The 288358-nt window shown below is 39.8% G+C and overlaps 3 protein-coding genes, 2 long non-coding RNA genes and 1 other non-coding gene across 11 annotated transcripts; 2 read left to right on the forward strand and 4 right to left on the reverse strand.

The window, feature by feature from the left end:
• Nucleotides 1–200: 200 nt before the first annotated feature.
• Nucleotides 201–12238, reverse strand: LOC132658495 (uncharacterized). Of its 2 annotated transcripts, none has more exons than XR_009598197.1 (4): nucleotides 9489–12238; nucleotides 7275–7364; nucleotides 562–807; nucleotides 201–425 (listed from the first exon to the last, which is right to left on the reverse strand). It is a non-coding gene; the product is annotated as an uncharacterized LOC132658495 (long non-coding RNA). The 2 variants fall into 2 exon arrangements; XR_009598196.1 differs by having other exon boundaries at nucleotides 7275–7380; nucleotides 9489–12225.
• A 165-nt stretch (nucleotides 12239–12403) lies between these two features.
• RNF125 (ring finger protein 125) lies at nucleotides 12404–127513 on the reverse strand. 2 transcript variants are annotated; one of them, XM_060405383.1, is made up of 7 exons: nucleotides 126520–127513; nucleotides 69723–69808; nucleotides 38864–39017; nucleotides 35505–35599; nucleotides 32091–32181; nucleotides 21571–21678; nucleotides 12404–16679 (listed from the first exon to the last, which is right to left on the reverse strand). In XM_060405383.1, the coding sequence occupies exons 1-7, from the start codon at nucleotides 126520–126522 to the stop codon at nucleotides 16593–16595; spliced, it is 624 nt and encodes a 207-aa protein (XP_060261366.1). In that variant the 5' UTR covers nucleotides 126523–127513; the 3' UTR covers nucleotides 12404–16592. The 2 variants fall into 2 exon arrangements, with proteins under 2 accessions (XP_060261366.1, XP_027816542.1); XM_027960741.3 differs by lacking the exons at nucleotides 69723–69808; nucleotides 126520–127513 and adding an exon at nucleotides 58762–59231.
• Nucleotides 127514–127670: 157 nt separating this feature from the next.
• TRAPPC8 (trafficking protein particle complex subunit 8) lies at nucleotides 127671–212907 on the forward strand. Of its 4 annotated transcripts, none has more exons than XM_012103423.4 (29): nucleotides 127671–128183; nucleotides 134537–134731; nucleotides 144483–144572; nucleotides 145828–146002; nucleotides 148156–148309; nucleotides 152043–152136; nucleotides 152759–153018; nucleotides 153350–153465; nucleotides 154177–154327; nucleotides 159166–159266; nucleotides 165757–165862; nucleotides 171930–172061; nucleotides 175759–175983; nucleotides 176888–176996; nucleotides 178438–178632; nucleotides 179048–179178; nucleotides 180324–180398; nucleotides 180883–181009; nucleotides 183048–183202; nucleotides 188107–188549; nucleotides 190069–190216; nucleotides 191569–191665; nucleotides 193684–193749; nucleotides 193840–193898; nucleotides 195104–195277; nucleotides 198611–198712; nucleotides 202103–202248; nucleotides 210667–210756; nucleotides 211859–212907. In XM_012103423.4, the coding sequence occupies exons 1-29, from the start codon at nucleotides 128027–128029 to the stop codon at nucleotides 212091–212093; spliced, it is 4308 nt and encodes a 1435-aa protein (XP_011958813.1). In that variant the 5' UTR covers nucleotides 127671–128026; the 3' UTR covers nucleotides 212094–212907. The 4 variants fall into 4 exon arrangements, with proteins under 4 accessions (XP_011958813.1, XP_011958814.1, XP_027816844.1 ...); XM_012103424.4 differs by having other exon boundaries at nucleotides 152762–153018; XM_027961043.3 differs by lacking the exon at nucleotides 127671–128183 and adding an exon at nucleotides 140981–141043 and having other exon boundaries at nucleotides 134634–134731.
• LOC105604435 (small ubiquitin-related modifier 2-like) lies at nucleotides 155503–155886 on the reverse strand. The gene has a single exon (XM_042239472.1). The coding sequence runs from the start codon at nucleotides 155884–155886 to the stop codon at nucleotides 155503–155505; it is 384 nt and encodes a 127-aa protein (XP_042095406.1).
• A 1142-nt stretch (nucleotides 212908–214049) lies between the features above and the next one.
• LOC121817721 (uncharacterized) lies at nucleotides 214050–229210 on the reverse strand. The gene is made up of 3 exons (XR_006057762.2): nucleotides 229139–229210; nucleotides 224687–224800; nucleotides 214050–221779 (listed from the first exon to the last, which is right to left on the reverse strand). It is a non-coding gene; the product is annotated as an uncharacterized LOC121817721 (long non-coding RNA).
• Nucleotides 229211–238859: 9649 nt separating this feature from the next.
• Nucleotides 238860–238932, forward strand: TRNAG-ACC (transfer RNA glycine (anticodon ACC)). Its single transcript has one exon. It is a non-coding gene; the product is annotated as a tRNA-Gly (tRNA).
• The last annotated feature ends 49426 nt before the right edge of the window (nucleotides 238933–288358 follow it).

A 288358-nucleotide genomic window follows, 5' to 3' on the forward strand; every position in this document is an offset into this window, starting at 1 on the left:
AATAAAAAGTTAAGGGAATTCCCTGGTAGTCCAATGGCCTAGACTCTAAGCTCCCAGTGCAGGGGGCCTGGGTTCAATCCCTGGTTGGGGAGCATGGATCCTGTATGCTGCAACTAAGAATTTGTGCAGCCAAATAAATAAATTTTTTAAGTTAAAAAAAAAAAAATGAGACCCTTCTTGAGACTCTAGGAATTGGGATATTCTGCCTGGTTGATTTTATTTATTTTTAAAAATCAACTTTATTGAGGTATTATTTAAATACAATAAAATACATCTGTTTTGATCATCTTTGATGAATTTTCATAAATTCTGCACCATTGATTTTAATGAATCACAGGCCTGTTATACAGGTTAGGTTTCTGCTGGTGCTACAGTTCGATAAAATTTTAGTCTTCTGTTTATCAGTTTCATTTTCAGGGAACTTCCTGAAAGTAAACACCAAAAACTGTGTCAGGTCACAGGCTGCTAAATTAGAGACAAGTCTGGGCTTGCCTCATAGATTTCCTATTTGTTAGCAGCAACTCCAGAGAAGGCAATGGCACCCCACTCCAGTACTCTTACCTGGAAAATCCCATGGATGGAGGAGCCTGGTAGGCTGCAGTCCATGGGGTTGCTAAGAGTCGGACACGGCTGAGCGACTTCCCTTTCACTTTTCATTCTCTCGCATCGGAGAAGGAAATAGCAACCCACTCCAGTGTTCTTGCCAGGAGAATCCCAGGGACGGGGGAGCCTGGTGGGCTTCCGTCTATGGGGTCGCACAGAGTCGGACACGACTGAAGCGACTTAGCAGCAGCAGCAGCAGCAACTCTGAGGATAACACACATATAGGGCACTGTTTGACAAACTTTGTCTCAGAGTGATTGAAGAAACACACTGGGCTGACGGAAAACTCTATCTTCTAGAACTGGGGTCCTCAGCCTGTTAGAAACTGGGCTGCAGAGCAGGAGGTGAGCAGTGGGCAAGCAGTGGGCAAACAACTGAAGCTTCATCTGCCATTCCCCATTGCTCCCCATTGCTCCCATTACTGCCCGGACCATCTCCACCCCCCACCATGAAAAAATTGCCAAAAAGGTTGGGGACCGCTGTTCTAGAACCTCACCCTGCCCCCACCCTGAATTCCAGTCCAGTGTACTTTGCCATGCCCCTCCCCCCATCCTGTTTGTCAGGATGGGAGCCAGTGTGGGGCCCTGTGGTGTAGCCCAGGGAGTCCGGTACCCCAAATCTGCCATTAATCCCTCCCCGGTGGCCAAGATCTCACACTTTCTCAGTCAACATTTTAGTCTTATACAGAGAAAGGGAAGTGAATCAGGGAACTTCTTCACTTCAGTCCAGCAAATGATTCCTTTCTTCTTTATAAAAATTTTTGTTTATTTATTTGGCTGGCTCCAATCATTCTGGGAGCTTCCCTGGTGGCTCAGTGGTAAAGAATCTGCAAAACAGGAGATGCGGGTTCAACCCGTGGGTGGGGAAGATCCCCTGAAGGAAGAAATGGCAATCCACTCCAGTATTCTTGCTTGGGAAATTCCGTGGACAGAGGAGCATGAGCTATAGTTCCTGGGGTCACAAAAGAGTTGGCTCGATTCAGAGAGTAAACAACAACAATCAGTCTGGGGTCCACCTGTTTGTATCCAACCTGAAGTTACCATCCTCCACACTGAGTTGGGGCAAGGGGCGGAGTGGGTCTTAGTTTCTGAGAAGTGTCTATCAGATTGCTCTGCACACCCTGCCCCATCGCTAGGCCTTTCCTTTGTTCCTGTATTCCCTCATTTCTTTGATGGGTAACTGTCTGAGCCTGCCCTTTGGGACTCATAGAAGGTCCAAGAAGTGAAGCCTTTTTCTTACAAACAAGAAATGAGGGGACACAGAAAGACTACTATATCTGGGAGGGCCATAGGATCCAGCTCAGTTTCAACAGCCCAGTCGTGTCCGACTCTTTGCTACCCCGTGGACTGTAGCCCACCAGGCTCCTCTGCCCATGGGATTTTCCAGGTCAGAATACTGGAGTGGGTTGCTATTTCCTTTTCTATGGGATCTTCCTGGCCCAGGAATCCAGGAATCCAGCCTGCCTCTCTTGCACTGGCAGGCGGATTCTTTACCACTGAGCCACCTGGGAAGCTCACACCAGTTTCAATAGTACCCATAATGAAAACAAGAACTGCCTTCTCTTTCCAAGCATCCCATCAAAAATCCTATAAATAAGTGGCGACTCAAATCAGTAAATATCTAAGAGAACATACAGCCGATGCAAATGGGGGAAAAAACAAGCAAACAAAGCTGTGTACTCTAAGTTTCACCTTAAGTCTGGAGAGAGATCTGTGGGTGAAAAAAATAGTAACAGGGAGGAGCACTGTTCAGTCTCTATATTTAAACCTTTTATTTTGGATTCTCAAGGGCTTCACCAGTGACATGACAGTTCCTTCCTAAATTTCAGCAACGATTATAATTTCCCAAACTGGGTGTCATAAAACTATATATTTGGTATATAAATTGGTATTTGGTTTACCCACATACCAATTTTGTTTGTTTGTTTATTGTGGTAAAAAAGAAAGTAACAAAAATTTCCATTTTAACCATTTTTAACTGTGTGGTGCAGTAATGTTAACTCTATGTACCTTGTTATGCAACAGGTCTCCAGAACTTTTTCATCTTGCAAAACTGAAATTCTATACCCATTGAACAACAACTCTTATTTTCCCCTTCCCTCTACCCTCTGACAACCACCGTCCTATTTTCTGTTTCTAAGAGTTTGACTACTCTATCAATAAAATAATAATAAAAAATGTTTATTACAAATTTTTGGCTGCATTGTGCAGTTTGCAGGATCTTAGTTCCTCAATCAGGGATCAAACTCATGCTCCCTGCAGGGGAAGGGAGGAGTCCTAACTACTGGACCACCAGAGAATTACCCTAAAGTAGTTTTCGCTTTTATTTTAATATTTATGTATTTATATGGCTGGGTTGGGTCTTAGTTGTGGCACGTGGGATCTTTGATCTTCACTGAGGCATGCAAACTCTTAGTTGTGGTATGTGGGAACTACTTCACTGACCAGGGATTGAACCTGGCCCTGTGTTGGGAACGAGGAGCCTTAGCCACTGGACCATTAGCGAAGTCTCCACCAAGGTAATTTTAAAACCAAAACACCTCAAGACTGAATTTTCTGGAAAACACACTCTTGAAATACTGTCAAAGGATAGTATGGTTTCACAGTAAGACTTTGATCTTTTTGCATGTATTATTAAGAATGTGTTAAGGGGACAAGGTGAAATACACTTAGAGGCATATAAAAATATAGTAGATATTAGATCTAAATATTTCCTTTGTTTTATCTGATTACCTGGGTTTTGTTTAGTTGCTCAGGTTAACTTTACATTAATACACTGATAATCGGGAGCAAGTTAAACTCAGCAACTATAATATATAATGTACAGTTGTCCTTCAGAATTAGCAAGATATGAATGAAAGTGACATAATACTGCTTGTCATTCAGGAACTATATTTCTGGACTGAATGGCCACTTTAGAACTCTCTAGAAGAAAAGCAGTCTAGTAGTTTGGCCCACTTGACAAATGTATCTCTGAAGAGAAGAGCTGCATCTGGCCTGAAGACCTTATTCATTAAGAATATCTTGCTTATGCTTCTCAAACTATAATTTGTTCACTAATTTATCATCAGATATTTGAAAAGTGTTAGTTGCTCTGTCGTGTCTGACTCTATGCGATGCCATTGACTGCAGCCCACCAGGCTCCTCTGTCCATGGAATTCTTCAGGCAAGAATACTGGAGTGAATAGCCATTCCCTTTTGCGGGAGTTCTTCCCAACTCATGGATCGAACCTGGGTCTCCCGCATTGCAGGCAGGTGCTTTACCATCCGAGCCACCAGGGAAGCTCCTCATTAGATATTTATTGAGTGCCTATGGGCTTCCCTGGTGGCTCAGATGGTAAAGCACCTGCCTGCAATGCGGGAGACCTGGGTTCAATTCCTGGGTCGGGAAGATCCCCTGGAGAAGGAAATGGCAATCCACCCCAGCACTCTTGCCTGGAAAATCCCATGGATGGAGGAGCCTGGTAGGCTGCAGTCCATGGGGTTGCAAAGAGTCGGACATGACTGAGTGACTTCACTTTCACTTTCCTTTATAGATGCATGGCACTGTGGTAAGTTCTGGGGAAATAGTAATGAGTAAATTCAACATAAAGTTGCTCTTTTTATTATAATTTTGCTCCCTCCCCCTGCCACAAATACTTTATTAGAGAAAAAAATATATACTGAGGAGCTAACAAGAATATTTTGATCACTTGTCGGCCACTCATTTTTCCACTCAACAAACAAGCTGTTATTTATGGTCTGCTTTTGTGCTCCCTCAAATGCCTATGTTGAAACCCCTAAGCTCCAATGTAATGGCTTGGAGACAGGGTCTTTGGGAGGTAATAAGGGTAAGATGAAGTACCCTCATGACGGGATTAGTACCCTTATAAAAAGAGACACCAGAATGTTGAATTACTTGCTCCCTCTCTATGCCATGTGAGGACACAGTGGGAATGTGACTGTCTGTAAGCCAGGAAAAGAGCCCTCACCAGAAACTAAACTTCTTGATGATGGAGTCTGTCTCCAGAATTGTGAGAAAATAAATTTCTGCTTAAGCCACACAGTGTATGGTGTTATGATGTGACAGCGCTAGCAAATTGACACACATGTATTGAGCTGAAGGACTGATGCTGAAGCTCCAATACTTTGGACACTGATTCGAAGAACCGACACATCAGAAAAGACCCTGATGCTGGGAAAGATTGAGGGCAGGAGGAGAAGGGGACGACAGAAGACGAGATGCTTGGATGGCATCACCAACTCAATGGACATGAGTCTGAGCAAGCTCTGGGAGAGGGTGATGGACAAGGAAGCCTGGTATGCTGCAGTCCATGGGGTCGCAAAGAGTCGGACACAACTGAGCAAGTGAACAACGACTACTGAGCTTATAGTAAGGCCCTCTGAATATAACCCTTGCCTTTAAGGAACTCCCAATCTCATGAGTATCAGAAATATAAACAAAGGAATACAGTATGGTAGCTGTAGCAATTGGAGGTGTGGTCTAGAGATAGTGTGGTCTAGTGATATAAAGGGTGATTGACTCTGGTTCGATGGCTCAAACAAGAAGTCTTCTCAGAGAAATTATGAAATTTATTACAAGGGGAGGTAAGGTGCCACTACCAGGCTGCTCTGGAATGTGTACATTATACCACTAACACAACCACAATGTGCCAGTTCCTCCACATCTTCTCTGCACCAGCTAAGAAATTTTAATAGACTGATTCACAAAATATTTACTGAGAGCTTACATTATATCTATATGTGTTAAGATAGAAAAATGAAACATCATTATAGAGTTCAAATGAATGATGTAATTACTATACTTGCACATGTTTTATATGTGGGCTTTATTATTCATTTCTCTCGATTCTTAGTTCAGTTCAGTTACTCAGTCATGTCTGACTCTTCACGACCCCGTGGACCACAGCAAGTCAGGCCTCCCTGTCCATATTTATGTTATTGTGCACCTCCTGTTATAGGCTGAATGTTTGTGGCCCCTGTGAAATGGAGTATTTCCTGCCATATCAATAAACAAGGAAGTCACAGCAATCAGCGATTCCAAATGTGAATTTCTGAGCCTGAAGGCGTCCAGGAAAAACAATGTCTGCTATCTGGCAGCCATCAGCCTCTCCCCACGGTTAGCAGTGGCCCTAGATAGCTGAGATGCATATAAAAGGAATGATTTCAGTAAGACCAGACTCTTGCATCTTTCTATACACAGAAAAGCGCTAAATGCTAAATTCCTCAACTTGAAATATCTGGTTTTCCTTAATTAACTGTAACCTTTTGATATTCAGACCACCTACCACTTGTTGCAAACTTCTACTTAACCTGACTTCCCCACCCCCAACAGTTCCCTCAGGGTCACTTGAGATGCTATCTCTGGAGCTTGAAGTCTTAAAAATTCCCACCAAATGAAACAACACTCAACATCTAGGTTGTGACTTTTTTCAGTCTGCACTCCCAAAATTCCTGTTGCAGTCCTAACCCTGTATGTGATGGTACTTGAAGGTGGATCTGTGCAGGTAATGAGGTTTAGATGAGGTCATGAGCAGATTAGTACTCTTATGAGGAGACGAAGAGACCAGAGCGCATTGTCTCTGCCATGTGAGGATACAGCAAGAAGGGGCCATCAACAAGCCAGAAAGATGGCCCTCAGCCAGAACCGAATCTGCTGACACCTGTGTTTGAATTTCCCAGCCTCCAGAACTGTAAGAAATAGATGTCGGTTATTTAAGCCACCCAGCCTATACGGTTAGTGGCTTCCCTAGTGGCTCAGATGGTAAAGAATGAGCCTGTAATGCAGGAGGCCTGGGTTCGATCCCTCAGTGGGGAAGATCCCTTGGAGAGGGAAATGGCAACCCACTCTGGTATTCTTGCCTGGAGAATTCCATGGACAGAGAAGCCTGATGGGCTGTAGTCCATGGGGTCTCAAAAGAGTCAGACACAACTAAAGTGACTTAGCACACGCGCACATACACACATATATATTTTTCCATTATGGTCTATCATCAGTTCAGTTCAGTTCAGTGGCTCAGTCATGTCCGACTCTTTTCGACCCCATGAATCGCAGCACGCCAGGCCTCCCTGTCCATCGCCAACTCCTGGAGTTCACTCAGATTCATGTCCATCGATATTGAATATAGTTCTCTGTGCTATACAGTAGGACCTTGTTGTTTTTCTATTTTATATAAAATAGTTTGTATCTGTTGATCCCAAACTCCAAATTTATCCTTCCCCTACCTTATCTCCCCTTTGGCAAACTTAAGTTTGTTTTCTACATCTGTGAGTCTGTTTTCTAAATTACTTCCTTTGTATCGTGTTTTAGATTTCACATAAGTGGTAATCATATGGTATAAGTGATATCACATATAAGTGATGTCATTTTTCTTTTTCTCTGATTTATGATAATCTCTAGGTTCATCCATGTTGCTGCAAATGGCATTCTTTCATTCTTTTTTTAACAGCCTATGGTATTTTCTTATAGTCAGCTAAGTTGAACAAGACACTTATTTACTGAGGTATTGTTACAAACTTACACTTCTGCTTAGTTTCATAAAGACTTAGCCAGATTACAGGGGTTTAATGTTTTTATCACTCTTATGAACTTTATGTGATAAAAACATTATGTCTTTATATTATCAATAACTATGATAGTATAGACAGCAGAAATATCTACCGAGTACTTACCATGTGCCACTGTTTTGGATGTTGTCTTAAGATGCACGTTAAGATGTTGGTAAGTTAGTGGTGTGTACTTGCACTCAAATAATTTATATTCTGGAGAAGGGACACACTCAAAAAAAAAAAAAAGAAAGAAAGAAAATAAACATATACACCAATTTCAAATTCTAATAGTAGTTAAGCAGAAACTATTGAAGGAGGAAACAGAACAGGCTCTATCTTGAAAGCAGGGCTCCGTGTTGGGCCAGACTGTGGACTTTCAGCTACATGCCTAGTATCTATGGAAACGACTAACCAACTGGAAAACCAGGCCCCTGGAAGGAAGAGCCCCAGGGCTCTCCATTGCCTAAAAGAATACTCTAGTTATCTATGTAACCGAATAGAATCATACATTGTCCTATGCTTATTGGGGTATGACCACAGGCCTATTGATAATTGTCCACTGTTAACTACCTAGGCTTAAGGCATATGAATCACGGGTTAACTTTGATTGTATCTTTCTTTTTCCTTTGTTCAGACTAGTTTCAGGGAAACAGACACTTAGGGTCGGAAAAGGCAATGGCACCCCACTCCAGTACTCTTGCCTGGAAAATCCCATGGGCAGAGGAGCCTGGTAGGGTGCAGTCCATGGGGTCGCTAAGAGTCTGACATGACTGAGCAACTTCACTTTCACTTTTCACTTTCATGCATTGGAGAAGGAAATGGCAACCCACTCCAGTGTTGTTGCCTGGAGAATCCCAGGGATTGGGGAGCCTGGTGGGCTGCGGTCTATGGGGTTGGACAGAGTCGGACACGACTGAAGTGACTTAGCAGCAGTAGCAGCAGCATACACTTAGGGTATATAAGGTTTTCACAAAAACTGGTTGAGTTTCTTGGCTAAGGAGACTGCCTTGGGCCCGCTGGTGTAATAAACTGCACTCCACTATCTGCATTGTCCTGAGTGAGTTTGTTTCCCCAAACACGTGGCTACAACACTATAATAGGATATAGACAAAAGAGGGAAATGACTGGCTAGAATTATGAGGAAAATCCTTTATGAGAAGATGACAGTTGAGCTGGGAGTTTAATGACTAGAAGGCAACCATGTCAAATCCTGGAAAGGGCTTTTCAAACAGAAGGAACAGGAAGTGCTGAGGTGCAGGAACCACTAATCCTGGTTTGCTTAATTAATTCGAAGACCAGCGTAGCTGAAATGTAGGGATTAAGGAATTGAGTATAGATGAAATCGGAGAAATAGGCAGGGGCCAGATCATGAGGGACTTTGGAAGGGAATGGAAAGCCATTTAGATTTTATCCAAGTAATAGTGAGAAGCCCTTGGAGCATTTTAAGCTGTGGGTAGAGAGAGGGGCATGATTAGAGTTATGTTTGTGAAGATTTCTCTGTCGGTTCTTTTGATGCTGGTCCAACAATGTAAGTGGAGAGAGGCTAATTAGATATTTACTATAGGGATCCAGGAAAGATATGATAGTTTAGACTAAAATTATGATTATTACTAAAAGTATGATTATTACTAATCATAGAGATGGTGAGAAATTGATAGATTTGAATACATTTTGATGACTTGCTGATGAATCCATCAGAATTTCAGACTTTCTAATTCTGTACATCTGGGGAGGGCCAAGAAAAGTGCAATTATACCAAGTAACCCAGGTGGTTCTGATGAATGTATACTAGATGTATACTGGGAAAATACAGTGGTAAACGACTGAGAATATACTTGGTGTTTCTTTCAATGAACAAGAAAAATGATTTTTTAAAAAAGAAATTATTGTCATATGTTTGAGAAATAGACAGGCTTTTCATTTGGTAAACTGATTCCAAATTTTGAGGAAAGTTAATGAAAAACTGCCATGGCAAAAATGAATATCACTTCATGTTTCTAAAAGGCCAGTCTTGTTTTGACTTGCCATCCCTCTTTTTCATAGATATTTAAAAAATCTTTTACCTCATCTTCCTAGACCTCAGCTTTTCTATCAACTTTTCTTGGCTAGTACCTCTGTGGTTGGCATTAATATTATATCCTAAAATCCAGTTCTTTTCTACTTGAAATCGCCCTTTTCCAATGTCTTGAAATTGTTGTTGTTGTTCAGTTGCTAAGTCCTGTCTGACTCTTTGCAACCCCACGGACTGCAGTGCACCAGCCTCTTATGTGCTTCACCGTCTTCCAGTTTGCTCAGATTTATGTCTACTGAGTTGGTGATGCTGTCTAACCATCTCACCCTCTGCTGGCCCCTTCTCCTTTTGCCTCCAATCTTGTCCAGCATCAGGGTCTTTTCCAATGAGTTGACTCATCAGGTGGCCAAAGTATTGGAGCTTCAGCATCAGTCTTTCCAATGAATTTGCAGGGTTGATTTCCTTTAGGATTGACTGGTTTGATCTCCTTGCTGTCCAAGGGGGTGGCCATGACTTGCTGGAGCAAACGAGATGAGTGGAAATGACCTGTGTAATACACTCTCCTGTCCCTTATGGTGAGGAGTGGCTGGGGAGGTGATATGCAAGAACCGTGAGATCAAAGCAAGCTGGAATTCTGAGGCTGGAGAACTGCCAAGATTTAGTTCTTGCCAAGGTCAAGAACTGCCAAGATTCAGTTCTTGCCAAGGCCAAGAACTGCTGAGATTCAACTGCCAAGGTCAGTAGACTTTGGGTGAAGACTGAGATTGGGGGTTATTTGTAATCAAAGCATGGAAGCATGACCTAATCTATCTTGACCAATCTCTGTTTCAACTTCATTGTGCCTTTCTTTCTGACTGCACCATGCAGGATCTTAGTTCCCTGCTGCCACTGCTACTGCTAAGTCGCTTCAGTCGTGTCCGACTCTGTGCGGCCCCGTAGACGGCAGTCCACCAGGCTCCCCCATCCCTGGGATTCTCCAGGCAACAACACTGGAGTGGGTTGCCATTTCCTTCTCCAATGCATGAAAGTGAAAAGTGAAAGTGAAGTTGCTCAGTCGTGTCCGACCCTCAGCGACCCCATGGACTTCAGCCTACCAGTCTCCTCTATCCATGGGATTTTCCAGGCAAGAGTACTGGAGTGGGGTGCCATTGCCTTCTCCTCTTAGTTCCTTAACCAGGGATCAAATCCATGTCCTCTGCAGTGGAAACAGAAGTCTTAACCACTGAACAGCCAGGGAAGTCCCCATTTTACCTTAAATGGCTGCTTTGGGACAATAATTTTCCCTCATCAAGACCCATGCATGGCCTTCTCTGAAGCCTGCAGGATTAAGATATCAGATGTTCTAAACCTAAGGTAAAAACTTAATATTTCTTAGGTTTGGGATCTCAGACATAGGTGAGTCTCTGTCACAGTGAAAAGAAAAAAAGAGGAATGAGTTTTACTTTCTTTTCTTTCCCGAGAACAAAAAAAGATAAAGGAAACAGTGAGCAGACTTGGTCACTTCTAGTTTTTACTTTAACTATTCCTAATCTGTAGACTGTAACTAAATTTGCTTTTCTCAAAATTAACCTACTATGTAAATTACATCCTGCATCTATCACTCCCTAACTCTGCATGAGCTACATTCTGTGCCTATTATTGACTCTATGCTAATTACATCCTGTACCTGGTGCTTACCTTTACCACAGCCCACCCTTTGTAGTTTTCTATTTGCATTTTAGAAAAAAGGCCATAGTACAATAAACCAGGACAAATGGACTCAATGACTGGGCTACTGGACTGCCAGGCCCAATTACCAGGCTACCAGATGCTAGCTATGACTGTTTTGAAACAAAGCAGGAAGAATGCAAGACCTTTTTTTACTGTGAGCCCTAAGACTATGAGACCCAGGTTATATAAAGTCTCTCGGTTCCCCTAGCAGGGGATTGGAGATGGGGGAGTGGGGGAGAGCAAGTTCTTGAGGCTCTAGCCTGCTGTTTCCCCTCGGGCTGGCTGAGGATTGAAGCCATTCTATTTCTTCTAAACTCTGTCTCCATATTTTTTATTCAGCTTCAGTGTACAGAGAAAGCCGATATTTTTGCAGCAACACCTCTGTTATATTTTACCTTATTTACTTCAATAACTATAACCTAAGTGATAAAGGTTAAGTCTTCCCAAACAATTCTGGGTTCCCAATATCTTTCACGATGTCACTCAGAAAACAGTCAATCACAGATAATGCCCTTAAGACCTGTGTTCTGGCCTGTGCTTCTTGTGAAGAATCCAAAAAACTTTCTTATGTTTTAGCATATTCTGAACTGGAGCTACAGCCACCCAAAGCTTATTATGTATTTAGCAGGGAGGAGGATATACAACATTCATCTTCGTCTGGCTTTTTAAATTTCAGTGGAGCCCCTTGGAAGCAGAACCAATAATATAATTCCCATGGTGCTTAGCATTACCTTGACTTAAACCAGGATTTCTCAACCTCACTACTACTGACATTTTGGGCACGGAAATTCTTGTTGTGAGGGACTGTCCCGTGTATCGTGGAACGTTGAGTAGCATCCGTGGCCTTGACCCACATCCTGGGCAATAGCACATCCCCGTTATGACAACCCCCAATGCCTTTAGACGTTGTCAAATGTTCCGAGAGGCACAATTGCCTCTGACCAGGAACTACTGGCCTAAACGAAGGTGTATTTCTGCGATAGATATTGTTGAATGATGACAATTTAAAAATATCAGGTTTAAAAGCATGAAAAGGGTATTAAATGTAAAACATTATCAAGATCCGTATTTAAGAACAGTCACAGTAGAGGGCTTTCCTGGTGGCTCAGTGGTAAAGAATCTGCTTGCCCATGCAGAAGACGTAGGTTCAATCCCTGATCAAGGAAGATCCCACAAGCAGTGGAGCAACAAAACTCGTGCGCAACTATTAAGCTTGTGCTCTAGAGCCTGTGCTCTAAAAGAAGCCACCACAATGAGAAGAAACCTGTGCACTGCAACCAGACCCATGGACTGTAGCCCGCCAGGCTCTTCTGTCCATGAGATTTTCCAGGCAAGAATACTGGAATGGGTTGCCATTTCCTTCTCCAGAGAATCTTCCCAACCCAGGTCTCCTGCCCTGCAGGGAGACTCTTTACCAACTGAGTTATCAGAGAAGCCCATAGATAGCTTGGCTCCCCATAACTAGAGAAAAGTCCTTGAAGCAATGAAGACCCAGCATAGCCAAAAAAAAAAAAAACGTACACTGTAGATATTTTAATGAAAGCAATGGTCCTGCCATTCTTTATTTCTCACAATAATACATATTTACAGAAGAAAAAGAATTGTATGTTTTAAATTCTGATCATTATACAGAGTTTTTGCAGTTGAATAAAAGGATGAATCTCTTAGTGACCTTTAAAAGTAACTTCAATGCTAATCGAAGGTACTAATTATATGCTAAACACATTTAATAACTGTTGTTAAGCTCACTTGAAAACACAAGACATATAGCACCCAGTAAAAGTAATAAAGCAATATCATTTGAACTAAGACCTTTTCAGAGATCTGACTTAGAAGTATCTTCATCATAGACTCGCAATCCAATTTCTCAACATACATTTTAGAAACTTGGGAGAAAAAACACGTTAAAGGAAAATCTCCATAGCTTTTTGTAGGATTTAAAGACTTTAGCCTTTTAAGAATCACATGTGAATCAGTTTTTCCCTCAAAAGGCCTTGAAACATTAAAAAAAAAAAAGGAACAAGATTTTTGTTATTAATCAAAAGCTTCAAATCATTGTTTAAAACAATGTCTTATAAATTTTTTTAATAAAAGTTAAAGGCACAGTGAAACAATGAATAAGAGTTGCACATCACTATTTTAGAACTCAAAATATGCAAAAGATAAAATAATTTCGGCGGCCAGCACCTCATTTGTCCTGTAGGGGGCAAACTTCGGGAAATAGTGAAGGAAGGGAAGCCTGGAGAGCCGCACTCCATGGGGTGGCAGAGTCAGACGTAAACCAGCGGCTGAACAAGGGGGTAAACTTATCATAAGAGGAACCAAAAGACAGGAGGCAGAATTGCTGTACTGAGGTTTAACAGTGGCAGGTGACTTAAAGCTTTACTCACAATACAGTTTTTAAGTTTGGAAGTTTTTTCATGTTTTACAGATTTAAGGATACCTTTGTATTGCTCAGAATTAACCAAAATTTATTTTCTGGTTAGTAAGTATTCATACTCGGAAATATATTCTTTTATTTTTCAGGGATGAGATTTTTCAATCTAATGATTATCTCTGGGAAGTTCCTCTCCTTTTGTCTTTGTTGCCCAGTAAGTTCTGCTTTATTGGATAACCCATCCAAACTGCAGGAAGAGATGTCGTGAAACTTCAAATCTGTTGTCAGTTGTTAGCAACTGTGAAAAGCAAGCTTGGAGCCAGTATCTAAAATAGGAGGAAGTGACTTCCCTGGCGGTAGCTAAGACTCTGTGCTCTCAATGCAGAGGGCCCAGGTTTGATCCTTGGTCAGGGAGCTAGATCCCACATTCTGCAACTAAGAGTTCGAATGTTGCAACTAGAGAGTCTGTGTGCTGCGGCTAAGACCCAGTGCAGCCAAATAAGTTAAAGGAAAAAAGCAAAAGGGAGGAAAGAAAGCCTGTAGATTTCATCCAGGTTTATGCTTTTTTCTCATCATCTTGTTGTGGATGGTAGAATAGTAAACCAGGTTTTGAAGAAGTAATGGAAAATTTACTACAGAAAATTTAGGGGAACGTGACTATGACTACATTTATAAACAAAGAAGTTTATAAACAGTTACAATTAAGAAACTAACTATAATCAAAGAATGTTTTATCCTCATGAGTTGAAATCACTAGTCTTTATAACTTCTTTGCTTGCTTTCAAGATGGAAATATTCCATGTCCAGACTTGTTGTTAAAGAGCCAAATATGAAAAATGGAACCATCAAAGGAGTGGTGGCAAGCACTAAGCATATAGTTACTTGAAGAACTAAAGACTAGATGGAGGGTAGAAGGGAGAGAGTATTGTAGATTACACCAGTATATTCTGAGCCATGTGGCTTATGGGATTTTAGTTTCCCAAACAGGAATTGAACAAGGTTCCCTGGCAGTGGAAGCACAGAATCCTAAGCACTGGACCACCAGAGAATTGCCTGAAAACGTTGATATCATACAACTTTATTTATTTATTTTTTAGTACAACTTTAAAAATAGAAGATTGGGGAGAACAAATGAAAAACATTTTTAATTGTTCCAGCTATCATAATGGTAGTGGTTTATTAGTATTATTATTTTGAGACTGTTGCATTTGTAAGGCAGTTGAAGAAAACAAACAACTGTGGGATATTCCTATGTCCTTGAAAATCTGGACTCTCAGTACAGAAAAATAAAAGACACAACTGTAATAGAAAGGATTAGGCAAAAACCTTGCAGTACTTAATTTGATTTGGAAATATCAAAATAACTCATAAAGTGTTCTATCTTAGAGGAAAAAAAAGGTATTTCTTAGCTCTCTCCTAGAAACAATAATCAATCTAGCGACAACAAATCTGACAGTCCCAAATATGGTTTTGAAGCACTGTTTCTCAGTGAAGGAACCAAGCTTCTTAAGAGAAATGGCCGATTCCAGATCTGGTGCAAAAACATACAAGTTGAGCCTGGAGACTTGTCACAGGAGACTACAGGAAGCCATTAAAGACTGCTAGAGTAGTGTCGAAAGGACTCAGAGTCAACTTGATAAGGCTCCCAATGACCAAAAACAGGACAATTTGAGCTTTAATAGGGCAATACTCAACATGGATTAAAGTCCATCAAGTATGTTTAAATCCATGAGTTCACTACACTTAAAAAAGTGATGTACAGAAGATGATAGAAAACAAGTTTATAAGCCTGAAAATTGATAAATCAAGGAGAAGATTCAAGTATTTATTTTTCTTTTCCTCTATGAACTTGACCACTGGTTAAACAAACAGTAGACAGGGGGAACATCTCTTTATATATAAAAATGTTCCAACTAATAAATGAAAAAGAAATGACAGAAACTCTAACCCACAACAAATCAGTGGATCTAGGCATATCCATTTCAGCTGACATCAGAAAAAGAGCAAACCAGACATTCTCTGCCCTCTGTTGAAATAATACACCATGATCTATATAGTCTGGTCAAAAGGTTGAACCTGAGTCTGCTCAAACCTCTGGATCCATGTATCATATCCAGATGACAGAAGAACATGCTGAATTGAGCCATGAGTATGCTATTAACAAAATACAGATAGTTGGGTATGTATAAGACCAGGTTCTTCAACAGATAAATTTTAAGGGAAAGAAAGAAGGGGGAACCCATATATTAAAAAGAGACATTAAGAGATATAGCTAACAAAGTAATTTTAAGTGAGTAAGATTAAAAACTAGTATTAAAAAAAAAAACTAGTATAGAGATACAGACTTGGGGGATAAACTAAGAAATACAAGGAAGTGAGTACTGTTAAAATCAATGTAGTGGTTACTTCTGCGGGGCTGGGGAAGAGGGTTGTTAACTTTGACAGGACACAGAGGACATCCAAGGTGACTGGCAGAGTTCTAAAACACTGTTTCCTTACAATAATGAAATAAGCTATACGTCTTTTGTTTGGTTTTCAGTATTTGTTTAATTTTTCTAAAAGATAAAACTAAGAAAAAAAAAAATCAAAGCCCTTAGGATTTTCCACTAAAAATTATGGATGGGAATACTTCTGCTGTAAATCTCAGCTGATGGTTCTTAAGAAGTTGCCTATATTATAGAAATATTTCTAAATAATAAGCTACAAATATTTGAAAAATATAATATTAAATTCTTATATGTGCATAGTTATAAAAAGTCAAAGCACTAAGTATACATTCCTAACATGAAATTACAGTATTGTTACAGTATTATGTTATAGATTTGGTTAAATGATCATTGTTGACTTCCAAAATTTTCCTTTCCTACTCCCATACAAGGTTATGGGTATCATTCTATTAGTTGTTAGAACATGAGCACTGGAACAGATCTCACATTTCCTTGAGTATCCACACTTTGTTTCACTCTCCATAGAACAAAGATTAATTATCTTGTCCAATCATAAGAGTAGTTATCAGTATGTAACATTACACACAATGTCATCCGATTTGCAAATAAAGATCCTTCACCCACATACTAAGCCTTATATTCTCTTTCATGTATTAATGGCAGATGGAGACTTTTTTTGCTGTTAAGTGTCTCAGAAACGAAAGAACATAAAACAGACCTAAGTCATCAAAGTGAAAGCAGTTTTAAAATGCAATACAACAATAAACATGGACAAACATATAATGTATTGTACTCTTTTCTGCTCATCAGACATTGACAGCTTCCCTACAATTTTTCAAGCAGCATCTTAAAAAAAATGGTGCAACTGTACGATATCCTCTTTTCTTTTAATACAGTTATGCGGTATTCGAGTGATTCACGTATTCCAGAAGTGACCGGTCTAAGACCCTTTGGATAAGAGCTTCCTCAATTATATTGAAATCCTACAATAAAGAAAAAAAATTAGAAACATACAGTCAGACATGACAGTTTTCAGCAACTGGCGGACGAATGTTAAGACAATGCCTCATTTTGCCAAATAAAATGAATTCAATCCCCAAGTTTCCATACACACCACAAAAAACTCATAGAACCCAAGACTTTTGCTCTGGGGCTTGTGCATTTTCTATTTCATTTTCACTGTCTATCAGTTAACTAGCTATCATTATTTATAAAATAATCTTGATCTGGAATTTAAAGTTTTTTTATCTGATCTAACTATAATAGTTTGTAGCCAATATTACAAATCTGGGTCAGAGTGCTATGCTCCACATAAACATATAATATGGAGTGAAGTTAACACACTCTCATATGATTCACCATTCCCAGCAGTACTACTGAATATCTAGTTCTGAAAAAAAAACTGTTGGAAACAAAACGCTCTTTCTCCTTGCCTCCTTAAGTCAAAACTGAATTCAAAACTTTAGGTCAGCACATTCTCTAAGTAAAACAAAAACTAAGAGCCCCATCTTCTGCAACCCATCTCCTCTTCACCAGTAAACTAAGAAAATAAAATCTTTATTGGAAGTTCACTCTAAAACACAAAAGCAAACAAATAAAGCCCACAAGAAAGTCATAAAACAGAGCAGAGCACAATATTTGGACTTAATGCCAGGTTGCTGTTCAGTAGGTAAGTCATGTCCAACTCTTTGCAACCCCATGGATGACAGCATGCCCGGCTTTCCTGTCCTTCACTATCTCCTGGAGTCTGCTCAAACTTCATGTCCATTGAGTTGGTGATGCCATCCAACCATTTCATCCTCTGTCTCCCTTTCTCCTCCTGCCTTCCATCTTTCCCAGCATTGGGGTCTTTTTCAATGCCAGGTTGTTCTGAGGCAATTTATTAACTTTTGAGCATCAGATACTTCATAGCTAAGTAAGGATAATCATAAAGTATGTATTTCACAGAAGTTGCTATAAGGAATGAAATGAGACAACTTGCATGAAATGCCTAGCATAGTAGTTGGTAGTTGAGGAAACACAAAAATCAAAAGAACACTGTTTTGACCTCATTTCCACATCTAAGAATGTGATTTTGAGGGGGCAGAGAGTATTCTCACCTAGGTGACCTCTTCCTGGCCAGCCCCAGGTCATATGTAAATGATCTTGAAGAGAATGGACTGAACAATGAAGAGTCAGAACAGGTATGGAACCAACCTGGCTTTTAGAACATCTCATGGAGCTACGATAAATAGAAGAGCCCCTACGTTTTATGAAAAAATGACATGTGGCTCTTGTGAGGGCTTGTGTGCCTTAGTGGCCAGAAAAGACATTATTTGAGAGATGGAGGAGAGATTATGAAGCCTGTGGTGTGGTCTGTTCATTCTTCAAGTGGTCCTAATATTTCCATTTAGTCTCTCCCCATCTCCAGTTTGCCTAACATCCATGCCCAAACTGAGTAAATCACTTGACGTGCATCATCTCATTTAATCCCCATGAGAGCGTTCGGAAACAGTATGTACTTTGCTTAGTCCTCACTTTAACAAATGAATAGAGGCTCCAAAGTTAAATACATTGCCCAAGGTCACAAGTTGTGACAGGACTGTTACTGAAACCCAGCTTCCTTGTGTTGAATCTGGATAATCATCCTGGGCACATCAGAATGCATGGAGAAAATTTCCAAATGATAGCCTTCAACAATTATTAAATTCTATTTAAACTGCAAAAAAGAAAATAGTTAAAATCATGTGAAAATTATATGCAAATTAAAATTTAACTCTTAACATTTCATGTATTTCAATAGACGTAACAATAAAATGTACCATTTTAGAACATGGCTATGAATGTCCCCATGATAAGCAATCCCATTTGCTGAAAGGGACTCAGGGAACAATGCATCACTCTCACAGGAAAATGCATGGACCAAAGCAGAACAAAAGCTATGCTAAATGCAAAAAAGCAAAATGGCTGTCTAGGAGGCCTTACAAATAGCTGAGAAAAGAAGAGAAGCGAAAAGCAAAGGAAAAAAGGAAAGATATAAGCATCTGGATGCAGAGTTCCAAAGAATAGCAATGAGAGAAAAGAAAGCCTTCCTCAGCAATCAATGCAAAGAAATAGAGGAAAACAACAGAATGGGAAAGACTAGAGATCTCTTCAAGAAAATTAGAGATACCAAGGGAATATTTCATGCAAAGATAGGCTCGATAAAGGACAGAAATGGACCTAACAGAAGCAGAAGATATTAAGAAGAGGTGGCAAGAATACACAGAAGAACTGTACAAAAAGATCTTCACGACCAAGATAATCACGATGGTGTGATCACTCACCTAGAGCCAGACATCCTGGAATGTGAAGTCAAGTGGGCCTTAGAAAGCATCACTACGAACAAAGCTAGTGGAGGTGATGGCATTCCAGTTGAGCTATTTCAAATCCTGAAAGATGATGCTGTGAAAGTGCTGCACTCAATATGCCAGCACATTTGGAAAACTCAGCAGTGGCCACAGGATTGGAAAAGGTCAGTTTTCATTCCAATCCCAAAGAAAGGCAATGCCAAAGAATGCTCAAACTACCGCACAACTGCACTCATCTCACATGCTAGTAAAGTAATGCTCAAAATTCTCCAAGCCAGGCTTCAGCAATATGTGAACCGTAAACTTCCAGATGTTCAAGCTGGTTTTATAAAAGGCAGAGGAACCAGAGATCAAATTCCAAACATCTGCTGGATCATGGAAAAAGCAAGAGAGTTCCATAAAAACATCTATTTCTGCTTTATTGACTATGCCAAAGCCTTTGATTGTGTGGCTCACAATAAACTGTGGAAAATTCTGAAAGAGATGGGAATACCAGACCACCTGACTTATCTCTTGAGAAACCTATATGCAGGTCAGGGAGCAACAGTTAGAACTGGACATGGAACAACAGACTGGTTCCAAATAGGAAAAGGAGTACGTCAAGGCTGTATATTGTCACCCTGCTTATTTAACTTCTATGCAGAGTACATCATGCGAAATGCTGGGCTGGAAGAAGCACAAGCTGGAATCAAGATTGCCGGGAGAAATATCAATAACCTCAGATATGCAGATGACATCACCCTATGGCAGAAAGTGAAGAGGAACTAAAAAGGTTCTTGATGAAAGTGAAAGAGGGGAGTGGAAAAGTTGGCTTAAAGCTCAACATTCAGAAAACGAAGATCATGGCATCTGGTCTCATCACTTCATGGGAAATAGATGGGAAACAGTGTCAGACTTTACTTTTGGGAGCTCCAAAATCACTGCAGATGGTGATTGCAGCCATGAAATTAAAAGATGGTTACTCCTTGGAAGGAAAGTTATGACCAACTTAGATAGCATATTCAAAAGCAGAGACATTGCTTTGCCAACAAAGGTCTGTCTAGTCAAGGCTATGGCTTTTCCTGTGGTCATGTATGGATGCGAGAGTTGGACTGTGAAGAAAGCTGAGTGCCAAAGAATTGATGCTTTTGAACTGTGGTGTTGGAGAAGACTCTTGAGAGTCCCTTGGACTGCAAGGAGATCCAACCAGGTCATTCTAAAGGAGATCAGTCCTGGGTGTTCTTTGGAAGGAATGATGCTAAAGCTGAAACTCCAGTACTTTGGCCACCTCATGAGAAGAGTTGACTCATTGGAAAAGACTCTGATACTGGGAGGAATTGGGGGCAGGAGGAGAAGGGGATGACAGAGGATGAGATGGCTGGATGGCATCACCGACTCGATGGACATGAGTTTGAGTGAACTCCAGGAGTTGGTGATGGACAGGGAGGCCTGGCATGCTGTGATTCATGGGGTTTGCAAAGAGTCGGACACGATGGAACGACTGAACTGAAGTGATCCTTTAGCTTGTTTTATCATTTCTGATAATGGGAAATTGAGTCTTAAGTATCAGAACTATCCATACTATATCAGATTTTTCTTTCATCTTAAAAAAAAATTCTGACTATAATGAGAATGGCTATGAGTTGGCCATTATTAATGGGTAAGCTGATCAGTATACAGAGGTTCATTATATAATTCTGTCTACTTCTGAATATGTCTAAAATTTGTTCTTAATAATTTAAGTTGAAAACATTAAATAAAACTTGAATTTTATATTTTATAAAATTTAAATTAAAAATAGAGCCCATGTGTCTCACTACATTGATAATGTTGTATCTGTTATTGGCCATTCAGTGTATTATTAAATGAGTGCAAATTCTCTGAGCCATTTCATTACTGATATGATCTTCTCTCAGTTAATATGTTTTTAACTTCATAAAAATTATAACTATTTAGTGGGCGGCATTTGGAGAAGGCAATGGCAACCCACTCTAGTACTCTTGCCTGGAAAATCCCATAGATGGAGGAGCCTGGTAGGCTGCAGTCCATGGGGTCGTGAAGAGTTCAGCACTACTGAGCAACTTCACTTTCACTTTTCACTTTCACGCATTGGAGAAGGAAATGGCAGCCCACTCCAGTATTCTTGCCTGGAGAATCCCAGGGATGGGGGAGCCTGGTGGGCTGCGGTCTATGGGGTCGCACAGAGTCGGACACGACTGAAGCGACTTAGCAGCAGCAGCAGCAGTGGGAGGCATTAAAGTAGAAATTAAAATAACTGGAAAGTGAAATCTGGGTCTTTATACAATGGCTAATTATTTACATCACAAAAAAAATGATTTTGTCTAAAGCAGGTAACTACTCTTAAAGTAGTTATATAAAATATATATATTTATAAAACACAATTTATAAAACACTGTTTTTATGTTTCTTCTTTAATACTAATACTCAACACTGCAGCTACATATGCATTTTTTCTCTATAATCTTATAGTAAGACTTCTTATATTAAGAAAGGTAAGCTTAATTCAGCATAAAAATACAATGTAGAAGTAAGAAAATATACTTACTAAGAAATCATCATAAAACAAAGTGTGACTGACTTGCAAATGTCTTATTAAGCTGCCATTGAAGCTGCTTCGATTCTCATTAGGTACCAAACGGCAAAGCGGACAGAACTGGAAATAAACAATATCCAGAGTTCAAGAAAGAATTTAAATAATCATTAGTGTCAGCGATAAAAAATTAAATAGCCATTCAACAAAGTTAATTTTATGAATCTATTGGCCATACCTTGGTATTATGTTTTAGAATTATATAAATATTAAAGCAATATAAACAAATAAAATTGCACTTCTTTCTTCATACACATTTCTTGTATATAAAGAGTATAACTATTTGTTTCATACTTACCACTTTATTATTTAAATAATATTACAGTCAGGAGGTGTGCCATAATTTAATTAGTTACCTACCTCTTGCAATACTAAAGTTTTCTTAGGTATGTGCATATTTTGCTATTACAAATTACATTATCTACATTGCTATTGTTATTACAAATAATATTATCTATAGTTATATATCAAATTACATTTTTGAGGGGATTATTTTCTTAGGATAAATGACTATAAATGGAGATTAGAAGGTCAAAGTTATGAACATTCATGGTTCATAATATACACTATATATGATACATGATTATAGTTTTATATTACCACTAGCAATATAGATTATAATATACCAGCATCAGATATTAGTATTTACACATATTTTCCTAATTTAATAGCCATGAATGGCCATCTGCAAAACCTTCTCATTTTGAAATATTTATAAGCTCAAAAGAAATGGCAAAATAATGCAGACATACATGTCACCATCACCCAGCTTCCCCAAAATGTTACTTCTTACATAACTATGGCATATTATCAAAACCAGGAAATTGGCAATTAACTAGACAACATCTGACTTAGATTTCACCAGCTTTTGCATGAATTCATTTTCTGGGGTGGGTATATATATTCTATGAAATTTTATCATACATATAGTCATATAACTACCAACACAATCAAGAAACAGAACTGCTCTCTCACTACAAGAAACTCCCTTGCACTATCCCTTAACTTCTCTCCTGAACCCTGGCAACCATGGATTTGTTCTCTAGATCGGCCTTTTTTTTCTCTCTTTGCCTTACTGCCTGGCATGCAGGATCTTAGCTCTCTACCAGCATCCGGAGCGCACCCCTTGCAGTAAGCTGAGTCTTAACCACTTGACCCCTAGAGAAGTCCCACAAATGGATACCACTCTTATCACCTAAGCAGATACTGCCAGTACAGCATAGCAAGTGCTGTAATCAAGATCTGAACAGACAACTGTTCAAGACTGATAAGGGAATCATTACTTTTTTTTCTGAGAAGTCAGGAAAGGATTCAGCCAAGTTGCATGCAGCTGGTGTGAATCTTGAAGAACGAGTCAGCCATAGCAGAGGAAAAGCACCACAGGCAGGGAAAGCAAAGTGGAAAAAGGCAGGAAACCCTAAAACGACCAGGCCTGCTTAGGCAATGGGAAAATGCTCAGTGAAGCTGGAGACAGGGCATGTGGGCAGCCGGGGGAGGAGAGTTTGGAACAGTAAGTTGGAACCAGTACTAATCGACATACACTCTTCTGAGCAGCTCATGTGATTTCTCTTCTCCCCGTATCGAGTCAGAGGAACAGAGATGACTAAGCCTTGGTCCCATGATTAAGGAGCTTTGAGCCCAGTGGACGGGAAATCTACAGAAAACCTGGAATTTCAAGCAAAGTAGTTTTTCTTTTCAGTCTGATGTTAAGAGAACTAGTGGAGGCATCAGACTTCAGGTGTATAGAGAATTTAGTTGTGTGACTGAAGAGACTTTCACCAGAAAGACACTACAAAACAATGGATGACAGTCTATACTACTTTAAAAATTTCTTCTGTTTCTTGAATTGGGGAATTTGACATAAGGAAGGAGAGAGTAAGAATAGGAAAGGGAAAGAAATGGTAAAGTGAGAGACTGATGATCATGACCTAAGTCCTTAAGTGTTCACCTACACTCTCCCTAAGGTTGTTGTTGTTTAGTTGCTTGATTGTGTCTGACTCTTTGCAACCCCATGGACTGCAGCACTCCAGGCTTCTCTGTCCTTCACCATCACTTGGAGCTTGCTCAAACTCACGTCCATTGAGTCGGTGATGCCATCCAACCATCTCATCTTCTGTCATCTCCTTCTCCTCCTGCCTTCAATCTTTCTCGGCATCAGGGTCTTTTCTAATGAGTCAGCTCTTCACATCAGGTAATCCAAGTATTGGAGCTCCAGCTTCAGCATCAGTCCTTCCAATGAATATTCAGAACTGCTTTTCTTTAGGATTGACTGGTTTGATCTCCTTGCAGTCCAAGGGACTCTCAAGAGTCTTCTCCAACACCACAGTTCAAAAGCATCAGTCCTTCGGTGCTCAGCCTTCTTTATGGACCAACTCTCACATCCATACATGACTGCTGGAAAAACCATAGCTCTGACTGTACAGACATTTGTTGGCAAAGTAATCTCTCTGCTTTTTAATATGCTGTCTAGATTTGTCATAGCTTGTCTTCCAAGGAGCAAACGTCTCTTAATTTGATGGCTGCAGTCACCATCTGCAGTGATTTTGGAGCCCAAGAAAATAGAGTCTATCACTGTTTCCACTGTTTCCCCATCTATTTACCATGAAGTGATGGGACCAGATGCCATGATCTTCATTTTCTGAATGTTGAGTTTTAAGTCAACATTTTCACTCTCTTCTTTCACTTTCATCAAGAAGCTCTTTAGTTCCTCTTCACTTTCTGCCATAAGGGTGGTCATATGCATATCTGAGATTATTGGTATTTCCTCTGGCAATTTTGATTCCAGCTTGTGCTTCATCCAGTCTCACATTTCACAAACTGTACTCTGCATAGAAGTTAAATAGGCAGGGTGACAATACACAGCCTTGACGTACTCCTTTCCCAATTTGTAACCAGTCCATTGTTCCATGTCCAGTTCTAACTGTTGCTTCTTTACCTGCAAACAGATTTCTCAGGAGGCAGGTAAGGTGGTCTAGTATTCCCATCTCTTGAAGAATTTTCCAGTTTGTTGTGATCCACACAGTCAAAGGCATAGCCAATGAAGCAGAGATAGATATTTTTCTGGGACTCTCTTGCTTTTTCTATGATCCAACGGATGTTGGCAATTTGATCTCTGGTTCCTCTGCCTTTTCTAAATCCAGCCTGAACATTTGGAAGTTCTTGGTAAACGTACTGTTGAAGTCTGACTTGGAGAATTTTCAGCATTATTTTGCTAGCATAATAAATGAGTACAATTGTGTGGTAGTTTGAGCATTCTTTGGCATTGCCTTTCTTTGGGATTGGAATGAAAACTGACCTTTTCCAGGCCTGTGGCCACTGCTGAGTTTTCCAAATTTGCTGGAATACAGATTGCAGGACTTCCACAGCATCATCTTTTAGGATGTGAAATAGCTCAGCTGAATACAATCACCTCCACTAGCTTTGTTCGTAGTGATGCTTCCTAAGCATCACATTGACTTCACATTCCAGGATGTCTGGCTCTAGGTGAGTGATCACACCATTGTGGTTTTCTGGGTCATGAAGATCTTCTTTGTATAGTTCTTCTGTGTATTCTTGCCACCTCTTCTTAATATCTTCTGCTTCTGGTAGGTCCATACCATTTCTGTCCTTTACTGTGCCCATCTTTGCATGAAATATTCCCTTGGTATCTCTAATTTTCTTGAAGAGATCTCTAGTCTTTCCAATCTATTGTTTTCCTCTATTTCTTTGCATTGATCACTGAAGAAGGCTTTCTTATCTCTCCTTGCAATTCTTTGGAACTCTGCATTCATATGGGTTTATCTTTCCTTTTCTCCCTTGCCTTTCACTTCTCTTCTTTTCTCTTGTAAAGCCTCCTTACAAGAAAGGAGGCTATTTGTAAGGCCTCGTCAGACAACCATTGCCAATTTCCTAATGTCAGCTCATCCTTTACTATCTCTCTTTATTCAGATATGCTCCCAGACCATACTACTATTCAGTTCAGTTCAGTCATTCAGTTGTGTCCGACTCTTTGCGACCCCATGAATTGCAGCACGCCAGGCCTCCCTGTCCATCACCAACTCCTGGAGTTTACTCAAGCTCACGTCCATAGAGTTGGTGATGCCATCCAGCCATCTCATCCTCTGTCATCCCCTTCTCCTCCTGCCCCTAATCCCTCCCAGCATCAGAGTCTTTTCCAACGAATCAACTCTCCGCATGAGGTGGCCAAAGTACTGGAGTTTCAGCTTTCGCATCATTCCTTCCAAAGAACACCCAGGGCTGATGTCCTTTAGAATGGACTGGTTGGACCTCCTTGCAGTCCAAGGGACTCTCAAGAGTCTTCTCCAACATCACAGTTCAAAAGCATCAATTCTTCGGCACTCAGCTTTCTTCACAGTCCAACTCTTGCATCCATACATGACCACTGGAAAAACCATAGCCTTGACGAGATTGTCCTTTGTTGGCAAAGTAATGTCTGCTTTTTAATATGCTATCTAAGTTGGTCATAACTTTCCTTCCAAGGAGTAAGCATCTTTTAACTTCATGGCTGCAATCACCATCTGCAGTGATTTTGGAGCCCCATAAAATAAAGTCTGACACTGTTTCCACTGTTTCCCCATCTATTTCCCATGAAGTGATGGGACCAGATGCCATGATCTTCATTTTCTGAATGTTGAGCTTTAAGCCAACTTTTTCACTCTCCACTTTCACTTTCATCAAGAGGCTTTTTAGTTCCTCTTCACTTTCTGCCATAAGGGTGGTGTCATCTGCATATCTGAGGTTATTGATATTTCTCCCTGCAATCTTGATTCCAGCTTGTGCTTCTTGCAGACCAACAATTTTACAGCATACATCAAAAGATACTGGCCTCAAAAAAAATAGATTCATAGATAATAACTTACTGGTTACTAGTGGGGAGAAGGAAGCGGGGAGGGGCAACATAGAGGTCGGGGATTAAGAGATACAAACTATTATGTATTAAATAAGCTACAAGGATATATTGTATAACACAGGGAATATAGCTAATATTTTATAATAACTATAAATGGGTACAACCTTTACAAGTTGTGAATCACTATACTGTATACCTATACTTGTAACTTATATAACATTGTACAACAACTATACTTCAATTAAAAAAAAAAACAGACGTTGGCCTCATCTCAGTATGGACTTGATCTGATGGTGAACGCAATTGGTAAATAACAGCCACCATATTAGAAGCTACCACCAATTTCAGTCTTTTGGAACGTCTGTTATGATGGATACCCAGCTCTGTCTGTGGTTTAGATTAATCCCCACGGCAGCTCAGTCAATTGAAGAACACTTTTTATATAATGGTAAATACCATTTGAGGAAGAAATTAAAGATAACTGAATCCAATACCAAAAGAAAAGAGTCATGCATTGAAAATAATTACGGGCAAATCTTCCACCAAAATTAAGGTACCAGATTGAACACCTAATAATAGGAGTTTGGAAGCAAATCTAATGAAGATTTTCTTCCTTCCTAAACATTTATGCATGTACGTTCCCACTGCTCCATAAAGCTACAGATATTCTGAATACCCACGGAAATAAACTGCTGTGGGGATTAGGGCTCAGCTTCTGTCAATATAGTTTTTAATTTCAAACCAAATGAAGTCCTGTCCCTTCTCACAAAGAATGAATCTCAGGATCAAGGCAGAAAATAAATCTACCTTTGAACTTGGGTGGATGGAACTATGATTTTTACAATATCCTATTTTTCATATCACTATATCTATCCTACTGTAGCTAAGTTCTCCACCAAGAGCTGGGCCTGCAATGTTGAACAAAGAAATTATTAATAAGTTCTATGGCTTCATGAACCTATTAATTTGGAGGGAGAGACAGACACAAAATAAACACACAACATACAACTGTGATAAATGAGAAAAAAAAGCAAGAGCTGAAAATAATTTTGGTGTCAGGGAACTGAGATTTAAGGTGAGTTCTAAAGGATAAATAAGAACCAACCACTGAAAGAAAACACTGGACAAAGAGGATAGCCAGAAAGTGGGGTTCTTGCTGAAATATCTTCCCTTAATATGATAAAATACTAAATTTCTCTCGAGTGGTCTCATAATTCAATCTGAAGCATGCTGTATCATTTGCCTCTTTTAAGTCTAATATTACATAGATATACTTTAAAAAAAATGCAGCAGAATATAGTTAATTACTGTATTATGAAAAGGACTTGTTCAAACTTCTTGATGTTCTTAACCTACTACCCTAGTTTGCTTGAGCAACTCAGAAATAAAGGATTAGTTGCTTGCGGCTTGATTTTTGAATTATCTAATTCTATCTGGAAGGCAGAATCCTTTGCTCAAATCTCTATCTAGAGACTACTTATATCTGTTAAGTCAGATGACATCACTGACCTTCTCTGCAGGCAAACCTAGCAATTCAGTCCTTTAAAGCAGTAATCCCTCACTACATTCCATGCCAATCCAGAGGCAGTCTTAGACTCAATCCTCCTTGTCCAAGGACCTCCTTGAGGTATTTTCACATATGTGTCCCCATTAGTGCTGCGTAAATGCTGCCACAGGATCTGCCTCCAGCCTTTTCATAACCACAGGTTTAATCTGACTTCTAGTGGCAAACTGAAAGTCACTCAGTCATGTCCGACTCTTTGCGACCCCATGTGCGATGGCCCACCAGGCTCCTCCAAGCAAGAATACAGGAGTCGGTTGCCATTCCCTTCTCCAGGGGATTTTGCCAATCCAGGGATCAAACCTTCATGTCCCAACTGCAAGCAGATTCTTTACTGTCTGAGCCACCAGGGAGTGGGGCTTGTCTTAAGCTTGTACACTCAATCAAGCATGAAACACTAACGGAGGAAACCTGAAGATATTCTGTTCCAGTAACCACTTTTACACAGCCCTAGTGTTTTACAGAACCATGACTTTTCTGAACAATCTGCTCCTGCCTTAAGCCAAGACAGCATCCTTCCCAGCTTGGGTTCCCCAACTGTGAGAGTACACAGCTTCCTCTAGGAAACTTGCTTTAGCCTTGATTTGATATGGCTGCAAACATCACCCAGTACCCAAGCATTACCACCTGATTCTTTTACTACCCTGCAATGCGGGATACCTCGGTTCAGTCCCTGGGTTGGGAAGATCCCCTGGAGAAGGGAACGGCTACCCACTCCAGTATTCTGGCCTGGAGAATTTTATGGACTGTATAGTCCATGGGGTCCACAAAGAGTTGGACACGACTGAGCGACTTTCACTTAGGCTTTTTAACTGCTAAATTCCACAGGCAGTCTGATCCCATGATTCCTGATTTATTTCTATCCTTTTGGCAGTTTTCTTCAGTGACTTCTATGACCTCTAAATAACAGAAGACCCAGCTTCCACGGGTGATCTTCAATCTGATGGCCAAACTGAGCAGCACATGGACAGGATTTCTGCTGGAAATGTGCCAATGGATACATCCAGTACCAATGGATAGACACGTAAGGTGCCTGGCCTGGATGGATGCTATAGTGCTGCCCATAGTCCAGAATGCCTAGTGTTCCTCCAGCCAGACCAGCACCTGGGCACTACTAGTCACGGCTCAGGCTGCGTTGATGATATCTCCTTCATAGGGTTGCTGGGAGAAGTTAAAGAGGCACTCGGTCAGTTCTGTTCAGTCGCTCAGTCATGTCTGACTCTTTTTGACCCCAAGGACTGCAGAATGCCAGGCTTCCCTGTCCATCACCAACTCCCAGAGCGTATTCATGTCCATCAAGTCGGTGATGCCATCCAACCATCTCATCCGCTGTCGTCCCCTTCTCCTCCTGCCTTCAATCTTTCCCAGCATCAGGGTCTTTGGCACTCAGCTTTCTTTATAGTCCAAATCACATCCATACATGACTACTAGAAAAACCATAGCCTTGACTAGACGGACCTTTGTTGGCAAAGTACTGTCTCTGCTTTTTAATATACTGTCTAGGTTAATCATAGCTTTTCTTCCAAGGAGCAAGTGTCTTTTAATTTCATGGCTGCAGTTAACATCTGCAGTGATTCTGGAGCCCCCTAAAATAAAGTCTACCACTGTTTCCATTCTTTCCCCATCCATTTGCCATGAAGTGATGGGACCGGATGCGATGATCTTCATTTTCTGAATGTTGAGTTTTAAGCCAACTTTTTCACTCTCCTCTTTCACTTTCACCAAGAGGCTCTTGTAGAGTCTTCTCTTGTGTTGTTGGAGAGTGTGTTTGCTATGACCAGTGTGTTCTCTTAGCAAAACTCTGTTAGCCTTTGCCCTGCTTCATTTTGTGCTCCAAGGCCAAATTTGCCTGTTACTCCAGGTATCTCTTGACTTCCTACTTTCGCATTCCAGCTGTCTATAATGCAAACGACATCTTTTGGGGGTGTTAGTTCTAGAAGGTCTTGTAGGTCTTCATAGAATTGTTCAACTTCAGCTTCTTCAGGATTACTGGTCGGGGCATAGACTTGGACTACTGTGATATTGAATGGTTTGCCTTGGAAACAAACAGAGATCATTTTGTTGTTTTTGAGCTTGCATCCAAGTACTGCATTTTGGACTCTTTTGTTCACTATGAAGGCTATTCCATTTCTTCTAAGGGATTCTTGCCCATAGTAGTAGATATAATAGACATCTAAGTTAAATTTCACTGAGTTCAAGAGGCACCCAGAATTCAGTGTATCGGGAATTCCCCTGCAGTCCAGTGGTTATGACTTGGCACTTTCACTGCAGGGGCCCGGGTTTGTTCCCTGGTTGGAGAACTGAGATCCTGCAAGCTGTGCATATGACCAAAACAAACCAAAAGACAAACCAAGAAAACTCAGTATGTGGTAGTCATTATTATGCCATCTTAATGTTTTCTTTCTTCTTTTTTAAATATTTACTTATTTATTTGGCTGTACCAGCTCTTAGTTGTGGCATGTGGGACCTAGTTCCCTGACTAGGGATTGAACGTAGGTCCCCTACATTGGGAGCTCGGAGTCTTAGCCACTGGACCACCAGGGAAGTCCCCCAATGCTTTCTTCAAGATTCCTCTAGGAAGGTACCCCAGGGACCAATCGTAAAATACTTCCTTAGCTCAGTTCCTCCAAGGGCAACTTAAACAGGAAAAGCCCATGACAATCTCCGCTGCTCCCCCAACACATATCAAGCTCCTAGCTAGCCATTCCAAGAACCAAACCCCTGGATCATTAGGGTGAATAAAAAAAGACCTTTGACTGTGCTGTGGGGCTTTTCTCTTGACTTGCTAGTAGAGCACAGGTGTTTATGCCCCAGAGCTAGATAGACACTGGGCTTCAAACTATAGCTCTGCTTACTTACCAGCTGTAAGACTTAACCTCTCTGAGTCTGAGTTTACCGTTGGTAAAATAATAATCATCTCTATCTCATAGTATTGTTGTAAGTGCTATCTATCAATCATCTAATAAACTTACATTTCAACCTCATCCACCTTCCAAAAGGATTTTATGAAAAGAAAAAAAAACTTTAAAACTCAAAAAACCCCCAAACTGTTACATATATGAAACACACACACACACACACACACACACACACACACACACATTTTAGTTCTGTTTCAGTTCAGTTCAGTTCAGTTCATAAAATCCAAAATAATCTTCAAGGTATCATTTTACATCTGTCAATTTAAAAATAAATGTAACCCAATTTTGGCCGGCTAAGGTAAAAGCAGTTTACTCAACAATTGCTGACACAAATATAAACTGACTCAAACTTTTTAGAATACGTTTTGAGTATTAATTAAAACTTGCACTCTTGGGCCCCAAAATATCAATTTATGGAATTTCCTCCTAAGAAAAAAAATGATATAGAAAGAAAAGTTTAAACCTACATGAACGTGAATGCAAATCCTAAAAACTGGCAGCAATCCAAATGTTAAAAACAAGTAAAATGGCCAAGTAAATGATGATGACCCATGATGACCCATCATCACCCTGTCTTACCTCTCAACTATACAAAAATGAAAATTGTAAGAGCCACACTGCAAAGCAGAACTAAGAAAGGCAGCATTCACAATAGATCAAGGAAATAATAAACAATATGCATTTTAATCTGTGAGCCTATTGATAAATATTCAGACTCTGAAATAAAATAATGAATTGATTAATAAAGGTGAATGACTTCCTACTTTTCATGTCTAGTGTATTATTGCCTTCATAACCATATTTGCATTATTAAAAAATGTTTCTCAGTTAGGATGTGAGCACAGTTAGCATACTAACATTAAATCTTAACTATGCATTTTTGATCTGCTTAGTTGATTATGCCCATGATTATCTGTAAGAGACAATGTTGTCTAATTCCATAAATGAAAGAGTAATTGCACACTGGTAATTCTTGTCGGTTTCAACTAGACACTTTCACATGGTGTTCATAGTCATAGAATCACTGTAACCTTGACATAAATTATCCTTTATGATATATCCATAAATAGAAGCCCATAAATGGATTTTCTAATGTATATCAAATTTAGATACTGCAGAAATATATAGTAACAAAATTTCTCACCACAGGTCTCCTTTCTGATCTGTGATGAGTAATGCAATGATCCAGCAAACTGTCTTCATCCAATTCCTTCTGACAAAAAGGACATACACACCTGGAAATTGCATAGAACACAAATATTACTGAAATTACTGATAATTAGACAGCAGTCACTTTACTAGAGATAAAAAACAGAATGTAGGTGGATCTAGTTTCTAGTGCTCATTCTTTCGATTTCATATTCATTTTCCTATCCTGATAATAATCTTGGTGCCTAAATTTTTTCTCATGAGCAATGCAAATGTGTAACCTCACAGGGGCAGGACAGAGACACAGTTATAGTGCACTTGAAGCACTTTATTTTCTTTGAAAGGAAAGTACACTCTGAGTGCTCCATTAACTGAGAAACAGAGGATCATACCACCCAGCTGTATCTATGTTACTTTTTCTGTCTCTTTTACTTCTTTTTCTAATTCAGGTAACATCTGAATTGGGTGTTACTTGTTCTCCAACCAGAATATCTGATGACACTGGCAAATATAACCACAGATGTCAACTCACAGTATTAGCATCCAGTGAAGAAAGAAAAACAGCCCACAACTACCCTGTTACTTCTTTATGCGCATCTAGGAGTACCTGTCCTTCGCATCTGTGTTGTCCAGTGGAGTAGCTATTAGGTATGTGTCTACCGGGCACTTGAAATATGGTCAGTCCAAACTGAGATATGCTAGAAGTTTAAAATACACTCTGAAGTTTACAAGCTTTATATATAAAATGTCTCAATAATTTATATATTGATTACATGTTCAAAGGAGAATATTTTAACCAGTTGAATACATACATGAAAAATTAATTTCACTTGTTTTTACTTTTTGAATATTGCTACTAGAGAATTTAAAATTACATGTGTTCTGCATTATATTTCCATTGCATAGTGCTGCCTTAAATTCTGAGGGACAATACGGAGGCTTGGAATTTTTCACTCATTTTCCATTATAGATATAACTTCCTGTTCCCCAAGACATGTATTCTGGATAGTTTCCTTGCATAAGAACTTAAAAAATTTGAATTATAAGTTCTATAAAGCAAAGATTTCTATATTAAATGCAAATATTAATCTATCTTGTAAGACTAATTAATCAACAACCCTTCTCATTTTGGTTATTTTAACTCTTCGTTGTTTAATTCTAACTAGCAGGATAAATTAGTATTCATATACTTTAAAATTTTCATATCAACTTTCCAGTCAAACCACATGCTTCTTTAGCTCGCTTGTTAGCCTTCCTTCCTACTGGTCCCTGGGACCAGTCTAACAGAATTCAAAACTCTTCTTAGAGCTAAAATACTCAGAATTTACAGGAGTATGGAATAAATCTAATCCTATAATAAAAGGTGCATTTGCAAAGTAATCTCTAGAAAAACATTCAGACTTCTGGATTATGAAATTTAAGATATATTGGAGTAGTATTTCTTAAAAAAATTTTTTTTTGGCTGCATTGAACAGCTTATAGGATTTCAGCTCCCCAGTCAGGGATTAAACCTGGGCCCTTGGCAGTGAATGTGTAGAGTCCTAACCAGTAGAGTGCTAGGGCATTCCCCTTTTTTATCTTTAAAAAAATTTTTTTTATTGAAGTAGAGTAGATTTACACTGTCACGTTAGTTTCAGGCATATAGCACAATAATTCAGTTGTATATACATGTATATACATTCTTTTTCAGATTCTTTTCCTTGATAGATTATTACAAAATATTAAGTATTTTGTCCTGTGCTAAAGTGAACAGGAACGAAAAAGCCTCTTGCTGGAAGTGAAAGAGGAGAGTGAAAAAGTTGGCTTAAAGCTCAACATTCAGAAAACAAAGATCATGGCACCTGGTCCCATCACTTCATGGGAAATAGATGGGGAAACAGTGGACACAGTGTCAGACTTTATTTTGGGGGGCTCCAAATTAAAAGACACTTACTCCTTGGAAGCAAAGTTATGACCAACCTAGATAGCCTATTAAAAAGCAGCGATATTACTTTGCCGACTAAGGTCTGTCTAGTCAAGGCTATGGTTTTTCCAGTGGTCATGTATGGCTGTGAGAGTTGGACTGTGAAGAAAGCTGAGCGCCGAAGAATTGATGCTTTTGAACTGTGGTGTTGGAGAAGACTCCTGAGAGTCCCTTGGACTGCAAGGAGATCCAACCAGTCCATTCTAAAGGAGATCAGTCCTGGGTGTTCATTGAAAGGACTAATGCTAAAGCTGAAACTCTAATACTTTGGCCACCTCATGCAAAAAGTTGACTCATTGGAAAAGATCCTGATGCTGGGAGGGATTGGGGCAGGAGGAGAAGGGGATGACAGAGGATGAGATGGCTGGATGGCATCACTGACTCTATGGACACGAGTTTGAGTGAACTCCGGGAGTTGGTGATGCACAGGGAAGCCTGGCGTGCTGCGATTCACGGGGTCGCAAAAAGTCAGACAGGACTGAGCAACTAAACGGAACTGAATTGATACATGTAATTTCTTAAAATGAGCATAACTAACATTTATCTTCAGGAGAGGAAAATAAATTATACTGAATATCTCTACTGGATAGCTGAATTCATAGGAAGACTTAATGGTTTCAAAGCCATTATCTCCATTCAGTAGTACACAAAGCTTTATCTATTTCTTCAGCAGAGGCAAATGCCAAACTTTGTAATTCCTTTGCCATTCAGAATTGTTGTCCTTCAGTTGCTGAGTTGTATCCAACTCTTTTCCACCCTCTGAACTGCAGCATGCCAAGCTCCCCCATCCTCCACTATCTCCTGGAGTTTTAATGACCTAGATTTATTTCCTTTTTTTTTTTAAGAAAAAATAATGATCAATATCCTCCGTTACACCTACTAGCTGTCTCTATCCTTCCTCCAGCCCCATATAAGATTACCCAGCAAACAGATTGTAGGATTCAGAATGCCTACCCCATGCGTGTTCTTTCGTGTTAGAATATATACTGAGATGTCACTTTGTCCCTTCTAAAGAGTAAGCAGGAAAATGAGCGGGAATGAGCTAGGAGACTGAGCAGTGGTGATGGAAAACTAAAGACAATAATCTCATAACCATCATCTCCTTCAGGACTCTTAGTCACAACACAGAGCCTAACAGAAACTGAACAGTTCTGCTTTCTATTTTTGAATCTTCCTCCATATAAACTTGTCTGAGGAAGCTTCCTCAATCTCTCCAATGTCCAGTTGGTTCTCCCCAAAGTTTTTAAAGCAGAGAGAGGAAAATTCTTTTGTAATTACTGCTATTAATCATTGAAAACAAATGATTACTAATAAGAGGGATTATGATTAGGAGCCAAAACATAACCATATACATATTTTCATAATACAATGTTAAGCTTTCCAGCCCATTAAATTCTTTATAAGCATGTCAGATTTAGCATTAAAGCAAAGTGTACAGAAGCAAACCTTGCTGTTGTCTCTCCAAGCTCTTGCAGTGGTCCGTACTTATCTATGTACTTCTGGCATGTTCTTATGTGTGCTCTCATTTCACTGAGGCAAACCTGTATGAAAGCAGATCAAAATAAGCTCACTGTTCAAAAGAGGCTCATTTCAGTCAATGAAGTCTTCTGTGACCAACTTCACTGCTTTCTTTATTTCAAATAAGGTCATAGTGTGGGGTTAGTTGATTAAAAGGATGCAGTCAAGGTAATAATTCAATCAATTTAAGGCATTATCAAGAATAACACTGATTTAAAATTTCTTTATAGTTAGAAGATCCGGGAGCTGAGTTCTTGAATTTGATTCTTTTAGAAAGCATATGTTTTTCAAAGTGAAAAAATATATATTAAATCAAATTTATTGTTTTTGGATACTATTACCTAAATTAGTGATGGAAAGAAGGAAGAAAGAAAAAGAGCAAAAGGAAGGAAAGGGGGAAAAAAGTAAAAAGAAAGAGATAAAAAGAATAAATAAATGGATTTTAGAGATGTCCGGAGTAAGCAAAAAGAAATCCTGTGCTTCAGGGAAAGATATAAATACCATGGCTTTATAATACATCCAGTAGCATTACATGAATTCACAATACACAGCACTTAATGGCCCCATTAAGAGCAAATATAAAGGACAGCTCTTGCAGTCCATTTTTATGAAGGCAGAATAAAGAGCCCTTGTCCTTCCAGATATACATTCAGAGATCCTAACCATGAGGGATCTGTTGCTGCATAGCACATATTCTACTAAATGTGTCATTAGAAACTCTGATAAGATCTTGTGCTAAAGGAAGCTTTGTTAGGGTTGTGGTAAGGTAGCCGACCCACCCTGCTTCATTTTGCCCAAGCTACGGAAGTTCAACCTCAAACATGAAATCTGCCATCTCAAGGAAGCAGTCGTAACTGCTTCACAAAAGACAAAAATAAAAGCAAATGGAAACGTTAACAACAAATCCTTGCTTTATCCATCTAAAAAGATGTAAAAGCTAGGACCGATGTAGGCAGCTGTCTTAAAACTGACTGCTTTACAACATTTAACATCCAACTTTGCACATCAGTGCTCTCTCCTCTCCTTGTGACTTTCGTTAAGAACAGTCCTTGATCAACATTCCTCATATAAATGTAGCCATCTGGGGACTGTATCCTGACAAGTGAATTGATAAATTCATAGGGTGTCTACCCCAGACACAAAACTAAAATCAGTTGTCCGTGGTGGCAGGAGTATATAAGCCACTGCGCTTGCCTTAAAGGTGTTTATATTCTAATAGAGGAAAAACAAATGAACAAAGGATGTGAAGACAAGCAGATAGGAAACCATTCAATACTGGGGACTGGGATACTCATGAATGGAGATCTGGCCAGGACTCACAGGAAGCAGAGTTGAGAATGCCTAATATCCCAGCAAGAAGAGACAGATACAAAGAAATCTCCCAAAGGAAAGATCAAAATACTTGTGAATAATCAGAAATAGGGAGTGAAAAAGAAAGCAAATTCTGACCCAGGATAATAGAGAGAATGCTCTTGTTTCTGACAGATACCAAAGAACTGGATAACAGAATAATACGCTGAGTTTGATTTTTTGCATGTTGAATTTTAAACGATGGCAAAATATCAAAATAAAAATAAGCAGTAATGATTACTAAGAATGTGAAAAGCTATTGATTTTGAGCTATTGATTTGAGCATTCATTTCCCCAGTGCTAAAATGAATCCTATCCAGTGATGTTAGTGGTAAAGAACCTGCCTGCCAATGCAGGAGATGAAAGGGATGCAATTCAATCCCTGGGTGAGGAAGATTCCCTGGAGAAGGGAATGGCACCCCACTCCACTATTTTTGCCTGTAAAATCCCATGGACAGAGGAGCCTGGTGAGCTACCGTCGATGGGGTTGCAAGAGTCCAACACGACTGAGCATACAGTGCTAAAAGCCACTTGCGGTTTGTCTTTAATCCTTACAACCACCCTGTGACACGAACACTCTTTTCCTTCAATTTACAAAGACTCAAACAATAACTCAGATTAATAATTTGCCCCAAATCACAAACAGTAAGTGAGAGAATTAGTGCTCAACCCTAAGATGTCTGACTCCAAAGACCATGCATAGATTCCGTAGTCTCACAGCCATGAACAGATTTGGGTCTTATATAAATATTCAAAAAATGCATTTGAGCATTTACTATGTTCCAGCCACCATTCAAAGTTCTTGATACAGAACCTAATAAAACAGACACAATCCTTACCCTCCTGAAATCTGGTGGGGATAATGGATAATGGACATTAAATTTAAGTCACAAATATGTAATTACAAATGGTGACAAGTTAAAGAGAAAGCACAGAGTGCTAAGAGAAAGTGTTTAAGAGATTATAATTTAGATGAACAATCAGGAAAGGTTCTCTAAGAAATTGAGATCTTCAGTATAAGACCACCCTTTTGATCTCTAGACAGGTAATATCTAGATATATTCCCCTTAGCAGTTCAAATGTAATGTATGTAAAACTTAAAACTTAACTCTGTAGATTCTTCTCCAAATTTGCTCCCCATATTAGCACTTTCACCTACTCATCTCATAAACTTGGAAGCCATCTTTGACACCTCACTCTTATGCACCCCACATCCAGTTACTCACCAATTTTATTCAATCCCTCTCTTAAATACACCCTGAAACAACCTCTTATTCCATACCTAGTGCTCTTACGCTAACCCAGATTCCTAACCACTTATCCTAAAGGCCACTAAACTGACTCCACCACTTCTGCTTTTGCTCCCTCCAAACCATTCTCCGTGCGCATGCCTGAGGGAGAGCTTAAAAATATAAACCTGATCAAAAGCTTACACTTTTTCTATGACACCCTATCGCATTTAAGATAAAATCTAGAATCTTTGACACAGCTTCTAAGACCTCACATGATCTAACCAGACTAGTATAGTATCAACGGTAACAGGGAGGCAGCGGTCAACAGAGATAAATACGGCAAAGCCCAGAGCACCAGAGATGGAATTACGCCACTGGGCTTGAAAATAAAGCTACTCACTGGGTGGGCTACAATAACATAATAGAGGCCACATAGTAAGGGGTGAGGAGAGCAATGGGAAGGGAGGAAACGGAGGTGGTCGATGAAAGCACTTGTTTGAGAAATTAGGTGATGGTGGGCATCAGGTGACGGCTCTCCTGCAGTCCCTACTTATGAAACAGGAGGACAGGAAGAGGAGAGACTAAGACAATCCACTTTGAAATCCGAGTAGGATGAGGTCAAAGGCAGAGGTGAAATGACTAGCTGTCTGACAATTTTCTCGGCGGTCTAAGCTGGTAACTATGAGCAAAGGCAGGGTGACGTACCAGAGTGTCACATTCGGTGCAATTCCGGAACTCGGATTTCATTCTCTTGGCGACATCAGCTGCTGGAACGCCTTCGGAAGGAAGATAGGCCCGGCAGTAAGGACAGGTCCACTTATTGTTCTTTAGACTGGTAGCGATGCAAGAACGGCAGAATCTACAGGACACAAACCAAGAACACGTCACTCTCCTTGACAGGAATTAAGGAGCCACCACGGGGGGTTCATGTGTGGAAACTGTATTTTAATGATACCTCGGATACTAAGAGCAGTTCTGCCAAGTGGAAGCTCCATCTACACTATTATAAAATAGATAACAGATGAGAACCGATTGAACAGCTCTGGGAACTCTAGTCAGCGCTCTGTGGTGATCTAAATGGGAAGGAAATCCCCAAAAGAGGGGATACATGCATACAGATAGCTGATTCACTTTGCTGTATAGCAGAAACTAACATAACATTGTCAATCAACTATACTCTAATAAAAATTATTAGGAAAAAAAAAGAGAGAGCTCCATTTGCATCGTACACTTGCTGGAGAGTCTCTTTATCTTCCCCGTGGGTCACAGGTTCTCACCATATGTGCTAGACACATAAAAGGAGACAGGCAAGGTGGTGAAACAGCCTTCCTATAAACAGAATTCAAACTATAACTCAAATATCACTCAGCCACAAAAAAGAATGAAATAATTCCATTTGCAGCAACATGGATGGATCTAGAGGTGATCCTACTAAGTCAGACAGAGAAAGACAAATATCATATAATACCATTTATATGTGGAATTAAAAAAAATGATACAGATAACTTATTTGAGCAGACTCACAGACATAGAAAACAAACTTATGGTTACCAAAGGGGAAAGGGAGAGGGAAGGACAAATTAGGAGTTTGGGATTAACAGATAAGAACTACTACATACAAAACAGATAAGCAACAAGGATCTATTGTATATCACAGGGAATTATATCAATATCTTATAATAACCTATTGATATAATAGAAAATAATCTGAAAAAGAATCTATATATCTGTATGTATCTATGTACAAATGAATCACTTTGCCTACACCTGCCATTTCCTTCTTCAAAAGTGAAAGTTGCTCAGTCGTGTCCAACTCTTTGCAACCCCATGGACTATGCAGTCCATGGAATTCTCCAGGCCAGAATACTGGAGTGGATAGCCTTTCCCTTCTCCAGGGGATCTTCCCAACTCAGGGATCAAACCCAGGTCTCCTGCACTGCAGGTGGATTTTTTACCAGCAGAGCCACAAGGGAAGCCCCCTGAGAGTAACACATTATAAATCAACTACATTGAAAAAAAAAAACCCCTATAACTCAAAGGATATCTAACATACTCTTTTCTTTAACCTTATTTTACCTTAAAATTTGTGTGTCAGGGGAGGGGGGTAATAGGTCTTTGTTCTCTGGGTTTTTGTGTGTCAGATAAAAAACTAACAAGTTGAGGAGGTAAAAATACCAGACACATTATAAGTGTTCATAATTTTAAACTCATCCTCAGATACAGAAAATTACCTAATCAAAATTACCACTATTAGGAATGTCCTCCATGTCAATAAATACATTCTCTGGTTTTCTCAAAGATAATCTTGACAAAATATTAACATAATCAACAGAATTCACACAAAATCTTGACCTATTTACGGGAACTGTTGAAAATTAAGTGCACACAGTAAAAGTGAGCATTTCAATAGGTTATACATATTAGCATAATTTGATAGCTCTTGAAAAGTTCATCTATCATAGGTACACAATTCAAGGAAATTTCACAAACAAAATTCGCAGATAGCCATTGTGCATGTGTGCTTAGCTGTGTCCGACTCTTTGTGACTCCATGGACCGTAGCCCACAAAGTTCCTCTGTCCATGGGATTTCCCACGAAAGGATGCTGGAGTTGGCTGCCATTTCCTTCTCCAGGAGATCTTACTGATCCAGGGAGCAAACCCATGTCTCCTGTATTGGCAGGCGGATTCTGTGCCACCCGGGAAGTCCCATATTAGTCACTGTGATTAGCCATTACTGATTCTTCAAAGTATTCTTTTCTCCCTTGTGATAAAACCCTTACATACACATAGAGGATATTTATGTCTGCAGTGTTCCTGAGACATTTGCTTGATGCTTTTCCAGTGGTCATTTATGGATGTAAGAGTTAACTATAAAGAAAGCTGAGCACCTAAGAACTGATGCTTTTGAACTGTGGTGTTGGAGAAGACTCTTGAGAGTCCCTTGGAGATCCAACCAGTCCATTCTAAAGGAGATCAGCCCTGGGTGTTCTTTGGAAGGAATGATGCTAAAGCTGAAACTCTAGTACTTTGGCCACCTCATGCGAAGAGTTGACTCATTGGAAAAGACTCTGATGCTGGGAGGGATTGGGGGCAGGAGGAGAAGGGGACGACAGAGGATGAGATGGCTGGATGGCATCACCAACTCGATGGATGTGAGTTTGAGTGAACTCTGGGAGATGGTGATGGACAGGGAGGCCTGATGTGCTGCGGTTCATGGGGTTGCAAAGAGTCGGACACGACTGAGTGACTGAACTGAACTATGTCTGCCCAGCACCCATTTCCCCTTACTCCTGCCACAGCATCCTGATTTTGCTCTGCAGGACCCACCCCTCTTACATGAGATGCAAACTGGTGGGACCCCAATTCAGGTGCCCACAATCCCTTGCTGAAGGCAGAGAACCTGATGTCGACCAGACTAAGTGAGTAAACCGTCTCCCTGGGAGACGCATGCTAAACAGTGACACAAGAGCTGATTCAGCAATAACTTGATGGGACTGCCCTGCTCTTTATGTACAACCCTGGATCTGCCTGGGTTCCTACCCTTTTCTTCTTTTTGTTACTAATGTTGTTTGGAAACTTTATGTTTTGATATAATTTCAAACAAAACTTTTTTTAATGCTGTGCCGTGAGGCATGCAAGATGTTAGTTCACCAACCAGGGATTGAACCGGTGACCCCTGCATTGGGAGCCTGGAGTATTAACCACTGGACTGCCAGGGAAGTCCCCATAATTTCAGATTTGACACACTGCTTTTTATTTACAAAGTTTATAACAGACCTTAGCTCATTTAACCTTAACAACCCCCTAGAGAAAGATCATTATTTCGTTTACAGATGAGCAAACCATGGTACATACTGGTTGTTACTTCTGCAAAGTCACAGCTACAGAAAGTGCCTGAACTTGGTTAGTCTTAAAGCTGGGTTTTCTTTTTCTTTTTTCTATTAAGTGGCAGTGTTCAGTGCTATAGAATTCTACTATTTTCTGTTGACCAATCATGATATGATGGTATTAAATGAGTGATAGTTATATAATCACAACAGTAAAAGATGTTTAGGTGTTTACCAGTTTTCACAACCAACAATCAGACAAAAAAAAAGATAATTACAATTGAGAGCCATAAGGGAAACATGGTTAACCTAACAATATAAAATAATTATATACAATTTGGGGGGTGAAATAGAATGATGTGGTAAGTGGAAGGGCATACATGCACAAGTTTTCATCCACACAGCCAGTCTAGGTCTTTTGGTTGGTGCATTGAATTAATTTACATTTAAGGTAATTACTGATATGTATGATCCTATTACCATTTTCTCAATTGTTTTGGTTTTATTTTTTGTAGGTATTTTCCTTGGTTTTCTGACTCAAAGATTCAGTAACCTGTCTTTCCACAGCCACAGTTGCCCTTGGAAACAGCAATACTTCCAGAATCAAAAGATCTAAGTCCTCTGCTGTCTTTTACTTCTGCATGCTTCAGGTGATTAACTGTAAGTTCTATGGCACAATGTTCTTAATGTTTCCTTGCGTCCCTAAGGATTGGTTCTCAAAGTGTAAGAGTATTTATTACAGACAACAGTCCAAATGCCCAACTCGTAATTAACATTTCTAATGAACACTTAAGGTTCTGGCAGGAATTCTTTGTCTACATGATTTAGGAGCAAACAGGTAACATTGTGTTTCTTGTCAACTAAAAGTCACCCCCTCTTTGCTCACACTGATTTGAGTTTTGCACAAACCGAACACAAACAGAAGATGAATACTGGTGCAAAGCTCCATGGTGGGCACTGGTCACATTACCTCACTTCACTCCTGCAGTAATGCTAAATGCTCCTCTTTCTCTCTACCCTGACTGATGGCAAACTGAGGTTCAGAGAGGTGTTAACAACTTGCTGAGGTTACACAGCTGTGAAGACAGTAGTAAGCTGTTTGTTGGGTGTTTTTTGCCAGTCGCTCACAGCATGTGGGATCTTAGTTCCCTGACCAGAGATTGAACCAGAGACCCTGGCAGTGAAAAGACTGAGTCCTAACCACCAAACCGCCAGGGAATTCCTAAGATAGTAATGTTTTTTATCCTCAAGCAGTTTTGGGAGAGGCTCAAAGTCTGTAGTCTTTTTAAAGACCTTGGGCTTCCTAGGTGGCATTAGTGTAAGGAACCCACCTGCCACTGCAGGAGATCTAAGAGATGTGGGTTCGATCCCTTGGTCATCCCCTGGAGAAGGAAATGGCAACTCACTCTGGTATCCTGGCCTGGAGAATCCCATGAACAGAGGAGCCTGGTGGGCTACAGATCAGTTAGACACAACTGAGGCGACTTAGCACGCATGACAAGTAGAAGCAGCAAAGCTGCTGAGAGAGATCACTGATTGCTGTACCTGCATAAGCCAGGTGGGCTTTACCTAGAGTATATTTCTGCTGTTATTTTGTAAATACTTCGTACGTGTTTTTGTAACTATGATCAAAAACCACAATAATGGAAATTCCTAGTAGATATTCATGAAAAGGAGCACATTTGAGGCATGTTTAAAACCAAGTCTCTCCCTATAACCCATTTAAGTCTGTACAGTGGTATTGCCTGTGGCACGAAACTCTCACATGAGCCTGATACAGACACTGTTGCATTATATGAGAATATTAGCAGTAAATCTGGTAGATGAGTCCATTAACTGTACTCCTTTTAACAGAAGTATTTATGAAGTAGAGAAAACACATCAAGATCAAGGTGTTTTGGAACAGATTGAATTTACTGATCATGAGTACATAAAAACCACAACATTGTCACCATGCAAACATGCTGGATGCCGCTGCAGCTCAAGCTTACTTTCTGGGCTGCAGAAGCAAGACTGCAGAACTGCTGAGTTCAAAAGATTTGAGGGGAACATTCTCTCCTTAAAGGTGTAGCTATCAAATTCAAGTCATGAGTGCTGGAGTTTCTACCATCCCTACCCTGGTATCTTGGCATGAAAAGTATACAAGTGATTGGGACTTCCCTGCTGGTCCAGTGGTTAAGAATCTGCCGACCAATGCAAAGGACACAGGTTCAACCCCTGCTTGGGGAACTAAGATCCCATATGCCACAGAACAACAAAGCCCATACCACAGAGCCTGCGAATCACAACTAGTGTCCCTGCCTGCAACAAAAGATGCCACACGACACAACAAATGTCCCTCATACTGCAACAAAGACCCAACGCAGCCAAATATAGAAATGTTTGGAAAGTATACAATGATCAAACATTTTCTGAGGGGCCTAATCAGAGACCACAGAGGTTATTCAGCTTTATGTAATATATACTACATAACAGACAGAATACAGACAGAAAGTGTTAGTCGCTCAGTCATGTCCTACTCTTTGCGACCCTATGGACTTGCCAGGCTCCTTCATCCATAGGATTTTCCAGGCAAGAATACTGGAGTGGGTTGCCATTTCCTTCTCCAGGGGATCTTGCTGACCCAGGGATCGAACCTGGATCTTTCTCATTGCAGGCAGCATCTGAGCCACCAGGGAATATAGACAAGATAACTCAAAACTAAAATGTCTCAGAAAGCAAAGTGTAGAACTATATATGCACAGTGTGAGCTTCCTGCAGGCCTGTAGGTATATAAGAATATCTGGGGTAAAGAAAATAAGAACATTTACTTACCCATTGAAAAGACGGCAACTGGAAAGAAAGGGTGTGTGGTAGAAGAAGGGTATTTTCATTGTCAAATTTTAAGTGTGAACCACATCAACTTATTACCAACATTAACAAACAATTCTTTTAAAAAGTAAATCATCTGCAACCGCTTGGGATCAATGGTCTGGTAATGTCTGATAACACGAAACTTGCAGGTACCCCTTGACTCAGCAATACCAAGCCCACGTATTCCCTCAAAAGGAATTTTTTAAAATGTCCATTTGTACAAGAATATTCAGAAGGAATGTTTTCATAATAGCCCCAAACTGGAAATAACCCAGATATATATCAATAAAAAAGTGAATAAACAACCTGTGGCATAATCATACAATGAAATTCTACATAGCAATACAAAAAGAACAAATTTCTGATATAAGCAATAATATGGATAAAATTTAAAGACATATGAGTGAGGAAACCAGACACAAGTGACTATATTTCACTTTAGATGAAGTTCTTGAACAGGCAAAACTGATCTATGATAGAAAAAAAAAGTTTCAATAATGACTGTCTACAAGGGTACAAGGACAGGAATGGCTGGGAAGGGGCATGAGAGAACCATATGGGGGAAATGAGACTATTCTATATCTTAATAGGGATTTGGGCTAAACACAGGTCTAAGGGCAAATGTTATACCTAGAATGGATGCATTTCACTATGTGTAATTTACTTTTAAAAATCCCATAAATATTGAACGCTGGTTAATATTAATATAATGCATGCTCATATGAGAAGGGGTAGAGTGTGCTAATGTTTTTAACCCACTCTGAAATGCATTTAAAAAATCAGATGGATTGATGGATAAGTATGTGATAGAGAGATAAGTGCAAATATGGCAAAATGAACAACTGAATACAGATAGTGGATCTATGGATATTCACTGTACAATTCTTTCAAATTAGCTGTATGCTTGACATTTTTTCATAATAAAATGTTAGGGGAAATTAATCATCTTACTATGATGATTTACTTAAATTACTTAATTAAATTTTTTACTCCTGAGAAAATTTAGTTGGAAAATTAAGAAGGGAAATGTTCAGAGGATGAGAGGTCTGAATTTTTTTTTTGAAATTTTTTTTAACAGAATGTGATTTGAAGAGGAAAATAGTTTTTAAAATATATTTTTAAGAGCACTGAAATTCAGAGTGAGGAAAAGTTTAGCTTGCATTTATGATTATTCAAATAAATTTAAAGAGCGGGAACAATTGAAAAGATAATAAAAGGCTGAAGAGAGAAAATACAAACTGTAAAAAAAAAAAAAGAATTTGTATGGCTTTCAGCAAGAACAATTATTCTATGGTTTATAATGAAGACTTTACAAAACCTGCACAAATCTCCCCAGACTCAACCATATAAGCACAGACTTACTAACGAAATTTTTAATCACAGCTTATGATTGCCAGACAGTGTTTGACATGCCAGGGGTGAAACCATGGCAGTGCCTGAGGTCCCTGCTCTCAGAGTTCCAGGATGAAGAGAGAGGAAATAAGCAGGTAAACAAAAGGACGGGCAAAGGATGAATGCCCTGAGAAGAAAACAGTTGGCAATAAAAATAGAGCGGGTGGGGCAGAGGGAGACGTAAGATGGGTGGTCCCTGGGATGACATTTGAAGACACCAGACTTCAGAAGACCCGGGAATGGTTTTCTAAGCTGAACACAGAAGGTACAAAAAATAGGGACTGTTTTGCTGAGATACGGAAAGCCAGTGTGGCTGAAATGCAGGGGGCCCAGGGTCTACCTGTGTAGGATACCGATCATAAAGCCAGAGCTAAGAGTGATGGGCAGGCATTGGAGGGTTTTAAGTGGGAGTGATATGACCTGATTTACATTACAGAGATCACTGGGGTTCCTCTGTGAAGAATGGATTGGAGGTATGAGAGCCATAGCTCAGAGTTCAGCGTTAAGTCCACCATACGAGCTGGTTCAAGAGAGAGTGGTGGGGCTTCCCTGGTGGCTCAGTGGTAAAGAACCCACCTGCCAGTGCAGTTCAGTCCCTGATCCAGGAAGATTCCATATGCCGCAGAGCAACTAAGCCCAAACTGCCACAACCACTGAGACCGTGCTTTAGAGCCTGGGAGCTGCAACTACTGAGCCCGTGCGGCACAACCACTAAAGTCTGTGCACCCTAGAGCCTCTGCTCCGCAACAAGAGAAGCCACTGCAAGGAGAAGCCCGAGCACCATAGCTAGAGAGCTGCACCTGTTCATCACAACTAGAGAGAAGTCTACACAGCAACGAAGACTCCAGCAGAGCCAAAAATAAACACAATTATTTCAACAAAGAGAGAGGGTGGAGGCTCAGACCAGCAAAGTAGCAGTAGACAGTGTAGGCGGATAGACAGATTTAGGATCGATTTGGAAAGCAGAGGCAAAGGGTTTAGGATTGACCAAATGACAATAAATATATGCCCCGTTACTAAGTGAAAGAAGTCAAATACAAAAGACTATTTACTGTATGATTCCAGAACTCAGTGACAGAAAGCAGACGGTGTTATGTGGGGCGTGGATTGACTGCAAAGGATTTGAGGGGATTTTTTTTTTTCTGATGTTGTTAGGACTTTTCACTTAGTCTCTTTTTTTTGTAATTGAAATATAGTTGATTTACAATGCTGTGTTAGCTTCAGGTATACAGCAAAGTGATTCAGTCATACCTATGTATTTACATATTAATATATATATTCTTTTTCAGATTCTTTTCCATTATATTACAAGATACTGAATAGTGTTGCTTGTCATATCATAGATCCTCGTGGTCTGCCTATTTTGTATATAGCAGTGTGTACCTGTTCGAGGGAAGTTTTAAGGTAAAGGAACTAACTGTCCTAGACCTTGTTTGAGGTGGTGGTTATAGAATTGTATACAATTATGTACCATGTTACCTCAATAAAGCTGAAAAACAGAACCCCACGAAACAAAAAATGCTTCAGTAAAAACACTGCATGAAAACCACAGAAATATACACTGCATAGAACCATTCAGAGTCCTGTAAGCGTCCCTCCCACAGAGCCCCAGGCCCTGAGTAGTAGCTACTCAGTAAATGGTCAGCAGATTGAAACAACTAAATCGAGGAATGGGCCAAAGAGGAATTTTCATGGCAGGGGCAAATGTTCTTGCTAATAACTAAGTGTTTTACTCCTTCTGGGAAAAACCCATGGAGTAAAAATGAACACAAGCCCAAGGAGGTAAGGAATTTCCATGTCTGCCCTCCTTCTCCCCTCCATAAGACTGTATGATGACTCACAACAGACATGATCTGAATGAGGAGAATGTAGGTAAAAGCTGAGGATGGATGTCAGTAGCATTTTTTTTTAAGGTTGAGTTAATGTTTTCAAAAATTTTGAATGAGTTGTCATTGCTTCTCTCTCTCTCTCTCTTTTTGCCACCCCTGCGGCACACGTGATCTTAGTTCCCGGACCAAGGATGGAACCTGTACCCCCTGCAGTAGAAGCATGGAATTTTTACCACTGGACCACCAGGGAAGTCCTAAATTGTCATTGCTTTAAACTTCTGGCTTCTCTTGAAAAGCTAAGTCTCCTGCAGCTCTGGACTCATGGGTTGGTGCCCGTTCCTGTTGGCGTTTACCCTCCTCTCTCACTCACACCACTTGCCTCCCCTCTGTTGAGCTTGCAGCTCCTGATGACATCAATCAAGAACTAGATAATGATTCTAAGAACTTTAAAACTGGTTGGAAACTTAATTATCCCACCCCATTGTGTATTTTATTAACCCCTTTGCTAATCTGTTTCTCTAATTAAGTGATTAGCAATAAAACTCAAACAACAGAAAAGTCGGCAAGGTATTGGAGGAAAATGAGGAAAGGGTTGCTGAGGACCTTGGGTAATTAAAGTTATGTCCACAATCTTAGGAGGGAAAACTGCACCCTTCCTTAGTAGAATCAAGGACGCGTTAGGGACTCCATGGGGCCCAGGGCTAGACAGGCAGAATAAGGAACCAGAAGTGAAGTGAAGTGAAGTCACTCAGTCGTGTCCGACTCTTTGCGACCCCATGGACTGTAGCCTACCAGGCTCCTCTGTCCATGGGATTTTCCAGGCAATAGTACTGGAGTGGATTGCCATTTCCTTCTCCAGAGGTGATCCCCAAATGCAGTTCTGGAAGAAGCCCTTGGCAACATGTGGTTGGTCTAACATTTTCTTTACGTTCTCAGCACTGGGGTGGTTCACTGTGGGAAGGCCAATATGAAGCTGAATGAAAATTTTGGGTCCCTTGGGGAACATATAAATAGAATAAGGGGCATTTCTATTGTTATTCAAAGGGAGGATGAAGGCTTCCCTGGTGGCTCAGTGGAAAAGAATCTGCCTACCAATGCGGATGTGGGTTGATCCCTAGATCAGGAAGATCCCCTGAAGAAGGAAACTGGCAACCCACTCCAGTATTCTTGCCTGGGAAATTCCATGGACAGAGGAGCCCGGTGGGCTACAGCCCATGGGGTCACAAAAGAGTCAGACATGACTTAGCAACTAAACAACAACAACTCCAATATAAGGCAATAAACACACACACAACCAGTCTCCCTTTTACCACTGATGGATGGATCAGCCTGGACAGGCCCAAGTGCAGTTCTTCTCAGAGCACAGGCCCTCAGCCACTGTTCTTTGAAATTACCTTCAACGTTTTTATGTAGTCAATGAGGTTACTCCATCCTGGAAATCATTTTGCCTCCAAAAACTGACTCTGCCTTCGGAACATTGAATCTACACTCCATTATGAGTTGATTTTTATATTTAACCCCCCTAAGGAAAATTTCACTTCCTTTCACCTGTAATCTTAGAGGGGTGCCTCTCTATAACCCTCAAACACTGTCCTCAATTTGTTGCATCTTACTGTCAGGTAAATAGGGTTATTTGAGGCTGTACTTCTCAAACTTGAAAATGGATAAAAATCACATGGGCTTCTTGTGAAAATGCAGATTGAGACTTAGCAGACCTGAGTTGGGGGCTGAGATTCTGTAGTGCTGCTGGTCCTAGGACCAACCAGTGTTATTTGCTCAGTCGTGTCCGACTCTGCGACCCCGTCGACTGTAGCCCACCAGGATCCTCTGTCCATGGGATTTTCCAGGCAAGAATACTGGAGTGGGTAGCCATTCCCTTCTCCAGGGGATCTTCTATGGAGAATCTCGTGCAGCATAAAAACTCAATCTGCATCATTATTTATTTAAGTTCTGTTTGTTGGAAAATGTGTAATTTAATAGATCACTAATATTTATCATGCCTATGACAACACTAATGTTGCTAGGTAAACACCAAGCAGTCCAACCATCAAATGAGGCAAATTTTAGGACAGTTTAATCACATCTTTCTAAAATTCTCAGTAATATAGGCACAAATGAATAACCCTATAAAAGGAAGGGAGTTCAATAACTATGATGGGACTCCTATCTATGACTCAAACTCCATGGCATCAGTTGGCTGGCACTATGAAGTGGTCGTCCAAAGTGGTGCTCACAGAAGTATTCAAATTTTGTCTTAGAGTCACTCGTTAATTCAAAATACTTAACATTTGCTAAGCTTGGGAACTTAAAGCAGTGGCAATGTAGAAAGTGGCATTCCTTTATTAGAACAACGGCTCTCAAGAGTTATGGGTCTAGATGGAACAAGACTCTAATCATCAAATTCTCCCCCCAACCCTCACTTTTTTTGGGTCACTTTGCTCAGCATATGGGATCTTAGTTCCCCAACTAGGGATCAAACCCAAGCCCTTTGCATTGGAAGCACAGAGTCTTAACCACTGGGTTGCCAGAGCATTCCCAATCATAGTATTTTGAGTGATGCTTACCCAAGTACATTAGAAGGAGAAGGCATTCTACATGCATTTGCTTTAGCATCAGGGGCTTAAAAGGCTCATGTTTAAACTGCAAAGTTTCATCGTAAAATCAAATCACAGATCAAGAAGCACATGAAAGGATGCTCAAGATTGCTTGAGCGTCAGGGAAATGAAGATCAAAATCATGCTATCACCTCACACCTATCAGAATGGCATCACCAAAAAGCACACGTAACAAATGTTGGTGAGGATGTGGAGAAGAAGGAAGCCTCATACACTGTTGGTGGGAATGTAGATTGGTGCAGGCACCGTGGAAAACAGTATGGAAGCTTCTCAAAAAATTAACAATAGAGTTACCATATGATCTAGTAATTCCACTCTTGGGTATATATCTGAAAAAAATGAAAACACAAATTCAAAAAGATATACACAACCCCAATGTTCATATCAGCATTATCTACACTAGTCAAGATATGGAAGCAAACTAAGTGTTCATCAATAGATGAATGGATGGAGATGAATGAAATACTACTCAGCCACAACAAAGAAAGGAATTTTGTCATTTATAGCAACATGGGTGGACTTAGAGGGCATTATGCTAAGTGAAACAAGTCAGAGGAAGACAAATACTATGGGATACAACTTACATGTGGAACCTAAGAAATACAACTAGAGAATCAAAAAGAAGCAGACTCACAGATATAGAAAACAAACTAGTGGTTACTACTGGAGAGAGGGAAGGGGGAGGGGCAATTTAGGATTAGGGGATTAAGAGGTACAAACTGTTAGGTAAAAAATAAGCTACAAAGATGTATTATACAACATGGGGAATATAGCCAATATTTTATAATAACTATAAATGGAGTATAACCTTTAAAAATTATGAATGACTGTATCGTACATCTGTAACACAGAATATTGTACAGCAACTACACTTCAATAAAAAGAAAATCAAATCACAGGTCAAATATTACATCAGTGATAATCTGCAATCACATGGGAAACTCCCACGACCTCCCACTACTTCAATTTAACCACCTGCATCTGTGCCCATTTAATATTCTACATCCTCTTACACTGATGAACTGTCCATTTCGCTAACTAAGCCCAGCCCCTCCACTGAAAATCATAGCTCTGGCATTCTCTCTTCTCTACTGTGCATCAAAATTTCCCTCACTAAGAGGAAAACAACAGAATGGGAAAGACTAGAGATCTCTTCAAGAAAATTAGAGATTGCAAGGGAACATTTCATGCAAAGATGGGCTCGATAAAGGACAGAAATGGTATGGACCTAACAGAAACAGAAGATATTAAGAAGAGGTGGCAAGAATACACGGAAGAACTGTAGAAAAAGGATCTTCACGACCCAGATAATCATGATGATGTGATCATTCATCTCGAGCCAGACATCTTGGAATGTGAAGTCAAGTGGGCCTTAGAAAGCATCACTACGAACAAAGCTAGTGGAGGTGATGGAATTCCAGTTGAGCTGTTTCAAATCCTGAAAGATGATGCTGTGAAAGTGCTGCACTCAATATGCCAGCACATTTGGAAAACTCAGCAGTGGCCACAGGACTGGAAAAGGTCACTTTTCATTCCAATCCCAAAGAAAGGCAATGCCAAAGAACGCTCAAACTACCGCACAATTGCACTCATCTCACACGCTAGTAAAGTAATGCTCAAAATCCTCCAAGCCAGGCTTCAGCAATATGTGAACCGTGAACTTCCAGATGTTCAAGCTGGTTTTAGAAAAGGCAGAGGAACCAGAGATCAAATTGCCAGCATCCGCTGGATCATGGAAAAAGCAAGAGAGTTCCAGAAAAACATCTATTCCTGCTTTCTTGACTATGCCAAAGCCTTTGACTGTGTAGATCACAATAAACTGTGGAAAATTCTGAAAGAGATGGGAATAGCAGACCACCTAACCTGCCCCTTGAGAAATCTGTATGCAGATCAGGAAGCAACAGTTAGAACTGGACATGGAACAACAGACTGGTTCCAAATAGAAAAAGGAGTACGTCAAGGCTGTATATTGTCACCCTGCTTATTTAACTTATATGCAGAGTACACCATGAGAAACGCTGGACTGGAAGAAACACAAGCTGGAATCAAGACTGCCGGGAGAAATATCAATAACCTCAGATATGCAGATGACACCACCCTTATGGCAGAAAGTGAAGAGGAGCTAAAAAGCCTCTTGATGAAAGTGAAAGAGGAGAGTGAAAAAGTTGGCTTAAAGCTCAACATTCAGAAAATGAAGATCATGGCATCCGGTCCCATCACTTCATGGGAAATAGATGGGGAAACAGTGGAAACAGTGTCAGACTTTATTTTTGAGGGCTCCAAAATCACTGCAGATGGTGACTGCAGCCATGAAATTAAAAGACGCTTACTCCTTGGAAGAAAAGTTATGAGCAACCTAGATAGTATATTCAAAAGCAGACACATTACTTTGCCGACTAAGGTCCGTCTAATCAAGGCTATGGTTTTTCCTGTGGTCATGTATGGATGTGAGAGTTGGACTGTGAAGAAGGCTGAGCACCGAAGAATTGATGCTTTTGAACTGTGATGTTGGAGAAGACTCTCAGAGTCCCTTGGACTGCAAGGAGATCCAACCAATCCATTCTGAAGGAGATCAACCCTGGGATTTCTTTGGAAGGAATGATGCTAAAGCTGAAACTCCAGTACTTTGGCCACCTCATGCGAAGAGTTGACTCATTGGAAAAGACTCTGATCCTGGGAGGGATTGGGGGGCAGGAGGAAAAGGGGACGACTGAGGATGAGATGGCTGGATGGCATCACGGATTCGATGGAACTGAGTCTGAGTGAACTCTGGGAGTTGGTGATGGACAGGGAGGCCTGGCGTGCTGCGATTCATGGGGTCGCAAAGAGTCGGACACGACTGAGCAACTGAACTGAACTGATTGGTTCATTTCCATCTGCAGACAAAACATTTCATTCTGTTTTTAAAAGAAGACGCTCTTGATCCCACATCTTTTTCCAGTGATTGCTCCAATCTCTCTCCCCCCTTTGCCTCCCAACTCCATGAAAGGGCTTTTGATACCTTCCATCTCTCACTTGCTTCTCTGATCCCTTGAGAACCCACTCCAATTAGTTTTGGAGCCCACATCCCATTTAAACTACTCTTCACAAGGCCACCCATAGTCTTCACATATAGTAAACCCAGTGGTCAATTCCCAGCCTTCATGCACTTGCCTTTTAAAGCAGCCTGGATCACGTGGGTCCCTCTTCCCTGGAAAATACTTCTTCTTTTCTAAAATAATTTTTAGTAATTAAAAAAAAATTTATTTATTTGGCGGCACGGAGTCATAGTTGCCGGCATGTGGGATCTTTGTCGTGGTGCATGGATTCTCTAGTTGGAGCACACAGGCTCAGTGGTTGCCCTGGGCAGGCTTTTAGTTGCTCTGCAGCATGTGGGATCTTAGATACCTGACCAGGGATCCAATGGGTACCTTCTGCAGTGAAAGCGCCAAGTCTTAAACTCTGGATGACAGGGAAGTCTAAAAGGTACAAACTTTGGGCTATAAAATAAGAAAGTCATAGGAGAGAATATAGAACATGACTATAGTTAATGATACTGGATTGCTGAAAGATGCCAAGAGAGAAGATCTTAAAAGTTAATCATTATGAGAAATACAAATTTTGTTAAGCATATATTCTGACAGATGTTAATTAGACTTTGGGTGGTGATCAATTTGCAGTATTTACAAATATCAAATCATCACGTTATACACCTGAAACTAATGTTACATATCAATTATGCTGTGCTGCGTGCTATGCTTAGTCACTCAGTCATGTTCGACTCTTTGCCACACCATTGACTGCAGCACGCCAGGTTCCTCTGTCCTCCACTATCTCCTGGATCAGTTCAGTTCAGTCACTCAGTCATGTCCGACTCTTTGCAACCCCATGAATCACAGCACACCAGGCCTCCCTGTCCATCACCAACTCCTGGAGTTCGCTCAGACTCACTTCCATCGACTCCGTGATGCCATCCAGCCACCTCATCCTCTGTTGTCCCCTTTTCCTCCTGCCCCCAATCCCTCCCAGGATCAGAGTCTTTTCCAATGAGTCAACTCTTCGCATGAGGTGGCCAAAGTACTGGAGTTTCAGCTTTAGCATCATTCCTTCCAAAGAAATCCCAGGGTTGATCTCCTTCAGAATGGATTGGTTGGATCTCCTTGCAGTCCAAGGGACTCTCGAGAGTCTTCTCCAACACCACAGTTCAAAAGCATCAATTCTTCGGTGCTCAGCCTTCTTCACAGTCCAACTCTCACATCCATACATGACTACTGGAAAAACATAGCCTTGATTAGACGGACCTTAGTCGGCAAAGTAATGTGTCTGCTTTTGAATATACTATCTAGGTTGCTCATAACTTTTCTTCCAAGGAGTAAGCGTCTTTTAATTTCATGGCTGCAGTCACCATCTGCAGTGATTTTGGAGCCCAAAAAAATAAAGTCTGACACTGTTTCCCATCTATTTCCCATGAAGTGATGGGACCGGATGCCATGATCTTCGTTTTCTGAATGTTGAGCTTTAAGCCAACTTTTTCACTTTCCACTTTAACTTTCACTATCTCCTAGATAGTTTGCTCTAATTCATGTCCATTGAGTCGCTGATGCCATCCAACCATCTCATCCTCTGTCGACCCCTTCTCCCCCTGCCCTCAATCTTTCCCAGCATTAGGGTCTTTTCCAATGAGTTGGCTCTTCACATCAGGTGGCCAAAGTACTGGAGCTTCAGTATTCAGCATCAGTCCTTCCAATGAATATTCAGGACTGATTTCCTTTAGGATGGACTGGTTTGATCTCCTTGCAGTCCAAGGGAATCTCAAGTTTTCTCCAACACCATAGTTCAAAAGCATCTTGTATTTATTTACTGATTTGCCTGTACCAGGTCTTAGTTGCTGCATATAAAATCTTACATTTACAGCATGCAAACTCTTAGTTGGGGTATTAGTTCCCCTACCAGGGATCGAACTTGGGTCCCTTGCATTGGGAGCTCGGAGTCTTAGCCACTGTACCATCAGGGAAGTTCCAGGACACTTTTGTTTAGATGTCTCCCTATGAGACTACTATACATTCAACAGGCCTAATCATGAGGTCACTAACTTCCTCCTGAGCTAAATTAAACTCTGGTCCCCTTCATCTATCTTCCACATTTGTCTCCCTTTGTATCTACCATACCAAATTTCTCTGAATATTTCTTTTAAATGTTAAATCAGATTTCCTTTTAGTTTCACGTATACAGTTTCCACTCATCTCTTTCCCCAGCTCACTGACAACAGAAGATAGGCAGATGTAGGAAGTCTCAGCCTCCAAATCTATTTTTACAATTGATAGGGCAATACAAATGGCGTCAGAACATTAAAATGGAACTTCTTAAAGTCCACCAAAGCAAGAAAGAAGCTAAGAATAAGACTATCCGGGACATCTTGGAAATGTCACAGATTTTATCTTCTTGTGGCCCAGTTCGATTCCGAAAGAAATCCAGAGATGAGAAAACCCATAACTGGGTTTTTGCTTGCTTTATGGAATGACTTTGACGGAACAGAAACTGTTTTGACACCTGAAACTAATACGACATTGTAAATCAACTATACTCCAATTTAAAAACCAACCCTGTTTTGAGTATTATGGGCTACTTTTACATTTTTAATACTCATAGAAATTTCATGACTCACTTCATTTTACAAATGAAGAAACTACGATTCAAAAAGATTAAGCAGAGTGCTGATTACCCAGCTGGTTACTGGCAGATAGAACTTCAAATTCTGCTTTCTATCAAGCTCTGCTGTTTTACTCCATCACAGTACATACATACGTGCAACATTACAACATTAATGTGCAACATTACAGTACAACATTCAAGGTATTGTTGCTATATTATATTTGCTCAACTTGAAACTGGTTTATAAACCAAAATTAGCATAAACAACCTAGGTTAATAAGTTTGGAAATTAGCTTAAGTCTGGGATAATATAGCAGTTTCATTTCATTTCCTCATTTTCCAATTTAAGTTCAATGGAAGAGAGTAATTCATTTAGGAAGTACAAACGGCGTTAGGCGGGCTCACAATCTCCAGAGCAGAAGGGACTCTAGTTAACACTGACAAAGTGGAAGAGGCCCAAGTAAATTTGCCAAAAGTAGGAATATGGAAATTGTGCCCATAGCCAGAACAATGGACATAGCTTTGTCAAAACAAAGAACAATAAAGTGAGGGAAGGCGATTTGTCCAGCCCTTGTGCTACTTCATGGCTTTTTTTCCCAGTTGCTGGTTTCCTATTCACTCTAACAAAGAAAAAGATTAAACACAGGATTTAACATTTCACAAGTTTTTATTACCCTTTAGCAGAAGCAAAACACTGCACATACTAAGCTGCAGCATTCAAAAATCCAAACTAAGGAAAACCGTCAGATAACAATCTCCAATAGCAATGCTGCCCGGTTCAGTCCCACAAAAGAAAGTCGTCCAGACTTGATGCCACGGTGTGTGTTCCCCGCAACTGAAAAGCTTTAACTCTGATACAGACTAGGGATCGAACCCGCGCCTCTTAGGTTTTCTGCATTGGCAGGCAGGTTCTTTACCGCTGAGCCATACAGACTAAATTTAAATGTAACTATCCTGAGGGTTTACTGCTCTGAGCTAATCAATATATTTCATACATGATACAATAACGTCTTGGCTTCTATCTTGACCTCCGGGGAATTATGTCAATGTGGACGGCTAGGAAACTACATCAGGTATCAGGCAGGACGTAAATTAGCCTTGAATTTAAAGTACAAAGCTGAAACGACAGGCCCTGAAAATACAGCCACAAAATAATGCCCAGGGGCACTCTTGCTTTGAACATTGTGTGGGCAGCAGATTTTTATCCCTGGTTCTCTGCTGGGCTTTTCGGAGTTGAAAACTGTTTCTCAAATGCTAGGCTATAGGTGTCAAGGACCATCTAAGTCCTTTTAAAGACGTTTTGTGCACTTGCATTCATAATTTATGACACTTCTTTTTTCCCCGGTAAGCCAAAAAAGCACTTACTGCCTCGGAGCTTCATCAAACTAGTCGGTGATCCAAAGAAGGCATTAAGTGGGTTTTCACTCAGGCTCTATGAAATCTGCCCCGCCCGGCCCCCGCCAATCTCACCAACACGCCCAGTCACACACCCAATGCATCCACCGGAAGAAAGCTTTTTAAACGAACAGAACACAAACTCACAGACCCAACCCCCAACTACTAGTTACTCAGGCACACGTTAAAGAGGTGCCAATTTTATACAGGGATTTTGTTTTTAAACTCTTCCTAGAAACGACCACAGCTGTGCGCTCCCAGAGGGTTTTCGTTACAAAGCGTGCATGTGGTTTTTAAGACAGTTATTTTTATCCCTACTTCCTACCGTGTGAGGGGGCGGTGAGCAACGCAGGTAGTCAGCAACCTCCGTCACTCGGGTGACTGGGCTTTAAAAGGCTGCGTTCACAGGCTTGGGGGTAATATTCAAGCCCCAGATCCCACCCTGGCGGCCACAGAAAGTCACTGGGACTGTCCAATCTGACGGTTCTTTGAGAGACCTGGGCGTCTGTGTCGGGAAAGGGAAGTTGGGGTGGAAGGACACTTTGCACAGATCCTTGCCTGCTCAACAGACCAGCCTCGGCAGGCGTTCTGGACCACACGTGCACAGAGCGAGCAAACCAAAACCAACTCCGGCTCCCGGCGGAGAGGGAAGCGCCGCGCGATTAACCGAGGGGAGCGGCCACTGCGCTCCGCCGAGTCCCCGTCTGGGTTCCCGGCGCGTGCTGCTCCTCCACCCCTGCGCACCCTCCTCAGCTCGCCAGCCCTGGATCCGCATCCCGGGGGCTCCACACCTGGGCTGCCAGAGGAGGTGGCTCTCGGGAGCGCTGTAGGACCCGCTGGTTGGTGTTTCTCCCCCCTTGAAATCCTGTGTCACTTTCCGACTGGGCACTTTCCCAGTGGTCCGCCCTCGACGGGCCCAGGTTTCTCCTCACATCAGTCTCCCCGAAGTGCTGTCATCTCAGTCCCCCATTCCCACGACTCCTCTAGCATCACCCACCACCCCCCCGACCCCCGACCCAGGGCGGGGAGGGCGCGCAAACCCAGCTCCCCTGGCACTTACACATGGCCACAGCGGGTCCGAACGGGGTGGTGCAACACCTCCAGGCACACAGAACAGTCGAAGGACGTGACGGGCAGCTCAGGGTCCCCCCGGCGCTCCAGGGCCCGCGGGGTGGCCGAGGCTGGCGCAGATTTCCCGCTATCGCTGCTCAGCACGGAACCCATCCCTGCACCTCCGGCCCCAGACGGTCGCCAAAAGCTCGGTGCCTGCGGCCGGCTTGTTTTGTTGTCCTGCGGTGGAGGAAGGAAGTCCCGGCCCAGCTGCGATCGCCGCCTCCCCGCGCGCCCAGCCGCGCAGCCGGGGAGCAGCCTCGGTCGCGGCGCCCAGCCTGGGTCTAAGGCAGGCCGAGTACGCGGCCGCTTTCGGAGTGAACCTCCCTCCGCTCGCTGCCCGAGTCTAGGCTGGGAGGCGGCGGCGGCGGGGCGCACGGTGCACGCCAGACGTCCCCGGGCCCTGGAGGATTGAAATCTGACACCTCAACTGCAGAGCAGAGGACCTGGGCTGGCGGTGAACCTCGGCGGCAATCGCACGACTCCTCCTTCCGAACCACTAGAGCGAGTGAATGAAAGTGCGGGCGTGGTCTTCCCTGAACGCAATCGGAGAACACCCACTTGTAAGGTGATGGTCCTCTCGGTCTTGCAATGTAATGATTACTGCTGTAGCCACAGAGAGGATCTACGAGCGTCTCCGAAGAAAGTGCTAATCACTACTTCCGTCATCTAACCAACCCTCCATAAATGGAGAGGTAGCAAGCTGTAGTGGGAAGAGTTCTTGGAGCTGAATTGAGTCCCACCTCTAGGATAGGGATTCCAGCGCTAAGTTCTAGGAACGTCCCCCTCCCCCCACAACCGCCCCTCCCCCCAACCTCCGCTGCCCGCTCCCCGCCCAGTTTCCTCACCTTAGGATCTCTTGCTGTTGTTTGTACTCCTCTCCATCCTCTTTGAATATTTATGACCAAATACACCAGTTATTAATTCACGCATTTAATAAAACTTACTGAGTGCCCACTGCGTGACAGACTCCGTTTTGGTGATTGGGGACACAGTTTCCAACAAGCAAAAATCACAGTTCTCACAGAACTTACTTAAAAAACATTTTGGGGGAAGATAATCATAGATTCAGGGTTTCCCAGGTGGCGCAGTTGCTAAAGAATCCTCCTGCCAATGTAGGAGAGGCAAGAGATGCCGGGTTCCATCCCTGGATCGGGAAGATCCCCTGGAATAGGAAATAGCACTCCACTCCAATATTCTTGCCTGGAAAAATCCCATGGACAGAGAAGCCAGGTGAGCTACAGTGCATAGGACTGCAAAGAGTCGGACACAACTGAGCACCCACGCAACAGCAACAATTATAGATTCATATTCTCATTATTAAGAGAACCCATAGTAGTACATAGTATGCATATGCAATACACACATACAATAATAAACAATAATCCTATACACTTCATCCAGTTTTGCCCATATTTTACTTTTAATGAGACGATATAAGGAATCAACAAATAAATAAATAAACTTGTTCATTTCAGATAATAAGAGCCAAGAGTAAGATAGAACTGGGAATGGAGATTGGGGCAGTAAGCATAAGAAGGTCAGGGAAGACTTTTTGGTTTTGGTGATATTTGAGTAGAGTCATGAATAATGAAAAGGAGTCAAACACTCCAAGATTTAGGGAGAAACTTGCTAAGCTCTGGGAATGGTGAACCAGGCAAGAACAACAATAACAACCAGCCCAGAAAGAAGGGTGTGGAGCTGGAGAATGGGGGGCTAGGAGTGTAAATGGGATGAGATGAGATGGGAGTCAAACCTGATCATACTCAATCTTTCAGGCCAGGACCAAGAATCTGGGTTTTATTCCAGCTGCCATGTTTGAGTACTCTGACTGCTGTGTGGTTTGGAAAAGACAAAAGCAAAATAAGAATGGAAGCAGAGAAACCAGTTAGGAGGCTACTGAATGAGTCCAAGTGAGGATAATAGTGGCTGAAGCAGGGGCTTCTCTGGGTAGTAGGTGAGAGATGGACAGGTTTGGGATATATTTTGACAGAAACCTAAAAGGGCTTGCTGAGAAAATGGATACAGGAGTGAAGGAAAGATAACTAGTGTTTTCTGTAAAAGAAAAACCCCTCTTTTGATTCCCACATGCCCCTCAGCTCCTGTCCTATGTCTCGTTGACTGGATTCTCTGCTTTTTTATGTCTTTGTTTCTTAGTTACCTCCTAATGCAGTCCAACCTGGGTTCTGAACTGACCGCCGCTCTACCTTCATCTGTCTGAAAACCAATTCATTACCAACGTCACCAGTGGGTGGCCTTTATGTGGCTCATTTTAGTCCCTTTCTTGCTTCACTTCTTACCCACATTTGTCAGTGTTGGCTTCTGCATCCTTGGAGAAACATGTTTTGGCTTTCCTTCTCTCTTTCTGGCTGTTCTCTCTCAGTCTTCTTCTTTGGCCTCCCCTGCTCCATGGAAAACCTAACTGCTGGAGATGGTAGGATTCTGTCTTGGGATCTTCCCCCTTCTGATCATTTATTCCCTACCTAAGAATCTCAAAAATCACATCCATTCTGCTACCATCTAGGTGGCAAAGTCTTTATCTTTACTCTAGGCACTCATATGCCCAACTGCTTACGCAATATAATCAGCCCGTTGCTTCAGACACCTTCAGCTCAACATGGACAGTAACGCACTCACCTCCAGCTGTTTATTCCTCTCTTAGTAAATGGCACCATAATCTACCTAGTAGCTCAGTCCAGATACCTGGGAGTCACCTTTAATTGCTTCCTCTTCTTCATTTACGTTGAATCAATCCCAATCATGATTCTGCTTCCAGTAAATCTCTCAATAGTTATTGAATTGTTTCCTTTTTTCTCTATTCCCATGGCCAGCCCCCACTTAACTTTAAATCATTGCATTCTCTTGTGTGACCTGATGCAGTAGTTGCTATATGTTCTGGGCTTCCCTGATGGCTCAGATGGTAAAGAATCTGCCTGTGATGTGAGAGACTTGGGTTCGATCCCTGGGTTGGGATCCCCTGGAGAAGTGGATCCACTTGCATTCCCTATTGCCATTGTCTAATTTCTTATCCACATCGCAATTAAAATGACCTTCTGGAAAGCAAGTATCTTACGTCACTCCATGCTCAAAAGACTTAAATGGCTCTCCATAACCCCTAGGATTACATTTCAAATCCTTAGCATGATCTTCAAAGCTCTCCATGATCTTACTCCTTCAATAACTATAATCAGTAGAATACCTCTGCAACAGGGAATAGAAATTCAACAGAAGGCACCTTAATCAATAAAGATATTTATTATCTAATATGTAGTCTTCAAGGTCTCAACCCTTTGCCATCCCATGTCAGTAGCGTCTTCCTTATGCTGAAAGATGGCAGGCAGTGCTCCAATAACCGCATCTACACACAACAATCTTGAAAAACAGAAAGGAAGGATAGAGTTTCCTTCTCCTAGCTCCTTTTCCTTTTAAGTGGGAGGAAAACATTTCCTAGGTGCCTTCTGTAGACTTCCCCTTATATCTTATTGGTTCAAACTGGGCCCCATGACCATTCTTAAACCAGTCACTAGCAGAGAACCATGAGGATATTTTAACTGGTTTAAACTCATAATATACTCTATAGGGCTTGGCACTTCAGTTATCTGAGCAGTACAGTTAGGGGATCCTTATCAGGAAAGAAGATTAAGAAATTGGGTAGGCCCACAATAGGGCCTCCCAAAATAACCATTTTGGCTCCCATCTCCTTTCACTCTCTCCCTTATTCTGTATGGTCCTAAATTTCTCTGCTTCTTTCCGTTCCTTGACTGGGATGGTCAGAAAGCTGTTTCTGATCTCAGGGATTTTATACATGACTTTTTGCTCTATTTGAACACTTTCTACCAACACCCACCACTTTCAACTCCCTCTAATTCAAACCTCACGTCTTAGTTTGGTGACTGTAATTCAATACTAATATCACAAGGTAGATATTATTTGTTCCCATTTTATAGGCTCTGAGAATTTAACTTAGCAAAGGGCACACAGCAATTATGTGGCAGATCAGTATTTTAATCCTAGATGTTTTATTTGTGCTTTTCACTAAGGCACTTATGTAGAGATGAGAAACACTGAGAATCTTAGAAAAGAATAAGACAAACATTAGATAAATTAAGGCAGGAAACTGGGACCTGGGAGGATAGATGGCAATTACACAGCTGATATTATTTATAAGGCTCTTAATAAACATAAAATGGACAGTAATGATGATGATGAAATTAGGCAGAGAATAAATTTATAATCTAGACTCTAGGCCCTGAAAGGGATCAGAAGCATACATTAGTAAAAAAGAAATTTGACAGCCCTGTAATCAACATCTCTGGTATCAAGAAGTCTGAGAATCTTAAACCTAAAACGAGAATACAACTGCCAGGAAAAATACATGATTTACTTATCAACTTATTTGTAGGAGTGATGAAAAGAAATGAATTTACAATTTCAAGTGGTGTTGAAGATATGAGAAAGACATGTTTATACTCATTTTTTTTGGTAAAATTTTTGTTATAGGTTTTATTTATTTGATATTGGAGTATAGGCAATTAACAATGGTGTTGTGATAGTTCTAGGTGGACAGCAAAGGGCCTCAACCATACATATACATGTATCCATTCTCCCCCAAACTCCTCTCCCATCCAAGCTGCCACATAACAGAGATCCCTGTACTATATGGTAGGTCCTTGTTGGTTATCCACTTTAAACACAGCAGTGTGTGACATGTATATATTCTTTGCAGTTTGTTGTTAGTACCAAAAACTTAGAGAAAACATAAATATCCACAATAGGAAAATATTTTCATAAAGTATGGTACATTTACTTAACAAACAGATAAAACAACATTTAAAAATGTGGAGCTTGCTATTTTTAGGCCTGTTTGCAGTATTTAATTTAAAAAACGCATGTAAGCGAAATGACATGGATGTTTATTACAGTATTATTTGTAATAGCAAAATACAAGAAATACTTTGAATGTTCACCAATAAATGACGAGTAAATACATTATAGTACGTTTTACAATGGAATACTACGCAGTCATTGAAAAAGAACAACAGGACTTCCCTGGTGGTCCAGAGGTTAGGACTTGGTGAAGTCACTGTGATGACCAATCCTCAGTTGGGGAACTAAGATCCTACAAGTAGCGTGGTGTGACCAAAAAAGAAAAGAAAAATAGAAGGAAAAGCACTTCTATAACTCTCCTCAAAGGAAGCATTCCAACATGTATTACTGTGTGAAAAAGACTTTAGGAACACAATTATACGTACTGAATACTATCATTTATATATTTTAAAGGTCTTTAGGCATACACACACACATACATATGCACACATATATGGACTAATATAAACATATTGATTTTTAAAAAATATACACAAGAAATGAGTAAGTGTGGATGCCTTGAGAGAGGGGAACTAATCACTGAGGAACTGGAGTGGGAAGAGATAGTTTTACTTCATGATCTATTGATTGTTTTGACATGTTGAACTGCAATAGGTAAAAATTAATCATTTTAACATACAAATATCCTTAAACTCAAAAATTCAAATCCTTGAACCAACATGTGGACAAACGTGCACAAAAAGGCACAAACAGGAATGTTCCCTGAAGCATTGTCTATAATATCAAAAAATGCAGGCACAAAATTTCCATGGGGAATGATGGAATATAGTATGATACATACATACTGTGGAAGGCAATGCAGTAATAAGGAGACTATTACTAAAATACTAAAATGCTATTACTAAAATAGCAAAATTTTTTAGCCTATAACTATGTATCAGGTATTAATCTAAGTGATTTATGTTACCTAATTTAATCATCATAATAACACAAGGTAGTGTGAATAAATGTTAGTTGTCTCCAGCTTCATTCATCCAGCAAACATCCAGGGAGAGTCTACCATGTGTCTAGCTCCTCACGAGACACTGAAGACACAGTCAGGAGCAAGACTCAGTGGAGTGGGAGCTAGTGTTTTTGTCTGTCAAGCATCTCCTCACCTCACTCAGTGACAGTACCACATCCTCTTCCTTTGGAGGAACTGACTTTTCTTCATCTCATGTGACTTTGGTGGGGCCACCAGTCATGTGTCTCCTTTGCAGCCCTCAGTGCCCTCCCTTGGCCTGAGCAGGAGTTCCTGTGACTGGGATCTGCAGCCTCTCTGGTGTCTATCCTTCCTAAGTGTAGTGGACAAACCTCCTTTTTATCTCCTAGCCATGCCATATCTTACTAATGCTTCCTTTTTCACTTGACTCATTTATTCAGAATTGAGTTTTGTGGCTTGCAGCCAAACTCACTCACACATTCATCCTGTGTTCTGAAGGCATGTCATGGTCAAGTAGGTTAAGTTGGACAGAAAAAGAACATTACATTTATAATTCAATATAAGACCAATCTATTCAGAGAAAGAGCATTACTGGTGATGACTTAACCCAGGTGGAAGGTAATGAAGGGGAGGAGTGAAAAAGAGGATTTCAAATAGAGGGAATCTGAAATGAAAGAAAGATGGGCAGAACATTGCAGATAGACAATCTAGTGGGCACAGATAAGAAGGTGAGAAGTGGCATGCTCTGTCCTTTGTTGCTGCAATTTTAAGCACACAGCAGATGTTAAAGAGAGAAAAACCCAGAGACCTACGCAGAGGTGATATCATGAAAGCTGTGTTTGACAAGTGAAAAAAATTTCCACTTGCTTCTGTGCCTTAGTGGAGCCAATTAAGAATTTAGGTAGAAGAGCAACATGGCCATACCATGATTTTGACAAGTCACTCTGTCCATGTCAAGGGTTCTCAAACTTTATGTATCATCAGAATTACCTGAGGAGTTTATTCAAATAGCCTCATTCCAAGACATTTCAAGTCAGGAAACCAGGAGTAAGTTATGGAAGCTGCGTTTTTAACAGTCCCCCAATGGTTCTGATGCAGGGCTCGATGAACCATTCATTCCTTGTGAAATGTGGTTCCACATAATGGGCAAGCAGTAGAACCTTTGGGTTACTGTGACAGAGGCATCAGTTTCCAGGAGAGAGTTACTTACATGCGTCCCTAACATAATCTGTTCATCACCTTGTGTGCCTCCTCAATACTGGATGAGAGTACACTGGTTAATACCCTGGCACCGAAACATACACATCTCTAATTTACAAAGACAGTTTACAAATTCCTAACTATAAACCTATCAAGAGTAATAAAGATTCTTAGTGTTCAACAGAAATATGAGCATCTGATATGCAATCCTGAATGGTGTTAGCACAACCTCCACAATTTGGTGTCATTTGATGACAAAATAGGTACTATTCCCTTTTTAAAGGAAGAAGAACATTATAAAGAATGAAGCTCTGCTGAATGAAAGACTTATGAGTTCCCTCCAGATGAGGACCCAAATCTTTGGCTCTGGTTTCAGCATAATTGGTTTTTCACTCTTGGAATATTGTCCTCAGTTTTACTGCTAAGAAATCACATTGCTGTCTGTTGCTAGGTTTCCCAAGTAACATGTTAGGGGCAGCTGTCCCCGTGCCATTCTAACCATCGCCATTTTCTGCAATCACAGTCACATTACGGCCTATCCTCAAAACATGCTGTTTGATTCCAGGAATAACTCGGTGAAATATTTCCATAATTTTCAGTGGGCAGCACAACTGGCTAATGTTTGGAGCAAATCCACATTTGAGGTGTTCTACCTCAATGAACATGAAATCATAGTATGCCTAGAGTGGGAAAGGACCCTAGAGGCTATCTGACCCTGTTCTCTCATTTTGCAGGTTAGTAAACCGATTTCCACTGAAGTGAAAGCAGTCACACTGCACATTCTTCAGCATTTCAAATGGACATATTTAGAAGAAAAATTAAGTCATTAAGTACCTGGAAAGCACTGGCCAACCCAATACAGGTGACATAATCTATTTTGGGAGGCAAGATCACATGTGATGAAAAGTGACAACAAATGATTTTTTAAATAGTAGTTTAAAACAAAAATAGAATCACTATTAAGAAAGTAGTCTATGATTCAGTTCAGTTCAGTTCAGTCGCTCAGTCATGTCCGACTCTTTGCAACCCCATGAATCGCAGCACGCCAGGCCTCCCTGTCCATCACCAACTCCCGGAATTCACCCAGACTCGCGTCCATCGAATCAGTGATGCCATCCAGCCATCTCATCTTCTGTCATCCCCTTCTTCTCCTGCCCCCAATCCCTCCCAGCATCAAAGTCTTTTCCAATGAATCAACTCTTCACATGAGGTGGCCAAAGTACTGGAGTTTCACCTTTAGCATCATTCCTTCCAAAGAAATCCCAGGGTTGATCTCCTTTGGAATGGACTGGTTCGATTAGTTGCACACAAATACCAGATCTTTTTGTGATTTTGCGCAACACTAACCTTTATATACAGAGAAGGCAATGGCAACCCACTCCAGTACTCTTGCCTGGAAAATCCCATGGACGGAGGAGCCGGGTAGGCTGCAGTCCATGGGATCGCTGAGGGTTGGACACGACTGAGCGACTTCACTTTCACTTTTCACTTTCATGCATTGGAGAAGGAAATGGCAACCCACTCCAGTGTTCTTGCCTGGAGAATCCCAGGGACAGGGCAGCCTGGTGGGCTGCCGTCTATGGGGTCGCACAGAGTCGGACACGACTGAAGCGACTTAGCAGCTTAGCAGCAACCTTCATATAAATAGTTCACTGTTGGACATTCTTCTACTACCTACACAACTAGCCATCTTTTATCACAGCACAATATCAACGCTTCCAAAAATTGTCTATTAATTCCAAAAATTGTCATTGCTTTCCGTGCTGCCATTATAAGCAAATATTGGATTGGCCAAAAAGATCGTTTGGCTTTTCCTTAAGATGTTACAGAAAACCCTAACAAACTTTTTGACCAACACAATGCTATAGCTAAATTATGTCTTTTCATCTGGGGAAGGCAAAAATATAGTTTGCCATTATGTATGAGTATATATAAATGTAATTCCATTATGGAAGTCTTTAAGCTGGTAGATAATAAAAATAACAACAGATACTATTTTGATTGATTACTGTGGATCATGCACAATGTTTAATGCCAAGTATTGATAGATAGGGGCTTTCCTGATAGTCCAGTTGGTAAAGAATCTGCCTGCAATGCAGGAGACCCCAGTTCGATTCCTGGGTTGGGAAGATCCGCTGGAGAAGGGATAGGCTAACCATTTCAGTATACTTGGGCTTTCCTTGTGGCTCAACTTGTAAAGAATCTGCCTGCAAAGCGGGAGACCTGGGTTCAATCTCTGGGTTGGGAAGATCCCCTGGAGATGGGAAAGGCTACCCACTTCAGTATTTTGGCCTAGAGAATTCCATGGACTGTATAGTCCATGGACTTTCACTTTCATTGATACATATAAGAATGTATTTGTCAGTACTAAAACAAAAAGTCATGTATATATTCATATTCATTGCTGTTGTTTAGTCCTTAAGTTGTGTGTGACTCTTTTGCAACCCCACTGACTGCAGCTCACCAGGCTCCTCTTTCCATGGGATTCTCCAGGCAAGAATACTGGAATAGGTTGCCATTTCCTTCTCCAAGGGATCTTCCTGACTCAGGGGTTATACCAACGTCTGCTGTGTCTCCTGCATTGGCAGGCGGATTCTTTACCACTGGGACCCCAGGGAAGTCCATATTCCCATATATACATGTACATTTATACACATGTATGTGTATAGTTGAATGTTTACAATGACACATTTCTTTCGGATCCCCTTTTACAAATTTAGACTAAGAGGGTAACTTGCCCAAAGTCAAACAATCCCCATGTGGCAGAGCCAGAATTTGGCACCACCTAGTTTAGCCTCCTAAATCTATGTTTCTGGCCACTACACAAGTATATATGTCCACAGTACCATTTTCCCCCATTATACCATCAGATACATAGGTAGGACTGAGTCTGTCCTGTTTATGCTGCTTATTTCCTCTAATGCATTAAAAGGTTAGCACTCTGAGTTCCCAAATCCAGAAAATAATACAGGATATGGTGAAAACAGGCAGACTTGATTTTTTGAAGGCATAACATAGGTTATTCAAAGTATTTTATAGTATTAAAGATGTCCCTAGAATGAAGCAGATGTAAATTTTATTACTCCCATTTTATTCAATACAAATGGAAAACTCAAGCATACAAATAGGCCTAAAACACCACTTATTTCTAGGCTTTATTGTTGTTTAATCACTAAGCCATGTCTGACTCTTTGTGATCCCATGGACTGTAGCTTGCTAGGCTCCTCTGTCTGTGGAATTTCCCAGGCAAGAATATTGGAGTGGGTTGCCATTCCCTTCTCCAGGGGATCTTCCCCACCCAGTGATGGAACCTGTGTCTCCTGGGTTGGCAGGCGGGTTCTTTACCACTGAGCCACTTAGAAAGCCCATTCCTGGGTTATGCTGTCACAATTTGGAAGGTAAGTCAGTTGAAAAATATACACACACAGAAACTAAGGGAGAGGTTAAATTCCAATGATCTGGAGTGGCACCCACAGCAAGTATATGGATTTTATGTAGAAATTTCTGGGGAAATCAATGGTAAGAGCTCTTGCTCCGTGCCTCAAAAAACAGGCACTTTCTCCTTTTAAAAAACAGCATACCAGTGAGGGTTGTGGTGTCATTTTTTGACAGTATATCCTGATCCATGTTGGTTGCAACATGCAAAAGAGCCATGGTGTCCTCAGGTGTTGAAATAAACTACCGCCTATAAGACAGTGCTCAAATAAACACGTGTTCGGTGTCTGTGTTCCTCTTTCCCTTCCTCGGTTTGTTTTTGGTCTTCTGACCTTTTGTACAAGCAACAAGAAAAGTGTGACAGTGTGGAGAGCCACAGTCCACCTGGGAAGTAGGTGCATGCCCTTGGGCCAGGGTGACAACGTGCTGTGAAGTAACTCTCCAGATGCCATACTAAATATACAGACCTTTTTTTCCAGCTGGTGCCCGACCAAGTTAGGTGAGGTGCTGGCTCGGTGGAATCACTGTGTCCCTTTATGATGAGCAGCGGCGGCTGTTGAAAGAAAAAATGCTGTGAGTCAGTGGACAATGGAGTACGTTTATTAATTTTAAGACTGCAGCTGGGATTACTGACAGCGCAGCAGTTCTCCAACTTCAGTAAAAGTCTACCAACATAAACGTCTTCACTGGGAAAGGAAAGTTTATTAAAAACACAAGATCCAAGATTTGTATAAAAGATCATACAAAGAGAATGTTAAGTATGTGCCATATTATAAGTATGTGCCATAATTTTTTGTAGTGTAGGTGTAGAATATACCGCTAATGAATTGTATTGGCCTATTTACTTCTTTTCTTGGTCTCAATATAAAACTGGCTTCCCTTCCAATGTGTTAAACCAGTTACTATTAAAATGTCAACAAGGGTCTAGTAAGCAGTTTTTTTTTGTAGTAATTGTGTGATCAGAAACACATCAATCATATGATATTGCTTATATGTGGAATTTTAAAAAATGGTACAAATGAACCTTTTTATATAACAGAAGTAGAGTCACAGATGTAGAAAACAAACCTATGGTTACCAAGATGGGAAGGAGGGAGAGATAGATTGGGAGACTGAGATTGACATATACAAACTACTATATATAAAATAAGACAACTAATAAAGATCTACTATACAGAGAACTCTACTCAACACTCTGTACTGACCTGTATGGGAATAGAATCTAAAAAAAGAGTGGATACATGTATAACTGGTTCACTGTGCTGTACAGCAGAAACTAACACAACACTGTAAATTAACTATACTCCAATAAAAATTAACTTTAAAAAGAAACACATCAATATAGTTTGTTGATTTTTAGATTAATTTTTAAATTTACATGTGAGTCTAATCAAAGATGATTCTAGTCAAAAGAAACAACTCTAAGATTGCCTTATATTTAACCTTTGTATTTACGATCGTTAACCATAATACATTAGCACACTCAAAAGATTTAATGGAAATACCGTTTTATCAGATTGGCTTCAGGGAATCATCTGGAACTCTATTGCCAAACGAGAATGAATAGCCAAAAGGTTAGTCAAAAACTGAAGTTACCAACAGTGATGGTAGAGTAGCAGTGACACAAAAGGCAAGCAAACTTTAAATGGAAAATTTTTAGGTTAGGGCTTTCCTGGTGGCATAGCTCAGGTGGTAAAGAATCTGCCTGCAATGCAAGAGACCCGGGTTTGATCCCAGTGTTGGGAAGATCCCTTGGAGAAGGGAATGGCAACCCACTCCAGTATCCTTCCCTGGAGAATTCTATGGACAGAGGGGCCTGGCCAGTACAGTCCATGGGGTCGCAAAGAGTCTGACACAGACACACCATATAAAATTAACACTAATTATGAGCTAACTCTATCCTCAACATAAAACTTATAGGTATCAAAACTAAACACAAACTGTAAACTGAAACACAGTGCCCCTGGCCTAACTCAGAAATAATGATCTTCTTTATGGAAGGGCAGTGGCTTCTTCCTAGCTTGTCTTTGTGTCAAAGTGAATAAAGAAAAGTCAGACGATTCCATGTCAGCAGTGCAAAGGCAAGAGAAGGATCAGTGTTTCCTTCACGCTCAGGCTCTGAAGAGTCCTCCTTCAGGAAACAGTGGAAAAATCGATGCCAGATGGCTCTCAAGGAGCCGCTGCTAATGCTTCTGCTATTGTCAACTCCCCCATGGAAACGTTCCCACCCAGCAGGGCAGGGCCGCAGACTTCATATCTCATCAACCACTGACCTCCAAGGTAGAGGTGTGGTCTCACCCACAGGTCCTAGCAAAGGCCATTTCTCCCAGTACCAGTGAGTTATGACTTGGCTTTCAGACAAGCAACAGAAATCTCCTCCCTTTTCCACCTTTGATTTGTGTTGAAATAGTATTTTAATCAGTTACAGAAAATTCATAAATAACATTAGCTATCACTTATAGGGCACTTATAAGCGACAGATTTTTATCTTCTTGGGCTCCAAAATCACTGTGGATGGTGACTGCTTGCTCCTTGTCAGGAAAACTATAACAACGTATTGAAAAGCAGAGATATCACTTTACTGACAAAGGCCCATATTGTCAAAGCTATGGTTTTTGTAGTAATCATGTACGGATGCAAGAGTTGGACCATAAAGGCTGAGAACTAAAGAATTGATGCTTTTGAATTATGGTGCTGGAGAAGACCCTTGAGAGGCATTTGGACTGCAAGGAGACCAAATCAGTCAATCCTAAAGGAAATCAACCCTGAATATTTGGACGGACTGATGCTGAAACTGAAGCTCAATACTTTGGCCACCTGATACAAAGAGCCAACTCATTTGAAAAGACCCTGATGCTAAGAAAGATTGAGGGCAGGAGGAGAAGAGGGCAACAGAGAATGAGATCATTGGATGGCATAACCGACTCAATGGACATGAGCTTCAGCAAACTCTGGGAGACAGTGAAGGACAAAAAGCCCAGCGCGCTGCAGTCCATGGGTTGCAAAGAGTCGGACACAACTCAAGAGACTGAATAACAACAAAACTAAGGCACTTATCATGTGACGTTAAAGTGTGAAGTGCATTACACAGGTTAACTCATTTCACCCTTAACTCTTAAACCAGTATTATTACCTCCATTTGAAGTTAAATAACTGGCATACAGCCATGAAGCTTGTAAGTGGTAGAGCTGGAATGTAGCCACGGGTCTGGATGACAATGAAGTTTCAGTTTTAATTGCTGCTCTGTTTTCTATTCTAAAGAAAATAATTTAAAAGAATGACTTCATAAATAATCCCATAACCCTGGTAAAACTGCTTTCATTTCCTTGTATTCCCTTTCATTATTCATAGGAATATTACTGGGAACTTCTTTTTCCATTTATTGTTCCCTCCCCCTACTCTATCCTTTCAATTTAGCAAGAATAACCACTTTCCTAGAAATGACCTTGTACTCAACACCTCACTCCCAGCCACCCGCCACTGTTTGTTAGTTCAGGATGGCTACCTGACCCAAGCTGGGCTGAGAAGTCTGTTTCGCACACATTTCGAAATTCGGGCAGAGAGATTTCAAAATATAGATAAGCGAAGCAGAAGGGAGGGAGGGAGGGAGGGGGGAGAAAGGGAAGGAAAAATGAATCAATTTATCTCTGCATTGGCGGTAAGTTGTAAAATTCTGAAGCTACGTGCCATTATGCTCTTCATCGTGGACTGCAAAATAGAGAGCCTTTAGTGATTAAAAAAAGGCAAAAGCACTGGAGAGAGATGGAGAATGAGGAAGACCTTGGGACTCTACAGTGCTTCAGGCTTTAATTTATTCCAGTGGGGACTCAGTCCTTGGATTCTGGGACATGTCCTGATTGTCCAGAAAGTTCTTTCTTTTGCATAAGATAGCTAAAGTTTGTTCTTGTCACTTGCAACCAAGAGTCTGAACTATTAACAATACTTTATAAAAAATAAATGCTTTTTTAATAATAAAAAAATAAAAAGTTTCCCAATAATCTGTCTGGTAAGAACACTGATAGATCTGAAGGAGAGGTGGTATGAGTGAAGGCTGGAGACGCCTCTGCTGTCAGCTGCAGGCAAAGGCAGTTTAACTCACACCTACCAGCAAGGAGGGTGTACTGGCTTCTGCAGCTACAAGCCCAGTGGAAATGCAGGCTTCAGGGCCGACCTAATTCAAGGCCATCAGCATTATTTCCTTTTATCTTGCCAGTTCCATGCCCACCTCCCACTTAGGCAAGTGGTGAGATAACCACCTGTGAGTTAAAGGAAGCTTTCCTAATGTCCTTAACACATTTCACATTAATGCTTGCTATTATAACCCTTGTGACCAGGGCAATATTATATGCTGAGTTGAGGCCCAAGTTCTTGAACTAGCACATGGAAAGCAGGATGGTGATTCATCAAGGTTACCTTCCTGAAAAACATGATTGCATACCACCCAGCAATCCCATTCCTGGGTATATATCCAGAGATAATCATGATTGAAAACTATATTTGCACCCCAGTGTTCACTGCAGTACTCTTTACAATAGCCAGGAAATGGAAGCAACCTAAAAGCCCATTGATAGATGAATGGATAAAGAAGATGTGGGACATATATGTTGTTGTTGTTGTTTAGTCACTAGGGTCGTGTCTGACTCTTTTGGGACCTCATGGACTGTAGCCCACCAGGCCCCTCTGTTCATGGGATTCCCCAGCCAAGAATACTAGACTGGGATGCCATTTCCTTCTCCAGGGGATATTCCTGACTCAGGGTTCGAAACCACATCTTCTGCATTGGCAGGTGGATTCTTTACCACTGAACCACCAAGGAAGCCTGTGGTACATATATATAATGGAATATTACTCAGCCATAAAAAAGAATGAAATAATGCCATATTCAGCAACATAGATGGACCTGGAGGTTATCATACTAAGTAAAGTAAGTCAGACAAGAGAAACGAATATCATATGTTATCACTTACATGTGGAATTTTAAAAATGATACAAGTAAACTTATTTATAAGCTTGTATGAGTATAACTGAATCACTTTGCTTTACACCTGCAACTAACCATCATTGTTAATCAACTATACTCCAATATAAAATAAAAACCAAAAAGAAAGAACCTGGTTGCTACTGCAGGCAGAGTAGGAGGATGATGGAGTTTACTCTAGACACTCTTTGGGCTTGCTAGCATCCTTGCCGAGAGACAATGGGTAGAGTGTGAACAGCACTGAATGTGGAGCCAGGCTGTCTGAGATTTTTCAGGTTCTTGGCTTCCCTGTGAGTCTTCTTCTTGTCCTTAGCTGCCACTGGTGCTGTCATATTCTTTGCTTAAAGAGGGCAATGGAGTCTTTAGTCTGCACTGAGGAGCCTTTGTTCTCTGGTGTCCTTGATATGGCTGATGACTACTCCTTCTGAGACTGCCAGTGGGGCTAGAGATGATCTGGAGATCGCCAAAAGTGAGTGAGCCCACCACCAAACCTACCTGGACTGCAGCTGCTTCCTGTGACAGCTCAGTATTCTTCTTGGCCTTGAATTGATCCACAGTGGTACTGGGTGTGGAAGTGCTCAGCACATGGTAAGCACTATCCCAAATGTATAAGAGGCCGCACAGTTAAGAGCACAGAATTCTCAAAACAGAAGGCCTAAGCTTAGACCCCAGCTTTGGCACTTAACAGCTGTGTGATCTTGGATAACTTGCTTAACCTCTCTGTGCTTGATTTTGTTTCATCTGTAAAACAAGGTTAGTAATGGCACCTACCGCAGGGGGTTGTGAGAATTGAGTTTATAACGTGAAACGCTTTGAAGAGTGGCTGGTACATGTAATAAGTCGCTTCTAAGTATTTCCTAATGTTATTATCATTATTTATTATCTTAGGTTGAATTTCCAGGAAATAGAGTCTGAGATAGGAATTTTGGTGCAGGAAGGTTTTTGGTAGTACTCTTGGGATCAACCACTCTGAGTGAGGTTAGGGCTGGGCAGAGGGAGAAGCTCAACCGCGATACCATTGTAACAGAGCCTGCGGGGTGAGGTGGGCAGGCAGTTGTCCTACATTGAGGCCTTTGCACCATCCCTCATTCCACACCCCTGCCTCCCTGTGAGTAACGTTGGAGGTAGCCTCCCCCTGACGACAGGTCTAATCCAGAGGGAGGACCATCTCTAGGGTGGGACTTGGTCATGAAGTACTAACAGACAACACTTGGGGAAGCTGGTCGAGGAAGAGTACCTTGGTCATGGAGGGGAGTCTGGGTGGTACACTGCGGCATCCAGTACATACACCTTCATGCACAACCCCCTTTTATGAGATACATTCACTCAGGAGTCATGCCAAGTTCAGCAATCTGGGCATTATGTTGTCATCTTTATCAATTCTAGCTATAGCTCCCCAGGAGGGCTATGTCTGGATGATAATTAACCTCCAATATCCCAGTATAATCAGAGAAGAAGAAAAGTGATTAAAGGGTTGGAAAATGCGAGGCTGGGTAACAACATACAGTTTCAAACACACATCACATCCTGTTGCACAGGAATATTGGGCTCTCAATGCCATGTGGAGATTTGAGGATTTGGTTAACCACACTGGCAGTCTGCACCCTTTCTCTTGCCCTGACTGAGCCCTGGTTCCATCCTCTGGGATGATCACTTTTATCCAATGTCCTCTTTGGCTGTATGTGGGGTGAGCATTAGCACAGAATCCTCTCCTAAGGGTTATATTTAATATTACACAACTGATTTCGTGATGGTAGGCTCTCCAGGTCACGGGAATTGCATAGTCATCACATGTTCAAAGTGAGGACATTTCCAAAAAGTCCTGAACAAACTTCCCTTATTGGTCTGAATCAGGTGATGCCCGTTCTCAAAACAAGAATGGTTTCAATAACTTAGGTCTGGGATCCTGAAGTAATAATTGGGGAAGGGGGTGACTTTGTCAGGCTGGGGAATATCTCTATTGCTGTCATCAATTTCTCATCTGTTTGGCTGCTACTCGACGGGAAATGAAGTCATTGATGTTTGGGAGTGATACAGTCATTGCCCTGTCAGTTCAGTTGGATCCACTGGCTGAGTAGGCAAGATATATAAAGCACTAACAAACTGAAATTTTTGCAAGCTAATCTCCTCCAATTACACTCAAGAATCCCAAACTATACTTTTAGCCTATAGAATTGCCTAAGGGGATGATCTATTCTAGAATATAATGGAGGTTGACAACTTAACAGGGGGTTGTGTCAGCAACAGAGAAGAACAAGGAGCAAATTATTTGACCTTACTTGTATTGCTATTATAAGGGTGGCTCATTGTTGATTTACATTAGATGTTCTGGTTTTGATATCATAACGTCAAGGGATACCTAAAAATGCAGTAATCAATTGTCTTATCTTCCTCCCCAATTAGGGATCTCATTCAACCTACAGACTTAGTATATGAGGTCTTAAACATGGTAGGAACATCATGAAGGTTTGTTAAATGCCACGTGAAATTCCTTGTAACTAGTCATTTACAGTTACTCCATATTTACTGATAATTTCAAAATGAGCTCTGCTTGGAATGAAACTTTTACTTCTTTCATCTATCTGTATGTCTAGCATAAAATACAGGAATATAGGGAGTTCTTAAGAAATTGAATTATTGTTATTAATGTCAACATAACTTTATAAGCAAGTATTTGAAAGTAGTTGAAAACAATTTGCTTAAGATGTATAAATGTCATTTATATTTATTTAGTGAAAACTATTCTTTATGGGAAAAAAAAATGAGCCACTTTGCCCAAGGCTTTGTCCATGTGCAGAACACACAGAAATATAATAGCAAGCATCATTTACATGTCAGTGATTCTCTGTGCCAGTCACTGAAGCAGGGCTTCTACTTTCGTCCAGTTCGACCACAGCTATTTCTGGGAGTTATCAGGAGGTATTCCACATATGCTTGCAAAAGAGTCCTTTCCCACTGGGCATTGTCATGGCTCTACAGTAACACCTTCACCAAATTCTATTACCCTTTCCCGGGTGCTGCTACAGACCTTTGCAGGGGTGCCTTGATTCTCTGCCTGACACAGGGTTATTTGCCTGCTTCCCCTACAATTAAAAAACTATTTTTATTTATGTATTTGGCTGCGCTGGGTCTTACTTGCAGCATGCAGGATCTTTAGTTGCAGCATGTGGGATCTAGATCCTTGACCAGGGACGAACCCTGACCCCCTGAATTGGGAGCATAGAGTCTTAGCTACTGGACCACCGGGGAAGTCCCTCCCCTACAATTTCAATAGGCACCACTGTCTCTGAGTATCTTTCCATACTAATAAATAAGATTATATCAAGTATTTTTGTTAACTCATATTGTTCTCAGTATACATAAAAATTTATATAATTTACTATATATTTTAATAGTATTTTATGCATTGTACCATAACTGATTAAGTTCAGTTCGGTTCAGTTCAGTTCAGTTGCTCAGTTGTGTCAGGATCTTTGCGACCCCATGGACTGCAGCATGCCAAGCCTCCCTGTCCATCACCAACTCCCAGAGTTTACTCAAACTCATGTCCATTGAGTCAGTGATGCATTCCAACCATTTCATCCTCTGTCATCCCCTTCTCTTCCTGCCTTCAATCTTTCCAGTATTAGGGTCTTTTCAAATGAGTCACCTCTTCATATCAGGTGGCCAAAGTATTGGACTTTCAGCTTCAACATCAGTCCTTCCAATGAACATTCAGGACTGATTTCCTTTAGGATGGACTGGTTGGATCTCCTTGCAGTCCAAGGGACTCTCAAGAGTCTTCTCCCACACCACAGTTCAAAAGCATCAATTCTTCAGTGCTCAGCTTTCTTTATAGTCCAACTCTCACATCCATACATGACTACTGGAAAAACCATAGCCTTGACTAGACAGATCTTTGTTGACAAAGTAACGTCTCTGCTTTTTAATATGCTGTCTAGGATGGTCATAACTTTTCTTCCAAGGAATAAGTGTCTTTTAATTTCATGGCTGCAATCACCATCTGCAGTAATTTTGGAGACCAGAAAAATAAAGTCAGCCACTGTTTCCCCTGTTTCTCCATCTATTTGCCATGAAGTGATGGGACTGTATGCCGTGATCTTTGTTTTCTGAATGTTGAGCTTTAAGCCAACTTTTTCACTCTCCTCTTTCACCTTCATCAAGAGGCTCTTTAGTTCTTCTTCACTTTCTGCCATAAGGGTGGTGTTATCTGCATATCTGAGGTTACTGATATTTCTCCCAGCAGCCTTGATTCCAGCTTGTGCTTCCTCCAGCCCAGCGTTTCTCATGATGTACTCTGCATAGAAGTTAAATAAGCAGGGTGACAATATACAGCCTTGATGCACTCCTTTTCCTATTTGGAACCAGTCTGTTGTTCCATGTCCAGTTCTAACTGCTGCTTCCTGACCTGCATACAGATTTCTCAAGAGGCAGGTCAGGTGGTCTGCTATTCCCATCTCTTTCAGAATTTTCCACAGTTTATTGTGAGCCACATAGTCAAAGACTTTGGCATAGGCAATAAAGCAGAAATAGATGTTTTTCTGGAACTCTCTTGCTTTTTCCATGATCCAGCAGATGTTGGCAATTTGATCTCTAGTCCCTCTGCCTTTTCTAAAACCAGCTTGAACATCTGGAAGTTCATGGTTCACGTATTGCTGAAGCCTCGCTTGGAGAATTTTGAGCATGACTTTACTAGCGTGTGAGATAACTGATTAAACCAATCCCCAATTTTTGGACTTTGGTTATTTTGGTCTTTATTACTACAAATAATGCTGTCATGAACATTCTTGTAGTAAAAACCTGCACATTTCTTTGATTTTTGTTTTAGGATCATAATAGCTAATTTAATATTTTGCCCTATGTGCTCAGCTGCTCAGTTGGGTCCTACCCTTTGCGACCCCATGGACTGTAGCCTGCCAGGCTCCTATGTCCATGGCATTTTACAGGCAAGAATACTGGAACAGGTTGCCATTTTCTCCTCCAGGGGATCTTCCTGACCCAGGGATCGAACCCAAGTCTCCTGCACTATCAGGTGGATTCTTTACCACTGAGCCACCTGGGAAGCCTGCTTCTTGAAAACAAGGAAATGATTTCATAAGTAGTTCAAGGACTGAGGAGTTTTCAGAATTTAGAAGAACTACTGATAAAAACAGAAAACTCTAACAATCATACCATGTATACCAGCTTAATTACCAGCTACAACAATTCAAGGAAGAGCTGTCCAGTGGCTCAGAGCAGCCTTCCTGGCTACGTTGGTTTTGTTTAGAAACTGCTCATCATCAAGTAAACAATGTGGTTTTGGAATAATTTTCAGACATTTTTATTGTTTTGCTTTAAATATGCAACTAAGTCATTTGAATCCAAACAAGAGTACTGTAATATGAGAACTAAATGAACTCCTTTAATTTGACTGTTTTTTAACCTGTTTAAGTACTATAAGAACTTAAACAGGAGAAGTAGAGTTTACGTAAGAGCACATTCCAGAGAAATTAATAATGGGAGTGCAAATGAGGGTGAGGAAAGGACCTAAGGAAGTTCCTAAAGCAGAGCCAACTGTTTGATAAGCCAAGTTTTTCATAGGAAAACTTGTAGCTGAAAAATGGAAATTAGGAAGGAGACTGTAGTTCCTAACATTTACGTCAGTTCTGCTTTGTTTCTTCTGCTGGTTTCTTCACTGTCAGCCAGAATCTAAATCTGGTTTGCTACGGGCAAATCCCAGGTCAATTCTGTACCTCTTATTCTAGTCTTCTCTCTTTTCTCAGAGACTGGTTCTCTTCATCATAATCCTTACTCAATGATAGTAGATTTCTCTATATCCAGGTAAGTCACCCAGTCATGATGATTGATTTGAGTGACTCACAAATCAGCTGCTTGCCTGAAATAATAATAGCTATCATTTACATATGCCACCTTACTTTCATTATTTGATTTTGTCCTCCAGAAACTGTGTGCACACGTGCTAAGTTGCTTTAGGCATGTCGGACTCTATGCAACCTTATGGACTTGCAGCCCTCCAGGCTCCTCTGTCCATGAGATTCTCCAGGTAAGAATGCTGGAGTGGGCTGCCATGCCCTCCTCCAGGGGATCTTCCAGACCCAGGGATGGAGCCCATGTCTTTTAGGTCCACCTGCAGGTGGGTTCTTTACCACTAGCGCCACCTGGGAAGCCCTCTGATAACCCTAAATTACAGTAATCTACAAGGAATAGAAACTGGACTCAAGACCACATAAAGAGTAAGAACTTGCACTGGCTTATTGAACAGGAAGAACAAACACAATGTTGGCTTCCAGGCAAGGTTTCATCAGGATTCTGACTCCATTTTCTTACAATTCTGTCCAATTCTATGTATCAACTGTGTTCTGAAGCTGATTCCCTGGTGGTGTGGAATGGGTTCATTGTGTGCTTTGGGGGGTTCCTTGTGTGCTTTTCGATGTATGCAGTGAGTAAAAGATTTCCCTGAGACTTCCCTGATGGTCCAGTGGTTAAGAATCTGCCTTACATTGCAGGGGATCCAGGTTCAATCCGTGGTTCGGGAGCTAAGATCCCACATGACTTGAGGTAACTAGAGAGTCTGGGCACCACAACTAGAGAAAGTCCACATGCCACAACAAAGACCCAGCACAGCCAAAAATAAAAATGAATAAATCTTTTTTTTTTTTTTTTTTACAACAAGAGATTTCCTGTCCTTCCACTAGCAGAGAAAGGAAAACCTTTCCCAGAATCCTCTACTAAGTCCTTTGTGCTACAGTGGGCTGCCATAACTAAATATCATAGACTGAATGGCTTAAAGAAATTTGTTTTCTCACAGTCTGGAGGCTGGAAGTCTAAGATCAGAGTGCTGCTATAGTCAGGTTCTGGTAAGTACTTTCTTCCTGGCTTATAGACTGCGGCCTTCTCTTTGTGTTCTCACATTGCAGAGAGAGAGAGACGTGTGTTTTTCGATGATCCAGCGGATGTTGGCAATTTGATCTCTGGTTCCTCTGCCTTTTCTAGCTGTCTGGTGTTTTTTCTAATAAAGGCACTAATTCCATCTTGAGGCCCCATCCCCATGATCTCATCTAACCCTAACTACCTTCCAAAGGCACCATCTCCAAATACAAATACCATAGCACTCAGAGTTAGGGCTTCACTATATGAATTTTGTGGGGACAAAACTCAGTCCATAGTGTCCTTCTTCATATTTCCCTAGCCATTCTGGCTTAATAATTTGCATGGAGAATGAGATCTCATGATTGGCTTGGCTGGATCAGTTGAAGTGAAAAGAATTTGGGGGAGTTGACCACAAAGTCCATGGTTGTGCATTGTGCTCAGTTGCTCAGTTGTGTCCAACTCTTTGCAACTCCATGGACTGTAGCCTGGCAGGTTTTTCTGTTCATCAGATTTCCCAGGCAAGAATACTGGAGTGGGTTGCCATTTCCTTCAAGCCTGAGTCTCCTGCATCAGCAAGTGGGTTCTTTACCACTGAGCCACTTGGGAAGCCCAAGTCTGTAGTTAAGTAGGTACATTTCACAAATCAGAAGACTGAATCTGAGAGAAGTTAAGCCAAGGTCATGCATATAATGAGTGGGAGAGTCAAGATTTAAACTCAACTGACTCCAAACCTCTTGTTTTTTGTATTATATGATGTTAGCATCACTTGTTTGCTTTTCTAGTTTGTAGCTTACCTGTCTCTTCTAGTTTTAGACTGCTTTCTCTTTTTTTTTGACACGGATCAACTTTTAAGTCTTTATTGAATTGCTTACAATATTGTTTCTGTTGTATGTTTTGGTTTTTTGGCCCCAAAGCATGTGGGATCTTAGCTCCCCAACAAGGGCTTGAACTCACACCCTCTGCATGAAAAGGCAAAGTCTTAACCACTGGACCACAGGGAAGTTCCTGTTTGCTTTTTTGATAGCAGACACCTTGCTGTGGCCCTTGCAGCCTGTATGGACAATCCAGGACCCTGAGCTCCATGCCGAATCTCAGGTTCCACGTGTGGAAGACTAGGCCCTAAATTAAATAGTTCTGTACTACTCTTTGGACTTTGACTGAAGGCCTTTTTTATAAAGTCCTTACTTTTTAAAGGTTAAGTCCTCCTTACTTAACTTCTTTGGTGGAATGCTGCCCTTCCACTTCCTGAAATCTCCACTCCTTTCAAATCCAGCTACTTGCAGAACTCAAAGAGACCTTCCATCATTAGGTCTCCCTGCACTTGATCACACTCTTCAACCTGACTGGAGGCCTCTGATTGGATTTTGTGACCCTCCTGGTGGAAAAAAATAGAAACTTTGAAGTAAGACACTATGATTTATAATAAGAAATATATGTTTGGCCTTTAACCCTGTCTCTATTTCATAGAGTTCCAAAACCTCTTGGAATTTCCTAAGTGATAAGAGTGCTGGGAGTATCTTTTGTTATAGAATTTGGTCTTTTATCTTTGGTTCCTGAAATAGCTCCAGAGCCATAAAGGTGAAAGAAATGTCTTATTATTCATAACCTTTCAACCACACTTGAATGTATTACTTTTAGAGAACCTCTCAAGATGTGGGCTGGTTGTCAGGGGAACCAGCCATGAATAGAGGGTTGGAACTTTGAGTCTTATTTCCCCAACCTTTTGGAAGGGGAGAGGGGTTGGAGGTTGAATCAGTCACCAGTCAGCAATGATTTAATCAATCGTGGCTATGGAACGGTCTCCACAAAACCCCCAAACAATGGGGTTCAGAAAGCCTCAGGGTTGGTCAACATGAGGGGTGGCTAAGAGTGACACTCCCAGAATGGGCACGGACACATGGGGCCCCTTTCCACACACTTTGCCTTATGCATCTCTTCCATCTGGCTGTTTTTGAGTTGCATCCTTGTATTAATATAATAAACTGGTAATTTAGTAAAGGAACTGTTTTCCTGAGTTCTGTGAGCCTCTCTGGCAAATGAATCAAAGCTGAGGAGGGGGCTGAGGGAACCTCCGATTCATAGTTGGTCAGTCAGCAGCACACGTGACAATTGGACTCTCCATTGGTGCATGAAGCATGCATGAAGGGGGTGGGGGTGGGGCAGTCTTGTGGGACTGAGCCCTGCTGAAATAAATTTCTAGGTCCAAGATGGAGCTGCTCCTGCCTCATCAACAAACCAATACTTTAACTTTGGTGTACCAGTAAATTCTCCACTTGATCAGAATTGCAGGATATCCAGCCAGTCACTCTCCACCTGCCAAGAATCTGTACCAACTTCATTAATCTAAATAAGGTCAGATATGAAATCTCAGCCAATTAATTTAAGGCAGATAGTTTTTCCTTATTCCCTGATTGACCTGTTAGCCTTCAGAGGAAATGCTCACGTTCTAAGCCAATCATCTGCTGTTTCCATGTTGCCTCTTCTAACATTTTATAAAACTCGTTCTGGCCCAAACATCTCTTGGGAAGACTGCTCTTCTACTTGTGAGGCACTGTACTCTCTTCCATGTATTATTTTCCCTTGAATAAAGGATATACTATTAATTACTAAATTGTCTTTACTTGTGGGATCCGATGCTATTTCCAGGCAGATACTGTCAGAATTGGGTAAAATTGTAGGACACCCAGTTGGTGTCCCAGAACTCACTAATGTATAGAAAACCCACACATCTTGTGTCAGAAATGAGGTGTATTATCATAGAGTATTGAGAGCAGGGCAGACCCACAATGGGAGTGTGTATTTTTCTTTACAGATCCATATTTGAATTTAACCTCTCTCTACTATTTTGTGGCTGAGGACTTAAAGCAAGCTGCTAAAACCTTCGGAACTCAGTCTCCTCATTGAGGGACCATGGATACTAATAACTATTTGATAGGTTTATTCTAAGAGATCAGAGTCTGCATGTGCAAAATTCTGACAAGTAACAAGTACTTAATAAATGGGAAGTCCTTCAAGACTGGAAGGTATACCTGCCTTATCAATTTCTTTTCATCTTCCCAACCTGAAATCCTTACTGTTCTCTAAACTCTCATAAAAATCACAGCTAACACAACTGGTTTGACTATTAACCAGGCTTATGTTGTGATAACTCTTCTGTTGCTGTCTTGGATTACTATTTAAAATGTATAACTATTTAACTTTCCATTCAGATGATAAGCAACTTGCAGTTTCTGCTTAATATAGCACAGTGTCTTCCCCATGTATTTGTAAAGAATATTGAGTACAGAGCTTTCTCTTCTCCAAGCATAGTTACCACCACTTTAACATGCTCAGTAAATAGCAGTCTTCTCAAGTAGGAGGTTGACAACAGAAATAGGACATAGGAAGACTATTTCCCCCATGCATTTGGAAGGACTGCAAGCACTTCTGTGAATAAGGACATGGTCCCTAATTGCTATTTTTTCTAATAATTAAATTTATTTTTAATTGAAAGATAACTGCTTTACAGTATTGTGTTGGTTTCTGCCAAACATCAACATGAATCAGCCATAGGTATACCTATGTCCCCTCTCTCCTGAACCTCCCACCCTCTTCCCTCCCAATTCCACCCCTCAAGGTTGTTACAGAGACCCGGTTTGAGTTCCCTGAGTCATACAGCAAATTTCTATTGGCTATTTATTTTACATATGGTAAAATACATGTTTCCATGTTACTTTCTCCATACATCCCTCCCTCTCCTTCCTGTGCCTCCCAGTCCATAAGTCTGTTCTCTATGTTTGTATCTCCATTGCTGCCCTGCAAATAAGTTCATCAGCATCATCTTTCTAAATTCCATATATATGCATTAGTACACAGTATGTGTTTTTCTCTTTCCGACTTACTTCACTCTGAATAATAGGCTTTAGGTTTATCCACGTCATTAGAACTGACTCAGACGAGTTCCGTTTTATGGCTGAATGATATTCTATTGTGTATATATGTGCCACAGTTCTTATCCCCATTCATCTGTTGATGGACATCTAGGTTGCTTCGATGTTCTAGCTATTGTAAATAGTACTGCAATAATCACTGGGGTACATGTGTCTTTTTCAGTTTTGGTATATGCCTAGGAGTGGGATTGCTGGGTCATATGGTGGTTTTATTCCTAGTTTTTAAGGAATCTCCATACTGCCTTCCATAGTGGCTGTATCAATTTACATTCTCACCAACAGTGCAAGAGGGTTCCCTTTTCTCCACATTCTCTCCAGCATTTATCATTTGTAGATTTTTTTGATGATGGCCATTCTGATCAGTGTGAGGTGATATCTCATTGAAGTTTTGATTTGCATTTCTCTAATAATGAGCAGTGTTGAGCATCTTTTCCTGTATGGTTTATTAGATACCTGTATGTCTTCTTTGGAGAAAAACTTATTGCTGTTCTGATATGGATGGGGCTGGTACTTTACAACTTTGAGATTTCCAGTAACTGCAAGGACAACTTATCTATGGTCCTCCTGCCCCAAGTGGCCTGGCTCCTATTTCAAGCCCCTCTTGCCCCTATAAAGATGGCTTCTACCTTGGTTCCTAGTGCAAAAGTTGTTTTTCTGGTATTCCAAGCATCCCATACCAAGAGTGATCTAATTGTTCATCCTAAATAGGAACCTGCTATTTATACTTTCTGTCAAGACAACAGCATTACTCAGTACTGTCCAGGTCGGTTATCCCTCCTTCTCCTGGTATTGGATCTTTGCCTTGCATTTTCTTGTTCTCTCCTTGAGGACCAAGAGCCTGTCCCTGTGACACAGACAGATTGGTAGTGGAGGCCGCCAGAAAGCAACAGATCTCCCAGACATGGATTGCTTTAACCAGAGGATACTGTCCTTTGCCCTCTTGGCTGGACTTCTGTTGTCAGCTGAGTCAGACCCTCCCAACCCTCTTCCTAAGGGAGTGAGTTTGGCTGAGTCCCAAGATTAGTGCCCATTTTACTCCAAGAAAAGAGCCGTGCTTCCTGTGATTGGGCAACTGCTGCTGTTAATCTAATTATCTGGTTAAAGTACGAACAGTCCTCAAGTAGGGGCACACAGACACAGGGAGCTTTGCACTGACAGGCCTCTGCCAATTCCACTTGTGCTGGCATCTACAGGACTCCCAGCCCTCCTAAGTAGGTCATTGGGTCAGAATGCTTTGGGGAGTTCCAGCAGACCACAGTGTCACCTTGGCTGTGGTTCCCAAGCCACTTCCCTTCACCCCAGCTTTCCTCCTGGTTGGGGGGTGGTCCTCTCTGTTTCTCTGCCAAGTCACAGACTTGGATTTCTCTGACTACTAGTTTTAGGCACCACTTGACACTAAAATACTTCCCAAGATACTTCTATCACTATAATTTCTCCTTTAATTAAAAACACTTTCCTTGGAAGGCCATGTTAAAAATGCACATTGACTTGAAGGGAAAAAATGCCAATTATGAAACCCAGGATGTCACTGCTTTTGGGTTACTAGAATACTGATACTTCAAAAGACAGTTTTTAAGGTGGTGGCGGGGTTGTGGGGGGGGGGGTGGCGGTCTCTAGACATCATTTACCAAAGAGTTATCACTGTAATTTCATCTCCTTGAGGGTATTTTGGGGAATAGAAGGACAAGATTATAAAAGTCCAGTTAAAAAATCTTCCTTGAAGTAATTTCAGCCCTATTTTACTGGTCTGTATCTCTCTTTGGTGATCTCTCCACTTCTGGAAATTCAGGTAAATTCAACTCAACACGTATTAATAAGGCCAACTCTGTGCATGGTATTATACTAGGCACGGTGATATCAAGAAGAATAAAAAAGTCCTGCCCTTTAAGAAACTCAAGAAAGAATAGCACATTCTGTATTCCATGGAATTTATCTGGCCCCCAATTTTCAGCCCCTACCTGTTGTTTTATTTCATTTCAAAACTGAGTATAAATACATTGTGAGAAAAGCAAAAGAATCACATTAAGATCATCCACCACCCAAGTACATCGACTGAAAAAGAACAAAGTATACCTGCCTCTGTCAAGGAAAATTCCCTGGTATGTTGCAAGTGCATTCTAATTCCCAATGTCTTCTAGAGATTTTTTTTTTTTTTTTGGTTGTTGAGTCTCTACGTACACAGTAAGCTTAAATACAACTAGATTCACATTTATAGTAAATCCCAGTGCATAATTCCCTCCCACTTCTTTCAGGAGCCAAAGAAAAGATCAAGAGAACAGGAAAGACTATCACAGCAGTTTTGATAAAGCTGAAAAAGCTGCCACTTGCATGAAAGATGAAGTCATTTCATTTTTTTCAAAAGGCTCATGAGTCTGGGTAAATGGGTGTATTTAGAAAAAACAGAAGCAGAAGACTTCTAATTATCAAATTTCTTAAAAATAAAATGGGTTGCCTTGACACGTAGTGAGTTCTTGACTAGCTTTAAACACAGCCAAAGCTAGACAACATCTAGAAAGTGTTGTTGTAAAGATGAGGATGTCTGTATGTTTTAACAAGGCATCTATGGCCCAGACTCAAGAAAAGGAGGGACCCCTGAAAGATGCTGGGCCTGTTGAATGGCATTGAACATTTTAAAGACCCCCCTTTTTTTGCTGGCCTCTAAAAATACCAAGTATGGAAAATTTATTGAATGAACCTTGTTCTCTTGAGAGTGGAGGGAACTTGATAAGACATGACGCTATTTACGTGATTACCCAGGTTTGGAAACTCCCAAGGAGGTGTTAACACTGGGATTGCAGATGGAGTTCACTGGCTGTGCTAACAGGAAAACTCACATCTGTTTGAGGAGTGACTCATGGCAGGCTGAAAGGCTGTTGCTTTAAAAAAGGAGACAGAATCTGGGACATTATTCAGGCATTTAGAACAAAGTTTAAACCCACGCTGGGACTGGTGCCTGGGTATTCATCAACTTTGCAAAGGAAAACAAAATAAAACTGAAAACAATCTAGGGAGATGAAGTAAGGAAAAGAGTCAAAAGTATATTTACATGTTTGTGATGCTGTGCTTTTAATAATGGTTTTGCTTGCAATGTGCCACTGATGACCATCTAGATACAAGTTTTAAACCAATGGGACAGGACGGTATCATTAGTTTCAAACACTGTCTGCATACTGTATAGACTCTTAAGTATTTTACTTGACTCACTGTCTGGAGAACTAACATTCTCAGACCCAGAACTCGAAGTTATAGAAGAAATACGTCTCATAATATGAGGTCCCTGAACTGCCTGGAGAGTTGGTTCATCTATATAACAATTGTTTTTACACATATCCTTTAAAAATCATAATAGCTCACACTTCAAATCATAATCTGTGCCAGGTATCGTTCTTTACATGTACCTTTAACTCTCTTAAGGAAACCTGCCTTAGAGGTTAAAGGAAAGTGAAAGTCGCTCAGTCATGTCCACCACTTTGTAACCCCACGGACTATACCGTCCATGGAATTTCCCAGGCCAGAATACTGGAGTGGGTAGCCTTTCCCTTCTCCAGGGATCTTCCCAACCCAGGGATCAAATCCAGGTCTCCCACATTGCAGGTGGATTCTTTACCAGCTGAGCCACAAGCAAAGCCCTTAGAAACAGACTTTTTTCTTATATAAGTCATCCTTGTGTCAGTATATGTGTAGTAGCTCCCCAACCAGGGATGGAGCCCATGCCCCCTGCAGTGGGAGGATGGAGTCTTAACCACCGGATCCCCAGGGAAGTCCCAATCTCTTGTTTTGTATTTTTGTTGTGTCTTGTTTTATATGCCTGTGTGTGTTTCTCACAGGATGTTGGCGCATCACTTTATGTAAGCCTTCTCCCAGAAGCTTCAGAAAAGAGAATTTATCTATTCCAAGAATCCCAAGACCCCCCTGTACCAGAAGGGAGGTTAATTTTTAATAAGCATCCTAATGATTCTTGTGGATATTAAAGTTTGAAAACCACTGCTGGTATCCTTCTTGAATTACCCAACGTACTAGCAGCCCCTCTTCACTTTCTCCTCTTGGAGACCTGCCCCTCAGGACGTGCCTCTTGTTCAGTTTCTCCTTTTCCTCCTGTCTCTGGTACTTCTAACCCATTGCAGGTAAAGCAGAAGAACTTGCAACATACTGAGAAAGCATATTTGGACTCCTCTTTCTGTATTTACGAAACCCTGGTGGGACTTCTCTGGTGGTCCAGTGGCTAAGACTGTGCTCCCAGTGCAAGGGACCTGGGTTTGATCCTTGGTCAGGGAAATAGACCCAGGCATGCTAAGTTACTTCAGTCCTGTCCAACTCTTTGCAACCCTATAGACTATAACCTGCCAGGCTCCTCTGCCCATGGGATTTCCCAGGCAAGAATACTGGGGTGGGTTGCCATTTCCTTCTCCAGGGGATCTTCTTGACCCAGGCACCGAACCTACATGGCTTAGGTTTCCTGCATTAGCAGGAGGGTTCTTTACCACTAGCGCCACCTGGGAAGTTCAAATAGCTCCTGCATGCCACAAATAAAGATCCCGCATGCCGCAACTAAGACCAGGCACAGCCAAACAAATTTAAAAAACAAACAAAAAAGGAACAGATATTAGGGAAAAGGTGGAATAAAGAACACACCCCAGAGAGGTGATTGTTGTCATAAGGTTAAGAGTATAGTAAATGAAGTGGAATGTCTAAGTCACTATAGCACATTCACAGACATCTTCAAGACTTGGACCTAGAGCTTTCCTTTTATTTCTCAAAGTTATCATCACTAGTAATGACTTAAGAAAAGCAAACACTGGAAGTCCTTTCATTTTTCAGATTTTCCTGCCTCTCATAAAGTGTGCTTACTTATCCACCTAATAATATATCATTACTTTTGAAAGAGTAATGCATATTAAAAAAAATAAGAGGAAATACAGTGAAAAAAAAAGTCCCTCCCACAGTCATCCAACCAATGACACACCAGCGTGGCCACTTTATCCTCCACATACTCTGTGCATACCAAACCCACAAATATATACACACCCCCTTGGGCACACAAATAAAAGCATACTGTATACACCATTGTACTTCTTGCTTTATTTACTAAACATCTCAATGCTTATTGCAAATCACTACCTCATTCTTATTAACAGCATATCCAGTAAGTTAGAATATGATGTAGTTGTGATTCCCCTTCTTTCACTATATGGGTCTTGCAAAGATAAAGATATGTCTTTGATGACCATAATCATTATTTTCAGGCTTTCCTCACTTTTTCCACTGCCTTCAAAGTATGCTCCAATATAAATGCAATGAAATAACTGAGGATTATTTAACCCTTATTATTTGGATTAATCCTAGGTGGATCTTGCGAGCATGCTGTCACTTAAGTCATGTTCGACTTTTTGTGACCCTATGGACTGTAGCCCACCAGGCTCCTCTGTCCATGGGATTCTCCAGGCAAGAATCCTGGGGTGGGTTACCATGCCCTCTGTTCTCTAACCATGGATGGAACTTGGATCTCTTATGTTTCCTTCATTGGCAGGAGTGTTCTTTACCACTAGCGCCACCTGAGAAGCCCCAAGTAGATCTTGCTGCTAAGTTGCTTCAGTCGTGTCCGACTCTGTGAGACCCCATAGACGGCAGCCCACCAGGCTCTGCCATCCCTGGGATTCTCCAGGTAAGAACACTGGAGTGGGTTGCCATTTCCTTCTCTAATGCATGAAAGTGAAAAGTGAAAGTGAAGTCGCTCAGTCGTGTCCGACTCTTCGCAACCCCATGGACTGCTGCCTACCAGGCTCCTCCATCCATGGGATTTTCCAGGCAAGAGTCCTGGAGTGGGTTGCCATTGCCTTCTCCAAAGTAGATCTTAGGTTCAATCAATAATACTGCACAACTCACAGGTAAAAAGAAGACTAAAGGGTACAGAGGAGGAGAACTTGCTAAATCACATCCCAGTATTTGCTAATGCAGTGTTGCTTTCAACTGCAGGCTGTGACCCGTGGGTAGATTGTGAAATCACTTTAGCTGGGTTAAATATACAGCATACATTAGAAAGAAAGAAAAGTAGAAAAAAATATGCAGCACATGAGAAAGGTAAGTATTGCTTTATAACATTTGTTTCAGTTTTACATTTATAAGTTTGTCTATTGGTTTCTGATATGAAATATATCCCCACCCGTGCATGTGTGCTAAGTTGCTCAGTCATGTCTGACTCTTTGAGACACCATGGACTGTAGCCCACCAGGCTCCTCTATCCATGGGATTCTCCAGGCAAGAATACTGGAGTGGGTTGCCATGCCCTCCTCCAAGGGATCTTCCCCACCCAGAGATTAAACCCGAGTCTCCTGCATTGGCAGGCAGATTCTTACCATTGAGCCACCTGGTAAGCCCCTTAGTCTGGTACTCAGGATCAAACCACTCTACCATGTCTTGCTTTTGCTTACTCATTTAAATCCCAGGACTTCCTCCACATCTGTGGAGGAAGCTAACACTTTTTCTTAAGCTTTCTGCAATCCAGGTCTGCTTAGGGAACTAATCTGGGCCCAGAGTGGGAGATGCCAAGGCCTTCCCTTGATAATTCCTCTGCAGCTCCACTACTATTACATAAGGAACTCTGCATTAAGTGTTAGAGGAGTCCCACTGAGGAGTGACTCAGTATCTAACTGGTCTGAGATACTGTAATCTTGGACAAGCTACTTTAACTCTTCTGTGTCTCCAGGTGCCACATATAATATGAGGAGGTTGGACACTAATTTTGGATATCCCATCCTGCACTAATACTTGGGGTTTAATCTGGTGTGTTTGGTCTTTACAGTAATCCTGAAATTCCTTCCTTCCAGCATTTTCTTCCTCTTCCTTCTTTTTTGACTGACTTTCAAAGTGTTTTGGAGGGTCTGCTTTTTGCCAAATACTGTATCAATGGCTGGAGACATGAAAGTGAAAATGATGGTGAATAATTTTTACATCCTGTTCCCAGCAATCACCTACTTGGACAAAACAGTGCTTCCTAAATCTGCTCTCAACCCAAGTGCACCTTGATCAGTCCAGTTCAGTTCAGTTGCTCAGTCGTGTCTGACTCTTTGCGACCCCATGGACTGCAGCACACCAGGCCTCCCTGTCCACCACCAACTCCCGGAGCTTACTCAAACTCATGTCCATCAAGTCGGTGATGCCATCCAACCATCTCATTCTCTGTCATCCCCTTCTCCTCCTGCTTTCAATCGTTCCCAGAATCTGGGTCTTTTCCAATGAGTCAGTTCTTCACATCAGGTGGCCAAGGTATTGGAATTTCAGCTTCAGCATCAGTCCTTCCAATGAACACTCAGCACTGATCTCCTTTAGGATGGACTGGTTGGATCTCCCTGCTGTCCAAGGGACTCTCAAGAGTCTTCTTCAATACCACTGTTCAAAAGCATCAGTTCTTGGCGCTCATCTTTTGATCCCTGGTTGGGGAACTAAGAACCCACATGCCACAGGGCACAGCCCTCCCCCAAAAAGTTAAAATTGAGTTAAAGGAAAGTGATTACTGATACTAATACAACTTCTCCTTTAGAAGGGTATAATGTCCATGTGATGCCTAAATATCAAATATACTGAGAAGGCTGATACAAAACTAAATGTCTCATAAACCTTCAACAGCTTCCCAAGTGGCATCAGTAGTAAATAACCTGCCGGTCAGTGCAGGAGATGAAAGAGATGCAGGCTCAATCCCTAAGTAGGGAAGATCCCCTGGAGGAGGGCAAGGCAACCCACTCTAGTATTCTTGCCCAGAGAATCCCCATGGACAGAGAAGCTTAGCTGGCTACAGTCCATAGGATTGCAAAGAGTCAGATACTCTTTGTGATTGCAGTGATTAAGCATGCAAACTTTCAATTCTATTCTGTAAGCTTTCTTAAAAACACACAAAAACAGAAACAAACAAAGAAGGGAATTCCCTGGTTGTCCAGTGGTTAGGACTCTGTGCTTTCACTGCTGAGGAAAGGCCCAAGTTCAATGCCTGGTCAGGGAACCAAGATCCCACAAGCCATGGGGCACAGCCAAAAAAGCCAGACCCAAATAAAACAAAGAAAAAAACCAACCAAGCAAAACATGCTGGCTTTTCATTAAGAACATTCACACATACTTTTGGAATGCCTGCTGCATACATGGCCGGCACTGTAAAACTTTTCTTTCTTAAAATTCCTATTTGTTATATGTATGACCTTTAAAAATCTATACTTTCTTGATGATGGAAGATAATAGTTGCATTGTACCTTGTACTGGTCAAGTCACATCTGGGACTCTGTGTTCAAATCTAAGCACTCATTGTTAGAGAAACACAGACAAATGAAAGTATTCTCAGAGAAGTGAGGGAACTTAAATCATCAATAAATGGAATTGCTAAAGAGGGTGTATATTTTGGGACCAGAGAAGAGTAGATTATAAGGGCACATAATAGCTAGCCTGGTGGCTCAGACAGTAAGGAATCTGCCTGCAAAGTGGGAGATCCAGGTTCGATCAGGAAGCTATCCTAGAGAAGGGAATGGCTACACACTCCAGTATTCTTGTCTGGAGAATCCCATGGACAGAAGAGACTGGCAGGTCACAGTCCATAGGGTCACAAAAGTGGGACACGACTGAAGCAATTTAGCACACACGTAAGATGTAGATTAGAATTTTGTATTTGATCATCAGGGGCAACCAGAGCCTAGACTATCCCCTGGCTGGAATATTGTAGCTTTTAACTCTTTCTTGAATATGAGATTTTTATGTTCCTTCTTGCGCTTCAGTTAGTGTGAAACCCCGAATCTGATGAAGGAATTAGGCCACGTCGTACAATTCTATGTTACATTCAAAAAGTTTACCTGGTACAATTTGATACAGAACCTAGACTTTCTTTGGAACCATGTTTCTCATAGCTCTAAAATGACTGCAATTGTGTGCTTGGCATCATTCATATTCCTGGTGTGTATTTCCAAGTCGTACAAAATATCTCATATTATGACCTCAAGGACATAATTGGAAGAGAGGTATAACGTGCAGTGCCAGAAATGTAACCTTTCAGCTTTTTAAAAATTGAAACTTCAAGGGCATTGTCTTGAAATAGATTGAGCTCAACTTGCCTGGCAATTTTCTAGAAGAAAACCTGTTATCAGTTTTCAAAGAACATCCCAGAAAGTACTCTCTGACTTTGAGAAGTGGGATGAAAATCGCACTCCGTGGGCGTCACATCCTGTGTGTGGGCAGAGTGCCTCTGTGACGCCTCAGTCATGGACGCACTGCTCAGAGCGAGCGCTGGGGGTGTGAGTAACCAGACAGAGTCAGTGAGTGTGTGTTGGGCGAGGAGTGGGTGGGGAGAGGGACACGATAGGAGGGCGGAGCTCCGCAGAAGCACGGAAGGAGGACTAGCAATGCCACTGCAAGCAGTGCTTACAGCCTTCAGCAGAGCAGCTGAGATTATGCACAGATGTCTGCAAGGAGATTGCGAAGACTGAGTCGTCATTCCTTTCCAGAAGGGCATTTAGATGGATGAAAGCAGAAATGCATATTCAGATTTTAATTCATTGGTGTCAAAGAATAGAGACACCTACAGATTCTGAGGATGGTTAAAATAACCTACTTTATATTTGAATATTGTATCTTTCAAAGTTCTTCCACATTTTATGGGGCCAAATGTAGCACTGTAGCAACTTTAAAATATTCTTGAAATTTTTGGACTCCCACACCTGCATAATGGCTGCCAAATTTAGTGTATCAAATGTCTGTGTAAGGCCAGTGAATTTAGTGGGTATCAGTGATGATCTCAGCATTTTATTTTCTTAGTGACTAATACAGAGACTGGGCTTTCCTGGTGGCTCAGAGGTAAGGAATCCGCCTGCCAATGCAAGAGACACAGGTTTGATCCCTAGACTGGGAAGATCCCCTGGAGAGCCCACTCCAGTATTCTTGCCTGGAGAATCCCATGGACAGAGAAGCCTGGCAAGCTATAGTCCAAGGGGTCACAGAAGAGTCAGACAAGACTGAAAGACTAAACAACAACAATAACAACACAAAGACTATGTCCCCAACTTCATATTCTGGCCCACTGTGTAGTTTGGAAGTTAGCGCTAGTTTTGTGGTGCAGAGTAATGTTCAGAAGGAAATTTGGCCAGGACACTAACTTGATTGCTTGAAAGCATGAACAAGTGGTCCAGGATGCATTTTATGTTTGTTCCAGTTTATTCTAAGAAACCTTATAGTCATATGGTTTTAAGACTTGTGCCAGTGATTCCTCAAACTAAAGCAGAAATGTTATGTATTATTTTTCAAACAAATATTCTTTATACTTTGTGGTTTTTCTCAGAAAACAAACTCTATTATTTCTCAAACACAGTATTAAGGATTCTATTCAGATCCATGTATTTATCGAGTAGAAAGTCAAAACACAAATTATGACATTATAAAGAGTCATGGCAATAGAAGGGGTGTGGAGCATATAACAGGTAAAAGAGTATGGAGTCACAGTCTGACTGGGAGTTTAGATTCTAACTCTACCACCTACTACATGAGATTTCTTGGGTGGATCAATAAATTTCTCTGTGTCCTGTCATCTTCAGTTGTGCACTAGACATAATAATGGGAGACACTTCCTAGAACTGAAATTTCAATGAATACACATTTAGAACACTCTGAACAGGGCTGAGCCTTTGGCAAAATTCTCTGTAAGTGGTAGCTATCAGCATTCAAGGATTTCTACTTGAATTTTAAGAATTCACGCCAAAGTTTCCTTAACTTTACCATATGTTTTGAAGCATTTTGAAAGAATTTTAGATCTTTTTAGAAATTACACTTAATTTCTATATTTCAGAATTTCAAAGCAGTGGATAAATATAACAATGTTTAGACATGTAAAGTGAAATAATGTCATTTTAAAAAGTGAGAGATTTTAGGTATGTGTAAAAATGAGAGAATATAGGTCTTTGTACATTAAGGGACTTGCCCAAGACATGAAAGACAAGGACTGTATCAGGGATTCTGCCTTCTGATAATATTTGAAGCACTGCTTAAACATATAAACTATTATCTGCAAGGAAAAGTAAATAAATACACTGAGTCAACTGTGGATCACAGATACTATTAGCACTTTTGTACCTACTGGTGTGTTTATAAACGTGGCTTTCAATGCAAGGTGAGTTAAAGTCCAATGTGAGTTTGAGTTGAGTCATCTTAGCTTCTGCAAAATGTACTCAATTGCTTTTGCATGACAGCAACCTCAAGACGGTATCTATACATAGGCAAGGTAGAATGATTATCTGGGGAAAGCAAACCATGTAATTCAAACCAAATGACATCCTTTGGTCTGAACTTTCCAAATAACTATGACTAAATTGGTTGTTCTTTGTTTTATTTTGTGTCATTTTGGAAACTGGGGGATTAGTAGGAAAAGTGGATGAGGGAAGAACTAAATTACCCAAACAGTGGTCTCAATTTTCTACCCAAGGACAGTCAGTGTTGACCCTTAAAATAGAGGACAGAAAGTGCTGTGAAAGTGTTTTGCCTCAGAAAAGGAACCCTACCTTCTGTCATTTCACTGTTATAGAATAACTATTTGAATTTTGTTTTAAAACTATTGTCATTATTAAGATGTTTATTTTAAGCTGCTATCAGCCAAAACCTATATTTGCAGTGTCACTACTGCCTGTCAGCAGAAAGAAAGGCTAGCACATTGATTTCTAAATGCATGTCTAGGAGGAGAAAAAGTGCTCAGACCTAAGATATGAGAGGATTCAATTTTCCAGTGGGCGTGACTTGGATTCAATCTAAAATGTCAACCCAAGAATCACCAGTCAATATAAAACTCTCAGTTCTTATACATACACATGAAATAACTAGAGCAAAATCAATTACTTTTTGTCACCACTTAAGAATATTTGTTGTTGTTTAGTCACTAAGTCGTGACTGACTCTTTTGTGATCCACCAAACTCTCTGTCCATGGAATTTCCCAGGCAAGAATACTAGAGTGGGTTGCTATTTCCTTCTCCAGGGGAACTTCCCATGCCAAGGATCAAACTCAAATCTCCTGCTTGGTAGGTGGATTCTTTACCACTGAGCCACCTGGGAAGCCCCACCTAAAAAGAATAGAAACCTTTTAAGAGTATTGAGAGACTTTGGAAGATGGCAGAGGAGTAGGTGTACGAAGAATACATCTCTCTCCAAGGATACATCAGGAATACACCTTCAGACACAGAAATGCATGCAGAACACCAGCTGAGAGCAGACAGGAGTGCCTGCCCAGCAGAAAAGAATATGTAGACCCACACAAAACTTGGTGGGATGAAGGAACTAGGGGGAAAAACAGGAGTGTTAGTAGGACTGGACCTGCCCTCAGCGGGTTGGGGGAACTGAAGCAGGGGTCCAATCCCCACATCCCGGCAATTGTCTCTGTCAGAAGAGAAACATTTAAGGTTGAGAGGGAAACAGCTGATCTGTGGCAGCCTAAACAGAATGAGAAGCAGACAGTCCTTGCTGCAGCCATACATACCCTAGATGGCACAGTGGGAGCTGGAGTTTAGGGACTGCAGAGCAATCCCAGGGCAAGGGCTGCTATTGACTGTGGAAAGACGGATCGAGGGGATGTGAGGGAGGAGATTGTGGTTGGGGGGTGCCTGTGGAGGAAAGCCAGGCAGCCATGGAAGCAAGCCGGTACTGCTGAGTCACGCATAGTGGGTGGAGCCATCACCATAGCCTCTCTCCCCCAACAGGCCAGCATTGGCAGCTGAACAATAGAGATGCTGGCCTATCAAATGCCTGTCGCACTGAACTACAGTGTAGGACCCCACCCAGCGTTCTCCTTTAAGTGCCTGATGCGGCAATCTACAGAACAGGACCCCAGTCACGGGGTGCCTCTCTATGTGCCTGATGCACTGAACTACAGAGAAGGACCTCAGACAAGGGAGCCCTCTAAGTGCCTGAAAGAGTGGAGCTACCGACAAAGACTGGCTAAAGAGGCCTTCTGATCGCCAGCTACAAGAGGCTTGAAAAAAACTCTGACAGGACCATAACTCCTGCGGCGGAGGCAATCCGTGTCCCTGCACACATGGTGCCACCAGAGACCCCGCAAGCCAGGCAGCTGCGCCACCTTCACACTCAACTCTCACTGGGGCAGAGCTGCCACAGGAAAACAGTCTTGTGTCAATGCGCGCAGGGTCCCTTCGGCAGTGTCTGACTCCTTGCGAACCTGTGTACTGTGGCCTGCCAGGCTTCTCTGTCAGGGAAGGGGGTTCTCCAGGCAAGAATACTGGAGCGTACTGGCTAATACTGGTTGCCATACCCTTCTAGAGCACTTATTTCCTGCTGCCTTAGCCGCCAACTCCCCTGAGTACCCGGTGCTGCCAGAACCCCTGCAACCCAAGCAGCTGCACCTCCACACCTGCCCTCACACGGGCAAAACCAAGTCCTCCAGGGCAGCCTCAGGAGCAAACCCCAGTGGATGACCCATATCTAGAGGTAAAAATAAAACCACAATTGAAGCCCTGGGGCAGTGTGTCTAAGGAAGACCACCCCAAATCCTCCCACCAGCTATACAAGCTGCAGATTAAATCCACAGGATCGATTAGGCAGACTTTGTGTCTGTGGAATATATAAAAGGTCACTGACAGCTCTCACCGAAGAAAATGCACTAGTTCTGATAGCTGTGGACACTGGAGGCTAGAACACAGAGGAGTAGGAGCAGATTAGAATCTGAGCTGCCCTCACAGCAAGTCCAGAGATGAGCACAGTGTTAGAGGGCATCCTAGGGAGGTGAAGTGGACTGTGACTCCGAGCAAGGGAAAGGACTCTGACAACAGTGACTCAAGAAAAGCATTTATTCTTAAGTTTTGACTTGTTCTGTAGATTCTTTTGGATTCCCCCCCCCCCCCGCACCCCCCACTGTAGTTGTTGATTTTATTGGCACTATGAAATCTAACTAAACTTTTGAGCTTTTTTCTTTTCCTCAGTCACAATTTTATTGTTATAAACCTCTGCCTCTATATTGGGATTTTGCAGTTCTGGGGAGGTTTTTTTTTTTTTTTTTTCCTCTTAAAAAAATTTTTCAAACCTATTATTACTTTTTCTACATTTATTCCTTTGTTTACTTTTCCTACTGTTCTTTTCCCCTTGCAGTTAATCTTCATTGTATATAAATCTTCATCTACCTCTATTTAACTTTGCATAGCTATTCTTTTTTCTTTTCTTTCTTTCCTTTCCTCTCAACATATTTGTTAGTTTTATTTTCATTGTTTTATTCCCCAACTGGCACCTTGCTTTAGTTTTGTTTCCTAGTTTGTGCTTTAGTTAATTTTGTTCTTAACTGGTAAATATAAATTTTTATTTCCTTTGTTCACTGGGTCAGTCTATTGTACTTTATTTTTGTTGGACTGTTTCGACTTTGTTCATGGGTATATATGTATATGTGTATATTCTATTATTTTAATTATTATTTGCCTGATTTTGTGACTGCCATTTCTCTGGGGTTCATCTTTGTTTCTCGTTTTTGGATATTTGTTTTAATCTCACTTAATGCCATAACAAACCACTTGTGGAATCTTCATTCCTGACCAGAGGTCAAGCCCTGAGCCTTAGAAGTGGGAGCACTGACTCCAAGACCCTAGACTACCAGAAAACTAACCCTAGGGGGTAACAAATAGTGAGAGTGAAAACTCACGCAAAGGAAACCACTGTGATACACAAGACCCAGGATCACTCAACCACCAATAGCACCCTGTGGAGGACGCCTCATCTAAACAACAAACAAAACAAAAATACAAACCCAATCATCAGCAGACTGGATTACCACCTCACTCAGCCTTGCCCATCAGGGGAAAAACAAACAAGCAAACAAAAACTCAGCACAAATCTCACCCTATAAGAAGCTTACACAAACCACTGGACCAACCTTAGAGGGCAGAAACCAAAAGGAAGAAAGAATTGAACCTTGAAGCCTGGGAAAAGGAGACCTCAGATACAATAAGTTTAAAAAAAATAATGAAAAGGCAGAGAAATACTACACAAATGAAGGAACAAACTAGAAACACAGAACTCCAAATAAATGAAGAGGAAATAGGCAAACCACCTGAAAAAGAATTCAGAATAATGATAGTAAAGATGATCAAAAACCTTGAAAGCAAAATGGAAAAATGCAGGAATCAATTAACAAAGACCTAGAAGAATTAAAGAATAAACATGAACAGACAAACAACACAATTACTGAAATTAAAAATACTCTAGAAGGAATCAATAGCAGAATATCTGAAGCAGAAGAATGAATCGGCTGAGCTGGAAGATAAAATGGTGGAAATAACTTCTGAAGAGTAGAATAAAGTAAAAAGAATGAAAAGAACTGAGGATAGACACAGAGACCTCTGGGACAATATCAAATGTACCAACATTCAAATTATAGGGGTCCTACAAGAAGAAGAGAAAAAGAAAGTGTATGAGAAAATTCTTGAAGAGATTATAGTTGAAAATTTCCCCAACATGGAAAAGGAAATAGCCAATTAAGTCCAGGAGGCACAAAGAGTCCCACACAGGATAAACCCAAGGAGAAATGTGCCAGGACACATACTAATCAAACTAACAAAGACTAAACACAAAGAAAGAACAGTAAAAGCAGCAAGGGAGAAACAACAAGTAACATACAAGGGAAACCCCATACGCTTAACAGCTGATCTTACAGTCAGCAGAAACTCTGCAGGCCAGAAGGGAAAGGCAGGATATATTTAAAGTACTGAAAGGGAAAAATCTACAACCAAGATTACTGTACCCAGCAAGGATTTTATTCAGAATTGATGGAGAAATCAAAAGCTTTTCAGACAAGCAAAAGTTATGAGAATTCAGTACCACCAAATCAGCTTTATAACAAACATTAAACGGACTTATATAGTCAAGAAATACAGGAGAAGCAAAAAGATCTACAAAAGAAACTCCAAGCAATTAATAAAATGGCAATAGGAACATATATATCAACAATTACTTTAAATGTAAATAGATTAAATGCTCCAACCAAAAGACACAGACTGACTGAATGGATATAAAAACATGACCCATATATATGCTGTCTACAAGAAACCCACTTTAGACCTCAAGACACATATAGACTGAAAGTGAGAGGATGGAAAAATATATTCCATGCAAAAAGGAAGCAAAAGAAAGCTGGAGTAGCAATCCTCATATCAGACAAAATAGACCTTAAAATAAAGAAGATTATAAGAGATAAGGAAGGATACTACATAATGATCAAGGGATCAATCCAAGAGGAAGACACAACAATTGTAAATATGTATGCACTCAACTTATGAGCAGCTCAATACATAAGACAAACACTAACAGATATAAAAGGAGAAATTGACAGTAACACAATAATATTAGGAGACTTTTAAAATCCCACTCACAACAATGGACAGATCATCAAAACAAGAAAATTAATAAGGTAACACAAGTATTAAATGATACATTAGATGAGATGGACCTCATTGATATCTCCAGGACATTCCATCCAAATGCAGTAGAATACACCTTCTTCTCAAGTGCACATGGAATATTCTCCATGTGGATAGACCACATCTTGGGACACAAATCAAATTTCAGTAAATTTCAGAAAACTGAAATTGTATCAAACATCTCTGAGCACAATGCTATGAGACTAGATATCAATTACAAGAAAAAAACTGTAAGAAACACAAATACATGGAGATTAAACAGCACATTTCTAAATAACCAACAGGTTACTGAAGAAATCAAAAGGGAAATCAAACAATTTCTAGAAACAAATGACAATGAAAACATAACAACTCAAAACCTATGGGATGTGGCAAAAGCAGTCCTAAGAGGCAAGTTTATAGCACTACAATCCTACCTCAAGAAACAAGAAAAACATCTAACAGACAGCCTAGCTTTACACCTAAAACAACTGGAAAAAGAAGAAGAAGAACAACAACAACAAAATTAGCATCAGGAAAGAAATCATAAAGATCCAAGCAGAAGTAAATGAAAAAGAAAAGAAAGAAGCAATAGTAAAGATTAATAAAACTAAAGCTGGTTCTTTGAAAAGATAAACAAAATTGACAAGGCTTTAGCCAGACTTATCAAGAAAAAAAAGAGAAAAGAATCAAATCAACAAAATTAGAAATGAAAAAGGAGAGGTTACAACAGACAATGCAGAAATACAAAGGATTATAAGAGATTATTATGAACAATTATATGGCAATAAAATGGATAACATAGAAGAAATGGAAAGATTCTTAGAAAAGTTCAATCTTCCAAGACTGAACCAGGAAGAAATAGAAATTATGAGCAACCCAATTATAAGCACTGAAATTGAAGCTGTGATCAAAAATATCCCTAAAACCAAAAGCCCAGGACCAGATAGCTTCACAGAATTCTATCAAACATTTAGAGAAGAGCAAATGCCTATCCTTCTAAAATGCTCTCAAAAAACTGCAGAGGAAGGAACACTTCCAAACTCAATCTATGAGGCCACCATCACCCTGATATCAAAACCAGACAAATATAACACACACCAAAAAAACTACAGGCCAATATCACTGATGAACATAAATGCAAAAATCCTCAACAAAATTTTAGCAAACAGAATTCAGCAACACATCAAAAAGCTCATACACCATGACAAAGTTGGGTTTATTCCAGGAACGCAAGGATTCTTCAATATACTCAAATCAATCAATGTGATACACTGTATTAACAAACTTAAAGATAAAAACCATATGATAATCTCAGTAGATACAGAAAAAGCCTTTGACAAAATTCAGCACCCATTTATGATGAAAACTCTTCAAAATGGGCATAGAAGGAACCTACCTCAACATAGTAAAGGCCATTTATGATAAGCCTACAGCAAACATTATTCTCAATGATGAGAAACTGAAAGCATTCCCCCTAAGATCAGGAACAAGACAGGGGTGTCCACTTTCATCACTGTTATTCAACATAGTTCTGGAAGTCCTAGCTACAGCAATCAGAGAAGAAAAAGAAATAAAAGGCATCCAGATCAGAAAAGAAAAAGTAAAGCTCTCACTCTTTGCAGATGACATGATACTGTTCATAGAAAACCCTAAAGGTAGTATCAGAAAATTACTAATCAGTGAATTTAGGAAAGTTGCAAGATACAAAATCAATACACAGAAATCATTTGCATTTCTACATACTAACAAAGAAAAATCAGAAAGAGAAATTAAGGAATCAATCCCATTCACCATTGCAACAAAAATAATTAAATATCTAGGAATAAACTTACCCATGGAAACAGAAGAACTGTACACAGAAAATTATAAGACACTGATGAAAGAAATCAAAGATGATATAAACAGATGGAGAGATATTCCATATTTCTGGTTAGGAAGAATCAATAGTGTGAAAATGACTATACTATCAAACACAATCTACAGATTCAATGTGATCCCTATCAAATTACCATTGGCATTTTTCACAGAACTAGAACAAAAAATTTCACAATCCATATGGAAACAGAAAAGACCCTGAATAGCCAAAGCAGTCCTGAGAAAGAAGAATGGAGCTGGAAGAATCAACCTTCCTGATTTCAGATTATACTACAAAGCTACAGTCATCAAGACAGTATGGTACTAGCACAAAAACAGAAACACAGACCAATGAAACCAGATAGAAAGCCCAGAAATAAACCCATGCACCTATGGGTAATTGAGGCAAAAATACACAATGGGGCAAAGACAATCTTTTCAATAAATGGTGCTGGGAAAACTGGACAGCTACATGTAAAAGAATGAAATTAGAACACTTCCTAACACCACACACAAAGATAAACTCAAAATGGATTAAAGACCTAACTATAAGACCAGAAACTATAAAACTCTTAGAGGAAAACAAAGGCAGAACACTTGATGACATAAATCAAAGCAAGATCCTCTATGACCCAACTCCTAGAGTAACAGAAGTAAAAACAAAAGTAAACAAGTGGGACTTGATTAAACTTAAAAGCCTTTACACAGCAAAGGAAACTATAAGCAAGGGGAAAAGACAACCCTTGGAATGGGAGAAAATAATAGCAAATGAAACAACTGACAAAGGATTAATTTCCAAAATATACAAGCAGCTCATACAACTCAATACCAGGAAAACAAATAACGCAATCAAAAAGTGAGAAAAAGACCTAAACAGACATTTCTCCAAAGAAGACATACAGATGGCTAACAAACACATGAAAAGATGTGCAACACTGCGCATTATTAGAGAAATGCAAATGAAATCTACAATGAGATATAACCTCACACCAGTTGAATGGCCATCATCAAAAAGTCTACAAAGAATAAATGCTGGAGACAGTGTGGAGAAAAGGGAATGCTCTTGCACTGTTAGTGGGAATGTAAACTGATACAGCCACGATGGAAAATGGTATGGAGATTCCTTAAAAAACTAGGAATGAAAACAACCATATGACCCAGCAATCCCACTCTCAGGCATATAACCTACGAAACCAGGGTTGAAAAAGACAATGTATCCCAATGTTCATTGCAGCACTACGAACATGGAAGCAGCCTAGACGTCCATCAACAGATGAATGGATAAAGAAGCTGTGGTACATATACACAGTGGAATATTACTCAGCCATAAAAAAGAATACATTTGAGTCACTTCTGATGAGGTAGATGAACCTAGAACCTATTATATAGTGAAGTGAGTCAGAAAGAGAAAGATAAATACCATATTCCAATGCAAATATACAGAATCTAGAATAATGGTTCTGAAGAATTTATATACAGGGCAGCAATGAGAAAGAGACATAGAGAACAGACTTATGGACATGGGGAGAGGGGAGGAGAGGGTAAGATGTATGGAAAGAGTAACATGGAAACTTACATTACCATGTGTAAAACAGATAGCCAACGGGAATTTGCTGTATGGTTAAGGAAACTCAAACAGGGGCTCTGTATCAACCTAGAGGGGCTGGATGGGGCGGGAGATGGGAGGGAGGTTCAAAAGGGAGGGGATATATGTATACCTATGGCTGATTCATGCTGAGGTTTGACAGAAAACAAGTTTGACAGAAAACAACAAAATTCTGTAAAGCAATAGGCTGCTACAATTATCCTTCAATAAAAAAATAAAAATTAAAAAAAAAGAGTATTTGTCACCAAGGTTGTGAACTAAGCCAATAACTATCTTAACTGACATTGAAAGAACACAACACCTCATAAATACAGATTTCTTTTCCCCAACTGTATCTTTTTAAAATTAAGTAATTAATTTAGTTTTGGCTGTGCTGGGTCTTTGTTGCTGTGTGGGCTTTCTCTAGTTGGGGCAAGTGGGGATACTCTTCAATGTGGTATGTGGGCTTCTCGTTGCCATGGTTTCTCTTGTTGCGGAGCGCAGGCTCTAGTGTGCACGGACTGCAGCAGTTGCAGCTCCATGCTCTAGAGCACAGGCTCAGTAATTGTGGTTCACAGGCCTAGTTGCCCTGCAGCATGTGGGATCTTCCCAGATCAGGGATCAAACCCAGATCTCCTGCATTGGCAGGCAGATTCTTTACTACTGAGTCACCAGCGAAGCCCCTCAATTGTACTTTTTAAACTTTCAAATTTCCTTTGAAATTTATGTTGACTAATGGATACTGACTCAAAGATGCAGACTACTTTAAAAAAGTCTAATGAAAAAAGCCATAATCATGTAGAATATGTTATTTCACTACAACAGGATTAAGTTAAGAATCATGAAAGAGGCATCTTTCATGTAATGAAATATGTAATAGGCTGCTACATGTAATAGGCTGCTACAACAAAATACCATAGCCTATATACTAAAAGTGCTGAAGGGGAAAAAACTCTGGAAAAACTGTCCTACAAAAGTAAGAGTGAACAATCATAAAAACTAGCATTACTATAAATTAAAAAAAAAAAACACATAGCATAGGTGGCTTAGGCAACATAAATTGTTTCCCAGTTCTGGAGGCTGGAAGTCTAAGATCAAGGCATCAAGTCAGTTTCTCATGAGTGCTTACTTAGTGGCTTAAAGACAGTCACTTTCATGTCACCATGTTTTCTCATGGTCTTTTCATGGTGGGTGCCATGAGAGGGGAGAGAGAACGAACTCTGATATTACCATTTATAAGGACACTAATCCCCATTTGTTGTTCAGTCACTAAGTCGTGTCTGATTCTGCAACCTCATAGTCTGCAGCATGCCAGGCTTCCCTGTCCTTCACTATCTCCCAGAGTTGGTTCAAACTCATGTCCATTGAGTCGGTGATGCCATCCAACCATCTCATCCTCTGTTGTCCCCTTCTCCTCCTGCCTTCAATCTTTCCCAGCATCAGGGTCTTTTCCAATGAGTCAGTTCTTAGCATCAGGTGGCCAAAGTATTGGAGCTTCAGCTTCAGCATCAGTCTTTTCAGTGAATACTCAGGGTTGATTTCCTATGATCTTACTTAAACTTAATTACTTCCTTAGAGACTCCAACTTCAAATACAGGCACACTGGCATCTAGGGTTTTCAACATATCAATTTTGGTGGGGCACAATCAGTTTATAACATGTGGAAAACTTCAAATATTTAGAAGTTAAACAAAAAACTTCTAAGTATCCGTAGGTCAAATGAGAAATAACAGGGGAAATTGGAAAAATATTTCAAACTAATGACAACAAAAATACAAGATATCCATTTTATGATGGATGTAACCAAGGCAGTGCTCAGATAAAAATTTATAGCCTTAAATTCTTAATAAATTAAATAGAAGAAAGTTTTAAGATCAGTGACCAGAGATTCTACCTTAATAAACTTTAAAAATGAGCAAGGTAAACCTCTAAATGTAGAAGGCAGGAAATAAAGCTAGGAGCAGAAATCAACATAATAGAAAACATCAAACACTAGAGAAAATTAATAAATGTAAGAGCTGATTTTCATATTATTTATAAATTATCCTATAAAGATTAGCACAATTAGTCAAACTTTAGAAAAACTAATCAAGGGGGAAAAACCCCCACATATTACCAAGGAGTTAAAACCACAAATCCTAGAAATATTAAAATAATAAAAGATACTATTAAAACATTTCACCAGTCAATTTGATACATTACATGAAATAGAAAACTTCCTAGAAAAATATAACATATTAAAATTGGCAAAGATGAAACAAAATCTGAATGGCCCTGTATCTATTCAAGAAACTGATTTTTAAAGAGTTTTTTGGCTGCATGGTGAGGCATGTGAGATCTTAGTTCCTTCCCCAGGGATCAAACCTGCACCCCCAGCACTGGAAGGGGAAGTCTTAATCACTGAACCACCAGGGAAGCCCCAGAAACTGATTTTTAAACCAGATACATTTTGATGAAGAAAAACCCAGTTTCAATGCTAAATAATCAAATATTTTAGTTATAAATAGCACCAACCTTGCATAAACTCTTTCAGAAAGACAAAAAAACTGCCAGCTATGTGACCAACATAGCTACAAACCAGAAAAATATATTAAATACAAATAATTTAAATTACAGACATTAGTATGGCTCATGAGCATAGACTCAAAAATTAATAAAATATTAGTAAATCAAATCCAACAATATATGTAAAATGGAAAATATATCATGATAAAGTAGGATTTTACCCTGGAATGCAAAGCTGATGAAACATTTGAAAATCAATCAGTATTCACCATAATAACTGAATAGAAAATAAAAGAAACATGCCTTTTTAATAGATGCAGAAAAAGTGTTAGACAAATCTCTATACCCAGTCATGATTCAGTTAACACCTAAATCATGAGCATAATCAATGGCGAAATGTTCAATGTTTTCTTTCTAAAGTTCAGGTCCAAGTAAAAGATACTCGAACAATTTTTTTTAAGTATAATTGAGTTAAAATGCTGTGTTCGTTTCAGGTGTATAGCAAAGTGATTTAGTTATACACCTCTCTATATATACATATATATATTTATTTCAGATTATTTTCCATTATAAGTTATTATAAGCTATTGAATATTCCCTGTGGCATACAGTAGGTCCTTGTTGTTTAAGGATACCCATGGTAATACTTTTATTCAACCTTCTAAATAGTCATTGCAATAAAAAAGAAAAATAAATGCAAAGCATAAAAATAAAAAAGGAATAATCCTATGTACTTGCAGATGATGTATAAAAATGCTGCGCCATGCTATGCTTAGTCACTCAGTCATGTCCTCCTCTTTGCGACTCCATGGACTGTAGCTCACCAGGCTCCTCTGCTCATGGGGATTCTCTAGGTAGGAATACTGGAGTAAGTTACCATGCCCTCCTCCAGGGGAGTCTTTCCAACTCAGGGATCAAACCCAGGTCTCCCGCCTTGCAGGCGGATTCTTTACTGTCTGAGCCACCAGGGAGCTTTTAACCTGGTTTCCAGGAAACCAGGCAGGATTTCTCCTTGAGCCTAAATTTTATTAATATGACCTCTGATCATGTAACCCAGCATAAATTTTTGACTGCAAATAAAAATATTAGAGCTCAGTCTAATAAAATGTTAGAAATGATTATAAAATGCTAGAAACCAACTGCTAGAAATAATGAATTTAAGCAAGATCAAAAGGTACAAGGTCAATATACAAGTCAATTATATTTTTATATGCTGGTAGCAAACAATTGGAAATAAAAAAGATTCCATTTACAATATTACACAAAATGTTAAATACCTAGGAATAAATTTAACAAAATACATATTAAATTTCTTTTCTGAAAAGTACAAAACATTGCTGAGAGAAATGAAAGGACTAAGTAAATGGTGAAATACACTATGTTCATGGGTTAGAACATTCAATATTGCTAATATCTCAGTTCTCCCCAAATTGATTTATAGATGCATCACAATCCCAATGATCATTCTAGTGGGGTTATTTTTGTAGAAATTGATGAGCTCATTCTAAAGTTTATTTTAGATGTGACCCAGAGTAGCCAAATAATATTTGAAGTTGCTCATTCAAGAAATATTTATTGGTAGATGATATAAGATGATTTAAAATAATTTTAAAGCAAGAATAAATTTAGAAGACTTGACCTGATTTCAAGACCTACTGTAAAGCTATAGTGATCAAGATGGTGCAGTGCTGGCAGAAGGATAGACATAGATCACTGGAGCAGAATAAAAAATACAGAAATAGACCTTCAGCTATGGGGTAAATTTTCTAAAAGGTGCCAAGGCAATTCAATGGGAGTGAAAGTTCTTATAACAAATGATGCTATGATAACTTGATATCTGTATTAGAAAATTAATGTCAACTCAGTCTCAAATCACTTACAAAATTAACTTGAAATGGATAATAAATCTCAATCCTAAAGCTAAAAACTATAAAACTTCAAGAGAAAACAGAAAAATATCTATGGCACCTTGAGGTTTTCTGAGGGGAGGCAAATTTTAAAAATTAAGGCACAAAATATTAATATAAGTGTACAAATGTAAAACTTACAGATCACTGAACTTTTATAAATGGATACATCTACGCAACCACTCCCAAGATCAACGTCTAGAGTGTTACCAGTGCCACAGAAGTCTATCTCAAGCTCCTTTCCAGTCAATATTCCTTCACCAAAGTTAACACTATCCTGACATATCATTATAGCTTAACTTGCTTGTTTTATTTTGCTACTTGGAATCATATAGCCTTCTTTCCACATGTAGCACTGGTTTACTCTCTTTGAATAGTATTCTATGAATATACTCTAATTTATCCACTCTATTGTCAATAGGGTTTTTCTAGTTTCGAGCTATTGTCAATAAACTGTTATGAACTTTCTTGTACAAATCTTTTGGGGCATATATAGTATATGTGTTAAGTGTGTATTTGAGTGGAATTGCTGGGTCCATAAAAGATTGTTTGGCTTTAATAGGTAACTGAGATGTGACTTGTGTTTCTGAGAGTCTTGGTGTACGTAAGGAAGCCAGTAATGGGTTTATTTAGTTCCCAGGATTCTAGTGTAAAGAGTAGCTGAAGCCAACTGGACTGAATCATTTTAAACTTCCACCAGTAGCGTATGAGAATTCCCGCTGCTCCACACTTTTGCCAACACTAAGTATCAGCAGTGCCATAAATTTAGCCATTATGTTGGGGGATAAATGACGTGGAACACACTTACATATGCTTATTAGGCATCTGGATGTTTCCTTTTGTGAAGTACTACTACATGTCATTTGCCTACTTAAAAATTGCAGTTTGTCTTTTTCTGATTGATTTGTAGAAGTTACAAATATATTCTGGATACAATTTTTATCATATATGTATATTGCAAATACCTCTTATTCTGTAACTTACTTTTTCATTGTCTTAAGAGTATATTTGTTAAATAAAAATTTAAATTTTAGTCAAGTCCAATTCAGCGATCTCTTTCATTATGTATCTTGTGTTATGTTCAGAAAGTCTTTACATATTCTAAAGTCTTTGACACATTCTCCTATGTTATATTTTTAAAGTCTCTTTTTTTTCCCTTTCATATTTAAGTCTATGAGCATCTGGCATAGAATTTTGGTGTCTGTTTTTGAAATTTTTATTCTTTTCCACTGATCCATTTGTCTGCACTTGAATCAATAGCACATTGTTTTTGTACTTTATTTAGAAATGTTTTGGTATCTGATAGTGTGAAACTCAGGCTTCCCTGATCTCAGTGGTAAAGAATCCACCTGCCAAGCAGGAGATGCAGGTTTGGTCCCTGGGTTGGGAAGATCCCCAGGAGAAGGAAATGACAACTAAGGAAGTCCCTTAGACAGAGGAGCCTGGTGGACTACAGTTCATAGGGCCACAAAACAGTTGGACATGACTAGTGACTAAACAACAACACCAGTGTAAACTTTCAGCTTTGTCCTTTTTTTTCAATATTGAATTTGTTACTTATTCTTTTACATTTTGACATAAATTTTACATCAGTTTCACTAAATTCTCAATTTCCACAAAAAGTTTTTTTCAATATGGGAAGACTCATCATCTTTAAAATGCTGAATCCTCAAGACTTCTCCGGTGGTCCACTGGTTGAGGATGCCACAGGTTTGATCTCTGGTCCAGAAGGATTCCACATGCCTCAGAGCAACTAATCCCGTGCGCCACAATTATTGAGCCCCAGCACCCTAAAGCTCATTGTTGTTCAGTCACTCAGTGTCCAAATCTTTGCAACCCAACGGACTGCAGCACACTAGGCTTCCTTGTCCCTTACCATCGCCCGGAGCTTGCTCAAATTCATGTCCATTAAGTCAGTGATGGCATCCAAGTATCTTGTCCTCTGTCACCCTCTTATCCTCCTGCCTTCAATCTATTCCAACATCAGGGGCTTTTTTAATGAGTCAGTTCTTCACATCAGGGCTAAAGCAGCTTCAGCATCAGTCCCTCCAATGGACATTTAGGGTTGATTTCCATTAGGATTGACTGGTTTGATCCCCTTGCTGTCCAAGGGACTCTCAAGAGTCTTCCCCAACACCACTGTTCAAAAGCATCAAATCTTTGGCGCTCAACTTTCTTTATGGTCCAACTCTCACATCCAAACATGACTACTGGAAAAACCATAGCTTTGACTATATGGACCTTTGCCAGCAAAGTAATGTTTCTGCTTTTTAATATGCTATCTAGGTTGGTCATGGCTGTCCTTCCAAGGAACAAGCATCTTTTAATTTCATGATCACCATCTGCAGTGATTTTGGAGCCCAAGAAAATAAAGCCTGTCACTGTTTCCATTGATTCCCCATCTATTTGCCATAAGCTTGTAATCTAAAACAACAGAAGCCACTGCAATGAGAAGTCGGCACATCACAACAAAGAGTAGCCTCCACTCATTGCAACTAGAGAAAAGTCGCACAGCAATGAAGACTAAGTGCAGCCAAAAATAAAGATATAAAATTTTAAAAAGCACCACTGAATCCTCAAATCCATGGACATGGCATACACCTTAATTTACTTGGGTCTTCTCTAATTTTTCTCAGTAATATATTGTTGCTTTCTGAGTACAGATCTTACACATCTTTTATTAATTTTTTCCTTAGGTATTTGATGTCTGTCAATGTTGTTATAAGCTATATTGTTTTAACTTTTATTCTCTTTTTTTTTCTAGTGACATTTAAAAATATACTGATTTTATATGCAGTGACATTACTAAATTCACTTACTGATCCTAGTGGTTGATCCAGACTCTCAAAATGGCTATACCTTTGTAATGGTCTCCATTCCTCTGTCTTCTACATTTTTTTCTTAACAGTCTGTCTTCCCTACTCTGTTTCACAACTCTGGTGTCAGCTTACACAGGCGATATTAGTGAACTAAACTTACGTCTTGGTGGGCAAGAATCGTTCAGAACCATGGAGAGCAGCCCACATGGTTCAAACTTTTCTTAGTCTTCATATGACAGCTCTTTGTGGGCTTTGTTCTAAACTCTGGAGTTTAGACTACTGTCTAGTCTATAAAAAGTAGTCAATAAGTATTTACTGAATGAAATGAATCTTCCATGGTAAAATCAAATTCATGTAGGACTATAAACATTTTCATAGCTCTTGATGTGCTGTGCTAAGTCACTTCAGTCATGTCTGACTCTTTGTGACCTTGTGGACTGTAGTTGGCCAGGCTCCTCTGTCCATGGGATTCTCCAGCCAAGAATACTGGAGTGGGCTGCCATGCCCTCTTCCAGGGCATCTTCCCAATCCAGGAATCAAACCTGCATCTCTTTTGTCTTCTGCATACTTCCCTGGTGGTTCAGATGGTAAATAATAAGAGATTTTTCATTCTGATCTATAAACCACATATATCTTTTTTCTTGTCTTATCATGTTATCTAGGACTCCAGTATGATGCTGAATAAGAGGAGTAACTGACATTCTTAAGTAAAAGAGTTCATTCATCAAGAGAATTTAGCAATACTAAATTTAATGTACTTAATGAGGAACCTCAAATTACATGAAGCAAAAATTGATAAGAGCTGAACTGAGATATGACACATCTCCAATTATTTCTATACTTATCTCAATAATTAATAGTAGTACACCAAAAATTTTAGTCAAAATTTTAATCTAAAGATATAGAGGGATATCCTTCTATGAAGAGGGATATAAGGATATAAAGCTAGATATAAGAATGGTATCATAGGGAAGTTCCCTAGGATTCCAGGCTTTTGCTACCATGGCCTGGAGAGAGTTCAATCCCAGGTCAGGGATCTGAGGTCCTGCAAGATTCAAGCAAGACACGGACAAGAAAAAAAGAATAGTACTGTAGTTGAATCGTCCCCCTGAAAAAAGATATGCTGAATTCCTAATCCCTATGACTATAAATGTGACCTTATTTGAAAACAGGGCATTTGGAGAAGTAATCAAGTTAAGTAAGATGAAATTCTACGGGATTAGAGTGGGCCCTAAATACAAAGATTGGTGTCCTTCTAAGGACAGAGAGAGAGATTTGAAGATACAGACACACAGGAAGCAAGCCAAACAACAAGCAGATACTGGAGCTTCCACAAGCCAAGGAAGGCCAAGATTTGTCAGTATCCACCACAAAGTGGAAGCGGGAAGAGGATTCTTCCCTAGAGCCTTCTTAAGAAGATAGTTTGATATTTTGCTGATATTTTTATTTGGGGCTTCTAGAATCCAAAACTATGAGAAAAGAAATTTCTGTTGTTTTAAGCTCCTCAATTTGTTAGAGCAGCCCTAAGAAACCAATGCCTCAGCAGTAAAGAGTCCATCTGCCAATGCAGGAGATGCAGGTTTGATACCTGGTATTATGGAATTCATCACTGTTTTTTCAAACATGCAAAGAACAATTACCAAGAGAGACCATATTCTTAAACCAACTCTCAATAAACTTAAAATAATCCAGTCATATCAAGTACCTTCTGATCACAGTGGAATTATAAATCAGTAACAGAAACATATTTGAAAAATCCCACGTTTGAGAAATGAATAACAAGCTTCTAAACAATCTGTAGGTACAAAAAGAAATAGAGAATTTGGAAAGTATTTTGAACCAAACAAAACTGAAAAACAAACATATCAAGTTTTGTGGGATGCATTTAAAATAGTGCTTATTAGGAATTTAACTTATTGTAGCATCTTTACAGGAGCATCTAAGGGATTTTACTTTTGTCATCTGTGGCTGTTAAAATTTTCATGGGTTGAGATAATCTACTAAGTCAGGAGAATGGATTTGAATGTGTACCTTTAAAAATATTTTGTAATTGAATTATTCTTGTTCATTGCTATTGACTTTATGAATTTAGAATTCTTTATTGAGTACTATTTATTAATTCTCATGTTTTCAGCAAATTTGTCTGGCCTTTCTGAGTACATAATAATCTCCTTTTCTTTTCCAATACTTATTTTTATCTCATTAGCCCCAAATTTCAGAATTAGTATGAAATAGTAATAGCAATTATTAGTATCAATGCCTTATTTATGATTTTCACCAGAGTGCTTCTTATGTTTATCAACTTCTCAAAGAGATCTGTGCCTGGAGAATCCCAAGGATGGCGGAGCCTGGTGGGCTGCCGTCTATGGGGTTGCACAGAGTCGGACACGACTGAAGTGACTTAGCAGCAGCAGCAGCAGCAAAGAGATCTGTAATTCTGAAAATTAAGAACCACTGTTTAGAATCCTGGGTTATTAGCATTCATACAATATTCTATAAGTGATGATTCTTGAGATCAGAAAGTTTAAATGACTAGTTCCAAGGTCTTAAAAGTAGGCAGTGGAAGAACCATGACTAGAATTCTCTTTCATTTATGGTTTTGTTATCAAACCTTACAACACAAATTGTAATAGTTTTCCTCATCTCTGATTTTTTAAAAATTGAAAACATTGCATTTGTATCCTTTTTGGTAAAAAATTTATTGAGATACAATTCACACATTTAAATGATATAGTTCCTGGCTTTTAGCTCATTTACCAAGCTATACATCATCATCACAATCATTACTAGGATATCTCCATTACTCCAAAAGAAACCTTCCAACTCTTCCATTCCTCCTGTCTCACTCTTTACCTCTAGGCCTAGGCAAGCACTCATCTGTTTTCTGTCACTATGATGTACCTACTCTTAATATTTTTATACAAATGGAACCATATGTGGTCCTTTGTGACTGGCTTCTTTCACCTGGCATGTTTCATTGTTTATTCATGTTGTGGAATGTATCAGTACTTCATTTCTTGTTATTGCCAAATACTATTCTATTGCACACCTATAAAGTGAAAGTGAAGTCACTCAGTCACATCTGACTCTTTGCGACTCCACGAACTGTAAGCCTACCAGGTTCCCCTGTCCATGGGATTTTCCAGGCAAGGACACTGGAGTGGGTCGCCATTTCCTTCTCTAGGAGACCTTCCCGACCTAGAGATTGAACCTGGGTCTCCCACATTACAGGCAGACGCTTTATCATCTGAACCACCAGGGAATTCCATTGCATACCTATAGCACTTATTTATCAGTTGATGAATATTTGGATTGTTTCCACATTTGGCTATTACAAATCTCCTGTTATGAACATTCAGGGGCAAATTTTTGTGTGCACACGTTTTCATTTCTCTTAGGAGTGAAACTGCTGCATCATATGGTAACTCTATGTTTAACATAGAGTTAAACACAGGAAAACATCTTGCCTTCCAAACCAGCCGCACCACTTTACATGCACACCAGTGGTACGTGAAGCTTCAAATTTCTCTACATTCTTGTTACATTTGTCATTGTTTTTGGATTATAGCCATTCAGTGGGTGTGAAGTGGTATTTTATTATGGCTTTGATTTTCATTTCCATGTTGGTTAATAATGGTGAACACCTTTCCATGTGCTTACTGCCTATTTGTATATATATATATATATATTTTTTTTTTTTTTGAGAACCATCTATACCCATTGCTCATTTTCTAAAACTTTGGGAATATTTAAAAGTATATTGGTCATTCAAATTTCCTCTTTTGTGAATTTCTGTCACTTGCATAGTACTGTGTTGCAGTCTGGCACTTATACAGTATCAACTGTATTATTGCATTTTTCCTTATTAACTATAGGAACTCTTTAGGGTAGAGATGTTTCTTTGTCCATTTGTAGCTTGAATTTTCACTACTTTGTGATCTCCTGATAAAAGACCTTAAATTTAATATTTTCTGTTCAATTATCAATCTTTTCTGCTACCGTCTGCAATATTTGAATCTTGTTTAAGAAATAGCCTTATATCCTTCATGAAAGGCAGGCAGTGTAGTGTACTGGTTAAAAGGGAGACTCAGGATTTCCCTTGTAGTCCAGTGGCTAAGACTCCCACCTCCCAATACAGGGGGCCCAGGTTTGATCCCTGATCAGGAAACCAGATCCTACATCCTATAACTAAGACCCGGCACAGTCAAATAATTAATTAATTAAAAATAAATAATAAAATGGGAACTCAAGACACAGTTTCAGTCAGTTCAGTCGCTCAGTCGTGTCCAACTCTTTGCAACCCCATGAATTGCAGCACGCCAGGCCTCCCTGTCCATCATCAACTTCCAGAGTTCACCCAAACTCATGGCCATCCAGTCGGTGATGCCATCCAGCCATCTCATCCTCTGTCATCCCCTTCTCCTCCTGCCCCAATCCCTCCCAGCATCAGTCTTTTCCAATGAGTCAACTCTTCGCATGAGGTGGCCAAAGTACTGGAGTTGCAGCTTCAACATCAGTCCTTCCAAAGAACACCCAGGACTGATATCCTTTAGAATGGACTGGTTGGATCTCCTTGCAGTCCAAGGGACTCTCAAGAGTCTTCTCCAACACCACAGTCCAAAAGCATCAATTCTTCGGCGCTCAGCTTTCTTCACAGTCCAATTCTCACATCCATACATGACCAATGGAAAAACCATAGCCTTGCCTAGACAGACCTTAGTCAGCAAAGTAATGTCTCTGCTTTTGAATATGCTGTCTAGGTTGGTCATAACTTTCCTTCCAAGGAGTAAGCATCTTTTAATTTCATGGCTGCAATCACCATCTGCAGTGATTTTGGAGCCCCCAAAAGTAAAGTCTGACACTGTTTCCACTGTTTCCCCATCTATTTGCCATGAAGTGATGGGACCATATGCCGTGATCTTAGCTTTCTGAATGTTGAGCTTTAAGCCAACTTTTTCACTCTCCTCTTTCACCTTCATCAAGAGGCTCTTTAGTTCCTCTTCACTTTCTGCCATAAGGGTGGTGTCATCTGCATATCTGAGGTTACTGATATTTCTCGTGGGAATCTTGATTCCAGCTGTGTTTCTTCCAGCCCAGCGTTTCTCCTGATGTACTCTGCATAGAAGTTAAATAAGCAGGGTGCCAATATACAGCCTTGACGCACTCCTTTTCCTATTTGGAACCAGTCTGTTGTTAAATGTCCAGTTCTAACTGTTGCTTCCTGACCTGCATACAGGTTTCTCAAGAGGCAGGTTAGGTGGTCTGGTATTCCCATCTCTTTCAGAATTTTCCACAGTTTATTGTGAGCCACACAGTCAAAGGCTTTGGCATAGTCAAGAAAGCAGAAATAGATGTTTTTCTGCAACTCTCTTGCTTTTTTGATGATCCAGTGGATGTTGGCAATTTGATCTCTGATTCCTCTGCCTTTTCTAAAACCAGCTTGAACATCAGGAAGTTCATGGTTCACATATTGCTGAAGCCTGGCTTGGAGGATTTTGAGCATTACTTTACTAGCGTGTGAGATGAGTGCAAGTATGCAGTAGTTTGAGCATCCTTTGGCATTGCTTTTCTTTGGGATTAGAATGAAAACTGCCCTTTTCCAGTCCTTTGGCCACTGCTGAGTTTTCCAAATTTGCTGGCATATTGAGTGCAGCACTTTCACAGCATCATCTTTCAGGATCTGAAAGAGCTCCACTGGAATTCCATCACCTCCACTAGCTTTGTTCATAGTGATGCTTTCTAAGGCCCACTTGACTACACATTCCAGGATGTCTGGCTCTAGGTGAGTGATCACACCATCATGATTATCTGGGTCGTGAAGCTCTTTTCTGTACAGTTCTTCTGTGTATTCTTGCCACCTCTTCTTAATATCTTCTGCTTCTGTTAGGTCCATACCATTTCTGTCCTTTATTGAGCCCATCTTTACATGAAATGTTCCCTTGGTGTCTCTAATTTTCTTGAAGAGATCTCTAATCTTTCCCATTCTGTTGTTTTCCTCTATTTCTTTGCATTGATCGCTAAGTAAGGCTTTCTAATCTCTCCCTGCTATTCTTTGGAACTCTGCATTCAGATGCTTGTATCTTTCCTTTTCTCCTTTGCTTTTTGCTTCTCTTCTTTTCACAGCTTTTTGTAAGGCCTCCCCAGACAGTCATTTTGCTTTTTCGCATTTCTTTTCCATGCAGTAATTGGATGCAATCTCAAAAACAACAGAATGATCTGTTCATTTCCAAGGCGAACCATTGAATATCACAGTAATCCAAGTCTATGCCCCAACCAGTAATGCTGAAGAAGCTGAAGTTGAATGGTTCTATGAAGATCTACAAGACCTTTTAGAACACCCCAAAAAGATGTCCTTTTCATTATAGGGGACTGGAATGCAAAAGTAGGAAGTCAAGAAACACCTGGGGTAACAGGCAATTTTGGCCTTGGAATACAGAATGAAGCAGGGCAAAGGCTAATAGAGTTCTGCCAAGAGAACACACTGATCATAGCAAATATCCTCTTCCAACAACACAAGAGAAGACTCTACACATGGACATCACCAGATGGTCACCGAAATCAGATTGATTATATTCTTTGCAGCCAAAGATGGAGAAGCTCTAAACAGTCGGCAAAAACAAGACCGGAAGCTGACCGTGGCTCAGATCATGAACTCCTTATTGCCAAATTCAGACTTATATTAAAGAAAGTAGGGAAAACCACTAGACCATTCAGGTATCACCTAAATCGAATTCCTTATGATTATACAGTGGAAGTGAGAAATAGATTTAAGGGACTAGATCTGATAGAGTGCCTGATGAACTATGGATGGAGGTTCATGACATTGTACAGGAGACAGGGATCAAGACCATCCCCATGGAAAAGAAAAGACGCAGTTTACCAGAGTACAAATCATAGCTCTTCTACTTTATGGTACTGTGGCCTGGGGAAACTTAGTTAACCTCTTTTGCCTGAGTTTCCTCATCTATAAAATGGAAGTGATATTAGTAGTACTTACTTCACAGGGTTGTTATGAGGACTAAATAAATTGGGATATGTAAAATGCTTAAAATTGTATCAGTACATAATAAACATCAGGTAGTGTTATTACTGTTTGCATCTTTATTCCACGTGACCTGATTAATTTTGCTGGGATGTAGAAAATTGATTGGACTTTTGTTCCATATAGATAACCAATTCTTGAAGCACTGTTTATTGAATAATCTGTCCTTTCTGCATTTTTTTTGCTCATGTTTCAAGCTGGTCTGTCCCACACCTCTCCATTTTATTCCATTGGGTTATTTGTCTCTTCCTGACTTTTAAAAACTTTAACATACCTTGCTTGCTGTTCAAATTCCTCTACCTTTTAATTCATCTTCAAAATTATCAACTATTCTTACACCTTTGCTCTTAGGTATGAATTTTAGGTTTACTCTGTCAAATTCCATAAAATCTCTGTGGCTATTTTGATTGTAACTGCACTGGATCTCTGGTTAAATGCTGGTGGAACTGATAGGTTTATGGTGCCTCTGTCACTACCAATGAGAGCATAACTGAAAGCTCCCCAAAGCGTTTCCTCACATAACTGACTATCAGATAGGATTCTTGCACATATGTCTAGCTGACAAAACCCACAACAAATGATGATGTCTTAGCTATAAGAGATGGTGAAAACATGAGTTCTGTCTCCTAATTAGGGGAGGGCAACTGAAGAGACGGAGAGTTACACAGATATGATAAAAGTGCTCTCTCTAGAATTTCTAAACAAGTAGTTTTGTTCTTTTTGAAATCTTGAAATTATTTTTCTTCTCCAGCTGCTTTTGTAAGGAAGCTACAAAATTATTGAATAGAAACAGTGATAATGAGACAAGATAATTTTTATGTCAATCTGATTTTAAAGGGAACGATTCTTACATTTAATCATTAAGTGTAATATTATGAATCTTTGTTACATAACCTTTAATTGATTAAGTTTCCTTTTATTTAGCTATAATTGACATAAAATAGTATATTACTTCCAGGTGTATACGGTAATGATTCAGTGTATATTGCGAAACGGTCACCACAAAAAGTCTAAAAAATGTCTATACATTTAAAAGTTGCTGAGAGAAGAGGTGTGAAAAGTTCTCATCACAGGAAGAAACAATTTTTTTAACTATATTATGGTGATAGATGTTACCTAGATGTTACACATTTTTGATTGGATAATTTATCCTTTTTATTGAGTTATAGTAGTTCTTTACATATCCTAGTTTCTTCCCCTTGTATCTCTATACTTTGGGTATCCAAATCCTGTTTTTAGCCATATTTACGTTTATCATATTTTCACCAAATCATTTTAGATATGTGATTTGCAAAAAACTTCTCCTATACTGTTGGTTGTCTTTTCACTTTCTTAATAGTGTCATTTGAAGCACAGTTTTTAAAATTTGGTGATGTTCAGTTAGTGTCTTTTTGTAGTTGTTTCTTCTGCTTTTGCTGTTACAGCTAAGCAACCATTGCCTAATTCCAGGTTATGAACCCTCATGCCTATGTTTTCTTCTATGGGTTTTATTGTTTTAGATCTTACATTTAGGTCTTTGAGTTAATTTTTATGTATATGGTGTGAGGTGGGAGTCCAACATCATTCTTTTGCATGTAGATGAATTGATGTGTTTGAACTGTGGTGTTGGAGAAGACTCTTGAGAGTCCTTTGGACTGCAAGGAGATCCAGCCAGTCCATTCTGAAGGAGATCAGCCCTGGGATTTCTTTGGAAGGAATGATACTAAAGCTGAAACTTCAGTACTTTGGCCACCTCATGCGAAGAGTTGACTCATTGGAAAAGACTTTGATGCTGGGAGGGATTGGGGGCAGGAGAAGAAGGGGACGGCCAAGGATGAGATGGCTGGATGGCATCACGGACTCAATGGACGCAAGTCTGAGTGAACTCCGGGAGTTGGTGATGGACAGGGAGGCCTGGCGTGCTGTGATTTATGGGGTTGCAAAGAGTCGGACACAACTGAGCAACTGAACTGAACCAGCTGACCCAGGACCATTTGTTGAAAAGACTATATTATTTTCCTTTAATTGCCTTGGTGCCCTTCAAGAAAATCAATTGCCCTTAAAAGATGAGGCCTTATCCTGGGACTCTCATTTCTATTCCATTGACCTACATGTCTATTCTTATGCCCATTATCACACAGTCTTGGTTACTGTAGCTTTGCAGTAAGTTTGTAATTAGTTGGTCTGAGTCCTTCAACTTTGTTTTTTAAAGATTATTTTGGCTATTCTGGCTCCCTTGAATTTTGCCAAACTTTACCATCAGCTTGCCAATTCCTACAAAGAGGGCAGTTGGTAATTTGACATGAATCTACAGAACAATTTGAGAGGTGTTGACATCTTAATCCTAAGTCTTTTGATCCATGAACATGTCCTTTCATGTGTTCAGGTCTTCAATTTCTTTCAAACTCAGTTGTGTCTGACTCTTTGCAACCCCATGAACCACAGCACACCAGGGTTCCCTGTCTTATCACCAACTCCCAGAGTCCACCTAAACCCGTGTCCATTGAGTTGGTGATGCCATCCAGCCATCTCATCCTCTGTCGTCCCCTTCTCCTCCTGCCCCAATCCCTCCCAGCATCAGTCTTTTCAAATGAGTCAGCTCTTTGCATCAGGTGGCCAAAGTATTGGAGTTGCAGCTTCAACATCAGTCCTTCCAATGAACACCCAGGACTGATCTCCTTTAGAATGGACTGGCTGGATCTCCTTGCAGTCCAAGGGACTCTCAAGAGTCTTCTCCAACACCACAATTCAAAAGCATCAATTCTTTGGCACTCAGTTTTCTTTATAGTCCAACTCTCAAATCCATACATGACCACTGGAAAAACCATAGCCTTGACTAGACAGACCTTTGTCGACAAAGTAATGTCTCTGCTTTTGAATATGCTATCTAGGTTAGTCTTAACTTTCCTTCCAAGGAGTAAGCATCTTAATTTCATGGCTGTAGTCACCATCCGCAGTGATTTTGGAGCCCCCAAAAATAAAGTCTGACATTGTTTCCACTGTTTCCCCATCTATTTCCCATGAAGTGATGGGACCAGATGCCATGATCTTAGTTTTCTGAATGTTGAGCTTCAAGCCAACTTTTTCACTCTCCTCTTTCACTTTCATCAAGAGGCTCTTTAGTTCTTCACTTCCTGCTGTTAAGGGTGGTCTCATCTGCGTATCTGAGGTTATTGATAGTTCTCCTGGCAATCTTGATTCCAGCTTGTGCTTTCTCCAGCCCAGCGTTTCTCATGATGCATTCTGCATATAAGTTAAATAAGCAGGGTGACAATATACAGCCTTGACGCACTCCTTTTCCTATTTGGAACCAGTCTATTGTTCCATGGCCAGTTCTAACCTGCTTCCTGACCTGCATACAGGTTTCTCAAGAGGCAGGTCAGGTGGTCTGGTATTCCCATCTCTTTCAGAATTTTCCACAGTTTATTGTGAGCCACACAGTCAAAGGCTTTGGCATAGTCAAGAAAGCAGAAATAGATGTTTTTTCTGCAACTCTCTTGCTTTTTTGATGATCCAGCGGATGTTGGCAATTTGATCTCTGGTTCCTCTGCCTTTTCTAAAACCAGCTTGAACATCTGGAATTTCACGTTTCACATCTTGCTGAAGCCTGGCTTGGAGAATTTTGAGCATTACTTTACAAATTAGCTAACAAGTATTCATTCATGGCATTTGAGGACTGCTTAGCAGCTGTAACTATTCCTTTTATTTTTATGTAAAATCACTGTAATGTGTTGAAATTAAAAGAACTTATAAAGATGTATGAAAACAATATATGTTACATTAAATAATTTCTGAAATAAGGAAGGGCAAGTAAGTAAAAATCTTTTCGTTAATTTATAAACTACGGAAGTATAATGAAACGTTTGAGACTGAAAGTCAGGAAATTGGGAAGCTTTTTCCAGCTCTGTGGTTAACTAAGCATATGACCTTGGGGAAATTATATCTCTAAGATAGTTTCTTCACATTTAAAATGATATTGTGATTTTTCCTAAATGGAAAGTCATGGGTCTATGCAACCAATCTACAACATAGCATGCAAATTATTTTTAGCCTAAATCTTGAGGATTAATGTTTATAGAATTGTTTGGAGTTAGATCTTCAACATTCCCACCCACTGCTTTCCCCATCTATATTTTTCTTATCCAAATCCAGTTGTTTTTGGAAGTATTTACACATGATTTAATACCAGGTACTAACAGTATTCCTTATCTTAGAAGCCTAAAGGAGAAAATATGTATAAAAGATTTTTAACTTGTTGCAGATTAAATTAGAGGAGGATTTATATGGGGCTTAAATACCTATAATAAGTATAAAATAGAATTATGAGCAATATTGTGGCTATGATTCATCATTAAAATAACCAGGAAATGGATGTCATCTGTTTTAGTCAGAATTTTAATGATAATAAGCCTACTTAAAATATCCAGTACAGTAAATAAGATAACAAGTGTGGGCCAATATGTGGATTATATATTTAAACCTTTCTTTTTTAGTGTTTGAAAGTATCCTAGCATAAAATTCTTTAAGAAACTTTTTAAAAAAGTAAAGTATCTTTAATACTGTGTTAGTTTCAGGTATACAACATAGTGATTGAATTTTGTAGATTATATTTCTTTATAAGTTATTACAAGATATTGGGTATAACTTATGTATATAGTAAATCCTTGTTGCTTATTTGTTTTACATAGTTGGTATCTGTTAGTGCTGTACTCCTAATATGTCCCTCCTTCTCCCCACTCTCATAGCCATAAGTTTGGTTTCTATGTCTGTCTGTTTTTGTTTTGTATATACATTCATTTTTTTTAGACTCTACATAAGCCTAGGAAACTTTTAAAGCACCACTTTTCTCAGCATCCCTGGACCTCCAATTATCTCCCATGTAAGATCCTGTATTGTACTCAGGAATTGTTGTTTTAGTGGCTAATTAGAACCAGTTTTTTAATTGGCTTTTGAAGCCAATACTCAATAGCACCATCTACTGTTAACACAGTGAAATTTAATAACAGTGAAAAGATCTTCACATTGGAATGAATACAAGAAAGCATCTAGTTCCAACTTCATAAGCTCACAGGTGAAGAATGTGAGGCTCAAAAGATGCATAACTTGTTAAGCCACAGATTTATTGCTAAAACTGTATTGCAAGCTATTGCAAGTTAGAATTTCTGTAGGTGCTCTCAAAGTAAGGAAACACGTGGAAAAGCAATTTATCCTAGTGATCAAGTCTCTACGGTTAAGAACCGAGCTGGTTCTGCACCAGTGTTATCCTGGGACAAGCTAATTAACTTCTCTGTGCTTCAGGTGCCATATCTGGTAACTGGCTACACATGTGCTTCTCAGGTTTGTGTAAGAAGCAGAAGTAGTAGTCAGTATACATAAAGCGTCATGCTTGCTTGATGTATGGTGATGGACAATGGTGATACGACTTTTATGCACAAGTGGTGGAGATACGTTTGAGTCCAGGCCTCTCTGATTTCAGTGTCCATGGACGTTTTTGATCACAGCAGATATCAGAAGAGACTGGCCACTATTTTACATACAAAAGAATTCATGGGCATTTGATAACACAGTATTTCAAAATATATGCCTACTGGCATAGCATATGTTTTATGGGATTCTTTGATTTTGGGAGTCTAAGAAGTTGGGTCTCATCTTCAGTACTTGGAAAAGAGATCCTTAGTTGTTTGTGTTATAATCATTTGGCCCAGCAAGCTTCCTCTCTTTTAGTGATAGATCTTATCCTCCTGGCCTTGAGGGTTCTGCAGAAAGTAAATGGTTCAGAGGACAAGTGATGTAAAAAGGGTCAATGTCCAGGGGAGTCAGAGAAATCAGAGAAGTGTCATATCTTAGAATTCAGGCAAATACATCTTGCGGGGTACCTCATTCCTAATCAAGTGGGGAGGAGAAACTTGCCCTGTCATCCCACTTTCATTCTCTTCATTTAGCAACAGAACTCTCAGGCCTACACTTTCTAGTCTCCTTTGGAGACACTAGAGCCAGTGATATAAGAGTGAAATTGCTGGATGCCATTTTTAAATTTGATCTGAAATCATTAGTCATTTACTTTTCCATTCTCTTTTCCCCATTCCTGTAGGCTGAAATGCAAATATGGCAGTGACTCAGCTTTAATCTATACGGAAAGAAAATACCTTAGAAGATGAACATGTGAGGTAGTTTAGGATAGACTAGGAAATAGATACTAACAGTGCAGTCACTCACTGGAAACTGTGCATGTGGTGTTAGATAGTAAATTCAATGCATAAGCTAACAATCCATTTATGCTTAGATATAAAGAGGAATGACATACTGATTCATGCTACAATATGGATGAGCCTTGAACATTACTCCAAGTGAAAGAAGTCAGACACCGAAGGCCATGTATTGTATGATTCAATTTATGTGAAATGTTCAGAATAGGTAAATCCATAGAGACATAAAATAGACGAGAGATTTCCAGGGGCTAGAGGGGTGCTCTAGGGACTTCTCTGGTAGCTCAGACGGTAAGCAGTCAGCCTGCAATGTGGGAGCTGCTGCTGCTGCTAAGTTGCTTCAGTCATGTCCGACTCTGTGCGACCCCATAGATGGCAGCCCACCAGGCTCCCCCATCTCTGGAATTCAACCAGGTTCAATTCCTGGGTTGGGAAGATCTCCTGTAGAAGGAAATGGCAACACACTCCAGTATGCTTGCCTGGAAAAATCCCATGGCTGGAAGTGCCTGGCGGGCTACAGTCCACAGGGTTGCAAAGAGTTGCACACGACTGAGCGACTTCACTTTAGAGGGGTGTTGGGGTGCAGAGTGACTGATAGTGGGCAATAAGCTTCTTTGGGGGGTGATGAAAGTGTTCCAGGATTACCAGTAATGATTGTGCAACTTTCTGAATACAGTAAAAACCACTGAACTGTACACTTTATAGGAGTGAATTTTATGATATGTGAAGTCTATCTCCAAATATCCATTTAGAGTAAATTACACTTGAGAGTCCTTCTCCCTGAGACTAATACAGTTAGTTTACCTCCAATGTAAAAAACAAGTTGCCTTTTTAACTTCTGAGTTGAGAACTAAAGTAGCATGCTTGCACTGAGGTGCCCTGTTACAAAAAATGTATAACTTGAGTCACCCGCAGTTACATAAGATTCTCACATTATAAAGCGTAAGGGACATATCAAAGGTATTCAAAAGGGAGTATACTCCAAGGGATAAAAGACTTTCCAAGAGGTTCTCAGGCACAGATGGTTCTAAGGAAATGAATTTCCAGATCCCCAACTTGCATGTGTTATAGTTTCTAGACTGATCTGTGGCTAAGTTGCCATGTCATTAAGTTCCTATTGCCCTTTCCTACTTCCCATTTTTCAATTTATAGGAGAAAGGCATACTTACCTGTCATGAATTCTTACCATGGTGGAAACTTCAGGGTGCCAAACAATCCGACAGTTTGAGATACTCTTGTTTGGGGAATATGCTTAGTCGCTCGGTCATGTCTGACTCTTTGCGACCCCATGGACTGTATCCTCTGTCCAAGCCATCTCCTGTGTCTCCTGCATTGCAGGTGGATTCCTTTACCCACTAAGCCATCAGGGAAGCCCCCTTGCTTGGAGAAGCCTCCTTTAAACCATGGACCATAAAGCCATGATACGGAGTTGCAGTTTTCTGTCTTGTATTTTTGACATACAATTCAGAATAAGTCCAATCAGTTGAATATTTTAGTAAAATTCCTTTCATTCACTTCTACACGTTTAGAAGAAAAATCTATAGAAATGAAAGCTAGGAAGAGAAGAAGCCAATTCAGGTCTTCATTCGGTACATGATTACTGGCTTCCCACACCTTCATTCCTAGGAAGTAATTTTTCCAGCAGAGTGTGAAAAGGAAGCGCCCGAGGATGATGAAAAGGTCGGGGGCCAAGGCTTTCCCTGAGACCAACGAAAATGCAGGAGTTTCTCTTACACTGGTTAACTGCCACATATTTACGTGCCACAACGGCACAAATTTATGCCCGCTGGTTGAGTCCACCTTCGTAGCAGCCCTTTCTAAAAGCATGGTTGTGTTCAAACGGTACGTGGGCGGTTTAAACCGGCTCCAGACAAACCTCCAAGAATCCGGCAGGCAGCTAGCTCTCTACGGAGACCTGCCCCTAGTCATTCCACCAGAAGCGTGGGAAGGGCGGGGCGAGCTGGCCGGAAGCTGTGAGAACAGCCACACAAGGTTTGTCCACCGTTTCCAGGGAGGACCAAGTCGGCGTGGAAGGCGAATGGGCACCTCCCCACTGTGACAGCACCGACCACGAGCGTCATCCTATCTACTCCCTCATCACACCTCTCTGGTCTTTTACGCGCTGAGAGAACCAGGCCGAACATCGCGTGCCTACCGGCCTGGCTCCGCCCACCACGCTCGTAGCCCCGCCCCAGACCCGCCCAACAGGAGGTCCGCCTATCACACTTCCGGCATCAGCCAGCCGACTAGCCTCCTTCCCTCTTCCAGGCTCTCTTCTCCCGCCCCTATCGACTTTAACACTGTCACGTGAGGGGCGAACGCGGGGGCTGCCGGGATAAGTACGCCGGTGGGTCAGGGTTCGGCCTCAATATGGCGGTTCCAGTCCGGCAGTGACCAAGGCTTTGCCGTCGAGAGGACTAACTGGCGACTGCCGGCGTCTCCACCTATCAGGGTGGAATGCGAGGACGCCGGGGCGAGCGTTGAGGAGCGGCGGTGACTGGGAGGGGTCGGTGGCGGGTGCTCCGGGAGCCAAGGCGGCAGCGTCTGTTCGTTCTATTGGTCTCAAGGCTTCAGCGCCCGGCCCCGCCCGGCCGGGCCAGGCCGGCGGGCGGCGGCGGTAGCTGCTGCAGCCGCAGGATCAGCCTCCGAGAGTGGGCCGGAGGGCGGACGCCGCCGCTGCCTCTGCCGCGGTGATGGCCCAGTGTGTACAATCAGTGCAGGAGCTCATCCCGGACTCCTTCGTCCCCTGTGTGGCCGCGCTGTGTAGCGACGAAGCCGAGCGGCTTACTCGTCTCAATCACCTTAGCTTCGCGGAGTTGCTTAAGCCCTTTTCTCGCCTCACTTCCGAGGGTATGTGCTCTCCCCTTTGCACTGAGCTCCTGCAAAGCCGGGGCCGGGAGAGGGAAGTTGGGGGCGGGCGGGGAAGAGAAGGGCGGTGTTTACATCTTGGAGCCGGGATAGTGGCGTCGGGCTGGGGCCCCGCGGTGTCTTTAGTGGCCGCAGGAGGAGGTTCCGTAAAAGAGATGGTCAAGACAGCAGCGTGGTTCTGACGTCCAGTTTTTCGGGCACTTCCCGGACAAACCAGACTGCTGGGTAATTAAATGTGAGCCGCAGAGAAGGGCATTGAGCCTGTTCTCAAGGGCCGTAGGGAGGGAATTAGGAAGTTGCAAGGAGGTCAGGCTAAGAAGATGCTCGCTGTTAGACCAATGAGGTCTTAGTAAAGAAGACGAATCGTCTTCCGCTGGGAGTTAAACTGGGTTTTCAAAGTTGCCTTAAGTATTATATTCTTTAGCAGTGAGGCGTATCCCTTTCAAGACTTAACGTTTACTTTACTTTTTTCTTTTGAAAATATTTCTCTAGGTATCCAGAATTTTACTTTACCTCTCAAGCAAATAAAAGATATTATAAAAGTAGTGAAACTTGGAACAGCCTTTTATTTGGTCTGATGGATGAGGAAATAAGGACAAGTTGTAGTTATAATAATTTAATCGAGTTAATGGCAGTTATCTAGATTTGTAGGGTTGGAAAAGTCCTGAAGTTTGTGGGTGGTTTTTTTTTTTTTTTCAGATAAAAATTTAATCAACAGAAGAAATAGCTTTTATTGAAGAGTTGCCTGTTTTCTCCAGCTTTAGATTCTTTATTAGGGAAAAGTAAGCGTAATAATAGTCTAGTGTGTTTAATCAATATCTTTACCTGTACTTTGCAAACAGAACATTGAAAAATATGGGTAAGATTTTTTTGTTATAGACTTTAAAAAGGTTCTATAATAAAGGTTGTCAAGACAACGACCATGATGTTTATTTGGTTATGATGACTTCTTCACACACACAAATGCTGTGCCATAAGTTATATGTATTTACAGGCCACACGTGTGTATTCTTTGGGAGAATACCTCCATTATAAGTTCACTTTTGTATTTAAAGGAGACAAGGAGCTATCCAAAATAAACAGGTTGAGAACTCTTGAATTTCCTTCAGCCTGTACCTTAGCCATCCATCTCATCTCCTGCAGTATTTTTTACTAACTCAACAAAAACGACAAAGTGCTCTACATTCTTAAATATTAAAAAACAAAACAGAGGAGCAAGTTTGCCTGTGATTGGAGTGCTCTTTTCCTTCTCTGTTAATAAAGAATAGTAACGCTAACTGATGTATATACTTAGCGTTTCTCTTTTAGTCTGTCTTGAGTCCTATGAGAAAGGTAGTTAACACCATTTTAAATTTGAGGACATCCAGGCATGGAGATACTAACTTGGTCAGTCCTAGACAGGTGGGAAAGATTTAAAAACAGGCAGTGTGATTCAAGACAAGGTGTTCTTAGTCAGATCATCTTATCTCCTGATAATATTAAAAATCACTTGTTCACAGGCAGGAGTGGTGCCATCCAGTAGTAACAATGTGACTCACATGCATAACTTGAAGTTACTTTGTAGTCACATTGTAAAAAGATAAAAAGAAATTGGTGAAGGAGATTAAATAATTTATTTAATCCAGTATTTCCAAACTTGTCATTTCAGCAGGTAATAAGTATAAAAAAACTTAATGAGATAATTTGCATTCTTTTTTTATGGCTAAGTCTTTGAAAGTTGGTGTGCATCTTACACATATCAACACCTAAGTTTGGACTAGATGTATTTGAAGTGCTCCGTAGACACTTGTGCCTGGTGCCTCCTGTATTGGACAGTGCAGTGAATAGAGGCTGAAATCTTTACTTTTTTCCTCGTGTAGACTGCAAAAGATTTAGGGATGGAGTATAATGAGATAGACTTGAATAGGTAGATGTTGGTGGAATGGAAGAGGATGAGCATTCGCTTTTGAGAACAGAGATGAGGTTAGAATGGTATGGACTAAGGTAGAAATGATAATTGAGTGGTCAGGGAACAGTGGGAAAACTCCCTTTTCAGTACAGGATAGTAAGGAAAAAGGCCTAGATAAGGAAGGATCTTGAACTCTGGGAAAGGAATTTTTGCTTTTCTATCTTGTGGATATGTGATAGTCAAAAGATTTCTTGAGCAAGGGCATGGAGTTTGGGGGAAGTTGTGTGGTTTGTAAGCAACTGAGGTTTTCTTTTTTAATACAGTAAAGTTTTATGTGTTGTGTAAAGATAAAAGATGTCATTATTTTTCAAAATACATTCTGTAGAACACCAGTTATGTATGTTTCCTGAAAAAAATTTGTGGTCGAGTTTGCTTAAAAAGCATGTATTTGGGAGAATTAGTGTCATTTAGTGTATTAAGAGCTCTGGGAACACCTACTACTGTCAAGAGACCTTTTAAAAGTATAATCTAGTTTCCCAAATTTATTTGAACATGAAGTTGAGTTTTCAGAAACAGTTGTCTTGAGCAGCCAGTAATCTGTGGGCAGCACGTACTGGGGAATGTTGCTTCAAGGAGCTATATATGGCAGTCTATAAAAGTAAGGCAGTGGTGGAGCCGAATTTCACCCTGAAATTGAGATGTTATATGCTATATAAAGTCACCTTTTGTGACGTTATAATCTTAATAAAGCCTTAATATAATTATTTAATTTTGAAGCTTTTGGGTTTTTTTGTGTGTGATTTAAGAGCTTTTGTCAGTCATTCTTAATTCTTGCCTTTCTCTTTATTAAGCTGATTTTGTGCTACTCCAGTGTATACGTATCAATTATTATGTAATAAATTGCCCTGAAACTTAGCACCTTAAAGGCGTTTTTAAAAATTAATTTTATTTACTTATTTTTGGCTCTGATGGGTCTTGGATGCTGGGTGGGCTTTTCTCTAGTTGTGGCAGGGGGCTACTGCTGTTACAGCGCAGGCTTCAATAGTCACGGCTCCTGGGCTCTAGGGCACACACTCAACAGTTGTGGCACACCGGCCCAGCTACTCTGTGGCATGTGAGATCTTCCTGGATTAGGGATCGAACCTGTGTCTCCTCCACTGGCAGGCAGATTCTTTACCACTGAGCCACCAGGGAAGCCCCCAAAGCATCTTGTATCCCTCAGTTTCTCAGGGGTCTGGGAGTGGCTTAGCTGGACTATTGTCTCTTGAGGTTGCCCTGGAGCTGTCAGCAGGGACTGTGGTCATCTAGGGCTGGAGGATCCACTTGCAAGCTCACTCCTACAGTTGTTGTTTCACCTCCTCACTGGGTGTTGACCTGAGACCCCAGTTCTCTGCCATATGGGCCTCTCTGGAGGTTCCTTGAGTGTCTTTATAACCTGGCAGTAAGTTTCTCCTAGAGGGAGTGATCAGAGAGAGAACCCAAGATGGAAGCCATACTCTTAAAACCTTATCTCAGTAACCTTATCTCTTATAACCTTACCGCAGTAGTTTTTGCTGTGTTCCAGTGGTCACACGTGGGCTTCCCAGGTGGCTCTAGTAACATATCCACCTGCAATGCAGGATACATGGATTCGATTCCTGGGTCAGGAAGATCCTCTGGAGAAGGAAATGGCAACCAGTATTCTTGCCTGAGAAATCCCATGGACTGCAGAGCCTGGTAGGCTACAGTCCATGGGGTCCCAAAAGAATCAGATATGGCCTAGCAACTAAACAATAAGAACATTGGTCACACATATCCATCCTGGGGTGTGGGAGAGCATATTCTGGGAAATATCAGATCATCAGGTGCCATTTCAGAGGCTGGCTGCCACACATTGACTCATTTCTGGATTATTGATAATTACCCAATAACTAATGACCCATTCTGAATATAAGACACAACTCTTAGTAGAATAACTTTTTTTGTGTTAACACTTAAGAATACCAGAGTCAATTTAAAATTTTAAGAGAGGTTTAATATACATAATAGTTGCTTACATTATTTGACAATTAGGGATCAACTTCAAGGAAACTGCTTGTATCCTAAAAATACCAGAAATGTATCATAGTATTTTGATGTTTTTTGGTCTCTCTGTTTCATAGACCAGCTGAGAAGTTTAATTAAGGAGTTTGTTTATTTAAATCATTTAGAAAACAAGCAGTTACAGATGAGTGCAGAAGAATGCAAGAAGCATCCAGCTCGCCACTACCTAGAGCCAGCGAATCTTGTCATATTTACTTTGTATCTTTTTGTTTCCTTTAAGAAACGAAGTTGAATTCACCTTTTTACCCTTCCTTAGTCCCATTTCTTTCCTGCTTTTATCATAGGTAATCATTATAATGGAATTTGTGTGTATACTTTCTGTACATATATTTAGTTTTACAAGTACACATATTCATGTCATGTAGTATTTTTAAAAGCTTTTTGTCTTATATTTTTTAATTGAAAATTTAGACGTCAGCTGAGAGAATACACTGGAAATTTAGGAAGACAGTTTTTAATGGATGTAACTTTATTTAAGACATAGGCGGACCTGAACTTAAACGTTTATTAAAAAGCATGTCCCATTAGGAGGAAATGGCATGTTTTAGTGGGTAGGTACTCAAAGTCAGTTTTCTAAGAATTGCCCTGTGTTGTTGGTGTATGATGATTCATGACGTACTTGAAACAGAAGATGTTCTATGTGCTGCCACCATCCTAACTACTCGTGTGTTAGGCCTGTGCTGAGTGCTTTGCACTTACTATGTCTTCTAACAATATCTCATCTAAATTCTTAAAATCACCCTGTGAAGTAGGTTATTTCCTTCACATGTTATAGGTGAAGAAAAAAAATGAAGCATGGAAAAGGTTAAAAGTTGTTTAGGATAACCCAGTTAAAAGTAGTGGGTTAATATTTCAAGTAAAGTCTGACTCCAGGATTTGGATCCTTAATCTATAAAATGAATTGCTTCTAGTGCTACCATGGAAGCTAATCATCTTATCTGATTATAAGAAAAAAATATACTCACATTTCCTACTGTGCACCATGAGCCCTGTCTTACTACAGTTGCCTGAGAACCTCTTGCCTGGCCTTGAAGCTCTGAGCCCTGGTTATAAATCATCTAGACTGAGACAAGGCCTGTAGTAGGGAGGAGGTATTGATTAGGTTAGGAGAAGGACTATGGGCACTGATTTTTGTTTTCTTCCTTTTTACTAGACTTTGTTGTTTAGAGCCGTATTAGATTCACAGCAGAATTGAGCGGAAAATAGAGTTCTCGTATACCTCCTGTTAGGATATGTGTACAGCATCACCTACTATCAGCATCCCACACTAGAGTGGGCATTGATCTTTATGATAGAACAGGGGCCGAGAATGCAGGCATCTCTGTCAGGGAACCAGAGGAACCCTGTGTGCAGCATTTAATGCCTTTTCTTCCCTGATTTTCAGTTTTGATAACCATAGATCTCACACTGCCTTGGACCAGCTTTAAGGTAAAGTGAGAATCAAGAGATTTGGTATGGATGGTGGTTGGGCTTCCCAGGTGGCTTAGTGGTACAGAATCCGCCTGCCAAGCAGGAGATGGGGGTTTGATCTCTGGGTTGGAAAGATCCCCTGGAAAAGGAGATGGCAACCCATTCCAGTGTTCTTGCCTGGAGAATCCCATAGAGGAGCCTGGTGGGCTGCCGTCTATGGGGTCGCACAGAGTCGGACATGACTGAAGTGACTTAGCAGCAGCAGCAGCCAGTATTCATGCCTGGAACATCCCATGGACAGAGGAGCCTGGCCATCTAAGTCGGAACCAACTTAGCAACTGAACCACCACCATGTGGATGGTGGTTATGTGCTGCGTGGTCAGTCGCTTCAGTCATGTCCAACTGTGACCCTGTGGACTGTTGCCCGCCAGGCTTCTCTGTCTATGGGGATGCTCCAGGCATGAATACTGGAATGGGTTGCCATGCCCTCCCTCCTCCAGGGGATATTCTCAACCCAGGATTGAACCCACATCTCTTTTGTCTCCTGCATTGGCAGGAGTTCTTTACCTGCTGGTGGATTCTTTACCGCTAGCCACCTGAGACACCCTCCCTGTCAATTCCAAAGGTAAGAGGAAGAAAAAGACCTATGGTAGAGTAGCTGTGAGCAGTAGCAATACTGGAGAGGAAGGATAGACTGTCTAGCTAGCCCTTTGGTGTGTAATGGAACATTGTGTTGTTCCTTTGCCAAGTCCTCTTTGGGACCCTGTAGACTGCAACACACTATAAGTCAGTTGTGTTTTGGAAGACTTGTTACACTTGGAATTTCTAATTTCCAAATTGAGCATCCTTTGTAAATCATTAACCCAAGTTTTTTTCTTTTTAATTGTCATTATAATTGTTGGCTTGTTATACTTTGTGTAGAATTAATTTCAAGTTTTTTTTTTCTTTTTTTAAGTTCATATGAGAGATCCCAATAATCAGCTTCATGTAATTAAAAACTTGAAGATAGCTGTAAGCAACATTACCACCCAACCACCTCAGCCTGGAGCCATTCGGAAACTCTTGAATGATGTGGTTTCTGGCAGTCAGCCTGCGGAAGGATTAGTAGCTAATGTGATAACGGCAGGAGATTATGACCTCAACCTCAGTGGTATGTAATAAGGTTTATTATTATTTTTTAAATGATATTTCTTTTGTTAGAAAAGGTAATTCTGTAACTTGGAAATCATTCAACACACACTTAAGTACTTGCTGAGTGCTCAAGCCTGAGAATACAATGTGGAAGACAAGTCCTTGCTTTTTAGGAGATTGCAATCGAGTAAGCAGGCAGCCATTCAAATAACTACGAAATATGTGATTTCACTTTTTCATAATGAAAAAATTTTTTGTAGTTCTACTTGTAAAGTTAATGCCTAGAACATGTGCATAATATTTCTTGAATGAAAGAACCAACAGTAGACAAAACTATTCTTTTGTGACATTAGTAATACAATGATTATGTAAAAGCATTCAGTTTTATTGTATCTTTTATCTTGCTTAGTGTTAAATAGAGGAAATGTTTATAGTATGTAAATAAATACTTATCCTAATCTGATGTGACTCGTAAATGTTTTCATAATAAAATTGTTAGGTGAAACTATGTAATAATATGTAAAGTGAGTTAGCAGTATTTGGTGTGACTCTTTGCCAGTGTAGAAAAGACTTGATGGGGGGACATAGGATAGATTTTTAGAGGGCAAAGATGAAAAGTACATCATCTAGGAATTTTCTGGTGGTCCAGTGGTTAGGACTCCAGCTTCCACTGCAGAGAGGCTTGAGTTTGATCCTTGGGCAGGGAACTTAGCTCCTGCATGCTCCATACATCATCTAATTAGGCTATTTTAGCTACCTAATAATCATCTCAGATCAGTGTAACTTATCATCTATTAGATTAATCCCTCCTAATTGCATAGTTGAAACATACAAAGAGAAATTAAGAGGTATGTTTTAGATCATGAAGTTACTTGGTTGCACTTGTATAGTTAAAAATATTTGTAGATTTACTTTGTTTAAAAATTAACAATTTTTCTTGTTTTCTATGTCATTTTAATTCCAACAAGATAAGTTACCTTGATAAGATTAAGTTTAGAAAATTTTGATTATCTTTAAATCAAAGGAATCCATTTCAGGATATGTACTTTAAGCAGTTCCTGGCATAACTTTATTTTCATGAGGCGAGATCTGCATATTTTTGGGAGAAAGTGATGGAGTTTGAATTATTTCTCTCATCAGTGGAAAATTTGAAGTGTGAAAGGCACTGAATCTAATGCCAGAGTGTCCAGGTTTTTATATTACCACTGCCAGGGTTAGTTATAGTTAGTTGGATAATCTGAATAAGTTACTTACTCGGAATCAGTTCTGTTCTCTGAAGATGAGAGAATTTGACTAGATTACTTCCTAAGGCCTCTTCTAGACCTTTAATCCTGTGATTCTGTTTTATAGGGACTTTAACATTTTTATTACTCATGCAACAAATATTTATTGATTTCTTACTATTATGCTTTGCACTGAGATAAGATGCTATTTGTAACTTCATAACCTGATCAATAATTAGGAGACATTCTAATTTATAGTATCTTAAAATACATTATAATAGAGATATAGCATATCTAATATGCCAGAGTGCTGAGGGGCGCAGAGAGAGGACTAAACTATCATATTTTTTCAAAATTATCTTTTTTTATAGTGCAGATAGTTTCCTGACCTCCAAAGCTTATATACCTTTTATTTTAAAAAAATTTATTAAAATGATACATGTACAGAAAAAAAGCAAAAGTGTCAGTCAGTCGTCCAGGCTCCTCTGTCCGTGGAATTTTCCAGGCCAGAATACTGGAGTGACTTGCCATTTCTTTCTCCAGGGGATCTTCCCAACCCAGGGATTGAACTCTCATCTCTTCAGTCTGCCGCATTACGTGCAGAATCTTTACTGTCTGAGCCACCAGGGAAGCCCAATACAAAGATAATGCTGAAAAGACTTAAGAGAAAAAAGCAACAGTAATCTGCTCTCTGTACCCCTGCCCCACCAACTTTTAGTGGTTTTCTCTGGTATTCATTTTGTGTTTCTAAGTAATATTTTTATGTGGTTGTTTATGGCAATGGCACCCCACTCTGGTACTCTTGCCTGGAAAATCCCATGGGCGGAGGAGCCTGCTGGCCTGCAGTCCATGGGGTTGCTAGAGTCGGACACGACTGAGCGACTTCACTTTCACTTTTCACTTTCATGCATTGGAGAAGGAAATGGCAACCCACTCCAGTGTTCTTGCCTGGAGAATCCTGTGGGCTGCCATCTATGGGGTCGCACAGAGTCGGACACGACTGAAGTGACTTAGCAGCAGCAGCATGGCTTATTTAAAATTATTATTTATTGATTTCTCATAATTGATGAAGATTTAGCTTAAGTACGCCCCTTCTTCCATCTCCCTAGTGTGGTTTTTTATAATTTTTGGTTAATACTCACTGTTGGCAATACTAAGTATTCACTTCTTCACTGCTGAGCCAAATATTGGGCTTTCAGTTCATTTTTATATAGCATTTTGTTTTTTTCAGGATTTAATCACCTTTTAAAAAACAACTTGCCCAGAGTTCTTCGTATTTTTTGCTAGTTTCTCAAACTTCCAATAGCCTCTCAGTAAGATTTTCCCCTTGATAGATTAATTTATGAGATAATACATTTATTAAGACCTTCCTAATGTCTTCTCTCTTTCTACTCCACACATTCTCAATAGGGAATGATAAGTATCCTTCAAGGGGGTGAAAACTTGGTAGTTGGGGGACAAAAAGTGTATACTGCAATGATTTGTGGCTCTCCAAAGGATCACAGTACATTAATGGATACATCCACTCCAGTGTTCTTGCCAGGGATTCTCCAGGCAAGAACACTTGGAGTGGGTTGCCATTTCCTTCTCCAAAAGTGAGATGTGAAAAGTCGCTCAGTCGTGTCCGACTCATAGTGACCCCATGGACTGCAGCCCACCAGGCTCCTCCGTCCCTGGGATTTTCCAGGCAAGAGTACTGGAGTGGGGTGCCATTGCCTTCTCCGGAAGGAACAGTTAGAAGGATATTTTTAAAAGTTTACCAGCCGGGGTTGAGGGGTTGGAGGGGAGAGGGAATATAATGAAATGGAAGTTTCAAACGCTGTTCTACTCTGTCATGGTTTGGCTGCACTCCAGGACCTGCTCCACAGCTGCCATCCTGGAGATTTCCTCCCCTTCTCTGTAGCCTCTCATTCATATCTTTAGGTATATTTCATTGATTTGGTAAAGGACATCTCCAGTATTTTCCTAAAAAAAGATTTATGTTTTGGAAGGTAAAATTTTTGAGGAATGAATGTCTGAAACTCCTTAGTGAAGTGAAATCACTCAGTCATGTCCGACTCTTTGCGACCCCATGGACTGTAAGCTACCAGGTTCCTCCATCCATAGGATTCTCCAGGCAAGAGTACTGGAGGGGGTTGCCATTTCCTTCTCTAGGGGATCTTCTCGACCTAGGGATCAAACCCGGGTCTCCTGCACTGCAGGCAGACGCTTTACCATCTGAGTAGGCAGACTTTAAAAAAGAATCTCAAGTGGTTAGGACAAGCTTCAGAAGAAAACAGTTTCTTTAGCTTCTTTCTCTGCTACTTAAGGCACTTCCCTGTAGCTTTATTGTTTTGTTGGTCTTGAAGACTGAGAATGTGAGATGCTGAAGTACTGAATTTATTTTAATAAAATTATGTTAGAATAATACTCTGGAGATTTGAGAATGTGAGATGATGAAGTACTGAATTCATTTAAATAAAATTCTGTTAGAATAATACTCTTCGGAGATTTGAGTGGTTTTATCCATTTTAAGTAAGATTAATTCTTTGTCTAGAAATACTCTAGTTTTACCATTAATGTGAGTCATCATACTTTTCACTCATTCTGTTTATGAAATACATGTTAGATACTTCACTCATAAGCCTAGCTTTCACAGTGCAGTTTCTTCATCAGATTGGTCAATTAAAGCTAGTGTTCCTTCGTACAGTAATTGGAGAGACATAATGATGGAATTGAAAGAATCCTCATTATATACAGGTATTTCCTCTGGTGGTCTCAGTTTTCCAGATTGTTCACAATCTACTCCTTGTCTATTACTTTTTTTTCCACTCAACTACTACTTTTTTGTATTTGTTTCAGTTAACACGTCTGTTTAATTTTTCTAAAACGGAGATAACTTTTGTAATCTCTTATCTATTACCTATTGTATTTACTCTTGATTTACAGTATTATCTGCTAAACTCAGGCATTGACCTTGAAAAGTATAATTTGGGCTGCACCTTGTTTTGGTAAGAAGGAAGAACATGTTTTCCACTCTTTTTCAGTATGTAGTATACTTTTTTTCTGATTGCCTTTATGTTAACTACTAATACTCTGTAAGATACCATGAGACTTCAGTGAATAGTGAAGTGTAAACAGTGTTTTAGGAGATTGTTTAAATATTCCTTAATGTCTTTCCAAAGATTTTTACTTAAAAGCATGAAGAACCCTTTAAAAAGGTGGTTATTATTTAAAATGTGGGTAGTGCCAAATAGGAAATTATTGTTCTTATTTTTCTAGTATCTTGAAGTATTTTTCTGTTTTTCTTCCTGGGAATTGTTTATCAATACCAGTTACTCTGAACTATGAGAAAGTCCAGAAGTAATGAAATTCTCTAGGATGATGCAATAGTGAACAAAATCGCTGTTATATCATCCTTCAGTTTGAAATTTTGTATTGCCCAAAGTTCTAAATCTTCTTTCAGGAAGTTATGAAAGAAGTTTGGAGACAACATCTTCATAGTCATCATCTTTATCTTTTTTTTTTCTCCATTGAACACAGTTGAGACTTGGGGATTTTTAGTGCATTTTGACAAAGAAAAGAAAATTGACAGTGGAATACACAATTTTTCACCGTTAACTAGACAAATTAGAAGATGAATGCAGTGACATATGGCAGTTCAGACTAACGCTATCTAGTAGAAATAAATGAGCCACTTAGGTTATTTTCCATGTTCTGTAGCTACAATAAAGAATGTAAGAATAGGAAATTCCCTGGCGGCCCAGTGGTAGGACTCTGTGCTTTCACTGCCAGGGGACCCAAGTTCAATCCTTGGTCAGGGAACTAGATCTCACAAACTTTGTCACATTGCCAAGAGAGGGGAAAAAAAAGAATGTAGAACGAAATGAGTGAAATTAATTTTAATAATATGTTTAATTTTAACCCAAATATTACCATTTCAAATGTAATCAATGGAAAATTTCTTTTGTATTATCTTCAAAATTTTATGTGTATTTTATACTTAACAGCACACCTCAATTCAGACAAGCCACATTTCAAGTGCCCAAGAGCCGCATATGGCTAGTGGTTACTTACCTTATTGGACTCTGATGACAGTGGTGAAATTGATCATATATAGAAATCCTAGTCTTTTGAGTCTTCAGATGACAGTATCTAGGACAGTTGTCTTCAAACTCAAGAGTTGATGAATGAGCAATGTATTTCTAAAAACAAAAAGAAAATATAGTATTTCACCCAATTTAACAGGAAGGACTTAATTTAACAGGTAGGACTTCATATAATATTTTGAAATGCTAACCTAGACCATTCCATTTTGTTAAAGGACATGTGACCATATTCTTTCATCTTTTATGATGTTTGTGTAAATTTACTTAATATAGTTTGTTAGTGTCAGGCATGTGTATGAAGGTAATTGGAAGGAATCAGATAATGTAGAGATGAAAATTCATTAACTTAATCGTTGTGTTTGCTGTTTAGAAGTCTGAAGAATGAAAATGCTTTGCAGTGATGGAGAAAAATAAAATGACCTTTTTGTTTTCAGCAAAATTTTGAGCCATCACGTTTTTCCAAAATGTTGCACCTTGGCTGTGCAAGAAAAACCAGAAATAATCATAAACTAGAAGTTGTTAGACATGTGTTTAAATCTGGAATCAGTATTTACACTGTGAATGTGTTCTAGGTTTGTGCATAATAATTGATGGACATTCAAAAAACATTGCCTAATTGAGGCATATATATTTGAAACTGGAAATAGATGGAATACAATTTGAGATTGCTTTATTAAAATTTATAAAAAGCTTGTTTAGGTTTTATTCTTAATTCTGTGAATAATTTACAAAATGAATTAGAAATACAATAAAATATCAGGCGTCAATTAAATCCAGATAGTAAATGCAATGACTATTTTTCTTGATATACTGAGGGTTAAAAGGAATATAGTTTCAAAAAAGAATGATCTGTTTTTAAAAAAAATCTGGTGTATGAGAAATTTAATTATTGGGCATAAGTAATCATGGCTTTCACCTCTTTCGAATACTTTGATTTTTGCTGATTTTTTTTTTTAGAAAACACTTGATTAGAAATAGTCTCTTCAAGGATAGTTCTCAAGGGTGTTGTTAAAATGCAAGGTTAGTATTTCTTAGCTCTTCATATTATTTAAGATTATTTGATTTGCAAAATGCTTATAAATTTTATATAAAAGTTCTGGTTTTAGTTTTTTGGAGCTTTTGTTGAAGTCTTCTGAATTAAACCATATATTTTGATAATCACTGTTATAAGTGTTAAGTATTTTTGACTTGAGACTTATTGAATTACATAATTATACATCTAATTATCATATTTCTTTCCCTTGAATGTTTTCATACGGGAAGATATTATTTTGCGACTACTGTTTATCAAAAGTTAAGGTCTTAAGTGCCAACATTATGTGGAATTTGTAATATTTCTTAGTGCCTTTTTCTTTAGTCTGAGTGGTGGTTTTCTGGTACTTTGAACGTTTGTGAATGATTAGAGAGGGAAAATACGTGATTTACGGGTAATGTTTATGTTTAGGGTAGCCAGTCTTTTTCACTTGCAGGTTTGGGATCACTGATGATAGTATTTGGTTTCAGTAGAAAGAAGACCAGAGTTGCTGTAGGTCTGTCTCACTGCCTGCAGCCCTTGTTAGATATGTATTTGAACACTAATAACTTCGGCTTCCCAGGTGGCACATTAGTAAAGAATCCACCTGCCAGTGCACGAGACGCAAGAGACACGGGTTCAATTCCTGTATCTGGAAGATCCCCTGGAGTAGGAAATGGCAACTCATTTCAGTATTCTTGCCTAGGAAATTCTGTGGACAGAAGGGCCTGGTGGGCTACAGTCTACGGGGTTGCAAAGAGCTGGACACGACTAAGCATGCACACACAACTCTTTTTGCCAAGTTACTGGCACTAAGAAGGGAACAAAGAAGAAATGGGGATAGAGAGAGAGGGCTGCCTTTTGTAGAGGGGAGGATAGAGCATTACATTTTTTTTTTTTTTACTTCTTGGCTGTCTTCTTTCCTTTCTTACCAGGGGAAGAGTACATTCTACATAGAGAAACTTTAACTGGTAGGATATTATGGTTGCTGTTTCAGTTCCAAACAAAGAACATGTAGAGAGGGAAAGGAATGTGAGCAAAATACTAATTTCATCCCAAAACATGTACAAGAGAATTTTTAAGGGATGAGAAGTGTCACTAAATGTTAGTCTTATGTTAACATTAAAAAAACCAAACACCTTTTTTCCTGCTACGTTCTGCAAAAATGTTGCTTGAAAAAGCAGAAAGAGAATGATGCCCTAGTCAATTAGCCCTTCAAGGAAGCATGTGGCTGAAGGAAAAAGTTACCTCATCAACCTGAATGTGACCCACTTGAAGGATAAAACCCACTTCTGCCATATATATTTAGAAAATTTTCCTTTGTTCCTATATTCTTTGTTGAGTACCCAGTGTTTTCTTGTACCAGTATTTAGAAAGTATTATTTTAGTTTAAGAACTCCTGCATGTGTATGCCTGCTTTTTTTTGTTTTTATTTTTTTGTTAGGTCTTGTTATCTGGAACATACAGTTGCAGAGTCAAAACTATAAAAGAAGGTGTATTCACAGAGGCCTAGCTTCTCTTCGAGCCCTTCCCCTTTCTCATCTCTTTTTTGTCTTACACATGGTGGCATTTGTTAGATTCATTCTGTCATTTCTCTTTGACAGAGTAAACTAATACACGTGTGGCTCTCTTTCTTTTTTCCTTTCTTTCACAAAATTGCATACATTTCTGCTGTTGTCTTTTTTCACTTAATATATCCTGGGGGCACTTCATAGTAACCATGTGGAGATTTTCCCCTTTCTCTTAAAACTCCGTAGCACATCCAGTGTGTGTACCACAGTTTACTTAACCAGTCCCCTCCTGGCGGACACGTGCATTTTCTAGTCTTTTATTACAGGAAATGTTGCAATGAATAGCTATTTTGGAAGGCCTAATTTGTTTATTCAGAACTCCCCAACCCACTGTGAAATAGACCCCTTGTCATATGTCTACAACTTACCTGTTATTTGTTAAATTTAAGCATGATTGAAGCAACAAGGAAAATAGAAAAATAAAGTTGATAAGGTCATTTCTCCCACCATCTGTGGTGATTTCTTATCTAACCAAATTTTTCATTATTATTTATATTTTATTTTCTCTTCATTGGTACTGAGTGAAAATAAAAACTAATTTTCAAGGTAGAGACTCATTTTGACTGATTTAGGGGAAAGATATGTTTACTGGTTAGTAAGAAAATTGGTTTCCTGTTGTAACAGACTAGTCTGTGTCATTCTCCAATTATGCCACTTTTCGTGTATGTATGTATGTATGTGTGTGTGTATATATATAGTACTATCTCTGGGAATGTTTTTCCTCTTCTGTAGCAAGAAAACATGAAATTTTTGTAGTACTAATCCTCCTAAACAATATGTGGGTTATTCTCATAATCCATTTGTTGGAATTAAAGTTTTTTTGTATATATGATACTGGGTTGGATATTCTACTTGGTTAGGATGAATAGTTTATTATTTCACCCTTCCCAGTTTAATGTGTATTACAGTGTAAACAGAAAATATACTTGCTATGCTTTCAGTGATTCTAAGAATAAAACAAAAAGTACATAAGGTTTTATAGTCAACATAAGTAACTAGGAATACAGTGTCCTAATGAAATGACCAAGTTTAAGAAAATTCAAGTTTTTAACAAGTTAGAATAGTTGTAATGTAAAATGCTTAGCATAGAGTGAGAAAGATTTGACATTTTAAGAATCACATCACATACATGTATACAAAAAGTAAAAATACACGTCTTTGTATTTGATTGTGAGGTAAGCCTGTTTTGAAATTCCATTTGGAGAGGTTTAGTTGCTGTCTTACTCGAGTAATCAAATTATAAAGTAAGGTTTGTCAGCCTCACCACTGTTGATGTTTTGAGCGAGATAATTCTTTGCTGGTGTTGGAGAGGGGTGTGTGTGGGGTATTGTTAATCCTGTTTTCCTAAGTGTAGGATGTTCTCATTATTCCATCGTTCCTGACCTGTTTCCCTAGATGCCAGTAGCACACCTCCTTGTACCTATTTGTGACAACTCACAGTATCCCCAGACAGTGCCAGATGTTTCCTGGGGTATGATTGCTCTTGGTTGAGGACTGCTGTTCAGAAATAATGCCATTTATGAGAAAGAGCTACTTACAACAGCGTGACTAGTGGAAGGGAAAACTGTAGTTCTAAAATCTGGTTGTTCACATAGGTAATATTGAAAGCATTAATAAATAAACTGTGGTATCATTGTGTAGGTTGGGAATAGGTCAGTTTTATTTTTGCAAGTACATGTACTGCCATCTATGAATATATTTGTGTGTATGGCTCATGTATGTATATCAATATATATATTAATTAAAGCACATGTGAAAAATGCTTGTTTATTGCTAGAAATGATGTTTTATACCTTTCAGGAATATGAACTTGAAATGTGGTCTGTTGTAAACTAATTTTACTGAACAGTTTTAACTTTTTCTTTATTAATTTTAGCTACTACGCCATGGTTTGAGTCTTACAGAGAGACCTTTCTTCAGTCGATGCCAGCGTCAGATCATGAATTTCTGAACCACTATTTAGCATGTATCCTTTGACTTTTATGTTCTCTTAAAATATGTGGAAGTTACTAATCTCAGAAAGAGTTACATAAACGCAAAATTGTTGAGAGGATGTAAAAATTATTTTTTATTGATATGCTTCAGATTTTCTTGTTGTCCTTGTTAAATGGCATCCTAGATTCAAGACTGGTAGAGCTAAGTTTGATTAAAAAATAAGAATACTAAGAGCCTGCTTAGTTTTTGTCATCCAACTTGCACATTTCATGCTTAATATGTTTTTAAGCTATTTTAGAAAGAAAAAATGTAAACTGTCAGTGTTAACTGCTTTTGCTGACTGTCTCAAAATTCCCTGGTGGTTCAGATACTAAAGAATCTGCCTGCAATGCAAGAGACCCAGGTTTGATCCCTGGATCAGGAGAATCCCATGGAGAAGGGAATGGCTACCCACTCCAGTATTGTTGCCTGGAGAATTCCGTGGCCAGAGGAGCCTGGCGAGCTACAGTCTATGGGGTCTCAAAAGAGTGGGACACAACTGAGCAACTAACCCTTTTACTTTCAAAATTAACTGCTTATGCAAAAGCTCAGATTTAGAAACAGCTTTCCACCCTTTAGTAACATGTTTTATAGCTGTTAACCTCCTTTCACAGTTGTGACTTTCATTTTTTTTAACGTGGTTACAGAGAAAAGTTGAGAAAGGGACAGAGTATGAAGTTTCACTGAGACGGAATGGAGAGGATCAAGACTCAGCAGAAGTTTTCACTGTGTTGATAGTTGAACAGTTTTCATATTGTCCGTTTTTATTTTCATGGATTTCCTTATTGTATATATAAGTGATCTAAACAGCTGTCAACAAGATATCTTTAGTACTTAGAATCTTGAATTACTTAGAAATGTCGAAGAAATTATTTTATGCTTGCAGGAAAAACTGTAAAAATCAGATTTTGTTTGTTTTAGCTTATAAAATACCTCCCTAAATTTATTTTTAAAGAATAATATTAATTATTGGACTTCCTAGATGGCACAGTGGTAAAGAATCCACCTGCCAGTTCAGGAGATGCAAGAGACACAGGTTCGACCTTTGAGTCGGAAAGATTACTCTGGAGAAGGAAATGGCATCCCACTCCAGTATTCTTGCCTGGGAAATCTCATGGATAGAGGAACCTGGCGGGTTGCAAAGAATTGGACACTACTGAGTGTGCACGCATGCTTGCAGTTTATTTTAATAGGATAATAGTTACTATTAAATGATAAGTGATAATTACCTTAATGTGGTTTACAAGGTATGTTGGTGGCATCCTCTGGTGAAGCTGAACCTGTGGAACAGTTTTCAAAATTGTCACAAGAACAACATCGAATTCAGCACAATAATGACTATTCCTACCCCAAATGGTTTATACCAAATACACTTAAATATTATGTACTTTTACATGATGTAAGTGCAGGAGATGAACAGAGGTAAGTTTATTTTTTTTAATTTTAAAATATTTCCTGTCAAATGAGTTAACATTAATTTTGACATGGCTTAAGTTTTTGATACATTTTTCATCTAAGAAAGTAAGTTTATTAATAAATTAGCTCAATCTTTTATTTGAAGTTATATTCAGCATCTACATCTATTTCATATGCTTATCCAAACTTTTCCTTCAGTGTATATGTCTATTAATCTTTGTTCACGAGTACTTGCCATTTTATATTTATAAATCTTAGCTGTATTTCTTAGCTGTATCTTACTTTGTATATTATTATTGCTCATTTTTTTCTCTTGTCCCTTTCCGGGTTTTCCTGTAATTTTTCGTTTCCTGGTTTATAGGCACTTCTTTTTTCACTCTTCACTCTTATCACTTTATATTTTTAAACTTGATGTTTTTCACAGTCTCAAAAAAACATCCAAACACTTGTTTCTTATGTCCCCTTTAATGTTCTTTGTTAGTGATTTACCATAGTCCTTTTATTTGGGATAAGAGAATAGCTTATCGTTAAAGATGAGTTCTTGGAAAAAGATAATATTAAAACAGTTTTACTTTTGTGGCCTTTTCTGGCCAGTGCGGACTGGGGAGAAGATGGGACACCTGATACTTTTTTGTTAAGAGGGAAACTTAAATGTCCAAAAAAGGTTAAAAATAAATGCATTAAGACTGTTTCCTGCTTTGCAGTTTATTTTGATTTTTGGTTCAAGGTATTGATCAAAATTAATCTTTTGTTTCAAACTGTTATTCTCTTATGTCAATGCTGTTTAGCATATGCAGTTAAATAATTGTTTTTGTCCTTGTCCTGAGCACATGCCATCGTTTTAAAATAAAGTTTCCTTGATAAAACCAAAGAATTGTTCTGAGGATTACTAACCTTTATAATTTTTTTGATATCATAAATAATCTGTAACCTCTTGGATAAAGTGTATTTTATAAATAGAAATAATTTGAACTGGCTTTTATTAGTTTCAGTCGTTTGAATATGGATACCTTCCATATTAAATGGTTATAACGTGGATATTTAAGTGGTAATTAAAGTATTAGATCAGTGGTTCTTATGCTTAAGTGTCATTGGTAAAGCAAGTAGATGTTTAGTTTATTGTATGTGAGTAAATATACACACACATATATTTTATGTGTTTATACAAATTTATAACTGTTTTACTTAACCAGCCTTAATTTTACAGTGTGTAATAAGATTTAATTATTCGTTAGGTTTGTTATTTGTATAGTATTAGTATCTGCATTTGAATGGGCTATATCTACATGTTTTTTGACGCCAGATAGCTGATGAGTTTAGGGAGAAAACCTAATTAGGTTAGTTCTATGTACCAAAATTTCATTTCCATTAGAATGATTCTTAGGTTGACTTATTTGAATTATCTTATCTCTTACCAACTAGCAAGTCTAGTTAACTAAAAGTAAGGAAATCACCTGCTTTTTGTTGCATTTGAGATTGGCTTATGGGTCCAGCTGATAATAAACTTAGCAAAAAAGTTGGATTTTTATATAATAAGTATTTTGACTGCTTTTCTTGTGTTTTCTTTTTTTTTTCCCTTCTTCTAAACTGTTTTCTCTGGAGACTGCTTAGGGAAGGGTAAACTGTAGCAGTAAAAGATGATTTTTTGGGGCAGATGCTACAGTTATCTATTTTAGCAATTATATTTTTTGGTAAGTTATCTGTTATCTAAGGCAGAATTTCCCAAAGTTGTATTTCCTGAAGGCTAGTCCACATAGTTGAGTTTCTGATTTATAAGTTTGAAGCCACTCTTTGGAAATTCACTATACACAGTAGCAAATGGAAGACTCAGAGGTGGTCTGCTGCAAAGAAACTGGTTGGCTTGATTACTGTAGTTCCCCAAACTAGTTTGACCACTGAAACTTTCTTTTTTAATAACATGGGTATTTTTGCAAAATTTATTCCATGAGACGTACTTTGGTAACTGTACTTTAAGGTGATAACCAAGCTAGCTAAACTTCAGTTAGAATCATGAACTTTGTTGAAATTTTTAAAATTATGCTACTTCTAATGTCTTTTTTGGGAACTGTTTTTTTCATGGTTTTTGTATTATTTTAATATCTATTATTGTCTAAGATCCTGTCTTCGTTGGCTACAAATATTTCCATTTTTTATTTTAGAGCTGAGTCAATTTATGAAGAAATGAAACAGAAATATGGAACTCAGGGTTGCTATCTACTTAAAATTAATTCTCGAACATCTAATCGAGCATCAGATGAACAGATACCAGATCCTTGGAGTCAGTATCTCCAGAAAAATAGTATTCAAAACCAGGTATATGTAAAAAACAATAATGAAGCAAACCACAAAAGCTATATTTCAGTTTTATGGCTAATGGCATCACTGTAGAATTTGTAGAATTACTAATAGTTATTTTATGGAATCTGGCTAGTTTTGATCCACTACTATGTGAGCTCTTAATGTTTCAAAAGCTGTATTTAACTGCAGTAATCCCTTCTTTGTATACCTTTCAGGTATAAATATCAGTGTTAATTGTTTTCTTGAAAGAAAAGTGGAGACTTCCCTGACAGTCCAGTGGTTAAGACTCTGTGCCTCCACTGAGTGGGGAACTAAGATCCCACAAGGCGCATGGTGTGGCAAAAAAAAGATGAAAAGTGAATTATACCTTAAGAATTGAATTAGATTGACTAAACACGTAGATAATAGAATTTTTGGCTTGCACATTAAATTCATTATGAATGCTTACAGTCAATTCTTTATTATCCACATGCTCTGGGGGTTGCCTTCCTTCATTTTCAACATGCTGTTCTTATGGCCACCTTTTGGAGCTCACACTTTTTAGGTGGGTGGGCTTTTTTCCCTAACTTTCCTTTGATTTCCTTTTCTTTTGAATTTCCAGGAAGTTTTGTTTCTTCCTAATCAACTTTTCTAATGTTGATTTCTAGACTAATGTTAATTGCTGTCTGTTGGCTGGTGTGTGGTGGCTGTAATGTTTCATGTTCTGTCCAACTTTTAAGATAGAATTTTATGCCACTTGGTGCTAGTCGAATGCCAGGTTATACGCTTAGTTCAGGTAATCAAGAGTTGACTATTTTTTGTTTAGAAGGAAGATTTCCAAAGTAAATGGAAAATATATTTTGTATATTAAGCTGCATTATATACTTTATGTGATACTATTTAAAAATATGAATTAGAAAGTATGTACATTTTGATGTTCTAATAGAAATAGTTTAATCTGTTTATATATGAAATTTTAAATCCAGTTTTACTCACTTTAATTTTATAATGCTGGGGAAAAATGTCTGAAGAGAAAAAGAACCAGTTGGAGGTAGAAGAGCTTTAAATAGTGTTTCAGGGCCATACTCAGAATAGGAATAGTATTGAAATACTCGGTTAAGGTTGGGAAAGGGAACATAATAGGTCAGATTGTGCAGTTGGAGAACTTTTAACAGAAGACAGAGTTATAGATATTCTACAGCTTAGAATTCTAGAAGTCCAGGATTGGAGGATAGTTTAAAGGTTGTCAGATCCAGTCGTTGTCGTGATGCTTTCAGTTTAGTTCAGTCGCTCAGACGTGTCCGACTTTGAGACCCCATGAATTGCAGCATGCCAGGTCTCCCTGTCCATCACCAACTCCTGGAGTTCACTCAGGTTCACGTCCATCGAGTCCGTGATGCCATCCAGCCATCTCATCCTCTGTGGTCCCCTTCTCCTCCTGCCCCCAATACCTCCCAGCATCAAAGTCTTTTCCAGTGAGTCAACTCTTCTCATGAGGTGGCCAAAGTATTGGAGTTTCAGCTTTAGTATCATTATCTCCAAAGAAATCCCAGGGCTGATCTCCTTCAGAATGGACTGGTTGGATCTCCTTGCAGTCCAAGGGACTCTCAAGAGTCTTCTCCAACACCACAGTGCAAAAGCATCAATTCTTCGGTGCTCAGCCTTCTTCACAGTCCAACTCTCACATCCATACAACACTACTGGAAAAACCATAGCCTTGACTAGACGGACCTTAGTTGGCAAAGTAATGTCTCTGGTTTTGAATATACTATCTAGGTTGGTCATAACTTTTCTTCCAAGGAGTAAGCGTCTTTTAATTTCGTGGCTGCAATCACCATCTGCAGTGATTTTGGAGCCCCCAAAAATAAAGTCTGACACTGTTTCCACTGTTTCCCCATCTATTTCCCATGAAGTGATGGGACCGGATGCCATGATCTTCGTTTTCTGAATGTTGAGCTTTAGGCCAACTTTTTCACTCTCCTCTTTCACTTTCATCAAGAGGCTTTTTAGCTCCTCTTCACTTTCTGCCATAAGGGTGGTGTCATCTGCATATCTGAGGTTATTGATATTTCTCCCGGCAATCTTGATTCCAGCTTGTGTTTCTTCCAGCCCAGCATTTCTCATGATGTACTCTGCATAGAAGTTAAATAAGTAGGGTGACAATATACAGCCTTGACGTACTCCTTTTCCTATTTGGAACCAGTCTGTTGTTCCATGTCCAGTTCTAACTGCTGCTTCCTGACCTGCGTACAGATTTCTCAAGAGGCAGGTCAGGTGGTCTGTATTCCCATCTCTTTCAGAATTTTCCACAGTTTATTGTGATCCACACAGTCAAAGGCTTTGGCATAGTCAATAAAGCAGAAATAGATGTTTTTCTGGAACTCTGTTGCTTTTTTGATGATCCAGCAGCTGTTGGCAGTTTGATCTCTGGTTCCTCTGCCTTTTCTAAAACCAGCTTGAACATCAGGAAATTCACAGTTCACGTATTGTTGAAGCCTGGCGTGGAGAATTTTGAGCATTACTTTACTAGTATGTGAGATGAGTGCAGTTGTGCGGTAGTTTGAGCATTCTTTGGCATTGCCTTTCTTTGGGATTGGAATGAAACGTGACCTTTTCCAGTCTTGTGGCCACTGCTGAGTTTTCCAAATGTGCTGGCATATTGAGTGCAGCACTTTCACAGCATCATCTTTCAGGATTTGAAACAGCTCAACTGGAATTCTATCACCTCCACTAGCTTTGTTCGTAGTGATGCTTTCTAAGGCCCACTTGACTTCACCTTCCAGGATGTCTGGCTCTAGATGAGTGATCACACCATAGTGATTATCCGGGTTGTGAAGATATTTTTTGTACAGTTCTTCCGTGTATTCTTGCCACCTCTTCTTAATATCTTCTGCATCTGTTAGGTCGTGATGCTTTAATTTCCTTTAAATCTATGAGTGACCTCATCTATTGAAAGTACTTACTGTGTTTTTAGGTGACCTGCTCTATGTTTAAGCAGCTTGAGGATCAAGCTTGTACTCAATCCTATAGGGATCATGTCAGTTTTTCATTAAAATGACTTTCAGAATATAGAACATAACTCTCATGTCTTTTTGAAATATTTTTCTAGGCTAAATATACCATTTTTCAGCTCTTTCTTAAATGTTGTTTTTAGTCAGTTTCTTGTCCTGATCACCTTCCTCTTATTAAGTTCTAGATTATATATTTTTCTCAAAGTCTGGCACTCAGAATAATACCTCATGATATTAGTAGGCTCATGGAGTAGTCTGGACATTTTTTACAGTTGTTTTGGTGGCTGAAACCAATACCCTTTGTACAAGTAAGCATTACATTGGATATTTTCCCAAAACTTCTGTGTATTCAGAATGCACCCCAGCCTATTAATACTGCGTCCATGAGCCAGGGGATTCCATACCATCCTTTTTTTAACCCGTCCAGTAGTCCATCTGTCTTACCATTATTCCTTACATAGTTGCATATACAGGGATTCATATAGGCATATGCATATCACATATAAATAGATAAACTGAGACAGAAGTAACTTGAATTCAGAAGAATTAGGGTAGTGTGCATGTGAAACAATAGAAGGATATAGTAGGTGTGGATTTAAGTGATAGAGTATGATACATGGAAGAAGTTAAGAATTTGGAGAATTAGACATTTTTTGCTGTAGCAAAAAAAATGAGGTTTACTGTAGTTGATAAATTTGGTGATATCTTAAATATGATTAAGTATAACTATTAATATTTTTTATATTTTATTTTGATAGGAATCATATGAAGATGGCCCTTGTACTATAACTTCCAATAAGAATTCTGATAGTAACTTGCTTTCATTGGATGGATTAGATAACGAAGTCAAAGGTCTTGATATACTTTCTCTTAAGTTTGGGTCTTTTGATAGAAAATAGCACTCTTGTTAAAGCATGCTAATCTTTATATGTAAAAGATGGGGGAAATTTTCATAGTGAAAAGAGATAATGGTCAGATTAGCTTTTCCTTTGAAGATTTTATTGAGTTATTTGAGTTGATGTTTTTTGAGATTTAAAAATTTGTTTTATAAGAGTAATAAGTCAAACTTCATAAAAATTTTTTTGGTAGAGAGCAAGGGACAGTATGATATGTAGCATTAATCCCTGTTCATGTGATTTTGAGAGTTTTATTTTTGTATTTTAAATAACAATTTGGATAGTGATAGCTTTAAAATTTTTGCCATAATTTTTCTCATAGGTTGTGCTATTTAAAAATAATTTTTGTATTTAACACGATTTTTCTTCATTTATTTACATGAATTAAAAATTTTCTATTACATGTAATAAGTATTAACCCAAGTACTGATTTTAGGGGGAGATTTGAGTGCTGTTGTCTTAGACTTCTAAGACATACAGTCAGAGAAAGTGTTCCAATACTGTTTTTCTTTAGCAGTATAGTAGTAATGCCGCAATTTTCTGGTGCTTTCTGGGTAAAAGAAAGATTTGTTTTTCAGTAGATGGCTTACCAAATAACTTTAGAGCTCACCCACTTCAATTGGACCCCTCCAGTGACTCTTCTAATAGCATTGATGGCCCAGATCATGTAAAATCCACTTCATCATTACACGAAACAAAGAAAGCAAATGCTGGAATTATTCATGGTGCATGTTTAACCCTTACTGATCATGATAGAATTCGACAGTTTATACAAGAGTTCACATTTCGGGGCCTTTTGCCACATATAGAGAAAACGATTCGGCAGTTAAATGATCAGGTAAGATTTAATTATTTGCATTAGTATTTTTTAAAATTTCAGGAAATAGTAAACTTGGGAATATAGTAGTATAACTTTAAGAGTGTATGTTTTTATTTTTAAAATAGACCAATATTAGTATTTATTAACTTATTATCTGATGAAATTCTAGTAAATCCTAGAAGAGGCTTATTTATTTTTATTAGGGATTTTGGATACTTTTCTTTAAATCATTGTTATTAAAGTACACATTTGCTTACTCTTAAAACTTTTTAGTTAGACTTTTTTCTTTTCTATGTAAATAAAGAAAACTAAACTCATGTTTGTCAACATATTTCATTTGTTTTCTTAGCTAATATCAAGAAAAGGTTTGAGTCGATCTCTATTTTCTGCAACTAAAAAATGGTTTAGTGGCAGTAAAGTTCCAGAAAAGAGTGTTAATGAGCTAAAAAATACATCTGGATTGCTGTGAGTAAAATATTACTGTTTTTAGTTTTCCTGTATTTAACTCTGATTAATGTTTAACTAATGATGTTCTGCAAAAAATGACTGTATCTCTAGTTTCTTAGTTTCAGTTTGGTCAAAACTCCAGTAGATAAGAATTGTGACCATAAATAAGTTATATTAAATTTTAAAAAAACCTATAAGTAATTGATATCTAAAAATAAATAAGATCACAGGGAGGTCACATTATTGGGTCTGTTTTCCATTATTGGGTCTGTTTTCCTTAAAAAGATGAGTTGGATTAGGTATTCATTGATAACTCTTCTTTATTAAAGTACTGAGGTCTAGTAATTCTAAGACATAGCATGTATTTAGAAATTTTCTCTAAAATCTGGTTTTAAGGGAAAATAAAATTCATTTTAGATTTTTTTTTTTGACTACATAAAGGTGAGTCACCTGGAATTGATCATTTGCTTCCTAATTTGACCATGGAGAAAGTGCTTGCCTTCTGCTGAGAAGTTCTCAGTATAGGGACATAAATTATATAGATACAGATGTAACAGTCTGTTTCCAGATATCTTTGAGAAATTCGACCTCCTTGGAGGTAGAATTTTTATAAGACAGGATCAAGTTTTCGTATGTTTTGGACAATTGGGCATCTTTTTAGACATTTTGTAATATTTAATGGCTTAGTGATCATAGATTCTGAATTCATTTTTTGTTTTGTATCTACAGGTATCCACCAGAAGCGCCAGAGCTTCAGATCAGGAAAATGGCTGACCTGTGCTTTTTGGTGCAGCACTATGATTTGGCGTACAGTTGCTATCATACTGCAAAGAAAGATTTTCTTAATGATCAAGCAATGCTTTATGCAGCTGGTGCCTTGGTTGGTATTCTGTAGTACTATAATTTCTTGTTCCTGCTACCATGAATGACTTAGACATTTTTCTTCATGAAATGGCAAGCAGAATTTTCCCTAGGGATAAAGTTGTACTTAGGGAGCACATAATGCTTTATAGATTTTGAATTAATTGATGATAACTTGATGGATTTCTATTAAATTAGTATCTTCAAACATGGTCATACATGAGAGTTTCTTAGATTTGATTAATGCTCTCTATTTAATTTGAATTATAGTTTGTACTGTAGTCCCAGTATAAGAACTTATCTTTTTTAGAGGATTCTTTTTTATGTTTTGAAAAATGTTTTAAAATTGTTCAAAATGTTTTTTTCTGATCTAAGACCATTTATTGGTTAAGAACTTGTATTTTGGTGTGTGACAAACTTTCATCTTAGGCAAGTTACTGAACATCTCTAAGGCTTAGTTTTCTCATCTGTGGAATGTGAATCCTAAATATGGTTAGACAAGGTACTAGGTTTGTAAAGTGTCTGGCACACTACCTTATATTTAGGCTGTCAATAGGCATTGGCAGTGTTAGTTTTGTAATTGATATAAAACCTAGGTGTTTCAGAAAGTATTTTCTGTGCTGCCTTATAAACTTATATTGTATTTGAAAAGTTGTCATAAATATGTTTGTAATCTACTTTCTGTGCTTAGAAAAGAGTAAACTAGCATGGTTACTTTCTACATAGTCTATTTAAACAACAGGACACATGACTTAAAGGGAAACTAGGATTCATTTCTTTTAGGGTAATTTATCCCGCATAAGGACAGATTGCCCTGCATGTAACAGCTACATATAGAAAAGTTATAAAATTGTTCTTGGTTTTAAATGATAAATGAAAAACATTAAAATTTTCCAACTGGATAAGGGATGCAAGGATTTTTATGTTCTTTTTTTATTAGAACAAAGTGAGTTGCTGGAATATAAAAATATGAGCTGAAAGAGCATGCCACTAATGGAGAAAAGGGAAAGGGATATTTTCAGAGAACCAGTATTTTTCCCCATCTCATCTCCATTCGATGTTGAACAAAGCATACCATTGGCCATTTGATTTAAAAAATAATGCAACGTGCTTGTGCACAGACACCAGTTACTTTATGTTCAGTTAAAGAATGGGGAAGGGGAAAAGGAAAGAACAGAGAAACTACAGTAGTAGTCAGGATGTGGTGGAACCAAATTGCAGCGTTATAACTGAGAATGTCTTCTTGGTCTGGAGGAACAGAATTCTGGAGTTAAGCAGCAGGTTCCCTCTTTGGTAGAAACCTCTTGTCTTCCACTGGAACACATCATTTGTATCTTCAGCCTCCATTTCCAACTGTGCAGGTGTGTCTGTTTCATTGATTGGCATCCAGACAAATGGGAATCTGGTCTGGCTCCTTGACAAAGCCTGTTGTTCACAGTAGGCTTCCATTAGTTTACTAAGAGGTGTGTGCCTCTTGATCTTAAACTGCGCCACAGAACCCTTCTGTCCTGCCCCCTTCACATGACTAGGATCATCATTCTCAGTCTTGACTTCTCCCTTGGGCTTTTCATTGGCCATGGCATGTGCAGGAGTCTCCTCAGCTGTTGCTTCAAAAAAGCAGTGCCAGGTCCACACCAAAGGGGCATATGAGCGAGTGGCAGGAGGAGGTGGCGGCAGTGGTGGCGGAGGCAAAGAGCACAAGTCATGTGCTCCCTTCCCCACTCTGCGTGCCTGTGTAGTCTTCTTAAAAACATGTAAGCTATAAACATCAGTGTGAAGAATAGAAATACATAAGAACTCTACTTCATTGATAATTACCATGTAGATAACCTGTTTAATAACTGCCATCTATTTTGCATTTATTTTAATACTGTATCTTTAAAAATAAGATAATAATTTTAACAAGTAAAGCTAAAATAGCAAAAAGTCATCTAACTTTTAAAAAACCTTTAAGAACTGAAAATGTTGATGAATAAAAGTATTTGAAAAAGTATATGGATTGTCCTTGGCTAGACAGCCTGTAGTCTGTGGTTAACTAACATAAGCTAATAGAAAATCACAAACACTTAAATGTTATTTCATCAATACTTTATAACATAAGTTCATAATTTCAAAATTGTGCATAATGTATCTGCAAATTGAAAGTTTGGAAAAATCTTATGGCACAAAATTTGTATGATTTTATCGTATTTAAGCTTTTTCATTTCTGTCTACAATCTGATTAATACTGCATTTAAACCATTTAGATGGAGGCAAATTAGTGGCATATTGAGCATATTAGTAGAGGCATATGAAGGAAAAATAATTGAACACTGGAAAGTAAAGGCATAGCTACTATAACATATGCACACCTAAAAATCATTGTAGTCTATAATTACCCTAAAAATCATAAGCCTTAGAGAAAAATTGATCTGGTAGAGTCCTCATAAAAGCTATGTATCTTTGTAACCAGAGAATAAGATGTTGTGTGAGGCAGCTTAGCATGGTGGAAGTTATCCCAAGAAATAAAAAAAGTACACAAAACCAGTTTGTGAACCCTGGAGTGGGGAAAAGAACTCGTAACCAGTGGAATTGTCATGAACGTAAGCATAGAAAGAAGTGCAGCCTGCCTTGAGCAAGAGCTGTGCAAGGCTGGGAGTATACATCTCTAGAGAGACGCCCCTTGCTCCCCAGTCACACACATACAAGGAGTAGGCATTCATTTTTTATTTTCTTAAAGCACAGATTACAAAAGCTCCTGCTTGGGCAGCAGCTAAGTTCAGAGCTTTTTCCTTTCTTGCTGAAGGTTATAAGTCTATATTTGCTATTTTTGATCCCCTTGCCTAAGAAAAACTATTTTTGAATGAATAAAAATTCTGTTTGTACTGATACCACCTTCCTATTTACCATTCACATAATAGATAATTGATCACAAACTATATTGCCTGCCCTTTTTGATGAAAATTAAGATATTAATTATTTTTAACTATAAAGTTAAAAGGTACATCACAGAAAACCAAAAAAAATTTTTTGGAGAAATACAGTTTATTTTGTAGTTTAATTTGTCATAACAGCTGAAGGTTAAGCAGGTCATTCCAGTTCTTGACTAAAGTCTTTGTAAAATGTGTTAACCCATTACTATATACTGTAAGAAATGATTTAATGGTTGATTATTGAAGATCATACAGTTTCTTGGCGGTGATCATTCTGAATGTTCTCATTGTATTCTTAGAAATTATTAGCTTGTATGTATATTGACTAGTGATTTCTTGTAGAATTAAATTAGAAAGTGACTTAGAATTCGAAGCCTATTTTTCTTACAGAATTTTTTCCTTAGTACACTTCTATTGGTGTATGTATGTGTGTGTGTGTTTGTATGTAGTATATATAGTGCATATGTAGCAAATATAATGTATTTTTATATAGTATTATACAATATATGTGGGGCTTCCCTGGTGGCTCAGATGGTTAAGAATCTGCCTGCAGTGCAGGAGACCTGGGTTCAAGGTTGGGAAGATCCCTAGAGAAGGGAATGGCTACCCACTCCAGTATTCTTGCCTCAAGAATTCCATGAACAGAGAAGTCTGGTGGGCTACAGTTCATGGTATCTCAAAAAGTCAGGCATGACTGAGTGACTAACATTTCCACTTTCAAGCTATATATGTAATGTATTTTAGTTTTTTTGTGTAATATAGAACCCTATGTGTATTCATTATATTTATTAGTTAAAATATAAGCTAGTTAAGAAAACATGATGTTTCAGAGCCATAGAAAATTTTGTCACATGGAGATCACATATTTTCATTCAATTTCTTCAATAAATTTTTGTGCTGGATGCTGAGGATACAGATATTCTGAAACAGGTAGGGTTCATACTGTCATGGAACTTAAACAGTCTGTCAGGTTAAAGGCCTTAATCATATCCCAATTTTTACATAAATTATTTTTGTGTTTTTTTCTCTATTTTAAAAACTGTTGCAGAAAAGTGTTTATTCATCCTAAAAGTAGGTTGACATTAGCAAATTTCCCCCCGATTTATGGAAGTTTCATTCATTTCTAGTTAAATTTTTATTAAAAGTTGGTCTATATAAGACTACAAGTATGAATGTAATATAGTATTTTACTAAGAGTCCAAAACCTTCATTTTTATTTTCATCTCTTTTCTGTTTTGGCTGCACAGTGAGGCATGCAGGATCCCAGTTCCCCACTAGGGATGGAACCCGTGCCTCCTGCACGGGGAGCAGAGAGTCTTAACCACTGGACTGCAAGGGAAGCCCCTCACCTTCATTTTTAAATCCTTTAGCACCATTGTATATTATTTGAATTATTAACAATGGAATGGGTCTTTGAAGTAAGGAGTCCTAAAAAGTTGACAGATCGGTTTCAGAAATGATTTTTGTGCCTTCTGATACAGAATATGAACCCTAGAGTTTGTAAGAGGTGAAAGGTATATAGTACAAGTTGTTATGAGCTCTGTTTTCAAATATCGAAGCCAGTAAATTGGAAACAGATGCAGTCTGTTTCTCTCTCTATGGTTCTATCATTGGTCCGTTCTCTAGTCTCTAAGGAACAGGCAGTCACGAGGAGGTGGCAGCAGAAATCTTACTTGATAGTTACAGACCATGACCAAAAGTGTTTACTAGGTCTTCTTGAAAAACACTCATTTAAATAGTGACAGACTTTGGAATGTGATTGGAGAACTTTAAAACTGAAAGCATATAAATGTAATTATTTCCAAGTCTGCATTAGGCTATAAAATTTATATATGTGGCCACATAAAAAAACTCAGTGAACTGCATTCCAAATTTTAGACTCTGAATGCTAAACTGACGGCAAGAATTTTCTCGTTTTGAAATACTGTGATGTCTTTTCCTCTAGGAAATGGCAGCTGTGTCAGCTTTTCTTCAGCCAGGAGCACCCAGGCCATACCCTGCGCATTATATGGATACAGCAATTCAGACATACAGGGATATCTGCAAGTAGGTGACTAGAATATTTATGTTCTATCCCTTTAGAGATAAACTTGACATTTATATTGTAATTAAATATAAGTGGTTCTTTGTTTTTTTATGTTTTAATCTTAAGCTCCCAAATCAAGTTAATATATAAATGAGGTGATCGTTTAAAACTAGTGTTTTACTATATTTTCCTTTCCTGGAAGGATTTATAGTTAGGAATTAGTTAAATGTAATGTTGAACTTACTTGTTTCATTGAGGGCGATTTGTGTTTTGAGAACATTTTTAACTTTAACTACTATAAAGCCAGGAATTAGCTAGTTTGAACTTTTCCTTGTTAAATAGGCAGATACAGAGAGGTAGATAATGGCCTCAGGAAGAAAATGAGGAACGTTTTGTACGTGTAGTGAGTTCTGTTGAAACTCCATGGAAGTTAGAACTCTCCACCTGTAAAGGAGACTATGAAAGTTGGTCCAGAGAGGGTTTCATGGTATGTTTGAGGAATAGACCTTTAAAGAAAGGTGGTTGGGATTTGAGAACCATAAAGATATTCCAGGAATTTTGGTTGGCAGGAACAGTATTTTGGATGTAACATTACTGGAGAAAAGGAAGAGAGCCTGGGCTAGATTAGAGGGTTTTGTGTATATGGAAAGGTGTTTTGAGAGAAATCAGTGTGGGAGAACCTTAACTCTCATTTATCACTATTTTTAAGCTGTGGTTAAGATCTGTGTTTAATAAATGGGGAGTTACTGAATATTTGAGTAGAGCTTTGACATGGTTATTTTTCAGAAAGATTAATTCTAGCCTTTTCTATGTAGAATGGAAAAATTAAAAGATGAGGACACAAAGGCAGCTTTGTCTGCTATAGTGTTGAAGTAGTAGTAGTAGTCGTAATAATGTGTTTAGAATACAGCACTGGTAATAAAGATTAACACTGTTAGTACTCAGCGTTTACCACTGTGCCAAAGTAACTTATATGCTCATTTAATCTTTACAACAAATGTATGAAATGGTGCATTACTGCATTCTACAGGCAAGGAGACTGAAAGAAAAGAGTTTAACTTGCTGGAATGGGTGAATTTAACTCAGATGATCATTGTATCTACTACTGTCGGCAATAATCCCTTAGAGGAAATGGAGTAAACTTCATAGTGAGCAAAAGAGTCTGAAATGCAGTATTTGGATGCAATTTCAAAAACGACAGAATGATCTCTGTTTGTTTCTAAGGCAAACCATTCAATATCATGGTAATCCAAGTCTAAGCCCCAACCAGTAACTCTGAAAAAGCTAAAGTTGAATGGTTCTATGAAGATCTACAACACCTAGAACTAACACCCAAAAAAGATGTCCTTTTCATTATAGGGGACTGGAATGCAAAAGTAGGAGGTTAAGAAACACCTGGAGTAACAGGCAAATTTGGCCTTGGAGTACAGAATGAAGCAAGGCAAAGGCTAATAGAGTTCTGCCAAGAGAATGCACTGGTCATAGCAAACACCCTCTTCCAGCAACACAAGAGAAGACGCTACACACGGACATCACCAGATGGTCAACACTGAAATCAGATTGATTATATTCTTTGTAGCCAAAGATGGAGACTCTCTGGACAGTTAGCACAAACAAGACCGGGAGCTGACTGTGGCTCATATCATGAATTCCTTATAGCCAAATTCAGAGTTAAATTGAAGAAAGTAGGGAGAACCACTAGACTATTTGGATATGACCTAAATCAAATCCCTTATGATTATACAGTGGAAGTGAGAAATAGATTCAAAGGATTAGATCTGATAGACAGAGTGCCTGAGGAACTATGGATGGAGGTTCATGACATTGTGCAGCAGACAGGGATCAAGACCATCTCCAAGAAAAAGAAATGCAAAAAAGCCAAATGGTTGTCTGATGAGGCCTTAAAAATAGCTGTGAAAAGAAGAGAAGCGAAAAACAAAGGAGAAAAGGAAAGATATACCCACTTGAATGCAGAGTTCCAAAGAATAGCAAGGAGAGAGAAGAGAGCCTTCCTAAGCGATCAATGCAAAGGAATAGAGGAAAACAACAGAATGGGAAAGACTAGCGATCTCTTCAAGAAAACTAGAGATACCAGGGGAATATTTCATGCAAAGATGGGCTCGATAAAGGACAGAAATGGTATGCACCTAAGAGAAGCAGGAGATATTAAAAAGAGGTGGCAAGAATACGCAGACGAACTATACAAAAAAGATCTTCATGACCCAGATAATCACAAAGGTATGGTCACTCACCTAGAGCCAGACATCCTGGAATGCAAAGTCAAGTGGGCCTTAGGAAGCATCACTATGAACAAAGCTAGTGGAGGTGATGAAATTCCAGTCGAGCTATTTCTAATCCTAAAAGATGATGCTGTGAAAGTGCTACACTCAGTATGCCAGCACATTTGGAAAACTCAGCAGTGGCCACAGGACTGGAAAAGATCACTTTTCATTCCAGTCCCAAAGAATGCCCAAAGTACTGCACAATTGCACTCATCTCACATGCTAGTAAAATATTGCTCAAAATTCTCCAGGCCAGGCTTCAACAGTATGTGAACCATGAACTTCCAGATGTTCAAGCTGGTTTTAGAAAAGACAGAGGAACCAGAGATCAAATTGCCAACATCCATTGGATTATTGAAAAAGCAAGAGAGTTTCAGAAAAACATCTGCTTTATCGACTATGCCAAAGCCTTTGACTGCATGGATCACTACAAACTCTGGAAAATTCGTCAAAAATGGGAATACCAGACCACCTGACCTGCCGCTTGAGAAATCTGTATGCAGGTCAGGGAGCAGCAGTTAGAACTGGACATGGAAAAACAGACTGGTTCCAAATTGGGGAGAGAGTACATCAAGGCTATATATTGTCACCTTGCTTATTTAACTTCTATGCAGAGTACATCATGAGAAACGCTGGGCTGGATGCAGCGTAGGCTGGAATCAAGATTGCCGGGAGAAATATCAATAACCTCAGATATGCAATTGACACCACTCTTATGGCAGAAAGGGAAGAAGAACTTAAGAGCCTTTTGATGAAAGTGAAAGAGGAGAGTGAAAAAGTTGGCTTAGAGCTCAACGTTCAGAAAACGAAGATCATGGCATCTGGTCCCATCACTTCATGGGAAATTGATGGAGAAACAGTGGAAACAATGAAAGTCTTTATTTTGAGGAGCTCCAGAATCACTGCAGATGGTGACTGCAGCCATGAAATTAAAAGACACTTGCTCCTTGGAAGAAAAGTTATGAGCAACCTAGACAGCATATTAAAAAGCAGACATTACTTTGCCAACAAAAGTCCGTTGAGTCAAGGCTGTGGTTTTTCCAATCGACATGTATGGATGCGGAGAAGGCAATCGCACCCCACTCCAGTACTCTTGGCCTGGAAAATCCCATGGATGGAGGAGCCTGGTAGGCTGCAGTCCATGGGGTCGCTAAGAGTCAGACACAACTGAGCGACTTCACTTTCACTTTCATGCATTGGAGAAGGAAATGGCAGCCCACTCCAGTGTTCTTGCCTGGAGAATCCCAGGGACCGGGGAGCCTGGTGGGCTGCCGTCTATGGGGTTGCAGAGTCAGACATGACTGAAGTGACTTAGCAGCAGCAGCAGCATGTATGGATGTGAAGAGTTGGACTATAAAGAAAGCTGAGCTCTGAAGAATTGATGCTTTTGAACTGTGATGTTGGAGAAGACTCTTGAGAGTCCTTTGGACTGCAAGGAGATCCAACCAGTCCATTCTAAAGGAAATCAGTCCTGAATATTCAATGGAAGGACTGATGTTGAAGCTGAAACTCCAATACTTTGGCCACCTGATGCAAAGAACTGACTCATTTGAAAACACCCTGATGCCAGGAAAGATTGAAGGCGGGAGGAGAAGGGGATGACAGAGGATGAGATGGTTGGATGACATCATTAACTCAGTGAACATAAGTTTGAATAAGCTCTGGGAGTTGGTGATGGACAGGGACGCCTGGCATGCTGCAGTCTATGGGGTCACAAAGAGTTAAAAACGACTGAGCAACTGAACTGAAGGGCATGCAGTTAATAAATGATTGAGCCAGTGTCAAATCTTGCCCTTTTTATAATTGTTTGAGAATATATTGGAAGTTTCTGGCAGAAGAAACAGCCTTCTGTCAAAGAGGAACCTTTGAAGAATTTTGAAAGAGTTTCAGAAGGTGGAAGAACTATGAGAGGGAGGCAGTAAGGAAGCCTGAAGTCCTTAAATTCCTATAAAGTCCTTTCTCCACAAAGGGCTAGAATTCTCATAAAGTCCCGTAAAGTCCTTTCTCTGAGATGATTTTCTTTGTCTTCATGAAGCCCAGAGCTTTTAGGGAGATTCATGTAGAATGATGCAAGACAAAAGTGAAAATATCCATTGACCCAGATAGCTATATGACAATCTGGTTTTGTCCTCCTGTTCACAACAGATTGTATGCCTTTTCTAAATACACTCTTAACTGTCATGCATTTACCATATAATCCTCCTCCTAAGTTACCATGATTGGTAAAGTTTATCATAAACGTAATGGATATTTGGGGATAAATTAGAAACACTACATTAGTTATACATATCAATTTTAAGAATCTCCCCGATCTGAGAAATATTAAAATATAAATAAATTTTCTTAAAATACAGGAAATACAGTGTACTTTACCAGTGCCCTTAGAATACCACACCCCACTTTTTAACTGATGCAGTCCTATTTATCTGGATTAATTTCTTATGAAACTTTCTCTTCCCTCCTTTATCTCTCGTATCATAATGAAAATTAGTTGTACTCTATTCATTATCTGTTTTACGTCAGTTTCTGCTTTTAGATAGGAATTGTGTATTAGAAACGCTTGTCTCTGTAGCACTTCCACTGCTTGACACACTGAGTTTAAAATGTTGCTTAAAGAAACAATAAAGTCCTAGACTTGTGGTAGCCTTGTGACTTCATAACTGATCATATGGGGGAATATGTGAAGACAAAAATAAAACAATTGTGTTATAGATTTACAAAGTTCACTAAAGATTCTCTAAGAACTGAGCGTTTTGAGCGTGTTGTACTATGTGTAAGTTGTTTAGTTGCTAAGTTATGTCCGACTCTTTGTGACCCCATGGACTGTAGCCTACCAGGCACCTCTGTCCATGGGATTTCCCAGGAAAGAATACTTGAGTGGGTTGCCATTTTTCTCCAAGGGATCTTCCCAGCCCAGGGATTGAACCCATGTTTCCTATGTCTTCTATATTGGTGGGCGGATTCTTTACCACTGAGCCACCTGGGAAGCCCAAAACATTCTCAAATAGTCATAAATACCAACCCTCTAAGAAATATCATGGTTTGTAGAAAGTTTATGGCAGATCACTACAGTAATTTTGGAAGCAATGAATTGTTTTTTAAAAGTATAACTGTTCAGAATGGCCTTCAAGTTAGTGATCTTTGGTTGTAATTTTAAGGTCAAGTGCTATTTTCATTAAGGATTAGAATGTAAAATGAGAAGAACTTTGCGGCTTCAGTTGACCCTTGATCAAAATGGGTTTGAACTCTGTGGGTCCAACTTATACATGTATTTTTTCACAAAATATGTACTACAATAGTACTACACAATTCTAAGTTGGTTGAATCCATGGATGTGTAACTGTGGGTACTGAGGGCCAACCGCATATGTTTGACTACACTGGGCAGTCAGCAATTCCACCCCACGACTTGTTCTAGGGTCAGGTGTATTTCTGAACAAAAGGATTCCATCTTGAAGTTTCTCAGTTTTCATTTATTTTTATTCAAGAATAAATAATCCAATTCTAGGTTTTTGATGGTAGAAGTCCGTGAGAAAAATCAGCTGATTTCATATTTTCAAAAAGAAGATTTTGGTCAGGAACAGCTAGACAGCACTAGCTCCTCGATATCTCCAGGTGAAACATCCTGATAGTACTACCCCAGAGAAAATGTCTCATTATTCCTAAAAGTAATCAGTAAAATGAAATGCACATAACCAGAGTTTACAGTAAGGAAAGAAAAGAAATCTGGGTGAAATGTGTACCTTCCTTTATGTCTGAAAGCAGGCTTTGTTTACTAACTGCTGGTTCTGGTTATGTTCTAGCATTTTTCATATAGGAAATGTGACTTTGTATTGTGTTCTTCTTTTTTCTTTAAACATTTATTTATTTGACTGTGCCAGGTTTTGGTTGTGGCACATGGCGTCTTTAGTTGAGACATGTGAGGTCTAGTTCCCTGACCAAGGATTACACCTGGGCCCCTTGCATTGGGAGTGCAGTATCTTAGCCACTAGACCACCAGGGAAGTCTCCTTATATTGTATTCTTACTGCAGAATTATACAATGATACAAAGTCTTGATGAGTTAAGAGAATTCTTTGAAGTTGTTTTATTTAACCATTTTTGGTAAGTGGAAAACAAGGATACGGATTTCTTTTAGAATTGGAAATTTTTGTTGAACTCATGGTTACTGTGATATACTAAAATATCATTGTAGTGCTAATTATATTTTTCTTGACTTTTTTTCTTTAGGAATATGGTATTGGCTGAAAGATGTGTATTGCTTAGTGCTGAAATCTTAAAAAGCCAAGGCAAATATTCAGAGGCTGCAGCTCTCCTAATACGGTTGACCAGTGAGGTACTAAAACTGTGTAGTATTTATTTTAATTAGTATTGTTTCATATTTTTAAAAATATTTTCTTTCTTCTTGAGAAGGTTATGCAGAACGAAATTAAAGGGGGACCTCTTATTTGGAATTTATAACCTGGCTACTTTAGTAATTTGTAGAATTAATTTTAAATGCAGTGTTTTGTAAACAGGGTTTATTTTATTTACACATTTTAAGTCTACATGATTATTAACCACGACCATCCATTGTATGTCTTCTGTGAATTAGGTTTTGACTTATGGATAACAGTATTTAAAGCAACATACATATACATCATTCCTGATGTAAAATCAATACTTAAAAATATTCGGGAATTTTAAATTTTGTTTTTATTCATATGAACTTGTTAAATCATCCTAAACATTTTAAAAATTCTATATTATGAATATTTCAAAAGGAGGAAAAATCTGCTTATAGCTGCTATTTTAGGTTTCCAACAATATTAAATTGCATTGACTATAGGCTTGTAAAGAATGGCAGTAATATGATTAAAGACATGTTTTTTTAGATGAGTGCTCAAGAACAGAAAAAACAGACACCTTTGTTTGCCCCTTAAATATTAACTTAACCTACGGTTTTAACCCTTGGACCATTGTACCTTTTTACTTTTGTGTAATCTATTTACAGTTATGATTTTCACTCTCAAATCTCTCCAGCCCTAGAGCTTTAGATTTGAATGGCCTGGAGCTTTAGATTTGAATGACCAACTGTCTTTTAGACTCACCTACTCAAGTGTTTCCAATGCACCTTTGAGTCCACATGTCAATAACTAAACTTAATAGTTTGTAGATCATGATTTTAAATTATAGCCAAGCAGCTCCTAATTTGCTCAAGGCAGAAACTATTTGAGATGCTCCTGTAGTCTTCTATACTGTTAGTGACACAGAAGATGTTTTAACTTCTTAAATATGTGTTCTTTTTATAACTTCAAATATTTCACTTATCTTTCTCTTTTTAAAATCCCTCCTATTACTATCCTGGTTCATGTCCTTAATGTCCTTCTCCTGGACTTCGTCCCATTTCATCTTTTCTTCACCTCAGTTCAGTGGTTCCAATATCAGTCAGATCCTTCAGATAGCACCCAGGTTGTCTTCAGTGTGTTTGTCATGCCCTCTTATATGCTGTGAGACCGCCATATCATATATTGAAAATTTATAAGCTGTTAGCTTCTTGAGGATAGGAAACTGTTGCTTTCAACGTTATTTTTCCCTAGTGCCTAACACTGGGTTTGAAACATGGTATATGATTTACAGATGTTTGTTAAGCTGAACCACTAATTATTCTAAAAAGTTCCTTTAGAATACAACTAAGTAGGCTAAGGGATGATATTAAAATTATTTTATAATTGATACTGTGTGGACACTGACCAATACGAACAGTTGTCAGACGTTAGACTGTTTAGTAGAACTGAGTATAGGTTCTTGAGTGTGTTGATGTTCTGTCTATTAATAAATAATCTTAGCTTAGGTTTGAATATGTTGGCCATGTTTTTCAGCCTAGGAATTATCAGTGACTGTAAAAGGAGTTTATGGTTTAGAAGCTTGGAATAAAATTTCTTTCATTAGAGCAGATTCTTGTGTCTCATTGTAACATTATTTTCTTTCACTGTTTTTTATTTCCAACTCTTTTTTTTTTTTTAACCCTTTTTCAAACCTGGATGATTTATTTTGTCATGAAACTCTAGAAAATTTATCGTTGTCTTTTACTGCTTTGGGGTGAAAAATGGGGGTGAATGTGTATTTCCCTGGAAGCTGTGATTTTTAGTGGCCTTTTCTACTGTGCTTTTCAGGTATTTCTTTGAAGTAACTTGAAAGTAGAGATTGCTAGGCATAATGTGTCTAAGATTATTAAATTTTAGCTAATAATTTATATTTATTGTACTTTTGTTTACTGGAAAAGCTGTATAAAATGAGAAGTGCATTTATCCTGAGGATAGAGAACTGAGTCACATAGTCTTGACACTCAGGAATTGTTTTTCCTAGTGTTTTGTTAATACCGTTATAGCACTTGACAGCTGTGAGGCCTGGATGAAAAGAGTTGAGCTCTGAGTTTGTTGTTTGTACTGTAAGTCTGTGGGCAAGTGGACCTTATTCTCGGGTCGTGTTCTGGGATTTTCAGCATGGCAGAGCAAATGCGGCTTAATGATAAAACATGGCACATTTATCAGCACATAGGTAGTATGTCTAAATTTGGTGCTTTAAAGCATGATGCTTTCCCTCTACTTGTGTCTGTATTTCTGTGTTGAACATTTATTTTGGTTGTATAATGCTTTTTGTGTGTTACTCCCATTTAAATGCAAATAAATCAGCTTATCAGAGGTATAGTAATAGCAGCAGTTTTTTTTATAAGTTTCTCCAGCTTGGGAGGAACTGTTCTGTTTCTCTGGTAAGTTGATCAGCTGTTAGCACCTTTGCTATTAATTTCACAATTATGCAAAGGAAAAAAATCTTAGTGCCATGCCATCCTTGAGATCTGATTCACTGAAGTTTGTTGTCTTTATCAACTGCGTTTTTATGGCAGTTTTTACTGAAGCCTCTACCCCAAATGATTTTATAGCTGGTTGTGGGCAAAGTTCATAGACTGGAGTTCTTGCTGAAGTGGCAACCATGGGTTTTTTCTTAGCTCCTCAGAGAGCATGCATGATGGCCTTGTCATAGCATGGTTGTGAACTGCCACTGAAGTAAAATTGTATACTTCAAACATTCAAAGCCTCTGCTTTCTGGATAAAACTATCCCTCTGTGACATTCTGCCATTTTTCTTCCGTCAACAATGATGATAGTTAGCATTCTTTTCTGGGCCATTTTTTGGCTTCAAAGCAATGTTTTCCTACTTTAGGTGTCTCTGTAAGACAGGAACCAAGCAAAGAACAAAGCTGCAGTGAGATATAAGTGCATGTTTAGCCCTGCAGATCAACTCTCAGCAGCTTTACTGAACGCAGGAGGCACATTTTGCTTCAGCTAAGTTAATATATGCTGTGGACTTTGCAGGTGTTTCTTGAATTGGTCAATCCAGTTAAAGTGGAGACTGCTGAGGGTTTACTGTCCTGGTTCTCAGTTGATGTACAATCTTAATAGAATCATTACACACCACCACAATTATCTAGTGTATATTCCTTATTTTAATCAGAATGTCCAGGATTGCTGCCTACCAAGTTTTGCAGGATAATGAAGCTTTGTAGAGAATTAAGATGTTTTTATGCTCTGTGTGTGCATGTATGTGTGTGTGTGTGTGGATGTGTGTGCATTGCTGGGAATAAACTTGAGAAATTTATCGGACTTAAACTGACTCCATTGAGAAACCTAAATTCCAAAATAGAATTAGGGGGTATCTACCTGTTCTAGATATTAATGATAAAGTAATAGAATAGAATGAGAATTTAAATGCTACATATGATTGGCTGTCATTGTGTCATATTAGTGGGAAATGTTAGATTATTCACTGAATGGTATTGTGACACCTGATTAGCTGATTCCTGTCTTATTCATTGCATAATATAATTATAGCTTGATTAAAATATGAAAAAACAAAACAACCTTGAAGAAAATATGGAGCTTCGCAGGTAGCACAGTGGTAAAGAATCTGCCTGCCACTGTAGGAAATGCAAGAGACATGCGTTTGGTCCCTGGGTCAGGAAGATCCCTGGAGTAGGAAATGGCAACCATTCTTTGCCTGGAAAATTCCGTGAACAGTGGAGCCTGGCAGGCTGCAGTCCGTAGGGTCACAAAGAGGCGGACATGACTGCGTGACTGAACATACAGATGCACACCCAGAGAAGAGAATATGGAAGAGCATTTTTTAAATTTAGGGATGATAACATTCTTTCTTAGTTTGATGCAGTATTTTGAAGCCATGAAAGTGAAGATAGTGTTTGACTACTAAAGAATAGACTCTTTTATAGTAAAACTGGGAAATACCATTTACAAACGTATGACAAAGGCTTAATATTGATTAAGCGTACAAAGGGTTCTTACAAACTAGATAATCACAAAAACCCATTCACACATGGGCATAACAGGCAGTTTGCCAAAAAAAGTACAAAGACCCTTAAACCTATGTTAGATGAACAGCCTTACTATTAAAGAAGTCTAAGTTGAGGAACTAAGTATTATTTTGCTTTTATGGAAGGTCAAAAATCTTAAAATTTATTTTTAACTGGGTAGAGTAGAAAATAAACTCTTACTCTCTGAGAGTTTTTTACTGATATGACCTTTTTGTACCAATATACATTATATATTGATTGGAATTTGAAGTATATGCATAGCTTTCATTAACTCAGCACTTCTATTTCCAAACACTTGTCTAATAAAAATATTTGTTTGTACAGTTATTAAAAAATACTTTTAAAGATGTTTATGGAAGAGTTTTTTTTTGTAGTAGTAAAAATTTGTGGCAATATTGAATCAATCAAGTGGAGACTATATTAATAAATTATGCATTTATATAATAGAATACAGTGTGGCTTTAAAAGAAATGAGAGATGTAGATGTTTTGGAAGGATGTCGATGATCCTAAGGTAAAAAGTGAGATAATACTCTGTGTAATACTATTTCTGTATAAGAAAGTATGAGTATCAAAGCTGTGGCATTTGACATATAAGTGCATACCTATTTAGAAGGAGAGAAGTGACACAGGCCGGCGCCATGCTGGTAATGGCAGTTATCCCGGAGTCAGATGAGGCATGAAGTAGGGAAGAAAGATGCTTCCTTGTTTTCTTCAAACATTCATTCTTAAAGGGAAAAATAAAGAGGCCATATTTAATAATTTTTTAAGAAGAAAGCATTTTCCTAAAAAAAATAGAGAAGTAAGCGCCCTATCTTCCCCAAGTAATTCTGATGCCTTGGTTAACAACTGCTTGTTAATTGTACATTCCTAATTTTCCCACTCACTAGCTTTTGGATCTAATTAAGAAAACCATCTGATCATTTAGCTTTTGTTATGAGGGGGTCTGAAATAAATAATATCTACCATTTACTGAATGCTTTTCCTCAGATGCTTCCGCTCTGGTATAATTTTATGATTGCTATGGAGATAGTTGCAGTAATCAATAGTCTATGAACACTTTTTGATGTGACTATAATTTGTTGAAATTGTTGCATTTAAAGTCAATGTTTTCTGTTTTCAACTTTCCCTGGGGAAAATAATGGCAGCAGAACACATGGAAGGGCATGGTAAGTTCAGCTTGAGAATAGCTGAAAAGTTAGAGAAAGTTTGGTGAAAGTGTTGTTGGTGCTTAATCAGCAACCTTCAGTACTTTCTCAGTTATTTGTCAAGTGATGATGGCTCTGTCAGTTGAAAGATTGTCCTTATGGGCGAGGCTATAAATGTACAATGTGGTTTTTGTAGACTCTGTCGTAAGTCAGTTGCAGTGGAAACTAATTTGAGTTGTACCATTTACTAATATACTAATAGTAGGCGATAATCTTTGAAGGGGAAACCTTCTGGATGTTTTAATGAAAAGCATTTTCTTTGGCTGTTTTAAACTAGAGCAAAACTGAGAATTCCTTTTAAGTATAGTTAACCTTTATAGAAGATAAAATAACAGATTTGATTATTTAATGATCTGCACACATTCTGTTTTGGCTTTCCTCTTTTATTGGATGAATAGAAATAGGCTATTGTATGTCACAGATCCGTTTCCAGAAGAAATTAGATATGAATCTGTTTTTCTGTACTCTGTTTTCTGGTTCAAGTGTGTATACCTATATCAAATTCTCAGTTTATAATCTTTTTTTGCCATATGAAAAGGGATTGCATTTCTTCACAGATTTATTACATGGTGCATATCACACCCAGACTTTTGGCTTTATGTAAAGCGAAAGAAAATATTTCATGGTAGAGACTTTTTTGAACTTTTTTTTTTAATTTGTGCTTATTGGAAGAAAGAATCATCAAGACTGGATTGTCTCTTGATCTCTGTCCTCAGATACTACTAATTTATATTGGATACGCTGTATATTATTTTAAGGAAGAAAATGTTTTTTCACTAATTAACTATAATTTTTGTGAAATTAACCTTTTTCTTTAAACATTCAATAGGATTCTGATCTTCGAAGTGCACTTCTTTTGGAACAGGCGGCACATTGCTTTATAAACATGAAGAGTCCCATGGTTAGAAAATATGCGTTTCATATGATATTGGCAGGCCACCGGTTCAGTAAAGCAGGGCAGGTGAGTGTGTTTGCTTTAAAAAGAAGATAATTTGTTATTTATTTTAATTTTTATTTGTTGTAACTTGTTTATTTTATAAATGTATGTTGTCAATTTTTTGATTTAAAATTTTAAAAATAAAACTAAATTTTGTTCTGAGGTAATGTGTTACATTGGTAAGGACATGAGATTTGGCTTTAAACAAATCTGAGTTTAAATCTTGATCTTGTGCTCACAACTTAACTTTTTAAAGTTATATCTTTGAGCCTTTTTTTTTTTTTTTAATTTGTGATTTGCCCAAGTTTCTGTGAGGCTAAATGATATATGTGAAGGCTAGATATACTTCGCTTAAGTAACTTCAATTCTTCTTAAAGGTGATTGAACCTTCCCTACTTCAACTCTGGTCTTCTGTTGTTTCTCAGAGTATCTCTTAATGGTATTTGCTAAATATTTAATGGGTAGAAATCATCTATCTCTTCTCTCTGGGAGCAGCTGGGTTGGAAGAGATCTTTATTAATTTGGAGCTATTCTCTGGTCCCCAATAGTCCTTTTAAACATTAGCTGAAGGGAGCTTTCTTGAGGCAGAGAATGGTAATAGTGCCTGAGATATGGTCATTTGAGTCTGTGTGTGCTCAGTTGTTTCTGACTTTCTGCAGCCCCATGGACTGCATGACTGTGACCCCTGCCAGGCTTCTCTGTCCATGGTGGTTTACTATAAGTATACGTAAAAATGTGGGCTGAGTAATCATCTGTATATTCCAAGCACTCTGCTAGGAGCTGAGCTTACACTTGTAAAACTAACATGCTCTTGTCTCTTAAGGAATTTTTTAATCTAGTCAGGGAGTATGAGGATTTCTTTTTAAATTTAATTAATATGAATTGTTATGAACGTTCCTTTTTCAAAGTCTGTGATAATCAAAACATACTGGTGTTAATTCACAGATGTAAAGAAGGAAAGGTGTTCAGAATTACTCTAAATTTAATGGAAGAATGTCATGATTTTTAAAAATCAACTTTTCAAGATTGAGCTCCTCTACTTTTTGAAAATGGGAAATTAGAAAATATGTGAACTTGCTTTATATTAAATATAAAATTGTAAAAATATTTATGAAATTAAGTCTGTATAGTAATTTTATGTAATTTATGATTAGAATTTCTCAGGTTCTGAAGTGAGGGGGAAAAAAGCTGATTTTTCACAGCCTATTTTCCATAGTTGGTACAAATGAAGCATCTGAAACATACTATCCCATTGCTTATCTTTGTTTTAAGTGTTCTATTAAAGAAATCTACAAAATGTGTTAGGCAGAAGAAAAATTATATGCCCCACTAGAAATGGTTCTGTCATTTTTCCACATCTTTGTCCACTTTTGTGAATGATTTCGTTTGTGGTTATGCTGTCACTGGATCTTGTATTTACCTTCTAAAGGTACAGGGCATATTGCCTCTAGGAAGTGCATGGCAGGTTAAAAATGCTACATTCTGGTAGGTTGAGATACATTTGCTCTCTGGCCTAATAATCATCTTTAACTGTAGTTATCTTGCGGAGTTAATGATTCCAAAGTAGCTGGTTTGCTGTTTTGTGACCTATATACCTTGAACCCAGAGGATCACTTTCTCAAACAGTAGAAATCTGAAATATGCAGACCTGTTAGAAAAGCAAATATATGTCCCATTGAAGTTGGTCAAGAACAGTGTCTTCCTTGGAAGATAAGGTGCTCATCGTGCACATAATTTTGACTCGGGCCAAGTTGTTTCTGAGAAGCTCCAAAACTTTTCATGACATTTTCATTAAAAACAGATGTGGCTATTGACAGAGATGAGTGCGGAGCATAGAGGAGATCATATGTATACAGTGATGTCATTTTTCAGTCCTCTGTGATTGCAAGTTCATGCTGAATTGCTTATCTTGTCTTCAGAAATTTGTTTATAGTTCCGTTTTTTCCATTAAGAATATTAACAAGTAAAAGGTATTTAAAAAGAGAACCGACATTATAATCAGGATTAAAAAAAAATTAAAGTCTGAAGAAGGTGTTTCTGATTATGCCCAGTATACCCTGGATGATCTTTCTATTACTTTAAAAGGCAGACTTTAAATCCTTGTTACCTCTTAAATCTCTCTAGATGCTTTTCCAAGAGATCCTAAAAAATGCACTTGAACTTGATACTTTTAGACGCATTTTATTGTTTCTCTGTATCTCTCATTTTTTAAGATTCAGTATTTGTGTTCCTTTACTAAATGCAATATGGAGATGGGGATTTTTTTGTTTTGTTTTGTTTTGTTTTCAGAAACATCACTTAAAAATTATTTTGAAATGATCTCAAACCTATGAAACAGTTTCAAGTACAGTTCAGAAACTTTGGTTTACCTGAGCCATTTGGGAGTTAAGTTGTCTACCTGGTGCCCCAGTACCCTCCCAATACTTTAGGATATATTGCCTCTTTCTTAGAAACAAAATTCTTTTCTCCTCTACACCAGTAAAACAACACCAGTCGAGAACTTAGCACTTAATACAGTGTTATTGTCTAATCCTCAGACCCTCTTCAAGTTTTGATGGTTGTATAGTGAAGGATCCTATTAGAAGGGTACTTTGACGTTTATGATGTTGACACTTCTGATGACTATAGGCCAATTATTTTGTAGAGATGTGCCTCCATTTAGGCTTGTTGAGTGTTTCCTCATCCTGAGATTCAAATTGGGTATATTTGTAGGAGTATCACAAAGAAGAGACTGTGTTCTCACTGCACGCTATCAAGTGGCAGATGATTTTGATTTGCCTTTATTACCTCTTGATCAAGAAAACATTTCCAAAAACAACTGACCAATTCTGGTTGAAAATGATACAGATTTTGTTAATCTACCTTGGAAGAGGGTGGGTATAAGAATTTACTCTGAAGGAAAAGGTTTAGTGGAGAGAAACCTTTTTCTTGGTGAAAAAGTGAAAAAAAGTTAGTTGCTCAGTCAGGTCTGATTCTTTGTGACCCCATGGACCGTAGCCCTCTAGGCTCCTCTGTCCATGGGATTCTTCAGGCAAGAATACTGGAGTGTGTAGCCATTTCCTTCTCCAGGGGATCTTCGTGACTGAGGGATTGAACCTAGGTCTCCTGCATTGCAGGCAGGGTCTTGAGCTGCCAGGAATACCAAATCCCGTGTTTAGAATGGAGGTTATTTGAGTTCAGAGGGTGGCATGTAATTAAAGCCTAACATACACTTAAGGGTGTGGTAGGATGCAGCCTTAGGCAGAAGAAAAGAATACGAAACTATGTCACTATCAAAGACCAACAAATACATGTGGACACATATACCTTCATACTCGTATATGTAGAATTAGAACATGCTTTACTGTTCAGTCCAGGGCAGTGGTATGATGACTAACCAAATTTAAGCTTCGCAAGATAGCTCTCACTACAAGTTAACAGCAAGTCTCTCACTGATCTATGACTCCCCGTGCTGCTGCTCTGGAAATTCCCAGATGGTTTTTCACAAAATCAGTATTATCCCTGACTTCTCAGACTTCTTACCCTTGGACAGAGCAGCTGCTTGTCTGCTTCAGGATCTCTTGGTTTTTAGCGATCATTGCGAAGTTTAGTTTCATTTTCTTCATCATCCCAGTCTCTGTTAGAAGAACTCATTACTAGTTACTTGATTTTTGTGTGTGTGTGTTTGTCCAGTCCCAGAGAAATTTGGATTGTAATACTTTGCTTTATATATTTCTTACAGAAAAAACATGCTTTACGCTGCTATTGTCAAGCCATGCAAGTTTACAAAGGAAAAGGCTGGTCTCTTGCAGAGGATCATATTAACTTCACCATTGGGCGACAGTCCTACACTCTCAGGCAACTGGACAATGCTGTGTCTGCTTTCAGGCATATTTTAATCAATGAAAGTAAACAATCTGCTGCTCAACAAGGGGCCTTCCTCAGAGAATATCTTTATGTTTACAAGGTGAATACTTATTCTCAGAAGTGGATATTAAAATTATATTTGTCATTATTTTCAGAAAAACTCATTTTTAGTACTATCTAGTAAGAATCTTATAAGTGGTTTTATTAGACTATATATAATTATCTTTCATAATAAAGTACAACAGACTAGTCTTTTTGGTCATAAATCTGAGTTACATTGCCCTTCTACCGTTCTCATAAAAGAGAATTGATTTGTGGCTGTATTTGAAATCTAAAAAAAAAAAAAAATACCGTGAGCTTTTGGGACTGTTTTTGTCATTATGTATTTTTGAATTAAAACTGGTTTTACAGCGTTTGGGTTATCGTCCCATTCTTTGGAAAAGTACATTCCTCTCTGTTTCCTATGAAAGATGAGTAGATATGGATCTGTGAGAGGTAGACATTACTTTGATGAAAGGCAGAAAAATGAATAGGAAGAAAAAATATTTCACTGAGACAGGAGGATAGCAAATTTAAAGCATTATTTTGTGGACAAAATGGAAAGTTGTAATTTTTTCCTCAAGGTCCATGAATAGTAAATATTTTATCTGTCCTGCAGAATATAATTACCCTTTTTCACTTTAGTAATTTGAAATCATATGGGTAAGAATTTTGGCAGATAGAATGCTATAATGAGTCTAGGAAGTAAAATACATATAAAAATAATATTTGGAGCTTTAGCATCCAGAGAGAACTAACTTGCTCAGTAACCTCAAGGAGATTCTCTTGGACCAAAATAAATGTATCTAAAGTTCTTCCTTGTAAAATTTTATGACTCATATATTAAGTAAAACTAGTGATTCTTAATATTCTTTCTTAACATGCCTTTAATAACTTATGTATTAAAAATGAGGACAGATAAGCGTTCTCTCAAAAATTCTTTTCGTCTTTTGTATTTCTCTTAGAATGTAAGTCAGCTCTCACCAGATGGCCCTTTACCGCAGCTTCCTTTGCCATATATTAACAGTTCAGCAACCCGAGTTTTCTTTGGCCATGACAGACGACCAGCAGATGGTTAGTAAAGTTTAATTTGGCTTTGTTACCTAGTGACTTTTTCTTTGAAGTTATTTCATCTTTTTCCACTAAAAAATATTGTGTAATTGTTAAAGAATATTTGAAAGTAAACAACTATACCATATCATCTATCATCCTGCCACTTGAACCTACTACTTCAGTGCTTTTCCTTCCAGCTTTAAAATCTAAAAACAATAACAACAAAATAGCTGTACGTATAATGACTTTTCTCACATAATATAAAGAAATTCTCATAATATAAAGATTATATAATCTTGATAAACATTTTTAATGGTTGTAATTCATTCAATGGATATAAAGTATTTTAATATTTGCTATATGGTGTCCATCTTTTTTGATTATGTGACATCTAAGTTGTAATGGACATCTTTGTGGATGAATCTTGTCTTAACATTTTATTATGGAAAATTTCAAATGTACACAGATGCAACGAACAGTTGCCAGTATAATTGCTGTTCTTATTGTGAGACTTTTTTAAAATTCAGGATTATTTCCTTAGCATTGAGCTTTAGAATGGCAATACTGGGCCAGAAGTTTAAATATATTAAAGGTCTTTATGCATATTAAACTTTGTAATTTTAAGTCTTTTTAATTGGAGCTTAGTATGTTTCTTTTTGAGAGCTAATTTAGTCTTTTATTTAAAATATTATCAGGGTACTTGTAGAAGCATTGTTTTTAGTAGCAAAAAAAATGAAACAAAATAAATCGATAGATTTTGGTACCTTCATATATTGGTTTCATGGTGTAGGACATGAGTGAATGAGCTCTATATATTTCAATGTGGATGATACCCACAACATAAAGTTGAGTGAAAAAAGTTGCAGAAGGATGGATCAAAAGTTATTCCATTTATATAAATTTCAAACGTATACGCTAGTTCTGTGAGTTGTTTATATATACATTCATATTTGATAAAGTAAAACAAAAATTATGAATGTGCATGCTATACTTCAACTTTGGAGTAGCCCTGGGAAGAATTGGTACCAATGGAAGAGATGAAGGAGAGAGAATTAGGGAAGGTGAGATAGAGGAAATCAGCTCCATCTGTAACATTTATTGTAGTCTTTAAAATAAAATTTGGTTTCTTATAGCAAATTTGACATTTCTTAAATTTTGATACACAAATATTTGTTATATTATTTTCCATATTTTGTCTGTATATTTGAAGTATTCATATAAAATTGTGGACACTAAGAATATATTCTGTCAGAGTCAGAAGGAAAAGAGCACCAGTATTACAAGTTGAGTTCCAATTAGGCTAGAATTAGTAAGAGACTATTTTTCTCTCAGATAAAATTGAAAATAGGCAAGAATGGTATATGTATGTATTTGGATACCTTCGATTTTTATTTAAAGTATATTTCCTTTGAGGGCAGGTATTAATAAATATGTGTATTTAATAGTGACGCTTTTTCTTTAGGTGAAAAGCAAGCAGCTACTCATGTAAGTCTTGATCAAGAATATGACTCTGAGTCCTCTCAGCAGTGGCGAGAACTTGAGGAACAAGTGGTGTCTGTGGTCAATAGAGGAGTCCTTCCGTCCAACTTCCATCCCACGCAATATTGTTTGAACAGCTATTCAGATAACTCAAGGTTTCCCCTTGCAGTTGTGGAAGGTAATTAATACACTTGAATTTTTATTCCCCGGTTTTTTACTTGTTTGTTTTGCTTACAGCGTATTCATGGTAATTTTTTGCATGCCAAATATGACTGGAGGCTGAGGATACAAAAGTAAATTGAGTACTAGTGAGCTGCATTTATAAAACCAAGCAGTGGGGACTTTAATACAGGAATATTCAACGTGCTTTTGGAATGTAGAAGCGAGAATGACAGAGTACAGAAAAATTATGGGGGAAATCTTCTAAGGAAGGTAATTTCAAAAAATCCTGAATAAAGGCACATTTACAAAGTGATAAAGGACAGTCTAGGCAGAAATGCAGAGCTTTGAAAGCAAGGTATGTTCGGAGAATTGAAGCATACGGTGATGTGTGGGGTTTATTAAAATTACTAACTTAGGCCTTTCTTTTACAGAACCAATAACAGTGGAAGTAGCTTTTAGAAATCCTTTGAAAGTTCCACTTTTGTTGACTGATTTGTCATTGCTGTGGAAGTTTCAACCTAAATATGTCAGTGGAAAGGATAATGAAGAAGTTAAAGAACTAGTAAGTTGTTAAAAGGTATTTGTAATAAGCATGTTTCAGTAATAGTCTAACAGATGCTGTAATAACATTTCAGCAGTTTCTGTAAAGGGACCTGAACTTACTCTTTTCTTATGCTTATTTTCCCTCATTACAAAATGTATGATAATGTGCTTGCTGCTGCTGCTGCTAAGTCGGTTCAGTCGTGTCCGACTCTGTGCGACCCCATAGATGGCAGCCCACCAGGCTCCCCTGTCCCTGGGATTCTCCAGGCAAGAACACTGGAGTGGGTTGCCATTTCCTTCTCCAATGCATGAAAGTGAAAAGTGAAAGTGAAGTCGCTCAGTCGTGCCCAACTCTTCGCGACCCCATGGACCGCAGCAGCCTACCAGGCTCGTCCGTCCATGGGATTTTCCAGGCACAGTACTGGAGTGGGGTGCCATTGCCTTCTCGGGATAATATGCTTATTGTTGAAAATTAAAAGTATAGAATTTTTCCGTGTGATGAGAACACTTAAGATTTTCTCTCAACAACTTTCTTATAACATGCAGCAGTATTAATTATATTTATTATGCTTTACATTGTTTCTTATATGTTATAACTGGAAGTTTATAACTTTTCATTGCTTTTATCCAGTTGCCCCTCTCCCCACTTCCTGCCTCTAATAACCACACATCAGTCTCTTTTTCCATGAGGTTGTTCATTTGTTGTGTTTTTGAAGCATAGTTGACTTACAACACTAGGTTAGTTCCTGATACACAACCCAGTGATTCGCTATTTCTGTGCATTTCAAAAAGATCACCATAAGTCTAGTTGTCGTCTGTCACCATTCAAAGATGTTACAGAGTTATTGACTGTATTCCCCACTTTGTACACTTCTTGTGACTCATTTACTTTGTAAGTTAAGGTTTGTACTCTTAAATCGCATTCACCTATTTCTTTCTTCCCCCCAGCCCCTCCCCTCTGACAACTATCTGTTTCTTCTCTGTATCTATAACTGTTTCTGTTTTGTTATGTTGTTCACTTTGTATATTGCTTAGCACATAGTAAAAACCTAATAAATGCTAACTATAGCTATTGTCATTGTTGCTAAGTATTGATATGTAGCAGTGTTAATAATCTGATACTTTATTTGTTTGAATGTATATTTTACATAATTTACTTTTCAGGTAAAAGGTGAACCTGAAATGATTGGAACTGAAGTTATTTCAGAATTCTTAATTAATAGTGAAGAATCTAAAGTGGTAATTGCTTTATTACTTTTCTGTCACATCTTTCTAAAAGTAAGATGACAACAGATTTTAAAAGCCTGTTTATTCAGTTTGTTTTCCAGTTTTCTTAAAAATTAAAATTTATCATCTTAAGAAACTGGAATTACATAGAAGAAAATAGGTTGGGAAAGTAGGTTTGCAGTGGTTTTTAGTTTGTTAATTTCCTAAGAAGCCTGGTGAAAAAAGGTTTTGCTTTCTTCTTGGGTTGAGTGTTGTAATTTCATATGATACTTGGTTGACCAGAATATCTTGGTTTTTATTAAAAGTTGTGATGCCTATAATTATTGAGTTTAGAAAGTTTCTTTTGAAGAAAATGCTTTCCAGTAGGATAAATCAATTGAGAATTAAATAAATTTAGGTCTGAGCTTTTATCTCTGTAACATTATAGAATTTAGGTATTGCCCTATTTAAGATATTGTGAAAACAGATAATAAGAGTGACTTAAATATCTCCACAGGCAAGGCTAAAGCTCTTTCCCCATCACATAGGGGAGCTGCATATTCTGGGAGTTGTGTATAACCTTGGCACCATTCAGGGCTCCGTGGCAGTAGATGGCATTGGTGCTCTTCCTGGATGTCACACAGGTAAAGCTATAGCATTACTGAACAATTAGAAGCTAATAAGTAAATCTCCTTAGAATAAATTGAGAAATATTTTTAAATTAGGTTTAAAGTACCTTTAATAAAGACATTTAATCAGATGAAAGAACGAATAATTTGAATTATTTTTAACTCTGCCATTGCTTAAAAAAACACTTTATTTCCTTCTGATGTATTTTTGATAATTCTGTGGTTCTACCCTATGTATTTTTCTTCTTTGTTACTGATCCACATTTAGTAAATTCTAAATTAACATATTCTAACCATTGGTTGAGATGTCTGCTGCCAGTACAAAGGTTGACTTAGGATAGTCTCTTTTTCTGAATATTTATAAAAACATAGAGTGAACTAAGGACCAGTGTTTTCACATCATTGAATGTGAAATGACAAAAAATTCTGTCATCTGTTTTGTAAAAAGAGAAGGATTTAGAGTTAAGCTGGTATTCTTGGTTCCCCAGAATTGATAAATTTTACAAATTTTTGAAAAGTAAAACTACCAGATACATGTTTAACACAGCTTGCCTTTTTTTTTTCCTTTAATTTCAGGAAACCATTCTCATATTATTTTGTAATAATATGTTGCTATTTGAGTTTAAGTTGACAAGACTAGAGAGAATTTACTATAAAATTCCTCTCTTCTGTCTCTTCATTTTAATAGCTATTTTTAACAAATTAATAGTCAGCAGACCTGAATTTAGCATTTATAAAAGCTGATTATTAATATTGAGAAATCTTTTGGGACCACTTGGAAAATTTGTTGGTTCTTTTAAAGTTCAGTTTGAAATTTCTACTTGCTTGTATATCTAGGGTAATTTAGTAAAACATTTTTTTAGAACGTATACTGAAATGGAATGAATCCATAAGAATTCAAAAATTATAAAACAAAAAATTGCCACTAAAAGTATAGTATTCTGCAGTTTAGTACTACGTGTATAATTCTTGGTTGACAAACACCAGAGGAGATTCTTCTACAAATAATATTGCTAATTTTTAAATATTTTAAGTAAGTTAGCTGAGTGTTAAAAACTTTTTGAAGCTTCTTTACTTTCCCACTAGCCTATGATTTTAATTTTGTACCACAAAGTTATGATTGTCAATAAATTATAGCTAATTACTTCAAGGTACCAAATATATGCATTAATAAATCATTTATAAATTTTTTATGATGTTAGTTGGAGAAGACCCTGAATTAACTATTAAAATAAATTGTACCGTATAGTAGAATTTGAATGAAGTTTTATTGTTAAATGCTAACAGGAATCTGGGTCAAATGAGGTAATGGAAATGTTATATTATATGTCTAGTCTGGGCATATCACAGTGAGCTTCAGCATATTAAAGGTTCTAAGTATTCCTGCGAAGAGGAAAATGGCAACCCGCTCTAGTATGCTTGCCTGGAAAATCTCATGGACAGAGGAGTTGGTAGGCTACAGTCCATGGGGTCACAAAGAGTTTGACATGACTGAATGATAGGTCTTAAGTATTCCTGCAGGAAATACAGTTGTCTGCCTTTGCTATTTTCACACCTATGTGCAGTGTGTGGAAGCTTTTGGGGAAAAGCTCACATGCATATTAAATGAGTTTAATTTTGAGAAAGCTATGTCTATTATAATTTTCATTATGTAGTCTATTGAGAAGGTACAGTTAAGTCTGTTGAGAAAGTGTAGTTATTTATAATCCAGAAATAATTGAAATTAGTATATATATTTGAATATGAGTAGCTATTCTGTCAGATCTTTCTGGTTAATTATAGGTTTCAGAAACTTCCCATTTGATGATGTGCAGTCCTTCTGCAAAGTAGGTAAATCCTAATAAAATGAGAAATTAAGCAGCATGCTATAGTAGATGTGGTTAAACATGAACATAAAATATGCTTAGTTCTTTGCTTAACCATGTTAATTGGTAATTGTCTATAGAGTTCTTCTAGAAATAATCTGAAACAGACAGTACTCATATATTCAGGCTAACTTGATGTCAGTTAACTTATCAAATTATTTTAGGGCATTGATTGTTTTTTATTTCAGGAAAACATTCCTTGAGTATGTCAGTCCGAGGGAGACAGGATTTAGAAATTCAAGGTCCTCGACTTAACAACACAAAAGAAGAGAAAACATCTATTAAATATGGTCCTGATCGACGTCTAGATCCCATAATCACTGAGGAAATGCCGCTGTTGGAGGTATTTCACTTTTTAAAATTTCATGGGCTTAATAATTTATCTCCAAGGTGAGGATGATAATTTGGATAGATTAATTTTAGACTTTGAGATTGTTGATATATTGAAGTGCAGTTTTAAATTCTTGGTAAGCTAATGTTACATAGATGTAATTCATAAAGACAAGATAATCATGCAAATTGGCATTAAGTCACAGTCAGGTTATAAGATACAACCCTCAAAATATTCATAGAAGTTGGGAAAAAGCTTCTAAAAGAACACTTTGATTGTTATTAAAATCAGTGGCTCTTTCTGGGTAAGATATAAAAATAACACAGGAGTTAATTTTTATAAAATGTTTAAGCAGTATAGATAGGTGTATGAATAAAAGCAATATTCACTTTCTTTGTGTCCCACACTGTCATGCCTTCGTGCAGTCTTTTAGCTGCAAAAGATAGAAATTAATGCCGCTGCTGCTGCTAAGTCACTTTAGTCGTGTCCGACTCTGTGTGACCCCATAGATGGCAGCCCACCAGGCTCCTTCTTCATCCCTGGAATTCTCCAGGAAAGAACACTGGAGTGGGTTGCCATTGCCTTCTCCAATGCATGAAAGTGAAAAGTGAAAGTGAAGTCGCTCAGTCGTGTCCGACTCTTAGCTATCCCATGGACTGCAGCCTACCAGGCTCCTCCATCCATGGGATTTTCCAGGCAAGAGTACTGGAGTGGATAGCCATGCAGTCTTTCAGCTGCAAAAGATAGAAATTGATGCTAGGTAGTATTAAACCCGCTGCTGCCCCCTCCCCCCGACTGTTATTTCTTCAAAGGATTTTGGAATAACCTCATGGAAACTATAAAGCATCATAGAACAGTAAGCTCAAGGAAGAATAAGCACTCAGCAGCTCTGGGAAATTTGTAAAACCTTTAGAAAGCATTACTTTCTAAATAACTTTTTATTTTATATTGGAGTATAGTCAGTTAACAATATTGTGATAGTTTCAGGTGGTCAGTAAAGGGACTCAGCCATACATATACATGTATCCGTTCTCTTCCAAATTCCCCTCCCACAGCCTACTACATAATGTTGAGCAGAGTTCCACATGTATACAGTAGTAGCAGTGTGTACATGTCCATCCCAAACTCCTATTTTGATACAACTTTATTAGTCGTACAACTTCTGGTCTTTGTGCCACTTCATTATAAGATATATCAAGTGTCTAGGAGAGAACACCTTGAATCTAGGTGACCCACCTTGAATCAGCTGTCTACCTGAGAGGCAGGCCACTGGCACGGCCATGGAGTGCAAGTGTGAACCCTGGAAGGAGGTTCTTCCTCCTGTATCCTCAGATTTCCCTGGAAGGGGGGTTAGAAGCTTAGTCATTCACATTCAGCCAGTGATACCAAACTGATGTTTCTCTTTTCAGACCTTTCCTTGTATATTTGTATATATTTTTAGTAATCATACTGCACATTTTATTCTGTGACTTGCTTTTTGCCTTTATCAACAAAACCTGATCTTTGTTTTCATTCAGTAAAAATTATTTCACAGCTGCATAAGGTTTGCCTTTATTTAGACATACTGTATTTTAGTCATTTATGTATCAATGGGTATGGTTCTGGCTTTTCATCGTTACTGACAGTTCTGCAGTAAACATTATGTGTATATTTTGTCCATGCTCTAGTTTAGGCTGTAGACTTTTAGAAATGGAATTGTTGGATCAATTGTGCAGTGTACCACAGAATTTCCTTTAGCAAGCCTCTTGGAATTGACAGATTTCCTTCAGAATGAGAGTGCCATTGCCTCCTGTCAGTGCCATACTGGATACTATCATGTTTTTATTTATTTATTTTAACTTTTGTAAATCAGACTAGTGAAAATTGGCATTTCTTTGATAACTGATAAGGTTGGTTAGTCTTCATTTTTTTTGTCCATGTGATTTTTTTCTTCTGTAAGTCCATATGATGCCCTTTAATTGGATGTTACTTCCTTTTTCTCATTGGATGATTTTATGGGTACTAATCCTATACTTGCTTCCCTGGTGGCTCATACGGTTAAGCGTCTGTCTACAATGTGGGAGACCCGGGTTTGATCCCTGGGTTGGGAAGATCCCCTGGAGAAGGAAATGGCAACCCACTCCAGTACTCTTGCCTGGAGAATCCCATGGAGGGAGGAGCCTGGTAGGCTACAGTCCATGGGGTTGCAAAGAGTAGGACACGATTGAGCGACTTCACTCACTAATCCTATACTTATAGTGGTGGGATAGGTAACATGCTCATGAAAATGGTGCTGTTTGTGTTGAGCAAAAGGTATTGTTGAGCTGCATATTTTCTGCCCAGATTTTACACTTGCTTAATTATGTTGCAGACTTCCCAGGTGGTTCAGTGGTAAAGAGTCCACCACTCAAGTATGAGAACACGGGTTCAATCCCTGGGTTGGGAAGATCCCCTGGAGAATGAAATGGCAAGCCACTCCAGTATTCTTGCCTGGAGAATCCCATGGACAGAGGAGCCTGACAGGCTGTAGTCCATGGAGTCTCAGAAGAGTTAGACATGACTTAGTGACTAAACAGCAACAACAATTACATTGCATTTAAAGAGCTGTATGGGGGATTCCCTGGTGGCTCTGTGGTGAAGAATCCGCCTGTCAGTGCAGGAGACAATAATAATAATCATAAATAAAGAGTTGTGCAGGGCAAGTAGAAGACTTACAGACTGATGTCAGTGCTCATTTCTGGTATACTTTATCTTTCATCTGGCAGTTTTCATCATTTAAGATTTTTAACTTGGTTAAGAGAACTTTTATTATATTTGGATGAGTAATAGTATACCTTAATATTAGTAAAAAATTCATAGAATATTCTCATTCCTAATATTGTATGTCAGAAATATTTTGTAGAGTTTGAAGTATTTAAGGGAGTAGTGAAAGAAGTAATCAGTCTACAACATCTGATGAAATAGTCTCTTAATCAAAACAAGAGTGAGCATGAAAATTACTGAAGCTGAGAAAAGACGCAAATTAAAGTGTCATGTGTTAACTATCACGTGTGTAGGTAGCATACTGAAAGCATACAGCTGTGAGCTGTATCTATTGATTAGAAATATTTAGATTTTAAGTTCTGTTGGGGAAAAAAAGGTGTCATTGCAAAACTTTTTCTTCCCTTATTTTTTTTACATTTCATTAGAAAAAAGTTTTACATAGAAAAATAGAAGAGCAGAACCTTCGGGTTCTCACTGTAGGCAGTATCTTGTGTATATGACATTTATTCAACCAGACTTGCCTATCATGTCAGATCACTTGATGTTACAGATGAAATCACAATGACTAGCCTTACGTGTATCATTTTTACTCTATATGCCTATCACACATCTTGAGGATTAATTAGTGGACGTGAAAGTCCTGGTTCTCGGTCTTATTTTTCCTTTAAAATTTGAAGCTGTCTAAAACATCAACTTTTTATGAGGACTTTTAGCAGAAATGCATTTGAAGTAAAGGCTAGATGTACCGGTTCTCCTTAGAGTCAGCATAGTATATTTAGTAAAACCTTATTCTGAAGATACATACACAGTATCCTATGTATGGTTTATCACTGGTCCTATCCCATCAGCCTTCCCGTTCTGCCAGTGCTGTTGCCTTACCCGTGGTATCTGGGTGTCTCTACAGCACTCTTATTTCACTGGTTACTCATGCAGTTGTTTTTGATGTAACAACTCAAAATTGATAGTCCTTCACAAATTTTAGCTTATTTGACTAAGCTTACTTGATACTGGCTAATTAGTACATTATCTGTGTTTTCAGTATGATGTTATGCTTAGTTTATTTTTTCCTAACTTCTTAACTTGTGTTTTGGATTTCTGTGTTAATCCCTTATTTTCTCATGTCCATTTCTGAAGCTTCTCATTTCCCCTGATTTTATCTGATTTCTTAAGAATTTGGCCAGAAAGAAGTCTTATTCAAACTTAGATTGACAGACACAGATATTTCCATTGGACTTTGGTAACTCCTTTGGGACAGCTGGCTGTACCCTTACTCCTCATACTCTTACCCTCTTATCCCTCCTTCCTGTGATTCTGTCAGAGTACTTCTGACATTTATGCTTTGGATCTTGTACATGCGAATGACTTACTGGATGATTTGGTTAGTCCATATTCCCAGCTCTTTAGCACAGGTCGACAGTCCCTATCTGAAATCCTGAGGCCAGGCAGGTATTGAAAGTCTGTTTTTTGTTTTTGTTTCAATTTTTAGAAATCATGCATATACATGTGTTTTTATCTTCCACATTTTGTGACCCCTGTTGGGTTTGTGGCAGCACCAGTTGTCAAACACATTAACATAGCTTGAATGAACCACATGAATATCGCACTAAATGGGAAAGTCTATAAAGAGTCTCTGTTAGTCAGATCAGGTTTCCCTCACGCATTGGGTTATGGGAACCCTGAGGATATTCAGAGATACCAGGTTTAAAAATTATGTATATGGAATCATGCTTCTGTATGTTCTCCTCTTTTCAGACCTATTGTGTATCACTTCATTTTGATGATGTATAAATAAATAGATGAGCTACTTTTTAAGTTGACAGTGTTAAGGGCTCTTCGGCTGATAACTGTTCATGTAATCATGTTAAATGACTTAATAGCTTGTCTTAACCATAATCTACACAGTTGTGAAAATTTTGCCAGTGACCCTCTAGTTGTTGACATTGTACCTTTAATATGTAACTCTGAAATCTGCTACTGAGTAACATTGGTCTCTGTCTTACCCTCTTTTTAAAAATGGAGTTCTTAGTAACCACATACACAGGGAGATATCAAAGAGAATGCATAAAATACTTGCAACCCTGTAGCAGAGAAATAACAGCATCTTAAAGTGTTATTCAGTAGAGGTTCAGAATTTTTAACAGACAATATAATAATATTTTTTCCCTCCAATGCAGGTGTTCTTTATACATTTTCCTACAGGGCTCCTCTGTGGAGAAATCCGAAAAGCCTATGTAGAATTTGTCAATGTCAGCAAATGTCCTCTTACTGGATTGAAGGTTGTTTCTAAGCGTCCAGAGTTCTTTACCTTTGGCGGTAACACAGCTGTTCTAACACCGCTGAGTCCCTCAGCTTCCGAGAACTGTAGTGCTTACAAGACTGTTGTGACAGATTCCACCTCTGTGTGTCCAGCACTAGTGTCGTCAGCTTCTTCTGTGGACTTTGGCATCGGCATAGGAAGTCAGCCAGAGGTGATTTCTGTTCCCCTTCCTGACACTGTTCTTCTACCTGGAGCTTCAGTTCAGCTACCAATGTGGTTACGTGGGCCAGATGCAGAAGGTGTCCATGAAATTAACTTTCTGTTTTACTATGAAAGTGTTAAAAAGCAGCCTAAAATACGGTGAGTATTATAAAATGTTTTAGATTTAACCTCTGCGTTAAGGATACGTATATATGAAAAAAAGTGAAAGGGTTAGTTGCTCAGTGGTGTCCAACTCTTTGCAACCCTATGGACTTTATGTAGCCTGCCAGGCTCCTTTGTCCATGGAATTCTCCAGGCATGAAAACTGGAATGGGTAGCCATTCCCTTTTCTAGGGGATCTTCCTGACCCAGGGATCTAACTTGGGTCTCTTACATTGCAGGCAGATTCTTTATCATCTGAGCCACCAGGAAAGTATATATCCATTCAAATAAACATTTTATTATTTGTTAACCTATGTCATTGTTTACTAAGAAATTACTCTTAACCAAATTATGCATGAAGTTTGTATCTGAGGTTGTCCCTAATCTGAGTAGCCAAAAGTAGAAAAAGATTAATCTACATTAATCTTTTTCATGCTTCTTTCTGTAAACTTCATGGCTTTTTGATACAGCTAAGTACTGTGGTCAGAGTTACCACATAATAATGAAATTCACAGGTACCATGAATTAAGAGTGTCATTAGTATATGAAGACAGGTTGCCTACAGTCACCCTTTTTAAAGAAAATTATTTTAACTTTTCCTTTTCTCTAGTGCCCTCCTCTGCCTCCCCAAATTTATGTGTTTGCAGAGCAAGTAATTTGGGTGGTGTTATGGATATCTCTGAAGAAATCAAAACACAAGGAGCCATAGCTTGTATATTTGCACGAGAGTATTTCATTGTCATTTTTACAGAATTAACTTGGAATAATTGTGCTACTTTTTAGAATTATTTGACTATTTAAAATATCATAAAAGGCTTACTGTGAGAACAAAAAGATGCAATACTTGTAAGGAAAAGTACGTCGTAGGTCCTCTGTAAATGTTAATTCCCCTTAAGAAGATGAGTCTTCTGGCCAAAGCAATTCATTAAGGCTTTGTGGAATGTAGTAGTGGTGAAATGAGCTTCCAAAGAAAGTAAAGATTTCAGAATTTGAATGTCAAAGGGTATAGGCAAAAGAGTAGTGGGTATTCCAGGAAGTAGCTGTATTTATGGATAAATATTGACAAGTTAGGAGATACAAACTGAATATAGTTAGTTTGGCTACAGTATAAAATGGGAATAAAGATTGAATTGTAAAGCTTTGTTGTGGAAAGCCTTGAATGCCAGGTGAAAGTGTGTAATTTATTAGTGCTTGGTATTCGTCCAGTAACTTTGGAACTATTATCAGAAGAGTCATAATCAAGATGTAACTAAATGATGATTATTTTCAGGTCTGTGCTATGGATGAGTTTGAGCAGGGGAAAAGGAAGACTAATAGTTTTCGTCCAAACTGGGAGTAAAGAATTGAACTAAAGTTAGGCTAACTAGTTACTCTTACATTATTGTATTTGTCTTTGTTTTTTTAATAGTATAAATGGTCCTGAGAGTGAATAGGTTTTAAAAACTTTATTTGGAATTAGAGAATCATTATACTGGGAGAGGTTCTTAGATTAAATTTGTAATTTTTACTTCTTCAGTCACAGAATATTAAGACATACTGCAGTCATTTGTACCAGTCGATCTTTGAATGTGCGAGCCACTGTCTGCAGAAGTAATTCTCTTGAAGATGAGGAGGGCAGAGGAGGCAATATGCTAGTCTTTGTGGATGTGGAAAATACCAATACTGTAAGTTTAAAAATAAACTTTGTTTTTAATAATGAATTTTTTTCCTTCACAAGACAGCATAAGCTAGGAATTTAGGGAGTATTCATTCTGAATAAAATATAAAAAATCCTACTTCTCAAGTTGCTTTTGTGGTTTTATCCTTTCGTGCTTCAAATAAAAGGATCTAGTGGTATTAATATGCTGCATGCTACTGCTGCTGCTAAGGCGATTCGGTCGTGTCCGACTCTGTGTGACCCCATGGACGGCAGCCCACTGGGCTCCACCGTCCCTGGGCTTCTCCAGGCAAGAACTAGTCGTGTGGTATATAGCCATGCTGCTGCTGCTGCTGCTAAGTCGCTCAGTAGTGTCCAGCTCTGTGCGAGCCCATGGACTGCAGCCTACCAGGCTCCTCCATCCATGGGATTTTCCAGGCAAGAGTACTGGAGTGGGGTGCCATTGCCTTCTCCATATATAGCCATACATACCAGTAATTCAACCCAAAAGAGATCTTATAAAATGCTTTCTAGTCTCACCATTGAGAGCATCTTTTGATGTGATTAAATTTACAAAGTTCTATTAGGATTTCACATTCAATCATAACTTGATAACCCCTCACTTACACATTGCCAACAGTACCATTTCCTTTATATAAAGCATTTCAAACATTTTATTTACCATCCCTGTTTATGTACTCTAAAGATCAAAATGAAAATTCTTGAAGGAAGGGAATGTGATCTTATTAAAATAGAATCTTAGCTTCAGATTGATGCTGTTTAGCTACCTATTTGAATTGTTATTAATTCTGTAATGTCCTTTTTCTTGCAACTCCGTAAATTTGTAAGGTCATTTTGTTTGGTGATCTTCCCAAAAATCAGTATTTGTAATAGGAAAAACGTCTGGATAATTTCAAATTAGTTCTTATTAAGGAGAATACAAAAATTGCATGCAGTTTAAATAAATGTAGTTGATTGTATTTGGAGGTTCTGTTCTTTGTTGCTTTTTTGCCTTAATAAGAATGTGATAGAAACATGAGAAAAAATAAAATGAAAGTGCTATGGTTTTGATTAAAAATTGACAAATAATTTTTGATAAATAGCTCACTATGATAGATTCTAATAACTGAATGCCTTTCAAAATTAGCCACCAGAAGTATCATTAAATCTGTTTCTTGGATAGGTGATGACTTACCTGTTTTAAGAATGTTTGTGGAGGAATTTAAATAATTGCCATTCCTGAAATACGTAGTGTTAATTTATTTCAGAATAAAAATTGCATCTTATGTTAACTGACAGTGACTTTGGTAGCAGTGTCCTTCTCAGAAGAATATACTAAGTGCTGCTAAATCCTGAATGACTCTCACTTCTTTTTGATAGAGTGAAGCAGGTGTGAAGGAATTCCATATAGTACAAGTATCAAGTAGTAGTAAACACTGGAAGTTACAGAAGTCTGTAAATCTCTCTGAAAACAAAGGTTTGTGCTTTTTCCTTCTTCAGAATAAATTCTGCTATCTTTATTAGTTTACTTTTCTTCAGAACAGTACCAGAATATAATAAGATTATTGGTGCCTTTCTTATAGTTCACTTTTTTAAGCATTAAATTGTGCATTCATTACATCGCATGATTTTTAATGAAACTACCCATCTTAATCGATGATTTCCCATCTTTTTATTCCACATCTTTTCTATTTGTATATTCTTTTTTTAAAAATTCAGTTGTGGGACTTCCCTGGTGGTCTAGTGGTTAAGACTTCACCTTCCAATGCAGTGGGTGCAGGTTCGATCCCTAATTGGGGAGCTAAGATCCCACATGCCTCATGGCTAAAAGCTAAAACATAAAACTGAAGCAATACTGTAATAAATTCAATAGTGACTTTTAAAAATGATCTACCAAAAAAAAAATTCAGTTATAAAATTAGTGCTTGAATACATGGTCACAGTCAAAATTCCAAATAGTACAGAAACATACAGACTAGTTTCTCTTTGTTTCCTTTACTGTTGGTAAGCTGGTTTTTCTGTGTATAATCATACTTGTATGTTGATTGGCTTTTCTGTGTATTTCCACACCCATATAACACTTAAAAGAACATGCACACTTGTGATACGTATTGTCTAATTGTTTTCCAAAATATTTCTATCATTTTATCATCTTGCCAGTAGTATGAGAGTGCTTAGTGTTTGTCAGAATAGATTGAAGCTGGCAAAATGGTACTCTTTCTAGAAATAATTGTACATGTATTTTAAAAGATTAAAAAAATGTTTTAAACCCTTACCTAGCCTCACAGTAATCCTTATTTTTGGAATTTATACAAAGGAATTAATTCAAAAATATAAGAAGATCCATATATTCAGAGCAGTTTATTTCAGGGTTATGTTTAATAGGGAAAAATTGAATGTATCTTTAATGTGAATTAAGCTATAACTCATCTTGTCATTAAAATATATAACCTTTTAAAATGTGTCTGTAATATAGTGGGAAAATGTATCATAGCAAACTATGTGCATATAATAATATTGATATAAATTATCCACATGAAAAAATACTGATAGGAAATGGAACGATAGAGTGGTGGGGTTATGTACTCTGTGGCTCCCAAATTCTGAGTTTTCAAAATTTCTGTTTATCTGTATGAACATGAATTTCAGGAAAATTTAATCTTACCCTTTTAAAGAATTGAATGAGATTTGCTTCATTGAGAGAAAAGCAAAAATGTTTTTCAGTCAGTTCAGTTGTTCAATCGTGTCCGAGTCTTTGCGACCCCATGGACTGCAGTATGCCAGGCTTCCCTGTCCGTCACCAGCTCCCAGAGCTTGCTCAAACTCTTGTCCATCGAGTCGGTGATACCATCCAACCATCTCATCCTCTGTCGTCCCTTTCTTCTCCTGCCTTCAATCTTTCCCAGCATTAGGGTCTTTTCCAGTCAGTCAGTTCTTCGCATCAGGTGGCCAAAGTATTGGAGTTTCAGTTTCAACATCAGTCCTTCCAATGAATATTCAAGACTGATTCCCTTTAGGTTTGACTGGTTAGATCTTGCAGTCCAAGGGACTCTCAAGTGTCTTCTCTAACACCGCAATTCAAAAGTAACAATTCTTTGGCACTCGGCTTTCTTTATAGTCCAGGTCTCACATCCATACATGACTACTGGAAAAACCAGAGCTTTGACTCTTTGGACCTTTGTTGGCAAAGTAATGTCTCTGCTTTTTAATAGGCTGTCTAATGGTTGATCATAGGTTTTATTCCAAGGAGCAAGCATCTTTTAATTTCATGGCTGCAGTCACCATCTGCAGTGATTTGGAGCCCACGAAAATAGTCTCTCAGTGTTTCCGTGGTTTCTCCGTTTGCCATGAAGTGATAGGACCAGATTCCATTAAACATTATTTCTAACGATGAAATGTTTTCCAGTTTGACTATAGAAGTCTGAGTAATGAACTAGGTTTTACCATGTTACAAACGGAGAAAGATTTTTGAAATTTACTCTCTTCTTTTCCTAGATGCCAAACTTGCCAGTAGGGAGAAGGGAAAGTTTTGTTTCAAGGCAACACAATGTAAAGAAGAAGGTAAATTCATTTTAGTGTCACACTTTCTTAAATGGTCATTTTCTATTTCGTGCCAATGACATGATTAGTTTGTTCTCCTCCATTTTTTAGTTGCTACAGAGGCCTCAGAAAAATACACCTTTGCAGATATCATCTTTGGAAATGAACAGGTATGCAAGTAAACCTAATAGCATTTGATATTTAAAGTTGTAATTCTGGAGTATCTTGACTGTTTTGGCAAAAATGTTAACTCTACTAATCTCTAAATTCTTTGGTGGATGAACGTATCAGCTTTGTTGAGTTTTGCAACTGTTGTCATGCCCCAAAGCAAATAAAAATGCTATATATAGTATGCCATTTTAATTAGTAATTTAAAATTAGCTTTCTTTTAGATTGTAAGATACTCAGGAGATAAATTTAGCCCCTGGCATTAAAAAAAGAAACAGGATTAAATGAAAGAACCTATCTATTTGGAAAAGTGGTCACAGTGGAACATACAGATGATGATCCCCTGGATTTGGGAATATCAAATGGTTCTGAGACCCAAACAATAAGCTGTTCATTTTTTTTTTTTTTTTGGTAATGAGATAACTGTGAAAATTTTTTGTAATTTTTGTTATGAATGAACTATGTGAACAGTGAAAAAAGTTCATGTCTGAGGGGGTAAATCTTACTTATTTATTAATATTTAATAATTAACTTGGAAGCTTAACATCTACTTAACAGAATTTATAATATAGGAAATTAAGTGTCAAGATTCTACAGTGAAACACACTATTCTATTAACTAGGGGAAATTCTGTAGTTCTAAGTCTGTTTAAAAATCTTTTCTCTTATTCTCTCCGTTCAAGTGTAAAAGCCAAGTTAATGCCAGTAACTTCATTTGAGTTGTGTTTCATTGGGTATCACCTAGTCTTCCAAGTATTTGATTGGGAAATACTTGTTATTTTAAGTAGTAAAACAAATTTTTCAATAGGAAAAAATAATTAAAAATTTTTCTTTTTAACAATTTACTCTTTTAAAACTGAAGAATGGTTTACAATATTTTGTTAGTTTCAAGTGTACAGCAAATTGATTCAGTTATATATACATATTTATATATATGTTGTTCTTCAGATTCTTAACAGTTAACTTCCTATTTTCTTTGAATACTCATTTGTCTTCCCTGGATACTTGGAAGGTCCAAGTTAATGTCATGGCTGTCTGGATTTAAGATTCAGGGTAATTTGTACCAAATATTTAGGGTGTTAAAGCATTAGGGTGGCCTTCTTATATTCAACCAAGTTGGTAAGAAATATGTAAGTTGTAGAAATACAAATTTTGGCAGGGTATATCTGATTGAAAACACATAGAGACAAGTGATTTTCTTTTAACAGATAGTAAGTTCAGCAAGCCCATGTGCAGACTTCTTCTATAGGAGTTTATCCTCTGAATTGAAGAAACCACAAGCCCAGTCTTCGATGCATACAGAAAAACAGTCAGTAGAGGATGTTATGAGATTAATCCAGAAGTGCAATGAGGTGGATTTGAATATTGTGGTGTTGTGGAAGGTATGTGTTGTTAAATTATTTCAGCAAGGCTTATTTATACTGGATTCTTAAGCTAAACAGTAAATGTAAGCTACTGTGTATATTTTTTTATGCTTAAATTTTCCAGTTTGAGTTTGAAAGCTGTTTTATAACTTTTTGTTAACAGTTCCAGATGACTTTTATTTATTTTTTTGCCTAAAAGAAAAAAAATTCGTTCAAATTAAATAACTTTGTTCTGTTACTTATTACTTACAAGAGGTACTGAGAATATTGTAAAACATGATAAGCTCCATGAAAGCAAAGTGGTATTATTAAACTCTTTATTGTGGGCATTTTCAAACTCTGTAAAAGGGAAAATAACACCACATAACTCTAGGTACCCATTACTCAGGCTCCAGCAGTCACTAATTTGCTGCTGTTCATTTTCCACCTGTATTCCATTAGCTCCTTTACTTTATTTTTACCTTCCTTTATTTTTTATGCTGTACTGTATATTTTTAATGACATAATATTTCATCTGTAAAAGCATTTTGTAAACTGCTTTTCTAGCAGGTGAGGACTTTCTTGTTTAATATAACCCTGCCGTATGATTATCTTACTCTAATTAACAAAAATTCTTTATAATTACCTAATGGTTGATCTCTGAAATCTTTCAGATTGTTTGAAAATACCATTTTAATTAAAAAAACAGATTCAAATGCCATCTACACATACACATGGCAGACTAGAATGAGGTAATTTAGGCATTGGTCTCCCCTAACTGAGGGTTCCATCCCGGGGTTGGGAAGTTCCCCTGGAGGAGGGCATGGCATGCAACCCGTTCCATTGTTCTTGCCTAGAGAATCCCTACGGACAGAGAAGCCTGGCAGGCTACAGTCCTTTGGGTTGCAAAGAGTTGGACATGATGGAAGTGACTTAGCATGCATGCAAAGTTAACTTAAACTGTAATACAGAGATTTATTTTTCACAGTATATACTTTTGTATCTTAAGTATGTGTCTTTAGAAATGATTCTACACTGAAATATAGGATCTTGCCTAGGGATATTCACCTGAAGTATGTGAAGAGGTTTTATTTTGTGTTGTCTAGTACAGAGGCCTAACATTGGGACATGTTCATGGTAGATGATTGGAACATGCATTTTAAATTGATTCAAATGTTCTAGCGTGTTCTTTTTACTAAGCTGTACATTTTTAAATAAACTTACCTGAAACCAAGCTGGCTTTACATGAGTTCCAATAAAAGTACTTAAGCAAATTGACTTTTGTTGATTATAGAAGGTGAAGATGCTTAATGCTAAAAGGATAAATTACACATTGTTATCTTGAAATCAAATGTCCTTGAAGCTTTGAGTCAAGCAAATTCTATTTTTAGCCTCAGTAGCATTGCCCCTTTATGTAAACCAACCATCCATTAAATGTATAATAGACCCTGTGCATTTGTAGCTGTCACTCCACAAATGCCTGCCATGTAACAATTATAATATATCCAAGACAGGATCTTGAGTAATGTATGCTGTACTTTGTACTTATTGTTGAGCCCACAGTAACCTTGGTTGGAGGGGTGAGTTATCATTTTAAAAATCACCCTGAATGAAAATCAACTACTGCTATTGCTGATCCCATTAAGAAGAAGAAAACTACCCAAGATTGTGATGCTCCTTAGTTAGGAAATGGAAGTTTGAATAGATTAAAGGATGAGATATTGTCTGGTAGTGGCTAGTCTGTGATAAGTTTATGATTCAGCTCATTTGAGAAAGTGACTAGTAGATTTTCCTCAGTGAGGGCTCTGGATAATGCACAAAGTATCCCCTTGACTGAAAGAAAACTTGACAATTCATTTAAGTTGTGGAGTGGATGCTTAGGGAACATAGCACTCTAATAAAATATGATTCAGAAGAAAACTAAGACCTTGGACAACATTTTTGTTTTAACAAAATTAGTTGTAAGGGGATATAATTGAAAGTGTGAAAGTGTTACTTACTCAGTTGTGTCCAACTATGCAACTTCATGGAATGTAGCCCCCCAGGCTCCTCTGCCCATGGGATTTTCCAGACAAGAATACTGGAGTGGGTTGCCATGCCCTTCTCCAGGCGATCTTCCCAACCCAGGGACTGAACCCGGGTCTCCTGCATGGCAGGCTAATTCTTTACCATCTGAGCCACCAGGGAAAGCCCAAAGGGGTGTAATACAGCTTCTAATTATTCTTTGTTTTTTCTTCTTCTTTTTTTTTTTTAAATTTACTGTATTGGTTTTGGCATACATTGACCAAAAATAAAGGTTTGTTTTGAAAAACGAAGACTTTGTGCAGGAGAGACTGCATTGTAGGGTTATTGTGATTTTTTTTTTTTTTTTTTGATCCCACAAGACTGCTGAAAGAGATGTATGTCCTGTGTCAGGACTTTATCCATTGTCATCCTCTTGATTAAAGGTCACTTCATCAAGTATTTATTTAACTCCTGCATTTCTCAGTTGTGCGTGGATGGATGCTAAACAGGCCTTGGGCCTGCCTGGGCCTTAGTGCAGCACTTCTCCAGGTGTGATCAATGGATGGCAAATTGCCACACGTGATAAGTATAGAAATTGAAAATAAACATTTGTGGAATGTCTGTAGCATTTGACTAAGTAATTTTGAATCTGTTGAGTCTAATAGTTAAAAAACATTGGACTTGTCAAAAAAAATAATTTATTTGTATTTGCGTAATGTGATGTTAAGTGTATCAGAGCCATTTAGAGATTTTATTTTCTCCAGGATAGAAGTTGTTAAAGAAGAAGAATTACATGTTGGAATAAGTTTTAATATAGATTAAATCAGGCCATTATACAGTTTTCTTCTTATACAAGAAGAAAAAAAAAGCCTTTTTTTTTTTTTTAAGCTTACGTACTTAAATTTAAGATCTCCAAGGACCTGGCATTTCCACTTATAGGATTTACAATTATACTCACTGATTTTGCTCTACTATGTGATAACTCTGGTGCATCTTAGAAGCACAAGTATAAGAAAAACCCTTTTGCCCATATATTGTCAGTCCAGTAAAGAAAAAAGCTTGTGTTATGGAATAGTGCTATTCTTTTTGGGCTAGCTTCTTAAGCACTCTAGAGAAAATTGGGAAAGGTTTCAAGATTTGTTTCTCCAATATCCAGGCCAACTGTTTTATATTGAGGCAGAGCAGATTTTGACAGATACTCTATTGATTGAAGGAGTGAATAAAAGTTAGAAATGCTGGCATAGTCATGAATATTGGTATTTGATAGATATTAGCTGTAATACCTCAACTTTCCAGCAGATTTTGCCTTGGTTACTTTTAAGGTTACTGCCAAGCAGGGGTAACAATTTTGTGTTTTGTTCTTCTTAGGCTTACGTAGTGGAAGACAGTAAGCAGCTTATTTTGGAAGGTCAGCACCATGTCGTTCTTCGCACTATAGGAAAAGAAGCTTTTTCATATCCTCAGAAACAGGTAATGACATGCTTTGGGGCCTCCTGTGAACTTGTAGGGGTTTTTGTTTGGTTGTTTTGTATTTTTGAAGGTGTCTGATTTCTGCAAGCTTATATACTGAGATTTGAGTTGGGGGTTGGTGGCAGAAAGCTGATTAAAATTAAAAACGAACGTAAATTGATTTTGAAGTTCACTAGCCCTTAATAAGACAATTAAGATGCATTTGTGATCCTGGAGTTTCCTAAGATATACTTTTTATTGAACCTAGAACTCATAGTTATAAAAAGAGTTGACTTGTATCAGAGGAAGGAACCATATCCTCTATCTTACCTTGCTTATTGTTCAGTAGGCCCACACCATTGCAAAACTCAACAGGGCTGGTCATATAGTGTAAAGGAGGGCCTCTGAAGTTGCACAGCAGCTGTTAGTACTGTTTGTTTTCTTATTTCTCCTAAAATACTGTTTAATCTTATCAAAAGTTCTCATCATATATAAGTAAAACTTAAGCATATTAGACCTGTGATTCAAAGTAAGTTGCAGACATCTGCCTATCTGCCCCCAAATACTTGACTTGAGTATTCCTGAAGACAAAGACAGTCTTCTCCATAATCACAGAAACCATTATTAATTCAGGAAGCTTAATATTGATGCAGTATTCATATACACTCTAAATTCAGATGTCATCAACGGTCTTAGTTGTAAGACTTGGTTTGCTTTCTCCCATTCAAAATTCAGTCCTGGATCGCACATTGTGTTTACTTGTCTCTTCAGTCTCTCTTAATCTGGAATATTTTCTGAACCTTTATTTTTCAGTTATGTAGACATTTTTGAAGAGCCTTGGCCAGTTATTTTAATGTAGAATAATACTTTGAATATTTCTTATGATCAAATTAAAATTACACATTTTTGACTGAAATACTTCCTAAGTGATGTTATATCCCTGTCAGTGTATTATATCAGAAGGCACATGAGTGTCTCCCCTGATGGTCCAGCAGTTAAGCCTTTGCCTTTCAATGCAAGAGGTTGGTTTGATCCCTGGTTGGGGAGCTGAGATCCCACATGCCTCAGGGCCGAAAAACCAAAACGTAAAATAAAGTCAATATTGTAACAAATTCAATAGAGACTTTAAAAATGGTCCACGTCAAAAAAATCTTAAAAAAAAAAAAAGGCACATGATATTAATTCATGCTGTTATTGGTGATGGATCATTTGATTAAGATATTACCTGCCATGTTTCTCCACAGTATTACTATTTTTTCTTCTTATTTATAAGAAGAAGTAATTTGGGGAGATGATGTGGGACTGTGTAAATGTGATTTCTCATCAAAGTTAGGTATACTAGCTTTACATTCCATTGATAATAATATAATTTGAATTGATTTTTACTTTAGTGATGACTAATGGTAATTTTGTTAGGTTTAATGAAGATATATTTAACCCCAAATCTGTTTCGTACTTTAAGAAAGTTGTTTTTCTCAAATTGATTTGAGTAATTAAAAATCTAATTTTATTTATAAATTGTCATATTTTGATAATTTGGAACATCTCAAGGCAAGATTTTCATTTATTAAATGAAACAAAGTGTTTTCTATAAAATTTACTCATAGTCCCATTTTACAAAAATACTGTCTAAGGCATAGTGTTTTTATTTCTCTGTATTTCACCTTTGAAATATTTAACATGATTAGCTGAGTTGGAAGATGTGGCATGTTCATCATACTGAGTTGAGAATAATATATATGGAGCTCAGAGTCTTTAAGATTGATGACCTAGTGCAATTTACTTATATAACTTGATAAACTTTAGCTTACTTATAAAACAAGGAGTATTTTATATCTTGCCTCTCTTATGATGGAACTCTGTCTTGGGGTATAACTGTCTGTCAACCTTATTGGAAAAAACTGTTGTACAAATTGTCCAGCACTCATTGTGAAACTTGTTGCTGCTTTTAAGCTGAGAGAGAAGGACACTTTTATCAGTATTCCCTCAGTATATTAGCTTTAGGTTTTTGGTATCCTTTTATGGCTGTTGTTCATGTGTTTGCCTCCTGGTAAGTGGTATGTAGAGATTCAGTATAGTTTAGAAGTCTCAAATAGCAGCTTGTTTGTCTTAGATGATTATATTATGTTAAACAATAGGATTTTTTAAAAACTTTTTATTAAAGTTTAACAGAAATGCAGAAGAGTGACTTTTCACAAATTGAAGAACACTCCAGTATAAGCAGGACTCAGATTAAGAAAGGGAACTTCAGAAGTTCGGCTCCTTCTGGCTTCCAGGCACAAGTTTTTCTTCCTCCAGAGTAAACCTTTACAGTCACTTTCCTCTCACTCATAAGTCAAAAACAAATTTGAATATTACTTTTGCAGCTGTATAAATCAAGGGTCAGCAAACTTTTTCTGAGGAAAGCTGGATAATAAACATTTCTGACTTTGCTGGCCAGAAGGTTTTTGTCAGAATTATTCATCTCTGTTGTTTAGAGTCCAAAAGCAGCCATAGCCAGCATGTAAACAAATGGATGTGGCTCTGTTTCCATAAAACTCTCTTTACAAAAGCCCCAGAAGTAAGCTGGCTTTGGCCCATGGGCTGTGGTTCACCAGTCCTGGGTGTAGATCAGATTCCAGCTAGGCTACCAGGAAATTAAAAAATCAAAATTTTCTGATGGTAAAGGAAAATGGAGAAAAAATTAATCAAGGAAGAAGACTTCCATGGTGGTCCAGTGGTGGGGAGTCTGCCTGTCAGTGCAGAGGACATGGGTTTGATCCTCGGTCTGGGAAGATACCACATGCCTGGGGACAGCTAGGCTGGTGAGCCACAACTACTGAAGCCCGTGCGCCTAGAGCCTGTGCTCCTCAGCAAGAGAGCCCACACAGTGAGAGGCCTGTGCACTGCAGCTAGAGAGCAGCCCCTGCTTGCTGCGATAGAGAGCGCACACCCGCAGCAAGGAAGACCCAGTGCAGCCACAAATAGATAGGGAGAATATTTTTAAAAACTCTTGAAGCAGGTGATATACAATTGAATGTCTACAGCCTAAGTACTAAGCAGTTTTATTAGATGAGAAACACAGCAACTTTTGAAATTATTATTATTATGAACCCATTTTTATGTATGAGGAAATTAAGTCTTGAAGTAATAAATAACTTACCCAGGATCATAGAACTATTATGTGAGGTGGTTGGATAGCAAGTTAACACTAGCACATAATAGAGAATGAATAAATGATTACAGATCCTAGTTTTTATCCTAGGTTGTATTGCACATGATTCCTACTGTTAGTTTGTTCGTTTTTACAGCAGAAAAAGTATTGTACATGCTTTACTTTATTTCCACTGGTTTTAGCTTCTTTTTTTTGTATCTGTTACACCTTATTTTAAGAAGGCAGTGTTTTCATTGTCATATTTTTTCTTTTTTCAGGAACCACCAGAAATGGAACTATTAAAATTTTTCAGGCCAGATAACACTACAGTTTCCTCAAGACCATCAGCAGAGCAGCTTTCTAATCTGATTAAAACAAGTCTTCACTATCCAGAATCATTTAATCATCCCTTTCATCAAAAAAGGTTTGAGATGTATTTTTGTTAAAATTTTTCTGCAATATGCACACCTGTATATGCATGCACACACATCCACACATTTATTAATAGCATCAACACAAACGCTGAAGAAGAAATCGAGAATAATAGAGTCTACAGAAGCTGCCATCAAGTAATTTACCCCTTACTGTGGTTATTATGTGTTGCTACTGTAATTAACAGATGGATATTTCCTCAGCCAATTAGTTGTCAAAAGTTTTCTTTTGATGAACATATTTATCATTAAGTCAAAAAGAAGGGAAAAATAGTGTATCATTTTGTTTTTGTTTTAGATACAGAATAAACCTAAGACATGACTATGAGATGATACAGATTCATTAAACAGTTTAAATTTAGACAGCATCATTGACTTAAGGTTTACCAAGTGTTAAACTTCTGAGGGGATGATGTATTTATAATTTTGATAAATAGCTTGATTACATAAATTTGAGGTTCTAAAATAAAAGGTCCTAAGTCAGGTGATACTTCAAAAAGGCGCTGGTTTGCAGATATAAAACAAGATGAAGTGAAGTCTGTTCGCGGCAGTCTGTAAATCAGAATTGAAGGTGTAAGTTTTGGTGAAGTCACCGTGGGTAGGGGTAGGGAAGAGGTGGGATCGAACAAAAGAGAATGGTGACCCATAGAACGGTGGTACTGGAGAGATGAGCTAAGGAAAAAGGAGTCCATCAAGAAGCCTGGTTGAGAAGTAGCAGTCCAAGAATTAGGAAGACAAGACCAGTGAGTAGAAAGTGGGATCACGGAGGTGGAGTGAGAGCAGTTCAAGGAGAGCAAAGTGGCTACTACTCTCAAGTGCTGCAGAAAAGTCGTTCCACTGGTTCTGATGATAAAGAAATCGTTCCTGACTTTGAGAAGACTCTTAACTGTATGGAGGGTAGAAGCGTGACACAGTAGGTTTTGAGGAGAGATAGAGGCGGGAAGGAAGTAAGGATACTGGTGTAGACCACCAGCCTTTCAAGAAGCCTGGCTGTGAACAGGGATCAGGGAATACCCTTCAGTATTACTGGTTTCTTACTTAGAAGATATGGATTGTATTTATGGTCTTGAAGGAAATGATGGGACCCAAGAAGGGCAACAAAACCCTTAATAGATGAAAAGGTAACACTGAAAAGTGGCAGGATTAGCTTTGGACAGAAAGGTGAAAGTAGGGAGAAATTTTAACAAGTTTGCACATGCCTCCCTTTTAGAGAGTTTGTAGGAGCAAGGTTAAGTACTCAGAGTACTCTAGGAAATAAAGAGGAGAAAGGGTAGAGAATTTTTAAAAGTGAAATTTGAGGATAACTACTGAGAGGAATGAGAAGCCGGCTGAGAACACACAGAGTGCTGGGCAAAATGAAGACCTTCACAGAGACTTAGGAGCATCAGAAGCATCTAAAAAGTAACTTGAATGGTGCTAACCATTTTTAAACCTTCTTATTGTGAAATATAGCACATAAAAAGTGAAGTCGCTCAGTTGTGTCTTCATGGACTGTAGCCCACCAGGCTCCTCCATCCGTGGGATTTTCCAGGCAAGAGGGCTGGAGTGGGTTGCCATTTCCTTCTGCAGGGGATCTTCCCCATCCAGGAATCGAACCCAGGTCTCCCGCATTTTAGGCAGACGCTTTACCATCTGAGCCACCAGGGAAGTATAACATAGAAAAGTTCTCAAAACTGAAAATGTGTGGCCATAGTGATTCTTTTTCACAAAACTAATACCCAAAAAATCATCTCTAGGGAAGAAATTTTAAATTGCTAGCAATCTGAGAAGCCCCCTGTGTACTTGCCATCCATCCCCAGTATTAGCAGTCATTTCTTTGCTCCTCTTTCTTTATAATTTTCCAACCAAGTTCACATCTCCGTATTTTGATTTTTGTGGGGTTTTTTAACTTTATTGTGTAAGTGGTATTATACAGAGTTTATTCTTTTTATGCCCACTTTCTTTCAAACTAGTTTTACTAATTAGTACATCCCCACTAGTAGTACATGGGAGTTGCTTCTGTTGATACCTTCACCAACACTTGCTGTTGTCAGACTTTTAAAAATTTTAGCCATTTAAGTTATTTTTAAATACTTTTGGTCTTAAATCTTGTCTAGGTCTTAATTGCTTGGTACTCAGTCTGTGTGCCTTTGACTGACAGAGGCATGCTAGGATCACTTGCGGAAATTTAAAAAAAAATACAGATGCTTTGATCCTATTCCCAGAGATTCCCGTTTGATTGGCCGAGGGTGGGGGCAGGACATCCAGAGCTCCTGAAGTTCTCCAGGTGATTCTAATGTGCAGCCAAAGCTGAGGAAAGAAATGTTTTATCCCTACTGAACCTGTCTTGACTTTACATGCTTCCATAGACAGTTTTGATTCCATAATATTTCATTTTATCTCACGATTCTACTTTGTCCCTGTTCATCAAACCCTGTCCTGCTTCATGTATTTCCTGAACATCTTAGATTCCATGGTGCTGCTTAGTGGCTAAAACCTGGGCTGTGTGTTAGAGGCTGGAACATGAAGGACTTCTCCATGTGATTTTGTTAAGGTTGAAAAGCATCATAGAAACTTGGCGGTGCAGAGAAGTATGTAGAACAGGACAGATTTGATCACACTAAAACAGAACAGTGAGCTAAAATAAAGCACCACAGAATCCAAACTGTGCATGGAAGTATGTGAAAACAGGAAGGGTTGAGAAGGATAAGATACGGCAGTTTCTTCCAACTTGGCTGCACATTAGAATCACCTGGAGAATTTTTAAAATCCTGATAGTCAGGCCAATTAAATCAGAACCTCTGGGAGTAGGACCCAGGTGTCTGTATATTTTAAATAAATCCTCAGATTGCCACAGTAATGCTTCGTGAGATACCACTCCAGAATTCAGCAGCTTACAGGACATTTATTCCCACGCTCATGGGTCTGCAGAGCATCGACAATTTCGATTCTCCTTCAGGCTGTGGGTTGGTTGGATTCACATCTGTGTACATGTATCTTAGGGGTCAGTCCAAATGTGCAGCAACTAGCTATTATTATTCTCATGGCATGTCTCTGAAGTACGGAAAGTGAGCCACGTCGCAGTAGCACATTTAAAGCTTCTGCTTGCGTCCGTCATTATTACTCCACTGGCCAAATGGCCTCTAATTCACAGTCAACAAGATGATCCCCCATCACACAGCTGGAAGGTGAGGGGAGTGAATAATTGTTAAACAATAATCACCATTACCACAGTAATCAGGGTTGAGAATGGGTGAAGTAGAGGGTCAGATGATTGGACATTCCTGTGAAGCTGAAGATCAGAAGCATAGTTGAGTGAGAGAGCTGGCGATTGTGGTCAGTGAGTGGAAAAGCTGAGGAGTATTTCAGAGGTAGTTATTTTTGGTGACTAAAAAAAAATTCACAATTAAGTCATGAAAGATAGATGGCTGAGTTTTGAATACTCCTGGTGGTTATGGAGGTGATAGATCAAGGGTTTGAGAAGGAGCTGAATAAATTGTCTACCTAACTGCAGATGGTGACTGCAGCCATGAAATTAAAAGACGCTTACTCCTTGGAAGAAAAGTTATGACCAACCTAGATAGTATATTCAAAAGCAGAGATATTACTTTGCCAACAAAGGTCCGTCTAGTCAAGGCTATGGTTTTTCCAGTGGTCATGTATGGATGTGAGAGTTGGCCTGTGAAGAAAGCTGAGCGCCGAAGAGTTGATGCTTTTGAACGTGGTGCTGGAGAAGACTCTTGAGAGTCCCTTGGACTGCAAGGAGATCTAACCAGCCCATTCTGAAGGAGATCAGTCCTGGGTGTTCTTTGGAAGGAATGGTGCTAAAGCTGAAACTCCAGTACTTTGGCCACCTTATGCGAAGAGTTGATTCATTGGAAAAGACTCTGATCCTGGGAGGGATTGGGGGCAGGAGGATAAGGGGATGACCGAGGATGAGGTGGCTGGATGGCATCACGGATTCGATGGACATGAGTCTGGGTGAACTCCGGGAGTTGGTGATGGACAGGGAGGCCTGGAGTGCTGGGATTCATGGGGTGGAAAAGTCAGACACGACTGAGTGACTGAACTGAACTGAACGGAAACAGTGAAGTTCGCCAAAAAGATGACAAAATTCAGGATTGAAAAGAAGAAAGCAAACTCATGCAGAAGCTTTTAATAAATGAAACCAGTAAGACGGTGTGGAAGAAGCCTGTGCAGCGCTTTCTGTCTAGGTGGCAGGCCTCTGCTTGACCCGCATAATACATGAATCAAGGGTGGGGTGGGGTGAAGCAGATGCTTCCCTCATCTTTACCTCAGATATTTCAAAATGCTTATCCCTTCCCCTGCCCCAAGGAATCTCTGTTGCACTGAGTTACGCTCACTGGTTTAGTTTGTCAGTTTGAGGGCAAAGAAAAAGAATAAAAACCTTGGAGTAGTTAATGACGACAGTGGAGGTGTTTTTATAGGAGAGAGAGGAGGAAGAACTCGACAAGTGGTATTGACATTAATGAGACATTCTGGCCTGAGATGCAGAAGATGCTGGAAGATAAACAGCATCTGTTATGGCAAAGCCTGTAGAGGCAGCTGTGTCCTCAGCCAGATTTCAGTTAAAGTGAGGTGTGGACACATAAAGAGAAGAGACAGGATCTGGAGGAGTGTTCTTCAAGCCACGGGAAGTGGGGAGGGCGCGACAGGAGGCAACTCGGTCATGGCAGTGGGACCCGGGGCAGCAGAGAAGAGTGAGCAGAAGAGTGAGCGCCACTCTGGGCTCAGCTGCCGTCGCTCCTCACAGTGAGAAGTCGTGTGACATAGTGTTTGTGAAGCTTTTGAACTTGTGCTAGGCATTATTGTCAGCACTTAGCATATTTGATCTTACCAGTCACCACAAGAAACTCTAGAGATGGGTAGAGTTATTATTCCTAGGTTACAGTTGAGGAAGCTGAGAAACAGAATTGTTGAGCTGACGTGACTTCTAGCAGTCTGATTCTAGAACTCATGCCTTTAATAATACCAGATTTTAGTGGTGGGGGAATGCTTGTTAGCAGTTTGGTCTCTAGGCACTGTTTTTGGCTCATCAGATGAGCGTTTTATAAAAGCTGTTGTGTGAAGCAATGAGTTTTGAAAGATGGTCCCAGAGCAGCAGCAGTTGGGAACTTACTAGAAACGCAGATTTTGGGCCCACCCAGCCCTTCTGAATGAGGAACTCTGGGGATGCAGCCCAGCAGTCTCTTTTACCAAGCCCTACCGTGACTATGGTGCGCGTTGTAGTGGAATGATCACACGTCAGGTATGAGAAACACCCAGTTGAAGATTGGTTTACGTCAGAACACTAATTCAGAGGTGATTAGTAAACCAAGAGATGGAGTGACTTGAACTCGTAAGGAATGTGAATTTTGAATGAAGTCACCAGCCTCCAGAGCTGTGTGGGAAACAGAATTGATAGGAATTTGTGACTAATAGTAGAAAGCTGAGAATGGGGGCCTAATGAGGCAGTAGCCCCCATTCCCACTTTAAAAAAAAAACCACTTGGGATGATGCCCAAGCTTTGCTGGGGAGATGAGAGTGCTGTTCACTGAGACAGTGATGGAGGAAGAAGAGGAATGAAGATAATGACTTTGGGGTTAGGAAGCGTCCAGATGTTCTTATTTCTTCTTTCACTGGAGGCATTTAGATAGAGCATGGCAGATTTGAGGCTCAAGTGGTAACACTACTAGAGTTCCTGAGGTTTTGCTTTGGGTTACAAGTTACATGGCTTGAATTTAAGTTAATGAGGGGCTCTAGACTGAACCCCTGTTCATTAGTCTAGGTTGTCTTCCATTCCTGTGAGAAGTTTGTGGGGAAGGTAAGGGTGTTGCAACAGTATAATCTAAGGATGAGTTTTTGAAATTATCCTAGTTTTTGTCTAGGGAAATCTGTTATTTGCAGTGTGGTTTAGGAAGCATTTCTTAGTAAAGGGATATAAAATTTCTGAGAGCATAAAATATATTATCTGAGCAGAATTTTAATATTGTGTGAGCTCATAAGATTTTTTTTTTTACTATCTCTTTACTATTGTTCTTTATGTTAATAGGATAAAGTATTTTAAATAATACTATGTAACCAGGCTTCCATAGTTCATCAGGCACTCTTATCAATCAGATCTAGGCCCTTAAATCTATTTCTCACTTCCACTGAGTAAGGGATTTTATTTAGGTCATACCCGAATGGTCTAGCGGTTCATCATGATGATGTGATCACTAATCTAGAGCCACACATCTTGGAAAGTGAAGTCAAGTGGGCCTTAGAAAGCATTACTATGAACAGAGCTAGTGGAGGTGATGGAATTCCAGTTGAGCTGTTTCAAATCCTGAAAGATGATGCTGTGAAAGTGCTGCACTCAATATGCCAGCACATTTGGAAAACTCAGCAGTGGCCACAGGACTGGAAAACGTCAGTTTTCATTCCAGTTCCAAAGAAAGGCAATGCAAAAGAATGCTCAAACTACCACAGAATTGCACTCATCTCACATACTAGTAAAGTAATGCTCAAAATTCTCCAAGCCAGGATTCAGCAATAATGTGAACCGTGAACTCCCTGATGTTCAAGCTGGTTTTAGAAAAGGCAGAGAAACCAGAGATCAAATTGCCAACATCCGCTGGATCATGGAAAAAGCAAGAGAGTTCCAGAAAACATCTATTTCTGCTTTCTTGACTATGCCAAAGCCTTTGACTGTGTGGATCACAATAAACTGTGGAAAATTCTGAAAGAGATGGGAATACCAAACCACCTAACCTGCCTCTTGAGAAATCTGTATGCAGATCAGGAAGCAACAGTTAGAACTGGATATGGAACAATGGACTGGTTCCAAATAGGAAAAGGAGTACATCAAGGCTGTATATTGTCACCCAACTTATTTAACTTCTATGCAGAGTACATTATGAGACTGGAAGAAACACAAGCTGGAATCAAGATTGCCGGGAGAAATATCAATAACCTTGGATATGCAGATGACACCACCCTTATGGCAGAAAGTGAAGAGGAATTAAAAGCCTCTTGATGAAAGTGAAAGTGGAGAGTGAAAAAGTTGGCCTAAAGCTCAACATTCAGAAAATGAAGATCATGGCATCTGGTCCCATCACTTCATGGGAAATAGATGGGGAAACAGTGGAAACAGTGTCAGACTTTATTTTTTGGGCTCCAAAATCACTGCAGGTGGTGATTGCAGCCATGAAATTAAAAGACACTCCTTGGAAGAAAAGTTATGATCAACCTAGATAGTATATTCGAAAGCAGACACATTACTTTGCCGACTAAAGTCCATCTAGTCAAGGCTGTGGTTTTTCCTCTGGTCATGTATGGATGTGAGAGTTGGACTGTGAAGAAGGCTGAGTGCCGAAGAATTGATGCTTTTGAACTGTGGTGTTGGAGAAGACTCTCTGAGAGTCCCTTGGGACTGCAAGGAGATCTAACCAGTCCATTCTGAAGGAGATCAACCCTGAGATTTCTTTGGAAGGAGTGATGCTAAAGCTGAAACTCCAGTACTTTGGCCACCTCATGAGAAGAGTTGACTCATTGGAAAAGACTCTGATGCTTGGAGGGATTGGGGGCAGGAGGAGAAGGGGATGACCGAGGATGAGATGGCTGGATGGCATCACGGATTCGATGGACGTGAGTCTGAGTGAACTCTGGGAGTTCCTCCTCTGGACTGGGAGACCTGGCGTGCTGTGATTCATGGGGTCGCAAAGAGTCAGACACGACTGAGTGACTGGACTGAACTGAGGCTTCATTTGTGCCTAGAGTGTGTTCATTTATTATGTTCTTAATAAGAACTCTGCACCAGTCTGTTCTTAGGTCCTCTTCTCTCACTCCCTGTCCTTTCTCCTGTGCTAAGTGAGATCAGAAACTAGGTTAAGTGAGCAAATATGTCTACTTGAAAGGGCTTTTCTCATAACTTGTTATACAAAAATAATTCTCATAGTCTCCCAAACATGATGGCTTCTGTGCAGATTTGATAGGATAGCAAATGTAAATCTAGGCCAAGTTCTCAAAGTTAAGTAATTTTTGAGAAACACAAAGAACAGCATTGGTTGTTGGCATTTTCACGATATCTTTTCCCCTCCATTTGTCTTTCTTAGTTGCAGTTGTTTCCTTCTGTTTTTCATTTTGGGAAATAACAACCTAGAAACATTCTGGTTATTTTTAAAGATTAGCTTTAATAAAAGGAAATAAAAATGGTTTTGTGAATGTATATATTCTAATATTTAGTATTCAAGCATTGTATTAATACGTTTTACTTCTTATTTATGCAACTCATTTGGCTTGAGTGATTTTAGAACTCAATTTTTTTCCTTACTTGAATGTAATTGTTTTTCAGGATCTTATGCTGTAAGGTAACTGTAAGTTTTATTTTCAAGAAAGTGTTTTTGTTTTCAATACCCCACTAATCTTTTTTTGGTTTTTCTTTTCCACAGCCTTTGTTTAGTACCAGTGACCCTTTTACTTTCCAATTGTTCCAAGGCCAACGTTGATGTAATAGTTGATCTTCGGCATAAAACAACAAGGTAAAGATTTATTTAGGGCAGGTTTATTTTGTAGTTACTGATTGAGTTGAAAGTAGTTTAATATTTTGAAATTATGCAAATAATTATCTAATATAGATAGAGTTTACTCAGGCATCCCCTTTTTTGTTTGGTATTAATAAGTGTTAGCAAAGGGACTTGCTGACTCTGTGCTCTGAAGGCAGGCATCCCAGGTTCGATCCCTGGTTGGGGAACTAGATCCCATATGCCACAGCTAAGATTGAAGATCCTGTGTGCTGCAACTAAGACTTGGCACAGCCAAATAAAAAAAGAAGTGTTAGAGAAGAGTTACAGAGAGTTTTCTTAGCATTTCAGTAGTCGCAAATGAAAACTGGTTTCCAGAAGCAGCAATTCTGGCCAGAGGTGACAATTTTTATAAAAGCTTGTTGGTGATAAAGAACTCTAAACTTGAAAATCAGTAAGTTCATGATAGAAGTTTTTTTAGTCTTGTTTTCTGATTTATAAAACAGTGCTTAACAGCAAAAAAAAAAAAAAATGCAGGTCTATATTGGCACTCCTAAGAGCTAGGTGCTTTTCAGAATTCAGAAAATTTGGGATCTTTAGAAAAGCAGTGTGAAGCATATGCTGATTATTAATTATGGTATAACACTGCAAACAGGATCTGGGTCAGCTCTCTGAAATCTGAACACATTTTGTGTATCATAAATTAACTAATGTCTTTTTGGTAGACACTGGGTTGCTCTCCATGTTTCAGTATTATAAACAGTCTCAATATTATACCCATTCTTATATATACATTTATTTTTATGTATGGAGAACCAGGTGGTTAAAAGCTCAGGTTTGAAATCAGGTTCCCTATTTACTGGCTGCTGTTGTGAGTGTTAAATGAGATAATTCATTCTTAGCATTATGTCTAGAACATAATAACTGTTACTAAATGTTAGTTATTATAGAAATAGTAACATTAGTTATTACTGTTGATGTTATTATTAATAAACAGTTGGCATCATAAATAATTTCTAGAATTAGAGTTGCTGGATGAAAGGGATGTGTTACTGGGGCTTTGGGAAAAAATTCCTGAAGAAAAAATATCCTCCAACTTACCGTTTTCCTTCTCCCTTAGCCCAGAAGCTTTGGAAATCCATGGATCATTTACATGGCTGGGACAAACACAGTATAAACTTCAGCTTAAAAGCCAGGAGATTCACAGTTTGCAGCTGAAAGCATGCTTTGTCCACACAGGTGTTTATAACCTTGGAACTCCGAGGGTATTTGCCAAGTTATCGGACCAAGTCACGGTGTTTGAAACAAGTCAGCAGAGCTCCATGCCTGCCCTGATCATCATCAATAATGTGTGACAACTTACAGATTTGTACTGAAATGCACAGGAATCAGTTTTATTTTACTGAATGGGTTTTACAGCAGTATTTGAAATACCTAACTTGTTCGGGAGGTTGGTGTCGGATCACCGCAGAATACTTTTGGTTTGTCTATTTGTTGATGATGCAAAGCACGTAGGACTGAGAATACTTAAATTCTTTTTTTGTATTTCTTTAAACCCTGGTAATAATTTACATGCTCATAATACAGAATTTCAGCATATCCATGCACCTTATTAAGCCCCATCTTAAAACCAGTGTCTGAGTCTGCTGTTACAACTTACTGATGGTATGTGAACATTAGGAGATGATCTGAGAAAGAAAAGGCCTTGTTGGCAATCCTCCTGTTAAGCCATTAGTCTATAAATTCCAGCTTTACTGTGAAGTTCTATAGAGTGGCAGATACACGGTTTCTTGTCTTACTTCACACAATTCTCTAAAATCAGTTTTGAACTTTGGTTATGAGTCTTCATACTTCAGTATCTGGTCGTTCCTATGGCTTATACATAACTTTGTAAAAAGAAAAAAATTTTTTTCTGATGCTTTGAATATAGTTTTGAAAGGAGTTTGACTTTCCCCCCCTTCTCATTCATCTCAGCATAGAGTGCACTATTTCACAAATGAGATTTTTGTCATTTAAATTATCATATTCTTTATTATGTAACTTTAACAATTGAGTTGATCTGTTTAAAATATAAATCTACTCAAGTTAATTAAAAATAAGCTTTTCAAAAATGTATTATATTTATAACAAATGTACTGTAAATAGAATAAAGACATGCTATTCACTGTATAGATTGATTAGATGCCTTTTTAAAAAAAATTCTGAGAACTTAATATATTCTTTATTCAGAATCAGTGCCAACCATATTATTATAGCAGGTAGCAGATCAGTTTCCTGAGAAAGTGTTACCTTTGTTTCCAAAAGTGAAGAACAGTCTTTGTTCTTACAGTCTTTGCTGGCTGTGTTATAAATGAGCAAATGCATTTTGTTTTCAATGTGTCATATCTGATACCTAGTTACAACTTTGATAATCCTTTCATATCTTGGGAGAAAGGAAGATCAATGCTTCTTAACACTGTTGTGTCACTAACCACGGTGCAGACTCTGATGCTGGTTACGGAGGACTAGGTAATGTAGCTCTCCTGCTGAAGAAAAGCAAAACGTCAGAACAAAATCAAAGAATATGTTTTACTGCTAAAAACAAAGCATTGTCAGTATAGTTTGTTATTAGAAGACCGGAATCCAAGAGAAGAAGTCTAGAGAGATGGGACTTGGGCCTACTTTGCCTTGGGAGGTTGCCCACGTAGCAAGAGGCAGCTGAGAAGTGGAGTCTACAGTTGACTTACTTTAAGACAAGAAGTATAGGTCAGGAGGACTATTTGAAACTGAAGGAAGAAGAGAAAAGGGTTGGAAAGTAGGCCCCCAAAAGATAAGAAACCTACTGGATTCTGTAAGAAAGACTTATATATTTATCTGGAGTCTGAGAAAGGGGAGAGGATAGGGCAGGAGCAGTATAGGATTTGAGAATTTTCCGAGATGGACAAGTTACGGCTTCAAGTAGTTCAGTAAATCCCAGACAACATAAATAAAAAGGAACCTGTATCCAGAAGCATCATAGTGAAACCGCTGGAATTTAAAGACAAGAGGAGAACCTGTCCTGAGTACAGAAGACAAAACGTACATGAGCGAATGGTAGCAGTAATTCAAGTGATAGCAGACTTCTGAACAAAAATAGTGAAAGACAGAAGATAGTTCCTTTCAGTCCTTTGAAGATACCCTATTAATTGCTAAGCCTGAATTCTAAACAACAAGGATACCTGTTAAGGGAAGTGAAACAAAGATATTTTCAGACAAAACCAGAGAGTTTACTTCCTTCCTGGTGACTGAGGATAATGGTGTGTATGTGTGTGTGTGTATGTATGTGTGTACCTGCATGCACACATGTTCCATCGTGTCTGACTCTTTGCACCCCCATGGACTGTATCCCACCAGGTGCTTCTGTCCATGGGATTTTCCAGGCAAGAATACTGAAGTGGGTTGCTATTTCCTCCTCCAGGGGATCTTCCCGACCCAGCCATCAAACCTGTGTCTCTTTCAACTCCTGCATTGGCAGGCAGATTTTTAACCACCGAGCCACCTAGAAAACCCTGTGGTGTCTGCCTAAATCTAAATCTTTGCACTCATTCTCCAAATGAAGAATACAAATCAACAAGAGCAAATGAAACCATGCCTACCTTGTGCTTTTAACATAACTAGACAGAATACTAACTTCAGACTATCTGCACATAATCTGAAAATGTAGCCTTAAATTCCAGCTGCCTATCTTGAGAATCTATGGCAAATCTTTGTAGAACGGATGGATGTGGGGAAGACAGGAATCTGGAAAGACACTGTGGAAGGGAGATAACTGTTAAGAGTACGAGGCAGACTAGAGCTCTTGTGACAGGCAAGGGACTTAAAGCTTTGCAGTGGGGCATTGTAGGAGCAGTGGGGGAGAGCAGGGTCTGTCCATCACATGGCTAAGAAAGTGCTTCCTGGTAGGGATTAGAGTGTTGAGTATTTTGAGGCTTGTGCAGCTCAAATCAAGTGAAATTGTTCCATTAAAGATTCGGACCCTTTGGCCTGAGTTCCAGAAGACTCCGTTAAAATAACCTAGAAGGCTGGGATAGGATGGGGAGGGAGGTTCAAGAAGGAGGAGACATGTATACCTATGGCTGATCTGTGTTGATATATGGCAAAAATCAACCCAATACTGTAAGGCAGTGACCCTTCAATTAAAACGTAAAATGCAAAATATTCAAAAAATGCAAATGCCTGTAGGTACCCCAAAACCACCACCCCACATATGTCTTTAAAATGTAAGATTTTTCAGGCATCCTGTAAGAGGGCAGTGAGACTTGGAATGGGACACAGAACAGTGTCTAGAGGTGGGAGAAGCAGAAATTGGGGAGAGGAGGAGCAAGGGATAGGATGCTGAAGGAAAGAAAGCTTGATCTATTTCATGATTTTGCTTAGGGTCAATCCTATTTGGTGTCTCTCACCTCAGGATAAAAGTTTGGGTGTCCTGTGTTATTCCTCCCCATGTTTTTGTTTTGATTTGTAAGCTGTGATTGACATAAACTTTTCTAAAACTTGTTAGCAGTTCTCAGTTCCTTACCTACTTGAATTAATTACTCTGTACTTGATGACAGGAAAGGACACATCTGATAACTGGATGTTTGTGAAAGGCAAAAAGCAAATGTTCATTTTCACATGTGAATGAATAGTTCATTAGTTAACTGAGTACTCTACCAGGAGGTATTGTATAAAACCATCTGAAATCTTTTAAGACTTAGCAATCTTGCTTAGAAAGTCAGCTCTCAAAATAACTTTTTGGGACTTCCCTGGTGGTCCAGTGGTAAGGAATTCGCCTGCCGATGCAGGGGACATGGGTTCAATCCCTGATCCGGGAACATTCCATATGCCACAGGGCAACCAAACCCATGAGCTGTAACTACTGAGCCCACTCCCCCTAGAATCCATGCTCCACAATAGGAGAAACCCGGGCATCACAACTGGAGAGTAGCCCCTGCTCACAGCAGTGAAGATCAAGCACAGCCAAAAACCGATTAAAAAAAACTTTTAAAATTTATAACTTTTTGAACTAGAGAAGAGGCATTTGGCTGCAAGAGGCAAACAATAGGGAATTTTAACGCAAAGGGCAGAGGAAGAGGAGGAGGGTGGTTGGAAGGGAGCTTTCATCCTTGAAGGAGAAGGGCTATGGGTGAGCCAGGGTGGCTGTACTGGGGCAAGTGGACCCAACCCTGCTGCCGCTAGACAGCAGACTGTCTGTCCCAGTCTGTTTTCCAGTGGCCCTCTGGAGGAGCCGCACAGAAGTGAGGAGAGATCAATAACCACATTTTCCAAGTTCAGAAAGACTGAGCCTCCTGAGAGCAAAGGTGCTGATCCATGCTGCCATCTCGTGCGGGCATCTCATCTACCCCACCACACCTGCCTGAATTCTAAGTGCAGGTGTGTGGCAAAGTGGAGAGGAAAGTCACCTCTGGAAACATGTATTTCCTTCTTGGAAGTTAAGGGCCATGAGCTGCAGGGGAAAAAAAAGCAAATTTGAGTATGAGAGGGAGATGTAGTAAGTAGGTGTGAAACCACACACCTCAGATGGGACTGGAACCCACAGTTTTCCAACTGTCAGAAACACAATTCAGATGTGATAATGGGTGACAAGATTCAGCTAACCTTCAGATAGGATGGAATCAGGAGGTAGAATCAGCTGATGACTTAGTACCTGGAACAAGGACTGAATTTTAGCCCTGGGCCAAGAATGCCACTGCAATGAGAATAGGTTACTGGCCCAGCTAGAGTCCTAAACTCCAGTGTGGAGGAGCTTTACAATATTTTTAGCCAAGACACATTGCTTTTAACTCCACTTACATCGCCTTTACGTTGGTTTCCAATGCTAGTTAATGTCTGCTGGGAGAGCTGATATTTGAAAGGCTTTTGGTAGCCACTTCTGGATTTGTGGACTGACCAATTTTTCAAAGGCTAAATAACCATCCCCGGGTTAGATACTTGAAAGTGTTTTTTTACTACTCCGAGGTGGTTAAGTTAACATACTTAACAAATATGTTAAATACATATTTGTCACACTATCTTTGGTAAAATATTTTAAAGTAAATTATACTCAATATAACATTTGATTCCCAAGGCACAATGTTCAAGACAGAATATCCTTTTGGATTGATAAGTGTGAAAGTGAAGTTGCTCAGTCATGTCGGACTCTTTGTGACCCCATGGACTGTAGCCTACCAGGCTCCTCAGTCCATGGGATTTTCCAGGCAGGAATACTGGAGTGGGATGCCATTTTCTTCAGGGGATCTTCCCGACCCAGGGATCAAACCCGGGTCTCCCACATTGTAGGCAGACACTTTACTGTCTAAGCTACAGAGCTCTAAGGTTGATAAGAAGTGTAATAAGACTTAAGTCTTAAACTTAAGCACAATATTATAAACTTGAATTTCCCAAATTGTCTTCCACTGAATAAGGTGTTAATAGGTATTAGATGAAAAAGTAGGGAAATACGGAATTAAACTAAAAAGTTATCTTTATTGCTCATGTGTATTTCGAGAGTTTCCCAAACATATTGATAGGGATCAGGCCTTACTAACCAAAGCATTTTTTTTAGAACTAATGATATGCTCATAGACTAGAGATTGGCAACCTTTTTCTGCAAAGTGGCAGATAGTTTAGGCTTTGTGGGTCATACAGCCTGTTGCAACTACTCAGTTCTTCCCATTGTAGTGCAAAAGCAGTCAAACACAAAATGTAAATGAATGATTGTGACTATTTTTGTAAATACACACCCGTTTCTGTAAATAAAGTTATATTAGCTTTGACACTGGGGGATACTGTCAGCGTATTTTGGGAACCTGGACAAGGCTAGAGGAGAAAGAAGAAAGGACTGCCTTGTTGTGCTTGTTTAGTTGCTAAGTCGTGTCCGACTCTTGCGACCCCATGGACTGTAACCCACCAGGTTCCTCTGTCCATGGGATTCCCCAGGTAAGAGAACCGGAGCGTGTTGCTATGACCTCTCCCGGGGGATCTTCTAGATGGACCCGGAGATTGAACCCAAGTCTCCTGCCATTTCTGCATTGCGGGCAGATTCTTTACTCCTGAGCCACCAGGAAAGTCCTTTTCCTAGGGCATTTTTTCCATTAAAACATAACAAGTGGGTCCTGAAACCAACTATCCACTAGAGGGCAGCAGAGGTGCAGTTTTGCCTCAGTGCCATTCTTACTGCTGCTGCTGCTGCTAAGTCGCTTCAGTCGTGTCTGACTCTGTGCAACCCCATAGATAGCAGCCCGCCAGGCTCCGCCTTTCTGGGATTCTCCAGACAAGAGCAGTGGAGTGGGTTGCCATTTCCTTCTCCAATGCGTGAAAGTGAAAGTGAAGTCACTCAGTCGTGTCCGACTCTTCGCAACCCCATGGACTGCAGCCTACCAGGCTCTCCGTCCATGGAATTTTCTAGGCAAGAGTACTGGAGTAGGGTGCCATTGCCTTCTCCAGCCATCCTTACTACTTGCCTTTAAAATGTTGGGATTAGCATTTTATGAGATAGCACTTGGTACAGTTGGGTATCACATCAAACATTGTATCCTCTACTGTAGAGAATTAGTCAAATTAATGATAGTACCAACTTAAAGTTACAGTAGCAAGGCGCGGTAGCGTAGCGGTTAGGCCGGCAGGCAGGCTAGGGTCCGAAGGGGACGAATGAGGATGAGATGGCAGGATGGCATCACGGACTCGATGGACGTGAGTCTCAGTGAACTCCAGGAGATGGTGATGGACAGGGAGGCCTGGCGTGCTGATTCATGGGGTTGCAAAGAGTCGGACATGACTGAGCGACTGAACTGAACTGACTGAAAGTTACAATATTAACTCAGAAAATACTTCCTAATGAAAGCTGTTGCTGAGTTTTTAGTAGTCTTTATTTCAGAGAATCAAGATAGATGAGTTTTCTTGAAACAGTATTTTAAGACACTTTAAAATTTTATTGATCAAAAGTCTTTGTCATTGCGCAATCTAAAATGAAGGCTAAAATGGAAAATTATTAATGAAACCTCTGATAAAATACATGGGTGAGACTTCTTCCATCCCCGTTTATTAGCTGTGAACAAACCTCTTAATGTCTTTGTTTCCTTATAACACAAGATTGATTCTTGAGATAATGAGTTTTTAAAGTTCTTAGAGCTTGGTTGGTATCCAGTGCATGCTGGCTAGGTCAAATCATGCATCAGTGAGCTACTGGAAAATTCCTTCCAGCAGGATATGACATTACAGGGCAAGATGACTTAAACCAGAAGAACTTGCAGGCCATGTGGAGAACAAGAAAACTTATCAGCTTGATTCAGTCATTTTTATTTTATTTTTTAAAGTATTTATTTGGTTGTGGCAGGTCTTAGGTTGAGGCATGCACGATCTTTAGTGGCAGCATGTGGGATCTAGTTCGCTCCCCCTGCTTGGGGAGCTCGGAGTCTTAGTCACTGGACCACCAGGGAAGTCCCTGGGCAGCTTTTTTAAAGTATCTCACCGTTACCCAAAAGTCATAATCTGGGGCTAAGAAGAAGTTAGCATGCATAATCTTTCACATTTTGAAACAAGTTACAGTATTATAAACTAAAACATTGATTTCAAAATCATATTAAGATTGATGTATCAAGTATAATACTTAAATATTTTAGATATTTAAAGGGAAGTTGTAATATTTCCTAAGCAAAAATGGAAGGGACTATGATTTGGGGCATATGAGTTTACTTGTGGATAACCAATCACAATCTCCGCAAACAAGACTACCTTGGAAGAGCTAGTACAGATGACTCCTAAGTCTACATGGATTGGAAACCAAGGCATTGCTCCTTCAAACATGAGACCTTGGGAAAGTAAAAATAACTGAACCACCCACATTAGTCTTCTCATTCATACAGTGTGACAACAACAGTTCCCCTCTCACTGGGTCATTGTGGTGATCAAATGCCAAAGTTTCATAAATTTATTAGTTCACCTACTGGTAGTGAAGACTCAATGATCTGTTATTTTTAAACATGATTTACTTAAATCCCATTTGAGAATACCCATTGTAAGTTCCTCTAATAGATGCCATTTCAAATGACTATGAACCATAAACCCATAATCAATTCTATCTATAGCAGCCACTGCACTATTTTAAGTTTCCAATTTTGTTCATGATTATAAGCTTTATTTGGATTACAGGCTTGGGCCTCATACTCATCACCTTGAGCCTCATGAAGGAAGCAAGAAGATTTGCTCCCTTCATATCGTCCTTTCCTTAATACTAAGAACAGTGCAGGACATATGCTAGAAATTCTTGTTGAGTTGAACCGAAGACTTGGTTAAATTACCTTTTGTCTATTACAAGTAGAATGTATTGTGTGATTAGCAGTGCCAGGGGGCAACAGTTCTTCAGTGGCTTTATTTAACATATATATAATGCCTTTTTAAAAAATGTTTATTTGTTTTTGGCCATGCTGGGGGCTTTTCTCTAGTTGTGGCAAGCGAGGGCTACTCTCTAGCTGAGGTGTGCAGGCTCCTCATTGCAATAGCTTCTCTTGTTGCAGAGCATGGGCTCTCTGGTGCATGGGCTACAGTAGTTGTACTACGTGGGCTCAGTAGCTGTGGCTCCCAGGCTCTAGAACACAACCTTGGTAGTTGTGGTGCACAGGCTTAGTTGTTCCATGGCACGTGGGATCTTCCCAGATCAGGGATCAAACCCATGTCTCTTACACTGACAGGCAGATTCTTTACCACTGAGCCACCAGGGAAGCCCTTTACAATGCTTTATAGATGAGAAATATTCATAATCCTGGCACTTAGTTTGATAAAAATGAGTTTTTAAAACTGAATTCACATACTTGGATTCATTTTCCTGTTAAGAAAATGGAAGAAAACAATAACTAGTCTTTTATCCATGACAAAAGAATTAAGAATTGTAGGGAATTGGAAACACTGGGTTTGCTTCTGTATTTGCCTGTTTTGCTGACATTTTCACTAAAAGTGACTTCAAGTATAGGAGTTCTAATGGATCATTCATTCAATAGTTATGAATGTAGTTTTGCCTTGGCCCTGTTTTAGGTGCTAGAAACCCCATCCTAGGCATTGGCTGCAGTAATAGCTAATACTGAATTAAAGATACTAACTTTTGGGGACTTCCCTGGTGGTTAAGTGGCTAAGACTTCACACTCCCAATGCAGGGCCCAGGCAGGGTTCAATCCCTGGTGGGGGAACTGGATCCTACATGCAGCAACTAAGACCTGGTGCAGCCAAATAGATGTCGGTCAGGTCACTCGCTCAGTCATGTCCTACTCTTTGCAGCCCCATGAACTGCAGCACGCCAGGCTTCCTTGTCCATTGCCAACTCCCAGAGCATGCTCAAACTCATGTCCATTGAGTTGGTGATGCCATCCAACCATCTCATCCTCTATCATCCCCTTCTTCTCCTGCTTTCAATCTTTCCCAGGCTCTTTTCCAATGAGTCAGTTCTTTGCATCAGGTGGCCAAAATATTGGAGTTTCAGCTTCAATATCAGTCTTTCCAATGAATATTCAGGACTGATTTCCTTTAGAATTGGCTGGTTGGATCTCCTTGCAGTCCAAGGGACTCTCAAGAGTCTTCTCCAACACCACAGTTCAAAAGCATCAATTCTTTGGCGCTCAGCTTTCTTTACAGTCCAACTCACATCCACACATGGCTACTGGAAAAACCATAGCTTTCACTAGATAGACGGTAAGGTAATGTCTCTTGCTTTTTAATATGCTGTCTAGGTTGGTCATAGCTTTTTTTCCCAAGGAGCAAGCATCTTTTAATTTCATGGCTACAGTCACCATCTGCAAGTGATTTTGGAGCCCAAGAAAATAAAGTCTGTCACTGTTTCCATTGGTTCCCCATCTCTTTGCCATGAAGTGATAGGTCCGGATGCCATGATCTTCGTTTTTTGAATGTTGAGTTTTAATCCAGCATTTTCACTCTCCTTTTCCACTTTCTGCCATAACGGTGGTGTCATCTGCATATCTGAGGTTATTGATATTTCTCCCGGCAATCTTGATTCCAGCTTGTGGTTCATCCAGCCTGGCATTTCACATGATGTACTCTGTGAAGTACATATAAGTTAAATAAGCAAGGTGACGATATACAGCCTTGATGTACTCCTTTATCAATTTGGAATCAGCCAAATAGATACATAAGTTAAAAAAACATACATTAATTTTTTTACCTTAAATGTGGCACTCTTCAGACAACAACTATATGAGTAGTACATTTGTGAAGAATCAGAATTTCATCTTTGAAAGTTACAGGAAAATATTTTGCTATGTGAATTTACTAAACCAGGCAATGAAATCTTTTGTTTACATTTTTCAAGTCACAACCCTTACATTTTTTGCTTACTTTATGTACATAATGTAAATGCATTCCTTTTGGTGTACGCTTTTGAGTTTTGACAAATACATATAATCATGTGACTGCCATCATGAGTTACTTACAGAAGAGCTCATCACACCCCCCATATCCCCTCGTGCTGCCTCTGTCATTTCCTAGGACTGCTGTAATAAAGACCATAAAGACCGCAAACTGGCTGAATCACACAACAGAAATTAATTTCACATTGGTTCTGGAGGCCAGAGCTGGTTCCTTCTGAGCCCTTTTTGGCCCCTCTCCCCTCCCTTTGGTTGGCTTGCTGGCGGTTGTTGGTGTGCGGAATCACCATCCTATCTCTGCCCTCGTCTTCTCCTGGGGTTCTCTGTGTGGATGTCTATGTCACAATTTCTCTCTGTCTTTTTTTTTTTTTTTATAAAGACACCAGTCATTTTGAAGGAAGGGCCCATCCTACTCCAGCAAGACTTCAGCTTAATACATCTGCAATGACCCCATTTCCAAATAAGGCCACACTTTGAGGTACTGGGGAATTAGGACTTTATATGAATTGATTTAGGGGGTGGGGACACAATTCAACTCATAACAGTAGCCAGCCACTACCCCAACTGTCATCCCTGGCAGCCGCTGACCTGTTTTCAGGTCCATAATTGTTCCTTTTTCAGAATGTCACGTAAGTAGAATTACACAGTAGAGATTCTTGTCTCTGGCTTCTTTCATTTAGCATACTGTATTAGAGATTCGTACACATTGTTGCCTGTATCAGTAGCTTATATCCCTTTTTATTGCTGAGGAGTATTCCATTCAGTGGATGTACCAAGTTTGCTTATCCATTCACCAGCTGCAGGATATCTGAGTTAATGTCAGTTTTTGGAGATCATAAATAAGCTTGCTATTAACATTCACATTCATGTTTTTATATGACTGTAGTTTTGATTTTTTTTTTTCCTGGTGAATTCCTAGGAATGGAATTACTATGTCACATATACGCAGGTAGAGTATGTTTAACTGGATAAGAAATTCCCTAATTTTTTCTAAGGTGACTCTACCTGTTGCATTCTCACCAGCAGTGAATGAGAATTTTTGTTTCTCTGCATTCTTTCCAGCAATTAGTATTTATTTTCAAAACATTTTAGCTACTGTAATGTAGCTATTGTATTGTAATGTAATAGGTACATTAATTCTTAGCGTTTCTTTTTTTTTTTTCTTTTTGGCCATACTGCATGGCTTGTGGGATGTTAGTTCCCTGAGCAGGGCTTGAACCCATGCCCCTTGCAATGGAAGTGTGGAGTCTTAACCACTGGACCACCAAGGAATTCCCCTCTTAGTTGTCTTAATTAGCATTTCTCTAATAGATATTGCTTAAAAAATTTTTTTTAATATGGTGGGTATCTACTGTTCATACTATACTTGTTATGCTATGTAAATCCTGTCCTCTCTTGACATTTGAGGACTCTCTTTGTATCTTTTTCTTAGAAGGAAAATCACTTTGTTTTCATTACAGGTTTTAAATCTTGTTGTAATATATTAATTAGCATGTGACTTAATGGGCTTTCCCTGATGGCTCAGCAGGGAAAGAATCTGCCTGCAGTGCAGGAGAGACAGGAGATGTGGGTTTGATCCCTGGGTTGGAAAGACTCCCTGGAGGAGGAAAATGGCAACCCACTCCAGTATTCTTGCCTGAAAAATCCCATGGACAGAGGAGCCTGGTGGGCTACAGTCCATGGGGTCACAAAGAGTTGGACATGACTGAGCAACTGAGCAAGCAAGCAAAAGTGTTGCAAGTATTACTGCCTATTAAGACAATTAGCTTACAAACATGCTTTCTAAAATGTGAATAGGTTATAACCGCCAAGCACACAAAAGTTGATGATTGTGGCTGTTATTTAAATACACATTTTGAAAAATGCATGATTTTTAGACTACATTTCTGGAAGGTTACAGAAGAACCCAATTATGGTGGTTGCCTCTGGACTGGAAAGTTGTTAACAGTGGGACAAGAGTGGAAAGGAAACTTGTTTTTCACTATTTCAAACTAGGCAAATATCTTTCTTTTAAAAATTGAAATAACTACAAACAAATAGCTTAAAAGCTAATTTCCAGCTTTTAATTAAGCAGCTCTGAGTAGGGAATCATGAATTTATAAATTTAACAACAAAAATGTTAACTTTTTAGGTTTCCTTGAGAATTTGTTGTTATGAATGTCATGATAGAATGTAGAATTCTCTCCTGAAGGAATGCATAGCATCAATATTTACCAGTTTTTGCTGGTAATTACTACAGTTTTCACATTAACTAGACTCATAATAATCTAGTTTCTCTTTGTCTCTAAATGATGTTTTTGGATCCATTCCCCTTGATGACAAAGAATGGGCATGTTCCCACAGAGATTCTCACGAGTTATTTTACATCACTCATGGGGCAAAACACATCTTATTTCCTCACATGATGCTCAGTTTCATTCTCTAAAGAACCAGTGACCCAAATTCTGTGTGTAACAGGAACTTGAAGTTTTGTGGCATCGGAGGACTTTGATCTTGAAGCCAGCCCAACAGCAAATGGAAACCAGTCTTCCAAGTCAAAGTCCTTCAATGACCCTTATCCTTGGGCATCATTTCCCACTCACCTACTTCCTACAGTTTCCATCTTATCATCTGGCCTCCAGACCTCACTGTCTCCCCTTTGGACTGCCTCCAGACCTGCAATCTTCTGTCTTGTGCAGCTTGGAAAGAGCAGGACTCTGTAGGAGTGAAACAGAAAGACTTCTATTCTTCTCCACCCCCCACCCACCCCAATTACACAACCCCAACGCACCCAGGCATATTGATTGAAATGTCAGTAACTCTTCCAACATCCTCCTGTCACTCTAAATCTTAACAACAGCCTCAATTCTATCACTAAATTTTCAAAACACTTCAACAGCCAGCATTCTGAATGTCATAATGTTAAAGCTCTAGTTTTCTGCTGGGAAGCCTTAAATTGGGCAGGGGGCAGTGTGGCCAACTTCTCCCTTTTTGTAATGTACTCTTCTCCCCTTCTGTCTTGATATGCCTGGCTGCCTCCAAATCTCCCAGAATTTGTCCTCTCTCCCTGAGGCAGTGGGAATCTGGCACTGACGTCCTCTGGGCACTTTGGGCTTGGTAACTATTTAAATCTCATTCTCCACATCTTGTCCTTGAGATTCTGTATCTTGTGCTCTTGCTATGTAGAGGGGTTTGGTTCATTAAGTGTTTGGTTTTTTATCTGATGGGTGTATCTTTGGTTACGTATTCTGCCTGCTCTGTGTTAATGTTACTCTGATAATTTCTCTCGTTCTTCCTTTTTCCTTGTGGTATTCCATATATGTGTGTATGTATATATTTATATATTGTTGTTGTGAAAGTCACTCAGTTGTGTCCAACTTTGCAACCCCATGGACTATAGAGTCCATGCAATTCTCCAGGCCAGAATACTGAAGTAGGTAGCTGTTCCCTTCTCCAGGGGATCTTCCCAACCCAGGGATCGTAACCAGGTCTCCCACACTGCAAGCGGATTCTTTACCAGCTGAGCACCAGGGAAGCCCATATATATATACATATATAGTGGTGGTGGTTTAGTCACTCAGTCATGCAGTCATGTCCGACTCTTTTGTGACCCCATGGACTGTAGGGGTCCATGGGATTTCCCAGGCAAGAATACTGGAGTGGGCATTTCCTTCTCCAGGGAATCTTTCAAACGCAGGGATCAAACCCGGGTCTCTGCATTGCAGGCAGATTCCTTACCTACTGAGCCACCAGCGAAGCCCAAATATTCATTTATAATACATATTCTAGTACAGTTTCTAAAACCCATCTTTAAAAGAAATGAGTTCCTTGATCTATTGTTCCTATTTGCAAGAGGTCCTTGGAGAGAAGGTTGTATGTAGTTGATAATGTTGTATCCCAGTAATTTTTCTTATGATTGAAGGTTTTTTAGGTACACATACATCTATAATTTTAGCCTTTGCTACTTTTTAGCCAACTGAGATTAATAGCTGTAGAAACTGCTGCGGGATGTTTTGCTCCACTCTGCCTCACTGCAAGGTTGTTGTTTTTTTTTTTTCTCACAGAAATGGCTTGTCAGTGTAATTTCTTGCTCAGCCCTGCCTTCACTGCTTTTCTTCAGATTCAGACTCAAACAGGAGAGACTGTCCCGTTGACTTTTTATGACGGAACACACTTCTGGTTTTCCTCAGACACATCTGGTGCTTCTTTTGTGTCTCCTTTTTAAGCTTCTTTTCCTTTCTTCAGCCACCAACAGGTAGTCTGAATTGTTTAATGATTTCTCGTGGCTGTGCCGGATCTCCGTCGCTGTGCTCGGGCTTTCTCTAGTCGCGGCGCGCAGGGGCTGCTCTCTGGTGTGGCGCTCAGGCTGACTGCGGAGGCTTCTCTTGTTGCTGAATGTGGGCTCTAGGCGCTCGCGCTTCAGTGCTTGCAGCTCCCGGGCTCTGGAGCAATGGCTCAGAAGTTGTGGAGCATGGGCTTGGTTGCTCTGAGGCACTGGGATTTTCCTGGACCAGGGATCGAACCCGTGTCCTCTGAATTGGCGGATTCATGTCCACTGCACCCCCAAGGAAGTCCCTGGTTGTTTCTTAAAGAGTGAGCTGCTTGGGGCACAGAGTGAAGTTTCCATTAAAAGGGGCATTTGATTCTGCTCCTAATTTTTATTTCCACACTTCTCTGAGATTGGGGGTTAATATGCTCACGGAATCATAGGGAAAGTGACCTTCCTCGTGAATTTCTTGGGTGCCAAATTAAGCATTTAAAAATTATCGGTGCTCATGGACTAGATGAATTAATAAAAAGGACAACAGAGAAATAGCTTTATAATAGAAAAAAAATTCCAAAGAAATGAGGTAAAATGAATTTTTAAAATATTCTGATATAATAAATGCTATTCTTTAGAAAGTTATTCTTTTATTATGAAACCCAGAATCATAGGCTCAAGGAAAGTTAATTAAAATCTAGGAAATGTCTGTTAATCTAAAATGAATTGCAGTTTGGGGAGATCGAAACTTGTTAAGTTTAATATATTAAAAATTGGGGCTATCTGCCTAGCAGTTAAATTTTTTATGCTGTATGTTTTGTATTAAATCAATCAGAAAATGGATAACTGCGAATCAGGTGTGATTTATTAAATAAATGATTATTGCTAATGCCATAATCTAATTAATGTAACATAATAATTCCTTTATTTTTTTATATAGGAACTTGGAAGGGGCAGCTTTACATAAACACTCATCTGCCTATTTACAATTATTTTAAAATGTAAATTTAGGTCTACCATACAGTGTCAGACTTTATTTTGGGGGGCTCCAAAATCACTGCAGATGGTGATTGCAGCCATGAAATTAAAAGACACTCCTTGGAAGGAAAGTAATGACCAACCTAGATAGCATATTCAAAAGCAGAGATAGTACTTTGCCAGCAAAGGTCCATCTAGTCAAGGTTATGGTTTTTCCAGTGGTCATATATGGATGTGAGTTGGACTGTGAAGAAAGCTGAGGGCCAAAGAATTGATGCTTTTGAACTGTGGTGTTGGAGAAGACTCTTGAGAGTCCCTTGGACTGCAAGGAGGTCCAACCAGGACATCCTAAAAGAGTTCAGTCCTGGGTGTTCATTGGAAGGACTGATGCTAAAGTGGAAACTCCAAATACTTTGGCCACCTCATGCGAAGAGTTGATTCATTGGAAAAGACCCTGATGCTAGGATTGGGGGCAGGAGGAGAAGGGGACAACAGAGAATGAGATGGCTGGATGGCATCACCGACTCGATGGACATGAGTTTGAGTGAACTCCGGGAGTTGGTGATGGACAGGGAGGCCTGCGTGCTGTGATTCATGAGGTCACAAAGAGTCGGACACAACTGAGCGACTGAACTAACTGAACTGACAGGAATTTGGAATTGGGTACTTTTCACAAACATATACCTTTATTTGTCAGTTATAATTCATTTAAGATTTAAGCCTAGGGACTTTCCTGGCGGTCTAGTGGTTTAGACTTCGCCTTCCAAGGTAGGGGGCGAATCCTGGTTGGGAAGCTAAGATTCCACATGCCAAAACACGGAACAGAAACAATATTGTAACAAATTCAATAAAGACTTTAAAAATGGTCCACTTGAAAAAAAAAAAGACTTTAAAATGTAAACTTAGGTCCACCATTTGAACATGTTGATCAATCTCAGATTTGTATCTTCAGTCAAAATTTCTCTCTGAGCCTTAGCCCCAGACATTTGACCTCAGTGTGTTCTGAGCTCCCCTACCCTCCCCAACGTGTTGCTTCTATCAACTTCCTTGTCTCAAGAGATGGCATTACCATCAGCCACACCCAAGCCATGACACACAGACTTGTTCCCAACCTCATCCTCTCCCTCATTCTCTACGTCCAATGAACTGCTGTGTCCTCTCAATACTGTCTCCTCCACATGAATTTGTCTTCTTTTTCCTTTTGCCCTGATACTTCCAGAACTCCAGACTGCTCTGGTGGCTAGTCTGGTTTACCACAAAAATGATCTCATGGGTCTAACCCTTGTGCGACCTCACCTCCAATCGAGTTGCCACACTACAGTCAGAGTTTCCATCTAAGCATTGATGTACACACACTGCTGTGTGGCACAGGGAGCTGAGCTTGGTGCTCTCTGTTGACCTAAATGGGGCAGGGGAGGGGAGGGAGATTCCAGAGGGAGGAGACATGTATACATGTAGCTGATTCACTGTGCTGTACGCAGAAACTAACACAACATTGCAATTATACTCCAATTTTAAAAAAAAGGTTTTAAGAAGAAGAAGAAACTAATAGAAAAATTATCCAAAGTAAGTTCTGTCATCGATCAGAATTTTGCCAAGTCTTGATCAAAGTTGTGATTGAAAGCTCGATTATCATAGACTCTCAGAAGTCGGTAAGAAGCAAAAAGCAATTAACCCATGGGGGAAAAAAATAAGAGTAAAATGCAAAGCTGTTCAAGTTGTTTCCCCATTGGCCCCTCTTTTCCCCCCAAAGAAAGTCTAAACTCCCAGCAAGCTCTTCATTCTGAATTTTATTTTAGACTCATCTCCCACCTACCTTAACCCTGCACTCTGAGTTCGGCTTTCAACAGGACCACGGGCTTCTCCAGTGCTTTCTCTCACATCTGAGTCTTTATATGAACTGCCCTCTGCCTGGAATGTCCCCTCCCACACATGCCTTCAGGACAAGCCTAGCCTGTCCTTCAGGATTCCAGCTAGCTCTCTTCCCCGAAGCCCCCCTGAACCTCCCCCTGAAGCCTGGAAGTTGCTCCCGTAGCTCACAGGGCACTGCCTACTGTATTGTGTTATACAAGCTATGGGTGGAGATTGATTGCTGATTACCTCATGATACCCATTCTCTCCTCCTTTCACATAATAGAGCCCCGCATCTTTAGCTGCCACGTGAAAGTGAAGTTGTGTCCGACTCTTTGCAACCCCACGGAAATCTACCAGGCTTCTCCATTCATGGGATTTTCCAGACAAGAGTACTGGAGTGGGTTGCCATTTCCTGCTCCAGGAGATCTCCCCAACCCAGGGATCATAGGGGTCTCCTGCATTGCAGGCGGCTTCTTCACCGACTATACCAGGGAGGAGGAAGGTGGAAGAAGGAAGTTTATCTCCTAAGCCAGGCTGCTTAATGCAGATGTACCAGACACACTGGAAGGGAGGGAGGAGGCCTATCTGGGCAGAGAAAAATTTTATGTTAAATTTTTCTTGTCTTGCCATAAAATATGAATTTTATTTCATCATTTGTAAGATACTTCTTTATAATGGGCTATAAATCCAAGTTGCCTGCACTTCACTGCAGAGGGTGTTGTTAGCTAGTTTTTCCCCAGTCCTATCTTCCAAGACTGTTTACTACACAAAACATCCTGAAAAGGGTGGTCTGCTACCAAGGGCCAGAGAAAGGCTTAGCTTACAGTTCAGTTCAGTCACTCAGTCGTGTCCAACTCTTTGCGTGTCCAACTCGCAGCACGCCAGGCCTCCCTGTTCATCACCATCTCCTGGAGTTCACTCAGACTCAAGTCCATCGAGTCCGTGATGCCATCCAGCCATCTCATCCTCGGTCGTCCCCTTCTCCTCCTGCCCCCAGTCCCTCCCCAGCATCAGAGTCTTTTCCAATGAGTCAGCTCTTCTCATGAGGTGGCCAAAGTATTGGAGTTTCAGCTTTAGCATCATTCCTTTCAAAGAAATCGCAGGGTTGATCTCCTTCAGAATGGACTGGTTAGATCTCTTTGCAGTCCAAGGGACTCTCAAAGAGTCTTCTCCAACACCACAGTTCAAAAGCATCAATTCTTCGGTGCTCAGCCTTCTTCACAGTCCAACTCTCACATCCATACAAGACCACTGGAAAAACCATAGCCTTGACTAGGCGGACTTTAGTTGGCAAAGCAATGTCTCTGCTTTTGAGTATACTATCTAGGTTGATCATAACTTTTCTTCCAAGGAGTAAGTGTCTTTTAATTTCATGGCTGCAATCACCATGTGCAGTGATTTTGGAGCCCCAAAAATAAAGTCTGACACTGTTTCCACTGTTTCCCCATCTATTTCCCATGAAGTGATGGGACTGGATGCCATGATCTTCATTTTCTGAATGTTGAGCTTTAAGCCAACTTTTTCGCTCTCCTCTTTCACTTTCATCAAGAGGCTCTTTAGTTCCTCTTCACTTTCTGTCATAAGTGTGGTGTCATCTGCATATCTGAGGTTATTGCTGTTTCTCCTGGCAATCTTGATTCCAGCTTGTGTTTCTTCCAGTCCAGCGTTTCTCATGATGTACTCTGCATATAGAGTACAGAGAGAACTGTACTTGGAGAACTGTCTCCCAAGAGATAGCAGTATTCTGTCCCTTGAGGCTACTTGAATATTAAGAACTTTCCAGAGTAATGATAAGACTGGAGAAACACTTTTATACCTCAGCGTGTAATCTGAGGCTTACTGGAATATTAAGAATCCTCCTTGCCCAGGGTTTGAATCCTGATAAGACTGGAGCAACCCACTGCAACCCACTCAGTATTCCTGTGAAATTCCTGGACAGAGGAGTAGGCTATAGTCCTGGAGGATTTGGACACGACCTAACACTTTTGGTGATAAGTGGTTAAGATCCTTCTAATTCTGTGGGTTCCCCTGGTTGGGGAACTAAGAGCTCATGAGCCTTGTGTCATGGCCCAAAAATGAAAGAAATTGTTGGAATTGCTAGCCAAGAATCAAGGAATTTGGATAGCCTTAGAAACCATATCTATACCTTCTACTATTTGTTGTGGTCTGGGCGTAGGTTGGAAAAGAATTTCCAGACATGAGGCAGAATGAGAGGGAAATAAAGTTTATTAGAGTGGGAGACGCTGTTAGAACAACGAGCCAGCTCAAGGGAGAAGTGACATTGAACAGGGGTCCTTAGTCCCTAGTACCCAGGGTACAAGGAGTGGGATAGGGGTCTTGCAGGTCATTTGCTGATTGGATGAGGCACGTATACTGGGTTGGGGGAAGAGTAAGGCAAATACCTTCTCTCTTTGGGGTAGGAGAGGAGACAAGTTATGCTGCTCAGGAGGACCTGAAATCCATTAAGAGTTGCAGTATGAGGTGGGGGAGGACGATAAAGGTCAGATTTTTCTGTTCCTACATTCCAAGATCCTCCTTGGTTTTATCTGCTCTGATGTTGGAAAAGATTGAGGGCAGGAGAAGTGGGTGATAGAAGATGAGATGGTTGGATGGTATCACTGACTCAATGGACATTAGTTTGAGCAAACTCTAGGAGATAATGGAGGACAGAGGAGCCTGGCGTGCTGAGTCCATGGGGTTACAGAGTCAGACATGACTTGGAGACTGAACAACAACAAAAGAAAGTGGAAAACCCAACAGATGTAGCAGAAGTAGTCGAAGGCAATTAGCTGGGACTGGCAGGAGCCACAAAGGATAGTCATTATGCAAATACAAGACCATGAAATGCCAGTTTTCCTTGCAGAGATAACCTCAGAACTGGTTTTACACCAAAAGGAAAGGAAGATAAACGCATAATGTTTTCTTTCAGCACAATTCACCCATTCAGATCAAGTTGTCAGCATTAAACAAGCTAATAGATTTTGCTTAACAGTTAAAACTGGCAGATGGTTTCTGATGTAAATGAAGTTCTTACATTCTGGCTTGGTCTCCTTTTGGCATCTCTCTTCTCAACTTTGAAGGTTTTCTCCTAAGTTTTAGGGCCAAGGACACACAAGAAAATAAACAAGGAAAATAATCTTTAAAAAATGTAGTAGTCCATTTCACACCAATTTTGCATCTCATGAGCTGTAACATGTATTTGCAGAGGCAAAGAATATCTGTTTTATTTTCACCTCTTAATCCGGATGGCGATAAATGGCTTTTTCTTCTTCTCACAATCTCTTTCTAGAACCCACCCAGGTTAGTGTTACCTTGCACTTTATAGGAAAGGACCTTATATGATTAGGGTGTGTTCAGGACCTGCACCCAAGTACTGCATTTTGGACACTTTTGTTGGCTATTATGGCCACTCCATTTCTTCTAAGGGATTCCTGCCCACAGAAGTAGATAAAATGGTCATCTGAGTTAAATTCACCCATTCCAGTCCATTTCAGTTTGCTGATTCCTAAAATGTCGATGTTCACTCTTGCCATCTCCTGCTTGACCACTTCCAATTTGCCTTGATTCATGGACCTAACATTCCAGGTTCCTATGCTATATTGCTCTTTACAGCATCAGACTTTGCTTTCATCATCAGTCATATCCACAACTGGGTGTTGTTTTTGCTTTGGCTCCATCTCTTCGTTCTTTCTGAAGTTATTTCTCTACTCTTCTCAGGCAGCATATTGGGCACCTACTGACCTGGGGAGTTCATCTTTCAGTATCCTATCTTTTGCCTTTTCATACTGTTCATGGGGTTCTCAAGGCAGGAATACTGAAGTGGTTTGCCATTCCTTTCTCCAGTGGACCATGTTTTGTCAAAGTAATGCTCAAAATTCTCCAAGCCAGGCTTCAACAGTACATGAACTGTGAACTTCCAGATGTTCAAACTGGACCTAGAAAAGGCAGAGGAGCCAAAGATCAAGTTGCCAACATCTGCTGGATCATCGAAAAAGCAAGAGAGTTCCAGAAAAACATCTATTTCTGCTTTGTTGACTATGCCAAAGCCTTTGACTGTGTGGATCACAACAAACTGGAAAAGTCTTCAAGAGATGGGAATACCAGACCACCTGACCTGCCTCCTGAGAAATCTCTATGCAAGTCAAGAAGCAACAGTTAGAACTGAACATGGAAAACAGACTGGTTCCAAATCAGGAAAGCAGTACATCAAGGCTGTATATTGTCACCCTGCTTATTTAACTTATATGCAGAGTACATCATGAGAAACGCTGGACTGGATGAAGCACAACCTGGAGTCAAGGTTGCTGGGAGAAATATCAATAACCTCAGATACTCAGATGACACCACACTTATGACAGAAAGTGAAGAACTAAAGAGCCTCTTGATGAAAGTGAAAGAGGAGAGTGAAAAACTTGGCTTAAAACTCAACATTCAGAAAACTAAGATCACGGCATCTGGTCCCATCACTTCATGGCAAATACATGGGGAAACAATGGAAACAGTGACAGAATTTATTTTGAAGGGCTCCAAAATCACTACAGATGGTGACTGCAGCCATGAAATTAAAAGACGCTTGCTCCTTGGAAGAAAAGTTATGACCAACCTAGATAGCATATTAAAAAGCAGAGACATTACTATGCTGACAAAGGTCCATCTAGTCAAAGCTATGGTTTTTCCAGTGATCATGTATAGATGTGAGAGTTGGACTATAAAGAAAGCTGAGTGCTGAAGAATTGATGCTTTTGAACTGTGGTGTTGGAGAAGACTCTTGAGAGTCCTTTGGACAGCAAGGAGATCCAACCAGTCCATCCTAAAGGAAATCAGTCCTGAATATTCATTGGAAGGACTGATGTTGAAGCTGAAACTCCAAAACTTTGGCCACCTGATGCAAAGAACTGATTTATTGGAAAAGACCCCGATGCTGGGAAAGATTGAAGGCAGGAGAAGAAGGGAACGACAGAGGATGAGATGGTTGCATGGCATCGCCAACTCGATGGACATGAGTTTGAGTAAACTCCAGGAGCTGGTGATGGACACGGAAGCCTGGTGTGCTGCAGTCCATGGGGTTGCAAAGAGTTGGATATGACTGAGCAACTGAACTGAACTGAACTGAGGACATGCACTCATTTAATCGGGTCTCAGGCAATTCCTTAATGAGCTTCTCTGGTTCCTTTATTCTGACCTCAGTTGATTTTCTCTGTAATAAAGAATGCTAACTCCATTTGTTAGGGGTTGTGGTTCTGTAAGAGTCGGACACGACTGAGCGACTAAACTGAACTGTGGTTCTGTAAAGAGCTCAAATATATTATTATGTGTATCCCTTGAGGGGGAATCAGGACCCTGCCTAATGGGGTCCTCTTGGCTGCTCCTCTCTTGTCTCTGCATCCCCTCCCTTCCCTGATTAGCAACTCTTGGAATCTGCCCTTTAGGACTCAGGAAAGATCATGGCGTCTGGAGTCTGTTCCCTACAAACAAGGAATGGGGAACATGGAAAGGCCCTGTAGCCCCTCGAGTCCTGCTTAGTTTCCTAAAGTTGGGAGCTGGGAGACACTCAGAGAAAGTTCAGAGAAGGAAAGAATATTCTTTGATTGGCTATCGCCTAGCGCCTAGGTGGCTGTTTGTGACCTGCTGTCCTTGGCATTTTGATTTGTCACCTTGAGGCATGTACATCACACTGGTTTCTAATGCAGGAAGGCAGGACATCTGAGCCACCTCTGTCTAACGGCCTCCTTGTTTAATTTAACAAGAGTCACAGGCCAAAGAGAGCTGGGGGGTCCCCCCTGGGAAATGAGGGAACTGCTTTCCTCTGTTCTCGTCTTGCTTCTCCAGCCTGCATCCCTTCTTCTCCATCAACCATGGCCTCCAGTTCAATTCAGTTCAGTTGCTCAGTCGTGTCCGACTTCTTCTGACCCCATGGATGGGAGCACGCCAGGTTTTCCTGTGCATCACCAATTCCCGGAGCTTGCTCAAACTCATGTCTATCGAGTCGATGATGCCATCAACCATCTCATCTCTGTCAACCCCTTCTCTTCCTGCCTTCAATCTTTCCCAGCATGGGGGTCTTTTCCAGAGAGTCAGTTCTTTGCATCAGGTGGCCAAAGTATTGGAGTTTCAGCTTCAACATCAGTCCTTCCAATGAATATTCAGGACTGATCTCCTTTAGGATGGACCAGTCGGATCTCCTTGCTGTCCAAGGGACTCTCAAGAATCTTCTCCAACACCACAGTTCAAAAGCATCAATTCTTCGGCGCTCAGCTTTCTTTATAGTCCAACTCTCACATCCATACATGACCACTGGAAAAACCATAGCTTTGACTAGATGGACCTTTGCTGGCAAAGTAATGTCTCTGCTTTTTCACTCTCCTCTTTCACTTTCATCAAGAGGCTCTTTAGTTCTTCACTTTCTGCCATAAGTGTGGTGTCATCTGCATATCCGAGGTTATTGATATTTCTCCCAGCAGTCTCGATTCCAGCTTGTGCTTCATCCAGTCCAGCATTCCTCATGATGCAGTCTGCATAGAAGTTAATTAAGCAGGGTGACAATATACAGCCTTGACGTACTGCTTTCCCGATTTGGAACCAGTCTGTTGTTCCATGTCCAGTTCTAACTGTTGCTTCTTGACCTGCATGCAGATTTCTCAGGAGGCAGGGCAGTTGGTCTGCTATTCCCATCTCTTGAAGACTTATCCAGTTTGTTGTGATCCACACAGTCAAAGGCTCTGGCATAGTCAACAAAGCAGAAATAGATGTTTTTCTGGAACTCTCTCACTTTTTCAGTGATCCAACAGATGTTGGCAACTTGACCTCTGGTTCCTCTGCCTTTTCTAAATCCAGCTTGAACATCTGGAAGTTCACAGTTCACGTACTGTTGAAGCCTGGCTTGGAGAATTTTAAGTATTACTTTGCTAGCGTGTGAGATGAGTGCAATTGTGCAGTAGATTGAACATTGTTTGGCAATTGGAATGAAAACTGACCTTTTCCTGTCCTGTGGCCACTGCTGAGTTTTCCAAATTTGCTGGCATATTGAGTGCAGCACTTTCACAGCATCATCTTTTAGGACTTGAAATAGCTCAACTGGAATACCTCCCCTAGCTTTGTTCCTAGTGATGCTTCCTAAGGCTTCTTGACTTCACATTTCAGGATGTCTGGATCTAGGTGAGTGATCACACCATTTGTGGTTATCTGGGTCATGAAGATCTTTTTTATATAGTTCTTCTGTGTATTTGTTGCCACCTCTTCTTAATATCTTCTGCTTCTGTTAGGTTCCTACCACTTCTGTCCTTTATTGTGTTCATCCTTGCATGAAATATTCCCTTGGCATCTCTAATTTTCTTGAAGAGATCTCTAGTCTTTCCCATTCTGTTGTTTTCCTCTATTTCTTTGCATTGATCACTGAGGAAGGCTTTCTTGTCTCTCCTTGCTATTCTTTGAAACTCTGAATTCAAATGGATTTGTCTTTCCTTTTCTCCTTTGCTTTTTGCTTCTCTTCTTTTCACAGCTATTTGTAAGGCCTCCTCAGAAAACCATTTTGCCTCTTTGAACTTCTTTTTCTTGGGGATGGTCTTGATCACTGCCTCCTATACAATGTCACAAACCTCCGTCCATAGTTCATCAGGCACTCTATCTATCAGATCTAATCCCTAGAATCTATTTCTCATTTCCACTGTATAATCATAAGGGATTTAATTTAGGTCACACCTGAATGGTCTAGTGGTTTTCCCACTTTCTTCAATTTAAGACTGAATTTGGCAATAAGGAGCTCATGATCTGAGCCACAGTCAGCTCCTGGTCTTGTTTGTGCTGACTGTATAGAGCTTCTCTGTCTTTGGCTAAAAAGAATATAATCAGTCTGATTTCGGTGTTGACCATCTGGTGACGTCCATGTGTAGAGTCTTCTCTTGTGTTGTTGGAAGAGGGTATTTGCTTTGACCAGTGCATTCTCTTGGCACAACTGTTAGCCTTTGCCCTGCTTCATTCTGTACTCCAAGGCCAAATTTGCCTGTTACTCCAGGTATCTCTTGACTTTCTACTTTTGCATTCTGGTCCCCTATGATAAAAAGGACATCTTTTTTTGGTGTTAGTTCTAGAAGGTCTTGTAGGTTTTCATAGAACTGTTCAACTTCAGCTTCTTCAGCATTACTGGTTGGGGCATAGACTTGGATTACGGTGATATTGAATGGTTTGCCTTGGGAACAAAGAGATCATTCTGTCATTTTTGAGATTGTACCCAAGTACTGCATTTTGGACTCTTTTGTTGACTATGAGGGCTACTGCATTTCTTCTAAGGGATTCTTGCCCACAGTAGTAGATGTAATGGTCATCTCAGCATCATTTTCCGTATGCCTGTGCATGCATGCTATATCACTTCAGTCATGGACACTCTTTGCGATCCTATGGACTGTAGCCCACCAGTCTCCTCTGTCCCTGGGTTTCTCCAGGCAAGAATACTGGAGTGGATTGCCATGCCCTCCTCCAGGGAATCTTCCTAACCCAGGGGTTGATCCCGAGTTTCGTATGTCTCTTGCATTGGCTGATGGGTTCTTTACCACTAGCGCCACCTGGGACGCTCTCTTGTATTCCTCCTTACCAAAAATCAGTAAAAGCCACCATCTGGTTTCAGCTGTTAGTGGCAACATGATCTCTGACCTGAAGACCAAGTGGAAGCAGTGGTTTGGTTGTCACAGAGGACAGCTGACCCCACTAGGGGACGATTTCATAAGGTTTATCAGGGTTGCAGGTTAAAAAGAAACCTGGAGACCTTGGAAATGCCCGCAAATAGCTAGGATGGCACTTTGGAGGAAGCATGCCTCTGGGTGTCTGTGTCAAAATAAGTTGAATAAACAAAGATGTAAGCTGGCTCTGAGATCACAGGCCGATGTCACTGGTAACAGGAGTCACAGAAATGTCTTTCAGCACCGTCCACCTCCCTTTCCCCTAAAGCCACACTCAGCTGTTGACCTTCAAATAGTGATTTAGCTTCCCAGTGTCTGCCAGCAGAGAGAGAATACATTGAGAGTTATTGTCGTTTAGTTGCTCAGTCATGTTTGACTCTTTGCAACCCCATGGACTGTAGCCCGCCAGGCTCCTCTGCCCATGGGATTCTCCAGGCAAGAATACTGGAGTGATTTGCCATTTCTTTCTCCAGAGGATCTTCCCGACCCAGGGATGGAACTCTCATCTCCTGCATTGCAGGGGGATTCTTTATTACTGAGCCACCAAGGAAGCCCACGTTGGTAGTATTAGTGTGTTTTCCAGTTCTCCTTCAGGCTTTATTTTGCTTGTTAATCCATAGTACTCTTCTGGTCCATAAAACAGTCTTTTTTTTTTTTTTTTTGAGTTTGGTACATAGGAATCAGTCTTTGTGTTATGTACACAACAAAATCTTTTTTTTTTTTTTTTTTTCAGAAACAAAAATGACATCTGAGGCCATAGCCTCTTATATTAGTCTGTTCTGGTTGGCAGAGCAAAGTACCATGGACTGGGTGGCTCAAACAATGAAATTTTATTTTCTCACAGTTCTGGGGCCTGAGAATCCAAGATCAGGTGTGGGCAGGTTTGCTTCTCCTGCGGCCTCTCTGGCCTGCAGATGGTTGTTTTCCTACTGTGTTCTCACAAGGCCTTTTCTCTGTGTACACATCCCTGATGTCTCTTCCTCTTTTTATAAAGGACACTGATCAGGAACTTCCCTGGTGGTCCAGTGGCTAAGACTCTGCTCTACCAATGCAGGGGGCCCAGGTTCAATCCCTGGTCAGGGAACTAGATCCTGCATGCTGCGACGAAAAATCCTGCAACTAAAACACCCTGCATGCCTCAACCTTACAAAGATCCCGTGTATTGCAACTCCAGCCAAACAAATAAATAATAAATATTTTAAAATAAAAAGTAAAGGGCACTGATCTTCCTGAATTACAGGCCCACCCTTATGATCCTAATTACCTCTTTAAAGGTTCTGTCTACAAATGTAATCGCACTGGGTGATGGGGCTTCCATGTGAATTTTGTTCACAACACCCTCCTTCCTCTTCCCCACACCCCCAGGAACACCATGAAGTTTGGATGCCCAGAGAATGCAGCTTCTCTCCATTGATGACTTTCCCCACTGATAACTTTCTGTGACTGCCTCTCCTTCCCATAAAGTCCTTGTCACCCATGACCGGGCACTGGGAGACTCCCCTTCACATGAGGATGCTCACCCCAGAATCCAGTTTTGCCCCCACCATCCCTCAGGCTGTCACCCTGGGTGACTCCAGCGAATGGAAGACCCAGCAGCAGAGCTCACATCTTTACAACCAGGTTGACCCACTGATACTCCCTCCTCATTGGTCTCAATTTGAAGATCCTTCATGGTTCCACACAGCTCACTCTGGAGGCCCTCAGCCTGGGATATGTCCTAAAGTCCACTTTCTCTTCTTCAGCATCAGGTAGCTTAGCTCTTCTTGAGAAAATCTAAGCATCTTTATTTATTCATTTTAAATTGATTTTTATTGGAGCATGGTTGATTTACACTTTTGTGTTAGTTTCTGCAGTACAGAAAACTGAATCAGTTGTAGAGATACATATATCAACTCTTTTTTTAGATTCAGTTCCCATATATGTTAGAACAGAGTATTGAGTAGAATTCCTTGTGCTATACAGTAGGTTCTTATTAGTTATCTATTTTATATGTTTGACAGTTCAGGTACTAAGTCATGTTCGACTCTTTGCAACCCCATGGACTATAGTACACCAGGCTCCCCCGTCTTGGGAGGCTTCACTGTCTCTCAGAGTTTGCTAAAATTCATTGAGTTCAGTTCAGTTCAGTTGCCCAGTCGTGTCTGACTCTTTGCGACCCCATGAATCGCAGCACGCCAGGCCTCCTTGTCCATTATCAACTCCTGGAGTTTACCCAAACTCATGTCCATCGAGTCTGTGATGCCATCCAGCCGTCTCATCTCTGTCGGCCCCTTCTCCTCCTGCCCCCAATCCCTCCCAGCATCAGAGTCTTTTCCAATGAGTCAACTCTTCGCATGAGGTGGCCAAAATATTGGAGTTTCAGCTTCAGCATCAGTCTTTCCAATGAACACCCAGGACTGATCTCCTTTAGGATGGACTGGTTGGATCTCCTTGCAGTCCAAGGGACTCTCAAGAGTCTTCTCCAACACCACACTTCAAAACCATCAATTCTTCGGTGCTCAGCCTTCTTCACAGTCCAACTCTCACATCCATACATGACCACTGGAAAAACCATAGCCTTAACTAGACGGACCTTTGTTGGCAAAGTAATGTCTCTGCTTTTCAATATGCTATCTAGGTTGGTCATAACTTCCCTTCCAAGGGGTAAGCGTCTTTTAATTTCATGGCTGCAATCACCACCTGCAGTGATTTTGGAGTAGATAATGCTATATACATATTATATGTAGTAATGCATATATGTCAATCCCAATCTCCCAGTTTATCCTCCCTAAACATATTTAGTACAGCAATCAACTCATAGTCTGCAACCTTGTTTAAGCATCATTGGAATTTTGTTTTACCCTTCTCTTGGTCTGCTTTCTCACATAGTTCTTACAAACCTAAGCTTCTGAATAATAATATACTGACTATGTGTCAGTCACTGCTCAAAGCACTTCTTAGTAAGTATTAATTCATTTACATTCAATTCTCCTAACAACCCTGGATGGTAGGTACTATTATTCTTGCCTCATTTTATAGATGAGGAAATCAAGGCACAGAGACATTATATAACTTGCTCAAGGTCACACAGCTACTAAGTACCACAACTAGGATTTCAATGCAGGCATCCTGTCCCACGTAAATCCCTCCACCTGAGTGATTCCACTTCTGAGACCTGCTTCTCTCAGTTATTTCCTGTCTTCAAATTCTTTCTTTCATTAGCTTTCCCCAGCTTTGTGATTCCCCAAAGCTTGATTATGTCAACATCTGTTACACTGAGTGAATTCCCCAGGACTGATACATCACACAACCCTGAAAAGTGGCATGCTAATGTATTTATAGTGACACATATAATTTCCAAGGAAACCAAGTGTTCATTTGAGACCAAGCTTAAATCTCATCTCCAGGAGGTCCTTTATTGCTTTGTTGTTTAGCTTTCCTCCGGCACTTTTCATTTGCCGCTGTGTGTTGCTATTATCTTATTTATTACAGTCCTGTGACATCCAACTAGACTAAAGGTCTATCTACTGAAAGCAGCAATGATACCCAGTCTTGCTTTTTATGTTTGGCCCAGCATCTTGCACACAGTGGTCACACATGACAAATCTTCTTGGTTCTTTCAACATTTTTTTCATCCAACACATATTTATTGAGCTGCTACTGTGAGTCAGACATTGTTCTAGACTTTGGGGAGTTAGTAGTGTATAAAACAGACGGTGAATCTGATTGCATGGAGTTAGTGTTCTAGCAGAAGGAGATGAGCAACTAGGAAATAAATATATGTCAAGTTATGACATGAACTAAAGAGGAAAATGATTCAGAAGACAACATCAGGGTTTGACAGGGGTTATGGCATTATTTTTACAGAAGGGGTCAGAGACAGCTTTGCTGTCTAAGGTGACATTTGAGTGGAGACTGGATGAAGTGAGGGCACAAACCAAAAACTGGCTTTATCAGCATGAATATCTATGAAGCTGCTGGTTTAGGTCATCTGACACCACTAACCAGCCATGTCATTTTTTCCCTAATAAAATGTTAAAGATTTAGAAAAGCTGAAATAATTTTCCATTGAACACCATGTACCACCACCTAGATCCCACTGTAAACATTTTGCTTTATCACACATCTCTCTATCCATCTCCTATTCATCCATCAAGTCATCTTTTTCTTTTTCCTGATACAATTGACAGTAAATTAAAGACATTTGAATATTTTCCCCTAAATACTTCAGCATACATATCATTAGTTCAATTTTTTTAGTTTCTTTTTCCTGTATGTAAAATGAAAAGTACAAATCTTAAGTACATGTTTGCTTTTTTTTTTTTTTTTTGCTCCTTGGAAGAAAAGTTATGACTAACCTAGACAGCATATTAAAAAGTAGAGACATTATTTTGCCAACAAAGGTCCATCTAGTCAAAGGTATGGTTTTTCCAGTAGTCATATATGGATGAGAGTTGGACTATAAAGAAAGCTGAATGCTGAAGAATTGATGCTTTTGAACTGTGGTTTTGGAGAAGACTCTTGAGAGTCCCTTGGACTGCAGGGAGATCCAAACAGTCCATCCTAAAGGGAATCAGCCTTGAATATTCGTTGGAAGGACTGATGCTAAAGCTGAAACTCCAATACTTTGGCCACCTGATGTGAAGAGCTGACTCATTTGAAAAGACCCTGATGCTGGGAAAGATTGAAGGCAGGAGGATTGAAGAAGGGGATGACAGAGGATGAGATGGTTGGATGGCATCACCAACTCAATGGACATGAGTTTGAGCAAGCTCCAAGGAGTTGTCAATGGACAGGGAGGCGGCGTGCTGCAGTCTATGGGGTCACAAAGAGTTGGACACAGCTGAGCGATTGAACTGAACTGAACTTTTTAAAGAAAGGAAACTTTGTTGTTAAGTCTTTCAGATTTTTAAAAATATTTATTTATTTGATCCCACTTGGTCTTAGCTGGGGCACATGGGATCTTTGATCTTTGCTTCTGCATGCTGGATCTCTAGTTGCGGCAGGTGGATCTAGTTCCCTGACCAGGGATCGAACCTGGTCTCCCTGCACGGGGAGCATGGAGTCTTAGCCACTGGACAATCAGGGAAGTCCCATACATTTGCTGACTTCTGACAGACGCGTACACTTGTATAATACAAATTCTGTTCGAACTGTAGAACATTACCTTGACTGCAGAAAGTCCCTTCATGTCCTCATGTCTCACCCCATTAATCCCTGGACCTGACTGGCAACCACTGTTTTACTTTTTACCACCATGGATTTTGCCTGTTCTAGAACTTCATATAAATAAAATTATACAATATACATTCTTTTGGGGTGAGGCTTTTCTCACTCATAATGTTTCTGAGGTTCATTCATATTGTTGCATGTATCAGTAACTTTATTTCATTTAAAACTCTAGTCCAGTGGCTCTCAATCAAGGGCAGTTTTGCCCCTCCAAGGACAGTTAGCATTATCTGGAGACATTTTTTTTTTTTGAGACATTTTCTTTTCTTTTGACTGTGCTGTGTGGCTGGTGGGATCTTAGTTCCCCACCCGGGGATTGAACTGAGGTTCTGGCAAGGGACAGTGCAAAATCCTAATCAGTGGACAGCCAGGGAATTCCCTAGGGACATTTTTGGTTGTCACACGACCAGGTTGTTACTGGCATGTAATGATTAGAGGCCAAGGACGCTGCTGAATGTTGGGTCCAGCGAGGACAGCTCCCTCCCCACACCTGACTACAAAGTATTATCCAGGTCCAGAAGTGGAGAAACCCTGCTCTGCATGTGTGCTCAGACACTTCAGTCATGTCTGACTCTTTGTGATCCCATATACTGTAGCCTACCAGACTGCTCTGTCCATGGGATTCTCCAGGCAAGAATACTGCTGTGGGTTGCCATCTCCTCCTCCAGGGGATATTCCCTGGAGGATCTTCACGAATCAAACCTTTGTCTCCTGCACTGGTAGGTAGAATCTTTACCACCTGAGCCATCTGGTCTAGCCAGATATGAAGCAAAATGGGTATCTTTCCATCCAACCAATATCTTCTGTCAGTTATCATTGATCAACTAAGGTATTACATCTGGATCTTTGCTTAGTGTTAGTCTTCTTGTTTTTGCCTTTTTACATTTTAAAAAAGGACAACATTTTCAGAAAAATAATTTTTCTTTCATAGTGCAAAATCCATTTGTCAATAGCAGACTCAGGTAGGAGGAATTTTGGGTATGATTCTTTCCTGGGAGTCATCAAATCCTATTGTATTCAGATTTCCTGGAAAATCCAGGTGGGGAGCAAACTTCACTAGCCTCTGGGAACCACCAAAGCAAATGCAAGTTAGAAATTTTTCTTTTCTTTCCTTTCTTTTTCTTCTCTTTCGTCTCTTCCTTTTCTTTCCCTTGTTGATATCCCTATGAGTGTGAGAGTGACTAAAGCGGCCACTTTAGATTGAGAGGAGGTCTAAATGTCTCTTGGTTTCATATTTTTTCCCATTCAGAGCAATATGCCAAGAGCAGAAGGAAGCTGGTTGGGGGTTGGGTAGAAACAGATGGTACTTTGAAATGTTCTGTTGTACTTTTCAAAAAAAAAGTCATTGACTACAATATAGAGAACATGAGATTCCTATAAATGCATTGGAGAGCAGTTACATTAAGTGTCTTATAAATTTAATGGCTACTGTTTAGATCTACCTGATAGATTCCTTGGTATAGATTCTGCTGTGAGGCTGAATTTCTTGTTTCAACAAGAGCTGTGATTAGCATTCACATAGCTCCCAGGCACTTCTGAAAGTAGGGTTAAAAACAGAAGGGAACATTTTCCTTAAAATTAGCTGCTGTGAAGTTCTCCGTTTATGAGTTTTTTTATTATGCTCATCCATGTTGTGTTTTTATTATTTGAACTATTTTATCTATGGTCACTAATTATTTTAAACATTAATGAGAAAAATTAATAAAATCGTGGATGTAAATGCCACATTTGTAACTTTGGATTTTATTTTCATTGTATTTCTGACTCACCTTGTGTCATAAATATAATGTAAGACCACATGACCTGCCTCTTGAGCAACCTATATGCAGGTCAGGAAGCAACAGTTAGAACTAGACATGGAACAACAGACTGGTTCCAAATAGGAAAAGAAGTACGTCAAGGCTGTATATTGTCACCCTGCTTATTTAACTTATATGAAGAGTACATCATGAGAAACGCTGGGCTGGAAGAAGCACAAGCTGGAATCAAGATTGCTGGGAGAAATATCAATAACTTCAGATATGCAGATGACACCACCCTTATGGCAGAAAGTGAAGAGGAACTAAAAAACCTCTTGATGAAAGTGAAAGTGGAGAGTGAAAAAGTTGGCTTAAAGCTCAAAGTTCAGAAAACGAAGATCATGGCATCTGGTCCCATCGCTTCACGGGAAATAGATGGGGAAACAGTGGAAACAGTGTCAGACTATTCTTCTGGGCTCCAAAATCACTGCAGATGGTGATTGCAGCCATGAAATTAAAAGACGCTTACTCCTTGGAAGAAAAGTTATGACCAACCTAGATAGCATATTCAAAAGCAGAGACATTACTTTGCCAACAAAGTTCCATCTGGTCAAGGCTATGGTTTTTCCAGTGGTCATGTATGGATGTGAGAGTTGGACTGTGAAGAAAGCTGAGCACCAAAGAATTGATGCTTTTGAACTGTGGTGTTGGAGAAGACTCTTGAGAGTCCCTTGGGCTGCAAGGAGATCCAACCAGTCCATTCTGAAGGAGATCAGCTCTGGGTGTTCTTTGGAAGGAATGATGCTAAAGCTGAAACTCCAGTACTTTGGCCACCTCATGCGAAGAGTTGACTCACTGGAAAAGACTCTGATGCTGGGAGGGATTGGGGGCAGGAGGAGAAGGGGACGACAGAGGATGAGATGGCTGGATGGCATCACCGACTCGATGGACATGAGTTTGAGTGAACTCCAGTAGTTGGTGATGGACAGGGAGGCCTGGTGTGCTGCAATTCATGGGGTCGCAAAGAGTCGGATACCACTGAGCGACTGAACTGAACTGAACTGAATCTGACTTTTGATAATCAGTTTTTAATTATGATTTTTTTTATTTGAGTATATGGTAAGTTGAACAATATACTTACAAACAAATAATTTAATGATATATAAAATGTATAGGGAAACAAATCACACTAAAGCCTGTTGTCTAGTAGTATCTGTTATCTAATATTTACATTCACATGATTAAAAAATAACTTCCTTAAAAATATGTTTCTTGGGAATCCTCTTAGACTGTTGGTGGGATTGTAAATTAGTACAGCTACTATGGAGAACAGTATGGAGTTTCTCTGAAAAGGTAAAAATGGAGCTACCATATGACCCTGCAATCCCACTCCTGGGCATATATCTGGGGAAAAACATGGTTTGAAAGTATATTTGAATGTTCATTGCAGCATTGTTTCACAGTAGCCAAGACATGGCAGCAACCTGAATATTCATGGACAGAGGAATGGATAAAGAAGATGTGGTGTGCATACACAGTGGAATATTAGTCAGCCATTAAAAAGAATGAGATAATGCCATTGGCAGCTACATGGATAGACCTAGAGACTGTCATACCAAGTGAAGTAAGTCAGACAGAGAAAGAGAAATATCATACGATATCCCTTTTTTGTGGAGTCTATAAAGAAATGATACACATGAACTTATTTATAAAATAGAAACAGACTCTCAAACTTAGAGAATGAATCTATGGTTGCCAGGGGATTGGGTGGGGGGAAGAGATAGTTAGGGAGTTTGGGATGGAAATGTACACATTGGTATATTTAAAATGGATAACCAACAAGGACCTACTATATAGCACAGGACTACCCTCATAGCTCAGTCAGTAAGGAATCTGCCTGCATTGCAGGAGACCTGGGTTTGACTCCTGGGTCAGGAAGACCCTCTGGAGAAGGAAATGGCAACCTATTCCAGTATCCTCACCTGCAGAATCCCATGGACAGAGGAGCCTGGCAGGCTTCAGTCTCTGGAATCACAAAAGTCAGACAGGACTTACAGTGAAAGTGAAAGTGAAGTCGCTCAGTCCTGTCCAACTCTTTGCGACCCGTGGACTGTAGCCCACCAAGCTCCTCTGTCCATGGGATTCTCCAGGCAAGAATACTAGAGTGGCTTGTCATTTCCTTCTCCAGGGGATCTTCCCGACCCAGGGATCAAACCCAGGTCTCCCACGTTGGAGGCAGACGCTTTAACCTCTGCAGCACCAGGGAAGCCCTTAAATGCAAGAATACAGTCTCTCAGAAAACCTCCTATAGAGACACAGAACTTCAGATCGAAGTACTAACATCAAAGATTTCAAGGGAGGAAAGGAAGCCAGGTTGAAAGAAGAAGGGGGAGGAGGCAGGAGAGGGGGGCGAAAGGGGTGGCCTTACAGACGTCTCCTGCCACCTACAGATACCCAGGCATTACGAGATTTTTCCCTGGGCCTCCAGAGAAGGGAGGACTGGAACTCGGCCCTACCAGAAATCAGACCAGACCAGAACCAGAATTCGAGTTCTCTGCCAAGAGGAGGTGATTAGTCTCCAATCCTCAGCTCAGGCTGAGGGCCCTTCGACCAGATTCCTGCGTCCAGGACCGGGGGACTAGAAAAACAGGGAGGGATAGGAAGGGTTAAGGAGAGAGGGGAAAGAGGTCAATAAAGTCTCTTGTTCCTTACCAGTCGGGGCACTCTGGCCAGTTGTCTGTGTCAGGAGGAGACCAGGGACAAAAGGGTCCCAGTTGCGGCCGCTGGGTCTGGTCCATTGGCAGGCAAGCTGGCCCCTGAGTACCCCGAGTGGTCAGGATGTCTGTCTCAGTGAAGAAGAGTCCCTGCCAGAGTCGCCATTTGTTGCAGGAAGAGGGACCCCTTCCAGGGCCCGAAACCAGGCTCTTGTCTAACACTTGGAAATGAATTGTCCGAGGAGACACATGTGCTGACAAAGCAAGAGATTTTATTGGGAAAGGGCACCCGGGGGGAGAGCAGTAGGGTAAGGGAACCCAGGAGAACTGCTCTAAAGTTTAGCGACTAAACCTCTTCCCATATAGCACAGGAAACTTTGCTCAATGTTATGTGGCAGCTTAGATGGGAGAGGTGTTGGAGGGACAGTGGATACATGTATATATATGGCTGAGTCCCTTTTCTGTCCACCTGAAACTATCACGACATTGTTAATCAGCTATATTCCAATATATAATAGAAAGTTTAAAAAGTACGTTTCCTCATAAGTCAAAATTGGGTCAGCTGATGCCCTTCTCTTCTCATTTTCCAGAGCCTCTTTCCCTGGTAGCCCCTCAAGAAACTTCTTTTTTTTTTTTTTTTCATGTTTTTTTTTGTCTTCTTTTTTTTTTTAAAAATTTTAAAATCTTTAATTCTTACATGCGTTCCCAAACATGAACCCCCCTCCCACCTCCTTCCCCATAACATCTCTCTGGGTCATCCCCATGCACCAGCCCCAAGCATGCTGTATCCTGCGTCAGACATAGACTGGCGATTCGATTCTTACATGATAGTATACATGTTAGAATGCCATTGTCCCAAATCATCCCACCCTCTCTCTAACAGGAACCAAATGTGATCTGTTATTGCTTACCAACAGGCTTTTCCTTATAATTTAGTTAAGGAGTTATTAATCTCCTTAATCCAAATATGTATCTTTTGGCACAATTAGCTTCTTACCCAGTGGAGTCCAAGTGATATTTTCCTCACAGGTTCTCTCAAAAATTCCATCCCTGGTCATAAATTCCAGATGAGAACATTGTCTTTCTTCTACACAAGAGTGTTATATTGGTTTGCCAGGACTGCTGTAACAGAGTATCACAAATAGTTGGCTCAGATAACCGAAGTTCCTTGTCTCACGGTGCTGGAGGGTGGAAGGCTGAAATTGAGGTGTCAGCAGACTGGCTTCTTCTGAGGCTGTGAGAGCAGAATCTGTTCTAGACTTTTCTCCTTGACTTGTAGATATCCATCTCCATGTTCATGTGGCATTCTGCCTGTAAGTGTAGATGACCCCAAATTTCCCCCTTTTATAAGGACACCAATCCTGTTGGATTAGGGCCCCACCTAATGGCATCATTTTAACTTGATGACCTTTGTAAAGACTGACTCCACATAAGGTGACATTCTGGAACTTCCCTGGTGGCCCAGTAGATAACATCCACCTGCCAATGTAGGGGGCACTGGTTCCATCTCTGGTCCAGGAAGATTCCACATGCTGTGGAGCAACTAAGCCCGTGAATGACAACTACTGAGCCTGTGTACTGCAGCTGCTGAAGCCCAGCACCTAGAGCCTGTGCTCCACAACGAGAGAAGCCACCGCAATGAGAAGCCCAAGCTCCACAACTAGAGAGGAGCTCTGGCTCACAGCAACCAGAGAAACCCTGAGCAGCAACAAAGATCCAGGGTAGCCCAAAGTAAATAAATAAATAAAATTACACAAAGTCTTTGTCTAACAGTCTTATTTATGTGTAACTGGCACATAATAAACTGCGCATATTTAGAGTGTGTACATTTGGTAAATTTTGACAAGTGGTACATACACCTGTGAAACTACCAGCAGAATCAAGATAATGAATGTAATCAAGATAATGAATGTATTTGTACAATGAGTATAATGAATATAATGAATATACCCCCTCCACAAAGACTCCCCAAGTCCCCTTTGTCATTTCTCCTTCTTGTTCTTCACCAACTCCTCTGTGCCCAAGGCAACCACTGATCTGCTTTCTGTTATTCCACATTAGTATGCATTTCTTATGATTCTATTAGGTTGGTGCAAAAGTAATTGCGGTTTTTGCATTGTTGAAATTTGCCCCCAGGAGGGCATGGCAACCCACTCCAGTATTCTTCTCTGGAGAATCCCTATGGACAGAGCAGCCTGGCAGGCTATAGTCCATGGGATTGCAAAGAGTCAGACATGATTGAGTGACTACACACAGCACAGTACTGGAACAGATTCTTAAATAAATGTGGTTATGTTACACATCATGTACATTATTTTAATGTTCATTTCTTGCTTTATTTATTTTTGCTAATCACTTGTTACTTGCTGTGCATTTTATATTTATTTTAAACTAGGGAAATGATGTTAGACAAAAAACAAATTTAAGCAGTTTTCTTTTTTGAGTTCAAAATGGGTTATAAAGCAGTGGAGACAACTCACAGATTCAACAATGCATTTAACCCAGGTGAACATACAGTGCAGTGGTGGTTCAAGAAGTTTTGCAAAGGAGACAAGAGCCTTGAAGATGAAAAGCTCAGTGGCCAGTCTTCAGAGGCTGACAACACCAGTTGAGAGCATTATCGAAACTGATCCTCTTACAACTACATAAGAAGTTGCCCAAGAACTCAGTGTTGACCATTTTATGGTTATTCAGCATCTGAAGCAAATTGAAAGGGTGAAAAAGCTCGATACATGGGTGCTTCATGAGCTGACTGCAAATCAAAAAAATCATCATTTTGAAGTGTCTTCTCTTATTCTACACAAAAACAACAAACCATTTTTCAGATTCTCACCATTTCATGTGCAATGGAAAGTGGATTTTATATGACGACTGGTGATGACCAGCTTGGTAGTTGGACAGTGGAACAGAGAAGAAACCCCAAAACACTTCCCAAAGCCAAAGTGTTAGTCTCTCAGTCCTGTCCAACTCTTTGTGACCCCATGGACAGTAACTCACCAGGATCCTCTGTCCATGGAATTCTCCAGGCAAGAATACTGGAGTGGGTAGCCATTCCCTTCTCCAGGGGATTTTCCCTACCCAGGCATTGAACCTGGGTCTCTTGTGTTGCAGGCAGATTCTTTATCATCTGAGCCACCAGGGAAACCCTTTACAAAGCCAGACTGGTACCAAAAAAAGGTCATGGTCACTGTGTGGTGGTCTACTGCCCATCTGATCCACTACTGCTTTCTGAATCTGTTGAAACCGTTATATCTGAGACACATGCTCAGCAAATTGATGAGATGCACCCAAAACAGCAAAGCTTGCAGCCGACATTGGTCAACAGAAAGGGCCCCAATGCCTGACTGCACATTGCACAACCAGGGCTTCAAAAATTGAACAAACTGGGCTACAAAGTTTTGCCTCATCTGCCATATTCATCTGACCTCTGACCTACCTGTCACTTCTTCAAGCATCTTGACAAATTTTTGCAGGGAAGACAATTCCACAACTAGCAAGAGGCAGAAAAAAAAATGCTTTCCAAGAGTTTGTCAAATCCCAAAGCACAGACTTTTATGCTACAGGAATAAACAAACTTATTTCTCATTGGCAAAAAATCTGTTGATTGCAATGGTTTCTATTTTGATTAATAAAGATGTGTTTGAGCCTAGTTACAATGATTTAAAATTCATGGTCAAAAACCACAATTACATTTGCACCAACCTAATATATGAATTGAATTGTAAGAACCTAGTCTTTTAGTTTGCTTATCCATTCACCTGTAGATGGATATTTAGGACATATCCAGATTTTGGCTCTCATAATGAACTTTAGCTAACAGCTATGAACATTTGTGTATATGTCTTTCAATGGACATGTATTTTCATTTCTTTTGGTAAAATGCCAAGGAGTGAAGTGTCTGGATTACAGAATAGGTGTTCATTTACCCACCTCAGAAACTACCAAAATGTTTTCCGAAGTGGGCTGTATCACTTTATATTGCCACCAGCAGTCCAGGTCATTCACGGCCTCCCCAACACTTGAGATGTTCTTTTACATTTAATGATTCTAGTAGATTTGAGGTAGTAACTCTTGGGGGATTTAAATTGTATTTCCCTCATAAATAATATAGACTGTCTTTTCATGTAACTTTTGGTCATTAATTTAGAAGAGCTTATTGTTGAACAAAATTTCTTAGACAAATTTGATCATGATTTTGCCTACATTTATTAATTTTCTGCTGCTAATTTTCTAGGGTCAAGGGAACCAGTAAAATTCAAAGCGGAGAAGGACAGAGGCAATGAAAATCAAGGTATTAACTAGCTGGGAGAAAGAATGATTACATAAGCAGCTAGTGTTTTTCAGAGTAGGAAATATTATAGTTTCATTTCATTTCATTTCACGACTCTAGCAGTCATTACAAAAAAAAGGCTGTGAGGGCTGTGTCCCAGGTGCCAGTTGTGCTGTCTACCCAACAGGAACGAACAACCATCTACAAGCCGATGATGCAGATATATCTATGGTGCTCATCACTGGAATAACAAAATTTCTTCCCCCAGCTGAGGTGCTCATTAGTCCCCTCAACCTGAAAGGGTGACATGGGGTCAGGCAGAGAGCAGAAGCGAAGGGCCCAGGAACGCAGCTGAACTTTAAACAGGCCGTTGCCTGTCATGATGCTTTTCAGAATCCAAACAAAGATGCAGAACGCACAGTTCTGTTACTTTCCAGTCTGGAGACTATTCTCCCCCCATGATATTGTTGCAGGAAGGGGGAACCCTATCCAGGGTCCAAGAGTGGGCTCTTTTCTAACTCAGAAATGTATTGTCTAAGAAGACACGCATGCTGACAAAGCAAGAGACTTTACTGGGAAGGGGCGCCTGGGTGGAGAGCCAGGGGAGGGAGCCCAGGAGGACTGCTCTGCCTTGTGGCTTTAGTCTCGAGTTTTATGGTAGTTGGGTTAGTTTCCAGGTTGTCTCTGAACAATCTTTCTGACTCAGGGTCCTTCCTGGTGGTACATATCATTCAACTAAGATTGATTCCAGTGAGGGGAGTCTGGGAGGTTGGTAGGACATACAGACTGACATCTCCTCTCTCCATTAGACCTCTGCTGAATTCTTTCGGTTGGTGGTAACTTGTTAACTCCACATTCCTTACCAGGACCTCCTGTTTTGGATAACTCATGCAAGTGGTTGCTATTGGTCCTGCTCAGGGCAGGTGGTTTCAAGTCAGTGATTCCCCTAACAATACTATTAAAGAGCATATGGGACAATATAATTGTTCTAACTAATAAAGTGAGGAGAGTTAAGTTTCTGTGGATTATGTGAGAAAGGGGATTTCTGAAAAGAGAATGGTGTTGGAGGAATCAGGGCAGTTGAATAACATGATGAGGTCGTGAGAAACAATTTAAGAATGGGCTTCATCTAATTTTTAGGATTTGGAATTGCTGTCTCATGGATACCTCTGTCGACCTCAAATGTCAGTAAATTCTGTTATATGCATGAATGCCTCATTTGACTCTGTGTGAGCATACGAGTCTATGCGTGTGTTAAGCAAGGAAAAGAAGTTGGATCTGACATCCAGGCTGGCACACAGGAGGTGGCAGATCTCTGAGTTTCATGAGTCCTCTGGGAGCACAAACCCGGAGTTGCTCAGGGAAACATAAACTCTGGGGAATTTGCAGAAACCCTTGTTATTGTTTAGTTACTCACTCGTGTCCTACTCTTTGCAACCCCATGGACTGCAGCATGCCAGGCTTCCCTGTCCTTCACTATCTCGTGGAGCTTGCTCAAACTCATGTCCATTGAGTCGGTGATGCCACTCAACCATTTCATCCTCGGTTGCCCCCTTCTCCTCCTGCCTTCAATCTTTCCCAGCATCAGGGTCTTTTCCAACCAGTAGGAAAGGGTAGCCAAATTATTACAGCTTCAGCATCAGTCCTTCTGATGAATATTCAGGATTGATTTCTTTTAGGATGGACTGGTTGGATCTCCTTGCCGTCCAAGGGACTCTCAGGAGTCTTCTCCAACACCACAGTTTGAAAACATTCATTCTTCAGGGCCCAGCCTTCTTTATCACACAATTCTCACATCCATACATGATGACTGGAAAAAAAAAAAAAAAACAACCATAGCTTGACTATGTGGACCTTTGTCAGCAAAGTAATGTCTGCTTTTTAATATGCTGTCTAGGTTTGTCATAGCTTTTATTTCAAGGAAACCCTTCAGTTCAGTGCAGTCACTCAGTTCTGTCCAATTCTTTGCAACCCCATGAACCGCAGCACACCAGGCCTCCATGTCCATCACCAACTCCCAGAGTCCACCCAAACCCATGTCCATTGAGTCGATGATGCCATCCAACCATCTCATCCTCTGTTGCCCCCTTCTTCTCCTGCCCTCAGTCTTTCCCAGCATCAGGGTCTTTTCAAATGAGTCAGCTCTTCGCATCAGGTGGCCAAAGTATTGGAGCTTCAGCTTCAACATCAGTCCTTCCAATGAACTCCCAGAACTGGTCTCCTTTAGGATGGACTGATTGGATCTCCTTGCAGTCCAAGGGACTCTTAAGAGTCTTCTCCGACACCACAGCTCAAAAGCATCAGTTCTTTGGCACTCAGCTTTCTTCACAGTCCAACTCTTACATCCATACATGACCACTGGAAAAACCATAGCCTTGACTAGATGGACCTTTGTTGGCAAAGTAATGTCTCTGCTTTTGAATATGCTATCTAGGTTGGTCATAAGTTTCCTTCCAAGGAGTAAGCATCTTTTAATTTCATGGCTGCAGTCACCATCTGCAGTGATTTTGGAGCCCAGAAAAATAAAGTCAGCCACTGTTTCCCCATCTATTTCCCATGAAGTGATGGGAACGGATGCCATGATCTTAGTTTTCTGAATGTTGAGGTTTAAGCCAACTTTTTCACTCTCCTCTTTTAATTTCGTCAAGAGGCTTTTTAGTTCCTCTTCACTTTGTGCCGTAAGGGTGGTATCATCTGCATATCTGAGGTTATTGATATTTCTCTGGGCAATCTTGATTCCAGCTTGTGCTCCTTCCAGCCCGGTGTTTCTCATGATGTACTCTTCATATAAGTTAAACAAGCAGGGTGACAATATACAGCCTTGACGTACTCCTTTTCCTATTTGGAACCAGTCTGTTCTTCCATGTCCAGTTCTAACTGTTGCTTCCTGACCTACATACAGATTTCTCAAGAGGCAGGTCAGGTGGTCTGGTATTCCCATTTCTTTCAGAATTTTCCACAGTTTATTATGATCCACACAGTCAAAGGCTTTGGCATAGTCAATAAAGCAGAAATAGATGTTTTTCTGGAATTCTTTTGGTCTTTTGATGATCCAGCAGATGTTGGCAATTTGATCTCTGGTTCCTCTTGGAGACCATTCAAAGTTCTAATCTGTTGTATTTTAGACCTCTCTCAAGTGTGAACAAGTAGTTTCATCTAATTTAGCTTAAAATTTCAAAAACAGAATGACATTTACAAGAATTCAGCCAACAAGTAGCTGTCACAACTCAGTCAATGAAAAGTCACTAAACTTTGAACTTTCAATGCTTACAAGTTTGTTTATTACACTCCCCCAACTTCCTTCCTCCTCTTTAAAACTGTCCCTCTCTCCTTGCTGCAGGGAACTTACATGTGGCTTGCCATGGTTGCAGACCCTGAATTGTGATTCTTTGTTGATCCTGAGTAATACTTTTTTTTGCTGGAGAAATAATAGGTTGTCTATTTGTTTTAGGTGAACAGGTGTTGCAAGTAACGGACTGTTTACCTCTGCAGTTGGTGTTAGTTGCTCAGTCGTGTCTGACTGTTTGTGACCCATGAACTGCAGCCTGCCAGGCTCCTTTCGCCATGGTATTTCCCGGGCAAGAATACTGGAGTGGGTTGCCATTCCCTTCTCCAGGCAACCTTCCTGACACAGGGATCAAACCCAGGTCTCTTGCATTGCAGGTGGATCCTTTAACTGTCTGAGCCACTAGGGAAGCAACTCTACAGCAACCTCTACAGTAAAGAGACCTAATATAAAAAGATGATAAATAGGTGTAGCTGAGGGTGGGAATGGAGAAGGCAATGGCACCCCACTCCAGTACTCTTGCCTGGAAAATCCCATGGACAGAGGAGCCTGGTGGGCTGCAGTTCATGGGGTCACTAGAGTTGGGCACAACTGAGCGACTTCACTTTCACTTTTCACTTTCATGCATTGGAGAAGGAAATGGCAACCGACTCCAGTGTTCTTGCCTGGAGAATCCTAGGGACGGGGGGAGCCTGGTGGGCTACCATCTATGGGGTCGCACAGAGTCAGACATGACTGAAGCGACTTAGCAGCAGCAGCAGCAGAAGCAGCAGAGGGTGGGAAATGATGATGTGGGAAACTAGGAAAATATTTTTAGAGTCAAGAAGAGAACTGCAGACCAGAATGGAAAGTGACCATTTTCCTAGACCCAGGGCTCCGAGTCTTCATGATATGGACTTGGAAGTTGGTTTCAGAAATAGCTGCATTTCAGAAAGATGAAAATTAAGGCCTCTCCCATACTTTGGGGACCTGAGGTTGATAGATGCCCATCCAGTGTTCTTCATCTTACAGAACTGACCCAAAATATTGCATGAGCATTTGACATCACCCTCCAAAGCAGAAAAATTTTAAAAATACAAAACATTCATTTAGAGAGTATGCTGGGCCTTTGATGAATTTAAGAATGCTCATTACTAGATGCTTTGCTTATTAATACACTCCCAAGGCAGGAAAAAGCACACAGAACAAGCATGCAGATGAAAAAGTATATGGGTTCATACTGTGAATCAGTGCTTGTCCTCATAAGCATTGTGTGTGTGTGTGTGTGTGTGTGTGTGTGTGTGTGTGTGTGAAAGAGATCTATTTACTATTGATAGTGACCTGTTGGAAGGTCTGGAAGGGTTGAAAGTTGCATCTGTGTCTGACACTGGCACAGAGACCACAAAGGGGACCAGACTTGAAGCAACCAAGCCCTCAACTGATGGTTCTATGGGGCTGAAAGTTGCAAAGTATATCTTGGCTTATGCTGCCTGTCCGCATGGGAAGACTTCAGTCCAAAGTGAAAATAAATGGGCCATGACTTAATCATATTTATATCCATGAGATGGAGAATGTTGTATGAAATCCATTTGCCAAACCTCAAATGGTCCATGAGGCAATTTAAAATGCCCAGGAACTGTACAAACAGGCTTCCTTCGGTCGTACTTTGAACAAGTGGAATAAGTGAAGTAGGCACTTTTTGTGGCCTTGCTGATGTTTCCCCACTGATATTGATCCATGAATGCTACAATTTTTTCAGTAGACCAATGGTTTAAAGCATGTACAGTGGAGAGGAGTGGGAATTTTAGAGTCTCCAGTAGGACCAGGTTGTTATTTGGTGCAAACCAGAGTTTCTTCTTTTTACAAACCAACAGTTGCTGAATTTTCAATCTTGTTTTTCCTTTTCTGAGGTCAGTTATTGCACGTTTCTAACAAGTTTTCCTAAATTATCATTTAGGGAAGTATCTTTTAGGACAATGGCAGAGACTTGGCTGCTATTGGTTTCTTTAAGAGCAGCATTTTAAAAATCTATTTATTTGGCTGTGCAGGGTCTTAGTTGTGGCACACTGGATCTTGGATATTCATTGCAGCATGTGGGATCTAGTTCCGTGATCAGGGATGGAACCCAGGCCCCCTGCATTGGGAGTGAAGAGTCTTAGCCACTGGACCACAGGGAAGTCTCAAAGGCAGCATTTTGGGGGGGGGGGGAGGAACGTCAGCAAGGTGTTTTCCCTTAGCTTCCAGAGAGTCAAGTTTAGAATGCCCTGAAATCTTCAGTCGCTCAGTCGTGTCTGACTCTTTGTGACCCCACGAACTGCAGCATGCCAGGCCTCCCTGCCCATCACCAACTCCCAGAGTCCACCCAAACCCATGTCCATCAAGTCGATGATGCCATCCAACCATCTCGTCCTCTGTCATCCCCTTCCCCCACTGCCCTCAATCTTTCCCAGTATCAGGGTCTTTTCAGATAAGTCAGCTCTTCACATCAGGTGGCCAAAGTGTTGGAGTTGCAGCTTCAACATCAGTCCTTCCAATGAACATCCAGTACTGATCTCCTTTAGGATGGACTGGTTGGATCTCCTTGCAGTCCAAGGGACTCTCAAGAGTCTTCTCCAGAACCACACTTCAAAAGTATCAATTCTTTGGCACTCAGCTTTCTTCACAGTCCAACTCTCACATCCATACATGACTACTGGAAAAACCATAGCCTTGACTAGACGGACCTTTGTTGGCAAAGTAATGTCTCTGCTTTTTAATATGCTATCTAGGTTGGTCATAACTTTCCTTCCAAGGAGTAAGTGTCTTAATTTCATGGCTGCAATCACCATCTGCAGTGATTTTGGAGCCCAGAAAAATAAAGTCAACCACTATTTCCACCTAAAACAGCAGGTCAAACCATTATATCCAATAATTCCTGAAATAGGGGCCATTTAAAATTCTATTTCCACTGGGCATAAGGAAGTCACATTAGTTCTTTACTTTACATTCCAAAATCATAAGCTATTTCAAAAGCCTGTTCACTACCAGTTATAAATGTTGGCAGTTTTGCCCTTGCCCTCACGTAAAAGCATATAATTCAGCATGTTGGGTTGAAGTAGCCATTGCTGAAGATGCTGCCTCAACAATATCAAAAGGAGTAGCAATAGCATATCCAGTGAATCATTGGCCATTGTCACTTTTAAGTAAGAACCACCATAAGTAAACCATAAGAAGTCAGCATTACCCAATGGGATTTCCTGCAGATCTTTGCAAGGAGTCAGATGACAGGTCAGTGTTAAGCAGTCATGAGGGACTTGGTCAGTGACAGAGGGGAGAAGAGTAGCCAGGTTAAGGTTATGACAGTGGGAAGGAGTGAAGGAAGAAGCACTTAACAAGGGACTTCATAGGAGGCGAGACATCCGACTGAGAAATACTGAATGTGATGAGAATTCAGGAGGGCTTCTATTGTGCGAGGTACAAAAGTGTTTAAAGAGGATCCCACAGTGATTTTTCTGGTGGCTTTAACCCAAAAGGCAGTGGCTGTAAAGGCTCTAAGACAAGGTGGGTATTACCCACAAGGCCCAGGGTCCAGTTGCCGGCTGTAATACCCTATGGGTCATTGGTGGCCCCATGTTTGGGGGTGAGTACCCCAAGGGCTTCCCTCATGGCTCAGATGGTAAAGAATCCACCAGCATTGCGGGAGACCTGGCTTTGATCCCTGGGTTTGGGAGATCCACAGGAGGAGAGCATGGCAACGTACTACAGTATTCTTGCCTGGAGAATTCCTGTGGACAGAGAAGCCTGGCGGGCTACCGTCCATGGGGTCGCAAAGAGTCGGCCATGACTTAGTCACTAGCCACTAATGCTAATCCCCAAGGGCATTCCCTTCCTTCTCATATACAAAAGGAAAAAGGGAATCAATAATGGGATGTCCAAGGGTGGATTCATCAAACTCTCCTTTAAGGCCTTGAACATCCCACGGTTCTTCCCATGAACTCAGGTCTGGGGTTGTTACTGTTGAGTAAAACACAGTGGTTTGACCATAGAGAGACATTTAGAATTGATCTCTAGCAATAACCCACCAGCCTGAGAAAATGTCACAGTTGCTTCTTAGTTTTGGGAAACTCAGGACACCATGAAGCCTAGCTAGATCCAGGTGTTGTCCTTGTCCTGATGGCAGATGCCCTAGATATTGAACCTGGGTTTGGGCAAACTCTAATTTTCCTTGGCGATCTTATATCCCTTTAAGGCTAAATGCTTTAGCAAGTAGGTTCTGGCTTCGTGTGATGAGGCCTGAGAAAAAGAGCAAAGAAACAAATCACCCACTATTGCCTGCAACCAACTAGACCCTCTTGGGAACTGTATATCAAACAGATTAGCTTTAAGGATTTGCAAAAAAATAAGAAGGATTCTCAGTAAAACCCTGAAGCATTGCTGTCCAAGTGAACTCTTTTCCTCCCCAGATGAAGGCAGTGAAGTATTGACGAGCTTCATCAACTGAGATACTAAAGACTACACAGCATAAATCAACTACAGTAGTGGGGATGGATGTTAGTCATGTATGAGAATTAGGGGCAGCTGGGTGTCGATAACAAGGTTGTTTATTGCTGGGAGGTCCTAGATAGACTGCCACCCTCACCCCTTAGGTTTTTGCACCAGTAATTACAAAGACTAGTACAAGGGATCATGAGGTCTTAAGTCTTGTTATCTTCGATTATAGTCTTTATGCCTGGAAGGGCTTCTTTACTTACAGAATATTGATTCATTCTGGGAAGAGATTTCAAGAGATCTATTGAATCTTGATGAGAGTTGTGCTGTGAAGTTTTCTAATATTAGTTGCTGATTTTGCCCGTAAAGACGGTGGTAGCTGATTCAATAGGGACAAATGATAGGTATTTTCAGATTTGCGCTAAGACTGTTAGAGATGGAACAAATACAATGCATCACAGTTAGGTTGACTGCTTTGATCACTTATTTCCAAGTTCTAAAATTATTTTCCCGTTTTTGGGAGAAAGGAATCCCAGCAAAATCCTACTGTAAGGAGTCTTGCCCTAACAAATAGGGCGGAGGAACTAAAGAGAAAGGGATGTGTATCTCTCAAAGAGCCTAAACAGGGACTTCCCTGACAGTCCAGTGGTTAAGACTCTGCACTTCCAATGCAGTTGATGTGGGTTTGATCCCTGGTCTGGGAACTCATTGGAAGGACTAATGCTGAAGGTGAAGCTCCAATATTTTGGCCACCTGATGCATTGAGCCAATACATTAAAAAAGCCCCTGATGCTGGGAAAGATTGAAGGCAGGAGAAGAAGGGGACAACAGAGGACGAGATGGTTGGATGGCATCACTGATTCAACATGAGTTTGAGCAAGCTCCGGGAGGTGGTGAAGGACAGGGAAGCATGGCATGCTGCAGTCCATGGGGTCACAAAGAGTTGGATACAATTGAGCAACTGAACTATAACTGGGAACTAACATCCCACATGTTGCCTGACACTGCTGGGGTTGAGGGTGTGGGGGAAGAGCCTAAACAAAAGGGAATATGTTTGGAACCTCTCGAAGTTCATTAGAGATCCCCATAATTTGAACAGGGGTTGCTTAATAGTCATGAGGTTGAAGAATAAGAATGTGGCTCCGGTGTCAGTTAGGACCAGAAGATTCATCCCCAATATGGAGAAATGTCTCTCCAAGGCAAATTCAAGAGAGGAATGGGAAGAACCTCTACAGTTCCTTCAGGTCTTGTTTCTGAGAATCGTGAGGATGCTGAAAAGGCTGATTAGAAAGCTAGATGACTGAAGGGTTTTGATTTTTTAAAAAATTTAATTAATTTATTAATTTGGCTGCGCCAGGTCTCTCTCTCTCTCTTCTTTAAGATTTATTTATTTTCGGCTGCTCTGGATCTTTGTTGCTGCATGAGGGCTTTCTCTAGTCGAGGGGCTACTCTTCATTATGGTGCTTGAGCTTCTTATTGTGGTGCCTTCCTTTTCAAAATCTGAAACATCCTGAAGTCTGAAACACAACTGTTCTCAAAGAAGAGATTGTGGATTTGTATTTGCAGACAATTCTTTGCCTTGACATCAGCAAATATCAACATTTATTACTACTTTAGGAATTCAATCTTTATCTCAGTTATACCAAGAAGTCTTTGCTTCTCTCCAATATTCTTTTCAAAATTCTGGTTATCTGCTTCTATAAGTACTCAAGGAATGGCTGCTCAAGGTTACAGTCTTCTCATGTCTGTGCTACCTCTTTGTTCTAAGTCTAATTATTATCATTATTTTTTGTGTGTGTGGGGAGGAGTCATTTCTATTGGGGCCTGTGTTATGAATGTTGTTGTTGTTTAGTCACCAAGACACTGTGGATTATAGCCCATCAGGCTCCTCTGTCCATGGGATTTCTGAGGCAAGATACTGGAGCGGGTTGTCATTTCCTTCTCCAGGGGATCTTCCAGACCCAGGGATTGAACCCCAGTCTCCTGGATTGGCAGGAAGATTCTTTACTGCAGGTCCTGGATGTGTCCCTGAAACACCATTAACCCGTTCTCCTAGAGCACGACCTCAGGAGAGATCCTACTTCACATTCACTATGGTGAACACGCCTTCATGTTCACTATGGTGCCAGTTTTCCAAACATGGCTGCTATTAAATATGTAAATATCGACAATTGTAAGGAAGGAGGATCTGGAGTTCTGGCCTGAAATAGAGTGTTAGTTCTTCAGATAGAGCATTGCATCATCGGTGACTTTGTTTAGTACTAGAATTCATTAAAGGCATATTTCTATTTAAATCCTTGCCAAGCTGAAGCCATGCTGGTTAACTCCACCTACTCTATTTGGTAGATTAGTTTAGTTGCTTTGATTAGACAACTTGCTCAGTTTTGGTAGGATATTAAATTATTTTCTGTAACTAAATGGTCATGCAATATTGATTAAAAATACTGTTAGTGCACTGTTAGCACTCTAACTTTTTCTCTGTTTTGAAATAATTTTAGAATGGAAACTTTGATCCAAATATTTACCCACTAAAGATTATTGATGGTCTATGATGTGATAGGCCTTGCCACTGGGAGTCACAAAAGTGAATGAGACACAGCGCCTGCTTTTAAGACACTCATATGCTGATCAGAGCAAGAAATGTTCAAAACTCATCTGGTTGATACCAAAACTGGGATATGTTGTACAAGATACAGAAACAAGTGGGGCAGGGAAGGTAGTACTTGCCTTTTGGGTGTGCCCCATACAGAGTTCCGTTGTAGAGTTTCACTCAGAATCAAAATCAGTGTCTTATACTCATATTTAACCTTCTAAGTTAGCAGAAAGTGCGGAGATTGCAAAACATCACTCAGGATTTCAGTCCAGCTCTGCCATTAACTTTTTAACTTATAGGATCCCTATCGGAGTCATCTGGGCAGGCTTATTAAAAAGGCACATCCTAGATGATACTGTATGATACTGTATGATACTGAACTTTGCTATGAGAGTAGAACTTAAGTATTTTCACCACACACACACACACACACACACACACTCACACAAATATCAACATTCTTCTGCAGGTGAAGACCTAAGCACGTGCTGAGACCTTGGGGGATGTGTAGTGGCATGAGAGTGGAGTGCGTCTTCACGAAGCTGAACATAGTCACCATTGGGTGCAGAAGAGGGTGCCAAGCGCCTCGCTGTGCTTGTATGGGGAGAAGGGGTCTGTGTTTAGATTGAGGATTTAGGAAAGACTCCCCAAAGCTAAGTAGGAGATAGAAGGAAGGACAGTTTAGGCAGAGGGGATAACAATACAAAGGCAAAGAAGTGTCAGCCAGCACATTATGCTTTTTTTCTGGAGACAAGTCGTTTGATATGGGGCTGGTGCAGAGTGCCTTTTGAAGTGTGCTGGCAGATAGGGCCCAGGGTAGGAAGACATCAGATCACGAGGGACCTTTATCTTTCAGATATTGTTTAATGATTTATGCAGGGAGAAAACAATTTACACAGGGAGATATGTTAGGAAGATGATCACCTCAGCTCTAGTGTGGGGGGCACATTGGGAAGGGGCAAGTTTCTCTCCCCAGGAGACTCTGAGCATCTCTCTTTAGTTCTGTTTTCACCGCATTCTGATTGCCAACATCTTGACAGAAAAAGTGAGAACTTACTATCGATGTCAGAGAAAAGCAAAGCAAACCAAAGAAAACAAAACAAACAGAAAAAAGAAAAAGTATATCCTTCCAGCTCCCAGCAGTGCTAATATTTAGTACACAGCAATTAAATTTCTAATGAAAATCATTGCTACAAAAATCAATCTGAGTCTGAATGTTGGTGTCTCCTTTCTCCTTCTATGAGGTTTTATTTCTTTTCACTGAAGTTTAAAGAGGACTCAGGGGTTTGTAGGATTCATTCAGGAGCAATTCACTACAGGAATCTGTTAGTGGGATGGGCAGGGAAGCGCCATCATTTGATCCCAAAAAAGCCTGTCATTTGACTCTGTTTACAGTGGGCAGTGCACATCAGAGGGCGGTGTAGCCGGGTGCTGTGACCTACTTTGTGGTTGAAGTCTTTCACTGTTCCTGGGAGGGAGGTTATTTTTGTTTCTGCTGATCCTTCATACACACACATGAAATAGAAACATCTGATGCGCCCTGAGTTGTGGGGCAAAATGGGCTTCCAGGTTATTTCATTTATGCCTCTTCCACCTGACACTTCTTTTTCTCCCAAGTGAATTTCATGCAGCATATAGAACTTTTAACCTTTTACTCATCTTTTCCTTTTCTCTTTCTTTTTAAAAGAATATTCCAAGGCTTAACTGGCAGGCTATGAATTCCCAGCTTTTGTGCTTCTGGATATAAAGCTTGTTTTGTCTTCCTGAAAAATTACACTAAAATCTTTTTACCTCACTTAGGATATTCCAACTTAAAAAGATAATAATTTTTAAAAGTTTCAGTAACATTTCCTTAGGAAAATGACTGGGAACGTATCTTCATGGTACCCTTAGAGGAAGCTGGCGATGGAAGAAACACAAGTAGTGTCTATGTCTTTTAATATCTAGGGATTCTAGCATCTTTGGATTAGTCTGGCTTTAATTTTATCGAGCTCATTTAGAAAGATATTGCCATGCTTGTTCAAAAGGGCTCCTTCTCATGTATCAGACAGTCATTGTGTGGAAGTTTATTCAGACTACTTTCATGGGATTTTTTTTTTTTTTTAGTTTATTTGGCTGCGCTAGGTCTTCATTGCTGCATAAGGGCTTTCTCCAGTTGCGTCAAGAGGACTCTCTCTAGTTGTGGTGTGCAGGCTTCTCTTCTTGTGGAGCACAGGTACTAAGCCCCTGGACCTCAGTTGTTAGGGCACACATGCTTAGCTGCCCAGCAGCATGTGGAACCTTCCCAGACCACGGATGGAATCTGTGTCCCCTGCATTCACAGGTGGATTCTAAACCACTGGACCACCAGGGAAATCCCAGACTACTTTCATGTTTTGATTTGATGAGACAGGTCTGTGGGTTCATCTAGAATCAGGAGGCTTAGTTAACCTTCTGTCTACAATGGTGCCTGGTATTTGTGAGCTTGGGAAAATCTTTTCCTTCTCGTCAGAATTTGTAGTTCACAGCAATAAACCTTACTCAGGAATTTCAACAGCAACACACCAAAATAACAGTACAGACCAGAAGAAGTAAAGAACATAAGCTTTAGAATAAGACTCATCTGTGTTCAAATCCTAACTTCACTATTAAAAAGCTATAAGGATATTAGGGAAGTGACCCTTGTGTTTTTCATCTGGAAAATGGTGTAATATTTACTGCAAGTGGTTGTTTTGAGTTATTAATGAAATAAATGCCCAGGAAGGCAGCCAATACAGCATCTGCTGATGACAAATTATGAACCTTGTTATCATTCTCTTTTATTTTTATCTCACCCTTTGTATTTCTCCCAGTATCTTTCTAGTATGGAAATGGAGTCTATCCAACATTTACAGTGTTGATTCTATTTTGATATGTTGGCTACTATTAATATTTCCTTTCTGGTCTTGATCTATTATTTTGATTTTTCTCCAATGATTTCACTGTCTGGATATAATGTGAGTGTGTGTGTGTGTGTGTGTGAGTGTGTGTGTGTATGCACACACACACGAGCATACTCAGTTGTGTCCGACTCTTTGTGACACCATGGAGTGTAGCTTGCCTGGTTCCTCTGTACTGGAGTGGGTTGCCATTTCCTCCTCCAGGGGATCTTTCTCACTCAAGGACTGAACCCTTATCTCTTGCACCTCCAGCACTGGCAGGTTGATTCTTTACCACTGAGTCACCTGGGGAGCCTTTTGAAGGACAACCACCATGTAAACATTTCCTGGCATCTGAATACTGCAGCCCAGTCAGTGGAGCCTAAATGTTCCCACCCTGCATGAGACCAGTCTCTGAATGGTTACACACATAAAAGAAATGCAGACTGGACTGCATGCAGGTCTTTACCAAACATCTCTTGAGAATTTGGAAACTGGATTTATACTACATTTTTGTATAATTGAATTTAACTTTAATACAATTGTATTTAAATACTACTCCTGCTCCCCACAGTTCCAGCCTCCACAGAACCTCTCATATCCACTCCCTCTGCCATCTTTCTTTCTATTTCACATGCTGCTCTTTGCCACCATGCTAGCTCTCTTCTTGACTCCCAGCCCCCAATTTGTCAAGCTCTCCCTATTCTCTCTGTTTCCCAAGTTTCTTCTCCATGGGCACCTCCATGCTCTTTCTCATGTGGAAGAATTTAGCTACTCTTAGATTCTACACGTCTCTCTTCTAAGTTCTTTACCCATTAATTCTAACAAAGGCAGATACTTAAAAGGAATTTTTTTTTTTAGTTTTTTATTTTTTAAATTTTAAAATCTTTCATTCTTACATGCGTTCCCAAACATGAACCCCCCTCCCACCTCCCTCCCCATAACATCTCTCTGGGTCATCCCCATGCACCAGCCCCAAGCATGCTGTATCCTGCGTCAGACATAGACTAGCGATTCAATTCTTACATGATAGTATACATGTTAGAATGCCATTCTCCCAAATCATCCCACCCTCTCCCTCTCCCTCTGAGTCCAAAAGTCCGTTATACACATCTGTGTCTTTTTTCCTATCTTGCATACAGGGTCGTCATTGCCATCTTCCTAAATTCCATATATATGTGTTAGTATACTGTATTGGTGTTTTTCTTTCTGGCTTACTTCACTTTGTATAATCGGCTCCAGTTTCATCTATCTCATCAGAACTGATTCAAATGAATTCTTTTTAACGGCTGAGTAATACTCCATTGTGTATATGTACCACAGCTTTCTTATCCATTCATCTGCTGATGGACATCTAGGTTGTTTCCATGTGCTGGCTATTATAAACAGTGCTGCGATGAACATTGGGGTACATGTGTCTCTTTCCATTCTGGTTTCCTTGGTGTGTATGCCCAGAAGTGGGATTGCTGGGTCATAAGGCAGTTCTATTTGCAATTTTTAAAGGAATCTCCACACTGTTCTCCATAGTGGCTGTACTAGTTTGCATTCCCACCAACAGTGTAGGAGGGTTCCCTTTTCTCCACACCCTCTCCAGCATTTATTGCTTGCAGATTTTTGGATCACAGACATTCTGACTGGTGTGAAGTGGTGCCTCATTGTGGTTTTGATTTGCATTTCTCTAATAATGAGTGATGTTGAGCATCTTTTCATGTGTTTGTTAGCCATCCATATGTCTTCTTTGGAGAAATGTCTATTTAGTTCTTTGGCCCATTTTTTGATTGGGTCATTTATTTTTCTGGAATTGAGCTGCATGAGTTGCTTGTATATTTTTGAGATGAGTTGTTTGTCAGTTGCTTCATTTGCTATTATTTTCTCCCATTCAGAAGGCTGTCTTTTCACCTTGCTTATATTTTCCTTTGTTGTGCAGAAGCTTTTAATTTTAATTAGATCCCATTTGTTTATTTTTGCTTTTATTTCCAGAATTCTGGGAGGTGGATCATAGAGGATCCTGCTGTGATTTATGTCTGAGAGTGTTTTGCCTATGTTCTCCTCTAGGAGTTTTATAGTTTCTGATCTTACATTTAGATCTTTAATCCATTTTGAGTTTATTTTTGTGTGCGGTGTTAGAAGTGATCTAGTTTCATTCTTTTACAAGTGGTTGACCAGTTTTCCCAGCACCACTTGTTAAAGAGATTGTCTTTACTCCATTGTATATTCTTGCCTCCTTTGTCAAAGATAAGGTGTCCATATGTGTGTGGATTTATCTCTGGGCTTTCTATTTTGTTCCATTGAGCTATATGTCTGTCTTTGTGCCAGTACCATACTGTCTTGATGACTGTGGCTTTGTAGTAGAGCCTGAAGTCAGGCAAGTTGATTCCTCCAGTTCCATTCTTCTTTCTCAAGATTGCTTTGGCTATTCGAGGTTTTTTGTATTTCCATACAAATCTTGAAATTATTTGTTCTAGTTCTGTGAAAAATGTGGCTGGTAGCTTGATAGGGATTGCATTGAATTTGTAAATTGCTTTGGTTAGTATACTCATTTTCACTATATTGATTCTTCCAATCCATGAACATGGTATATTTCTCCATCTATTAGTGTCCTCTTTGATTTCTTTCATCAGTGTTTTACAGTTTTCTATATATAGGTCTTTAGTTTCTTTAGGTAGATATATTCCTAAGTATTTTATTCTTTTCGTTGCAATGGTGAATGGAATTGTTTCCTTAATTTCTTTTCTACTTTCTCATTATTAGTGTATAGGAATGCAAGGGATTTCTGTGTGTTAATTTTATATCCTGCAACTTTACTATATTCATTGATTAGCTCTAGTAATTTTCTGGTGGAGTCTTTAGGGTTTTCCATGTAGAGGATCCTGTCATCTGCAAACAGTGAGAGTTTTACTTCTTCTTTTCCAATCTGGATTCCTTTTATTTCTTTTTCTGCTCTGATTGCTGTGGCCAAAACTTCCAGAACTATGCTGAATAGTAGCGGTGAAGGTGGACACCCTTGTCTTGTTCCTGACTTTAGGGGAAATGCTTTCAATTTTTCACCATTGAGGATAATGTTTGCTGTGGGTTTGTCATAGATAGCTTTTATTATGTTGAGGTATGTTCCTTCTATTCCTGGTTTCTGGAGAGTTTTTATCATAAATGGATGTTGAATTTTGTCAAAGGCCTTCTCTGCATCTATTGAGATAATCATATGGTTTTTATTTTTCAATTTGTTAATGTGGTGAATTACATTGATTGATTTGCGGATATTGAAGAATCCTTGCATCCCTGGGATAAAGCCCACTTGGTCATGGTGTATGATCTTTTTAATGTGTTGTTGGATTCTGATTGCTAGAATTTTGTTGAGGATTTTTGCATCTATGTTCATCAGTGATATTGGCCTGTAGTTTTCTTTTTTGTGACATCTTTGTCAGGTTTTGGTATTAGGGTGATGGTGGCCTCATAGAATGAGTTTGGAAGTTTACCTTCCTCTGCAATTTTCTGGAAGAGTTTGAGGAGGATAGGTGTTAGCTCTTCTCGAAATTTTTGGTAGAATTCAGCTGTGAAGCCATCTGGACCTGGGCTTTTGTTTGCTGGAAGATTTCTGATTACAGTTTCAATTTCCATGCTTGTGATGGGTCTGTTAAGATTTTCTATTTCTTCCTGGTTCCGTTTTGGAAAATTGTACTTTTCTAAGAATTTGTCCATTTCTTCCACGTTGTCCATTTTATTGGCATACAACTGCTGATAGTAGTCTATTATGATCCTTTGTATTTCTGTGTTGTCTGTTGTGATCTCTCCATTTTCATTTCTAATTTTATTGATTTGATTTTTCTCTCTTTGCTTCTTGATGAGTCTGGCTAATGGTTTGTCAATTTTATTTATCCTTTCAAAGAACCAGCTTTTGGCTTTGTTGATTTTTGCTATGGTCTCTTTTGTTTCTTTTGCATTTATTTCTGCCCTAATTTTTAAGATTTCTTTCCTTCTACTAACTCTGGGGTTCTCCAATTCTTCCTTTTCTAGTTGCTTTAGTTGTAGAGTTAGGTTATTTATTTGACTTTTTTCTTGTTTCTTGAGGTATGCCTGTATTGCTATGAACTTTCCTCTTAGCACTGCTTTTATAGTGTCCCACAGGTTTTGGGTTGTTGTGTTTTCATTTCATTAGTTTCTATGCATATTTTGATTTCTTTTGATTTCTTCTGTGATTTGTTGGTTATTCAGAAGTGTGTTGTTCAACCTCCATATGTTGGAATGTTTAATAGTTTTTCTCCTGTAATTGAGATCTAATCTTAATGCATTATGGTCAGAAAAGATGCTTGGAATGATTTTGATTTTTTGAATTTATCAAGTTTAGATTTATGGCCCAGGATGTGATCTATCCTGGAGAAGGTTCCATGAGCACTTGAAAAAAGGTGAAATTCATTGTTTTGGGGTGAAATGTCCTATAGATATCAATTAGGTCTAACTGATCTAATGTATCATTTAAAGTTTGCGTTTCTTTGTTAATTTTCTGTTTAGTTGATCTGTCCATAGGTGTGAGTGGGGTATTAAAGTCTCCCACTATTATTGTGTTATTGTTGATTTCCCCTTTCATACTTGTTAGCATTTGTCTTACATATTGCGGTGCTCCTATATTGGGTGCATATATATTTATAATTGTTATATCTTCTTCTTGGATTGTTCCTTTGATCATTATGTAGTGGCCTTCTTTGTCTCTTTTCACAGCCTTTGTTTTAAAGTCTATTTTATCGGATATGAGTATTGCCACTCCTGCTTTCTTTTGGTCTCTATTTGCGTGGTATATCTTTTTCCAGCCCTTCACTTTCAGTCTGTATGTGTCCCTTGTTTTGAGGTGGGTCTCTTGTAAGCAGCATATAGAGGGGTCTTGTTTTTGTATCCATTCGGCCAGTCTTTGTCTTTTGGTTGGGGGGTTCAAACCATTTACGTTTAAGGTAATTATTGATAAGTATGATCCCATTACCATTTACTTTATTGTTTTGGGTTCGGGTTTATACACCCTTTTCGTGTTTCCTGTCTAGAGAATATCCTTTAGAATTTGTTGGAGAGCTGGTTTGGTGGTGCTGAATTCTCTCAGCTTTTGCTTGTCTGAAAAGCTTTTGATTTCTCCTTAGTATTTGAATGAGATCCTTGCTGGGTACAGTAATCTGGGCTGTAGGTTATTGTCTTTCATCACTTTAAGTATGTCCTGCCATTCCCTCCTGGCCTGAAGAGTTTCTATTGAAAGATCAGCTGTCATCCTTATGGGAATCCCCTTGTGTGTTATTTGTTGTTTTTCCCTTGCTGCTTTTAATATTTGTTCTTTGTGTTTGATCTTTGTTAATTTGATTAATATGTGTCTTGGGGTGTTTCGCCTTGGGTTTATCCTATTTGGAACTCTCTGTGTTTCTTGGACTTGGGTGATTATTTCCTTCCCATTTTAGGGAAGTTTTCAACTATTATCTCCTCAAGGATTTTCTCATGATCTTTCTTTCTGTCTTCTTCTTCTGGGACTCCTATAATTCGAATGTTGGAGCGTTTCATATTGTCCTGGAGGTCTCTGAGATTGTCCTCATTTCTTTTAATTCGTTTTTCTTGTTTCCTCTCTGATTCATTTATTTCTACCATTCTATCTTCTATTTCACTAATCCTATCTTCTGCCTCCGTTATTCTACTATTTGTTGCCTCCAGAGTGTTTCTGATCTCATTTATTGCGTTATTCATTATATTTTGACTCTTTTTTATTTCTTCTAGGTCCTTGTTAAACCTTTCTTGCATCTTCTCAATCCTTGTCTCTAGGCTATTTATCTGTGATTCCATTTTGATTTCAAGATTTTGGATCATTTTCACTATCAATATTCGGAATTCCTTCTCTGGTAGATTCCCTACTTCTTCCTCTTTTGTTTGGTTTGGTGGGCAACTCTCCTGTTCCTTTACCTGCTGAGTATTCCTCTGTCTCTTCATCTTGGTTATATTGCTGCGTTTGGGGTGGCCTTTTTATATTCTGGTAATTTGTGGAGTTCTCTTTATTATGGAGCTTCCTCACTTTGGGTGGGGTTCTATCAGTGGCTTGTCAAGGTTTCCTGGTTAGGGAGGCTTGTGTTGGAGTTTTGGTGGGTGGAGCTGGGTTTCTTCTCTCTGGAGTGCAGTAGAGTGACCCGTAATGGGTTATGAGACATCAAAGGTTTGGGGATAGTTTTGAGCTGCCTGTATATTGAAGCTCAGGGGAGTATTCCTGTGTTGCTGGAGAATTTGCGTGGTGTGTCTTGTTTTGGAACTTGTTGGCCCTTGGGTGGAGCTTGGTTTTGGTGTAGGTATGAAGGTATTTGATGAGCTCCTATTGCTTAATGTTCCCTGAATTCAAGAGTTCTCTAATGTTTTCAGGCTTTGGATTTAAGCCTCCTGCTTCTGGTTTTCAGTTTTATTTTTACAGTAGCCTCTAGACTTCTCCATCTATACAGCACCGATGATAAAACATCTAGGTTAAAGATGAAAAGTTTCTCCACATTGAGGGACACTCAGAGAGGTTCACTGAGTTACAAGGAGAAGAGAAGATAGAGGGGGTAGTTAGAGGTAGCTGGAATGAGATGCAGTCAGATCAAGAGAGGAGAGAGCAAGCTAGCCAGTAGTCACTTCCTTATGTGCGCTCTATAGTCTGGACCGCTCAGAGGTATTTACAGAGTTATACGGGGAAGAGGAGAGGGAGGAAGTAGACAGAGGTGATCAGGAGGATAGAGAGAGGAATGAGTAGGAGAGAGACAAATCCTGCCAGTAACCAGTTCCTTAGGTGTTCTCTACCGTCTGGGACACACAGAGATTCACAGAGTTGGATAGAGAAGAGATGGGGGAGAAAAGAGACAGAGGCCACCTGGTGGAGAAAAAGGAGAGTCCAGAGGAGGAGAGAGTGGTCAAGCCAGTAATCTTGCTCTCAGGTAAACTTGGGTAGTGAAGTTTGGGTTTTTAAATGTACAAAATTGACAACAAAAACCTAAGAGCAAAGATTAAAAATCTAGAGTAGAGGTTGGATTTTCAAAGATACAATATTAAAGAAAAGCAGAAGGAAAAAGGAAGAAAGAAAAAAAGAATTATTAAAAACAAACAAACAAAAAACCACCAACAACCATCCAAAGACTATATATGGTGTTTGCCTTAAAAAAAAAAAAGTCTTTTTTTTAAAAAATAGTAATAATAGGTTATAGAAATAAAAATTAGAGGAGAAATAGAAGACTTAACAATTAAAAAAAAGTTAGAAAAAAAAAGAAAAAAGACCAAAAAACAAAAAAGCAAAAGCAAAAAAAAAAAAAAGGAATGATTTTAAAAATAGTAAAAATATTTCTGGCCCTTCTCTGATGTTATGGGCCGTGTAGGATCACTTCCAAGGTGGTTCCCTCTGTTTAACTTCTTCTGTTTGCTGGATTTTTAGGCTCACTAGTTCAGTCTCGCTGTGGGGAGGGGGGATGCTGCAAACAAATAGCACTGTCGTGTGCACACAGTATCTCAGCCCCGCTTGACCTGTCCTTTCTCACGGCGCACAAACTGCCCGGCTCTACGATGCTCAGCCGGGAACTGTCTGGGGCCGGCCCTAGGCTGTGTGCACTTCCCCGGTCCAAGCCGCTCAGGTTCGGCGCTCAGGCAGCCCTCAGAGGCACAAATGCGGCTGGGACTGCGCTTTGTGCCCTTCCCAGGTCCGAGTAGCTCAGGAGTTTGGCGAGCGCGATCGCCGCGGCTTGTCACCTTTTCTGCCGCTGCTGCTCAGCTTTCTGGGTGGACCGCTGGCCCCGCCCCACCCCGTGAGGCAGATGGTGACTGTCCAGCACCCCCAGAAGTCTTAGCAAAGAAGCCTGCTTGCAGTTAGGTAAGTAAAGTCTCTCCGGGTCTGCAATTGCCCCTTTCCAGTCCTTAGACAGCAGCCCACCAGGCTCCACTGTCCCTGGGATTCTCCAGGCAAGAATGCTGGAGTGGGTTGCCATTTCCTTCTCCAATGGATGAAAGTGAAAAATGAAAGTGAAGTCACTCAGTCGTGTCCGACTCTTAGTAACCCCATGGACTGCAGCCTACCAGGCTCCTCTGTCCATGGGATTTTCCAGGCAAGAGTACTAGAGTGGGGTGCCATTGCCTTCTCCGACAGAAAGCTGTACCTACTTAATATTAATATATACATCTCGATGAGTTTGCAGGTAAATGTAAACCTGTGAAACCATGACCATAAACAATGCTGTAAACAAAGCCATTATCTCTAAAAATTTCCTCCCCTCCCTCTTTAAGAAATTCTTGTTACAAGTATGTCAGTGGGATTTACCTAAAACTGTAGCATTCCTATGTCAACATGACTTCCTAGTTCATTCCTGAGAATTCGTTCAAAACAGATACAGTTGCAAACCAATAAATAACTTCAATGTTTGCTTCAGGAAATTCCCACAAACCAAGTCATTAGAGATAATAAGTTGCTTACCTGGACAAAATCTTGTTCGTTAACCACAGGTTACTTATTCAAGACCCTTGCTTTGCTGTGTTGACCAACCTAGATATAAATAAATAAATAATAAAGTAATTTTAACATATTATATGTAAAAATAAACTCTATATTTATGTACAATATAAATAAATTTCCCTGCCTTGAAGACCCAACTTAAACCCATCTTGAGCTCAGACCCCAGAGCTGAATTAATATCTTACTTCTGAGTTTCCTCTTTAAAATGCTCCTAAGATTGTCAAGATTGTCTTCTCTTTTTGGGAGAAACTTCTAATAAATTTAGCTTTGTTTTATTAAAAGGTGGTATTTTGGAGAGATGAACAGAGCAAATAAATATTTTCTAATTTATCTTATGTTCTTGGTAACTACGTGTTTAAAAGACACATAGAAAGAACTGCCTGTATTTATAATTTGCTCTTTTCCAGAGAATCCTTTTATTTTATTTATTTATATTTTAAATTGAACTATAGTTGATTTACAAGGTTGTGTTAATCTCTGCTATACAGCAAACTGTACACATATATATACCTTCCTTTTCAAATATTCTTTTCTATTATGGTTTATCCTAGGAGGTTTTATATAGTTTCTATACAGTAGGACCATGGTGTTTATCTATTGTAAATGTAATGGTTCGCATCTACCAATCCCAATTTCCCAGTCCATCCCTTCCCCACTTCCTTCCTCCACCTCCTCCTTGGAAACCACAAGTCTGATCTCTGTGTCTATGAGTCTGTTTCTGAAGAATCCTACTTTTAATTAGAAGAAATACTTAGATCAAGCTCGTGAACTAGCTTTATTTCTGAAAGTGAAAGTGTTAGTCACTCAGTTGTGTCCTGTTCTTTGTGATGCCATGGGTTGTAGCTTGCCAGGCTCCTCCGTCCAAAGAATTCTCCAGGCAAGAAGACTGGAGTGGGTTGCCATCTCCCACTCCAGGGGATCTTCCTGACCCAGGGATCGAACCCAGGTCTCCTGCACTGCAGACAGATTCTTTACCCTCTGAGCCATCAGGGCTCGTATCTTTATTTCTGGGATGTGCTTAACTTCTAGTGGACAGGACTACAGCTGGCCTTAGGCAAAATTGTGAAGTAGGTTAAAATGAATTTCAGTATAATAAGTTTGCTTTGTCTCCTATTCCTCAAGAGTCTTTTACAAACCTACCTGCGTTAACCCAGATTCTCCTGCTGTCCTGGGGCCTGTACTCAGTTAAGTCAACTTGTTCCCCAAGTTCTCCCCTGTCCCCTCCCCCCTTCCGCTCAGCCACATGTACCCCTCCCACCATCACCCTGAGACAGGCTGGGCTCTGGGACCCTTTGCTGTGGTGCTGCAGTGCTTGCTCCTGGACCTCTCCTAGAACAACAAAATACAAAGAAACTATACGGGACTAAAAATAAATGTGTGCATTCTCAGTTCAGTTGCTCAGTCGTGTCCGACTCTTTGTGACCCCATGAATCGCAGCATGCCAGGCCTCCCTGTCCATCACCAACTGAGTTCACTCAGACTCATGTCCATCAAGTCAGTGATGCCATCCAGCCATCTCATCCTCTGTCGTCCCCATCTCCTCCTGCCCCCAATCCCTCCCAGCATCAGAGTCTTTTCCAATGAGTCAACTCTTCGCATGAGGTGGCCAAAGTACTGGAGTTTCAGCTTCAGCATCAGTACCTCCAATGAAAATCCAGGACTGATCTCCTTTAGAATGGACTGGTTGGATCTCCTTGCAGTCCAAGGGACTCTCAAGAGTCTATTCCAACACCACAACTCAAAAGCATCAATTCTTTGGCGCTCAGCTTTCTTCACTGTGCATTCTCACTCAGGGCAAATTCTGGACAAAAGATGCAAAGAGACCAAAAGAACCAATTGTTACTTCTGAAGCTCCTGGAGCAAAAGCAAGTTACTGAGCAAGCTCACTTGCACACAACACCACCTAAGGGCAAACCACCCAGCCACCCCTCCAGCTCGACTCCTCGACACATCCTATCCCCATTCCATATAAGGAACAAGCTTGTCCCCACCTTGGGGAATGAGCAAGCAAGGGGACTGGTTGTTGGTTATCACTCCCTCCTACTGCAGCAGGGACCCCAATACAGCCTTGCCTGAATTTCTTCTGTGGCCTCTGATCAATTTCTGTTGATTAAGGAGGTCAAGAATCTCATTAACAATTTTCTCACTCCTTGGTATGTTCTTGATTTTTAACAGGTTTATAGCCCTAGGTGGCTCAGACGGTAAAGTGTCTGCCTACAATGCAGGAGACCAGGGTTCAATCCTTGGGTCGGGAAGATCTCCTAGAGAAGGAAATGGCAACCCACTCCAGTATTCTTGCCTGGAAAATCCCATGGACAGAGGAGCCTGGTAGGCTACAGTCCTTGGGATTGCAAAGAGTCAGACACAACTGAGCGACTTCACTCACTCATAGCCCTAGGAATCAGAGAGGAATTCCCATCTCTGAACTCATGTCCAGGACCAAGGGCCTCTGAAAGCCTGCATTGCTAACAATATGTTCAGAATTTAGCTTTATCCATTTTGGGCTGAGTGTTGAAGAATTGATGCTTTTGAACTGTGGGGTCGGAGAAGACTCTTGAGGGTCCCTTGGGCTGCAAGGAGATCAAACCAGTCAATCCTAAAGGAAATCAGTCTTGAATATTCATTGGAAGAACTGATGCTGAAGCTGAAGCTCCAATACTTTGGCCACCTGATGCAAAGAGCTGACCCTGGGTCATTAGAAAAGACCCTGATGCTGGGAAAGATGGAGGGCAGGAGGAGAAAGGGACAACAGAGGATGAGATGGTTAGATGGCATCACTGATTCAATGGACATGAGTTTGAGCAAGCTCTGGGAGATGGTGTAGGATAGGGAGGCCTGACATGCTGCAGTCCATGGGGTCACAAAGAGGCAAACACGACTGAGTGACTGAACAAAAACAACATTTTGGGGTGTGAGCAGGTGGGAAGACAGGGCATGTGGACGAAGGGGAGGACGGGGAGGGTGGAGGTACAGAGGACCAAGAAGAGAGATAAGATTGGCATCTCCTGGCATGTGACCCTGGCAGTCTCTGAAAATAACATACATTAGCATGTTGAAGCTTGGAGTTGCGACCTTCCAGTGAACCTTCTTATTTAATCTGTGATGCCCAGAAAGTGCTTAAAGTTCTATAATGACAGGCAGAACCCAAAAGACAATTGATCTATGAGCACTCAACATCTAAAGAGGGGAGTTAACTAGGGAAAAAAAGTAGGTAATCCACTGGCCCTGATAAATAAGGTTTTAGTCCCCAAAAGAGGAACCTCATATTACTATTCTAGGGAGAATGGAATGACCCAAAAGCAAGTCTCAGGCTTCAAGACTTTTGGTAATAAGGGACATCCCAGTTGGTTCAGCAGCTAAGACTCTGCTCTCCCAATGCAGGGGCCCAGGGTTCGATCCCTCATTAGGGAAATGACCCCACATGCTGCAGCTAAGACTTGTGCAGCCAAATAAGTAAATAAACAGAAATAAATATATAAAAATACTTTCTGTGATAAATAATTATTGAGTGACTGCTGTGTACCAGGTACCAACAATGGAATATGTTTTATTCTTTTTTTCTCAAAATTCACTAAGAGGTGAACATTGTTAGGGATCATTATACTTTTTTAAGAAATTTGCCAACTGTTTTTAACTGCCTGTCAATTTTAGTTGTTAGGTGTGAAATTAACAGTGGTGTGCATAAGAAAGAATTTAAAACTGACATGCTGACTCCATCTTCTCCTCCCTTGTGCCACTTAATTATAAAACATCATAAAGTAATTACTGTGGCCTCTAATAATGAACTTCATTTGTAATGGAGAAACTTCTTAATGATTGTTATGTTGCAGTCAATTTTGCTGATGATTTTGGAGGTTGATACGTGTTGAAAATGACTTGGGAAGTAGCACTGACTTAATCTAGGTAAAAATATGCTTCTCCTTGCCTGTGCTCACAGGATTTATGCTGTATTTGCAAAACTGAACTATGGTAAGGAATGCTCTATAATATGTCTTAATTGCAAGAGAACAGACTGTTTATTCTTCTCAATCATTTACTGAGTTTTTGCTGTGTCAGTAAGTGATGTGAGACTGATAAGAAATGCTTCAATCATATGACCTGAATTCATGTAAAAAAGGACTATTAGAGTCCATCTTTTTTTATTGCATAGATTACTTAGCTATGAGAAAGTAAAGTAGTGAGGAAATTTGGCTAAGAATGCAGACCAGAATATATTAATTTGAGGACATGTTTTAAGAGGACCAAAAAACATAAGAAATCATGCAAATTGGGAAAATTCTGTGTTAAAAGAAATAAGTGAAGAAGAGGCAGAGAAGACTGTTACCCAAGGGCAATAAGACAATGTGTCCTAATGGGGGTTTGCATGGAATGAGGGGTTGGTCTGAGAAGTAGGGAGAGTCACCAAAATTATTAGGAGAGTCAGGGGACAGCCAGGGTGATTGAGATGGAGGAGCCTCCTTGGGGGCACCGGGAAGCTTGTGAACCAGAGGATGAGCCCACTGGAACACAGGGCTCCTCATGATGAAGCTTGCCTGCAGTGAGCAGACCTAAGCTCCTAGCTACACAGCTTCTGTAGTCACAGCCATTGTCAATGCCAGCTTGAATCCTCATGCTCCACCAGTCTCTTCTCCCTTGAAAATATCCCTTCCCATTTCTGTGATCAGATATACCCAATCAGCTCAGTTTGGTTCAGTTCTGTCGCTCAGTCGTGTCCGACTCTTTGCCACCCCATGAATCGCAGCATGCCAGGCCTCCCTGTCCATCACCATCTCCCGGAGTTCACTCAGACTCACGTCCATCGAGTCAGTGATGCCATCTAGCCATCTCATCCCCAGTCGTCCCCTTCTCCTCCTGCCCCTAATCCCTCCCAGCATCAGGGTCTTCTCCAACGAGTCAACTCTTCGCATGAGGTGGCCAAAGTATTGGAGTTTCAGCTTCAGCATCAGTACCTCCAATGAATATCCAGGACTGATCTCCTTTAGAATGGACTGGTTGGATCTCCTTGCAGTCCAAGGGACTCTCAAGAGTCTTCTCCAACACCACAGTTCAAAAGCATCAATTCTTTGGTGCTCAGCTTTCTTCACAGTCCAACTCTCACATCCATACATGACCACTGGAAAACCATAGCCTTGACTAGATGGACCTTTGTTGGCAAAGTAATGTGTCTGCTTTTGAATATGCTATCTAAGTTTGTCATAACTTTCCTTCCAAGGAGTAAGCATCTTTCAATTTCATGGCTGCAGTCACCATCTGCAGTGATTTTGGAGCCCCCCAAAATAAAGTCTGACACTGTTTCCACTGTTTCCTCATCTATTTCCCATGAAGTGATGGGACCAGATGCCATGATCTTCATTTTCTGAATGTTGAGCTTTAAGTCAACCTTTTCACTCTCCTCTTTCACTTTCATCAAGAGGCTTTTTAGTTCTTCTTCACTTTCTGCCATAAGGGTGGTGTCATCTGCATATCTGAGGTTATTGCTGTTTCTCCTGGCAATCTTGATTCCAGCTTGTGCTTCTTCCAGGCCCAGCGTTTCTCATGATGTACTCTGCATAGAAGTTAAATAAGCAGGGTGACAATATACAGCCTTGACGTACTCCTTTTCCTATTTGGAACCAGTCTGTTGTTCCATGTCCAGTTCTAACTGTTGCTTCCTGACCTGCATACAGATTTCTCAAGAGGCAGGTCAGGTGGCCTGTATTCCCATCTCTTTCAGAATTTTCCACGGTTTATAGTGATCCACACAGTCAAAGGCTTTGGCACAGTCAATAAAGCAAAATAGATGTTTTTCTGGAACTCTCTTGCTTTTTTGATGATCCAGCAGATGTTGACAATTTGATCTCTGGTTCCTCTGCCTTTTCTAAAACCAGCTTGAACATCTGGAAATTCATGGTTCACATATTGCTAAAGCCTGGCTTGGAGAATTTTGAGCATTACTTTACTAGCATGTGAGATGAGTGCAATTGTGTGGTAGTTTGACCATTCTTTGGCATTGCCTTTCTTTGGGATTGGAATGAAAACTGCCCTTTTCCAGTCCTTTGGCCACTGCTGAGTTTTCCAAATGTGCTGGCATATTGAGTACAGCACTTTCAAAGCATCATCTTCCAGGATTTGAAATAGCTCAACTAGCTTTGTTCATAGTGATGTTTTCTAAGGCTCATTTGACTTCACATTCCAGGATATCTGGCTCTAGGTGTATGGTCACACCATCGTGATTATCTGGGTTGTGAAGCTCTTTTTGTACAGTTCTTCTGTGTATTCTTGCCACCTCTTCTTAATATCTTCTGCTTCTGTTAGGTCCATACCATTTCTGTCCTTTATTGAGCCCATCTTTGCATGAAATGTTCCCTTGGTGTCTCTAATTTTCTTGACGAGATCTCTAGTCTTTCCCATTCTGTTGTTTTCCTCTATTTCTTTGCACTGATTGCTGAGGAAGGCTTTCTTATTTCTCCTTGCTATTCTTTGGAACTCTGGAGTCCAAGAGGAGCAACCCCACTTCCAAGGAGAGGTGGCTGTGTGGGCAAAGGAGGGCCGAGAGGAGCTACTCCACATTCAAGGTCAGGAGGGGTGGCCATGAGGAGATACTCCTCATCCAAGGTAAGGAGCAGCGACTATGCTTTGCTAGAGCAGCAGAGATACCCCACGTCCAAGGTAAGAGAAACCAAGATAAGATGGTAGGTGTTGCAAGAGGGCATCAGAGGGCAGACAGAGTGAAACCATAATCACAGAAAACTAGCCAATCTGATCAGCCTTGTCTAACTCAGTGAAACTAAGCCATGCCGTGTGGGGCTACCCAGGATGGGAGGGTCATGGAGAGGTCTGACAGAATGTGGTCCACTGGAGAAGGGAATGGCAAACCACTTCAGTATTCTTGCCTTGAGAACCCCATGAACAGTATGAAAAGGCAAAATGATAGGATACTGAAAGAGGAACTCCCCAGGTTGGTAAGGGCCCAATATGCTACTGGAGATCAGTGGAGAAATAACTCCAGAAAGGATGAAGGGATGGAGCCAAAGCAAAAACAATACCCAGTTGTGGATGTGACTGGTGATAGAAGCAAGGTCTGATGCTGTAAAGAGCAATATTGCATAGGAACCTGGAATGTCAGGTCCATGAATCAAGCCAAATTGGAAGTGGTCAAACAAGAGATGGCAAGAGTGAACATCAACATTCTAGGAATCAGTGAACTAAAATGGACTGGAATGGGTGAATTTAACTCAGATGACCATTATATCTACTACTGTGGGCAATAATCCCTTAGAAGAAATGGAGTAGACATTATGGTCAACAAAAGAGTCTGAAATGCAGTACTTGGATGCAATCTCAAAACGACAGAATGATCTCTGTTCGTTTCCAAGGCAAACCATTCAATATCATGGTAATCCAAGCCTATGCCCCAGCCAGTAATGCTGAAGAAGCTGAAGTTGAATGGTTCTATGAAGACCTACAAGACCTTTTAGAACTAACACCCAAAAAAGATGTCCTTTTCATTATAGGGGACAGGAATGCAAAAGTAGGAAGTCAAAAAACACCTGGAGTAACAGGCAAATTTGGCCTTGGAGTATGGAATGAAGCAGGGCAAAGGCTAATAGAGTTTTGCCAAGAGAATGCACTGGTCAGAGCAAATACCCTCTTCCAACAACACAAGAGAAGACTCTGCACATGGACATCACCAGATGGTCAACACCGAAATCAGACTGATTATATTCTTTGCCGCCAGAGATGGAGAAGCTCTATACAGTCAGCAAAAACAAGACCGGGAGCTGACTATGGCTCAGATCATGAGCTCCTTATTGCCAAATTCAGACTTAAATTGAAGAAAGTGGGGAAAACCACTAGACCATTCAGGTGTGACCTAAATTAAATCCCTTATGGTTATACAGTGGAAGTGAGAAATAGATTTAAGGGACTAGATCTGATAGACAGAGTGCCTGATGAACTATGGATGGAGGTTTGTGACATTGTACAGGAAACAGGGATCAAGACCATCCCCATGGAAAAGAAACACAAAAAAGCAAAACAGCTGTCTGAGGAGGCCTTACAAATAGCTGTGAAAAGAAGAGAAGCGAAAAGCAAAGGAGAAAAGCAAAGATATACCCAATACCATGGTTCAATTGCCCCCCAAAGAGTGGCAGATAACCTGTAATTATTCCTTGAGCTACAGATGGTTTTGATAGACGGTATGGAGTCCAAACTTTGGAGGGGGAAAGGGTGAAGAGATTTTGGTGTGATGTAGGGGTCAAAACGTCAGTAAACTCCCAAGCTCTTAGGTCACCAGGTAATCTGCAGAACATTAATCCTCACCCTAGTCCTGAGCCTCAAATCTTTGCTGATTTGTATCCCTGGGGAGACGAAGAGTGACAGGGTGAGGAGTGAGGGAGCTCCTGGAGGAAGGAGAGGAGGTGTTACAGATAGTGATGATTTGAAAGGGAAGAAGGGCGCCTGCTGGGATGTGACTCTTCTTTTTTAAAAAAAGGTTTGTTTTTTTTTTTTTTTTTCCAATGTGGACTATTTTTAACATCTCTAATTGAATTTATTACAATATTGTTTCTATGTATATATGTCTGTGTGTGTTGCTGCTGCTAAGTCGCTTCAGTCTTGACCGACTCTGTGTGACCCCATAGATGGCAGCCCACCAGGCTCTGCTGTCCCTGGGATTCTCCAGGCAAGAATACTGGAGTGAGTTGCCATTTCCCTCTCCAATGCATGAAAGTGAAAAGTGAAAGCGAAGTTGCTCAGTCGTGTCCGACTCCTCGCGACCCCATGGACTGCAGCCCACCAGGCTCCTCTGTCCATGGGATTTTCCAGGCAAGAGTACTGGAGTGGGGTGCCATATATATGTATATATTTTTTTGGCATGTGAGGCATGTGGGATCTTAGCCCCCTGACCAGGGATCAAACCTGCACCTCTTGCATTGGAAGGCAGAGTCTTAACCACTGGACCACCAGGGAAGTCCCTAGGATGTGACTCTGATCCCAGCTGGTTGAAGGTTGGAATGTACTAGGGTCAGAAATGTTTGGGAAAATTCTGTACCTGTCATGAAGCTGTTCTTTGGAGAAGTGATCTTATGCTTTGACAGGAAATTTTCATTTGTCCAAGTCTCTCTTCTGTCAAACTATCTGCAGCAATGTTCCATTCTAGGAGCAAATCATGTGCAGTTTCAAGGGAAATTGAAGATGAGGAAAAGACAGACTTAGAATAATCTAGCTATTAGGTTCGGAGAAGGAAATGGCAACCCACTCCATTACTCTTGCTTGGAAAATCCCATGGACGGAGGAGCCTGGTGGGCTGCAGTCCATGGAGTCATGAAGAGTCGGACACGACTGAGCAACTTCTTTTTCACTTTTCACTTTCCTGGATTGGAGAAGGAAATGGCAACCCACTCCAGTGTTCTTTCCTGGAGAATCCCAGGAACGAGGGAGCCTGGTGGGCTGCCGTCTCTGGGGTCGCACAGAGTCAGACACGACTGAAGCGACTTAGCAGCAGCAGCAGCTATGAAGTTACTGGGGCTTGGGTTGGAGACCCAGCAGATGGCGTGATAACAGCTTATCTGAACATGGAGGATATATGAGATGCTAAATGGAAATCCATTCTGGTGAATCCCAGATGCTGGTCCAGGGCTCAGCTGGATCATAGAACAATACAGATTCCTGGGCTGCAGACCAGACTTTCTGATTTGAAAGGTCTGTGAGAGTCCTTGGGGGTGATTCTGAGGCAGATTGAAGGTCAGTCAGTTCAGTCATGTCCAACTCTTTGTGACCCCATGGACTGCAGCACGCCAGGCCTCCCTGTCCATCACCAACTCCTGGAGCTTTCTCAAACTCATGTCCATCAAGTCAGTGATGCCATCCAGCCCCCTCATCCTTTGTCATCCCTTTTGAAGGTAGGAGCCATTTACCACGGTTCAGAGGGCTCAGCCTTGGCTTCTGATTAGAATCACCTGGTGAACTTGAAACAGGTGGTGCTCTTCACCCCCCCACCCTGTACCATTTACGTGAGTCTTCAGGGGGAGCTCACACATACTAGTAAAAAGAAATCTCCCAGGTGATTCTAATGTGCAACCAAGTTTGAGAACCATGGCTGTAGGCCATAATGGTTGTTAGACTTCAGACTTCATGTTCTCAGAGCTTAGAAAAGTAGCAGGGAGAAGCACCTCCCCCAAAATGCTCCCCACCCTCCCACCACCGACAAAATCATGCGGCAGATGATAAGCTAGGCTAAGATATTTGGCATTTGGTACTTTCATTTTTAGGAAGCACATAAAACTGCTTGGGGGAAAAATGGCTGAATACCTAATTCAAAATATCACAATAGTGATATCTAGTGTCGAATTTAGATGCTTACTCAGAATTTCAGTATTTTCCTCCCTCTCCCACCCCTTTTGGTGAATATTATTTAAAGCAAAATGCAGAGAGATAATTTTCAGTAGCCTTTTAATAATTTCCAGAGTCTTCAGAGCTATAAATTGGATGATTTGGTGATGGCGTAGAGGAGCTGGTGAGTAGGGGGTGTGCCAACTCAGGAAATATAATTATTCCTCCTCTTGCTTTCTAGTAGATTTGGAAAAAAAACAAAAGCTCAAAACCTGACCCGGCATATAATTGAGCCTTTCAGAACAATGTGAAATAATTATTCCAATTACCCGTGTGCTGAGTTGAAGCAGATCTTTTTATATTCCTGTCTGACCTCAAATCTAGAGCTTTTTCACCCACTTCCCTGATCTGAGGTGTAGACATTCAACTTTCCAGGAGGATGGAGAATCTCATCCTGGCTCAGACCCAGCCACAGAGACCAGAGTGTTTTGGGTCCTCAGACCTCCCTTTCTTCCTGGCACGTTCATGGCTCACCGTGAACTGAAGGCGAAGGGGAAAGCCCTTAGGAAGACTGAGAAAGAACCACATGGGAGCCCAATCTTTGCCTCCACTGTCTCCACACAGGTGAGTCCATCCTTGTTTCAAGGCTAGCAGGTAGGGAAGAGGGATGGGGAAAGCCTTTGATACGCTTCCTTCCTCTCTGTAGAAATGATGAATTCTTTACTGTCTGAGCCACCAGGGAAGCCCGATAGATATGAGAACAGCAAGAAAATAAGCACCTCCTACCCCAACGGCAGGGCTTCCCAGGTGGTGCCAGTGGTAAAGAACCCACCTGCCAATGCAGGAGACATAAGAGACACAGGTTCAATCCCTGGGTCAGGAAGATCCCCTGGAGAAGGGAATGGCAACCCACTCCTGTATTCTTGCCTGGAGAATCTCATGAACAGAGGAGCCTGACAGGTTACAGTCCATAGGGTCGCACAGAGTCGGACACAACTGAAGTGACTTACCATGCCCGCTCCCCAACTGCGCACAGACATTCTTCTGAGTAAAAGGTGTCATTTTCTGCAAATGATTCCCCTTTAATTTAAATAATGAAAAGATAAACCTAAAGTCTCTTCAGTGTCTTCTTGGAATCTCAAAAAGCTAATGCAATAAGTGAAAATGTGTATAGAGAATATTCAATATAAAGTCTTAATGAAAATGTAACCTATTAAACCTAAGAGGGAGTTCCCTGGTGGTCTAGTGGTTAAGACTTCACCTTTCAGAGGAGGGAGTACAGCTTGATCCCTGGTTGGAGAGCTAAGATCCCATATGCCTCGGTGCTAAAAAAACAAAACAAAACAGAAGCAATAAAAAAAGGTTCTTATAATGGGGGGAAAGCAACCTGAAAATAGAGTGCTACAAAGAATCAGCACCATTTCAAATTAAGTCATGAGCCCCACATTAGACACAGAGCCTGAGGGCCACATGGAAATCACAACTTGCAATTTCAAACTGTGTCCCAGTGGCCTTTATTTTTGACAATGATCTTTTAGTTTGTGATCAGTAGATTTTCCATTTCATTTCACTTGTCACTGAGATAAGCCATCATAAAAAAATTTGTATCTTAATCTTTCACACCGAGGAATAGGCCATTTTGCTAATTCCATAATCGTATCAACAAATGAGTGTTTATTCAATTTGTTAGAAATTTTTGAATCTCACTTGATATTTGGCTGTCTTTGCTTGCCAAATGAATTGTAGTGAATGACCTAATTTAGGTAAATGAATTTGAAAACAATCTCAGATCAAATAGGTCTGTGACTGAGAGGTAGAATTATTAGGTTGCCCTGTTCCCAGTACCCGTGAAATCCCATTTTTGGGCTTGTGTGCTGTGCTAAGTCGCTTCAGTTGTGTCCAACTCGGTGATGCTATGGACTGTAGCCCGTCAGGCTCCTCTGTCCATGGGATTCTCCAGGCAAGAATGCTGGAGTGGGTTGCCCCTTCCTTCTCCAGGAGATCTTCCTGACCCTGGGATCGAACCCACATCTCTTATGTCTCCTGCATTAACAGGCGGGTTCTTCACCACTAGTGCCACCTGGGAAGCCCCATTTTGGGGCTTGGAGCTCTATTAACAAATTCGCTTTCTAACAAGACCTTCGTTGGTCCTCAGTCAGCTCCCAAAATTACCTGCTGCTGCTGCTGCTAAGTCGCTTCAGTCTCTGTGCGACCCCATAGATGGCAGCCCATCAGGCTCCCTGTCCCTGGGATGAAGCAAGTTGAGAATAATACAGCAGTGTGAATTTGAAGGCCAGCGCTATGTTTGATAAGCAAAATGGGACTGGATGTTCAGTTCCTATTTTTAAAGGACTGGAAACTTAGACATGTCCATCCTGGCAGCTCCAGCCCTACATGCCTGCCCTATCTGTTTCTGATCACATCTGATTGTCCCTGTAAATAATGAAAGCGCAGGGGCCTGTCTATTTTGGGCAGCCTGTGAATGTGGCCCTAGTACATGCTGCCTTCAGATCTCCCCTGCTGAAGAACCTGAGCCTACTTATAAACAGAAAAAATAACAAAAAGACTATTTTTTAAAAATGTATTGGAGTATAGTTGCTGTACAATGTTGCGTTAGTTTCTGCTGCACAGCAAAGTAAATCACTATGTGTTTATTTATTTGTTGTTCAGTTGTTCAGTTGTGTCCAACTCTTTGCAACCCCATGGACTGCAGCACATCAGGCTTCCCTGCCCTTCACCATCTCCTGGAGTTTGCTCAAACTCATGTCCGTTAGTTGACGATGCCATCTTCTGTTGTCTCCTTCTCCTCCTGCCCTCCATCTTTCCCAGCCTCAGGGTCTTTCCAAAGAGTTGCCTCTTCTTATCAGGTGGCCAAAGTATTGGAGCTTCAGCTTCAGCGTCAGTCCTTCCAATGAATATTCAGGGTTGATTTCCTTTAGGATTGACTGGTTTGATCTCCTTGCAGTCCAAGGGACTCTCCAGAGTCTTCTCCAGCACCACTGTTCAAAAGTATCAATTCTTTGTCGCTCAGCCTTCTTTATGGTCCAGTTCTCACATCCATACATGACTACTGGAAAAACCATAGCCTTGACTAGACGGACCTTTGTCAGCAAAGTAATGTCTCTGCTTTTTAATATACTACCTAGGTTTGTCATGGGCTTCCCAGGTGACTCCAGTCATAAAGAACCCGCCTGCCAATGCAAGAGACATAAGAGTCTGGGGTTCGATCCCTGGGGAGATCCCTCCAGGGGATTGAAAGGTTGTTGCTGAACGAAAAGACGCCAGGATTCTTGGCCTCCGGAGGAGAAGAGTTCGAACTGGGGCCAGAGATGAGGCTTGATTGCTCAGAGCTTTTGTATAATAAAGTTTTATTAAAGTGTAAAGGAGATAGAGAAAGCTTCTGACATAGGCATCAGAAGGGGGCAGAAAGAGTACCCCCTGCTAGTCTTCAGCTGGATGTTATATAGTTACTAGCAGTCTGTTGGAGAAGGCAATGGCACCCCACTCCAGTACTCTTGCCTGGAAAATCCCATGGATGGAGGAGCCTGGTGGGCTGCAGTCCATGGGGTCGCTAAGAGTCGGGCACGACTGAGCAACTTCACTTTCACCTTTCACTTTCATGCATTGGAGAAGGAAATGGCAACCCACTCCAGTATTCTTGCCTGGAGAATCCCAGGGATGGGGGAGCTTGGCGGGCTGCTGTCTAGGGGGTCGCACAGAGTCAGACACTACTGAAGCGACTTGGCAGCAGCAGTCTGTTAATGAAAGAAAGGAATGTCTTAAAACTCAATGGCACCAGGCCCCTCATCCATAAGATGCATTTTGGGATAATCTTGGCACCAAATGGTTCATCCTGGGCCATAAAATGATTAACTTGAATCTTGTAGAAGGACAGATTACCATATAAATAGTTTCATTTACATAGATTAGGGGAACAATATCTGAGTATAACATACTGGTTTGTCAAGTAGGTTCTGAGCCATTAGGCGAAACAGACTTGAAGACAGAGTTTGGGGTAAATGCATAGTAATTAGCATAGCTTAAGACAAATATTTCCATAAAAAAATACATTGGTTAACTCAAGATTTGAGAATAGTTAACTTCAGGTGAAACCAGGTGTCATTATGGCAACACAATATTTTAAGAGAAGCCTCCTTTTAAATTTGTATAGAGAAGGAAGAAAGTATTGCTAGTTTGTTTCCTCCTGTGCTTAAGAGAGCTAAAAATGTCTGACACTTGCAGGCTGTTTCCTCCATTTGGAGACCCCTGGCCTTCCTGCCTGTTACCCTCTCATTCCCTCCCAGATCCTCCCTCCAGGGGAGATCCCCTGGAGGAGGGCATGGCAACTCGCTCCAATATTCTTGCCTGGAGAATCCCATGGACAGAGGAGTCTGGCAGACTATACTCCATAGAGTTGCAAAGAGTTAGAAACAACTGAAGCAGCTTGGCACATAGGTTGGTCACAGCTTTTCTTCCAAGGAGCAAGTGTCTTTTAATTTCATGGCTGCAGTCACCTTCTTCAGCGATTTTGGAGCTCAAGAAAATAAAGTCTTTCAGTGTTTCCATTGTT

Source organism: Ovis aries, chromosome 23 (assembly GCF_016772045.2).
Source record: "Ovis aries strain OAR_USU_Benz2616 breed Rambouillet chromosome 23, ARS-UI_Ramb_v3.0, whole genome shotgun sequence".
Lineage (NCBI taxonomy): Eukaryota > Metazoa > Chordata > Mammalia > Artiodactyla > Bovidae > Ovis > Ovis aries.

What these genes read in the sequence shown, in the direction of transcription:
- RNF125 (XM_027960741.3), bottom strand. Translation starts at nt 58,925, where the DNA reads ATGGGTTCCGTGCTGAGCAGCGATAGCGGGAAATCTGCGCCAGCCTCG. An exon ending in GCACCGAATGTGACACTCTG is followed by an intron (nt 35,600 to 38,863) that starts GTACGTCACCCT and finishes GCTTTCATACAG; the next exon opens with GTTTGCCTCAGTGAAATGAG. An exon ending in GATCAGAAAGGAGACCTGTG is followed by an intron (nt 21,679 to 32,090) that starts GTGAGAAATTTT and finishes GTTTATTTCCAG; the next exon opens with TTCTGTCCGCTTTGCCGTTT.
- TRAPPC8 (XM_012103423.4), top strand. Translation starts at nt 128,027, where the DNA reads ATGGCCCAGTGTGTACAATCAGTGCAGGAGCTCATCCCGGACTCCTTC. An exon ending in AAAATAGTATTCAAAACCAG is followed by an intron (nt 148,310 to 152,042) that starts GTATATGTAAAA and finishes TTATTTTGATAG; the next exon opens with GAATCATATGAAGATGGCCC. An exon ending in AAATCTCTCTGAAAACAAAG is followed by an intron (nt 191,666 to 193,683) that starts GTTTGTGCTTTT and finishes TTCTTTTCCTAG; the next exon opens with ATGCCAAACTTGCCAGTAGG.
- LOC105604435 (XM_042239472.1), bottom strand. Translation starts at nt 155,886, where the DNA reads ATGGCCAATGAAAAGCCCAAGGGAGAAGTCAAGACTGAGAATGATGAT.